The sequence below is a fragment of the Scatophagus argus genome, chromosome 4 (assembly GCF_020382885.2).
Source record: "Scatophagus argus isolate fScaArg1 chromosome 4, fScaArg1.pri, whole genome shotgun sequence".
Taxonomy (NCBI): Eukaryota; Metazoa; Chordata; class Actinopteri; family Scatophagidae; genus Scatophagus; species Scatophagus argus.
Window position 1 is genome coordinate 8,052,134 of NC_058496.1, and position 227,652 is coordinate 8,279,785.

Sequence of the window (227,652 nt, forward strand, 5' to 3'; positions counted from 1 at the left end):
CGATACACCCGGGCACCAAATGTTGCCTCAAACAACAAACACAACTGATTTGAGTTTTCCTTTTTTTAATTTTCAGCTGGGATGTTGCTGATTGTGCTAGTTTATCATGTCAATTAGCTGATAATCACGTCTCATGTTTATTGATCTGCACAGTGATTTATCATCTGCCCGGTGGCCATGCACCCACGGGAGCGATCAGTGATTCTCAATGAAACTTCCACACTCTGACATGTTTTTTAAAAAAAGACATCACTGCACTATGTTCTCCGTTTTCTGCACGGCGGTAATCATCTCCGGCTGATGAGAAACCTCACAATCTCTTTCTGGAATAGTCCTCATCGATTTTACACAGGAATAACGAGATCAATAAGTGTAGTTGCTGTGGACTCTGTTTGACCTTTAAACTGGTAAATACTTGCTCCCTACTCCGCAGGCAGCTTTTTGGCAGCAGTTGCAATTACATGAGCAAGTTTTACAGCTTTATGTTGTGACTTTTACTTAAATGTTGGTTTTTTCTTTGCCTGATGTTCATGGACATTTCTCCGTGTCCAGCGTGCTGAATTCCTCTAACGGCTCCCACACACATGCACAGTTCATTCACATAGCCTGATCAATTTGAAATCTTACTTTTTGTACTCAAACAAAATAAAGAAATAAATAAAACATAGGCTAGTTTATTTCTCTTCCACAACATTGTGAACATGTATGGTTGCAGTCATCAAGAAAATGATGTTCTGAGTCCCAAATTGTTTTCCTTATGACCTTGAAGTGACATTATCTTTGCAAATTATATCTCCTCGTCAGCAACATGAGTGATTAAAGAATGACACCGCTGCCTCTGCCTCTGCTTCTGCCTCTGCTGCAGTTGTCTGCTAATAGGAACAGTTTCATTATCAACTCCGGTTTGAGTCTTGTGAAGAGGCGGTTCAGTGGTTTCACACATCCTCTGACTTCCTGTCTCCATCATATAGCATACATCAAATCTGGCAGCAGCTGCAAGAAACTAAATGAAGTTTGAGTCAGTAAAACATGGCATGTTTTGAAGTGAGCCAATTTAATCATCTGCATCGTCATATCACAATCAGTGAATGTTTGTTGTGCCTTAAGGTCTGCTCTGTTTCTCATGATGACTGAGAGGAAGGAGCAGGTTTAGCAGAATTTACTGACGCAGAAGTTCTCGACTGAACCTGGTGATGAATGCTGGCATTAATAATTCAACAGTCTCTCCAAAAACTACCAAAAAAAATAGATCCTGCATTATTTAAAGGGCACACTGAATTAATTAGAAATATGAATTAATGATGAGATTATCCTGAGCATTCAGCTTAAATCCCTGGCAGAAGCACTCCAGCAATCAAAGGACGAATCCGTTTTTACTGTAGATTTTATAAAAAAAAAAATCTTCTTGGGAGACTGAGGCTGTGAAATCAGCCACACACTGTAATTGCTATTCAGGCGGTGTCTCAAAGTCGTCACTGCAGCCCGAGGTAATATAACCGGAGACCTACATCTTGCAGTCACCATAAAAAAATAATGACTCTTTCACTGAGTTTCATTTGATCCTTTTGACTCTGCTGCCTACCATATCTGGTTAGACACGTCTGACACAGTGGGGGATGTTTTGGTCAGTCGACTCATTTCCTTGGCTTTGCTATCAGTGTCTCACGCAGTGCTTCAGTTTCAACATAATTACACTCCGGGAAACAAGACATCCTTAAGCTGTGTTTCTGATCTTAGCTCTATTTTCTTTATTGCTTTGTAAGAAATGCGAAACTTCTTGCCTGTTGATGAGGATCTATAAGTTCGGATTTAGTTGTTTTAAGAAACGATTAATTTCACATTCCTATACAGCTGTACTCCCACCTCCTTCATCGTGTCTGCACTGACTCCTGTCTTGTGTTATTAATGACAGCAGCGTGAACGATGAGTGACAACAAAGACAAAGCAGCCTTTTAGAGAATGGTCTGTGCATTTGCAGCTCAAAGACAAATAGCAGGGATGATATTCTGTTCAGTTTATCTCTTTCAGAAATACTGCAACTAGAAAGCTGGAGGATCAGAGAAGGTTTTAAAAACAAACTGCGGCAAATATTTCTACAACTACTCAGTAAAAGAGCCGAACAGGTTTGGATCACCCTGCTTTTTATAAATTCATCTTAGACTGTTTGATTTTATTGGATAAAATCTAAAACTATTTAATAAAGTCTTAATTCAAATAAAGCACTGTGTGACTTTCCGTGCAAATGTGAGATTGATCTAAGAGGTTATTTGTCACATATCCTTCCAACACTATTACTGCAACATTATCCCTGTCTGAGAAAAATAATGAGGCTAGAAAATTCTAATTACTTCGTGTAAAAAGTAATTGCGATGAGGCTTCCCGATCCAAAACCAATTTATTGACTTTAACACGTTTGCTAATCCCTAACCTACAATTCATTAACCTACTTCACAGAGACTGATCCTCTTCCTGTTCGTTTGTTTGTTTTTCAGTGCTGCGTAACAAAAACTCATTCTGGTAATTGTGGTTTGTGTCTTTTTAGGAAATTGCAGGGTGTCAAAATGTTTGACCAGGCACAAAACAACAGTCCTTTTCTCATGATTATACATCACTCAAAATCCTTCACACACACACACACACAAGGCAATATACACACAGACAATGATCTGGTGTGCCTAATTACCAACCAATCACCTTAGTTTTGTTTAAAATTGCTTTACTGGCTGGTAAAAGTCAGCATTTTTGTTCTGAGCATCCACATCTGAGTATCAGTGGGTGTCAGTGGGTGGCTGTACGAAAAAAAAAAAAGATTTCAAGTCAGCTGTCAAATGGCAGCTCAGTTGTGTCACCATCATCCATTCTGAGCATGCCCAGGAGAGTTGACCCACTTCGTGGTGCAATTGATCTCAGTAACATCCTTCTCCACTTCTGACACTCTGCCACAGTCACCATAAATAAATTCAGTTGACCTCAAAAAGGTGTAACACAGAGGGCTGTCAATGTCAATTTGAATCAGTCAAAATGAGCATTCAGTTATCGAAATCATAATCAGAATGGGCGATTTTCGGTCTCTAACATCTAACTTTTTTTTTCTCTTCCTTAGTCTACTTGAGTCTGTTCAGCACGAAGAACAAAAACAATACTTGAGATGTGACACACATGCTGCAAAAAGCCACCAGGATTAGAAAGTGTAATCGTGGCAGGTTTCTCTAGCGTGAGGAAGCTCAAGCTGTTATAAAGTACCCCTCTTTTTTGTTTTGTTTGTTCCCAACTGACTGGTGAAATATTGTTTTCACATTTTAATTAAATTATTAATGACTGCATAGACTTAGTGTGGCACATTCTATAAATGTACCAGACAAACAAATGTTTTAATACTATTAAACTGATCTGTTGATCTTTATAAATCAAGTCTTAGTCTAATAAGTTTTGAAAAAAATCCTAAGTTGAAAAACTGAATCGATTTGTGACCTTGAAATTGAAAGCTGAATTAGATTTGGAGAATCGTAACATCCCTAACACATTAAAATCAATAAGGACGATGCTGCTGTTTATTTGACACAGTTAATGGGAAGCACTGACTTCACTGAAATCTCTACTTTACATTTTTTGGTTTCATGATGATGTTTCCTAACAGCATTGCATTAATTAGATGGAATTTTCTCCGTAGAAAGAACATTGCAAATTGTAAATACATTAAAAACACACAAACCTGTTCTTGCCACCTTGGGTTTCAATGCTAGTTAGTTTGCTGGAGAATGTGTTGTAAACATGTGACCACTGCTTATGTGCTTCCATGTGTGAAACCAAAATTAGCAGCCACTTCACCCGTAGACTGTAGTCTTTCCAGATAGAAGCACTGATGGTAAAGACAAAATCTTGACAAAAAAAGAAGTACTTGTACTGTACAAGTACAACTGGAGACCAATCCTTAGACCTTTACCGCTCTTACTTTTTATGTCATAATGATTATCCATCTGCATGAGGATAAGCAGTTGATTCCAGAAGTGGAGATTACTAGTAACAGATGACAGTCATGTTGACAGCGTGTGAAGGCAGACCAAACTAAGCATGGCTACTTGTATGTGATTAGATATCATTGCATATCACGAGTCAGGAGGATAATCTCTATTAAATCAAACAAGAGATAATCTCAGTTAAAGGAATAATACTGATAACCACTTAAACTAACCATAGTTGTAGAGCACAACATATTTAAAGTGCAGTGTCATTAAGTCAGAGATACAAATGATAAGTAAGGTATTCATTTGTTAGTGTGGTGGCTTGCATCTGAAGGAAAATAAACCTGAAAGAGATGAAAGAGACAAGAAAGATGTTGAAACTGCAAAGACGTTTAACAATACAAACAAGGGCCATATTTGGTCAAATTGTAGGGCAATGAAAACAGGAATGATTAAACTGCCATGGTGTTTTACAAAAAATCCATTTTGACGAAAGCAGGCTAGACAAACTGAAATTTCTGTGCAACTCATCACATTACACACATTACAGCATGGTGGAAGCAGTTACCGGTACTGCTGCAATCAAAGACAAAGAAAAATAAATGCTTTTAAAAAGATTCTCTTTATTGTGGTGAAAATAGGAGACATACAGTATCAAACCCTTTGGGAGATAAAAGACAGACTTTCCCTTTATGCATGCCTACACCTACAACATCTATTCCACAGGAAGTCCCTTTGAATGCAGCTGCTTTTTATGCCAATTTATGCTATCCTTGCACAAAGCAAGACTCCCTCACTGTACAGAATTCATTATTTGGAAAGCTATCAGTTCTGGCTTGCAGAGTTCAGGCAGGGATCTGCACAGACATCCACATGACTACAAATCTGGTCACATTCAGCCTCAAGCTCCGTCATGAGACTTTTAGAAGACACATTATATATTATATGTATAAATCCTTTACATTATCTAATGCACATAGCTTCAATTCACTGCAACCTTGTAGATCTACCAGTTTGCAGGTATAATGTGCTGACTTTTTAGACTCTCTTTCAGTATCTGAAAGGAAGTTAAATTTCCAGAAGAAAATGGACACTCCATAACAGCAATTCATTTTTTTGGAGAAAAGCCAACTAATGCCTTGAGCTGCGGCCTCATTACCAGCAGGAACCGAGCTCTATTTAGGAGCAGACTTGTAATGTATGCACATTTGAAACAGCCTAAATAAAGTTAAAAAAAAAAAAAAAGAAAGAAAGAAATTCTCATTAAACAAAGGCAACTGGTGAAACGGGGGATGGGGGGGTGAGGGGATACACTGTAGCATGCAAGCCTCAAAAGCTCTTATCTGCATATGAATAGTTGGCAAGATATACTAATTAGCATTTTAATGGGTTGAAATGGAAAACATAAATAAACAAATATGCTTATTCAGACATACTGGACAAATCCTGTATGCATAAATATAAAGACTGCCATGTTGAATCTTTGAATAGGCTGAAACTGAATTAAATCAAAGCCACTGCGATTCAAGCAGCCAGCACTTTACGTCCTTACTCTCTGCAGTGCAAATACAAACCTTTGAACCTTTGTCTTGCATGTTTTTACACTGATTGCACTGCCATCACACAGCTTGACCCCGAGACTGTGCAGCTAAATGCACATCAAATAAACCACAATAAAGAGCAAACCTATACAACACAGCGGAGACAAGCTGTGAAAGTGAAAACTTGCTTTATGCAAGTCAGCAGCAGCAAGGAAACTAAATGATAGCATCAGAGAAAGACTGAAGCAGATATCTGATCAAATATGTTGAAAAAACGACTGAGGATATGTGAAAAGATGAAAAAAATGTAATCTTGAAATTTTAATATTTTTATTGTTTGTTGAACATTCATTTAATTTATTGACCAAGCCCATACTGTGTTTATATCCCCCAAGTAAGACTGTTAGAGTGAGAAATGTAGTCAGCAAAAGACAGGACAGATATGCTGCAGCATGTGTATATAGATGTACATAATTACAGTACTGTATACTGGCATACTGTAAGTTCTCAGTGTGAGTATACATGGCATGTGTACTCACATATAGCACAGCAGCTCCTGTGGAGTCTTATCATCTTATCATTATGTATGTGGGTGGAGAGGTTAATGATGAGGTAAAACTCCACTCTTTGGAAGCGGTACATCATAATTCCCAGCACCATGCCCGTGACCAGTAGCACTAAGCAATCAACCTTGATCTTTGCATCCTTTGCTTTATCATCTTTGCACACACAATGACACGTGCACACTCACTCAAATTAAAACAGATGGCATCCTCTTCCCATCACGCCATACGCTGCAAATAAAACACAACAGAGTGCAGAAAAAGAGGAACAACAAGGAAGAGAGAGTAAAAGAAACCTTAAACTGTCACAAGGGAGCGGACCTTTTGCATAGGTGTTATACACACTTATGATACTATATGTGACGAGCAGTATGATAGGATACACCAGCGCAATTACATCAAGGGAGGTCAGACGAGATCTGAAACAGTTCCATCACGAGCTTTAACTCTCTGCCTGGCACATATGAGCACACTTCAAAACAGGAGTTAGACAGTGACCTATCTCCCTCTCCATCGCCCATTCAAGCCCACAAACACTTCCCCTCTGCCATGTATAACTACTAATTTACTGTCCCTTGGGCTGTACTGTCCATGGCCATTGATCATACAGAGCTCTCAGTGCTAATTTAGTGCCCAGGATACATTGTGTCCCGAGGGAAGCAGGAAGAGGGTATTGATTAACGTACAGTTGTGCTAAGGGCGCTGCCACAGCACTGCTTTATGACAAGGTTCTAATTAACTTTCAAACCTCTTAGAGCACTACATTCAGATTTGTCCTGGTACTGCTCTCTGCTCTCTTTCTGCAGCTTGGTGTGGTCAACACACTGAGCTGGTGCTGCTTCATCTAATCTGAAAATACACTGCAGGTACTTTAACTGAAAGCATTAACCTAGTTCCACACTGACATATGCACGTGCTTACTTCCATTGTAATGGCCGACACGGGCTATCTAAGGGGCAGGACCAAAAAAATTAAATTAAAAAGGGCACCAGTGATGCATTCATGGTGATGAGATAAAGAGCCTTTAACGCTTTAGGCTAAACAGACATATTTTTAGGACACCTGTAGTTTACTTTCATCAACTTATCTCTTCTGTCCTCAGTTTGTGTTAAAGACTTGACAGTGTGAATTTGAGGACAATAAAACTGATTTAAAATACTTAATTGATCTACATAAAAATGGTGTATAAGGGTTGCATTATGACATCATTATTTTGAAGAGACTTCATCTTACCTCACAAATCTGAATATGCCACAACACTTTTCCAAAATGAACTATGTGCCAATCAACATGGTTCCAATTAAAAATCGATTTATAATCAAAATAAAATAAATAACAGTCCCCAAATTCAACTAGTGGCCCCTATTGCAAATATATATATATACATATATATATATATTTTTTTTTATTATTATTTTTTTTTTTTTTTTAGTGAGCTTTCTTTATTTCTAACACGTTTAGAGGCCCCAATTTACTGTACAATCACTCTGAAAGGTTTGCTTTTAATGTATGTATTAAAATAAAACAAAATTTAAAAAACCTCCAATGTAAAAAAATATAAATAAAGCAATAGGGCAGCACTGGAAAGTGACTTCTAACTTTTCCCCTTTCTGAAATATTTTGTGACTGATCCAGTGAAATATCAGTTTTCATCTATATGTTACACAAGAAGAAAACACATTAAGTACTTCTGGCGTTGCTGAATGGAAAAATTGAAGCAGTTATGTTGTGCACAGATTTCACAAGACTCCTCTCCTGCATTTCTTGCTGCTATGCTGCCACCCAGTGACTGTCTGAGGAAGTATTCCAGATGACACAAATATAGTGACTCACTGACACCAGGGTGAAAATGAAAGCTTTTTATTTAAAATAATGTCAGACACCACAAATCACAACACAGCAGAAATATTATAAAAAAGCACTAGTAAGAAACATGCAGTTATTGATATGAAAAATCAACATTAAATTTGATAAAGATTTTAAAGATTTGTAGGATTTTGTGAAAGAAACATGAAAAAATGAAAAAACACAGTTCATGTCTTGACATTAAAAGCCACTGTTAACCTTACTAACGCACAGTTATGTTGTATAAAGTCTTGTAGCATGTTCACTGTTGATGTGTGTGAGCGTGCAGGTTCCACTGTGCTCACAGCATATTACGAAATAGCACTGAGCTTTAAAAAACTATATAACAGTGATGGAAGTGCTTTGCATGTTACGATAGAATATTTGACACGAGAGAGGAGCAGTCGTGTTTGACAAAGCAATGAAAGCCTTCAGGTTTTCACTCAGCGACAAACTGCAGCAGCTAACATCAATGATGAGTAAGACCTCAGACAAGGGAGCATCATCTGAAACCAAGCAGTAATCTGCAGGTGTGGTGTTAGACTGAGATGACCTTTACTGTGTCTCAGCCCTGATTTTGTACATTTCTAAAAGTGACAATCACTGAAGGGTTTTAAAAGCACAGTTATGTTAATATCCAATTACAATTCCTAAGTCCAAGTGCTAAAAAGTGTAAACAGCAATCTATTATGTTGTTAAAGTGCTTCTAAATCATCCTTGCATATATAAACAGCTGATACAATTCATAACAAAGCAAAAATAATGCAGTTTACAACAACACAGACAGAGTGCAAGATCTTAAATAAATGTTTTGGATATCTTGTTAAATACAGATTATCTAAAAATGTAAAAAAAAAAAACAACAAAAAAAATCATGAAAGGCACTTGAGGCAGGCAACATTGGATTCAATGATTCTCCTCTTGTGAAAAAAAAGACTTTTTAAACAGGGGATTAATGGATTCTTTTGCACAGATCAGTTTCTTCTACAAGTATGAAAACAATCATCTTTCAATAGTAATAAAGAATAAAGTGTAAAATGCATGTAACATAGTTGAGAAATATCTTAAATTGTTCCTTGCATTTTTAAATCCTATTCAAACGTCCTACACAGCATCTATCATTAGAGCAATCGTTTTATCTTTGGATAAAAAGGCACTCCTAAATGAGGGCTTGTAGTGCCCCGTAAGACAGCAAAAGGCCAATAAGGGTTTGCAGTTCACAACAACTGGAAAGTGTGGCTTCTTGATTTACACATATCTCACATGGTCATTTCTATTTGAGGCAGATCATCTACGTAATACACTAACCCAAAGCTTAAAAACATTACTCATCACTAGTGTACAATCTCACAGCCGTAGCTTGAGTTAAGATAAACAACATTTCCTCCTTGGTGTGCTTGTCTGTTACCGGGTCAGTAGAATGTGTAGCTCTGAATGGAGACCAGATTACCACGTAACTGTTGCTCTCACAAAGATTATCTGCCCTCATTAGCCCAATTCAGCTTTATACATGCAGATCAAAGGCACCATTTATAATCTGTAAAACTAAGAGTTGCCCACTCCAAATTAGTTAGGAATAATGCCAAATGCTTTACTGGTGAATAAAACAAACATAGTCCTCAAACTGGAGATCAGACAGAATCCAAGCACTCATTCACTCCCATTTGAACTCAGTGCATGTGGGTATAACATTAACCTCCTCTGATCACATTAATCAATAACCCACTATTGCATGGGAGATAAGTAAACACTAGTGATGGTCACAACTTTTTGAAGCTTCGCAGCAAAATCTGCAATGTTAACACAGTGCACTTCAGGAAAATCCACAAACTGAACAATAGCTATGTCTGTAATTTGAACAAAATGATATTTGTCTAGTTCTGCTTTTGTTTATACTGTTTTTAGTTGAACATCTCAACAACAGCTTATGTGTGTTCAAGGTTGTTTTTTGTTTTTTTTTCTTGAGTTTGTGATGTTCAGGCAGGTTATGGAAGGTTAAGGAAAATACATGCTAAAATGTCTCCTAACACTTAAATGTCTGCAGCTCTCTTCTACTCTACTTGTGTTCCACTTCGGAGGCCAGATCCTCTGAAGGCTCACGACTAACTTTACAGGTTCAGGGAACCTACTCCACCTACCAACATGAGACTGTCTGTCCTCTCTGAGATCTAAACTTCTCATGTATTAGGGCAATGTACTTCAAAAGGGTTATGGTTTACTTCTGCTTTTCTCTTATGTATTGGAATAACAATACACCAGGCTGCTATCATGAACAAGCAGCAGTTTTAGAGATTCTATCTAATCTTCTATATCTAACCGACATTTCTCAGCTTCACAAATAGATGGGGATCAATGCCACATGAAACAACAGAACAGCACAATGCATTATGGGTGAGGCCATAAAGAATACACTGGTTAAAACAAAGAAGGCTGCATTTGGAGGAGACTTTCAAATGGGACTGGTCTCTTTTAGCCCCTTCATGCATCAGATCAGAACTGTGGCCTTTCAAGGACTCAGTCCACAGAAGTATGAAGCTAAAAAGTTAATAAGATCCCAAGTGCCCCTGTCATAGATGAGTAATACACTCTTACATCACACCAACTCGCTGACATTTATTGCACATTGCAACAGAAAGTCACTGCATACACTAGGCTTTTTTTTTTACTGAGTAATCAACAAAAGGGAATAAATAATCATTTAACTCTCTGTCCTTGGGTGGTATGAGCATGTGCATAGTCCACAGGCCACATGAGGACTCATACCTAAAATTAATTAACCTTTAGTTGGTGGAAAAAATCTCAGATTTTGATTATATATTTTGTACATGATGAAGGGGTGTTTTTGAGTTTTAATGCTAATGAAGTCAACTGCCTAACTGTAAGTGGGTGAGTTTTGGTACCACAAGTGTAACATGGGCTTATGACACAGTAAAGAAGCCCTCCTTTGGTAGGACAAATTGGATATAATTAAAATTTTATGATAGGAGCTTAAATATTGCTAATAAAGGTCTACACAGCATCCTGCTTTAAACACCTTATCACAAGTTTTGGTACATACAGATGCACAGATATGGCTTGAGCTGTACTCCTGGTCATGCCACTGAAGTCAACCAGGTTTCAGACACTGGGTTGTCTTGGTTTTGTTTTTCCAGCTCCCAAACCTCAGCATCCAGGTCTATTGTGGGGGTCATAGCTTTGATAAGTCTCTGAGGGTTGGAGAAGAAGAAAACATTTTAGAAACACCTCAGGCACTTAGGAAAGTGGACTGATTAAAGTGGAGTTATAAGACAAAAAGTACAAAACAGATAAAAACCAGTATGAGCCATAGCCCTAACTCTGCTTGTAACAGTCTCCTATTAAAAGATTTGTAGCCAAGCTTGTGGCTTTGACTCTGGTCCAGGCTAAAATATCTCATCTATCGTATAACTAGTGCATGGATTGCTGTGAAATCCTGTGCAGATATTAATGTTCCCAAGGGGATAAATCCTTATGACTTTGATGATCCGCTGGCTTTTCGTCCTCATACTTTTGGTGATCCATGGGATTTTTTTTAGTGCCACCAGCAGGTCCAAGTTTTCACTTGTTCAGCAAAATGTCTCAACATCTATGCGATTGTTCAATGGATTGTCATGACATTTGGAACAATCATTCATGTCCTATTCAGGATGAATTGCAGTAACTTTTCCCTGAATCTTCTGATAAACCTGCACAACTATGACATTACCAGCCTCAACTATATATACTTTCATTAAGAAATGATGCATGCTAGCAACCAAAAGAAAGATGGTCAACTTTACACCTGCTAAACATCAGTATTTTAGGACTGTATTTGTGAGCATATTAGCACGCTGACATCTGTATTTTAGCAAAGCCTTGTCATGTGTATAAGTACAGCCTCAACTAGCAACCAGAGTGGATTCAAACTTTTAGTCCTGTTTACCTTAAAGTGGTAGAGAATCATCCATAGAATCATAAGCACGCTTATAAGAAGGTGAGGAAAATATACCAGCACATTTCTCAACACAGGGAAGCAGGACACAGTGCGGTAATAATCAAATCTTTTTCCCCCACTGCCTGAATGAGTCTTGTACTCACCTGAAGAAATGAGCCTTTGTTATTATAGATTTCTTGAATGGCTCCAATTGGGATCCACACTATGGAGACCAGTGAGATGCCCCAGCCCACCCATTCAGCCCACACAGGGTATGTGTACTTCCCATAGCGAGCAGGAGTGTACTGGGCAATGCTGGAGATCAGTATACACTATGTAGGGAAAATGAAGGTCTTAAAACAATATTAAATAACCATCATTATTAATATTATTGTTCTGATAATCCTGATTATGAAACTGTTGAGATTTTAAGGAAATACTTTAAATCTCACCAGCACCAACATAGGACAGAGCAGCAGCCAGCAGAGACGGAAGTAGATGTTTGGTTTTTTCCCTTGCATCCTCGTGATCATTGAAGAGATTCTTGAGACACCTGATGGAAAATGAAAAAGCTTAAAGGTCCCAAAGTTTTTCCCATGGAGGACAAAAACTAAGTCTTATGTTGGACCATGAATCAAAAGCAAGCACCTATTGTACTGTATTATTAAGATGCAAAAGTTCCCTTAATTGATTGACTTACTGCAATAGTGTCCGGCTGTTGTGCTCAGATTATGAAAAATAAATAATTAAGGATCCTGCATACTTAAATTATTTTACCTTACAAAAAACATCATATTTTGTTTTGGGTTTTTGTCCTCTGCTTTGGCCTGTCAGATCTTTCACTGGAAACATTGAGTAGGCCAAAGCAAAACTCTTTAGCCTGTGGGGCCAATTTTGGGCAGCCCTGGTCTAAAAAAAAGTATTTGCAATAACCAGGACATTGGGGTTTGAAGTTATGAACTTTATGTGGATCTTACCAAAGATCCAGCAGACAGCTATAACTTCAAAGAAAGCCAGGAACATGAGGGAAACAACGGCTGCATAGTGGTCCATCAGCTGAAACACATAGATACCTCCCTGCATAAGAGGAAGAAGAGAAAGACAGACAGGAAGAGGAAGACCAAAATTACTTAACAGCGGTCACTTGTGATACAACTATGACCACACAGGCTGCCAAATATCCTCACATGCTTCTCTGAGAAGTGAAAGGGTTTCGCTGTTACATACTGTACCTGGGTGATATGAGGAATCCCCAGGATAAAGCAGATGAGGCACACAATCAGGGTCAGCAGCTCTTGTCTCTTCAGGAAATGAAAAATTTCCGGGCCAAACTCATCTTTTATGAAGGTTATGGCGACCTCAACTGTGGCAAACTGTGGCACACAGAAAACATTTACTGTGTTGCGCCTTGATTTGTTATGACTGTCTTCTAGAAATCTGTACAAAAAGTACTCTGTATTAAAAGTACCAAACAAACCATTGATGGGTTGAAGAATAGATATATTATAAAGTTCAATATGTTAGAACAATATAAAAACTTGCTGTTTATTACCTTCCTACAGTCAAAGAAACCACAACTGATTGGCCTCGAACTCCTCATTCAGAGGCCCAGCCAGCAAGAAAACATCTAGATATTAGCAACAGTTAAATTTAACACTGTCATAAAGTTGAATGAGGCCCCATTTGTCCCAAGTTTATACTGGGGACAGAATGTCTTTGTGCTATACATATGCTAAAAAAATGTGACCATCATGTGATGTTTGGATCAACATAGTCTTCAGATAACAACTTTTTTTTGGTTGGGACAGACCCACAGGAATGTAGCTACAGAAATTCAGAAACATATTCAAATAATAAATCATATGAATGAATGAATGAATAAATGATCATCTTAATGCTTCACACTGGTTTACTTTTACACGACTCTGAGACATTTTTATTTGTCTTTGTTTGGGGTGCAATTAGCAGAGAAGTGGGTAACCATAACTACAGAGATGGGTGTCAAAATATATATATATTATATATATATGTCAGCAAATCGACAAATGGAAACAGTGTGTTTATGATATGAGCTGTTTTAAATATAAACATTTAGCATGTAGATGGACAGAAGACTGTGATAGTCATCAGCACAAAATTTTAACATGCTAAATAAACTAAGATAGTGAACAGGTAACATTTTACCTGCATGCCAGCATTGTGAACATGCTATGTTAGCATGTAACTTAAAGCACCACTATGCTAAGTGCTAACAGTGATGTTAGAATGTCTGTGAACAATGTTAGCACGGGGCAGAATGAATGAATGTATCAGTCACATAACCAGATAATAAAACAACTGACTTATACTTCGGCCTGAACATTTTTGAACAATCCATTATGGGAAGGTGTGGAAAAATCAGCTATTTGAGTATTTATTACCTCAGTCCTTGAAGTTTTGACATTAAAAGACTAGGATGTAAAATAGTAAAAATACAATAACAGTGCTTCATCTTCACAGTGTTCTCCTCCTCTATCACACACTGTGTTTAGAGGTGTGTTACATATGCTTACCTGGCTGTCCAGGCCCAGACACAGCAGCATAAAGAAAAACAGAGGGGCCCACAGCTGAAAGACGGGCATGGTGGAGAGGACTTCAGGGTACACAACAAACACCAAACCAGGACCTGAACCATGATGTAGTGAAAAGTAAAGTTATGTAAAGTTATGTAAGATGTAATGTACATGTGTTGGGTTTGGGTTTTTCCCCTGAATTCTTCCACCGTCTGTCTTTCTCTCTCTCTCTCTCTCTCTCCCTCCTCATGTGTTGTGGGTGTATGTGGGTGTGTCTTACCATCATTCAATCGGGAGTGGAGCTGGGCGTCTATCTCACTCACCTGCACACCTGATCATCATTGAATGTCAATCAACTCCACGTTGCTCTCCAGCTTTCTAAGGACCCCCTTAGTTCAGGTTCACCTGCTCTTGCCAGCCTGTTGTCCAGCTCTGCTCTGGTAAAACCATTCCTGTGTGTTTCCTGCTACTCACTTCCTCATTCAGTAATCCTTTGTTCTCCAAGACCACATGCACTCACCTGACGCCCCTCCTCATCTGCCTCCCTGAAGACTTAGCTCTAGTAGTTCATGTCGGTTAGTTCTTGGGCTCCATTTGTGTAATTCACTCTGATCTTGTCTTCAGTAAACTTTGTCTAAACTTTCATTCTTTACTTGAGTGTCTGCCTTTGGGGTTCTTTTTTGTAAACCATAACAAGTTCTAGACAGATTCAGCCGACAGCTGCAAAGAATGACACTTACAGTATTTACACACAATTATTATATCTCTTAAGTGCTGGATTTCCCCATGGTTAGTAGCTAAGCTACCTGTTCCAGTGTTTACAGCATTTGCAGTACAAATATGCATTCTTAAGCTGTCAAACTATTCCCTAGGACCCAACTGCGGCATCCAAATAAATTGTAGTTTACCCAGTTTAGCTTAGTCTGGAGGTCAACAAAGTCAATTTTTTTCTTCTTAAATTTCAGTTAGTTAGTGTGTCAGTGGATGTCGTTAAAGTGATGATATTGAATTTGCTGAGGGAAATGAGAAAACTAAACCTACAACATCAAATCACTATTAGACACTCCTTTTAATCACCTTAAAGCTGACATTTAACTGCTGATGCCAACGTTTATCATTTTAACTAAACCTTTTCATAATAGTTTGCTTTATGTAATTTGCTGGGTGTTACATGCGTGTTCAACTAAGGATGGCTTAAATGCAGAGGACAAGTTCAGTGTGTGTATGTAAAAATATATATACTGCCAATAAAGTGATTCTTAATTCTTAAAAGGGCACTCTAGCAATTTAGCATTGCTCTGAAATAGGCAAGAAAGGCAGCAACTTAATTTTATTCTCTTGTCTTTCACTGGACCTTCCCTGCCTCCTAAATGCCTTCTTCTTTCGAACCCTGCACATCCAGTTTGTACTTGTAACTTTTTCTTTAAAAAAAAAAAAGGAACAACACTGTGCTTTCAGAGCATCAGATTACGGCATTCCCCCACTAAGTAAACACTGGATGTAAAAAGATTACATTTGCAGCAAAATTTAGCAAACTGGATGTTTACGGTAAACTTTTAAAAAGCTTCTCCAGTGCCACAGAAGTCAACAGTTTACTCATCGCGGTGAGTAAAGTGAACTTCACGGGTAAAGTCACATGTTTTAAGAAATCGTACATTTCCATTATTTATCCTTGAGTGACCTCACACATCAAACTTTCAATACAGACGTGCACATCTCGAAGTCTGCGTCTTGTTTTTCCATGGAAAGACAAAAAAAAATGATCCCAAGAGAATGAAATGTCTCACAGCTGACAACAGGGTTTGAGATCTGTTTGTATGTCCATCTCTATATCTGAAAAACCCTGACATCATGTAATACATCACATCAAGGCAAACTTGCTGACATCTTGTTTAGAAATACAAGAAAGCCACAAGAGTGTGGTGCAATGCTCTTTCCAGGCTTGATGCTTACCATCTGTAGCTATGTTGTCCACTGGAAGGTTATGTATATGAGACATGTAGCCAATAGCTGAGAAGATCACAAAGCCAGCCAGGATACTCGTAAATGAGTTGGTAAATGATACAATGAAAGCATCCCTGGGAAATTAGAAGAATGAAATAAACAATTTTAGCGCAGTTCAAGAAATTCTGAGAAAACAATGACATACTAGATAACAAGGCAGACATTTGCTCATCAGTACTGGAAACAGAGGAAAAAAAATGTCTGGCAGATAAAGGTAAACGTAGGCCAGCTGGTGTTCACACTCTACATGCTCAGTGGGCTTCAAGTTTCAGCATCACTTGACAGGAAGGCCACTTGAAAACAGTCTTACCTCAGAACGTTGTTGTTGAACTTGTTGTAACTAGCCATCGATATCATGGAGCCGAATGCTATTCCAATGGAGTTAAACACCTGGGCAGCTGCATTAACCCAAACCTATGATGGAGACAAAGAAGAGCATGAAGATTAACTTGAGTGCAGTTTATTTTAATTTAGTTTTAGTGATGAGACAACAGACCTATTTCCTCAGAAAGCTTTTCACTCTTGATAACGGGGATCCTCCAAGTACCAAAAGACTTTTTGCCAAACTGTAAATGGGCTTGGTTCATTTACACAAGATATTTCTCTATTTGTGTCTTTTGTATGAGCTTGTCTCAAGGGTTTGAAGTGGACAAGACTTAGAAAAAAGGCGGAGAATGTTTGAATTGTTTTTCTTTAATTCTGATTGTTTCATTGCACATTTAGTAATGAATACTGAATCTTCTTTTTCAATGCACAGGTCACTGATGTTAACATTTACAGTACTAACCCTAAGTTTGGCTATTCTGGCTATGTTCTTGTGATATTAAGAGACCAAGAAAGACGGAAAGACCAGATAATTCTGGGGGATTTGAAGCCCTTGCTCTCCATTCTTTTTAACATTAGAGAAACAGTCAGTTTACCCTCCTCTTTTGAAATTTTATTCTGGCTGCTGTTCAGAAGAACTTCTAAGCCAAATTTTCACTTTCGTAGTTGCCACAATCAAACGTTTTTTCTGCTTGTAGCTGTACGTTTTGTTGTGTTTGAAATTTGAGTCAACATGCCGAATACAAATTAATACCATTTATCAATTTCTACTGTATGTAATAAGAATTGCTGACATGTAACCAAGGGCTTATTGGTTTGTTTATATTTTTATGTTATTTATTCATTAACAGGGTCTCACCTTCACTTCAAACAATTTGCTCCAGACAGGTGTCAAAAAGTAGAGGATACCATTCTTGGCCCCAGGAAGCTGCACATTATTAATGAGCAGGGCAAACAGGATGAAGTATGGAAATACAGCAGTGAAATACACAACCTGTGCGACAAACAGTGAAAAGCAGAAAGAGACCAACTAGTTTGTTTGTTGCATAGGTGAAGTTGTAGTAGAAGTACAGACAAGTAGACTTTAGGTTAAGGTTACACAGATTTGGATTACAAATTTATTATTTTTGACATTCCGGGAAATAAATACTTTGCACACTGACTGTAGACAATATTCGTGTAATCAGTACAACAATTATAAACCTCCTTGTCTTTATCCTTGACATTTCTGAATTAAAATCATTACCTGTGACAAAATGTCACTTGGCAGAAAGCTTTCAAACAGAGAACAATGGAATTAAAGAATGGGAGCAACATAGCATTAGGCATAATCACCACTATCCATAAACGAAAAAACAATTATTCTGACCTTGCCAGTAGATTTGACACCTTTAAATATGCATAAATACACGATGACCCAGGCAGCTAGGAGGCAGCCAAAGAGTTCCCAGCGAAGTCCACCGGCTTCTTCAATGCCATTGGTTTTCTCCAGAAGCCTGTAACTGAAAAATGGGTGGAGGAGAAGCATAAAAATACTAATAGCAAGTGATTCTATTTATGTTTCCTTAAAGCCTGTGAAAACAAAAGGTTACAATATCATAACTCCAGATCTATGAGCACAGACAGAGCCATCTACTGGACTGGGTAATGCTCTCCTCTATAATGGTCACATATTCACCAACTGAAATTTGTAAAAATGCAGCTGGCTAGTCATGAGCCTCCCAGCAGAGGGACACCAACTGTATATAAGGCTATCCTGCACCCTCTTTAGTATGCAGAGGCAAGGCCCATAGGTACCTACAGCTGTAGTTAGAATGTGGAGCCAGATCAATGACTGCTCAGACAGGACCAAACATTGACCTGTCACACCAGACATGACCAGCCACGGGTTGGCCAACACAACCCACCTACTTGATAATAATTCAACTCACTTCAGTGAAGAAATAGGGGGCCTGAGGCAACCCAGCCAAGAAGTAATAGCCCTAGGTAACCTTGGCCAAAGATACGCAGATGAAAAAGGGGTGTCTGTCACTGGAGTAAGCACGGACCCTGCAACACCACATGCAGAGTGTGCATGAACAACAGACGGCAGGTCAAGTCAAGAAGATGCCGATTGTGATAGGGGATAGTACTACCCATTGAGTCCAGTAGAGTATGTGCAATATAGAACTGAGTTTCAAATCTTAAGTATTTCTCTGTAACATTAAATATCCATACTCATACACTAACTTACTTACCATTACTTATCAAGAGTGTAGAATTATGTTAAGGTGCCTCATAACATTCTGAAATAATGTGCTCATATCAGACTCACTTGACAAAAAAGGTTTACAGCGCGATTAAGAAACAGATAGCTAGAGTAGTGCCATAAGCACTTTAAGAATATAGAAACAGTACATTTCTGCAGTTGAAATAGTTGAACTAATCTCACTCAAAGAATTGTTGGCTGGCGGACTGCAGTTTGGTGTTGTTTTTGCCGGTGAAACCACTGGAACAGTTTCCGACAGCATTCCAGGTGTTGTTGCAGGAAATCCAGGGGAGAGTTGCTCCGAATGAGTTGAACAAATAGTAAAGTGCCCAGCTCATGAGCACATTGTAGTACGTGGAGAACACAAAGGAGATAACGACTGTGGCCAAACCAACACCTGCGGAGTGACACGTATAGGGGAAGAAGATGGAAAGTCAGGGGCGACATCATAGGTATTATGCCATCTGTGGGGAAGAAGTTGTGCACTTTACAAAATTGATAAAAAGTCACTCTCATAGTCCTTATTTTGCAGGGCAGGATCAATTGTTTGGCCCAAGATTGTAGTTAATGAGTATAGCCTACATCTCACATAAAGATAGAGAAACAGAGAAAAGGAAGCTTGATCTAAACTCTGGCTAAGATGGACTGAAGCAAAACTTGGCCACAGATAAAAGGCATTCTTCGAGCAATGGATTAGAAATTCCAAAGTGCTATTTGGCCTGTGAATACAACAGGCTCTTGAGCAACTGAGCTGACATTAAAGTCTTCCCGTAGATATACATTATTCATTCCTTTCACACCTGTAGTTCTTAGCTGTGTTATCGTATGTCCGGTTGGGGTATGTCTTTCCAGTTTAGCACCTGTCTACTCCTGAGTTATGACTCAGCAAAAGAGCTTGGCCTCTACAGCAACTAGAGATTCATTATTTTGCTCAAGGACACCTCAGTGGACAGGGAGGATTAAAACTTAACGTATCAACAAGTATCCTCAATTACCTATTTTTCACCGTTTATTTCTTCTGTTTAACCTGCAAACTATCTGACAAAAACACCAATGGGAAATCCACTGACCTCGGTGTATGGTAAATATGTGGCTGAAGCTAGCAGACGGTTAACTTAACTGCAGAAAGACTGGACACAGCTGGATGTAACTAGCCTTGCTCTGTCCAAAGGTAACAAAATCCACCTACTAGAACATTAAAAACTCACTAATCAACATGTTGTAACTTGTTTGTTTAATCCATGGACCACAACAAACATCATAAAGACAACCCTGCATAACAACAGGGTTATGTGGAGGACTATTTTGATTCTGTTTGGAGAATAAATTCCAGAACGCTCAGGTTTTTGTTTCTGAAATTGGTCCGGGCTTTGAATTGATTGATTAGACCCAATTCACTAACCAACTAGCCAAGCTGTTAGCCATTCCCTCCAGTTTTTTTCTACTAAGCAATGCTAAATGTCTGCTAGCTCCAGCTACATATTTAGCTATTGCCATTTCTAATCTTACGTATTGTGTCATGGACTTAAAGGGATATAGCTCTCTGTTTTTCGGCAGTATATAAAAACTTTCCAGGAAACATTTTGTACTCCACTGGAATGCCATGCTCTGTTGGATCCAGTGTGAGTATCTGGTAAAATGGAAGCACAGGCAGCTGAAAAACAGGTCTGTGTCATCATAATGACAGAAGCAAAGGAAACCCTCCCTGAGCTCCAGGATCAGCTGGAACCGCTGTGTATGATCCACACTAAGCGCTCCTTCCATTGTGATGGTCCATTTGTCTCTCTCACTCCACAAATCTACCTTACATGGTTGACTTGCTCCACTGGTACATCGCATATACTCCAAGTGGAGATGTGATGCTGCATTTCAAACTACCAAAACATTACATTCTGCTGGACTCAAAACAAGGAAGAACAGAGATGGGAAGAATCCGTCCTCTACCTATCTCTTCTTTATTAGTTTATCAACCTGTCATACCTCACCTGTTGTCTCATTTGTCTCAATCAACAGTCCTGATTTTAATCAAATCAAATGATACAGTTCTAAGCTGCGATTCAGAATAATGCAGTAAATTAAACATAAGCAAATCTGTTCAGTTGTGAGAGACATTTGTGGGCATCTAAATTACGCATGGCAGGTACATCACAGCAAACTGCAGTGAGTTGCACAGGGAAATAATTCAAAGGAACATACAGAAAAAAAACTACCTGATTTCGGACCTTGTTTAGCACAGAGCATTAACCAGGAAGAAATGAGCGATAAATCAAGTGAAGGACCCATACGTTTTGACCGGGTAGATAATCTCTGTCTTTAAGGAGATAAGAAAACTATAGAGAAAAATCGTCAGTTAGAACATCACAGGCATATTCATTTCACACCCATAAGTACTGATTGTTGATGGCTGGGCTCTTGTTTGATTTGGGCAGTGATCGGTTCAATGAGCTGAGTGCGATTTTTTTTTCATTAGCAGCGTTGGATCTTGCCAACCGTTCATAGTTCTGATGAGAGTGCGAGAGCACATCTCCAAAATCAGTGATTTTCAGGTGACGGTTCAGTTGATTTCCTGATTGGAATCGCACGCTCTTAATGCTTCTTTAATTTCAGAGAATGTAAGATTAAAATTTAGAGACAAAGAAGTCAAAAAAGACGATTGATTGAAATGTTCACGTAACAAGTTCTCATCCATCAACATGTGAAAACAATCCGTTTATCAGACAGAAAAGGGCAGAGTTTATTTCAAACAGAAAGCACTCTCACATGCAGCAAAACATTTTATTATAGAAAATGTTAAAACTTTTAGTCAGATCTGCACCAAATGTACTGAAACAGACAAACACAGGATACGTGTTCTATGAAAAATTATTAAAATGTTTACGAATGCCCTGTTTTGGAATATTAAGACCCCAATGGCAGACAAAAAAAAAGACACAATCACCTACAGTTAACAAATGTGCACACATCACTGGTGCATTCAGGTGAGACACAAAGAAGAACCTTAAACCTGTGTGTCCACATCAGTGTCTGACCTCACTGTTGCTCTACTGCATGAAAGAGATATATATACATAAATCATGTATTTTGCTGGCGATGCTGTTCCTCATCCGATTCCGATTTCATGTTCACATTTTCTTTGAATGTGTGTGTTCGCCTATCAAATAACTTTCTTACAATATAATGTGATGACTTTCCTTCTCTTTTGTTCTGTAGTGTGAAAAAAAGATCTTCAAAGTTCATAATCTCACTAATGAGCCACCCAAGTGTAAATGCTTTTTGATTTATGGGGAAAATTGAAAAAAATGTTTCAACTGGTCTCCCTAAAGATACAATAAATTACTAATAATTTCTCAATAATTAGAGTAACCACTCTCATTCCCTGACATGTTTTCCATTCACTGCTCTTTCATGAAAGATGAGCTTATATAAGTAATAACAGAAAGGTCTAGTTTCTCCTCTTCTTAGCAAAACACTGATCATCTATGCCACATGCACATACAGCTCCTGGCCATGTGCACATTATAAAAACAAAAAGCAACAACAAAAAGAAGAAGAACAAGAAAAACATCTCTTTGCAAGGCTTGTCCCCCAAACTGTGACAATGAAGGAAAACTCATCATAGGTTTATTGTCAGCCGAGGACGCTATAGTCTGGAGAGTCACTCACCTTTTAACAAAGGACATATTTTGGTGAAAGCATGCACGGGCCCTAAACGAGTATACTGGCCAATGGCAAATTCCATGAAGAGCAGAGGAAAGCCACACAGCATAACCATGATGAGATAAGGGATCATGAAGGCACCTGAACCAGAAAAACAAAGAGGAACAGCACTGTTAGCACTTCCTTGAGTTTGACAAGTGTGTGCAACAGTGCTTCTGGAGACACACAGGATGTGATCACTGCTGTTTCATTGGTTAGATAAAGAATCAATTATTAATGTGTAAAGAAGGGGTTCTGAGCTCACGTGGTAAAAGTCTTACTGAGCCTGCCTTGTGTATAAATATGTATATTTATGTATAAATATATGTATGTATAAATGTGTGTGTTCTTCAGTGGGTCTCAAAAACTGCTTTTAGTTCCTGTTAGTTCATGTCTGTTCTCAGGAAGAAGACTTTGTTAATAGCGTCTGGACTGACAGTTTATTAGTGTGCACCCGCACATTAACGTAAACTATTAAGCTTACGTCTGTTCAGTGAAATTAAAAGCAATCCAGTGCTGAACAGCTACAAAGCTAGTTATTTTGGGATCTGAGCAGATAGTAGCAGTACAGTGTGCTGGATTTGCCATTCTTTGTTACCACAGAGATGATGTTATGATGTAGCTGATTTACATATATATAATAATAATAATTATTAATAAACATACAGCTGTTGCTACTTTTCGGATGCAAACTGCTGGTATAGAAAACTTATTTTAATATTTTGACTTTTTCAAACAAGGCATGACAATCTAACAAAAACATTTGCAGGCATTCACATCAGAAATGTCATTTTGTGAACTGTCTGCTGTTATTTTTAGCTGATGAGAGCACTGACAACACATGTTAGATCTATGACAGACTTGGTAACCTGAGCACGTGCACTTCGGCTCATCTTTCTACATTTTTGTGCTTTGTGTCGCCAAAAAAGGAGTGGTTAAATAACAACATCCATAATTTTTCAATATGAATGCGATTTGCAGTGGCATGGAGGTAAACATTTAATTGGCCCACGTGAGGCTATTTAATTTCCAAATAAAATGCTGATTAATGTTTCTTTGCAGTCCATGCAGCTTCTATTGTAAGGTTATGAGCGGAACTACAGTGCCGGGAAAAGGAATGTGTGTTAGCTCATATAGGCTATTGCCCTATGCAAGCTGCGTTTAGGGGCCATTATGTAAATTCTGGTGTTTATACAACAGCATCATCATCGAGTAGCCTTTGCAAAGTAGAAAGCCAAGTCAGTAGAACACATTTGTTTAAATTAAAAGTCACCGCGGAGACATTTCTCCCTACAGTTCAGCCCTGCTGCGAGTTATGTTGCAGTATTACAACAGTTCAGCCAACACTGTCGACCTCAGACCTTCTCACCTCCACCGCTGCTGTAGCACAGGTAGGGAAACCTCCAGACGTTGCCCAGCCCCACCGCGTAGCCCACCGTTGCAAGGATGAACTCCATGCGCCCGCTCCATGTGGGTCTCTGCGCCTCTGCGTCCTCGATCTTCTCGGAGACCACTTTGGGATCTAAAGGCTTCAGAGCATTATCTCTCTCATCAGATGGCATCTTTAAATTCTCGGCGCCGGGATCCATCGGAGTTTATTGGCGATGAGAGTAAAGTGACGATTTTTGCCAATCACAATCGGACGACACTGTATCACATCTAAAAGGTAACAAATCAGAGTAAAGAAAAATGGACTCGGTTCTAAAGAAGTCCGACGAGTGAATTTATCCTCAGATTTGAATCCTCACTGATGATATAATGAGACCAGCAGTAAGCCTCCTGAGCGTCCGTTACTTAACAGTGATTCGTGATTTTTTGACTAAAGCATGCAGCCTTCTGTGCGCCCATAACAGGACAGCCTACACCACAATGACCGGCAACATGCACATGCAAAGCACACCACGTCCGTTCATCCAGCTGCGTCTTGCTTAATGTGGCCTAACGCGGCAGACGACCTTTTCCACTCTCACAGCTCCGACTGCTGTCAAGCCAGCGACTTTCAGACAGGCCGTCGGCTCCTTACAAAATAAAGATCCACCCGGACTCGTTATTCGCTGAGAGAGACGAGGGAGGTGTGTCAACGTCCGCAACGTCCAGTGTTGGCGCTGAAAGAGTCAGATATGAGCTCATTTTCTCCATGACTTTGCACTTTGTCACAGCGTTGAGATAGTGAGCTCTGTCACGTGAATTTCCCCGCTGTGGGATCAGTAAAGTTCATCTTATTTTATTTTATCAGTCAAAGGAAAAAAAATGGTAAATTAAACACAGCCGCAGTGTGGATCTTATTAAGTTATGATTTACAGCACTGTTTTATCCGTGGTGGAAATGGCTAAGTAGCCGGTACTTAAGCAACATTTTGTGGAACTTGTAGGCTGCTTCACTAGAGTATTTTCACTTGCTGTTACTCTATAGGCTATTTACTCTACTTACTACGAATCAGAACCAAATAATTGTACTTTTTACTAGAGCCTTAGAGGTTGGAGAAGCGGTTTGTGATTGGAGGGTCGCCGGTTCGATTCCCCCACCGGGAGGGATTTGAAGTGATATATGATCAGCAGTTTGCACAGGGTGTTTTATTTTGAAAATTGACTGGATTCCTGTGTCTGGATTCCTGACTGGGTTAATCTTCTTTGTGCAGCTTGACATGGTGTCCCAAAAGTAGAACAGGCACGTATCTTCAGCATAGAGGAGCCCTTTTGGGATGCTTCTGAAATGTGCAGCAACTCACCTGCTGGAATTACAAGCCCTGTCGAAAATGAAAAGACAGTCACATGTGGTTTGATCAAACATTAACTCCCTTAAAGTGCAGAGGACTTGTACTTGAGATTGCAAGTGAGAATGGCATTTTGATTTTGATGAAAACTGGACCGAGCAAAAGATTATTTTCCCTAGAGGACTCAATTTACCCTGTCCCCACACTTATTGTGCTTCTGTGTAGCCGTGGCCGGAAGCATAGTATTTTCACGTTGTCTGTAACATTCCGGAGAACAAAATATCGCGGGAGTGTTGATGGGACATGAATTTCTTCAAATGTAGCACAGATATCCACCTGGACCCAAAGACAAGCTGATTAGATTTTGGTCAAAGGTCACAACACAAAACAGATTTGTGAAGTAGAACTTTGTTTGGTTTTTGTTTGTTTGTTTTTTGTTTTGGCCTTTCCTTTCCCAGTGATCATTTCATTAGCTGGTGACTCATCAGAAGGGCCCAAATCTCAGGCTGGCGAACTCTGGACTAAAACTACCCACCTGCATATAATAACACAGCATTGGGATGAGTAGAGATTGGTGACAAGAATAAAATACAGATTTTTTTTGCCATGCCACTTCTCTTAAAGCATTTAATAGTTCAGTAACCGTGACTGTGTGAATGTTGAAATAAAGTTCATCCGCTCGATACTTCAAATACAGTGGGGAATTCTGAAGCCATAAAGTAGGTCAGCATCCAACAAACGTTTCACTACATGGTGCAAATACACGATCCTCCATGGACTGGATGCAAAAGCTTTGAGCAACAGCTGGCTCAGTGGCAGTGAACGAGCTCCTTGGGCCCAGCCTAGATGGATGGGTGGATGGATGGATGGATGGATGGATGGATGGATGGATGGATGGATAGATAGATAGATAGATAGATAGATAGATAGATAGATAGATAGATAGATAGATAGATACTTTATTAATCCCGAGGGAAATTCAAGCATCCAGTAGCACATTACAGCAGTGTAGGTTAGTCAAAAGTAAGCAAACAAACTACCTAAACAAGGCCTAACTGTAAGTGTTAGTATAAACATATACTAAATAAAGTAACATATGCTACATAAAGTACCATAGAGTGCAGAGAAAGCAGGTCGATACAAATACAAGCACTGCTGATTATTATGACTGATAAGATAATAAATAAATAGGGAGTTTTTCTTTCTGCCAATGGTATACCGTACATCAACAATGATCACTCTGAGAGGTGCTGTTTGATTTTCATTTTAAGAGATCTGAGAAAGAAAAATGAGAGGAGCAGCAAAGCATGAAAGCCAAAAATATGACTGTGAATGTGTTTGGCAGGGTGACAATTAGTTTATTATTAAAAAGAGGTGCATTGTTAATGGTGTCAAAAGACCTCACAGCAAAACCTGCGGCGTGTGGATGGAGTATGTCAACAGCTTAAAATCCTTCAAATTAGAAACTAACCCATGCACTGAGACCACATGGGGCAGCTGACAGAGGTCTCAATAGAGGACACCGCAAGTAATAGAAAGAAGAAGTGCCTCGAAACATATCAGGTCGTGTTAGGAGCAGAGTCATAGAGATGTCCAATGTGACACCCTGACTGCACCTATCTCATTATATAAACTTTACCAGTAATATGGAATATTAATACTGCACTGTTCTTTGTCAAAGATAAGAGACCATCTGTGCTTTATTAGCCAGTTTTCTCACACACTCTTTCCACAAACAAGGAATGACAAGCTTATCAGGAATATCCTCCTCATTACAGTTTAACTTTAGACTCTGTTTTCTCTTCTCAGTTACAGTGTATTTCCATTACTTGACTGTATGGTCAGAAAGAACAGGCCCAGTTTTGTGTTACTGTTTGCAAAATAGCAAGTCACTCTTCTGCAAAACGAAATACTGATATTAAAAAATCCCTTCCTTTAGTTAAACAGTTAATCCAACCATAAATGAACACTCGTGCTTATTTAGTGTTAATTTAGTGGTATTGCATTTTTAATTGGGGCATTGCATTTGGTAAAATTCCATTTTGGTCCGTTTACTTCTCCATTTTTTATCTTTGATTTAAATCAGACCATGTAACACAACACTTCCTTGACAGGATTCCTTGAATATAAAAAAAAAGCCTCTGCGCTGATGTTATCACAACCAGTGATTAACAGGTAAAAGAAGGGTTATATCCACAATTTGTTTGCAACAAAAGTTTAGCATAATTTGTCTACCATGAAATTGAAATGTTGTCATTTCATGAACATTGTAGATTCATTTCTCTCTAAAAATTGCAGTATCCATGTACCGAACTGTCAACAGTAAAATAATCTGATCCACTGACAAATGTGAGAAGTTTACTTTCACAAATCTTCCTGCCAGAAACGATTGTGTGGTAGAAAGGCTTTGGGAGGTAAAGTGATGTATAGTATATACTATATATATATATATATATATATATATATATATATATATATATAGTATAAAAAGTGACAAAGTACCCAGGAGCAGGTTATGGTGGGTAAATAGGTCAAGTACCAGACTCTCACCAACAAGACCAGGGTTTGTGTCCCATGTGAAACTTGTTGCTTGTTGCATGTTACTGTTGCCTTATTATTATTATTATTATTATTATTATTATTATTATTATTATTATTATTATTATTATTATTATTATTATTATTATTTTATTTTATGTTACAGTTTGGTTAGGTTTAGGCAACAAAACTAATTTGTTATGTCTATGAAAAGATCATGGTTTGGGTTAAAATAGACACAAATATTTTAGGATAACTTCTCCTACATAGATTGCACTGTGAACTTTGGCTGCATTGTTCATGGAGGACTGTCTTGACACTGACACTGTCTGAAGACTGGTGTCAAGATTTAATTAGTTTTATAGTTTTTGAGAAATACAAATTAATGGAATTTATCATGGAAATCCTGTCAGCTCGAAGCATCTGAACATTCCTGCTCACTCAGGCCTAAAATTTGCTGGAAGCTGCATGGTGGTAGGCTCTACAACTGATTTGTTATGAACTATTGCACCAACACTACCACCATGACTATTTGCCAACAGTGCCAGTTGAGCAGGTTTGGCCTGGGACTGCACCTGTACACAAAGTTTGATTTATTTCCATGCATTGGAGGACAGATATCATCAGAGGAAGTAGTAGAAGAGGAAGACAAAGATTTGTAAATACAGCAGGGCCAGCAGCACAGCAGCCTAATAATTTCCCCACCAGAAATGTGTTCCTGGCAGTCTGTAGAAGGCTTGAAAAGCAGCATTTAGGGCTTGATGTTGGCTCTTTATGGCCCTACATACTGTAGTCCTGTTCATGGGGAAAACCTTGAATACACAGCAGTTTGAGTCATATATCTGAACATATCTGTGGATATTCTCCTTTATCCAGGTCATAGCCATCTCAAGGAGATTGAATTGAACACAGCTGGACTTGGTTGAGTGTCTTTGAAGACATTTAGCCTCTCATCCAGGAGGCTTCATCGGTTCATGCTCATCAAGACTAACCTAGGCCAGTCTGACCAACTGATGGTGAAACACAGGTATTTAGCCTCTGTGGAGTCGGTATCAGGGTCATTGATACTTTGGTTTGTTGGTGCTAGTTGTTAAATCTCCTGGGTATAGATGAAAGGACAGCATTGAAGATCTCCTCCTGGTCAGACTAGCCTATTCTAGTCTTGAGCATGAACTGATGAAGCCTCTTGGATGACATCATCAGAGATATATAACAAAGTCATGTTCAGTTCGGTCTCCTTGAGATATAGCTGAACATGTGAAAATCGAATTTTCAACAAAGAACATTCCCGCTCGTCCCCAGATTTCTTCCACCAGTGGTGTCGAACTAGGGGAAAAAAGGGGACCCCCAATTTGGAAAGGGGCCCAAAAAGAAAGCTTAAGCATGGGGTCCAGAATTTTGTAATGCATCCCTGTCTCCTGCACTAACATATTCCAAGGTGGACAACACATCTCCACTTCCTCCTGCTTTACAAAAGTGAAGCCAAAACAATCCCTTTTATTGCTCTGATAAGGTCATTTGGAGCCTGCAACTGCAAAGTAATGATTGGACGGTGGAGCTGCCCCAACAGACCCAACTGCAAACAACACTCAGCTGTCAATTAATGATGTTTTACCCCCTTTTATAACATCAAATAACTACCAAACTTCTCAGAAAAACGAACACGTAAACATACATCAGTGTGACAAGAAGTACCTAAAATGACAGAAATCATCTTTGGGAAAATCCATATGACATGTACTTTGAGTTTTTAGTTTGGCCAAGGTCCCCGCTGTTGACATAGGGAAGAAGGGGTTTATGAGCTATACTGAAGCCAACCACCAGGGGGCGATACAAATATTGGCTTTACTTATGGGAAGATCTCATGGCGTTCATCTTTATATACAGTCAATGGTGGATAATTTCTAAATCTTCTCATATATCAAATAGTCGACAGTCACTATGACATAGGCTACTACATACTCCAATACAATAGGTGGCGATATGCTTCTTACCACTAACGGTCGCAACTCGCTATGAAACCAAAAGGGAAGCAGAAGAAGAAAACGAACCAGAGTGTGCAGTGCGGTCGTTTTGGCGGTAGGTTGCGCTACTGTCCTTTCCTTTTCAGTTTGTTGGCGAATCTCGGTTCCCTCCTGCTTCCAGGTGCTGCAGTTGAGCCCTTCCGCTCTCCGTACAGGAATTTGTAGTCTGCATTACGTCAGTTATCCTGCCAGCGGCAAGGAAGCAGCTCCGTCCAGGAGGAGTTTGGTTGTTTTTTTCTGTGGAGCATTAAAGGGATTCGTGTGATTTTTTTTTTTACCCCATGTCGTATTCAGAGATTGGAGTCCTGGTCTGAAGACGGGGAGGGATGAATGTTTGAAGCGACGCATCACGACTCTTCTGCTTCAGTATGAAAAGTTTGTAAACGGGCTTGGATATCGACGACGCTCTCAGAAAGTAGATGGAGGAACCAGAAGGTGAGGAATCTTTCAGGTTGTAACTTTATGCTGAGATGTTGTCTCAGTTGGTTCGTGTGGTTTAACTCGCTGAGTTTATTCAGCATATCTTTTTCGCAGTTTCATTGCCTGAGCCACTTAGTCGGGACTCTAAGCCTGCAGTCTCATTTCTTGCAGGTACAAATGATTGTTACTGCGCGGGCTGTGGTGGAAAAATTCAAGACTCGTTTCACATGAAAGTCCTCCAGGACACCTGGCACAACGCCTGCTTTCAGTAAGTTTTCCAGTTTATCTTTTTAAACACGCCTATCATTCAAGTGCTCTCTGTACTGTAATGAACACAGTTTTGTGAGTCTTAGTCTGAGAAGTGAATTCTTTGGTTTCATAGAAAGAAGAGGAGAAATAGCTTGCATTGACATGGATACAATTGTTTTTTTTGTTTTGTTTTGTTTTTTCCTGTTGGTCAACATGCTGGCTGCTTTCTCTGTTGGGTTCACTCACAAATGGCTTTGTGAGTAATCCCAGAAGCTTCTGTCTTGTAGCCTAAACATGAGCTTAGACCTGTTTTTAACAATTCACCATTGTTCTGTGCCTCTGAGTACAAAATGCAGCATGTAGGATTCCTGCTGCTGTTACAGCTGACAGTCCTCTACATGGGGATGGTCCAGGTTTCTTGAACACAGTTGGTCAGTGTCCTGGAGGACTTTGCCCAGGTACCCCGCTGCTACACTGGGGCTTAATGATTAGTTTTCACAGGTCATTGCCTCGTCGTGAGAGAGAGTGAACCTGCGGCTGGATGACATACTGTACATGCCAAACATTATGTGACGTTCGCAGAGTTTTCCGCTCGGATAGCATTCACTTTTTTCCCATGGTTAGATAGCGTCAGACAGATTTCTTTCTTCTGTCATGTGAGGTTTGAATTGACAACAATACCACAGCTGCGTTTTTGTCAAAAAGAGCACATATTTAATTTGACAGTAACATAATTAAAACAGGTCATTAAAAACTGTGTGCCCGAATCTGTGAATGCCGCCGTTTTGGAGCACAACTTTTTCTTAGGAGCCACACACTGTATGAATATATCCAGAAATCCTTTGGTTTTATGACCAGAGTCTGGCTCTGGTGGACTGCTGGCAGGTCCAAAAAAGCCTTAAGAGTAGAATAAATGAAATGCTGACTGTGTTGTCTGTTTATGACAACCAAAATAGCTCTCTTGAAGTTTTGAGCCAGTATATAGCAACACACTGTCCTTACATAACCTGGGATTTCACTCTTCCCAAACACTGACTCTCCAGTAACACATGCTGCTACTTAAATCATCTCTGAGGCAAAGTTCCTGACACAGCTGAGTAATGAATGCCCCCCCCACCACCACCACCACATACTTTTTGGCGTGCTCTTTCCGTGTTTTTGAATCTTCAGTTTCACTCCTTTAAAAACTTCCAGATATTAGATATTTCTGCCTCTATGTAGGAGACCAGACTGCAGCATTTGTACTCCTCTGAATGTGCTGCAGTTTGTCCCTCAGCGGTTCAAAACTGAGATACATCCACCAGGGCTGGGCAACATAGCTGAAAAATCTATCATGATAAAAAGAAAAGCCAAGAAGAAAAATGGTTGAATTTAACTACTTTATTAATCAGTGCACACAGGCCATGTTTTAGAGATGAAAAACACTCAAATAAATAAGGATAAAGGAATGATCTCCTCACTCAAAAACCCTAATCACCACTCACATTTTTTGCAGTGCAATTACTTTTCACAAAGAGACAAATTTCTGAATTGCAAAAATAAAATGTCCTTGTTTATGTGATACCCCCCGTGGTGCTCCTATTGTCTATTGTCCACATGCTGCCAGTCTGCCCACCGCGTACCTCCACCTTGTGTAACATTCTTAAAAGCTGACGTCACTCTTGTTCCAGTAAACCTGGCAGTGTTGTTGAGGCCTATAGGTAACAGCACGTTTCTCTCTGCTGTGTTCTGCATTCCTAGACAGCGATTCAGAGACGTGAGTCCACTGTCTCAGACACTGGCTGCAGAATCCTTGGGTCCCCCCCCCCCAAAGAAAGCTGGATGTTTTCCATCTTGCACTTCCCTGGATGCATGTAGTGCTGCAGATGTTATCGTTATACTTGGTCACATAAAGAATATTGTGTTTCAGAATTGTTTAGAGTATGTGAATGGGTGATATTCTTCTTTGTTGTAATATTTTTCTTTTATTTCTTCCTTTATGCATCCTTGATTAACAAAACAGGATGATTGACAGAAATTTAATCTGCAGCTGTTCTTAAAGTCAACTGATCAGTCTAATTTGAAGGTAAAAACAGACCAAGCTTAAGCTTTTGAAGTGTGCAGATTTGGTACTTTTCTTTGTCACATTTGTTAGTAATCTGAATGTTGAGGGCTTTGAACTTTGGTTTGGCTAAAACAAGCTATTTCGTGATGCTGCTTGTTGGGCATTTGAAAGTCATTTTGATGTTTTTATAAACAAAAGATTAATAAAATAACGGGGAAAGTAATCTGCAGATGAATCAGTAATGAAAACACGTCGCAGCTGGTCATAGCTATAGTGCATCTGACAGAGATGTGATGACATGTAATACTGTGTAATCTAAGCCTAGTTACATAATATGATGGACTCCCCTTGAATGGAGAATGAATGGAGAAATAACTGTCTCTCCACTCCTTGAGAAGAGGTTGTTATGGAGAACATTTGGAACATAACAGTCACACACCCTTAGATAAGGCTCCTTTTTAAAGTGAAACACTCCCTCTTCAGGTCCTCAAGGCCATAAGGTCCCTCTTTTACTATCTCCATACTCCCAACAAAGGGATACACTCCAGCAGGAATGTGGATTTGAGGAAATGAGTAATGTTTATGTTGTAGTGTTTGTGCAGGCAGGACCTCTGCATTGTTCATTCAAGAGCCACCTGAGCGTACCCACCCGATTCACTGCTACACACTGAAGGAAGTCAGGTGTTTTTCTAGGCGCCCTTATGTCACTTTATCTTGATAGATGGTAGGGACATAATGAACAAAGACTGTTGTTTATCCGCTAGCTGTGTCTAGGAATTCTTTTTGTTTGGAACAAGGCAGGGGCAGGCAAGGTGGAGGTTTTTGTTTCACCTGCCACACCTGAGCACATACTAATGATATGCTCCAGTTTGCAGAAGTCTTTCTCTTTCTTTCCTCTTATCTGATTGCACTGGTATCACCGTGCAATATCAATACTCACCCTGCCAGTACTGTAACTTGACAATAACTGGATTTTTTTTAGGCAGAGGTTGAAGGCAATAGTACCAGAAACCAGATATGTCGGTCAAAATTTTTGAATGACATACAGGTCACTGTGATTAAGTAACACGTCTCTGGGTTTGAACATTGTTGTTGGTAACATTTAGAATGACGTAAGTACACAACATAGCAAAATATATTACGAAGATCATGTTGGTTTGTAGACATTTTAATGCTGAAATGCGATATGTTGTATCTTTAAATAGTTTAATAAACAAAAACTTGAATTTTTGGTAAATTTGCATCAGATAAATGAATCAGATCTGCGGTCTTTAGTGCAGCTGTGGTCACAGCAGCTCAGGCATCGACTGTTGCTTATCCCATCTTTATCTCAGCAACCTTTCAGGTCCCAACCTTCCCCTCATCATGTCGCAGTGTCTTGAAACCAACTGCCGTCATTATCACGCTGACCTCGTGTTCATTCTTGATATTTATTGCTTTCATCTCAGGATAACAGAGCAGTTTGTTTCCTCACATTCTTTATTATAAGGCCATTAACATGGATGCCACAGGATGTTGACGATTGAAACGCATCCACTGCATCACATCCAGTGCCTCCCCCTCTCTCCATTACAGACACAAACATGTGGTCATCCCACTTTAAGACGACTCCTTCTTAACTACTGCCAGAAAACGCTGAAATATGTGGAATCTTTGCCAGAGTCAATAAGCCTGGATCAACTATACCTGCAGTTCAGAGAGCAACGTGATGCATGAGAATCAGCAGGAAGCTACTGCCAGCAGTGCACCACAGGATTAAAAATGCATAAAAACCACATTCCCACTCGGAGTAATTTCGGGTTGTTGCATAAGACGACATGATCAATGTGATATTCTTAATATGATCATAGACGTGAGCATTCGGAGAGCATTTTCCAGAAGAAGAAGAGCATCTTCAGCAGAGCTCTCACAGTCATGTTGCTTAAGACCCCAGCTCTGCGTTAGAGACAGATCTCAATCAGGAAGTCAGTATGGTTTCTGTTGATGGTTTGTTATTGTAGTCATGAAAACAACCTTTGTGTTGCATCACACCTTCTGTGTCGCTTTTATTTTCAATTTGGAGTTCGAGAATAATGAGTCCTGTGAAGAGTTTTGCACATTCAGTTGCGAAGTGATGTTCAAAACAGTAGAGATGTTCTTCATTTGTTGTGATTGATTTGTCTGTACGGTTGCAGTGTTGCAGCACAAAAAAACAGGACTAGAGACATTTCAGTAACCGAATCTCTGACAGGACGGTTCATCCTTGATTGTATTTTGGCACTCGAACCTGCTGCCACCATTTTGCATAACCAGTGCAGCTCGTTCAGGAACGCTCATAGCCTGCAGGTGCTTTTTAGTCTGCTAGCAACTTTAGCATTCCTCACTCTGAACATTTTGTCCCAAAGTTGCAGCCAGGAGCGTCCCCTTAATCTCTTCTCCTGGATCAACAGTATTATTACTCAATAAAATGGAATTACATCTGACAAGTTCTTAATGTTTTCCTTTTTAAACAGTTTTTTTGGTACCATTTTATCCTAATTATACAGTTAACAGTAGATAATGACTGACAATATCGGGAGATAGTGAGAGACTATCACACAGTGTGATGCCTGACTGAAGCCAGGATGTTAGTTATGTGCTTTGCACTTTTGACCGCAAGGTTACCAGTGTGCCTTCTTATTATTACAATGATGTAGATAAGAAAATGCGCAATGAGAAGTTTAAGTAACTGCAAACACAAACTGCTTAATAAGCAACCAGATGATCTGAGTACTTTGCCTTATAGAGATTTTTTTTCTAGGTTATAGGTCGTTTTCAAAGTGGTCGTGCAGTTTCCCCTCAAACAACTGGATTCTATTAAGGTGCTGGAAATCAGCAATGTATTTGGCAGCCTTATTGGTAGTGTGCAGAGGCTAATAACTAAATGTTCCTCATGTCCGCCATCTACAAAGCCTTGGCGGATTCCCCTTTTTGAGTGGTGGATCAGCTCCTTGTGCTCCCTTTTTTCTTTTTTAACAGTCTAACACTGCACATTAAACAGCCAGCATGCAAGACCCGACACATCCCAGGGTGAGGTATTTACTGTGTTAAGACAAAAGTACATGTTGTCATTGCCGGGAACATGCCCTCAGCTACGGCTCCTGTCCTGTCCAGCATGGGAGCAGAAAGTTTGGTGTTCAGCAGTACGACTTATGGCTCCTTGACAGGCTCTTTTTTTTACCATTTAACACCATTCATTTTGAATGTAATGTATGTGAAATGAGGAATGGAAAGTATGGATAGGTTACCTAGTTTCCCAGATGGTTCAGATTTGTACCTCTCGCTAATTTATACATTTCTCTTTGTTTTCATCCCATAACTAATTCTGGCCTGTAGTGCTGAAACTATTAATTATGAATATACAAAATTTGACAGTTAGAAAATAAATAACTGATGTTCATTTTCAGTGGGAGGAAAAATCCAATGAAGTGCTTCACAAATGTGATGATTTTCTGCTTTTCTGAATTGATTAATAAGGATAAAGTAAGAAATTTGAAGGCATTGCTAAGCTCTGACAATGTGTTGAGTATAAGATAAGATAAGAACTTTACTGATCCCGCAGGAAATTGTTGTGCCAGGGTTGCGATACAAAGAAGCAAAGAAAAGTATCAAGTAATCACACAAAATATAAAATAACAGAGTAATATAAAAAATAGCTGAGTACTATAAAAAAAAGTAACAGAGTATATACATGATATAGACAATGGCGGATAAGGTGGAGAAAGGCAACGGATAAGGTGCGGATACAATCTTAAAGTTTTGATAGTAGTGCAGGATAAATTGTTATCGTCCTATGTGGGTAAAAGGGATGAGTTGAAGAGTTTAATTTCTAAAACATTTAGTTTTAATCACTAAAAGATTTAATTTTGAATTTGATTGATAAGGAAAATCTTTTGTTGCAGCATTGCTGTCTTGCTTTACGTACATTTTAATCTATAGAAGACAGAGATGTGACATTATCGGGTGGTCTTTGTAATAACACCCCAGGCTTTTGAGTTTCTGCCATATCACCTTCATTCTTCCCTCTGCTGTACTTTGTTCTGTGCAAACATGACCACGACTGTTTCTGCCCTCTCAGGTGTTCTGTGTGCTGTGACCACCTGACCAATTGGTACTATGAGAAGGATGGAAAGCTGTACTGTCGCAAACACTACTGGGAGAAGTTTGGAGAGCTCTGTCACGGCTGCTCTCTGCTCATGACTGGACCCGCCATGGTGAGTCTGTTGCACTCGTTAAACAGTTTTTTTACACTTTGTCAAGAGATTTATAGGCAGTTCCAGACCAAAGTGTTGAGCCATAGATTCGCATAAGATTTTTACAGAACTAATTTCAGCTGAACTGAAGCTTAATCAATTTTATAAGGTTGAAGGGGAACTCCATTGATTTTTTTTTTAACCACTCAGCCAGTGAAAACTACATTTATAGCAAAGTCTAAGTTACAGCCTTGGGGTTGGATATGTGGAAAACATGTTAGCAGTAGCGAGGATGTAACAAAAGGCACTATCAGGTCGCATTTTGGAAAGTGCGGGATTCAGATTTTTTTAACACAAGTCAGAATGTCATTGACTGTCTTCTATTACAACTCAATTGTTGAAGTACCGGTACACTTTTATTGCTTGCTTATGGCACACACTCTGGTATGACACTCAGGCCAAACTTTAAAGTAGTAGTAGTATTATTAAAAATCTAAAAATAGCAGAGCTGTCTGTGCAGTTTTCTTCTGTTTAATTTTTTTTTCCTGGTGTGTAATGAGCATTACAACCTACCAGACTGTTAACGCATTTACATTCTTTTCTTTTTTCTCTCTCTCTTTGCTGGTTTTTGATTGCGTGAGGCTTCTGTCTAATAAAACCCAACACTGGGTCAAGACTGTTAGATCGCTGTTACTGTGTGTGACTGCCAGACTTTCAAAGTCTGCTTTGCTCTGATCGTATAACAACAATTGCCAACAATTTCCTCCTCTGCTTGAATAATACCAGAATGCCCACAGAGCATGTCAGTGCTGTCTGTGTTCCAGTTTCTCCCTACTGCTTCAGATAATGCTAACATGCATTAAAAGGCAGGGGGGGTCATTTTTGTGGCTATTATTACATTTACAGATGAGTGATACTTTACTTGGCTCCTGCTGAACATAGCGGATTGGGCTCTAGACCTCACTTGTGAAATCCCCCCCCCTCCTTTGGGGCCCCATTATATTCCCTTTCTGTACAGAAGTTCTCCACAGTTCACTTCCCCCTACCCCAAGTCCACAGAGGATCTAGTGGGAACACGCTAGAACATGAGGTCCATCATGTTCAGTCCTCTGCGGTGAGGTTACCCACACAGTCTGTTGTTAAAGCAATACTTTATCACTTTTGAAATAAGAAATAACAGCGGCTCCCCTCTTCAGATTAAACGTTTGATTAATAAGCAATTAAAGGCAACCTCGCTCAGTTCGCTTCAGTCAGGGGTTTTGTTGCCGCAGCCTTACTTGGTCTGGCACTTCTACTTGAACACGGTGTTCTAGCATTCATCATTTTGCCATGTCCGTCACGTGTAGCTACAGTTTAGCAGAAGTTACGCAGTGTTGCTTTAAAGGAAATACCTGTTTCCTTCCTAATATTTGGCTAATTTCCATCATCTTACTTTTGACTTTCAAGTTCCAGTTTCAAAGTGTAATTTTATATACTTTGATGCAAATCCTACTACTAACATGTAGAGGAAAGTTAACCATACAGTTTACACCGATTGGCTATTGCTGTCAATCAGATTTCTGAAGTATCTAAACAAACTTGTTAGAAATGGGATTTAGTTCATTGTGGATGGCAGTACGCCTTCGAACCATATATTATTATGTAACAGTTTATGCACTGAGGCAAGGAAGACTTAAAATAATCAAGTAATAATAGTAAAGGTCACCTCCAGCACCAGAGAAACTGATGTATTATGAATTTAGTCCAACCTCCAGCCAGCTCTGATGTAATATCTATAAGTTGAAACATGAAATTCAGGTGGCAGCAGCTCTTGTTGGTCACAACCGGGGTCACTTGTCTAACATGAAGCCAGGCTGGAGTTTTTCTTTTTGCCACCAAGCAACACACACAATGGACTCTTCTATTTAGTATTGGCATCCTGCTTCATCAGCCAGCGAAGCCAAGTGTTTTTGGCAGTGCTGATTTGGCACGTCAACCTCTCGGTCAGAAAGAGAATCATTGTGGTCCATCAGCAGAGGAGGGTCATGCAGAGCTGCTGCTGCTAGCTTGTTAGGCATTCAAGTCCAGAGCACTATTGTTTTTTTTGTCCCTGTTTTAATGATTTGTTAGTTTATTGACTGATTAAAGATTATTGTTGTATTTTAAGGTTTGAGCATTGTGTACCTGCTGTCCAGTCTCTCCAAAATGAGACCCACTTAAATTCTCTCCGCTGCAGTCTTGTTTTGCCAAGTTTATTACAGGTCTGTCTCCCTGTCGAAGCTCGAGGCAGGTTGCGGCTGCGGTTAGTGTTGGTGGTTCTGTTCTTGGCTTGAAGGCAGGGAGTTACACACTCCTGAGATATCACAATGATTTGTCTGACATCACTCTAATCTCCCCGTTGAGGCAGGAAACCCTTTCCCAGCACTGACTCGCTGACTCAGATCTGTGTCAAACGTGGGAAGAAAACATACTGATTTTAACTTTCATTGTGCTCAGATTGCACATAGCTAAACAGTGACTCTAAAGCTGCGTCCCAGTCTGTGCTACATGAAATTCTAAGCAGGTTTTGATAACGTTGTGCATACATGCCAGAAAACTGAATTAAAAAAAGGTTGCGTAAAACGTAAATTAAAACAGAATCACTTGCAAACAAACTGTGTTCACCGACAGCAGTTTAACAATCTGTTGGAATATCCTTTATACAATCATGTGTTTGACAAAGTGGTGAACCTTCCCATCCCTCCTTGTGAAAGACCCAGGATGCCCCTTTATCCAGTCACGGGTCGATCACCTGTTACCAGCTAACCTGTGCTGTGTTGCTGGCATGAAATACAATAAGTAAGCACATATTTACAAAAAGCAATGAGGTTAAAAAGGAAACACATTGAATAGATGTGCAGTTTTTAATTTAGTATATGTCAAGAAGGATTAGCCAATTAACACGTTCTGCTTGATTTATGTTTTACACCATGTCCCAACCTTTATTGTATACTCATAGCAGCTAGTATGACATCTAAAACAGTTTCTAATGCGCTCTGTCGATGGGGATTATTCTCCCACGTCTCATTGCACAAAGGAATTTGAGGGGCTGCTCACAGCTGGAAACAGTTAAAACAAATTATGAATGGTGGTGAAACAGCTTCAGGAACATCGCAGAAAACAAAAATAACTTCTTTTGGGGAAAAAAAAACATTTTGCTTTCTTTTAAATTGGTTAAAGATGTTAATGTCTTGTCTGCAGTCAGTCAGACAAATACTGTCTCTGTTGAAGAAAACCTTCCTGTTATCATACAGTTTCTCCTGCCTTGTTTTATCTCCACGTCACTCAGGTGCAAAAATAAATTTTCTACTGAGCCACATGTCAGATGTATCCTGAACATTTCATAGTGGAACCTGAAACCAGCGTTTGTTTGTAGGTATGTGCACAGTGAGATTACCTGCTTGCTGAAGGGCAACAGTCAACACATTATCTCATCTGGGAGAGAGCGTGAGAGCAATAAAAACGCAGACGAAAGGAGAGGGTTGCATAGATATTGGAAAGGGAAATGCATGTGTTAGAGTTAATGAGAGCGAAAGCTCGTGACAGCGTGCGGGCTGGTTTCAGAGGGTTCAAAGAGGACAACGTCAGCCAGGCGAGTGGCTCAGACCTGCGGAGGGAGGTGACATCATAGCAGATTCCAGACGGTGTGAGAGTAAAGCAGGTGTTATGAATGTGTCACAGCGGGAGGAGGACACAAAGCAAACACGCAACACAACACACTCACAATCTCCGACAAGCAACGCACAGCAGATCCAGAGAGCAGCCTCGCCGACAGCGTACGACTTCCCCCCCCAGTTTCCATACGAGTGAGCGCTTCGAAGTTCGACCCGTTCTGTTTGTGCTTCCAGGTGGCCGGAGAACACAAGTATCACCCTGAGTGCTTTGTGTGTCTGAGCTGCAAGGTGGTGATTGAGGACAGGGACACCTACGCCTTAGTCGAGCGATCGAAACTCTACTGGTAAGAAATCTTTTTAACCTTTTTATCTTTTCTATTTTTGCTATGTTGATAGCGTTGGGAACACATGGCAGCCTCAATATAAGTCTCGGTATGTAGACTAATTACAACATGTGGAAGTAAAGGTTGTAAAGATGCTAACACACCAGTGACATAAAAGAAGTGATAGTGTTGCTGAAAGTTGTGCTTTTTACAGGTTACAGTAAGTCAAGACCACAACTTTCTACGTCAGGAAAAACAGCGCCCTAAAGTTAATGTTCAGTCAAAAGCATGCATTTTTAGTTAGTCATTATTCCATGACTTAACAATGAGCACATGTCCACACATGCGCTGATTCGCCCTCTTTTCTGTTGCGTGCAGTGGAAAGTGCTACAAGCAGGTGGTCCTCACACCCATGTTGGAAAAGCGTTCGCACGACTCTGTCCTGGACTCCCTGCCCCACACAGTGACCCTCATCTCGATGCCCTCTGCAGCCAACGGCAAGAGGGGCCTCTCCGTCTCTGTGCTGAGGGACGTCAACGGCTTGGCGAGTGTTCAAGTCAAAGAGTAAGTGGAACCTGACAGAGGCTGATCTCTGTACCCGTCCTGCCCCTCTGCAGGGAACAACATGAATAATGCTTTACGTAAGGATGATTATGGGTTTGCTAAAGAGCAGGGCACCGGTGTGTGCATGTAAGCGTGTCACTGCAAGGAAATGTAACTATCAGCGGTTTAGTAAGGTATTAAATAGTGACTCAGTGGACCTTTACCTGTCCTTACATCAGTGCTTTCCTTCTCTAGTGCTAATACTCACATAGAAGTGTTTGTACCGTGTTGTTCCAGAGTCAGAGGGATGCTTATTAGTCCAGAGGTGCGAAATGCCATCCATGCTGGGGACAGGATCCTCGAGATCAATGGCCTTCCTGTCGGGACTCTGATGGAGGAGGAGGTGAGTCTGTACCTCGCACACATCCCTGATGCTCGCTGAGCGATATGTGATCTGACACTCTTCAAAGTAAGCTAATTAGTGTCGCTATTCAGGGCCAGTCCATTCCTTAAGTGCAATTTGCAAAGCTGTGTTCTTATTGTACAATAATGGCACATGTGATTTTTGGCATTCCTCACATTCCTCCATCATTTATACATTCTTCAGCTGGGAGAGGACGGTATGTGAAAAGCTCATTCCCACAACCTCACCCCTGCACCACCCGCCCTTCCTACCGACTCCGTCATCATTCATCTGTCATCATTCTTCTCTGAATTATTTGTTTTTATTGTTTTGTTACCAAGTTCCAACCTACAGTACACTGTTTCCCACGTTTCCGTATTATGTCCCATCTCAAAGGTTACGTTACATTTGCTGTAATTCTTTTCTCATCGGGTCCGGCTAAGTAATCTAATTCTTCCACTTTCTGTCTATAACAGAAGTACAGTCAGTTGCCAGTTTATTAGGTACACTTAGCCAAAGCCCTGCAATAAATCCCTCCTCTGTATCATGCTCAGTATTTATTGAAATCCTCAATTCAAAGAAACCATGTTGAAACTCTTGTCGGTTTGTTTAGGTGGATGATCTTATTCACTGCACCAGTCACACCCTGCAGCTGCTTATAGAGTATGACCCAGTCAGGCAGCGTTTAGACCGACTCAGGCTGGGATCACCAAGAACCAGTCTGGGAGTCCCGGCCACCTCCCGCATGCGTCTGTCCTCTCCTTCTGATGCAGTCCTTGAGAGAACCGATGTGGTTGATGATGGCACACTGAAAAGAAGGTCTTTGAGGTAATTTGGAGCAGCAAGGACTCATACCACTTACATATTGTGACTCGGTAATGAACGAGACGTGAGTGGACATCAGTTGTGTGATTCTTAATTCACCACACTCCCTCTGTTCCAGGCGGAGTAACAGCATATGCAAATCGCCCGGGCCAAATTCTCCTAAAGAGACGCCTTTTATCACGCGAGACATTGGGCGCTCTGAATCACTGAGATCCCCCAGTAGCTGCTCTCATCGCATCTTTCGGCCGTGTGACCTCATCCATGGAGAGATCTTAGGAAAAGGCTTCTTCGGACAGGCGATCAAGGTCAGCCTCCGATTGCCATCAGTTCTTCACTTTATATTTTGCTTCTGCAGTTCAGGACCTTTTGGTTCATGTGTTGCTTTTATCCCACTAACAGGTGACTCATAAAGCCACGGGGGAGGTGATGGTGATGAAAGAGCTGATCCGATGTGATGAGGAGACCCAGAAAACTTTCCTGAAGGAGGTAATCTGCAGCAGGAGGCCTCTGCCTTCACATGAGTGTAAACAGATGAGAGATTATTAGTTTGCAATTATAATGACAGAATTGTTTATAACTTTAACTGTTTTTCTGCCAAATCATCAGGTCAAAGTCATGCGAAGCCTCGATCATCCCCATGTGTTGAGGTTCATCGGTGTGCTTTACAAGGACAAGAGGCTCAACTTGATTACTGAGTTTATCGAGGGAGGAACCTTGAAGGATTTCATCAGAGACACTGTGCGTTCCACTAGCTGATTCACTTAACCCTCTCCCCGTCCTCCTCCACAGCAGAGCACAACAAACAAAACCTTTCGGTGGTCACAGAAAGAGCTGCTTATAATGTGGGAGGAGGCTGACCTGAAGTAAACTCTGCACTGATAAGTGGGCTCTATAGTGGGCAGGCTGGCATGCCAGCTGAAATGAGAAAAGTTGTAGAAAGTGTTCCCAGGTGAAATTTAAAGAGCTGTGATCCCTTCCTCCCACAGCTGACTATTTTTGCAAAGCCACTCAGCTCAAGAAGGAGAAGGAGAATGTTTTTGTTTTTTTTCAGTCTCTAATTATGTTAAAAGTATGTCGGGGAGGGACGTTTCCTTTATTTGATTTATTAACATTTCATTTTGATTACTGTTTGTGTTAAAATTCTGTTTTTCTCGCTACCTTGGTGTAAAATCATTTTTGTATTTATCTTTTATTATGCATTCTGACCTCTGGAAGAACTTCTGTTGATTTTTCTCTTCTCTTTTGTTTTTCTGTTTCTTCACTCGGGACTACCAGGACCCGTTTCCATGGGAGCAAAGGGTGAGCTTTGCAAAGAGCATCGCTTCTGGCATGGTGAGTTGAGCTATTAGAGAAATCTTTGGTTGCTATTTTCAGCTGCCTTGTGGTCTCTGGGATCACCGCAAGGGGTCCTGAGATGAATCTAAGGAACAGCAGATAATAAGTGAGAGAGTAAATGATTCAGGAGAAAATATTTTCTCAGTTTTAGTTTTAAGTTTCACCTCTTCAGGCCATGAAAATGTCTCAAATGAAATTAAAATCATATGCAGCCTGTGGTGGGTGTCTATGAGTTGACAAGGGTTTGTATTAATGGGTCACAACCAGACCACCACCTAGTATTTAAAGGCAGAGTGCAACATTTTAGATTGCATAGTGAAGGTTTGATGAAATCTTAATTTAGCCACTGAATTGAGCTTATAGAATCTATAAGAAGCATAAAAGATGGCGTCAGATTTGTGTGTAGATTATGCTGAAAACTTTTGAAGTGGATTTTCTTACACATGTCTGAATTGTATCCCCCGTGACTTTCCTCCTTGTTTCAGGCCTATCTTCACTCAATGAGAATCATACACAGAGACCTCAATTCTCACAACTGCCTGGTTAAACTGGTAGGTGACATGGCATCTTTCCAGCCATTACACATCACAAAATTTGAACAATGAGGATGAGGCCTGGGAATGATTTGTAAGTTTCATGAACTGTATAAAACTTGGCATGCATAACGTTGTGACAAAAGTAGTTCCCAGCTCTGTGATTTGCCAAGACAGTAGTGTCAGTATAAACAGGCGTGTTCAAAACTTTTTTATAAAGCTTAATGAGAACACAAGACAACACTGTATTACTTAATCAGATTTTTGCAGAGCCTCTAAGAGCATTTACTATATTTATGATGCCTTGACATTATAGAGCATTTATTCCTCTTCTTCCATCAGTATGCTTATTATATAAAAACTATGCACTCTTTAGTAATGTGGCTCTTCAAAATGATCCGTCACCTTTCAACAGGACAACACTGTGGTCGTCGCAGACTTCGGACTGTCCCGACTCATAGTGGAGGACAAAGTCAAGCCTCCACCTGAAAAACCTTCCACTAAGAAGAGGCTGTTCAGACGTGTTGACCGAAAGAAGCGGTACACTGTTGTGGGAAATCCTTACTGGATGGCTCCAGAGATGCTAAATGGTGAGCCTGTAAACCAAACCAAAAATGTGAATTACCAACTCGATGTACAGAAACTAATTAATTCTTTTACTTGATCTTATTTCAGGTAAGCGCTATGATGAGAAGGTGGACATTTTCTCCTTTGGAATTGTACTTTGTGAGGTAAGAACATGCTGATTTTACCCCGATTGTCTGCTCTGATAAGACATGTGCTGTTTGCAATGCTAAAATCCTGCACGTTGAAACACAAATAATGGTTTTCAAAACGGCTTCTCCTCGTAGCAGCGTTATCAGATCATGACAACGCAGCCTTTACAAACTACTGCATCACCAAAGAAGTCTCAATCCCACACATCTAAAATGCAGTTGTATGCTTTAGTAAATGCTAGGATGCTGTGCAGCGTAGACGCTATTGTAGTTAATGGGCTAAAACACTTCTGTGGTCTGTGCTTAATGTCTGTGTTTCACCCTGATATTTCTGAAGTGTGTGTCTCTATCCACTAATGATTTGACTGGTATTCCCTCTTCTGTCTCATGACACAGATCATTGGAAAGGTCTACGCAGACCCTGAGTGCCTCCCCAGGACTCTGGACTTTGGTCTGAACATTGGAAAGTTTGTGGAGAAGTTCCTCCCTGAAGACTGTCCGCCAGCTTTCTTTCCACTGACTGTGGCCTGCTGTGACCTCACACCAGACAACCGGTGAGCACCTGCTGTTTTTAATGTATACATTTATTTATTGTGATACTGTGGCAAAAAAATGAAAACAAGGGGAATAATAGTGTTTTTCACCTTGAGAGACAAACAGTTATTTGATCTCAAAGGGTTGGTAGAAGCAGCAGACGGAAAAAACAAGTGCTCTCAGATGCCATGTTGACCTGCCTGCGCCGGGCCACGCCTCCGCCGCCAGATTGCTTCCTCATGTTTTCTCTCAGCCTTGTCAGTCTGGTTTTAACCCCAAACCCCTCTGTATGCCCTTCCCTCCTCTTTCCTCCTCCTCCTCAGTCCACCGTTCCAGAAGCTGGAGGACTGGTTTGAAGCTCTGTCCCTCAACCAGGAGCTGGGGATCCCCCTGCCAGCTGAACTGGATGAACTGCATCAGAGTCTGAGTCGACTCCACTGGCCTAAAGATGTCTCACCAGCTCAGAGTGCAGATCAGTCACCAACCCCAACAGCAGTTTCTCCAGACTCATCTGGTATGACAGACAGTAGCACCTAGGACCTGTACCTCCCCCTTTTTTTATTTTCTGACCACTCTGAACTGCTGCACTAATACTGTGGATGAGAAAAAGAGGAAAATTGCATTGAACCCGAGCCATATATGAACTGGATAACCTGAGGTAGCTGGACCAGTCTCCCTGTGTGGGGCCTAAACTCTTCAGAGGGCCCATGAACTGCATTGTGGGTGGAAAGACACATTTCAAAGAGACAAGTGTTAGTCACTAGATTTTTTTTTTTGCCCACAGAAAAATCAACACACAAAGGGTTGTAGTAATGTTTACTGCATATAAAGGAAATATGCAACTTTCCCCAACAGACAACAAACATCTTTTTAAGGTGGAAGGCTTCACGTGACAGTAGTTTTGTTTTTCTGGTTCTGAAGTTGTTGTTTGCTATGTGTGGAATGCACAGATCAGTCCTTGGCCAGAAGAGGGCTCATCTTAACTGTAGCAGCAAAGACGACAGCGATGCTTGACAGTCCAAGTAAACAGAGGGGCAGGGTTTGAAACACACAGGTGTGACTTAAGGCAGCAGTGAAAGCAAAACACTCGCTGACCCTGAATAGTTTCATCACTCTGAGATTTGACACGAGATGGCAAAAGAATGTTTAGATTTGTTTTTCCATCTCAGCACCCCCTGATCTCCTTTTTGACAAGATGGTTACAAGTATGAAACTGTACTTTGTAGTGTAATGATTGTAATTCAGTTCTTAGAATGACGAATAAACACTATTTAGATTTTTCAACACCTGATAACTATTTTAAAAACACTGAGCAGAGGCTCTTTATTAATAATTGTAAGACATCATCATCATCGTGCAAGAGTTGACCATGAAAAGTTGCTTTGTGCAGAAAACTGGATTTTTTTTTTCTTAAGAAATGTATATAAATGTGTACATAGTATGCCTCTAACTGGATGTCATTTTCTAATGGGAACTCTAGATTTGTAGATTTTTAGACATTTCGTCAACGATGGACGTTTTTGCCTTTTTGCTATCTTCATGCGAGGTACTGACGACCAGTTGTAACCACTATTATTTATATCATTGTAGTGTTTCATAAATAAACCCTCTGAAAGTTGGATTTTTTTTTTGTTGTTGTCATTCTTCTATTTTGAATGTCAGTAACACTGATTCAGGCTCTTCTGTTACAATTCAGGATCAAAGTTAATTTGTAGATCTGGTTTTCTTTTACTACAAGGAATTGGTTCGCAAGAAAAAAGTCATTAAATGGAAATGATCATATGTTATAACTTACCGGGGAATTCATTTATTTTGTCTGTTTCCTAACATACTGTACTGCACTTGTATTTTTGACTGTTGGTCCAGACAAAAGCAGATTTAAAGAGTCACTTTACCCCCAAATGAACAATACATATTCTTCCTCCTACCTGTAGGGCTTTCTCTCTCCATCCTGGAACAGAGCAGTGGCTCATCAAGTAACTAAGTTTGGTCTGCTTCAAGGTTAGTGTCTCATATCCAATTAGAACAAACCAATTCTATCACAATCAAAGTGTAGTGAGTGAGTAACAACCAGACGTCCAGAGTGTTTTTCTTCTTGATGCGTCTTGCGTTTTTAATTCCTTGGGTGACTTGAACTCAAGTGCTGTGTTTAAGAATTGCCACCAGAGGGAGCTGGTGCAAAAGGTTCCTGCTGTGAACAAACCTTGAACAAGACACTTCAAAAAACCCCAAACACTCCTGTTGTAATTTGTTGTTGTAGAGGTGGAAAAACCCCTCTGTATAATTTTATACACAGACGACATTACATCAGCCTGCCCGTGTTTTATGTTTTATTTTAGTCTCAGCAGTGACACTCTGCATTCATACAAATAAGTACTAAATTTCAATGAACAACAGCATTTTTAACATGTTGCTTAGAAGAAGTAAATCATAATGACAACCAGCATTTAAAACACTTAAAATAACAGAGCAGCAGTAAACCAAAGATTAACTGTGATGTAGATCCAACAATAATCACAAAACAAGATCATCTGGAATGAGAACAAACACACAGGCAAAACACTGCGAAGTAATGACACATTATCTGTAACAAACAAAATCTGTGTACAATGATTTTGAATTACAGGCAGGTATTTACTAAATGTCTTCTTAAACCAGTGGTGCTACTTTTTAAGATGCAAGGAAATGGCCCCTGAATACAAACATACTACAGCAGGTAACCATGGACATGCACTCATGTTTATGAATGTTGTTCTGAATGAATCCGAACTTTGGACTTTTTCTATTCTACTCCGTTCTTGTCTCTACACTGAAGCATCAAGTGCAAAACTCAAATGTCAGAATCTAACCAGGCGACAGCACTTGAACCATATTCACGGTCTCGCTCTGCACAGTCAGACTTTAGGCTATTTCTTTTTCTAATGCCATCTCTTCTGTGATGTGGCAGTGTTATTTTGTCCTGAGGACTAACTACAGTCTCTCGTGCTTCCTGAGAGCTCTCTGTATATTTCCTGTCACTCCTTAACCTGTGGTAGAAAAGGGCCAAGTCCTCTTTCGTGTCTCTCAGGGACCGCCAGCATGGTTTGTAACCGTGTTGGCCCTGTCAGTCGAGTACAAAGAGAAGGGAAAAAAATAATCTGGGAAAAGATAAACAAATACATTCGGATGTATCATGCTAAGGCAATTTCCCTTGTCTTTAGTGGACCTGTTTTATCTCATGTTCCCTCATCCCCTCTCAGAGGAGGATGACTATTTTTGGACACTCGTGTCTGTGTCACCAGTGTGTCTCCAAGACAAAGCAGTCCTTTACATATACACACACATTTCTTGTCCGCCTCTTCCTCGGCACAGCCAGCGGGTCAGTACAAAACCAAACAAAAAAAATCAGTCTCATCGTCATCATGTGACTAAACAGCTCCTGTGGAGAGCACCTTCTCCACATTAGAAACTAAATAACGAAAGGTTATAAACACCCCCTCACTCAAAACACCATCTCTTTATAATGAGCTGGTTTCATCACACACAATTATAAACACCAGTCAACGTCCACTTGACTAGAACTGTCACTCAAGTTGGCAGCCCATGACCTTACTTCCTTGGTTATCAAATAAAAATATAAAAGGCCTTACAAGATACCTTCATTATCAACAGATTCCTCTTAACGGTTTCTAGATGACATGACTGTCCATTGTGTTTCAGCTTATTTTGTTTGCACCTCAGATGTATGAAACAAAGGAAAAGGACACAGAATTCTGTTCAAGTCTTTGGAGCGTACAAAGCTCCCCTACTCCTTTTAAAACAGAGGTTACTCAGGGAGGCAGAGGGGAGGAAGGACGATGGGAGTGTTTTGGTCCATAAAAACGTCATCACAGTCCCGTCTGAGGACTACACATGCACTCATGCTCCCGGGGTACCCGCTTGCTTGCCCATGAGAGGGTCCCCGCCCTCCACGCTCTCCACGGGGGTCGTCTCGTGCTCCACCATGATATTGATGGTGTTCTCATCTACCAGCTCGCAGGTGGGGTTGGAGAAAGCCGAAAGGGGCAGGGTGATCCTCTGCATCTCGCGCTCATACACTCGCTGCTCGTGTTGCTTCTTTAAGTCTCGACCCCTAAACACAAACACACACAACAGAGATTCATTATGCTGCCTTCAAACTTGCAACAACAAGGATCATGCTAACCAATCTGTTAACCTATCTTTCAGTAATTTCCCAGCCTGGGATCAATAAAGTCTATCTATCCTTCCCTTTGTTCATCAGCTATTTGCTAACAGTGCCTGGGAGGTCACCCACAAAGGATTTCTCAGGGATTTTCAACCAAAAACCACCGCCTGCTGTAGCTGAAACTGAACCAAAACAGTTAAGCTGTGGATGAGGAAAAAAAGGAAGAAGAAAGAAGATAAAATGTTGGGTAAAGCTGATGGAAAAAGTAATCAGGTGATATTTCCCTGCCTCTTCATATACGAGCAAGTCCTTGTATACAAGCAGCTCTGTGATCCAGTGATTTCCCTCGGGATCAATAAAGTATCTATCTATCTATCTATCTAATAAAAATGTTAACTGTAGCTACTATAGTTCTTCCTCTTAGCTGAACATCAAAGCTATCATGCAAAGTAGTACGGTAATCAGTATCACGTTACTGTCATTATAATAGCTATTACTTGTAGCTGATATTACATCCATAACCATTTCTGAGGGCCACCCAGGCTAAATATTCATTAGAAGGTGCTTCAGATAACATACTGTATGCAGATAACAGGCTGGTTAGCAAGCAAGTGCCTGGTCTGCAGCAAATACAGGGGACAGATGGTGAGAGGGAACAGAGGACTGAAAAGCTTTTCTCTCCTCCAGGACAACACAGTGCTGGGGAGCAGCGTGAGGCTTCTTTCTACTGATCTGGAGCCAAAACCAGGCAATATGGCTTTGGACTCAAACCACGTCCCACCGGCCTGCTTCAGTGCAGCATATTGTACGACTCTGCTCTACTGTAAAAACACTGCATATCATTTGTTCTTTACATTAGGACATGGTTCGTTTTAGTTTCAAGCTTCAAGTGTCAAACTAAAATGCTGAATTGATACCACTGTCATGACTGTATAGTTGTAGCAAGAGCTAGAAACTAGTTAGCTTAGCTTGCCTAGTTCTGTCCAAATGTAATCAAATCTGTCAACCAGCACCTCTAAACTTACTAATTAGCATGATCTCATTTGTTTAATCTGTACAAAAAAATGTAAAACTTAATCAGTCACTGGTGTAACATGCCAGACTTTTTTCTTGGTGGGAAACTTCCTGGGTGAGCCCTTTCTCAGTGGGGGTACAGTATGAACCTTGGGTTACACACCCTCTGGCCTGGAGAACCCTCTAGTGGAAAGAGTTGATTTATACTGTAGGAGGCATGTGGCAGTTTGCAGTCACTCGTGGCCAGGAGGAGGTGATGTCACTGTAGGTAAACCCTCTGACATAATATGCTACTGCTTCTTATTAATAATCACCTCCTAAATATAGAAAACAAAGACAGAAGCACTGCTAATCAGCTCTGAGATCCAAGGACATTTTGTGCCATGCCAAAGGGAATCAGGGTCCCCTGATGGGGTTGTTATTTTGCATATTACATAACTGCAGCAACTGTGCAGGCTTGTCTATCCAAACCAACACCATCCCTACACACTCTGTTCTCTTTCAGTAATATAAAATAAGAATGCTTAAAATAGACCGCATATCATTTCCTGCCACGCTTCTTCACATGTTCTGTTGTGGTTGTCGTGATAAAAGCAATAAAACAGCTGCACTGCAAGTGGAACAACAGAGAGCATCGCTGGGGAAAGCAAACAACAGCTGATGCCCTAAACTCAAGAGACCACTAACATACATGCTATCTGCGCATCTTACAGCTACAAAACAACACAACGTGTGCCAGTGGAAACAGGAAAACACATGAAAGCCTTGGAGCACCACATTTTGGCTTCATGCCACAGTCATAGTCAATGCACACAACATAATGATGACATCCTGGAAAGAGATTAAATGCCTCTTCAAAGAGAGATAATAAATAAACAAAAGCTCTTCATTTGGGTCCTCTTTCATGAACTTAATAAATCTGTAATACTGAACCAGTTTAAAAATTAGAATGTAATTTAGATACTGACCGCTTGTAGAAGTAACCAAATGTTATGCCTACTCCAAGGATGATTATAATCGCCATCATTCCAATGCCGATGACATAGCCTGACAAACGAGAAGAGAAAATAAAAGATTAAACATTTAAAATACAAATGCATCACAAAGACATTTAGTTCATGTAGCAATCCATAATTTATAACTAAGTTTAAGTCAAACTACTGATGTTTACATGTAGCACAAACATCCTACAAGATTTCAGAGTAGTAACAACTACATACCGAGCATGCCAAGGTCCTTTTTCTTTTTGGGTCCTGTGCGCACTCGCTGGCTGATTCCCATCACTGGCTGCACAGCAGCAACTTCTCCCTGAGAAGGACCCGACTTGGCCGGCTGAAAGCTCTCTGAGGACGGAGTGGTTCCTGTGGGGTCGAGGGATTCGGCCTCTGCTGGCACAGCGGAGGCTTGTTCTAAAGACACAATTAAACAACGCCAGGAGTTAAACAACTGTGTTAAAGGACTTTTAATTGGAGATGATCTGCCGAGGGAAGTCAAATCATATAGTAAGTTGTGTGTGGGAAACATAGATGTTTTGTAATATCATTTATACCCTCGTTTGTATTAGACCAATGTAATTTATGTTCCTAATTAATGAGCAGAACTGCTTTATCTCTGATTTATTTTTGATTTTTTAAATGATGTTTGCATCAATCTGATGAAGTACCTTTACATGGTTTCCAGTTACTCTTGGTTCAATAACGTCAGCCCTGACACAACAGCCTCCTCTACGGCCCTGACACGGCTCTCATGAAACTTTAAGAACATAAATCTGTTAGCTGACTGACTAGCGTATGTTTTTATCTTCATATGTGGCAGACATAAACAGGTTCTGAATGCCTGAGTCTGTTTCAGGAGACATGAAGGTTCAAGCTGCCGATGTCAACATCTGCTCTTTAACTCTTTGTGTCTCCTCCACACAAGTTGTTGTTTATGAACTCTTTAGGGCAGGAAGTCATGAAATGAAGCAACCAATTAGACGCTGTCTCTAGGGTAGACTGTTCTTCGCTGCCAATGAAGTCAGGCCTGGGCGTGGCCAACGGTTTTCTGGCAACTAAACTTTCTGACATGTGACTGCAGGGTTTTGTTTTTCTGCACAGACAAGGAGGATACAAAGGGCAAAACACACAAGACTTCTCACAGTGGCTTAACCCTGACCATCTTACCTACTCCAGACTAATACTCCTTAATCAGTCTTTGGACAATGGTTTATTTGTTGTTAAAAATTAGACCGAGCAGAATCTTTTTAAAAACTTTTTTGCTGGCCAATCAAAGTTTTAAAACTTGGCTGCATCCTTACTCTTCAAGCTTCCCATCTTCTGTGTGCTGACTAATTGGAACATTTGCATAACCAACGAACATATCACCTCATTATTTTCCCAGAGCATGGCCCACTTTTTAAAATAATGAAAGCTTTACAAGAAAGAGAAAGTGAAATAGTCTTTCTCAAAATATCATCAAATATTTAACCATACGATGTGTGTACAGTGTTAACCTACCTTTGCATGTGTCGATTGCACAGAACTGTCTCTGGACTGTCCCATCTGGGCCAGCAATGTAGCACCAAGGCCTCTCAGAGGAGTCTGGGTTTCGGCAGTAATTGTGATCTCCAGCACCTATGGGAGGAACGATAAAAACAGCACGTCTATTACCAAAGCCTTGTGGAAATACAGGCCTGTCTCTGTGTTGTCTGTCTGGCTGTGCGGATAAACCACTGGATTCATTAATCATTAACACGACTTCATCACACTACAATGCACAGGCCACCATGAGCACAAAGAAAGGAAAGAGCAGCTAGTGCATAAAACCCTTTAACACCATAAAAAGATGAATCAGTGGCACGACAGCTGAAGATAAGTACAATTACTCAAAATCCTGAGGCAATATGCATTATTGTACTGTATCAACATCTCAACAAAGATGCTTGTGGTGTTTGTGATCCAGCACGAAACCTGTTGTATCTGCCCACATCAGCGACTGCTGTGAATCTTCTGCATGTCTCCAGCAGGCATCACAACATTATGCTTCATTTAAAGGGACGCTCACTCATCTCTGCATTAAAAGACACACAAATCTAACTTGTTTACCCGTCTGTGAATCTGGATGGATGTTAACGTCATAGTCCCTGGTGGTGTTGGTCCAGTTTAGACAGGTCAGACCTGAGGAAGAGCTTTGTTGTTCCCCTCTGTACTCCGCACCATCGGACCTCACGCAGTCTGGCAACATGAGAGCACGTTTAACCGATTGCGCAATCCAAAAGACATTTAAAAGAAAAAAATATAAATATTTATGCACGCAATCTGAAGTAAACCAGCCAACATTGTGCATATTTTTTAGCACCAAATGGCTAATTAATTTTTTTTTAAAAAAGTATCATGTTACCTTGTTGATTTCTGTTTGCTGCGCTGCACTCCACGATCGCCGCGCTGAGGAAAACAACGTGCAGAGAGAAAAACATTTTGTAGAGCTGACGGGCTGAATTCACCGACAACATTCTCAAAAAATATAAAGGAACATTAAAAAACATCTAGGGAAAAAAATGGGTGATGAGCCTGTGCTGAACGTGCGTCAGGCACACTGCTCTCACTGCTGGAGTCCCAGCCCTTGTTTTTGTCGGAGGAGCTCAGCTTTCTTCGTCAACAACAGCCTCCAGAGGGTGGGGGTGGGGGGGAGGAGGAGGAGGAGCTTCAGCAGACTCACACACTCACACACACACACACGCACACACAGCAAAGCAGCTGAAAAATAGTGTGGCAGCTATCGTAAAACGTCAGAAGATCATCGTCAAAACAGTCCGCATGGACAGTAAAAAGTAAAGGTTATTCACATTTTTGGTCAAGCTGCAATTGTTTATTTCTAATCCATCCTCAGAATTTCTACACCACACTATTTTCCATGCTTAGGCCAATTTTATTTCCCGTGACTTCCTATAAATAGCTGCCCTACTTTTCCTTTCAATTTTGCAGGGGAATCCAGCAAAATCCAGTCCAAATCCTGTCTCACTGCTTCCCAGGCTTCCTCTCCATCCCACGGGGCCTGTGTTTTTCCATGGAGCAGAAGAGGACTGCAGGCTGGTAAAGGACAGCTGCCAATAGTATTTACCTCTAAGTGTCAGTGAGCAGGGATACTGAAAAGCAGCGAGGTCCTGTGTCATTGCTGGCTGCCTGGTAAAGAGGGCAGCCAATGTCTGAGTCAGTGTTCACTAAGCCACTTCTCAAACAGATGCTCACCCAGTTTTCAGGCACTTGCTGGAGCAAACACACGGCATCTGTCCGGCTGTGTCCGTGACACGCTGCTCTCCCAGCAGGCACTGGGTGACACAAAGCCATTAGAAAGGTGGACACGATTGTGACCAACAACACGAGTGGAAGCTCATGGAAAGTCAGTGTTAAGCAATAGTGAGTTAAAGATTTTTTGACTAAGAAGTCAATGAGATAAAAAGTCAAAATTTTATTTTGTTTTGATTTTTTTCTTTTTGATCTCCATCACTGCCTAAACAGAGCTGATGTTGTGTTTTAGTGAATTTGTTAATTTATACAATCATTTATCATCAGAATTTTAATAAATTTGGTTTTATAAATCTGACTCTGCAAGTCAAGTTTTTCACTTTTGGCTTACTTACCACAAGTGAGTTTGTTTGAATCTCTTTAAATTTCATAAACTGACCTCCATAACTAAACTCAGCTGAAGTCGACTGATTCAGTGAAGTCCAGAGTTGGGCAATATTTCACCAGTCTTGAAACTTTATGTCAAGAGTTAAAGCTAATGCTAACATCTTTGACATAGTAGCCACTGATTGTAAATACTGAAGACCGTCATCACGCACCAAAAGAGCCATAACAGACCAGAAGCCAAAGCCTGTCACTACAGACTGATTACTGACTGGTGCAATGGCCCTTGTTTGCAATATGCTTTCTGGGGATTTCAAGCTTTGCAAATTGTTTGAAGAATGAAACTAAGCAACACTGACCTTAAGAAAAACAACACTGCTGCACAACCTCAGTAATTCACTTTAATATATTCAGCATGAACAGTTCTTTTCTTAAAAAAAAATTTAAAAAATCAAAAAACACAATGCTTTCTTTCCAAAAGCAATTTCATATTCATTTGATAATATTGTTACTGCAATTCCATTTGTAAGATAAAAAATATTTGCTTCCATTAACCTGAAGAGCTAACATCCATTGTCTGCTTCAGTGGAAAAACACTCCGCTCCAAACGGTCCACACATGTACACACACACACCTAATAATAGTGGTTGTACCTACTTGGCCTTGTTCCCTGTTGCCACAGTTAATCATTTCATTAGCAGGATGGAGGTTTACTAAGAGACTCTGCACTCATAGTAACAATAGCAAAGGCTTTCAGAAAGGCAGATGATCTTTTTCCAGTTTTACAAACTTTGCCTGTAGGAAAAATTTCAGCCTTGTTTTTAAACTCCCTTCTGAAACTTTGTTTTCAAGGTCGAGGCAGAAGGCAGAAGACACAACAGTGCGCTCATTGTTCAAGCAGTGTCTGGCAGAGGGAACAGAAAGCCACATTACTGTTTTTTCATTTAAATTAAGCCGTCGATTACAGCAATGATTAGTCAATTGACAACCCTACCACACGTAAAGTTCAGGCCCCCGTTTGTGCTTTAAAGGGTCTGTGCAGTGCTGTGCTTATGAATCTATGAAACTGAAGTACATTGTTTTGTTTTTGTCTGGCAACAGCCACACAGTCAATGGTGTGGCATAATTCAAATTTTGCAAGGATTCTTGATAAGATGCTTCAAGTCTTGAGAAAAAATGTTAATGTCACAGTTTTACCCCATAACTTTCATTATCCAGCATTATCTTGTTTTGAAACATCTGTAGCTTCCTGTAAGGCACGTGTTACTGTGCAGAGCTCTATGAGAGCTCTACGAGAACTCTGCATCAACAGGTGTTCATTTTGTAATGAGTTTCAAGGATTGCATTGCATAAGCTTTACGTATGAATCATTAATACAAGCTTGGTGTCACAGCTGTTGCATAAGCTCTCAAACAAAACGCTCCTGGCATACACAATGGAAACATTAACTGAAATGGATGTACTTTATGTACACATGCAGGTGAGTGAAACAGAAAAAACTAAAGTAAAAACCTGCAACTCTGCTGTTTTAAAGTTGGATTTTGATAAATTGCTTGGTCAGGCCCCGAAAATCTACTCAAGGAAATAAAAGTCATGCGGAAACAACAATAAAAATTTCCATGTACATTTAATTAAAAGCCCAACGTGGCCAACCATAGTCATGTATGTACAAACTCCTTCATGTCAGTGTATGTCCACTCCTGAGAGCCGCCCATCTCAAACAAAAGCAGTGGGCTATCGCATGATGTCAGACTGCTGTAGTGTGCGGTCCGTTGCGGAGCAACTGATGGCTCGTTATCAGATCCAGTCCATCACATTCAGCCCTTCATGCGGTTGGAAAACGAGCACTTATACAGGCAGAAGGCCTCTAACGGACCATTAAACCACACACGATATCCCCCCACTGGAACAAGCAGCCAACTGCTCCTGATGCTGCTGCATTACATCACTGCATCAGTCAAAGCCCTAATACTGTTACTGCTGAGACATGACAAACAAACTTCAGCACAGTGGGACACTCTGGGAAAAAAAAAGTGTATATCGTTTGGGAGGGGGCAGTGATCAATAAGACTGATCTGGGGCTTTGCAACTTGCCCTGCATGAAACAGCTATATTCTAAAAATGAATAAAGCTTCAGAAAATGTAATGTTATAAACTCTTATTCAAAAACGGTAACAAAAACAGATCTTATGAAGAGCAGCTGTTTTGTCACACTAATATCCAGCACGTTTTTTCTCTGTACAGGCAATATAATTACCCATTAAAATGGACCGAGCAACTGATTTACATAACTAAGTCAGCATGACTGTACTGCTAGTGTACTGCAGCATCAGCAGCTGCAACACTCATTCAAGACTAATGCTGCACATTCAGATGACATAGGCATCACTGACATATCCAGGTACTTTCATCCTGGGCCTCATCAGCCAAATGCTTTGCTCACTGATAGTCATAGGAAAACCACTCTGTTCTGTCATACTGGCAGTTCTGCAGCCACAGCGGCTGTTAGAGAAGAGGGAAAGTGAACGCCATTCTGACTGAGAAGGCTACAAACTTCCTGTAAACTCGTGTGCAAGGACGAAGGATCACAAAGGTGTCGTACATCATCAGATGTTTCCAACAGACGTAAGAGAAGGGCAGCCCTGGTGAACAGGCCACACAGGGTGCTGTGGAGACGCGGGTCCACGAGGAGAGCGAGCCAGGCTGGGGTCAATGTCTCACCTAGAGAGAAAAGAAATAATCACGCTGTAATACAGAGAATTTCATCATTGCATATAGATTTGTCAAACACATTCTCATATCCAGACTGATAATCTAATAAGGTACCTGGCTGGAGCTCTTTGCACACTGCAAGGTTCTCCAGCACCTGTGCAGCACTCTCCTCTGCCCATGCACTCAGGCTCTGTGCCAAAGCAGGGGATTCCAAGTATTTCTCAGCCATCTGTAGCAGATAAGGCAGAACATGCGCAGACATCACAGAAGGCTCTGCAAACACATTGGCTTCATCCTGCTCATACAAGGAGGAACACCTGTGAAAGAGAGCAATGAAAACAAGTGAGCAACACTAAAGGAAGATCTGTTAAGTGTATTGATTAAGAGAGGTAACATACCCCGTCTGCGAGGCCTCTCTCAGCACAGATCTGAGGTCAGGCTGAAGCTGGTTAGACAGCAGCACCTCCAGTGTGCCAGGAGTATCCCAGCATTCCTCCAGCAGCAGGTCCAACAGGAGCGGCAGAGCCTGGTTGACCTGCATGAAATAGACGCTCCTCTGGCTTTCTCTTCTTCTCGCATGGTGCAGCATGGAGGTAAAACAGGCCGCTTTCATCCTCACCTGCTGGCTTTGGTCCTGCAGCAAGTACAGGCCTGTGCTGATCAACCTAAATCACAAAGGTTCAACAGGTTTAATTTCTGCTCGTGTGTGTGTCATCTGATTGACAGCACGCTAACTGATTTCCTTCACACCTGCTCATGGTGGCAGCGCTGAGTTCTCTCAGGCTCATGAGTGGAACTCCTGCCACACACAGAGCTTCAGCACATGCCATCCTGAGCACTTCCGGGGCATCCGGGGACCGCTGGTGCTCCAGGATGCTACACCAGCGCTGGAACATGGATATCTTCAGACTGATTTGCACAGAGATAGGGAAAAAAAGGGTCAGAACTGCAAGTAGAAACATTTCATTATGTGACTCTATACTGGGAAAAAAAAGAATATAAAACAAGTCAAACCTGGAGTCTGGCCACTGGGAAAGCAGCAGACTAACAGCATATAGAGCCTGGGACAGAAACTCTGGGCCACCTCGCTGCTCCTCCAGGTCCCTCAGCAAGAGATTCAGGCACTCAGGTAGAACTGGTTCCTCCAGTGCAGCTGACTGAGGAAGATGCTGGGGTGCAGTAAAACCACCTCCAGCCATTGCGACTCCCAGGGCTGCGAGGTAGGCCCTGCGGTACTCCACGCTGCGGCTCAACAACGCCTCCCTCAGGTTTGACTGGAGATCAAGAGAATCACCACAGTCCTTAAAACTACTTCTGTCAAATGACGCCTTTCAAGGCCAAACTGGCATACCCTGACTGGCATTATATAGGAGATGCAGAATCAGAAATCAACATCACTGCATATTACGAAGAAAAAAAACGCCACTAATATAAAAAATGACATGTTTGCCAAATATAAACAACTATGTCAGAACAATAAAAAGCATGTTCAAACAGAATCTGCTTTCCTAGTTGAAATGATAATCCCATTCTCTTTCTCTTCTTGTTCATTACTTCCAAGCTATACAACAACAGGGTCCTCTAATCAAACTAAATGACAGAGTAAGTGCCAACAAACACTGTAAAATAAATAACTAGGCCACATGAACAGCAGTCCCTGCCTTTACCTGCTGTCTGTAGATACGCAGTGTAATATCTTATCAAACTTATTTAAAAGGGAGTCAATTAAACACTGAACAGGACACACATAAGAGGGCAGACTGGGTGGTCCAGATAATGCAACATGCTGGGGAGTTTATCTAAGTGACCTACATGACTAACAAATGAAAAAGGGACTGACATCCTCTGAACTGTACTTAAGTCGCCATGATTACAGAATATAATAGTTTACAGACACACCCTTTCTAATATCAGGGGTAGGGAGTGGGGGTCTCAAGCCAGATTTCAGCCTAACTTGGCATTATATTTAAGCCTATCGTTGCTTCCCACGTTTCCTCTCATTGTGTTCTAAGAAGGCTGTTACGCTCAAAGCTGTTCGACAGGTTTTTGGAAAGGTTCTTATGTTTGTGCTGAAGTCTGGAGAGCAGATCCTGTCTCACCTGCAACACCCTAAGGATCACCTCTCTCAAGCCGCTCTGTTGTGAACCCCGCCCGTCCGCTGCCCATGTGACCAACGAGAGCCTCACATCAGGGCTCAGTGCAGAGAAGCTGTCCCAGATTCGACATGCCAGTGTTAGATCTGCACACAGAAAGTGTACGGCTTGTTGGTGGAAGGATGACAACCCAATCTATAGTGATGAGAGAGATAAAACATTAGAAGAGATATCTGCCGGTGATGGGGTCCTGCAAGAAAAAAAAAATTCATTTAATGCTCTAAAAGCCTCAGAAACCTGCTTCATCAGGACTGTGTGGCTAGCTGGTGGTAATTTGATCATATTTGATTGACAACATAAAGTTAGAAAATACAAACTGTCTTCATATTTTGGTGTAACTGTTGCTACATTCTGCACAGATTTTTTTCAGACACTTAAAACCAGTGACAAGAGCATAGGCAAAGCGCACAGGAAGAAATATCTCATATGAAATAACCCAAACTCAGAAACTCAAAAAACCTCAGAACCTTTGCTGTTTTGTCTATTTGTGTATGTATGAATAAAAGGCTTAAAAGTCTCCAAGTCCCCCTACTTTTTTATACATGTGTGTCACATACCTGACGTTCCTCTTGAGATGTCTGAAGGTCGTGCATAAGTGTGTCACTGAGCTTTGACAAGTAGGTCTGGCAGCAGAATCTCCTCAGTGACTCCGCCACTCCGAGGTAGGCGGCTCTCACTAGGGGGCAGCGCTGAGCCACAGTCACCAGCCACAGCGAGTCATCCATCCTGCTCAGCACGTCACTCAGGTCAGCTGAAGGGGCACTGGGCAGAGAAACAGAGAGCGAATTCAAAGCCTGAAAGTGTCTGATGAAAGCATAAACAGCTCTTTTAAGTCTCACCTGTCCGTGCACAGAGCTCTCTCCAGAACAGCTTTGATCTGCAGCAGCTGCCCGTGGAGGCGGTTGTGACAGCAGCGCTCCTCTACACTGGGCAGTTGAGCCATGAGTTTGATAAGGATGTTCATGTACTCTGAAGGGGGAGTCATGGCAACCAAAGCCTTCGAGGCCATGACTCTCACACTGTAAATAGGGCTGGCAGATAGCTGGAGTAAAGGAGGCAGGAAGTCTGACAAAGTTCTGGTAAAGGAAACCCAATGAAGACAAGAAGTTAGTCACATAACTTTCCGTATAAAGACCGTATAAACTCAGTGTACACGTACAAAACTTAGTGCTTCATCACTGCTTTGTATAAAGTATAAAATGCTAAGCTATTAAAAGGAAAGTTAAACATGTTGCATTCTTGGCCTGAGTTGGATGAAGAAGCTTTCATCAGCAGCAGTTTAGCTAATCTTAAAATACTTCACATAAAAACAGCTAGCCTGGCTGGGCCCAAACAAAGTCCCCCGCCAGCAACTCCGGAGCTCAATACTGAACACGTCATATCTTGTTTGTTTGATTCATACAAAAAGAAATGTAAACATAACAATTCATGCTTTAATGGGGAGCATTTTTTAATGCAATTTTTCATTTTTATTAACAAACAAGATATAACGTGTTAATGTAACATGGTGGATTTTGTTTATTTTGGGCAAAGACAAACCGCTGTTTCCCCCACTTTGAATCTATACAAGCTAAGCTAAACTAAGCTAACCAGCACTGTGTAGTAATATGCAAAAAGTATTCACTCTGTTGAGTCTTGGACACCAGGCTGGAGCTGAGCTAGCAGAGTGAGGATGGGGTAGAGCGAGGGCTGGAGGTGTAGCTTGGCCTCATTAGATGGACCCTGAAGGTCTTGTGCTGCCCCTCTCAGCTCCCCAAGGAGGAAGGGTTGGAGCTCAGGGTAATGGAAGAAGAAGGCAAAGGGGGACATGCCATGCTGGGCGGGGCCATCCTCTTCACTGCTGGGCCGCTGGCCAAGCATTCGCGAACACAGAGAACCTGAAAACGCATTTTAATAACTATAGTATCAGATTAGAGCTGAAAAAAATAGTTGAGACAGAACGTCATGTTGCAGAGACTATTTTAACAATTGATTAATAGTTTCAATCAATTTTTAAACAACAATGCCAGTCATTCACTGGTTCCAGCACCTAAAATGTGAGTATTTCCGATATTTTTTGTCCTCTGTAATAGTAAACTGGTTACTTGAAACTGATTATGGCTTTGGCTATGGACTGGATTGCGGGTCAGACAAAAGGCTCCATTTGACTATGATAATGTGGCTTTTGTGAAATTGCAATGGGAATTTTTTTTTTATTACTTTCTGCCATTTTATAAACAAAACAATTTAGCAATTAACTGTATAAATAATGGATTCATTAGATTAATCGATAAGCTCGATTATTAACTTAATCCTCCATATGACCATTACAGACAAAATGCAAAGCTCTAGATGTGCTGGTGTCTTACTGTAAAGTTGCAGGGCAGCATTCCTCATGGCCCAGCAGGGAGAACTGAGCAGAGTGAGTGACAAGATGGCTACAGCAGGAGCAAACTGAAGAACAGCTACTCCCAGACCTGAACCACGCACCAGGGCCTGCAGAGTGTGGACCGCACACACCTACAAGTGAAAGGACAGTAACGTTTGCGCATCTGTGTTTGCGTAAGACCGATATCCTCCCTGTTGTTGCTGTGTCTACGCACCTGCGGCAGGTCCAGTGTTTGGTCCCAGTTCTCACGCAGAGGGGTCTTGGCTGTCTCCAGTAATGTTTGCATACTGTGTGATAACAGTGATCTTGCTTTATTGGCCTCCCCGGCTGACAGGACACACAGGATAAGCATAGGCAATCCTGCAGCCCGCCGGGTCACAGATGTGGAGCGAGGAGACTGCACTACCTGCAAGCCCTAGAAATAAATATAACAGTAAATATATCTATAAGCCAGCATTTCAGCATCTCCATTTATTAATGCAGAATACACAGAAACACAACCCACTTGTTTCAGCATGTGGGCCGGGATATCCTTTATCTCTGTATCACTGCTGCTTAACAAAGAGGCACAGAACTTGGTGAAGCCCACACAGCATCCCTCTACTGCCCCCTGGTGGACAGAAAAATGTTTTTGTTTTTCTCGAAATGAATTTGGTTCAGGCTTAATGCTTCTGCACAGATTTCTAAAACTTACCCAGTGACGGCATTTGAGAAGAATATTTTTGAATACTTTCGATGCTCTCATTAGATCCTCTTTCGTTAGAAGGCACTTGCTTGGTTTGGATTCAGAGAGAATTTTTTCCACCAGACAACCTAAAAAGATTCCGATTTCCTGGTAAGAAAACACAGAGCAAATAATATTGAGAAAAAATACACAAACACACAGCAAATATACTGAGTTGAAATGTCTTCCGCGATGTTGAGATATCCAATTATGAATCTCATTGGTGTATATGGTTCTGTTGTACCTTGAGGGAGACCCAGCAGCAGGTGAGAACGAGGCTGTGCTCTTCAGATAGCAGGATACACTCCTCTCCATCCCCTTGGCCCCCTCCAGAAGCCTGGGCTATAAGAGAACTGATGGCGTTTCCCATATCGCAAAAAGAAGGAGGGGCATCTGCAACAAAAGATGTGCAGTGTCATAAATAAATCTGAAATGTCGTCAAATTAATAACCTAAATCTGTATTGTTTCTGCATGTTGCTCTATCATTACCAATTTCAGCGGCGCAAGCGTCCAGGTCTCCGTACAAAACACCCAGCAGCAGCAGAGAGATATTCTCCAACAGGCTTAGCACCTCAGTGGTCAGACTGCGGTCGAGTACGTCAGAGACACTGTCAGGTGCCTCAAGCAAACACCTCTGAAGAGCACTCAGAACACCTGGAACATAAATCAATACAGGATTATGTAAAGCTAAACATCATCTGAGGGAGATGTGGGTGGTGTAGGTCTTAGGTCTCACCATGTATAGGCTTGGTTCTGGCAGCAAGCATCATGTCAGCCTTGGCTGTCAGATAGTGCTCCTCTAGCTCCTTCACCAGAAATCTGACCATGCAGGAGGCCTTGGAGTTACTTCCACTGCTGACAGTAATGTTCCTGTTCAGCCTGCAGTCCTCAGGCTGGTCTTGTGATCTACAGGTAGAACAACAGCTGAAAAATGCCTGTCTTTAGTATCTGTTATTCTGAAAGAGGGTATGTGGGAGGCGAGTCTCACTTCTGAAGGAGGACTTTCATCATCAGCGCTCCCATCTGAGCCTCCTGCACACGAGGACTGCAAAGGAGCTGCTTGGTTCGTGTGAGCAGCGCTGCAGCAACATCATCGGGAAAACTGGGTGGGAAAAACCTCAATAGTAACCCGGCTGAAAGTTCTCGAATCTGTAAAATAAAAGAAACACTTTGAACTATTCTAACCTCAACCTCAATCTGTAATTTGAGCCATATAAAACAAAGGTGACGCAAGTTAATGCAGCTCTACCTCATTTGTAGAATCTTCTAAACAGCTGATTAGGACCAGCTGCTTTGTCCTGCAGATGAAGTCCCAAAGTCCTCTTTGTTGGGCACACTTAATAAGAGACCCCATATTTGCTGCAAAAATTATTTCATGAAGTTCATTTAAATTCCAAATGTGGACAAAATGAGATTTAAAAATGACTAGTGCTATAGATTAGTGTGTAGATATTCTTTTTTAATTAGGTTGTTCTCCAAACTGACCTGGAGGTTGTCCCTTCTTTTTGTCTGGGCTCCAGGTGTCTGTGCAGGTCTCCAGCACCGCAGACAGCAACAGCAATGCAGTCTTCTTCCTCTGATAACTGTGTCCTGGTGCCAGGTAGCTGTATGGAAGCTGACCCAACCATTCCACAAACCCTACATTTTATACAAGAAAAGGTTTTGCCGAGCAGATAACACTTGATATATTAAATAAATCAGAACTTTAGAGCAATTTTTAGTGCATTTATCTCACCTATTCCCTGCTCCAGTATATCCTGTTCGCCCTCTGTGCACTCGGCATCTCCTTTCTTTTTTCCCTTCTTTCCTTTGAGATGCGCCAGGCAGCCGTCTCTGATACGAACCAGAAATCTCTTCACACCGGCCTGAAGGTGCTGTCGAAAAGGCGAAGACTCACAGTTAAAGTTCTGAGGAATAAACATCCTCATTATTGCCATCTCCTTGGTCGTTGGAGTGTCTTTGGTCTTTGGGCTGCAGCAGATGACGTTGAGAGCAGCGATACGGACTTTGTCATCTGCAGATCCTAGAGCTAGCTCAAGGGTTTCGAGAGCTGAGGTCCCCTGCAGAGCCCACAGAGAGGCTCCGGTGGTGGCTCGATACGAGCTCATGATGCAGGCCCAGGCGTGGAGGTGGCCGGGGACGAACGGATCCAGAGAGGCCAGCAGATGATCCACAGCTGAGGGGAAGACTTGAAAGGTGCAGGGTAATAAGTGTGTTGAACTGTTGTTCTGCAGAAGGGTCACATCAGATGTCAGCGCCTCATGGAGGGCAGGCCGCCAACGCCTCGCCCACTGACGGGCCAGATCCTGCTCAGTGTGCGGAGCAGACTTTTGCGAGCCGTCGCAGAGCTCTCGTCTCTGCTGCTGGATGAGACACTTGTAAAGCTCCGAAGCACACGGTGACAGGTGATTGGTCGACAAGCACTTCAGCAGGTGACTGGGCATTTCAGCATACTGATCCAGCACCTGATCGATTAAAGAAACATGCACCAAAGTCATCATGACCGCTTCAGACAATATTCTAACGGTATTCACCCTGTAATAACCCTTAGGCCTCACCATGTCAGTACCCAGATATGGCAGGAGGGCACAAAGGCGGTGATATTTGGCTTTGGCTTCCCAAGGTAGTTTGATTATTCGCTGAAGTAGAGTGAAATAAAGAGGCCTCTTTGTGTCACAAAACTGCTTGGAGTCCATGTCATAGAGTTCCAGCAACAGACTAAAGGCTCCACGCACAAACTCTGACACACCTTCCACCTGCCAAAGCGCAACAAGACAGACGGCAGTGAACAATTCCACAGCTCCAGCAATATGTCTTTAAATATGGAATATGGAATACACTTCTTAAAGATGAAACAAACTATACATCAAGCACAACTTCTTAGCATACAGTGCTCTATATCCTGTATCATTTGGCTTTAAAATGAAAAAGTCAAATAAATTCTTAAATTTTTTTGCCAGGCTTTGAACTGCAGTAATTGAACAATGATGATCTGACTCACTGGGCTTTCTGCATTGGACCACATAATGTGAATGAGCTCTTGCTGCAGGCTGCCGTCGTCAGGCAGGAGGCGAGCGCCTGTCGACTTCCAGATATCAGCCAGACATTCCTTCACTTTCTTCAGCCACAGCGTTAATGCTGCAACAGCGTTTCACATTTTAATAGGCGACATTACCATTTAAGGACATGAAGAAACAATGTGGACATTACTCACCTTCGAAGGCAAAGTAGAGGCAATCCAGCTTTTCCTCGCACAGACCACAGACCACAGGAAACAAACCTTTCAGCAGCACACACGTCTGGGAAGAAGGAAACGAAGGAATTGGTCAGTAAAAGCAAGTGCCAACAAAAGCAATAAGCATTTTGAACTTCAGCTAGATTTACGTCTGTGGCATCCATGTGTGAACTGAGCAAGATGTGAGGTCGACAGCAGGTCAGGAGGCCTCTGATCACAGCCAGCCTGTCCACTCCGTCCGTCTCTGCAGGGCTGCACTGTACCTGGAGGGCACCAACAGTCAGCAGCCAGGGCTCTGGGAAATAAACGGGAGTAACAGGTATTCTGTTGGGAATCTCCAGGCACCCACACCCGGGTGTAGAACTTGTAGTGTAAATAACATTCATGATTTTTGGGGTGCGCACAACAGAGAAAGAAAGAGGATTTAAAACAGACCAAATCTATTTACATTTTGCCCACGGGACCCCACATCAAGTCTTGCTGCTTGTCCACCAGTGCTCGCGGTTACTCACCTGAATGTGAGACTTGCAGCAGACTCCAGGCAGCAGCTCGTGCCGCTGCGCTCTCCGTTGCCGTGGTGATCAGCATGGCCACAGCGGTGCCTGCCAGAAAACGAGCGTCCCTGTTGCAGCACTGCAAGACAGGACACAGCGACTGACAAGAAGAAGAAAAGGTAACAACTTACCAGACCTCCAATTTTAGAGTGACTGACTCAGAACTATGAATTAATATCTAATTAGAAACCTGTCCAAGTATTATGTCCATAAGCGCCTGTAGGATCGTCTGCACCGCCGGGGCCCTGTGCTCCTTGACCCACACAAGAGGAGCCACTTCACTGGACAACAGCTGAAATATCTGCAAGCACACCTGCAGAGATCAGAGATCAGAGATCACAGTTCTCACGTCAGCCACAAAGATCTCACAACAAGTCTGTGATTAACAGAACAGTCCGATTCATCGCGCTCTCCGGGTACCTTGACAGCAATGTAACACAGCGGTCCATCTCTGAGGGATTCTTCTCGCAAGACAACAGGGAATAATTCGGACATTTTGTTCAGCAAGGACAGGTACGACTCTCGGCACACCTCACGACCAACAGCGCTGTCTTCCAGGAACATACAGGCTGAAAAAAGATGAAAGTAAATAAAATAAAAACTTGCATTTAGCGATATGCTGTAATGACACATCAGTTAGCCAGCACCAACCTCTCTGCAGATCCTCATAGGACAAGATCTGGAAAGAAGGAGTAAAACGGTAAAAGTTACCTACGGTGCAAATATATGTAAGATCTTGGTGAAGTGAGAGCTCTGTACCTGGTCAGTTTGGACTATGGAGTGCAAACAGTGATGGGTTTCTCTAAAAACCAACTGCTGGTCCACCTTGGCCAAGTGTTGCAACATCTGTCAAACAAATGTGAAGTTACAACGAGATTCCCTTTTGTTTTAAGGGTTGTGCAGCGAACAGAGATGTTGTAAAGCTGACCTGGTCCACTTTCCGACAGGCTGTGGAGATGCTGACCATCTGCAGCTGCATGGAGATGAGGAGCCGGACAAGAAGCAGGAGGTGGTTTTCCTCTAAAACATGAAGCTGCGCCTCTGGGATTCGTCTCAGCAGCTGGACAGCCTCGTCCAAGCAGCGCTCCTTGCATCTTTTAACGCTACTCCTGTTCATGAATCATGCAGGCGTAATTACTGACTTATTATCACGCTTCATTTAAAATGGGACCGACACATTGTTGTTCTCAAACATGCTGAGATTACAGATACCAACCTGGAGGATTCAGACAGTTTATCAGTGAAGACCCTGAGGGTTTGCCTGACATTTTCCGCTGCACGGTCCTCGGAGATCACACAGTCTTGAAGACTTGTCATGAGGTCTTCAAACGAAAACATCGTTATGTTAATCCCACTGTAGAGACTGTGATGTTGGCAGACACATTGGCAATGTGCTGATACTCTGGTCACGTGATATAACTTTAACTCTACTCTTCTCAAACCAGTATTAAAGCGGCATGCTGCCACCTAGAGGTCAGTTTTATTTATTTATTTATTTTTTCGAATTAAGACAGCTAGTCCAAAGTGCAAATATCAGTGAAGAAGAAAGTATGTTAATGAAGTATTTTTAAATAATTTTAATTTTGTTAATGATTTTTTTTTTTAATCAGTCACATCATTCAAACATATTATTATTAACTTCTATTTGGGGAATATTATTTAGCAGATATTGTTTAGCTTTTGCTTTATGGGCAGAGGGATTTGACTCCTGGAATAAAAGAGGAAGTGTGGGTATGCGTATGTTTATATATGTTATGTGAATCCATAAGTATCTCTAAGTGAGCCATACTGGTGCCATGAATATTGACTCTCCCATATTCTTAAAATAATTGCAACATGTGACATTATCATGACATGAGGATGACTCGCAACAGTGACCATTTTTTGTGTTACGTTCGTTTTTAAAGTTTTGTTCTTTTTGATTCTAACCAAAGTCATAAACAGTACATGTGTCTGCCACCCCAGACCAGATGGGGTCGCTGTTGTGCTTTGGAGTGGAGTTTTGTTTCTCCTGTTTCTCCAGAACAAGATTTTTTCTAGTCTGCGATTCGCTTAAAATCTGCGTTGCCAAGACATCACAGACAGTTTACAAATATGTCGACTTTATAGTTTGAAGTAAACCAAATGGCTAACGTAGCTGATATATTATTTTCCTCGTCGATTTCACGCCAGGTCACATGTGTTTTACTGATCATTTCCTTGGCTCACGCTCAAAATATTGTCGGTAAGACTATAATATGGCGTTCAATTTATGCACAATTCATCCATTTTCACAGTAGAAGAGCTAACGTTACGCTAGCTTACCTTACCAGCGTTAAGGCTAACGTCAAAGACTAAGTAAGAGCTAGATAGTCGTGCTAAGTAAAAGTTACGTCAGCACACATTAAGACATTATAACCTAATTTTATGAGGCTAGTGCGAAAAGCAGTTAACGGAAATATCAGCGTCTTGTTGAACAGATTTCCAGCCGTCATATCTGATCGCAACTGGACCAACGGTCGCTGCACTTCTGGTCGGAAACACATCGGACGTCTCTCTGAGTCTGAGGACAGTGTCTCCATCCAACACAACAGGTAAAAACGATAAACACCTTCTGATCCTTTACCTTTTGCACTGCCCTCCTGTTTGTATGAGACTATAAGATGAATTGTGTGATGTTTTTGAGTAAAATAAGTCGTGTTAGGAAATATTTTTTGTTGCAATAAGAGAGGAAAGGCAGCGATGAGTCTGTTTTGTGATTATGTAATCTGTCATTTGGGCAGATCTGGTGGTTGATGATGGTTTGTTTAATTTTCTAGGACGTATTGGTTCTCCATCGTGTGTAGCTGAGGAAACACAATGGGTTCTTACAAGGGAGCAGGTCGGAAAGGTAAAGAAACCCAGTGAACAGTTTTGTATTTTTAGTTGTATTTAGAGACAATGCTCAAGTAAGAGGAAGTTAGGCAGTTTTTAAAGTAATAAACCTTCTATTCTTGAGATCATAAAGTTGTTATTATAGTATTAACATCCATTTTACATTACATGTCTCGTTTGTATCATTTGGTGCCCCAGACTGCAATTCGAGTTCAGCTGAGACTGGATAAAAGTCTGCGTTTGTGTGCCGAGAATGAGACAGACACAGACTGCTGTCCAAACCCATTGTGTGTGTTGGAGACCCTTCAAGTGGCTGCATGTGTGGGCAGCACACCTCAGGCATCGCTGCTGATCCAGGCCAAGATACATGCCCTGTTGGTTCCTGCTAATGCTGGATCTGGTAACTCAAATGGAACTTGTACCTCATCGTAATGGGCTGTCATGACTCGTTTCTTGTAACTAGAAATCTCCTGTCAATTTCAGATAATAAAACAGCCATTCCAAACCAGGTGTACCAACCACTGGGCTCTTGTCCCTGTGACCTCACGTCTAGAGCATGTGATATACGCTGCTGCTGTGACAAGGTATTCACAACAGTGCAGTGCATTTTCGTCAAATGTTTTATGCATCAATCAACCTTGACTAATTTCTCACCCTTTCGCTCTTAACAGGACTGTTCCATGGAAGATTTGAAGCTGTTTGTGTCTCACTGTCTCCCAGGGCCCTTTGGTGGACAGGTGTCTCCTGCTCCAGACTATCAGTGCTCTGTGCAGTCTTCTGAAAACTCCCCAGATTGGTTTCCATTTTTATGTGTCAGTTCTCCTCCTGAGAACAACCCTTACCTTGGTCTCTTTTACCAAGGAGACACAATGTGAGAAATTATTGAATATTTATTGTTGGGGTTTTTTTTTTTTAGGTTGCCCAAACCTTATCTCTTGTCAGGTGGGAGTCTTGAGTTGATCCCACCTGACAAGAGATAAGGTTTTTTGAATGTCTAATTTGTTTCTTAATTTTTGTGTCATGTTTTCATCATTTATCTTTTCCCCTTTGACTTGTATAGTGCATATAAGCCTGGTCCATCCTTCCAAATGCCTGTTTTGTCAGCTCCAGAACCAGCTAATGATTATGTTCAAGGAAGTCCCATTTTCACATTGAATGACCAGTACTTCACTATTCCTCAGGTTAGTTTTGTGGGTGTGGTTTTTGTAAAACAGGTGTTTTGTGTATGATTTTGTGTTTATGTATATGTTGCCAAGGCTGTAACAGCTAATGCCTTATATATTTGTCTGTTTCACAGAAGGTGCTTGGACAATGTGTAAACAATGCTCCTGTAGCATTTCTGAAAAATTTCAAAGTCAAGTGTGTAACTCTGCTACACTCCTGTCCAACTGGATATCCCTTACAGACGCTACTAACAGATTTGAGAATTAAAGTGAAGAATGGGCAAGGGGGTATGTTTTACATGTTAGACACACTATAGCAATCTCTCAGTATGTCCTGGAGCTCTTTGAATCCATGTGTCTTTAATTTTTTTTTTTTTTATCTATTCCAGGTGATGCTATAGTGGATGTAACTGATGAAGTGGCTACTGACTTGAGTCAGTTTATTTCAAGACCAGGTTCTGTTGCCTCTTCAGGTATGGAGATTACAACATGTCATTATTAAAACAACCGACCCTGACAATTAGCATCAGTGCTGAAATACTGATTAATGCTTTTCTGAAGATGAGATGCTGGCGTGTGAGAATGTGACCTTAGCACTGGATTACAAGTTCTACTGGAGAGAAAATGGCATCACAAGCATCGTACTGACACGCACTGTGGGAACCATCACTTTAAATGATAGTGGTAAGTACCCATAAGGCTTAGCCATGATTAGGATCATCGCCAGTTGCAGCTGATGGATATGTTTGGTGCTATTTTGGCTTATTTGTGCTTTTCTGTCTCTTAACAGTGGTGTTAACCACAAGATATTCTGCTGTGTTTCTAAATGGAGAATTCATGGGTGAGCCAAAATCAGGAAACCCAGGTGAGAGCAAGATGAAATATTTTTTCCTGAGAATGGTTGTGGAAGGGAACTGTTTTGTAGAAAATAATTCACAGTACCTGTTACAGTGGTTAACACACAGGTGTTCTAAATGGCAGGTTATCAAGTTGGAAGACCTGTTATTGCTGGAATTGTGGACACTTTGGACAATTATACAGGCTCAATACAGAGGACATCCATCAATCTTTGGAAACCAGGTAAAACCTGTTAATTCATAATGTTGATTAATGGGTCACTAGTAGCATAATAGCAAATAACTTATATACTGTTAGCTGGCTAAAAGAAACTCTGATCTGGCAAACAGTGAGTGATGGGCTGTGTTCCGCTGCTGAGTTGAAACCAGTTGTGTTTGGGGAGAATTCAACATCAGGATGTCTGCTACCTGTCAGCCGACAGAATCTGACTCAGTGTGATCTCTTGAGGTCAGTGTCTCCGTATGGGTTCATGTCTGATGTTCTATACCTGTATATATTGGTGCTAAAATAAAATATTTTTTCTCCCTTAGAGAGACTGTTACTTCTCTCCAGGGAGCTTTGATTAAAGCCACATATGTGGCAAAGAGCGGAAATCCAGATCCTCTAACTATGACCGACTGGGTGAACATAAGCTGTGAGTAGATGGTGAAAAGAAACAATCTGTGCAGTCCTGCCTTTTGTTTGTCATGTATGTTTTGTAATGAGATTGTGTGTTTGTTTGTGATATTAACTTAACTTTTTGCTCTACTTTTATTTCAATTTGTAAGACAAATTCTACAACATTCTGCCAAATAATCCTTTTGTTATAACTAAATTTGACATTACAACATAAAATTTACAGCTGTGACACTGAACTCAAGCACACCTATGGAAGACACTGCAAGTTCATGCTATGGGGTTCCATCCCACCAGCATGTCTATGTTTGGAGTCTCGTCACTGGCTTTGTAGATGGCATACCTCAAAGAGATATCCATGCTGTCAAAGTTAGGTGTGTATCAGGTGTACACTCATTGCTTGCACAGTGTAAAATGTGTTTTCAATTGAGGAAGAGCATTAATCATATTACCATGTCTTCTAATTTCCATTCATATAATAAGCTGTTGTGAATCATTTTTAGCTACAGCCCGTCCCGCTGGGCACTGGATTGTGGAGGAGGTGATGTCTCTCCATGTGTGGACCCAATGGAGACTCAGTTGTTCCCCATCACTTCTTCGGTCACCTTTATCGACATTCCAGTCAACACAGGACCACCAAAAACCAGGTGCTTGCTCCAACAGCCCTGATAGAGGAAGTTGGAAACTTGAGCCAAATAAATTCCTTGTATGAGCTACCTGACTGATTCCAACTTAGACTGTGATGTTTTTGTTTGGTTTTTTTCTCCCCAGGTTTCAGATCAACTTCACAGAGTATGACTGTAACAGGAATGATGTATGTTGGCCTGAGCTCGCCTTTCCCATCACCAGATATTACACAGGTGGGAATTTATCTAGTCCCAATCATCCATCCATCCATTCATCCATCCATTTTCTATACCGCTTATCCATCAGGGCCGCAGGTAGTCCCAATCAGTGAATTGAAATTTTCATGCTAAGAAACATTTAATTATTGTGAAATTAATCATTTGACATTAACACTGTCATCACAGCTGATGACCTTACGAATTTGTTAAATAAGACCAATACAGTGTCATTGCTAAATTACATCAGTATTGATTGTGATCATTAGTGTATGTGCCACAGTGAACCTTTAATGCCACAGTGAGTGCAGTTGATCATTGGTGAGTAATTAACAAAAAAGTCGCTCCCATATCCCACAGCTGTGAAACACATCTGCGAAAAACACTGCTTTAAGTGTGACAATGGATACTGATAGGACCATTACTGACTTATTTTACATTTGTACTTCCCAGGTGAACCATATTCTCAATCACTGGCTAAGGGCCTCATCTTGGTTTTCTTCTTTATTGCTGCCTCAGTTCTTGGGACTCCATGGAGACAAATTCGACAGGCTTGGAATGGTGCTGCTCTCTGAATCCCGGAGGAAATGATGCGAACAATGTAGAGGCAGACACATATGTGGTGGTGGGGAGGGTATGTTTGTGAGAATGTAAATAGTTGTAATAAAGATATTTTTTCAAAGACTTTTTAGGCTCTATCCCATCACAGTGTTATTATTGATAGGCTTTTATTGATTATTGATTCTTTGATTCCTGTCCCATTGATCAGTTTGGTTCTCATGGACATGCTGCAGAGCTCAATTCTGGGTCACTGTTTGTTCAAGTTTTAGATGTTCCCACATGGGAGGTCATCATGCACAAGCACAGTAGTGTTTCACCATCAGGTAGACAACAAGTGTGACAAGGCTACTGCTCCTCGTGAATCTAGATCCTTTTACAGCCTCTGACCTCGCTGTCTTCTTTCTTAGCATCGCCTGGGGCTGTTTTGCCCTGGGCCCCTTGAACAGGTTGATCCAGTGATGATAGCACAAGGGGTAATTCTTCTAGAGAAATAATATTTACAGAATAACAGAATAAACACTGTGTTCACCCCAGAGAAAAAAAAGCACCACTTTTGAATGTTCCAGACACTTCTATTGTTTTACACCCTGTTTCTATTAGCATCACAAAAGGGACCATGATTTTTTTTTTTCAATACAGCCTGTAATAATAACCTGTACAGTCTGGCCTGTTCGACAATCTTTTTTTTTCTATCTGAGCAATCAAGGAAAATGTAAAGAGAGGATCATTGGTGTATTCATGCATGCGTGTACATTCACCTTCAGACAGTACTCGGGGCTTAAATGTCAGCATGTTTTCGAGTTGAGTGTAGTGCGCATACTCCAGGAGGCGGCGGTCATTGGTCAAAGGTACATTCACTGCCGTGGAAGTTGATCGTATTCAACAGTGTCCAGCGAAGTGACGTGTAGTACTATGGACACGGCAAACGGAGACTCGTTAAAACTTTAGAAACTATAAGAAGAGTTGCGACCACATCTTGGGATATGCTACGTCAGCGGCCTTGATACTGGCTGCCGCACCGTTTCTGGTCCAACTTTGCTGAAAGAAGTTTTTCATCCAATAATTAACAGCACGACGCTCACCGGTTAGCCCATTAGCTAAGGGGGACAACGTCTGCTGTAACGATAGCTATCTAAAGTGTTCGTTATGTAAGTACAACATCGTTTTCTCAGCAGCGGCAAATCATGCAAAGCGCTACGAAGGACTTAATTCAACGCCGTTGACGTGCTGTAGTTTACGGAAACCGCCATAGTTAGCTTGCTAATATTAGCACGTCTTATAATCAGGTAAATATCTAAGCGAACTGTCAAAATGAGCTCCCTACTCCGCGGTGAGGAGATGTGTCTGGCCCAACTATTTCTACAGTCTGGATCAGCATACGACTGCATCAATGAACTTGGAGAACTGGGGCTTGTGGAGTTCAGAGACGTAAGTCCCCAAAGAGATGGGTTTTTAATCTCTTAAAACATTAATGTTAATGCCTCAGTTTTAAAGTTGCTGCTGAGTTTGTTACCACCGAAATCGCTCAACAAAGAGCTGTTTGTTTATCGTACGCGAATACCACACCGCCCCTGCGGACTTCCTTTCACATTTGTCAGCGACTTTTACTGTATATTAAAGCAGGCGCGACATTTTTTCTTGATAGTCACACAAGGAAGTCATCGTTATCTCATAGATCACAGCTGTTGCTATAAAATGCTGAAATAAACTGGCCTGTGCTGGTACTTACTGTGGGATTTATGGTTGTGAAATGCTCCCTTCTGTCTCAGTGATGATATGTGAATGAGGACCGTACTGAATCATTTTATTCTTGACTGAATGTGTCTCTTGCACTCGTTTCAGCTCAATCCCAGTGTTAACGCATTCCAGCGAAAATATGTCAATGAGATCAAAAAATGTGAAGAGATGGAGAGGATCCTCGGTAAGCATATATTGCAGTCAAGTTTCCCTTTATGTTAATTGAGCTGTAGTCAAGTTTTGAAATTTTGGGTTAAGACAAAGCTGTGATGGCACTGTAGAACCAAAGCAGAGATGCATGAAGCCACAGAAGGCCTTCTGACAACTGACTTGAGACAGTCATGGGAAATGTCAGCTGGTTGTAGATTTAGTTGAATGAAATGCCATCCTTTGCTAACTAAACCCTTTATTATTAGATTAGGGGAAGAGCATAACACACTGTCGACTTCTAATCCGGTGCGATTAAGAGGCTACTCGTGGTATTTGGAGGCTTTGAAACATCTTTTAAACTTCTTTGTGTGTGTGTGTCTTAGAAACAATTGCTCTTTTATTTTTATCAGGGTACCTTCTACGGGAGGTCAAGAAAGCAGATATTCCTCTTCCAGAAGGCGATGTGAACCCGGTGGCTCCTTTACCCAAGCACGTTATGTCTATTATGGTTAGTTACTTGCTTAAGTATCATCATTTATGGTTTTTTTTTTTTTTTTAAATAAAGATGTTGATTGTAGGTGTCACAGCAACTAAATGAACGATGTGAAGTAATTTCTCTGTGCATAACGCTGAATGTTTGTTCCGCTCTAGTGTTGAAAATTGGTAGATTACAACCAAAATATTTAATTTTTCAAACCGTATAAATGAGTATTACATTGTATTAATGTGTCATGGGGTCTGTGTGTGTGCTCACAGGAGCAGCTCCAGAGGCTAGAAGTGGAGTTAGGTGAAGTCACCAGAAATAAAGAGAAGCTGCAGAGGAATCTACTGGAGCTGACAGAGTACACACACATGCTGCGCATCACCCGCAACTTTGTACAAAGAACTGCCGAGGTTAGCGTGGCATCCCTTAATGCGTTCTGTACACTCATAGTTACATGCTGTCGATACAAAGAACTATTCTTCACAATATGATAATTAGCATCTTGTCTTTATTTTTAGCGAGAGCTCCCACAAGCACATTATGAGGAGTTCCCCTTCCTAGAAAAAGACACACTGATGGACTACAGCAGCATGCAGAGACTTGGAGCCAAGCTGGGGTGAGCGATTAAATTGTGCTTGCAGTATCAGCGTTATGCTTATGATAATGTTTGAACGTGGAGTGTGATTTGTGTTTGAACGGACTGTAGTCTCTGACATGCACCAAGTTTGCAAGTACCGTGACATTTTATGGATTAAATATTAATGTGGTTTTAATCACAATAATATCACGAGGGCAAAGTAAATGCTGTTTGACACTTAAAGAAAGTTTAAGTTTTGTTTTCCTCATTTTCCTCATGTTTTCCTCGCTTTTCAGACACACTTTATACACAGCTCACACACAATCAAACAGGACATTCACAAGATGCAGTGTGTTGCTCATGCAAAGCATTATGCTTAGATTTTAATACCTTACTGTGCAAAAGTTTTAGACAGGTGTGAGAAATGCTTTAAACTAAGAATGCTTTCAAAAATGAAAGTATTAATAGTTTATTTTCATCAATTAACAAAATGCAGTGAATGAACAGAAGAGAAATCAAATATTTGGTGTGACCACCCTTTGCCTTCAAAACAGCATCAATTCTTCTAGGTACACTTGCACACAGTGTTTGAAGGAACTCGGCTGGTAGGTTGTTCCAGACATCTTGGAGAACTAACCACAGATTTTCTGTAGATGTAGACTTCCTCAAATCCTTCTGTCTCTTCATGTAATCCCAGGCAGACTCGATGATGTTGAGATCAGGGCTCTGTGGGGGCCATACCATCACTTCCAGGGCTTCTTGCTTGTTCTTCTTTACGCTGAAGATAGTTCTTGATAACAGTGGCTGTGTGTTTGGGGTTGTTGTCCTGCTGCAGAATAAATTTGGTGCTAGTCATACGCCTCCCTGATGGTACTACATGATGGATAAGGATCTGCCTGTATTTCTCAGCATTGAGGGCACCATTAATCCTGACCAAATCTCCAACTACATGTGAAGTTGATGATCATGAGAACCTGTTTGGTATAATTGCTTGATCATAGACCTGACTATAATCCTACAAAATCCCCGATGTTGTGCAAGTGTAACTATAAGAACTGACGCTGGTTTGAAAGCAAAAGATGGTAATACCAAATATTGATTTGATTTGGACTTTTCTTTTGTTTGCTCACTTTGCATTTTGTAGATTTTTGCATTATAATTTATATTTTTGACAGCATTCTTAGTTTACAGCATTTTTTTCACACCTGTCTAAAACTTTTGCACAGTACTGTATGTCTGACGTCATTATGCTGCTTCTCTACAACACAGAAAGATTTTGCCATGATATTGTCATGATGTTTTTTCATTTCATTTTTGTCATTATGAAGTTCAAAGTTTGTGTGACCTAGCAGGCACACATACTCAGTTGTGTGTGAATGTGCTCCTCATTCTCTTGCAGTTTCATTTCTGGCCTTATTCAGAGGGCGAAGATCGAGGCCTTTGAGCGAATGCTTTGGAGGGTTTGTAAAGGCTACACCATCCTCAGCTATGCAGAGGTTGAGGAGTATCTGGAAAATCCTGACACAGTAGGTTTCTCAAAGCTGACTTTGTCCAGGATTTGCTCTAAAATTAAATTACTTATATCATATAAATTATAGATCTATTGTGTATCTATCCTACATTGCAGTCTGTCATTAAAACCTCAACTGGGAAGGCAGAACAAACATTTGCATGAATTACATGACCTGACATATGGAATTAAGTATTGCTAAAAATATTGTCACTTCCTTTTTGTGTAGTGTTGCCACACTTTGTTAAGAGGAAAGAATACTGTAGAGCATTTCACATGACACAAAGGAAAGCAAAATCCTGAAAAACGAAAATGACACCGGTGAAGCTGTTGTGAAGTCTGTTCTAGTCCCTCTGGATTTTCTCTTGAGCAGTGAATCTTGTCTAGTGACAGGGCTAATCCACTTATCCATTTCCTCTGCTTGAGAAGAAGGCAGGCATGCAGGGCTGCGACTGATCAGTAAAGGAATGTCAGTGGCATACTTTCACTGATGGAAAATCAGAAAATTTACAAGCAATGTTAATGACAAAAATGACTTTTCATAAATTGGGTGGAGAAAGCTGTGCTTTTCAACTGCTGTTCCCATGTCAAGAATGAGCTTTCGATCTCAAATATTTTCAGGCTTGATTTTACAAATAAATAAAAAATACATTTTTTTGGTTTAAATTTTACGTGATGTTCAGTTTTTGAACAGAAAATGTAAACATCACTCCAAGATGCATTCTGGGCTGATAATTCTGTTTTTACCAAACTTCCTCTTATCTTCTATCTGCAGGGTGAGCCTACCAAAAGTGTGGTGTTCTTGATATCCTACTGGGGGGACCAAATCGGCCAGAAAGTGAAGAAGATCTGTGACTGGTAATTATTCCACAATGCACTATCCAGTGGTTGTTTTATTAATGGCATAAAAAAGGGAAGATTTTTTTTCTTGCCTTAGTAATAGTAGTCGCAGTAGTAATGTGTGCATAACTTATGTTTTCCCTCCATAGCTACCACTGTCACTTGTATCCCTATCCCAGTAACAACGAGGAGAGGAATGATGTTGTGGAAGGACTGAGAACTCGCATTCAGGACCTGCACACAGTATGTCTTATGTTTTTTTTAAGTATCTGATTACACAGATGAAGTTTACTTGCTGACAGAAAAAGCAGTTATTCTGTTTGTCATCCATTAAAGGCTTACTTATACGTGCTTTTGTCACCTCCCTGTTAAAATACAAGCTGAAAACTTTGAGCTCATCTTATGTTTTCTCCTCCTTCTTGTGGGTTTTAAGATTAAGAAATGCAACGCCTCTTCAAACAAACTTGGGAGTGTGATCTGTTTAGTGAATGACATTACATCTAGTGTGGATTTTTCTTTTACACCAGTCTTTTATTGTTAAAGAACAAAGAACTCAAGTTTCTGTCTGGGACATTTCACCGTGAATCATTTGGTAGCTTAAACCAACTGTTAATGAAAAACAGAGTTGCACTCAACCCCTGTAGCACATGATAGGCATGAGGCCTCAGCTGAAAACTGAACAGGTTTTTTTTCCTCTCTATTTCATGCGTCTTTTTTTTTATTCCCTCCTTCCTGACTATTTGTCTTGTATGCCTTGTCTCTCTCTCTTTCTCAACACACACACACAGACAGACACATGCCTCTTGTTTAAAATGTAAATGTTCATTTCGCTGTGTCAATGTTTGACACAAAGTCATGGAAATTAAAAAACAAAAAAGTCACATTTTGCAAACTTTTAAGACCTGAATATCTTTAAATATGAAGTACCACATTAAGAGTTTCTTTTATCTCTTCCTGGGTCCAGGTTCTTCACAGGACCGAGGACTACCTGAGGCAGGTCCTGATTAAGGCGTCAGAATCCGTCTACACCTGGGTCATCCAGGTCAAGAAGATGAAGGCCATCTACTACATTCTGAACCTGTGCAGTTTTGATGTTACTAACAAGTGCCTGATCGCGGAGGTTTGGTGTCCTGTCGATGACATTCCCACCCTGCGGAGAGCTCTGGAAGAGGGATCGGTGAGAAAACCCAGAGTTGCTGTATGTGACTCTGGCTACACTGCAAGCTCTCTGTTTATTTAACCCAGCAGTTGTTCCATGAACCGGAGTATTGTGTGAGGGATTGGTTTTATGTTTTCCTCTTTAGTTAAATTAAGCCATTTTATATGACTTGGTGAGGGTACTGAAAGGCCACTGTTCATTCAGCTTGCAGGCTGAGGAGGACAGAGCATACAAAAATGCACTCATTGTTCCTCTAGAGTTTTCCGTTCTCTCACAACTGGCTGGGACATTATAGCCACATCTTTTCTTTTTTTTTTTTGCTTAATTTTTTGTTTGTTTGTTTCTACTGTCTAATTTTGCAGTGCTGATCAAATGTCTCAAGACATTATGGTGAAATTAGTTTACGGCAATATGCTGACATTTTGATTTGACATTGATATTTCAGCGAAAAAGCGGAGCAACAGTTCCTTCCTTTGTCAATCGTATCCCCACCAGCGACACTCCCCCGACTCTGATAAGGACCAACAAATTTACCTCTGGCTTCCAGAATATTGTGGATGCCTATGGAGTGGGCAGTTATAGGGAGGTTAACCCAGGTGAGTGTGATGCTTTGTCTTTCTGTGGTTTTCTTTATGTGATAGATAAGGCCGCAAAAATAAACTAGAAATACCAAACTAGAATGCAAAGCTGGTGCTTTGTTTAACAGTTTTGGAGATATTTCAAGGTCTTGCACAACCACCTTAGAAGAAAAATTAAGATCCGTTTTACTGTGATTGTGTAATACTCGTTCATGTGATAACATGCACGATGCAAATAAAACTGAATCCACAACTAAGGTGATGGGAACATGCCAAAATTATAGGTGGTTAGACATGACCAGAGCTCTGCCGCAGCAAATTAGATTAGTTCAGATTGTTATTATATCTGTTCTGTTTCAACTTACAATTATTGTTTTTGTTTTGCATCTTGTACTGATTCCGTTTGTCTTTATATCTTTACTCTTTTATTTTAAAAAGTGCTGCATTAGTCTCAACAACAATTTTTTTTTCTTCCTCATTTTTAGCTCCTTTCACAATCATCACTTTTCCATTCCTGTTTGCTGTGATGTTTGGGGACCTGGGCCATGGAGTTATCATGGCTCTGTTCGCCTTCTGGATGGTGCTGTACGAGAACAACCGCAAACTTAAAAACACAAGGAATGAGGTGAGTGCATCCTCTAAAGCAGCTGTTTTACCTAATGCTCATTTGAAAGCTCACTTGAACTGAAACTTTGCTGATGTTCAACCAGGCTTGTGTCACTACGATGTGGATAGTCTATGCTAATGAACAGTGTCTAAGTGTGGTGTCTTCATCCAGAGTTCCCCGCTCATTTGCTGTCAGAAGCTGCATCATCTGGCAGATTTTTGATGGTTAAAGTTCCATTGTTTAAACTACAGATTGGACTTATGCATTTTTTTTGTGTGCTGTACATATCAACTCGCAGTGTGTGACCTACCAGCCAGAGCAGTTTTATTGGTCCGGTGTGGGCCTGCACGTTCTGGTTGTTATTGTTTTTATTATTTTATACAAAAAGGAAATACCTCAGTCCTTTATTTCTATTTATTTTTCTGGTCATGCAAACCAGTTTCAAAAGATATTTGCGTCTTTATTTGACATAGACAGCTCAGCTTCATGAAAAGACGTTGTTGTGTTGTCAGTGGTGAAATATTTTTTTAAAGTTCCCTCCCGTGTGTCATACAGTTTGTCTGGAGTATAAATGAGTGATTTGATGTGTGTGTGTGCAGATCTGGAACACATTCTTTGAGGGACGGTATATCATCCTGATGATGGGCCTGTTCTCCATCTACACTGGCCTGATATACAATGACTGTTTCTCAAAGTCCCTCAACATCTTTGGCTCTGGATGGAGTGTGAGTGGCATGTTCAATGCAAAAGTGTGGAAGTGAGTACTTCATGACATGGAGCATTTCGTTGTAACAGTAAAAACGGCTAAGCAGGCCTACAATGTGCAATCATGTTTACTCTTGAGAAATTTAATGAAAAACTATTGTATTGTGTGTATATATATATATATATATATATAGTATATATTGTTTGAAGACATGATGATGACATTTGTGCACTTGTTTCCTAATCACATACATTTCATTTCACAAGCACTGATGGTTTTATTTGTGCCCGACAGTCTCAGTGATGTTCGTAGGAACAGTCTTCTTACTCTGGATCCAAATGTTACAGGAGTCTTCAGAGGACCGTACCCTCTGGGAATTGACCCGGTGAGTAGAGAACACTGAGGTCATCATGAATGTCACGACTCATCATGGGATACCTGGCGTTCAGAGATTTTATCACTGCTTGTCATCATTGTGGAGATTTTTTATTTCCGTCATATTCCGTCACAATCACACTAAAGCACTTGAACTGCAAATGGAATTTGAACAAGTGCACTTCAGGTTACACATGCAAGCATGTTTTTGTGTGTATACATAATGGTCGAGCAATAAATAAACAAACTGCTATTTAGCTTCCTTGTTACCACCAGAGTTGGCCGTCAGCACAATGAGGTTAAGTAGCTGCTTCCCTCAATTATGGAACTGGTATCTCAACACTGTCTGGAATATACTGTATGTACCACAAAAAAGTATATTTAATTTAGTATCTATACAACAGCTACAGTAAATTGGATCAGTGCAGCACTATTAAAAACGGTATGTTACTTGCTTGACTAACAGGAATGTTACACATGGCTGCACATTGTGTGATATAAATGAATTAGGTTGAATTCTAGGAACTGAAGTTATTGAATCACCTTACGGGAACAGGAACACCACTAGGAAATGGCATGAGCGGTGGACAAAACACAGCTAACTACTCTTCAATGGGAGTCTAATCTTCTACCAATCAAAACTACCCATTTTAAAATACAGTATATGTCTTCTTTCCGTTCTGAAGATTTGGAACTTGGCAACCAACCGTCTTACATTTCTGAATTCGTATAAGATGAAGATGTCAGTGATATTGGGCATCATACACATGAGCTTTGGAGTGATCCTCAGCGCTTTCAATCACTTGTAAGTACCTTTTTTTTCTTTACATTTTGTTTCACCTTTTAAAGCCCTTAATGTTAGATGTCATACTGTTTCACACCCTGCCTTATTTTTGTCAACAAAAATCAGGCACTTTAGGAAGAAGCACAACCTGTACTTGGTATTTCTGCCTGAGCTCCTGTTCCTGCTGTGTCTCTTTGGCTACCTGGTGTTCATGATATTATACAAGTGGCTAGTCTTCTCTGCTAAGGACTCCAGACACGCCCCTAGCATCCTCATCCACTTCATAAACATGTTCCTCATGCAGGGTGATGCAGTGCAGCCCCTCTACCCAGGACAGGTGAGAAGCTGCTCCATCATTAAGTGTATTACAAAATGCTCTACAAATGTCCCTGAGACAGGTGATAACAGTCTAATGCAACATTGTCTTTTGTTCTTCCAGACTGGTCTGCAGGTGTTTCTGGTTGTCATTGCTGTTCTCTCAGTGCCTCTCTTACTCCTGGGGAAACCCGTTTACCTTTATTGGCGTCACAATGGAAGCCACCGCCTGGGAATGTATAGAGTGAGTGTTTGGATTGCATGTTTGTCAGTGAATGTGTGCATAGATGTGGAAAACGTCTCCAAATATTTGCTCTCTGAGTGTGATAATGTAAATGTGACGCTTTTCGATATTTTCTCAGGGATATGAGCGTGTGCGGCGTAACAGCGATGAGGAACTCTGCCTAATGAGGGCTCATGACATGGAGGAGGACAGCAGTCACAGTGATCTCTCCAGTAGCGGAGAGCGCCAGACGGAGGAGGTGAGTGCAGGCAAAAAGGATTGCTACCCATTCATTTTAAACTTCCTTATAATCAACCATTGTTGTTTTTTTCTCTTTCTGTCATTGATGCTGAGTTTTGTTTTATGGTTAGTTTGACTTTGCAGAAGAACTCCTGCATCAGGCCATCCACACTATAGAGTTTTGCCTTGGTTGCATCTCCAACACAGCCTCCTACCTAAGGCTCTGGGCTCTGAGCCTGGCACATGCCCGTGAGTATGATGTCTTGCATTAAAACATACAGATAGTTTGTCTCTGTTTGAAACCAGTATAAGCACACACTGGACGCAATGTGAGATTATAAAATTATAAATAAGACAGTTGCTTAATTATATGCCGGTTGTGTTCCAACTCAAAGATCCTCTTCATGTTCTGTTCCCTCTGTTTACTTTTGTTCTTGTGGATGTGTGCAAGATGTAAACCATGTTGATAATCAAAGATAAAAGCCACTGTGTGTTTGTCCCTTTGTTCACTTGTAGATATATATGTTATATATCATTTTATGTAATGCACAGTGGTAAGGAGCATTATAGCAGGAACAACCTTGCATCAATGTAATACAATGTGCCCTCAGTGGCCCTGCATTAGAGGTTGTTCGTGTGGATACAGTTCATGCTGCAGCCTACTCATTTTTCATATGTGAAGATATAGAGCTTAACCCTGTACGTCACCCAACATGTTTTCTGATAAATTTCATCACATACTAGATTTTTGCTATACAATCAACATCAGTTTAGCATAATTCAAAAGTAACATTATGTTGTGGCCCCTTTTTTTTAGGCACAGCATTTTCTTTATTGTGCAATCAGTAAAATAGTTCTCAGACTTTTAGAACTGCTGTCAAAAATTAAGTTGGACAGATTATTGTTCCCTTTTTTTTTACTTTTGCTATTTTGAAAGCACATTTTGGTGCAGTGTGAGAACATGCACAGAATTTCATGGTTCATTAAACTGTTTTTAATTCATTTAGCATAATTAATGATAATTAAATGGAAAACTGATTTCATATCTCTAACACATGTATCTGACATAGTGTATTTTATCCCTCCAGTTAATGTTACTGACAGAAGTGTAGCAGTAATCTTAATTGGCAGTATCCATCCATCCATTTTCTATACTGCTTATCTGTCAGGGTTGCGGGGGGCTGGAGCCTATCCCAGCCGACTACGGGCGAGAGACGGGGTTCACCCTGGACTGGTCGCCAGTCAATCGCAGGGCCGAGACACAAAGACAGACAACCACACACTCTTACATTCACACCTAGGGGCAATGTAGAGTAGCCAATTAAACTAATGTGCATGTTTTTGGGATAGTGTGAGGAAGCTGGAGAAAACCCACGCAAGCACAGGGAGAACATGCAAACTCCACATAGAAGGGCCCAGACCGGGATTCGAACATGGAACCCTCTTGCTATGAGGCAACAGTGCTAACCACTGCACCACTGTGCCGTATTGGCAGTATCTTATTCAGGAAAAAAAAAAAAACCACCCAGTGTCTTTCTCAAACACAGCTCAGACATGTAAAACTGACAACAAATTTCAGACTGAAGTCTCTCCAAACAAATTTAACCCTCTGATTGCTAAACAATGCTGCCAAATCCATTCAAGCCAAAATGACTTCGGCCCTAACTGGGAACATTAATAGGAGATCAAAGTCAACAAGTGTAGACCAATAACAGGCTTGAGGTCAGCCCGAGTATTAGTAACTAGTCTTTGTTTGTTGTCGTTCCCTAAATGAATGACGCATACGCTCCTTTCTTTGCTTTCAGAGTTATCAGAGGTGCTGTGGTCGATGGTGATGCGAGTAGGCCTGCGAATGGACACCAGGCTCGGGGTTTTATTTTTAGTGCCTGTGTTTGGCCTGTTTGCCGTTCTCACTGTGTCCATCCTCCTGATAATGGAGGGCCTATCTGCGTTCCTACATGCCCTCCGTCTACACTGGTAAGATAACAGCGAACACTGAAGTAGTTGTGGCAGCGATAGGCCCAGAGGATAACTATCTCAGTGTTTTGTTTTTTTTATTCATTGCTGCTATTTGTTTCTTCCTCAGGGTGGAGTTTCAGAATAAATTCTACAGTGGGAATGGAGTCAAGTTTTCTCCCTTTTCCTTTTCTCTACTGCCCTCCAAATTTGAACATGATGGTGTACTGTGAAGGGACTATCTGGTAATACTGTTAGGTGGAAAACACAGACGAAACAAGGCAGCAGGGTTCTGTGCTCATGAAGACATTTTCCAGAGATATCATGAGGTGATTTTTTTTTTTTTTTTGTCCCATCTTTTAACAATTTGTGTGACTCATGAAGGAATTGTACAGTGAACTTCACACACTTTGGACTGAGAGATGCCTTCTTCCCAGCAGTTTCAACAACCCAAACAGCTGAATACTGTTGAGAAGTATACATATGTATCAAAGGGTGTTTTGTACCAGGATCGTTATGCTACACTGTAGACCATTTTGTGGGCAATTCATTGGCAGTAGTTGTTGATGGAGAACCGTATCCACCAAAATCAGAGTGAATTAGAAGGCCTGTGGCAGAGTACATACCTCCGCCAAGTCCGATAGTCCACTCATATGTGATCTCATCTGGGGTAAATCTGCAAGCACAACCACTAGATGTTTGTTTGCATTTCCAAATTTCATGTCAGATTATGGTTGTGTGATGCTGAAGCATCAGCATCACCTCTCATCATCATTTATGACCAAGTACAAGTGTGTGGTCTCATCAACGGAGACCTTGCACGTGTCTATATTTTCTTATTATCATTTTGCTGTGTTGGGGACATTGCTGGGCACCAGCCTTTGGGTAATGGGCTTGTAGCCCCCAGTCAGTAACAGTGTGTATTGTCGCCACTTCTTGCAGAGGTGTATGGAGGTGTGTTAATTTATGCTTTAGAGCACAAAAAACATGAAACAATCAGAAAATAACTCCTTCATTTGCTGCTTTGTTCTCACTGACGCCACTCCCTCTCTTTCATTCACTGTCTGACTTGCTCAACCACCACCAGTCTCTCAAAGCTGGCAGCCAATTTGTAAACGAATTCTATACTCAGTCTGTGAAAGTGGAAAACATGTGTACCCGCCCCGTGGTTTGGATTCGCCTCAGGTTTTTCTTGGCCGATGCTACACCCTTCCACCTGCTGACGACTAATCAAGAAACCATACCGAAAACATGACCTCCTTGGTGGAGGTAATAAATAAAAAAGGTGTACGATTTTAGTATAAGAGCACACTGACAACGCTTACTAGGATAAACTTGCTGCTGATTTTTGTCTTCTCAAGCGATTTGGTGATTAAATAAGGTGAAAGATAAAACAACATCCATACGTTTTTCTTTTAAGAATAATATTTCAGAAAAAATATCCTTATTTATTCTTTTCTGTTTTCCTTAATTTCTTCTCTTCTTTATCTGGTTATTTTTGTCAGGAATTTTGGCCTAATTCTGTATATTCATGCAGTTGTTTTGACTTTTGTCTCCCTCTTTCAGTTTTGACAGATCTGGTTTGGTTGTGAGCCATCTTTGGCTACATAGTTCTTGCTCAAGTTTTTGTTGCACTGACTGCCTTAAAGAAGTACAACCAAACAACAGTATACTGTATGATTCCCAAGTTTCCTTTGTATAAACACTGCAAAGAATCTTTTTCAGTATTGAAAAGTGCTTTGGCAGGTGTGTGATGAGATGTATATACTTTTACAGATTTATTTTTTAATTTATTATATTTTAGAATGTTACATCGGAATTAAAAATGAATGTTAATGGGAAATGATTTTTCCTTTAATGGATTCACAGCGTTGCCTATGCGTTTGCCACTTTCTTACAATTTAACATTCCACAGATGGAAAATTTTAATCATTTATTTGTTAACTCGGCTTTTCTAGTTGAGAGCCCATTGCTTTGAAAGATTCTACACCCAAATTCGACAAAGTCGTTCAACTGTATTAAATATTGAAAGATTGAATTGAGTTATGTACCAGTATCAGACATTAGTAGTATTTGCTGAATTTGTTATTTTTTTTATAGAACTGGTATTTTTTCTAAGGGAAAGAGATGCTGTCATCGTCACATTATTGAGATGCTACCCTTTTCCACTGGCAACCACTCATTTTTGAGTCAGGTTTTAACAGTGGATCGATATGGAGTCCCATCTTGATGATACAAGTGAAAGCCATTGTTTTACTGGGTGAGTGTTGTTTGATTAGCAATTTGCCATTGGTTAATATTTTCTTGTTACATGAGTTGATTGAAGTGGTATTGTAATTTCTTCATTGCAGTTCTAATCTTACCATTAATTTTAATATTTGAGAATTGTATTTTTTCATTGACAAACACTCCGTGCTCTACTTTCTTTGAGAAAATCTCCCTCATGTTAATAATAAATTGTGCTTGAGGTTTTTTCCCCTCAATGCCCACAACCTCATTTCTTTTACTGTATTTGGGTGTATTTTATCAGTTACTAAAATAGCATCCCATTAATAGCAGTTTCTGTATTGACATAACGTAATACTAAGAATATTGAAAGAAATTAACAAACTAAATACTTATTTTAAAATGGTCAGCGTGGAGATAGTTTTGTCTTAACAGGTACAAAAAAAAACAAAACTAAAAGAGTTAAAAAGGAACCTAATGTGTTATTTAAAAAAAATGTACTAGATGCAATTGTTAAATTAAAAACGTAATCATTTACTTTGTAGTCTGTAACAAATTATGTTAATTAAGTATACCCTCTTTATCATGTAGCTTAAGCATTTTACTAGTATTTTGTGTTAAATCATTTTCTTCATCAAATTGTTGGTAATTCTTTTTCTCAAAATGTCCAGTTATTTGTTCATATTAATTAATTTTATTCAATACGATTGTCAGGTAATCTATGGGCGGTGTGATTGGCTTGGTAGACAGTAAGGTACAGCCAGCATACCTGTCAAAACACTTTTAGATTTATTCATATGCAAGCTAGTTCCCACACATTTCAAATCTACTTTTTAAAAAAGTATCAAGGTGTTGGGATCCTGTCTTCAATGTACACCAGTATAGGTAGCGGCCTTCCAGTCAATACTCCGGGACGCATTTCCCTCGCTATAGTAACAAGCCATGCGTGCGCGACGTTTCGTGGTTGTCATGGCAACGTCAAAACGATAACCTGCACTACCGCTTTGATAACACTAGTAGTACTTGCAACTGCAGGAATGTTCACCGGCAACCACCAGTTAAAGTTGACTTTTCACATGACGACGGAACTTATTTAGTGTTTTAGTTCTCCAAACGTCAGCTAATAGTGAGACAAATATGGTCCACGACGATTTGCGAGTGGAATGGATAAGGCAGCGCGTATGTGCCGGTTTCAGCCTACCGGACTGCAGCTGTTTCGACGAACTTCTCAGTCGCGAAGATGGAGAGGAGGAAATGAAAATTATCCGTTATTTGAACATTGTCTCAGAGGAAGACTCGCCATCATGTCTTTTGTTCTTCAAAACTATAAGAGAGGAAGAAATAGAAGTTAAAGGTCCAGTCGGTAAGTTGGCGGAAGTGTATACCCAATTCGTGCATCTCGTAATATACTTAGCTGTTAACAAGCTAACAGTAGACGTAAATAACTGCTAATTAACCTCAGATCCTTGATAGTACATTATATAAACTACAATCCCTCTGAACTCAGAAAGAAGGAAGGACAGAGACTCTCCAGATCGTGACAAGAAGTCCTGGACCCAAAGTGAAGCTGAGATATCCCCTGGTTCAGGTTCAGAGGAGACAAATGAGCAAAGTTCCAGCCATGTGAGATCAGCCCTCTTTTCCTAATTGCTTTAAAATTTTGAAACCCTTTAACTGTGTATTATTGGTGGAGATAATGTAGATTTATATATTGTGTTTGTATTTTTGTTTTTAGAGGATTGAGGTTCAAGTGGTCTATCTTGTAGAGCTTCATGCAGCAGTAAACCAATACCTTGAGAGATGTGTGAAATCGTGTGCTCTCTACTTTATCAGGAACACTAACGGTGAGATGACAGTTCAGTGTCATAGCAAAATAAAAATAAAAATGCATATTTTAAACCTCTGTTGCACATAAAATAATTAACCAAGAGATTATTAAATAGAGACCATTGTTGATCCACTGGACATGAATGAGGCCAGTGTTCTGATGCCCAGGCTATTTAACATTGGTCTGTATTATGGACACCCTCTTCTTGTGCAGCAGGACAGACTTGCCCATGTAAGTAAAATGCAAAAGTATTCACAAATGTCCAACAGCACCAGATTTTCTGAATAAATAATACAGGATAAATACTATCACTTTCTCTTTTGTCAGGTGGATGTGCTTTTGCTTGCTGTGCACCAAATGAAGATGACTGGTGCTGGTTATCAAATTGAGACAGGTTCTCCTCAGGTGAAGACCAGTGGAAAGGGTGGAGAGGAGAGTCCTGCGAAGTCAAGTGGACGATTCATGGTTCGTGATGACGTGCTCAACAGGATGTATAAGTTTTTGGGTGTGATCAACACAGCTTTCCAACACCTTCAGACACAAGGTTTGTTTTTGTGGCTCATTGGTTTAAATTTCAAGAATTTATCAGCATTTGACAATCAAAAAAGGGTAGAAATTATATTGAATGCTGCAGAATAGTAATAGAATAATTAGCAACTCCTCAGCAGTCTCAGCACTCCATTTCTACCCTTACTTTTTGAAGTTATATACGGTACAAGTGTGTTAAAACCCAGAGAAATCCATGATTTTGTTTTCAAGGTAATAAATTGTTTCACTTGGTTGCCTGTTGCTATGACATCTAGGAGAGGGTCAAAGAGTGAGGAAGGAAGTTGGTGAATGTAATTTCCTTGACTGTGGAGGGCGGGTTCTCCTCATGAAGAGTAATAAACAGTAAAATCAATATCTTTATTGCAGACGAGATTAGGCTGCACATCCCCGAGCTAGATCTGGAACCGGATTTGGATGTACTGCTTTCTAATCCAGAGACTGTTGAGAAGTTGGAGCAGTGTGTGATGAACTGGCAGGCTCAGATTACCATTGTTATTGAGGAGCAGCAAAGCAAAAAGCCACAGGTTTGTGACTATCCCTATATTTTGAATTTCAACCTGAGCAGGTTTCAGGGTGATCATAGTAGTTGCTCCTAAATTATCAAGAAATGAATTGCCTGTCAACTCAAAATGAAATTATTGGGCTGAAAAATGCATGAAACATACATGAATCATTTTCATGACTTCATTTTCCATTTTCCTCCAGGCACCTGGCCCTTTGGCCGAGATAGTTTTGTGGCAGGACCGTACATCCACTTTGAGTGCTCTGAGTGAGCAACTTAAACAGCCCGTGCTAAAGAAGATCTTGGAGGTGATGACCAGAGCAGACGCAGGGATTGTTCAGACCCTGGAAGGAACCGTTGCTGAACTTAACAAATATCATATGGAGTCAGATAATAATTTACGCTTCCTCAGCACATTGGAAAGATATTTAATGGTGAACTTTTTAGAAATGCGTTCTTAATGAATATTCTTGTCATTGTCGTAACTCATTCCCAAAAATATTTAATCAAAATATTGACTACATAATTGTTCTATGTTCGCTGAGCAAAATGCTAAGAAAATTGTGTGTTATAGAATCTGGCAACTGGAGCAAATTTTGGCGTGATCCTGGAGACCATTCCTCCTCTGATGGACAGCCTGCAAATTGTGTGGATGATATCTTACCACTATAACACCAATGAGCGTATGGTCCCTCTAATGGAGCGTATTGCCTGGCAGCTGTGTGAACGTGTGGATCAAGCAATTGATGTCCACACACTATTCAAGTATGTGTGGATAGATTAAAATTTCCCACTGAAGGTTCAGATTTTAGATAGAGATCAGCCAGAGTTCTTTATTCAAATAGGTTTTGTGGTTTCAGTACAACTCAGCAATGTGCTATGCTTTGGACAGAGACAAAAGAGAAGTGGCCAAATCCAAGCTGCATGATGCTAAGCAGGTTCTGGACCAGTGGAAGGCATCCTACTTTGAGATGCGTGCGGAAATTGAAGAATCAGGCAGAGAACCACGCTGGGAATTTGACCGTAAGAGACTTTTTGAGAGGAGTGATTACATGGCCTCTGTCTGCCAGGACCTGTATAATGTTTTGCAGGTCAGTGTACATGCTCTTCAATACTGACCACTCATTCACTAACATTATGCATGTCAGTGTGCAAAAAACAAGTCAGTTTTTTTAAAAAAGTTCACTTGGATTTGTGTTATGCAGATTTTGGATGAGTTCTGCAACATATTTGGTCCAGAGCTAAAAAGTGTGACTGGTGATCCAAAACGTGTTGATGAAGTGCTATGCAGAGTGGACAGTCTGGTTTTGCCTATTGAGGATGTCAGTTTTAATCCTTTCAACATCTGTAAGATGAGCAGCTGGAAAAAGATCATTAAAGACTTGAACACTGCAGTTCAGGTGAGTTAAGAATGTCTGAAAAGCAGAAAATGTGATTTTTCAATTTTTTTAATTTGCTTTTCCTCAATTTTGTACCTCACTCTGATTCACTTCTTAAATTTGTCTGCTCAGGTTATTGAGGAAGAGGCCATCGACTTCATTGATCAATCTTTTAAGACACTGCGGTCGTCTACTGCTGCCTTTGATATGCTCCTGAAATTCAAACACATCTGCTCCAGGGAGGTCATCAAAAACCACTTGATGAGGAGATTTGATGATGTTCTGACTCAGTATTGCAAAGAGGTACTATACTGTAAAATCCCAAAAAAAAAGTGTTGGTTGATATTTGACTTTTAAATTTGACAGTTAAATTTGAAGTACTATCAAATCATGTTAAAGTATCAGGTTAATACAAAACTTCAGTCGAAGAACAATGAGTCCATGCATGTGTTTTGCAGGGTGACCTACACTTTACTATGAGCAAGTGGATAAACCTAATTGTGATCAGTGATCAGATCTGGATTTTGTTGAGTGAACATGGTCTGCACAGGTTCTCTTGTAGAATGCCTTTTTATCCTTGTTTCAGGTGGACAGCATTAACGAACTCTTTGAGGCAAAGAAGGACAAACCACCGCTACATAAGAATGAGCCTCCTGTGGCAGGAGCCATCAGATGGGCCCAGTCTCTTTTCCGTCGCCTCAAACACACCATCCTTCCCTTCCTGAAAGTGCCTGAGATGCTGGAGAGTGAACAAAGCAAAGCAGTGAGTGATGTCATTCTCTTAAAAGCTGGATAACTGTTAAACTGAAAAAAAAAACTCAATAGATACATTTGTATCCCTGAAGATCAGACTCAGAACTACCCCAATAAATATCTAAGTATGAATCTGAATATAAAAATATAAAAAGTTATTTGGTGTTTCTGCGCAGGCCAAGGGCAAGTACACAGAAATAGCAGTGCAGATCAGGAACTATGAGCTGAAGAAGTATGACTGCTGGGTAGCTGAGACAGAACGCAACTTGCCATTGCTAATGAAAAAGCCTCTGTTGGTCATGATTGCCAGTGAAAGCCAAATCCAGACAGGACTGGTATGTATCTCTTGCTGTTTTTCCTTTTTTTTTTTTTTTTTTTACTTAAAATAGCTCCCCCGTATTATAGAAAACTTATATACAGAAACAATTCTTATCCTCTCAAATTCCTTGCATTTGTTTTGATTTTCCTCAATTTAAGGATGTCCCACCAACTGAGACCAGCCTACTGAGGGGTGTTCAATACATTGTAAACTTTGCTCCAGAGATCAAGGAAATAATTTCTGAGACAAGCAACCTTGTATCACTGGGCTATTCTGTGCCTTGTCTGGCTGAAAATGTTGCTTTACAGGAGCACAAATTCATCAGGTAATGCCGCTCACCAGTATCTGAATACAGATTTTATATCAAAACAGCTTATTGGAATAATCTATGGCCTGACCTGTTTCAATTTTTGGCTTATAGATATGTTGATGATCTGCACAACCTTGTCAACCGCTGCCACTCTGTAATGGACAGCCTGAGTGAGACAAAGTCCGCAATGCTGGTTCAGCAGATCAAAGAAGTCCAAAATGAGATGCATTTTGGATGCAAAAGACTCAACTGGAATTCTTTGGGTAGGTCCTTTCAGAGTCCAGTGTGTCTCTGTCAACTAATTTATGCATACTTGTGGTCAGTTCATATCAATATTGTTTGTAAATTGAATTCAGTTATCATATCAATATGTGTTTGGTTTTAGGTATCCCTGACTTCATCAGCCGAGGCATTCAGACTGTCTCTAAGTTTGAATCAGTTGTAAATCAGATCCAGAAGAAAGAGAAAGATATTGACTCCAAGTTGCAAAGCGTGGTGATGGCCAACTTACTGAAAATTCCAGTGCCAGATAACTCAAATGTTTTACCAGGTAGAACTAATAGAGGGATATTATTTATTGAATATAATAATTTTGTGAGAATTCTTATTTATTTTCATTGACTTGATTGCATGTGTTTTCAAGGTGTCAAAGAGTTCTGTAAACGTATTGAGCAAGAGCGAGCCAAGACTGTGAATTTGCTGAGTAAGAAGTATGCTGAGATTGGACCCCTCATCACTAAGACAGAGCATTTGATCATGAAAACCAGCAGTGGCAAAGCCGAATGCATGGCACATTATTACATGTACTGGGAACGCAGGGTTCTAGACTCCCTTATAAAGATGGTACTGAGGTAATTACATGATGTTAATGTCTTTGGAGTCACCTACACCTACATGCAGTATCAGTCAGTTCTGCTTTGAAATATAGAAACATTTGCAACATTTCACAAGCATTGTAACATCCCTCTTGTTCACTTGTTGCCTTTCAGAAACATTCAGGCCTTCAACACGGCACTGATGGGAAGCACTGCTCTTTTCCAAATAGATGCCACCCTGTCTGCCCCTAAAATTGTGTTGCAGCCCCAAAGCAATGAGATCTACTGGCTAATTATGCAGTGTGTCAGAGACTGCGTGGAGAGCACCAAGGTGGGATCTTAAGTGTCTTTAAATATGCATTATTTGTAATGAAATGTAGACAGTGTTACTTGATGGGGCCCATATTCTTGTGTTTCAGCAATTTGTACGTTGGATGCGTGGGACTTGCATTGAGTGCCCACCACAGCGGGTGGGTGGTGAAGAGGAGTTGATGACATTTACCTTCTGCAGTGACGTGTGGCAGCATCCTCAGATAAATGAGGCCGCCATGACAGTCTCCCAGAACATCCAGCGGCTGCTCCTCTCTGTGGATCGATACCTTAACCACTGGAAAGGCTATCGACTCCTCTGGGAAAAGAACAAAGCAATTGTCAATGAAAAGTTTGCTGCAAGAAAACCAACCTGTGTCATGTACGATGACAAGCTGCAGTTCCTTTCTCGTATAAATCAGGAGGTGATGCTGGAGCCTCTGTTTAAGAATGAGCACATCATCCATCTAAACCTGGAGCCTCTGGCACAAACAGTGCAGGCAAGAGCAGAGTCCTGGATCAGTTCACTGGGTAGCCTGCTCAACAAGGCTGCCAAAGAGGATCTCTTCAACTTGAGAGATGAACTCATGGTATTGATTCATGCTACACTGTTTTGTGTTTGTGTTGTTATAGTAAATATTCTTTGATTTTTGTGTATAATTTGTTCTTCGGCTATTTTATATATCAGCAACTTTCAGAGACGCTGAAAAGGAGCCCTGACACTTTTGAAGACTTAAAGTCTGTCCTTAGCACCATCTCAGACATCAGGGACATGTCTCTTGATGTGGAGATGCGATTCACTGATATCCAGGAAAGATACAGAATGTTGGCCATGTACAAAGTAGAGGTAATGTGTGTTAAGATTATTGTCCCTTGAAGACATAACTTTAGATTGTCTCCCCTTTTGAACTTTTTGTCCTCGGTTTTCTATGTGTAGGTTGGAGAGGATGAAGTGGATCTGGTGGCCAAGATTGGCAAAATGTGGAGCGACCTGTTTACAGAATCCAGACAAGTAGATCGAAGTCTGACAGAGGTCAAGAGGTCATTTACTGTGGTAAGATATCAAGACTGCACAGTTCAATCTGCTTAAACAGAAAATTAAGAGAAATCTCTATTTACATTGCTTTTTATGTACTTCCACCATTACACTCAAAGATTACAAACGAGAAGACTGAAGAGTTTAAGCAGGAGTTGTCTATCTTTGCTGAAAGCTTCAACATGCATGGTCCCGGAGCCATGGGTGATGATTTAGATAAAGGTACCTGTGCACCTGAACTCTGCCTTAGTTGTTATATGAAGACCAATAATAAATGGTGTTAACTCTTGAAATGCAGGTGATGGACTAGTCTCTCTCTTGTATTCTTTGCAGGGCTGACCATTATGGGAACATATGAAGCAGACCTTGCCAAGATAGTGGCAGGCCGTCAGGAGCTAGCAAATGCTGAGAAGCTGTTGGATCTACCAATCACTGTGTACTCAGAGGTTAACAACATTCAGAAGCAAATGAAGGGCTTGAGACAGATATACGATATCTATAAAGCGCAGAAGGTTGGATGTGTTGGCTATCAGTTAAAAATTTAAATTGCCTATTGAAACATGAAGCTTTATTCTGGACAAAATGTTTTTTCAAGTATTTCATATGTTTGTTTTTACATCTGTCAGGATGCAAAGTCAGAGTGGTCTAAGACTTTGTGGGTGGATTTAAACATCCATCTGCTACAGGAGGGTGTTGAGGGTTTCATCAAAAGCTTGAGGAAACTACCTAAAGATGTCAAGGCATTATCTGTGGCCTTCTTCCTTGAAGGACGCTTGAAGGAGTTTAGAGAGTCTCTGCCCCTTCTGCTAGACCTGAAGAATGAGGCCCTCAGAGACAGGTCAGTCTGCAGATTAACACCAGTCTAACAGGAATAAATCTCCAAATAAACCCATTGCCAAATGCCAATTAATAAGAACATGCAATCTTGAAAGTATACGCTGACCAGGATATGAATATGTTGATATGATCAGTATGTCAAGATCAAATGAAACACTCAGTGATGATGAACACAAAAATGATTATGTGTTTGTATTTTGGTCTTCAGACACTGGAGGGAACTGATGGAAAGGACTGGCACTAACTTTGAGATGAACCCTGAGAGCTTCACTCTGGAGAACATGTTTGCTATGGAGTTGCACAAATATGCAAATGTCATAGGTGACATTGTCTCCTCTGCTATGAAAGAGCTCAGTATTGAGAAGGCAAGCTTCCCTCTCTTAGTGAATTATGAGTTACAGATCAGTTGTTTCACTCTAACAGTGAGATCACAGATACTTATGAAACATATTATCTGTGTGTACATTTGTGTTTGCTACCAGGGAGTGAAGGAGGTGGTGGACACTTGGGAAAACATGAAGTTCAATGTCATTCCCTATTTTAAAGGCACCCAGCAACGTGGTTTTATTCTGGGTGCAGTGGACGAGATTCTGCTGAATGTGGATAACGATGCCATGAACTTACAGAGCATGGCAGGCAGCCGCTTTGTTGGGCCTTTTCTTAGTACCATACAACAATGGGAAAAAGACCTATCGCTTATCAATGAGACAATAGAGGTCAGTGTGAGTGGCCAAATCTCTGACCAGACATAAGCTGATCCATAAAATCTCTACTGAATAAAACACTTCTTACACAGGTGTGGTTGCTAGTACAACGAAAATGGATGTACCTGGAAAGCATATTCATTGGTGGAGACATTCGCTCACAGTTACCCAAGGAAGCCGAGAAATTTGATAAAATTGACAAAACGTTTAAAGAAGTGAGTATTGCCATGATATTCACCCAATGGAAGCAAAGTGCTCTGTTACTGATATTTTTAAATAATATTGTATTCTTAATTTTTTTATTGCAGGTAATTAGTGACACAACAAAGAATACAAACATAAAGCAGTGTTGCCTGCTTCCCAACCGGCTTACAGACCTGCAAGCCCTGAGCGATGGTCTAGAGAGTTGCCAGAAGAGTCTTAATGACTACTTGGACTCTAAGCGGAAGGCGTTTCCTCGCTTCTTCTTCATCTCTGATGATGAACTGCTCAGCATTCTGGGGAGTAGCGACCCTGCCTGCATTCAGGAGCACATGATCAAGGTATCAGGGACGAGGAGGATAACTGCTGGCCATATATATGAAACATTTTCCTAAATATTTTTCTTTGTTTTACAAGATGTATGACAACATAGCATCTCTGAGGTTCGATGTGGAAAGCAATGGGGAGTCAGTAGCTGGAGCCATGGTGTCTGCTGAGGGTGAGGTGATGGAGCTGAAGAAGCCCATTACAGTGGAGGGTAGGGTGGAGGTATGGATGACAAGCGTACTGCTGGAGATGAGAAGAACTAATAGACTCATCACCAAGGAAGCCATTTTCCGTTACTGTGAAGACAGGAGCAGGTGTGTGCGTGCGTAGATATTAGAGATATTCCTGTGTCTGTGTATAGATGAGTAAAAATAAATTTGTCAATCTCATGTCTCCCAGGGTGGATTGGATGTTGCTGTACCAGGGGATGGTGGTGCTGGCTGCAAATCAAGTGTGGTGGACCTGGGAAGTAGAGGACGTCTTTAGCAGTGTCAAGAAAGGAGAGAAACACGCACTGAGGAACTATGCTAAGAAAATGCACCAGCAAATTGATGAGCTGGTAACACGCATTACACAACCCTTGAAGAGAAATGACAGAAGAAAGTTAAACACTGCACTTATCATCGATGTTCACGCAAGAGACATTGTAGACAACTTAGTGTTAAACAGGTAACTTAGTGATAAACAAGTTAACTTTTTCCAGTGTTCACATTTTTCATCACACATGACAGGACAACTCGTGTGTTTAAAGGTTAACTACAATAAAATAAAATGGAATTCTCTTTCCAGTATATTGGATGCACGAGAGTTTGAGTGGGAAAGCCAACTAAGATTCTACTGGGTCCGGGAACATGACAACCTATTTGTGCGTCAGTGCAGTGCTTCCTTCTCTTATGGCTATGAATACATGGGGTTGAATGGTCGATTGGTTATCACCCCACTGACGGACCGCATCTACCTCACCATCACGCAGGTCTGAAAAATTGGATCAACCAAACAAATTAATAAAACACCCAAGCAGACACATGTAAATTCAGTTTGTTTTAACAACAACTTGCCTGTGTCTGGGGTGTGTATTTGTGATGCAGGCTCTCTCCATGTACCTGGGTGGAGCTCCTGCTGGGCCAGCTGGTACAGGAAAGACAGAGTCCACCAAAGATCTGGCCAAGGCTTTGGGCCTGCTTTGTGTGGTTACAAACTGTGGTGAGGGCATGGACTACATGGTAAGAATCAACAATTACTGTTAAAAAGCAGTGCTGTGACATTTTCCTGATAAAGGACATAAATTTGTTTACAGTATAATTCCCATTTAAGACATTATTTTGTGTTGTTTTGCGCAAAAGATAAATAAATATCTTAATTTATGAAGCCAGTATTTTTAAAAGCACATTTTTTGCAAATCTGATGTATGTATCACAACCATATACAACCACACCTTGAGAGAGGGTCTCTGTAATCATCAGCCAAACTTTACTCCATTACATGTATTTTATTTTATTATTTTTTTTTAATTGTTTTTTCTTTGTTTTCCTTTCCCCTTTGCATACAGGCTGTGGGGAAGATCTTCTCTGGCCTTGCCCAGTGTGGAGCGTGGGGCTGCTTTGATGAGTTCAATCGAATCGATGCCTCAGTGCTGTCAGTTATCTCATCCCAGATCCAGACTATCCGCAATGCTCTCATTCTGCACCTTAAAAGGTTTCATGTAAGTGGGTTGTAATTATACAGACCCAATAGTGAATGCATTGGAATAATCCCATTTTCATGTAAATTCAAGGATATATACAACATAATAATTATTAGTTAGTATTAGTTATTAACTTAGACAGGAGACTTGTGGATCTTTATTCCTCCTAAATCACCTGATTCTCACTATGCACATCAGTTTGAAGGGCAAGAGATCAGCCTGGATGACCGCATGGGCATTTTCATCACCATGAACCCGGGTTATGCAGGACGAACAGAGCTGCCAGAATCAGTCAAAGCCCTCTTCAGACCTGTGGTGGTCATTGTGCCTGACCTGCAGCAGATTTGTGAGATCATGCTCTTCTCTGAGGGCTTCCTAATGGCCAAGGTGACGAACGTGCACTGTAATTCTGCGCTACAAACAAAGTACAAGCTTTTTTCTTGAGAATTTTATTTATTTATTTCTTCATTTTCAATTCAGGTGCTGGCAAAAAAGATGACAGTACTGTATAAGCTGGCTCGTGAGCAGTTGTCCAAGCAGTCTCATTATGACTTTGGCCTGCGAGCTCTGAAGTCTGTCCTAGTGATGGCAGGAGAGCTGAAGAGAAGCTCACCAGACCTCAATGAGGTAGAGACCAGAGGACATTTCTCATATTTCATATAGTAAACTTCTTGGTCCAGTGAGTGGACCACATAGATAGAAAATTGTCATTGGGTTGGTTATATTCACTGAATGAGATCTTTATTTGTTATGGAAGATTTTTAATCAGGAAAATATTTTACACTTGAATCCTTGTGAAAGTGTTAATTTTTTAAATTATTGGTCTCTTATTCACTGTTTTCTGGGCTTTCCTCTCCACAGGATGTGGTATTGATGCGTGCTCTCAGGGATATGAACCTGCCAAAGTTTGTGTTTGAGGACGTACCTTTGTTCCTAGGGCTGATCTCAGACCTGTTCCCTGGGCTGGACTGCCCTCGTGTTCGCTATCCCAACTTCAATGATGCTGTGGAACAGATCCTCCAAGAGAAGAAATTTGTCATGCTCCCTGACCAGGTGTCTCACCTGGGTTTTTGGTTTCATCCTTTATGATACAGACTTTTCTGCACAACCTAAAGATTTTTGAGTTTCAGTGGCATTTATTTATTCATTTATTTGCACCATCTGGGTGTTTAGATGTTGATGCACCTTATTCTTTATGTTGTCTGTGGTTCCAGGTGGATAAAGTGGTGCAGATGTATGAGACGATGATGACCAGACACACTACTATGGTTGTGGGCCCAACAGGTGGAGGGAAATCAGTTGTGATCAGCACATTATGTCAAGCTCAGACCAAGTCAGTGTTACACCACCTGGGTCTACACCCCTTTTCTATGTTTGTGGACTCTAATAATCTTTTATTTTATCTCATTGTCAGATTGGGGTTGCAAACCAAAATATATCCCCTGAACCCTAAGGCTATGAGTGTCATTGAACTGTATGGTGTTCTGGACCCTGACACTCGAGACTGGACTGACGGGATCTTATCCAGCATCTTCCGTGACATCAACAAGCCGACTGACAAAAAAGAGCGGAGGTAAATGTATGCAAATATGCCAGTGATATCATTCATTTATTTATATGCTGAGAAGAAGAAAGACTTTCTATGGAATACTACATAAACTTGACATGAACTTTTTGATTACAGGTACATCCTGTTTGACGGGGATGTGGATGCTCTTTGGGTCGAGAATATGAACTCAGTGATGGATGACAACAGGCTTCTCACTCTAGCCAATGGAGAACGGATCCGTTTACAGAATCACTGTGCCCTGCTGTTTGAGGTTTGTTGGATTTTCAACACTGCTGTCTGCAGAATATCTTTGCCTACACTTTACTGCAAAGCTATTTCCAGATTGTAACATTATGAAACTTCACCATCACAGGTTGGAGACCTGCTGTATGCTTCTCCTGCTACTGTTTCCCGCTGTGGGATGGTTTTTGTCGACCCCAAAAACCTGCAGTACACCCCATACTGGCAGAGATGGGTGACCAATAGACCTGGCAAAGTATGAGGAAAAAATATTTACATTATGTAATAACTGTTTTTGCTTTGATAACATCGAAACGTTGTCTTTGTTATTTCCTAGGAACAAGAAGCACTCAACAAACTGTTTGAGAAATATGTGCACAGCTCTATTAACATGATTGTGGATGGCATTGTTGATGGTAAACAGGGCCAGAAACTGAAGACTATTGTCCCTCAGACGGATTTGAACATGGTAGTTTAATCTCTTCCATTTCAAATGTACTGCAGTGACATCATTTTTGCATTTATGAATGGAGAATTTAATGACAATAAGTATGGTCCCATATTTAGACTTCTTGGTTCAATTGTGCATGTGTTGTCTGTGTGTACAGGTGATTCAGCTGTGCATGACACTGGATGCGCTGCTTGAGAGTGAGAGCAGCAGTGCTGAAGTCTTGGAGTGTTACTTCCTGGAAGCTCTCTACTGCTCACTAGGGGCCACATTGCTGGAGAGTGGCAGGATCAAGTTTGATGAATTCATCAAAAAAGTTTCCTGCTTAACCACAGTGCATGATCAGAAAGCCCTGGCAGGACCTGGTGAGATCCCAGGTAAAAAAGCAAGAATTGCTGCTCAGATGATAATGACATTATTTATTATATATTAGCATACCTTGTCATTAACCCTTTCAGGTTCTGTTTGAGTGTGGTTATCATTTAATATTGCATACTATTGAACATGGTTGGGAGATATGATTATATATTGAAAATAGATTTTCATCCATAATTGCAAACAAAATCAGTAAACAGGACTACATTACTGTTTTAGGTTAAATTAATAAATATCATGATGAAAATCAAATCAGTTTTACTTTTTAACAGTGTTATTCTCCACATGGGTACACCCATGTATTATGTCACTCTTCTATCTTATGACTGATAACAAAATGTGTGCATCCGTACAGGCTACCTTCCGACTCTGTATGACTTCCATTTTGATGGAACACAGGAGAAGTGGGTTCCCTGGAGTTCTCTGGTCCCCAAATACATTCACAACCCTGAAATGAAGTTTGCTGATATTCTAGGTAAAGGTCATTTTTCTTGCACATGTACATATTGTTTTGGTTTTAAACTTTTTTGCCCTTCCAAGCTCTTTCTTCTTTGATTCCTTCATCCTCTATCTTTCTGTTAGTGCCAACTGTTGACACCACAAGAGCCAGCTGGATCCTGGAACAGATGGTGAAGATAAAAAGACCGGTGCTTCTGGTTGGAGAGTCTGGCACTTCCAAGACTGCTACCATTCATAACTTCCTGAAGAACCTCAATACAGATACAAGTGTGAGTTTACAATCTAACCATGCCTGCTCACATCAGTTACAGCACTTTGGCTTAAATTTCTTCCCTTTTGTTTCTAGATTACTCTGATCATCAACTTTTCATCCAGAACAACTTCAATGGATCTGCAGAGGAACCTGGAGGCAAATGTGGAGAAACGTACCAAAGACACCTATGGGCCTGCAATGGGGAAGAGACTGTTGGTCTTTATGGATGACATGAATATGCCAAAGGTACCTTCCACAAGCTCCCGACCAAATCCCTAACTCCTTGACTGTGGTAGGTGAAAGCATTTATGTTCGACTTTATTATGATATACTGTATGCTTGTCCAGGTGGATAATTATGGCACACAACAGCCTATCGCTCTTCTGAAGCTGTTATTGGACCGGGGAGGCATATATGACAGAGGGAAGGAGCTTAACTACAAATTCCTCAAGGACCTTGGCTTCATTGCTGCCATGGGAAAGGCAGGAGGTGGGAGGAACGAGGTGGATCCCCGATTTGTTTCACTCTTCAGTGTCTTCAGCATACCCTTCCCTGAAGTGGAGTCCCTCCACCTCATCTATGCTTCCATCATCAAAGGCCACACCAGAGTGAGTCTCTTGTCCCTACAGAAATCAATACATATCAGAATCTCAGTTATATTTCTCAGATTTATTAAACTTGATCAAATATTTTAGCCATTTGAGGACGCTATACAGAAGGTTTGTGATAAAGTCACCATTTGCACCTTGGAACTGTACAACAACATCATCAAAGATCTGCCACCCACTCCCTCCAAGTTCCACTACATCTTCAATCTAAGGGATCTCTCAAGAGTCTACAATGGACTGACGCTCACCAAACCCGACAGGTCTGATCAAGCACACTCACTTTATTGACAGATTAACAGAGATTTTGTAGGTATATGTTGCTTAATGTCTTTGCTGTACCTGATTTCTCTCTGACAGGTTTTTGACTGTAACTCAATTTGTGCGAGTCTGGAGAAATGAGTGCTTGAGAATCTTCCATGATCGGCTCATTGATAAATCTGACAAAGCTTTGGTAATAATTATTAATACTAGTATTAAATATTTACTGTAGATTCTCCTTTGCATTGGGGGGCTAAGTACAATATGTATTACTGTGTTTCCAACTTTGATTGCAAATGTATGGTCAAAGTATACATAAATAGTTTTGTAGTGTTGTATTTCAGTTTTCAATTGTACCCAATATGTTTTTACCACCAGGTTCAAGGCCACATAAAGAACTTGATTGAGGAGCATTTCAAATCAGACATGGATGCAGTCATGAGGGACCCAATTCTATTTGGAGACTACAGAGCAGCCCTCAGTGAGACTGAATCAAGGGTCTATGAGGACATACAGGACTACAGCGCTTCAAAAGCCCTGTTTCAGGTACTGTAAAGTTACTGTGTTACTTGCTGTAATAGGTAATCTCAGTCTAGCGTTCTTTTCAGAATGTAATGTGACATTTGCTACTATTATTTACTACTATATTTTGTCTTTAAATATAGAAATGATTGCTGTTTTTATTGTTTAGGGAATTCTAGAGGAATACAATGAGAACAAGTCACAGATGAACCTCGTACTGTTTGATGATGCTCTGGAACATCTGACCCGTGTGCACCGCATCATCCGCATTGATCGTGGCCATGCACTGCTTGTGGGAGTGGGGGGCTCTGGCAAGCAATCGCTCACGAAGCTTGCAGCCTTTTCTGCTGACTGTGAGGTTGTAAAATACAAGAACCATGACAAATATGGTGAAAACAAATGATTCTTGAATTTCAATTTTTCATTTCTCTGGACTTGCAGCTACTAGCCCCAAATGTGTCATACCAGACAATGGAGGAAATATATACACAAGATACAAGACATATAGAAATCTTCCATGTACTGCTATGGCATCTTAGTTTAGGATCCCTGACTCATCATTTTGAAATGTAGTTTTAAGTGCTAACTAATCAGCATTCAACTATGAAAAAGGATTTTTAACCCACATATCAAGAAAAATTTGCAAAGAAATGTTCTGCATCTAGTAATGGAATCTGTTTTTTCCAGGTGTTTGAGATAACACTAAGCAGAGGGTACAGCGAGTCAAACTTTCGTGAAGACCTGAAAACACTGTACTTGAAGCTTGGCATTGAAAATAAGAAGATGGTGTTCCTCTTTACTGATGCCCATGTTGCTGAGGAAGGCTTTTTGGAACTCATTAACAACATGCTCACTTCAGGTTGGTTGTGACTTCCTAGCTCACGCAACAATTATCTCTCTTAAAAGCTGCATCTCAGGTACACAATATAGTGATCATGCACTTCTTTATAGGCATTGTTCCTGCATTGTTCCCGGATGATGAGAGGGAGTCAGTTCTTAACCAGCTCCGCGATGAGGCTCTTAAGATGGGATCGGGTCCTTCTAAGGAGAGTGTGTGGCAGTACTTTGTTAACAAAAGTGCCAACAATCTACACATTGTTTTAAGCATGTCTCCTGTGGGTGACACCCTGAGGACACGCTGCAGGAATTTCCCAGGTGAGATACCAAGTCAGGCTTTACTTGATTCTAATATAATTCTTGATTTTATTTTGCTAACTGTGTGTACTTTTTTAAAAATACACCTCAGGACTAATGAACAACACCGTGATAGACTGGTTCTTACCATGGCCTCCACAGGCATTACTTGCAGTGGCTCAGTCTTTCCTTGGTGTGTATAAAACACATTTATAGCTTTCTTTTAATGAAATTGTTATGTATTCAGACAGAATTCACAGTTTTGATCTTATTTCAGGTAATAGTCCAATGATTCCTGAGGCACACTCTGCAGCAGTGATAGCTCATGTCTGTATGGTTCATAGCTCTGTGGGTGACTACAGCAAGCTATTCCTGCAGAAACTCAGGCGGTATAACTATGTTACTCCAAAAAACTACTTGGACTTCATTAACACCTATTCTAACCTCTTGGAGGAAAAAGATCAGCATATCCTTGGTGAGATTCCTTGAGATAGAATGAATTAACATGTTCGTGATGATTTGAGAGACTTCATTTGATAATGTGTTCTTGCCTGTTCCAGCTCAATGCAAGCATCTAGAGGGCGGATTAGATAAATTGAAGGAGGCCAGTAAGCAGCTGGCTGAGCTGAACATCAAGCTAGCAGAGCAGAAAGTGGTCCTCGCTGAAAAGTCCACAGCTTGTGAGGCCCTTTTAGATGATATCACAGCAAACACAACTGTAGGTCAGTGAGTATCTATATCTCTCAAGTTGTGGTTATACGTAATTACCACAGTGCGCTGTAGACTACTGAATCTTAACACAGCTGTAACAAATCACTTATCACTATCTTTTCCCTCTAGCTGAGGAGAAAAAGACCCTGGCAGAAGACAAAGCCAAAGAGATTGAAGAGCAGAACAAAGTGATAGCCATTGAGAAGAAAGAAGCTGAAAGTTCCCTTGCTGAAGCTCTGCCAGCGTTAGAAGCAGCACGCAACGCTCTGCAAGACCTGGAAAAATCTGATGTCACAGAGATCCGGTAAACTCTACTGCTTACACAGAGAGTCATTTTTATTCTGCTGTTGAAAAAGCTAGCAATGATAGCAAAATTAATCAATTCACCAGTGACTTCTGTAATGCAGACATCCATCTTTTCCTAACCTTTATGAAGAAAACAAACAATAACCTAAAACATATTCTATGCGGGGCTGATTAATCATCTGCAATGGACCAAGACCTACCTGACCAAAAAAAGCAAACTTCCACCATCTGTTACTCTATCCTCTTCCCTCTGTCTGCCTTTTCCTTTGGTCCTCTGTTCAGATCCTTTGCCAAGCCTCCCAAACAGGTGCAGGTGGTTTGTGAGTGCATCCTGGTGTTGCGTGGCTACAAGGAGATCAGTTGGCAGGCAGCCAAGGGGATGATGTCAGAGGCTAACTTCCTGCGGTCGCTGATGGAAATGGACTGTGATTCCATAAGTAACAGCCAGGTTAGGACTGTCAAAGGTAAGTTGGCATGAGATCAATGAAAATCTACCATTAAAAGTGCAAATAGTAATACCCATATACTGTACATAATAGTGGAATTTGGGTGTGAGTATGTCACCCATGTTGTTTTTTTTTCTGTAATTTCTCCTGGCAAGGCTTCCTAAAGAGCCTCCAGACAAGTTTTGAGGAGATGCAAGCCATCAGTAAGGCTGGTTCAGGAATGCTCAAGTTTGTCGAGGCTATCGTGGGTTACTGTGATGTTGCCCGAGAGATAAAACCCAAACGGGAGAAGGTAACATGATGTTTGTAATTGATTTTAGATTATGCTTTACAAGAAGGAACACAGATTGAACAGCCATTTTTCCAATATTTAGGTGGCACGCCTAGAGAAGAACTTCTTTCAGAGTAAGCGAGAACTGGAGAGCATTCAGAGTGAGCTTAACGATATCCAGAAAGAGTTGCAGGCTCTTGGGGAGAAGTACCAAGCTGCTATTGAGGAAAAACAGCTGCTACAAGAGGAGGCTGAGCTCATGGAGAGGAGGCTGATAGCTGCTGACAAGCTCATCTCTGGTCTGAGCTCTGAGAATGAACGGTGAGGCTGCAAAAGATGCAACACATACAACTATATATAACCAACCCTGCCAAGATTTATTTATTTGTTTCCTTTTAATTTCCTTTCCTCTTTCCTTTATGTCTCCACCTGATTCTCTTTACTGCCCCCCTCCTTTCAACTACCCTCACTCAGTTGGACCGAAGATTTTGAGGAGTTGAAAAAGCGGCGTGTGCGTCTCCTGGGTGACTGTCTGATCTCTGCTGCTTTCCTAAGCTATGAAGGGGCCTTCAGCTGGGACTTCAGGAATGAAATGGTATACCAAATATGGGTAAATGATGTGCAGGAGAGAGGGATCCCTTTGAGCCACCCTTTCAAACTGGAAAACCTTCTGACTGATGAAGTAGAAATCAGCAGGTGAGATGGCGTGTGTGCTCACAATAGATTTTGAAACCTGAAACATGAGAAAACAATGTAGAATATGAATTAGGTCCTATGTAGTAGAGCAGGTGCTTTTCACAAATATGTGAACTTGTCTTTTTGGCTGTAGGCAGCACTAACTAAGAGGGTAACTATGTGTCAAATAAATCCTTTGTGGCAGATGGGGCTCAGAAGGTTTGCCTCCAGATGAGCTGTCTGTGCAGAATGGAATACTTACAACCAGAGGAGGCCGATTTCCCATGTGTATTGATCCTCAACAGCAAGCCCTCAACTGGATCAAGAAGAAGGAAGAAAACAATCTCAAGGTAGAAAAATGTCATAAAAATCAATTGCTGTACAGGTTTTGTGTCATTACTGCTCACACATCACAGGATGACAGCAGTGCCGAAAGACCCAGATTCAGTACTTTGGAAAGAGTCTCAATGTGTGGTCCTGACAGTGTGGCCATGCTTGTTTTTCCCCCCAGATCTCATCTTTCAATGATCCTGACTTCCTGAGGCACCTAGAGATGGCTATTAAACACGGCTTCCCATTCCTTTTCCAAGATGTGGATGAGTACATTGACCCTGTGATTGACAATGTCCTGGAGAAGAATGTAAAAGGAGCAGCAGGCAGACAGGTCATCATGCTGGGTGACAAGGAGGTTGACTATGATCCTAACTTCAAACTGTACCTCAACACCAAACTGGCTAACCCCAAATATTCCCCATCGGTGTTTGGAAAAGCCATGGTCATAAACTACACTGGTAAGATAACTTGGCATGGTGATCATAGTTTTATCTATAACATTTGTGTAGCATGTACAAAATGCTTTGAATGTCTGTGTCTTTCCACTTACTGTATGTATGTGACATGTAGTGACTCTTAAGGGTCTGGAGGACCAGTTGCTGAGTGTTATCATGGCCTTTGAGAAGAAGGAGCTTGAGGAGCAGCGTGAGCGTTTAATCCAAGAGACGAGTGACAACAAGAAACTGCTGAAGAATCTCGGGGACTCCCTGCTCAAAGAGTTGGCTACATCTACAGGCAATATGTTGGATAACACAGAGCTGGTTCACACACTGGAGGAAACAAAGTCAAAGGCCAGTGAGGTCAGTTTGACTGCAGCAGGGATTGGCAAAGTACAAAAGAGTAGTAGTATAGAAATTTCACTGAAGTCAGTGATCCTAGTTTTTTTCATTGTTTGTTGTTGTCATCGTCATCAGGTGTTTGAGAAACTTAAGCTGGCTGAGAAGACGTCCATGGACATTGATAAACTCAGAGATGGCTACCGACCTGCTGCTAAGCGCGGTGCTATCCTGTTCTTCGTATTGACGGAAATGGCTTTGGTGAACAGCATGTACCAATACTCTCTAGCCTCCTACCTGGAAGTGTTTGACTTTTCACTGCGCAAGTCTCTGCCTGACTCTGTCCTGCGCCAAAGACTGAAGAACATCATGAATACGCTGACATACAGTGTTTATAATTATGGCTGTACAGGTAAAATAATAAAGACTTGATCAGATGGAAGGAAAAAGGTCAATTTCCTAAGATAAGGCACAGTGTTAATGATGACTTTGTAGATGTTATAACCTGAATTGACTGCATATCCGTAGGTCTGTTTGAGAGACACAAGCTCCTCTTTTCCTTTAACATGACCATCAAGATTGAGCAAGCAGAAGGAAGGGCACCTCAGGAGGAGTTAGAATTCTTTATCAAGGGTAAGATATTCAGAGAATTTGAACTCCTATAAAATTTTTAAGTGCGTTAGTGATCACAAACACATGTTCACACAATGCCAACTGTATTATTTTTCATTTAAATCTGTAAAGGTAATCTGTCCCTGGAAAAGAGCAAATGCAAAAAGCCTTGTGACTGGCTTCCAGACCAGGGCTGGGAGGACATAGTGAAACTAGCAGAGCTCTTTCCTGAGCAGTTTGGCTCTCTGCCTGATGACATGGAGAAAAATTCCCCTGATTGGAAATCTGTAAGTGCCAACAGCAACAGGAATCATCATAGGCATTTTACTTCATTGGTTGAGAGTTTGTCTTTCTCCATAGTGGTATGACTTGGATGGACCAGAGCAGGTTCCATTCCCCATGAAATATGAGGAGAGTCTATCAGCCTTTCAGAAGCTGCTCCTGCTGCGCTGCTTTCGTGTTGATAGAGTCTACAGGGCGGTGACCAACTACATCGCTGACACCATGGGCGAGAAGTAAGACTGTTTCTATTGAAATAATGCTGTTATAAACAATATAATATATGATATAATAACTTACAGCAGATATGATTATTTAAGAGAAAAATCAGGTCCTTCTTTTCTTGTATTTCTTCTCAGATATGTGCAGCCCCCTGTGATCAACTTTGATGCAATTTATGAGCAGAGCACACCTTTCTCCCCCATTGTCTTCCTCCTGAGCCCTGGCTCTGATCCAAGCAGTGACCTCATGAAACTAGCAGAGAGGTCAGGCTTTGGAGGCATCAAGTTCAAGTTCCTTGCTATGGGCCAAGGCCAAGAGAAGGTACTGTGTGATTTTTATCATGGTTATGAAGCTTTCAGTGTGCTTAAGTGAAATGAGTACAGGGATCACAAAGTAACAATGAAAAGCTGAGGGTTATTGTCTTCTGTTATGATAAAGGTGGCACTGCAGTTGCTGGAGAGGGCGGCATCCTGTGGTGAGTGGCTGATGCTACAGAACTGCCACCTGCTAGTAAAGTGGCTAAAGGAACTGGAGAAGTCCTTAGAGAGGATCACCAAGCCTAACCCCAACTTCCGCTTGTGGATCACCACCAACCCCATTGAGGATTTCCCTATTGGCATACTGCAAAAGTCTTTAAAGGTAAAGCACATTTTCTCTTTACCATTAGCAGTATTTTCTCTAATTTTTTTTTTGGAAAGATGAGGAGTGTTCAGTTGCTTGGTTGCTATCTGCAGCCACACCGCTGGATGTCACTAAGTCCTAAAATTTTCACTCCGCTTATGAGTACTTTAATATTATGTGCAGGTAGTGACGGAGCCTCCCAACGGTCTCAAGTTGAACATGAGAGCCACGTACTCTAAAATTTCCCGTGAGATCCTGACTGCATGCCCACACCCTGCCTTCTGCAGCCTGGTGTATGTGCTGGCTTTCTTCCATGCTGTGGTGCAAGAGAGACGCAAGTACGGCAAGATTGGCTGGAATGTCAGCTACGACTTCAGCGAGTCTGACTTCTTCGTAAGTGGCATGGGAGTCATTTACACTATGTTGGAAATAATTGATTTTGTTCAATTATTCAAGTGGTATAATATTAGTTATATTTAATTTTTTAGCAGTTTAAACTATGCAGCTGTGCTCCACAGGTGTGTATGGAGATACTGAACACTTATTTGACGAGAGCTCACAACCAAGGAGACAGCAGTATTCCCTGGGAAAGTCTTAAATACCTTATTGGAGAGGTTAGGCTAAATTTTTTGTCTTGTAATATACTGTGTATCTATTATATTGTTAGTTGATGCTGTAAGTTCAGTATGATGTTTTGCAGGTGATGTATGGTGGGCGGGCCATAGATAGCTTTGACCGCAGGACCCTGACTGTGTACATGGATGAGTATCTCGGCGATTTCCTCTTCTACACCTTTCGCCGTTTCCACTTCTTCATCAACAAAGATGTAGATTACAAGATCCCTCCAAATGGGCCCAAGGAAATATATATTGGTCAGTTGTTATTTTTTATTACTTTACATCTGCTGGAAAAATGTTTAATTTTCTGTCACCTCTCACAGTTTTAACCTGTTATCTCTAACAGATGAGATTGAGAGCTTGCCACTAGCAAACACACCAGAGGTACTCGGTCTTCATTCCAACGCAGAGATAGGATACTACACGCAGGCAGCTAAAGACATGTGGACTCACCTGATAGACCTCCAACCTCAGACAGGTATTAATTGGCATCTGTCATCTTTCTCTTGCCTCTTAATTTATTTCAAAAGAAAAAAAAATCAGCCTTGTTTGTCCATCCCCATATTGAACTCATCCCTGGAAGTAATACCTACTGTTTTATTTGCCACAATGTTCCCATGTGCTACCTCTCTCGTGCGTCAGATGAATCTGGTGGAAGCATCAGTAGGGATGAGTACATCAGCCAGGTGGCCCAGGACATTCAGAACAAGCTGCCCAAGTTATTTGACTTGGACGTGATCCGTAAAAAAATTGGCATGGAAATTTCCCCAACCTCAGTGGTGCTGCTTCAAGAACTAGAGCGCTTCAATAAACTAGTGGTTCGCATGAAGCACTCGCTGGCTGAGCTGCAGAGGGTAAGAAGGAGGGGCAGAGGATAACAAAACGAGAAAACAGACAAGTGTTGTGTTTGTATTGTGCTTCATACAAGTTTTAATTTGTTCTGATTCTCTTCCCCGTAGGCTTTGGCTGGTGAGGTGGGCATGAGCAGTGAGCTGGATGAGGTCGCTCGGGCCCTTTTTAATGGTCACATACCTGCCATTTGGAAGAAGTTGGCACCTGACACTCTTAAGTCCCTCGGCAACTGGATGGGCCACTTCAAGAGGCGTTATGAACAGTATAGTCTCTGGGTACACACATGCTCTATCACGGATAACCTCTTATGTGTCAGTTTCTGCATTTTCTGCAATGACAGAAGAGTTGAGAATATATTTTTGTGTAACTTGTGTCCATGAGGTGGATGAGGGTGAACCAAAGGTTATGTGGCTATCAGGACTCCATATTCCAGAGTCCTACCTGACTGCCTTGGTCCAAGCCGCATGCAGGAAAAATGGTTGGCCCCTGGATCTTTCTACACTGTACACAGAGGTGACCCAGTACCGCAGTGAGGATGAAGTCAGTGACAGACCTGGACAGGGTAATGACACTCACCGTTTGCAGCATAATCAGTGATGAGTATTAAAGACTGATAGTTTTTTTTTTTCCCCTGCAGGCTGTTTTGTGTCGGGCCTGTATCTGGAGGGAGCAGACTGGGACACAGAGAAGGGCTGCCTGGTGAGGAGTAAACCAAAAGTTCTGGTTGTTGAGCTTCCCATTCTCAGGGTCATCCCCATAGAGGCACGCCACCTCAGGTTACAGGTGTGGACAACAAGCCCTGCAGACCTCCATGAAACACTCCAGTTCGCTGTTTTGATGTTTCTTGTTAACTGTCATGTGTGTTTTTGTGTGTTTTATACTTCAGAATACACTGCGGACACCGGTGTACACCACATCCCTGCGGAGGAATGCAATGGGTGTGGGGTTGGTGTTTGAGGCAGACCTGTTCACTACCTTACATATCTCCCACTGGGTGCTCCAGGGGGTCTGTTTATGCCTCAACGCTGAATAAAGACAGTCCTCAGCCTCACTGAGCTGGTTAGCTTTCACACAGTCTTTTCTGACATGTTAACATGATATCTGAGGAAAAAAATACAAAACTTTGTTGTCCCCCTCAGACTGACAGGGAAACAAATAAGTTATGATTAATTGTTGGATTTTTTTTTTTTTTTTGGCATTCAAAATAAATTGATAGAAGTCAAATAAGAAAACTAGATGGCATTTTCGACTCATTATCTATTTCACAGCTTTCATTACTTTCTCACTAGATGGCAGCACACAACAGTACTGAGCTCTTTTCCATGCAGTAGCTCCAGGGATTTCTCTTAGGTGATAAAGTGCCAACAGGCTACAGTGGATCAGGATTTTTCAGACATAAAGACTATCACTGTTTATTCTTGAAGAAAGCAATCAGTTGTTTTCTGTCTTTAAACAAAGTATTTCAGAGTTCTGTTCATGAAAAGGCCAGTAGATACAGAACATTTCTGCTGAGTTTGTAATCAAAAGCTGCTGCATACAATGGAAAATGTACCACTGACCAAAGGCAGCTTAAGTTTTCCACTTTACCCGAGTAGCTTTTCAGCTATTTTCTGTGTTGTACGTAGCCTTGTTTGCTTTATTGTAACATTTAACGGACAGATCCAGTGCAGCACTGAGTAATAGAGGCTGCTGAGGTCAACATCCCAAAGCAGGTGAAGTTTACTCTAAAAATCATGTAACCCAGGAGGGTCTGGCAGGTGGTGTGGCAGTGATGTAACAGAAACACAGAAATTAAAACTGCAGCAGTTTTGTGCCAGAACATGTGTGTCATACATGATGTAGCCGGAGTTTTAAAAGGTCAGCGTTAATAAGGGATATGCTGGTTAGACTGAACTGTGACTAACTATAAATGGAAATCATCATGAGGTGAACAACCAGAAACGTGGCAATGTTAGATTTGATTAAAAGTCCATCACTGCCATGCTTCTCATTACTGTATTGTGTAGCATAAAATGATACAGGGTTAAAGGTCAGACAGGTCTTTTCTCACCTTTAACTGGTACGACCGTCATAAAGAGTGAGCATCAGGACACGTTTACGACCAAACACAGGAAGGGAGGGATTGTGTTTCCCTGTTGAAAAGGGGGAGAGAATAGTGTGTTGTTTAATGAACCTACGCTTCATATGAGTGAGCAAACAATAGGTAAGAGGCGGATCTTTCTCATTGCATAGTAAAGCAGAAGGAAATCACAGCAGCAGGAGAGTAACTGCTCAAGAAATAAGAAAAGAAATCCTCTCAGTGAAACCTACCTCATCACCCCCCCCCCTTCAGAGGTCAAAATTATTTTCAGCTGCTTGTGACTGGAGGGATTTACATTAACTCTAAACTGCTCCAGTTCCTGCTTGGCACCATCGCCTGCACCGACTGGCCTCATAAAATGCCAAGGGTGCCCCTGAAACAAAAAACTCTGACACATCAGTTTCAAACCCCAAATCCCAAGCCCGAACGGTTTCCGTTTGTCATGATTAAAAGCAGGTGTGCTTACTCAGTCCCATTCAAGTGCATGTATGTACTTGAGTGGGTACAATAGGTAGTATAGAGGGTGATTAGTGCCAATCTGAATGCCCTTTTTTCCTCAATGTTTTCACACCATCTCCCGTGAACTGAGAACCTCCCTGGCCAGTCACATTCAGTGCTCTTTGCAGCCTTCAGTATCTTTTGTTGAGGCTTGCAGCTCAGCCCATGGGGACCTGAGAGGTGTAGTCACCCCAACCACAGATATACATCTTGGGCTCCAGTTTTTGGTTGCAGAGCCAGGTGTTTAGTTTGGAGCAGGACCGCAGACCTGTGGTTTGCCGGCTGCTTGCACTGTAAACCTACATGCCCCACATGCACGGGCCAAGGGGTTACAGTAACCTCAACTATTCTCCTGCCACTGTGTGTCTGCTTGGGCACTGATGGCTTTGACAGAGAGGCTGCACATCACAGCCCCTTAAAGCAACATAGGACACAAACATCTTAAACAGATACTGTAAATACTGATGCATGACCCTGTGTGATTCAATCAGTGCAGCGATGAACCTTACTTAATAAATAAAACTTTTCAAATCTGATAGAGACGGGACTTAATCACACATTCAGTTGTGTTCACCAAAAAAAAAAGACAATTACTCATCACCGGCACAGCTCCAGTGATTTCAGAGGAGTCGCGGTGAAGCAGCGGCAGCCCATAATTCATTTAGTACAAAACAATGCGTAATGTGCCGCCGCCTTGAGCGCGCATTGTCCTCTATGAGAGGTTGAAACGGGGCAGGGTGGAAAAGACCCAGCAGGCTGTGCTTTTAAAAGACCCGAGGAGACTATAAAAGTGGTTTCATGCCCGCTGCAGTAAAGGCTCTGCTCGATTTGCGCACAGACAGAAGGAGGTAGGCAGAGCCGACAGAGGAAAGAGGACAACACACACTTCACAACACGCACACGCATTGCTCAGTTTGTTTTCAAATGTCGGCTCTCTGTCACAGGTAGAGACAGACGAGAAGCGGCATTTTTTATTAAGTTCACCCAGGGTTTTAAGACAGTATTTTTTTCAAATCAAAGAGTGTCAGACATCGTGTTTGTAGTCTACAGAAGTGCATGTTTGCTGCTTTAGTGATTAGGATGCGCGTCTTCTCAAGCCGACCCGGTGCTGTTTGACACTTTTCGCCCCCCCACCCCGAGCTGGATTCACTCACCGGTCTGTTTTCTAACCGGGGAAAGTTGGGCTCATTTAAACTTTTCTGGCCGTAGCTTTTCATGCCACGGAAATGGGACCGCGCCAACGGGAGAGCGTGTCTGCGCTTTGCAGGAAAAGTTTGCTTTGGGCTGTGCTGATACTCTGGCTGACCACGTTTGTTGACGGGACCTGGAAGACGGGACTTTACAAAACCTACTCAGCCGGGACGCAGCTGAGCAGAGACCAGACAACCGCCTCTCACGGCTCAATTTACCAGAAAAGGTAAGGAAAGCACCTACTTTATGCTATATTAAAACAAAATTTAGACATGCTATACTGCGTATTAATCCTTAATTATGTCCTGTTATATGCACATGATAACTTTTATAGCTTCTATAATCTTATTTTTAACCGTCCAGCTTCACTTATTTGTATCCTCTTGTCAGTGCATTCTCCGCAGAGCTACTCCCATCTCCATCCATCTACCAGGTCCTATTGTCTTCCTGACAGTTGATTTCCTTTTTCCTGTGCTGGCAGCACACATTGCTTTGCTGACATGCCCATCCTCATTGTTGTGGCAGCTCACCCGCCCTGTCTCTGTGTGGCTCCTAAGAGCACCTCCATGGCTCTGAGGTGTGTTGTGTGCCCCCTTTTATGCCTGCAGCAGCAGCAGCAACAACAACAGCAACATCTGCTGCTTCTCTGCTGTCAGGGTGCTCTTTAAAAGCATCACGTTTAGTCCTGAGATCTGTCCACATAAAGCCCGTTTCTGTGTGGGTCCCAGCATTGAGGACGGGGTGCATCTGGAATCAGTGTTAGACAGCGAGTGAAGGACAGTTCACCTTTATGTCTGTAATAAAGTGTACAAGATTGATAGCTTGAGAAAAGGTTACTGAATGAAAAGGGGGGTGAGATAGTGTCAGTGACTGAGTTGTTGACAAGGGAGTTTCTGATGGAGAGTCACTAGACTAAACATGCAGTCAAGGGTGCTAACCAGCTCTGCTTCCCTCCTGGACAGAGCAAATGTTTATCTCGGAGTGCTTGATGTTGAGAGGACATTTCCCATCTTACAAATATTTATGCTTTCAGGTCACGAGTGTGTGTGTGTGTGTGTGTGTGTATGTGTGCCAAACATGACCTGAGGCTGAAACCCCTTCTCTCTGATGAGGACCTTGCTTTTGGGTGTGTCCAGGTGGCTTTCAGCGCCCCCAGCCTCACTCCACTTGCTCACCTCTCTACTCAGCTCCTCCAAAATCAGAGTTTTGTGGACATGTTTACTAAACACAAGCAGCTGGGACTCGACCACATCTGGGCTTATTCTCGGAAGGGGGGGGTGTGAGTTTACAGTCTTCGTGCTGCTGTTTGCAAGTGGCAGCCGAGGAATGCCAGGATAGATGGGAGCTGCAGGCTGTTGGTGTGAGTCAGTCACCGGCTCGGAGGTCAGCGGGTTTGAGGTGACACCAGAGGAGCTGAAAGTTTTGGTCCACCTGCCGTCTGTCCTGATCTGTGAGAGCAGCAGTTTATGGTGCGTCAACAAAGCCAAAGAGGTGGCACTTAGACTTCAGAGGGCTCTCTCTGTCGCGTTAGCAACTTGACATTCAGTGACAGACAAACTTGTCATTGGGCTTCAGGAACTTAAACAGAAGTAAATATTAGGTTTAAACCGGGAAAGGGTGTCTGTCGCTGGAAAACCTCCACTAAGAATGTCTTCCGTACCAGCCCTGTCTTCACACAGTGATTACCCAAATCAAAGGGGATTATCAACACTTGAGTAATTTCTTGACTGGTGCGGTTGCTCTGTGGAGGAGCTGATAAAGTGTTCGCTCACCCTTGTCGTTCTTAACAACTATATGAGCTCAGTACACTGAGGGGTTACAGAGGTATCCGCTTCTCTATTTCTTGTCTCGCCCATTTCTTTATCCTCCCTCGGAGGACTTGTCATGGTCTGACAGGCAGTCTGGACCCTGTGGCCACCCTCATTCCTCACCCATCTTAACCATATCCAAGTGTTCTCTAAGCATGGGAATGAAGATGACAGAGATTCCAGCAGGCTGAGCCCCCCGTGGCTTCAAGCAGAAAGGCTTTAGATATGACTGTTCAAAGAACTTCAGATAATGTATGTGCTCAGGGAAAAGCCTGCACCATTAAAATTCACTGTTGGCTGATACATACATGATTAATTGTTTAGACTAGATAAAATAAGACATCTTAAGACAATCCCTTTGAGGTGGGCAGTGGCAATATGCCCCCCCTAATTTCTTCCTTTTTGTAGACTAAAACAAAAAAAGAAGAAATAATCAACACGTTATTCTTTTTAAGTAAATGTGAATATTTGCCTGTTTACGTAATCTTCTACGACCGCAAACTGAGTTTCTTCATGTTTTGAACTGTAGGCCAGACAGAACAAGACATTTGAAGGAATTACCTTGAGCTTTAGGGAGCATATTTTCTAAATGTTTCATCTGTTATTAAAAACAGATCAATTGATGATGAAACTAACAGACGTCCCTGTTAGATATTGTACCCTGCAGGTGACCAGCCCGTAAATGCAGTGCCAGCTCAGCTCAGTGTGATGGATCATTTCATCAGTCATCCAACATAGCTGTGTTGTAAGTCAATTCTTCGGTTGAGCAGAAGTCCCTTTTACTTCCATCCTCCAACACTTGAAGATGCATGCACCCGTTACACACAGAGACACACTCAAAGCTCACAGGTGTCCAGACCTGAAAGCTCAAAAGAGACAGAGACAAATGAGAGTTTTCCTTGTTCTTCCGAGACTGCTGTGAAGAGTCACTTAGCTCCGACCTTTGAGGCTTCCCTCTGGTGCTTTGATGATCTTCACTGCCCCCTGCACATGGAAAACATACGGCAGCTTTGGACCTGCGATACGGTGGCCCACCAGCCCTAATATGACAGTTCTTTAAATGTAAACTGAACGTAACTCTTGCCAATCATTTTTTTTTTAAATTTTGTGTTAGTTTGTTTTACACTTTCAGTTTTTCACACAAGCTGCACATTATGCCCCCCCCCCCATTAATTTCACTGTGAGTGGACTCTCTTATGTCTCTCTTTGTTATGTGTTGAAGCACCACATTTATCTTAGTCCTCTTCTGCATCCCACAGGACCAACAGTGCTTCATAACTGTCTTACTTCCACTTTCCCGTTCCCATCGGAAGCTCCCATGTGTGACCTTTATCATAAAATGACCTTTCTCTCTCCTCTGGCTGTTTGCCACATCTGTCTTTTGTCCTTTGTTCTCTCCAAGTATTTTTCCCACAGACAAAAATCTAAAGGAATTCTTTTAGATTTGTATCCATACTGCATTTCAAACATATCTTTGACTGTTTGGCCCTCCTCCTCCCACTGTATGTGAATGAATGGATGGGTGGTGAGGGAGTTGCTGAGATGCTTCTCGCCAGCGTTTTGCCCTCATCAACCCCCTTGTTAGTTCTCGTGTCTTAACTCCCAACTCCTTTCTCCCCACTGCAGAAGAAGCACTAACCCAGTAGTGTGATAATGAAGGATGAGGCAAAATGAAAGCACACACAGCAACTAGAATACAGCATGTAAGATGACAAGTTCATGAGCTCTCTGTTAGCATTTGCATTGGGACTGCAATCTTTTACTGTCTTGGCATCTGTGGTGTTGAGGAACAGATGGACCAAAGCTGTGATTCTTCTCTTCCTTGAAAATCGTGGGTTTCTCTCTCAACTATTGGCTGTGACTTGACTGTGAGAGATGGCTGATGATTTATTTAGCTTGGGCCCGGCATTCAGATGCCATGTGTGCTTGGAGACCCGATACTCACTGAGGGAACTGCTTGGTGCTTTTGCCAGTGAACAGCATGGTACTGGTGGGTTTCACACTTCATAGCACGAGGGAGCCTCCCGTAAGAGGAAGGTGTTGACTATGAAACATTTTAGAGTGAAAGACATAGCACCTGTGTCCCTTTTATGAACAAAGTGAGACAGAATTCAGTGGATCATTGTGTAGTAGTTCTTCAGCGATAAAAAGAAGTGAGGTTATCTGCTTCAAGGCTTGTTAGTAAGACAGATTTTTAAGCTGTAGTCTTTTCCATCCCAGAAGAGATAATGATGTTTCTTGTACACAGTTAATACAATTATCTTTGGACATCATTGCAGTATATCTTCATATCTCCATCCTCTCTTCAGTGGAGAAAGTATTATCGGTGCTGCCTTATACATATTATGTACTGGGTGGATTAGTTTTAGCAAGTTATAAAGATAATGCAGGTTTTGGTTTCAAGCCATTTGGAAAATTTTTAACTTTGTTGTGCCAACTGCCTTTGTTCTTTCATTCAGTGAAGCAGCAGTGGTTGGCATTTCCTCTTTGATAATTGCATAAGTGTAATGCAAAGAGAGCAGGGCAGACCATAAAACCCGCCCCCACTTCTTCCCTTGTACCCCCTGGTGACAATCTTAGCTGTTCCCAGGTGAAACCTCCTCTCAGCCTGGGAAACTCAGATGTTTATCTGTTGGGTCTGGAGGATAAGTGGTAGGGAGGAGTTAGGGTTAGCACCCCCGCTCCCCTCACACTTAACTCTACCTGACCACAGCTCCTTCAATGTCTGAAATTTTCCACCCATGATTAGACCAATTTTTCTGGACAAGGGAGAGCAATCATGGGGTAATCATATAGATCTGTGTTCATTTTTTGTAGCCTCACGCCCGATGGGTACAGTAAGTTACATGAAGCGCAGGCCTGTATTTAAATAACACGTGTGGCAGATGAATTTCCTACGCGTTTCACTCGAGAAGTTTAGGATTAATCCTGCGTCTTGCTTTCGCACGGCTCTTTATTCCTTTGAATAGTCTCTAAGCATATGATGTCTCAGACGCAAGCATTTTACATTTGTAACTTAATCTCGCAAAGGAACTTTTTTCAACACGCAGCAAAGACTACAACGCGTCACTATTCCACAGAGTGACTGATTATGACATGAGTGGGAAAAAAAGCAGCAGTTATCAGTACCAGTCATATGAAAAGGATATACACTACGTCTGGAGTGCTGCAAAAGTATACAGACATTCCTCCATGGTGCCCCTCCTGGCTGGCTCTGGACTGTGTGTGTGCGGCCACCACAACATGTGGGGATCGTTAATAGGAGCTCGTTCAGGGCTGCTTTGCATCCTCCGCCTTTGGCAGTTTCCTTTAGTGTAAACCATCTCTCACACACAAACATATGGTCTCACATATTGACAAACAGACTTTGGTGGGACCCACCCCCCAAATGTACACTCTTGCAAACACATTGGCAGCAGAACACACAACGTGTAGTTTTGTGCTCAGAGCCGCACCGTCTCCTTTGTGGCTCCTACACAGAGCTCCCTTTCTAGGCAACCGTTGATTGTGAAAACACAGGCTGCAGCCCTCCAACTGTGGCCATGTGAAGGTAATCAGGGTATTTGTACACTTCTTTGTTAATAAAATAATAGTAACATATGGTAGCTCAAACACCTTTGTGTGTTTCCATACATTAAAGCTGAGTAACCTCCAGTCAGTGTTTTCTCGATTTGGTAAGTATAGGGATGAGAGGAAACTTCTCTCATTACCCCTGTGCTGTCGGGAACAGATATCTGCTCCTGATCGAAAGGGTGACTGAGCTCTTGGTGAGGGATTATTCTGAACCAGTTAGCTCTCCACTCAGTCACTCTTTACGTATTTTGGTGCTTTTAGCCTGTTGGAGACATCGAGAGCTGAAACTGAACCCTCTTATGATGTAAAAATGTTTAATATTGCGTCCAGGGGCCTAAGAAATAACTTGTAGGTGATCATATCCTCACAAAGCAGGTCAGTTTCTTAATAGTCTCAGTGAACCCTGATATGAAGCTTTTCTGGAAAGGGATTGTGACCCAGCATTAGCCGGTGTTGAAACCTCTAATCTTCATATGGGACCTCGTCTTCTTCTTTATTCCCTCCTGAGGGACTTCACCTCTTCTGAGAGCCAAGTGCAGACGGATGTGTACTGATACAGGAGAGACCACATTGTAAATCCGGCCCACAATGCTCTCCTGCAAATCTTGTGGCTGATTAAAACCTGTGTAAACACCATAAAGAGGTTTCAAAACACAAGAGAGGGGGAAGGGAGGGAAGAATCTAAAACCTGCAGGAAGACAACAACGTACTGAATGTGACTGCATGGCTGCATTTCCCTTTTGTGAACACGCTATAGTGTGGGTGCATGCGTTTGAAGGTGTTTTGAAAATAAGCACTGTTCTTCCTTAAATTATTTATTCTGAAGCTTTGTTATTTTTTTTGTGTTGTATCTAAAAACAGCAACTTTCATATTCTGCGCCTTTCTGACTTTCACTCGCTCCGCTTCTCCCTTCAGGAACTGGTGTCCTCATACGGTCACTAAAACGGTGACCTGTCAGGTGCAGAATGGGACAATCCTGCAACGGGTCTACCAGACGTGCCACTGGCCGCAGGGATGCACGGGAGGCAGGTGAGAAGGGGAAGGGACGTAACAGCTACTGCTACTGCTGCACCGCTGAGATGTCAACACTCGCTATGTTCCTTTGAACATGATAGTAATCAGTGTTTCATTGTCTTTCTTCTTCTTTGACACGCACAGTTTTGTTTTGTTTTGTGTTTTTCTTCTACTATTTGTCATATATGCAAGACTTGTTGTTTAGACTGTGCTTAGAGGTGAGCGAGTCAGAAAAAAACATTCACTTCAGCCTGTGATTTGTAATTCTGAGTGGGAGATATCTGGAATTTCTGGCAGCTCCCATAACTGTCAGCAAAACATTGGCAAAATGGCTGCAGTTACATCTAAATGCAATCCAAAATTAACAGTGACACGGTCCAATCAGTTTATTTAATAGGAGCTTTACACTTTGTATCTGGTTTACTTGTTAATGAATCACTCCAAATGTGTAACAGGGGAAAAGTAGTTGATTGATGTATGTGAGTACAGCACCAGCAGTGGGGGTAACCATGCTTGAACACCCACTGTGTTGGAACAACGGCAGCTTTTCTCATTCTTCCCATTCTGCCGTCAGTGATTGAATGCAGCAGGAAATCCACTGTGAGATGTACCAATTTATCCACCTGAAATCATTTGCAGTGCATCAAAATGCAACGCAGCTGCACCACATGTTGGGTTCTGAGAGAGAGAAGCACCTGACAGTTTTCTTACAACAAGAGAAGAAGTGACTTAACCCAGTCACTGCACATGCACAGACAGACGGCTGTTGTTATTGTTGTTATGCGTGCACGTGCGTGATGGCTTCAGGGTTTGTGTGTGCGTTTTCCAGCTACAGGACCGTGGTCAGACCATCCTATAAAGTCGTGTACCGCACTGTGACCTCTCTGGAGTGGAAGTGCTGTCCAGGATTCAGCGGTCCTGCTTGTGAAGAAGGTGAGTCAAGACAGAAAGACACACACACACACACACACACAGTTGTACTGACGGGCCAACATCAAACTCTAGGACTGACTGCTTTACAAGTTGACAAGTTCGCCTTGTGTCAGTTTTCGCCCTCTTTGCGTCTTTCCTTTACCTGCCTCCACATTTAGTTCTTTCTCTCTTCAAGCTTACTCATTTGTCACCATGTGAGTCTCCCTGTTCTGATTCTGCCTTCCAATACACGTCTACGAATCGTACATTAAAACAGGAGTGATTTCCATTAGGCTTACATAAGGCTGCTTCTGTCTTCTAAATGAAGTTCAGAAATAAGATCCCTCAGCCTCCTCAGGGTGAGTCAGATACCTCCACACCATTAATCAGTTTTAATGTGCTCATTCTAAGAGTCGCTGTACTACATAAGGGTTGTTTCTTTTGTGTGGTTTTGAGTTTTATGATCCAGCTGGAACCAAGTCTTCATCCTCTTAAAGTGCCATGCTAACACTGCTGTTTTCATTTTTCAACTACAGTAGCTGCCCACCACACACACACTCTCTCTCACACACACACACACACACTCTCCCAGTGTATAATGACTTCCCCTGGCACTGGCCCCCGCCGTGTCTCTACAGTCTGGTGAGAAGGGTGGAGCGTCTGTTTATGCCGGGACTCAGGGCTTGACTGGGTGTAACATAAATCGTCAGACTTTGTGACACAAAGCACAATAAATGTTTACCGTGGTTAAAGCGGTCACTTTTTTGTGATGCTGAAAGCAGATGCTGTTTTTCCCTTTTATGCTTCCACTCCCAGGTGAACTAAGAGCAGCTCCCAGCCCTCCTAGCGGCCTGTAGTCTGCTGCAGTGTGCCTCCAACACTTTCTGCTCACTCGCTTCAATGTTGCGCCTGTTTGAGACCTTTCCCACTCTCAATATCAAAACAACACAGTCACATTTCGACAGCCCAGACTTTACTTAACAAAAGCAGAGGAACACACAGTCAAAACAGGGAGGAAATTATCCAATTAAGTTGTTGCTAGAGGAGATTCCCCTCCGGTTGTCATGGCAGTGGGGGGCTGTCGAGCCAGCAGGGATTCTGGGATTAGCCACTTATCTGAGCGTCGTTCCGGGTGGCTCAGATCACAGGCGGTGCTGAGTGGAAGTGACAGGTCCCATTCACGGGGCCTTTACTCTCCGGCACCATGGATGCTATCCAGGGCCACCGGCGCTTTGTTCTGCTCCTGCCGCGTGAGCAGAACCTCTTGCCAGTGCAGAACCTGATATCCCGCTGCTGTATGCCTCATTCACCGCTTTAAGGAGAAATTAAAGCTTGCCACACGGGCAAAAGCTGGAGGCCGGATTGTGCTTAAATCTGTTGCCATAGTGTTGCCAAGTGAAAGTTAAAGCTACTACCCGTAGTTTAGTGGGTGCAAGTTTCAAATCCAGGCTCTTAATACTTGTGTGTGTGACTCCGCCTGCAAATCTCCACATGTTTCTTTGTGGATTTCCAAATGGCTCTGGGCACTTGTTTGACCTTTAAGTTGGGCTCAAATAAACAAAGCACCTCTGTTATATAAAAGAACAAATAACTATAATCCTACTGCACTTTTCAAAATCTGCTGTCTAGGTCAGACATTAAAATCACATTGATTTCATAAATCTTATAAACAGCGAACATCAGATGCATGTATCTTTAAAGACCTCTTGCTTATATACATTTGCTCCCATCATCCCTTTTCCCCCGCTTGTCTGCTTTTCACAGACTGTGGAAAATGTGTATGATCCGTTCATTTACTCACGCCGCCCTGCTTTTAATTCCACCATCCTCTCACCACCAGGCCACCCCAAAGCCCCCGGCCACGTCTGACTCCCAAGGCCAGTCTGCATTACAACAGATCCTAACAATGTCCAGCATAGCAGTAGGGCTCTGGGGCTGCGGTTTCCTTAAGGTGCAAGAGAGGAAAGGGAAGTGAGTTATAAACTGAGAGCACGGTCATTGATACGGCTGTATTTCAAATGGAGATGAGAGAGTTGTTTTCTCTTGTGTCCCTCTGTTCTCACCCCTCTGTCTGCCAGCTGATTGGTCAACACACATAAATCATCAAGTACAGTCTGAAGTAATGATAACGTGTGTCTGTTTAAGTTTTGGACTGCGCGCTTCCAAAACCAAAGCAGCAGAGCACAGAGATAAATGAACTTTAAAGGAAGAGTTCACGCCAGGGCTGTCATCCAGTCGTACGCAGGCTTGTGAGCATATCACATTCAAACTGAGGGCTCCAGAAGTAAAACATTACATCACACTCAGGCTGATAAACAAACTCACTCCATCAGAGTCCAAGTGAAGTGAGATAACGCTGCATCAGACAGGCACCTTTCATACTCACTCTCTTTTTTAGATTCCCTCACCCCAACCTCAGGATTTGGCTGGAATTCCAGGCCAGTGGTGTAATTACTGGGTCCTAATTGTTTTCTATGAGGTTTGGGAGATATTGTCTTACTTTCTGGGCCTGGAACACAATGGCCTTTATCTGTGATTGAGCCTGAGAAAAAAAAGGTCTAAGTATTTGCAGATGGAGGCATTTTCATAGCCTGCCAGAAACAGGGATTTAATATATGCCTGGATGGATTTGGCATTCCAAGCACCTCAATGCTTGTTTTCAGTTGGGATATCCCAACTTATGCTACATCAAACAGAAATATCAAAATTACATCTCATTTAGAGGCAATTCTATGATACGAGAATATCAAATGTAACCCATAAACGCAGCATTATTTAATTTGAGTTGGCTCTCAAAGACTCTGTCCCAGGCAGGTCGCATCCGCGTCAGCTGCAGCAATGAAGGATGATTGCACACTCAGCAGATAAGGAATCATGTAAAGTTCAAAGGCATTTTGGAGTTTTGCCGTCTATATGCTAATTTTGATGGAGTCTTAAATGTGTGAATATGGCACTAAGAGACAGCAGATGATATCTTGAACCTGATTTCATTTATAGAGGATAACACTTTAAAAGAAATATGGGCACAGCTTTTCACAGGAGGGGGCCACCGTGCAGCTAAACATATGGGGGGGGGGGCGTAGTAGAGTTGAATTAGCACGGCTGTCAAAGCTCTGCTGCGAGGTCCCCATCAAGCAGTATCTCGCAGGCAAATGGAGGCTGCGGTTTTTGGTTTGCAATTACGATATTGCTGGAAGGCAGAGGCGCGCTGTCTGTAATAAGCCGCAGAAATGTAATCTGTGTTTTCACAGCTCAGCGCGGCTTATCACAGGCCTCCACACTAAACCCAGCGCTTTAAACATCAGTCGGCTGCAGCTTGCCATTAGCAAAGGAAGAGTGGGAGTGCGTGGACGCCACTATATGTGTCTGTCCAACTGCCAGAGCGAATGCGTGGGTGGGAGAGCGAGTGGTGTTGAGGATTTGTACAGTGAGGGATGCAGCTGTTCAGCGTGATTAGCTGCTTTTAATGGCAGCAGGCTTTAGAAGCCGTGAGTGGAGCGACCCCAGCCTGAGGTCAGAGAACAGGGAGCTGAACAAGAGCAGGTGACCTCCACTCCCACTCCTCTTAGACCACACAGAAGAGCAGCGCCGTCAACGTCTGACAAAACACGGAGTCACCTTTTCATTTCCTCTTCTCTTTCAGTCACATTCGTTGAGTCCACGCTGTTCGCATTAGCGGCTGTACAATATGTTCTTCTCACTTTCTCCATTTCATTCACAAAAAACACATTCGATATCAGCTGGATTCATACGCACCCCCACCCACACAGACACATAAGTCACATACATGCAGGGAGGCAGGCTGCAGCCAGCGAGCAGGAAGAGGCTACAGCAGCTGATATTCATAGTTATGTAAATGCACAGTGCAGCACAAGTGCAGAGCCCAAATTGGAAGCAGCTGAAGTGAAGGCGAATTGGGCTGAGGGCCCCAGATGGGATTAGACATGGGGGGGCGGGCGTCCAGCGCTTTTGGCCCACGCTGCTCCTCTCTGCTCAAGGGACTTATCATAATAGTCATTAATTAACAAACAACACAGATACTGACCAGCCAGCCTAAGCCAAACAGTGGAGGGAGGTTTTCTTCTCCTGCCTGCCTTCTAAAAGCATCTTCTTCCTATATAAGCATGCACTGGTATATGCACAGGTTTATGAAAAATCTCCAAATTATACCTCACGGAGCCGTTTGGTTATTTAAATAAGGATATATACCAATAATTATGATAGTAGTAATATTATGACATTATTTTTGAAATGTTTCATGCAAACCACATAGAGAGTACAAACTATACAGCACAAACCTCTGAGGCGGTGGAGTCGTGACACATTAATCAGTAACTTCCGATGCCTGTACGATTTAGGTTAAACCGGGATGTTAGAATATAATAAATAATGTAAGTACAGCAAGGTTTATTTAGACTTATAGGAGATGTGATTGTAAATTTTATTTATTTGATATCCTGTGTATGCATGAACAGCCACATTTGGTTTGGTTCACGCTCCATCTGTTTACCTTCATCATCTTGTGTCTAGTCTGTTCTTAAATTTTAAAAAAATGTCAGTGAAGAAATATGGATGCACAGTTCTTTTGCTGAATCTTTTTTAAAGATTCATACATACTTAGCCTTGATTCTGACTTAAGTTTTATGTATTTGGCTCCTGGACTGGAAATGCCTCTTCTGCTTACTGATTTATTTATTATTTCCCAAGACTGCATTGAAAACTGTTTTTCCTGCAGACCTAAAGAAATAAAGTGGGCCGAGTCAGCAGTGCAAAAGAAAACTTGTAGGGATGAAAATAGACACACACACACACACACACACACACGGGGCAGCTGGAGTATTCTTCTGTCCCCAATAAAGCAGAGGCATTTCTCCTCACCCAGTAGTTTAAATGGACTGTGCTGACTGAGTGACCCACAAACACATCACGCAATCAGGAGCAGAGAGAAGTAAGTCACTTTCTTCTTGGCCAAGATTAGGGAAGTGAACTGGTAACGGGGCCTTTATCATGTAGGAAGATAAAGAGAAGGAAAACTTTTAAAATCCTGCCAGTTTTTAAATCCTCCTCCTCACGGAGGTGTGAGCTCAACCTCCTCTCTCTCATCTGTGACGCACCTCGCGAAAGATGTCATTAAAGCTACATTAACCCTGTCTTCTCCCTGCCCTTCAACATATCGCCATCTCTCAGCTTGCAGGTATAGGATGGCGTGATGTAGGTACCGTATAACACAGCGCCACTGTCTTTAGGTGAGCTCCGAGAAGGTAATGAAGCATATTTGGCGTTTTGACGTCAGTGTGAGGACAATGGAAGCATTGATGGAGTGGGTACGCTCGGGGTCCTGTTCATTCCATACAGCTGTGATGAGTTCAGCGCACCCATTTGCTGCCTGCAGCCTACAGGGAGGCTGCTAATGTCTTTCACAAACATAGACTTATTGCAAATCACCATCTCTTGGCTAATTTGTCAGAATTTCAGCAGCTCTCCTCTGTTTTCCTTCTTAGTCTTCCTTCTCCCTTGGTATTTTGCTTAATAAAGCTTGCATCTGCAGATTATTTTTCATTAATTCAAACCCGATCACTATTTTCTTTATTAACCATTTCACTGAATTTATTTGATGAAAGACTTAATAACTCTGCACAGCATTTGTGACAGTCATTGAGGATGTAGATATTAATTTCCACTGTGGCGCTCCAACATACAACGAGAGAAAAACATCGTTTTAGGGCTGCTTTGAAAATGAACTCTTATGTGATCAGTTTAAGGCTTGAAGAAAAATTATCATGTTAATTGTAATGTTTCAGGTGACGTTTTTATATAGCCTGAATGTTCAGTTCAGTTTCATTTAAACTAAGAAAAACGGCAAATCTTCATATTTGAGACGTAAATCAATCATCAGTTGCTTCTGACTAATCATTTCAACTACTTTTTTTTTCAGTCACACGAATCTTAGTAAAACTCTTAGCGATGTATCTTTCTTACAGCTCCCACCCGACTCCTCACTTACATCCATACTTTAGACCGCAAAAACATAAAAATACAATGAAACAGTTGCTTTTAGATGAGATATTCTTCTCTTACACAACATCGAGCTGTGGTTTTTTATTCGCTCCCAGTAGTCCTGATGACCTAAAGCTGCTCATTTGTCACCCTTCACATGCGTTCGTAAACATATACAGAACCACATAAGAGAGGTTCAAGTGTTGTGGCTCAGTGGGTGGGGATTTATGAAGCCGACCTTGAAACCTCCTCCACTCCCATGTTTACTAAACCACAAACAGACCAGCAGAACATCACAGAGATCTTGCTGTGGCGTGTTGTGGTGACATCATTTATGGCCTCGCATATCACAGACCTCCCAAACAGCCCTCGCGATTCAATCTCAGTTTCCCAACCATGAAATTCTGCGCTCTTGGATAACGGCTAGAATTCAAAAGTCAGTGCCCCCGTTTGACTCTTGAGCTCTATTTTGAGCTGGTCTTTGCATATATTTCCATTTGCTCATGTAGTCGACCCGGCGCTCAGCGGGGTGAGGGGAGTGGTGCTGATGGTTGTGATTAGTTCTGGACTGAAGACGAGAGTGGAGAGGAGGCTTGGATGAACTGCACCAGCGGTTCAGCCTAATTAGAGACATTCCTGGTTGGCTTTCAGAGCTCAAACCTGACAGAGGAGCAGGCCTTCCCCTCGAGGAGCCAATCGTCTTGACCAAACAGAAATGACCTCACTTGATTGGCTGTAAGAGGAAAGAGTCAAGGGTAATAGAACTTGCCTCCAGAGATCAAATGTCTAATGTATGAAGCTGAAGCTATACACGCCTGGCGAAGTGGGACTTTACAGTAAGCTGCATTGGATTAAGGGCTGTGAGGAAACAAGGTACTACCACAGGAGTGTGTTCAGTTTGTTCTCAGTTGGGGTTTTAGGCAGGACGGTGTGGCAGAGTGCCAAAAACCAAATATACTACATCCGTTTGTTAATTTAAATGGAGTACAGTGGGTTCCAACTACAGCTAAGTGGTCAAATCAAAAGTTGGAATGTGAAATAATGAAAGAACCATTGATTGCACATCATGTAAAGGGCAAAATTACTGTAAAAATGGAATAATTATCATGCACCTGACAACCCTGAGCTACACTGACAACACCGTCTATAAATGTGACAAGTGGTTTCATGCCTCATGTCGTATTTAAGTAGTCAGTGTTTGTAAGTTTGTGTAAAGCAAAAACCAGGTCATCATCATTACTGATCATTTTCAAAGGCAAACTCCATGTAGAAAGATGGGAAACGCTGCCTGTGTAGACACACCAACACACGAGTCGCAGCAGTTCGGCGATGCAGTCGTCCCACCCTGCTCATGTAGCCTGTGCGTGCTGTTACAACCACCTTCAGCGCCACAGTGTTTCACTGAAAGAGAGAGAGTGTGTGAACTTTATGTGTGTCATGTTTTCAGACTGCTGGTTACCCTGCACTAACAGAGCATGTAAAACATGCATCATTTATTTAAAGTGCTCTGTTAGTGCAGGGTAACCAGCAGTCTGAAAACATGACACACATAAAGTTCACACACTCTCTCTCTTTCAGTGAAACACTGTGTGTCATGTTTTCAGACTGCTGGTTACCCTGCACTAACAGAGCATGTAAAACATGCATCATTTATTTAAAGTGCTCGTATCTCTTTGGTGTCCTGCATCGTCTGGGGTCAGGTCTCATGGGCTTCTCGCAATACCACACACATATGGGCCTGCACGCACAATCACGCATGTTCAGCCTACAGCGCATGGTGCTGTCTTTTACCATCCTCTTGTTCACTTGGAGACACACATCTTATTGAGATGGTCTCAGGGGCACAGAGTGAGGATGTGCAAATTGTTCAGGAAGTGTGGTATGCTTCAGTGGTCCAGGTCCAGTCTGTGTGGCTGGAGGAAGAGGTTGTGGCGGTCCTGGTTTGGCTGGTGGGGCAGCGTCAGGGGCTCAGAGCCAGAGAGGCCCAGTGGGGTGAGCTCATTAACAACAGGACGTACCCCTGAACCTCTAAACCCAGGCCTGCATTCTGTCCGCTCCACTGCCCTCTGGGACTCATCCAGAGGGGCTTTAACAGCCCTGGTGTTTTCGTTGGATCCTCGCCACGACCAGAGCCGAGCTGTACAGGATGACCCCCCCCCCCACACACACACACACAAACTCCCCCGCCTCAATCAGGACCATAAATATAGTCCAGAGAGGGTGTCTGTGTGTTCCTGCTTGCTCAGGTGTTTATGGCTCTCTCACTCATTCATGCTGAGCTCACAGCCAGGGCCGGGCAGCAAACAAACGCTCACGCTCGCACACATGTTTAAGACACCAGAAACACCTGCTCTCGCGAGCACGACGCATATATCAAGTTTGCATGAACAGACAGACTCGTGACTCAGACTAAAATTAAATGTAAAACTTTACACCACCCGTGACTCGAGGTCACACAAACAGGAAAAAAAAGCAATGAGCTGAACTCGTTGAGTTGCTTTAATCAATAAATCTTATACAGGACACGGACACACAACCTTTGTGTCTCTCTGTTTCTGTGCACATACACACTGTATATCAGTTGCATGTGTGCCTTACGACAGATAGACTGACAGGGCAGTAAATCACATATCGCTACTGTGCCAGAGTCAGAGCTCGGTCTGCTCTGTCTGCTGCGGTCATTGACTGTGGGTTGAGGGACTGAGAATGATGTCATGGCTTCTTTTATTTCTGTTGGCTGCCCTCCACGTTGTCTTCTTAAAAGGCTCCATCTCACCCGATGGGGACCGCATGTAGTCCCATGAGACCATGTCTGCTCAGCTTTATGGACACAAGAGGGCTGTCAGCCAGACAATCAGCAAACTCCTCAAAATCCCTAAATATACAGCTTTTAAAAGTTTGCCATTCTGTCTGTGTTAGTGTGGATCTGTGGATACTTGCATGCTGCTGTAGGTGTCTCTGATGATTCCGCATTGGTTTTCACTTGATTATAGCACAATGGAAACACTAGACAGACAGATTATCTGGTCACTTTATGTTTCCTGTTGTAATTGTGCCTGCATTCACTGTGATAGCGATGGATGATCATAGCAAGTGCGAGGTTCAAAGCAGAAATGGCTGTCTAAGCTTTTAATTGACTTGCTTCATTTTGTCTTCACTATCAGCAATCCTGATTAATCATTTATGTAATTTTCAAGTAAAAAATGTACGGATGCACGATATCTGCACCTCATGGGTATCGGCCCAAACAGGGCGGATGCCAAGCAGGTGGACATATCACAATGCTTAAATTATATGTATGAGATGCAAACTTCTAAATAAGAAATTTCGCCCAATGAATGTGTGTGTTTTCAAAACCATTTTGTATCTGCATTCACGATGAGGGAAGCTTTAAAAATATGTTAAGTCCACTACAGGAGAGACTATATGTTGTATCGGTATCGGCAACAAGATGGAAAATGTCTGCATCTTGGATATTTGCAAAAATCCAGTTTTGCCACACATACCATACCAAATATTCTCTGATTCCAGCTTCTAGACTGTTTTTCATTGTTTTATCACATAGTAAATCAGTCATTTTTGGCTTTTGGTTTGTTGATTGGACAAAACAAGCCATTTGGAGACTGATCAGCTTGAGTTTCAAGAAATTGTAAAAAGGCACGGTACCAAGAATTTTCACTATTATCTGACATTTTATCGGTCAAACAATCGATGGATCAAGAAGATAACTTGCAGATTTATCAGTGATGGAATGATGATATTGGTATGTGAGAAGCCACAGTTGTACGGTTCAGAGGATTTGGTACTGAGCCATTGCCTGCACACAAATTGGCTCCTCTGAGCCTTTTCAGAAATGGTTGCCCTCTTTGGACATCCCCCATCATTACATCCTATTTACAAAAGACCAAAAGGATTATTCTCAGTTAATGCGTTTTATATGAACCCTTCACTTTGCCTGTGTAAACCTAGCTACTCGAGTAAACAGAGCCCTATTGAAGCAGAGTTACTAAATCTGCGGCCAGATGGGTTCTTGACCCCGAGACAAAGTGGGGAATTACAGTTTGTCCTGGGAGTCCGAGCTCAGCTCTCGCCCCCTCTCTCCTCCCCCTAGCCTTGCTTAGAGGGGGAGATAATCTATTCCCTCCCTCCTAGATGGTGAAAGAGATGGGTATGTAAAACGAGAAAGGCTTTACTAGTGGAAGGGTGGCAAGGCTACAGCGGGACACGTTTCTCCAAGTGCTGCCAGGTAGAAAAAGCAACAAGAGACAGAACGGAAAAGACGATTTTTCCTCCACTCTTGTCGTCACAAGTTGACACTAAATCATGTACACATGAGAACCGCATCCACACAAAAAAATGAGATGGCATTGTTGTTCCAAGGCAGATGGAGGAAAAATATTAAAAGGGACATGGTGAGTGAGGGAAACTGAGGGGTTTTCTTAACTGAAAAGGCCTGTTCATGTTACTGTTAAAAGGACAAAGAACAGACTGTAGTAATAACCATGATGAGCATCATTCATGCTTTCTCTACAAGCCGTAACCACAGTGTTCCTTTGAGGTAATTCATCTTCTCATAATGTAGCAGAACTTTGGATGTAAAATTGGATTTGAGGCTCCCTTGTCTTTGTCTACTCTGTCTGACCCTCTCACAGTCCATGCATCGCTACCCCCTGGGTGTGAGTGGGTAGCCATAGGGACGCCAGGAGGGTGAAAGGGCAGAGAATTGAGGGGTGCAGAGTTTGTGCTTTCCTGCAGAATAATGGCAAGTATTGTTCCTTAAGTGGCAGTACTGTATCAAGACTATCGCGGGAAATTTCTCGACATGCTCATTCGGTGTTAGTCTTAAATTTCCGTGACACTTCAGAGCTGTATGTTGTTAGCCAATCATGCTAAAGGGAGTACAATGTGTCCCTTTTAGCGTCTGAGTATCAGCAAATCAAAAGAATGATTAAAGGCAAAGAGAGCGCCGAACAAGTGCCTCAACATTTAGGAAGATGATTGACTGTGAAAGCCAAAGAGAATTGAGTGCTCTTTGTATTACATTCCCTTTTCTTTTGTGTTGTGGTCTAACTGCCTTTTGTTCCCGTGTTTTCTCTCCATCTACGCTGTTAGACTGAAAACTGTAGCCAGCATGGATACCTGCCAGACATACAGAGACTCTAGAGGTCATAATGAGTGACAGTTAAGTCTCAGCTTCAGACTAATACTCTCACTGTGGATGTCTAATTGTGATGGAGGCCTCACACACTCCCTGATCCGCACTGGGACAGGAGAGGGCACACTGGGAGATGAATTACAAACTCTGCTCAGGATCATTCATCCATCAGAGCAGCTCTTTTCGCCAAGCTGGAATTCCTTTCCCCTGGCTGCACCTGACAGTGCAGAAACCTTAGCCCGAGCTGCCGCCAGTTCACTTTTTGTTCCAAAAGTGCAGCTGAGTTTGCATGAGCTTTTCAGGAGGTTCTCTGTCAAGACCGAGGCTGGCTCTGTCAGCAACAATGAGCAGCCACCCTCCTCTCTGGAAGTGCCTGAAGGATCAATCTGAGAGGCTGTGCAGCGGGCGGGTGGAGCGTGGACGGCTTTTATCAGCAGTTTGACTCCACTCGCTTCTTTTGCTAATGTTGTTTGAATGAAAGTTGGGGTGGAATTGATGAAAAGTAGCAGATGTTGAAAGGGAAAGGCATAATGTGGTACAGTTGACTGCACAGGGTATGCTTTTTGGCCAAGAGGATCAGGTTCGTGCCGTATTCCAAGATGAACGAACGTCTCCAGAGATGTTGCTTAATCATATGTTTTGATGAACACAAAATCTAAACATCCCGGCACCTGTTTGGAAAGTTATGGAGCACAAAGTTTATATTTGTCTGCGTCATCTCTTTTACAGAACTTTTAAGTTACTGTTTAGAGTTTGTATGAGAGGAAGGGAAATGACTGCTTCAGCGATGTGTCTGCGGCTGTGAGTCACACAGCGGACATTTCCAACTGTGATTTTTCAAGACTACGTCAATAAAGGCTAACTACTCTTTGCACTCTGCACCTTAAATTTTGTCAGATCATTGATTCCTCCCTGAAGAATCTAAGTGCAGAGGCAACTAGATCTAAGAAATCAATAGGTTTAAGAAACATAGGTTCATATCTTAATACATATGTTTAATCACACTTTGCATGCTTAATAAACTAAGACTCTGTCCTAGGTGGGTCACTAGTTCATCATTTTGGCTGATGTTGTGGACGTGAATGGAATTTAATTTGTTGTGTTCATTGTATTACACATCACAACTCACAGGGTCAGAGTGCATGGATGGGGCATCAGAGCATATGACTTTAACACGGTACACTTTGGTGCACATCCTGTTTCACACTTCAGTCAGTAGTGTTTACACCCAATATCAGCTGAAGCGTTGGTAGATCAGAAAGTTGTCCATCCGTCTGGGACAAGGTCACAAAATGCTCAAACTGGTTGTGTTGGAAGGCAGTGACAAACACGTTTTATAAATTAGTTTAGAGACCTTTTGGACCTTTAAAAGGCCTACATGAATACAATTTACATGTATCACCTTTTCTTCAAACTGTGCAAAATGGCCACTGCATGAATAAGGTCCCAAAACTCAAGGATTCACAGAAGTGAAGTTGGCGTGACTTATACAAAGGTTACCGCTGAGCAGTGTCACTTTGAGAGCTCTCGATTATGATAACTCTCTCTGCACTGTTTGATTTTTACCCTCGTAACTGCACAGAAAGAGGGAGGAGGACTTAAGTGCTAAAACACTATAAATTACTTTAATTTTCCACTTGTGCCGAGTCTTCTCATCTCACCTCCAGTGATGTCATGTGTAATTCTGAAGCTTTCATAAAGCTTTAAATTGAAATGCTTTTTTATATATGGAGAAAGAGGTCTGGTGTGTAGTTTTAGTGTAAATTGGTGTAACAAGTTTTATAAGTTGGTTTGCCCTAATTTTCACTTGTGATATTTACAGCTTTCATAAGTAGTTTAATGTTCAGATAAACCAAAAGCAGCTCGTAGAGTCGGCACAATTAGCCTTCATGTTTCGTGTGCGCGCAATGAAACTTAATCTCTCAACTGTGACTTTTATGAATCAATTAAAAGTAATAAATAGCAGAGAATAGAGGGTGAGTAAGAGGATTAAAAGCTCATGCAAGGTGCCGTTGATGGTTTTTGGAGCCACTATGTACTTTAACCCGTTGGTGTTCGACTACTGTGAGAGGAGAGATGAGGATGGAACCCGTGTACTCCTCAGAAACACCCCCTCCTTATCAGTTTGATATATGTCAGACATTTTTTGGGCTTGGAGTCAGACAGTGGGACACATCCATCCATTTTAACTGCAGCACCAAAATGTCTGGAGAAATCAGGTCCTTCTCGGGCCAAGACCTCCAGGAGTGCTCCAGAGCACAACTCACACTGCCAGATATCGGTGATGAAGAGGGGAAGACGGAGGGGGATACACACATCATGTTTGGGCTACACATACACACACATGCATGTACACTCCAGACAGACAACAAGACAGACACTGCAAACACATACACACAGGAGACATATTTAGTTGAGACAGGCCAGATGTTTTATCTCAGTATGCATGTGTCAGTAGTGCTCCGCTCCCTCTGAGGAAGGAGTGTTAATCTCTGGAGCTGGAAGCTCACCGCCACCACTGCTGCGACTGGGACTGCTCTGATAAATCACACCATGATGACGACGGGTGGAGGGGTGTGGGTGCGGTTCTCATGTGTATATGATTTAGACCTGAAAAGCCACAAAAGGCCCTGCACACCGTAAGTCCCTGACAGACCTAATGTGACTTGACCCTCCTTCTGAAATTCAGTAATGAAATGTTATCTTTGCCTCGCTGTCCGTCTAAATATGACCGCTCATCATCATCAGCATATAAATCAAAAATAATGTCCATGTTTATTAGTAGTGCTGTTACTGTTACTATTGTGCGTCCTTTTCGCCCACATTTTTTCTTACGCTGGTAATTAAAGACCTTTAGTAGCATCAGTCGTTGCTTCGTTGCGTCGTGTGCTTTTCTTTTCTTGTTATGCTGAGCTGGTTCATTGATCAGTTGCTTAAATATTCTAAAAAATTCTCTGGCTACAGCTTCTCACACATGAAGATTTACTGCCTTTCTTTTCTAACCTTTGAGATTTGTGCTTTTGGGTTGGACAAAACAACCATTTGAAAAATTGTGATTAACCTGTTTCACCGATTCTGGCATGACATAGACACAAGTTACAAATAGTTATTTATGTATGACTAAACCTAAACCTTTAGTTGATCAGTTGAGCTGATCAAGATGAACAATTTTGATCATAGCTTAGTCATAATTTGTAAGCAGTAAACTTTGAGCTTTGAACTGTTGATCAGACAAAACAAGCAGATGTGCAAATGTCACCTCAGGCTCAGGAAAATTCTGCTGAATGTTTTTTTCACTGTTTCCAGATTAAAGACCAGACAATGAAATCTAATTGCTATTTGCAGCCCAGAGGTACTGTGATGTACAGCGCCCATCGATGTTATCAAAGTGTCTACTGTGGAGTTTGTCTTGAAGTTTTTTCTTTTCCTTGATCAGCACTTTCTCGCAGTGTGGGAGTGCAGGGACGGCTGTTGTTGAAAAACTTTGTGAACGCCAGCAGGGAGGAGTTTGACGCGGAGCTCGTGTTGCTTTGTAATGCGGTGCTCAGATAAGGGCAGCATCCACCAGGTCAGCCCCTGCCGGAGCCCTGCAGGATCAGAGGTCCCTTGCTGACCTGAAACTGTGATCACACAGGCTGTTTATTAGCTGACAGGAGCAATGTTGATTGATGGCTCGGCATTGTTCGCTGCTCGTTTGGCCGGTTGTTTCTCTCTGCTGTAAAGGTGGTGCTGGTTTTTGCGAGGTTTTGATCTGAGTTTCCTCGCTCCTCTGATCCTGTAATCTGCTTCCACTCCTCTGCATGTGTGCGCTTTCATCCCTGTGTGCATGTCTTCACACAGTGAGCTCTGTCTGTGGGCATGTTGTGTTAAAGTGCTTTTCAGAGATAAGACCCTCATTTGGTGCCACAGCAGAAGGGTGGAAGATGAAGGGAGTGAGAATAAAGCATCCCGTTTTCCTCCCTCTGTCTCTTTTTTTCTTCTACTCTCTTATCTTTACTCGTCTTTCATTTGTACCCCAGCAGTTTTCTCATTTTTCTCTCCGATTGATCTGTAGCAGAGAGAGTAAACTGCAGTGCACTTGCGAACTGTGGGAGAGTTTTGGTGTCAGTCTTCAGGTCGACAGCGATGGAGTATGGATGTCACATTGATGCTGGAGCACTCCATCACCCAGCAGCACCTCAGCCTTGGCAACTGGAGACAGAGGGAGAAAGTTGGATGTGACCTGAAGGAAGAATAGTGCATCGCTTTCCTAGAATGAATCACCCCTCCCCCCCCTCGCTGGTGTGTCTGAGCCAAAAATGAGAAAATCCCTCATTTTACTGTTAAATAAATATGTCTTTGAGTCATAAAATACTCTAAAGTAAAACTGTTGATTTTAATGTTCAGGCTCATTTCTTTCCACCAAACTAATTTTTTACTTTATCCATAGAAAATTTTTTGATTATGGCTGGTATGAAAGCGGTTCAAAAAATAAAGTCAGTAAAAACAGACTTTATACACTGTTTATACACTGCGCATGACAGTTCGAACTATTTTGTTCATTTTGAGCTTTAAACCAATGAAATAGCAGCAGTTCTTGTTTTTTCAGTTAAAAAATGGTTGAATGTCATTTCAATTTTTCATCCATATAAAGTTTTTTCTTACATGCAGTATATAACTTTCATAGTATGCCATACAGAAGAGAAACTTTCTGAGAAAAGACCTCCTCTATACCAGCTTGTACACCTCGGCATAGATGCTCAACAAAGGATGGTGTCACCCGAATCCATCACCCGGCACCCCTCTTACCTCTCTCTAAAAGTTTAGAAATATGACTGGCCTCAAACCACATGAGCCTATCATTCATCTCATTTAAATGTTCTCTGCAGTGTGTTGACTGATGGCCCTGATGGCGACCACAAGCTGAAATGTGCTGGGCTGACAATAAAGTTGTTATTTATGTTAGAGTTTTGAGCTCTTCAGACTATTTCCCCTCTGAATCCGCTGTGGCAGTAGGTGAAGTCGTGCCAGGAATTCCCACATAATTCACACACACACACACACAGGTGTGACAACAGACGGCCCTCTCGTTCTTACTTTTCCTCCTTTTCTTTTCTTTTGCTCTCTTGCCCAAACACTCCAGGGCTGTGATCTGCAGGAAAACACCCACTGTCCCCTTTGTCTGTGGTTTTGTCCTCTGCACTGCTCATCTCTGAATGCCTCCTCTTTAGCTTATCATCCCTTTGTAGAACACACAGAGCACGCATACTTATCTCCAATGGTGCAAAACACAAACAAACCGTCGCCCCGACGTGCTTGACGACCCACTTTATTTCCCTCAGTCAGAGGAGGCAGACATGAGACAGGACCACAAGTCTGATGCTGCCCAGAACTGAGGTGTCATCGCTGGGTTGGTGTTGTTGCAAACGGAGCAGAGATAAAACATAAAGATGCGAAAAGATACCTCTGCAGAGGGAACATGAGTAACAATCTTCCCCCTATGCGTGCACACACAGTCAATCATTTTTTTGTTTTGTAGACAATGTTGGTCATGATTATGCTTATCTACAGGGTGCTGAAATCCTCTGAAGACCATTTTTGTTTATTTCCTTGGGAGTTTCCAAAACATGCTGTGAGTGTTTGTCACCAGGATTGAGATGCTGCAGATAGCTCGGGCTGTACACGGATTAATCTTTGAAATTCCTACATCCAGTAATTAGCGTCATCCACTGCATGCACTCTGTGTCTGCTCCTGCTGTGGGTTTCCTCCCTGACTGCTGCACAAGAACTCTAATTTCCCATTAATATTATAATATATTTGAGGATATACTGAGTTTGTTTTGAATGTACCCAGAGGGTCTTGGCAAGTTAGCCTTAGTAATCCCACTGTTGTATCTCTGACACAAGACCAGAGCTCAGAGCTCTTTGTCATGTCTGTGTATTTGTCTTGCTCTGGGCTGTTCTGGTGATCCAAATTCTTTACACATCGTAGTGTCATGATAAAGACTTCCTCAACTTGTATTTGTGTTGCCTTACGTGGATTAAATGAAGCCTCCTGTTCTTTCTGCCAGGGTAAAGGTCAGATGCTGTATGGATCTGTGCTGAGGTCACCGCAGATCAGTCGTCATGTTTGTTTTGTCTCTCTTCTGTTTTTCTGGATGTAAGTTTAGCCAGCTTAAAGCCTGCGGTGTGGCGCAAGCGATCAGTAGAATGAGGTCCAGATTGCTGCATAGTCCATCGCATGCATGTTCATTTATGTCCTCATCGTAAAAGGCCCCTTATTCTGTCTAAACTGTAGGCATGACAGAAGAAACCCATGATTAAAATCTCCCACGTTTGTGATTTGTGTTTGTCTAACCTCAGTGAGCTGAGGTCCGGCATACCTGCATTATTGCTCGCCTTAAAGCCTTCACCTCCTGCAGGCCCACCATCAATCAGCACAGTGCCGGTTAGCGCTGTGCTGGATTAGTGCAGGTTTGACCCCCACCAGGTGTGTGCGACCTGTGTCGCTGTCTCACGTCTCAGGCCGCGGTGTCTTGTTCTCTGGTGCCTCCCTGCGAGTCCACCTGAGTAGAGGCTCAGTGTTCCACACACACTGAAAAAACCCAATCAGCTTTGATCCCACCCTGCGGCCTTTGGAAGTAAGTGGGGTCTAATCCCTAAAAAGCCTTAGAAAGACACAGAGGAATGCCTGGCGCACAGCTCACCATTCACCCAGGGATTAAAGTGAGAGGAGCTCAGCTTCACACAGTCATTTACTCCACCCACTTTATGTCAGTATATACGTGTGGGTTTGTGGTTTGTATGTGTGCAAATGTACATGTATGCAAGTTCTGTGTGCGTGCATGCATACACGCATACAGGGGTAAGATCCATTTAAAAACCTCAAGAAGGCTTTGGTAGCACTGCCAGAAAGCCAGTTTAATATTAGGCTGAATGTTAATTAGCAGCATTTGTTGCTAATAAAAGAGTTTTCAAAGCAGCAGGGGCTCCAAAGTGGCCAAATGATCCAAACAAATAAAAAAATCTGTCAAGAGAAATCCGCATGTTGATAAGATTATCCACAGTCCCAACACTTTAAGGCACTTTTTCTTCATGCATTTTATTTATCCCTTATTTTTTGAACCGTCTGACGTTATTGAAAATGTATGCAAAATAAAATCACCAAATTGTCTTTCTCTGCTTGTTAAACAATTACTCTTGTGTTAGGTTATTAAACAGAATCATTAATGTGGACAGCATAATTTTGTAAAATGATCCCTCGTGATATGATCCCACGGAAAAACCAATAAATTATAATCTTACTGAATTATATCCCAGCCCTGCTGCAAACCCTGCTGACAGTTTAAGCCAAGTACCTCTAATGAGGAACAAGAACATTACTTATTTTTGTGGTTAATTCCTTTTTCATTTGTAATGAAACAACCTTCTGTTCATTCGTCAGTCTGGAACCCGATGCAGTTTGCTAAACTTCTGTAGCTTAGAAATCAACAGCAGCTGATCACCGTCCCCTTTGATCACACCAACACTCCCCTGAACAGATTTTTTTGATACTCTATTGATCCTCGAAGGAGAAAGCTGAGAGCTGGAAACGCGAACCTGCTGCCTTTCATTATAATCTCATTTCCCGCAGCAGCAGGATTTTGTATGTCTACAAGAAATACTGAGTGTGGAGGCCCCGTCTGTCAGCACGCCGAGAGGAGGGATGCGGTAGTATCAGGTGGATGACGTGTGTTATTTAAACGCCTGTCGCAGATGATGGCAGTATCATGGTCAGTCTCAGTCTTTTTTTTCTTGTGTGTGTGCGTGTGTTTTGACAGGTGCACGGTTGCACAGAAATGATGTAAAGAGTGACGCTCAGGAGGCACGAAGTTGATGGCGAATACAGTGAGACAGCAGCTTGCAGCAGACTCATCAATCTCGCACTGAACCTGGAGTGTGGAGGGAGTGATGTTGATCCTGGCACTCTGCCACAGCTCTGAGAGCTCGCACATACGTACAACTGTTTGTATGTAATGGAGCGAAGGAGCATCAGTAGGTGGACCTCATATGAATTAATGGAAGAGATGTCAGTTTAGTTTAGCTTTTTTTTTCTTTACTCTTAGCTTGGATTATTTTTGGTATCCACTCCTCTTGGTTTTCTGAAATTTTAATGTCCTTCAACAAGCTCAGAAGCGTCTAAATGAGGAGTTTTGAGACTCTGCTGTTGAGTCAGGCCTACGCCTACATGAATAGACCGTATGTGACTCAGCCAGGTTCAGGACTTCTTCAAACACTCAGCATGTCAGACATTCAGACACGGGAGGCTGTGCTTTTATCAGCCAGACCTCCACGTCTGCTTTTCATTCATGCGTGAACGTTTTTGCTGTAAAGAAACCTAAAACGGCAGCAAATACTCAAAGAGATGGAACAGTGTCTCTGTAGTGATGCATCGCAAGAACCTGTGAACCGGAAAGGGTTCAGTATGCCGGAACAACTCGTTGTTAAAACGCATCATGCGGTCACATCTGAAGGGTAAATGTGCGGCTGACCAAGAGTTTGGTCTAGACCTGCTCTAATTGGAAAGTGTCATGAGATAACTTTTGTTGTGAATTGGCGCTATATAAATAAACTGAATTGAATTGAATTGTTGTGAATGGCCGTCGGAGGGCGTTGAATAATCGTTCCTAAGGTTGTGAACGTGCTTTCGGAAAGACTTGAAAGGTGTTCATGGATTGTGCACACGAAAACTAATGTGAAGGGTTGTGAGAAGAATGAAAAGGAAGAGGTTCAAATCCTGCTTATTTTTTTTCACCAGCGCACACCTTGTCAGATGCTGCGTTAAAGGTTATAGCTGACGTTATATTTCATTATCACCAAAATATACTGAATGTATCCTTATGGACTAACAAACATATTACATTTACTGCATATTCATCCTCATAAAACATTTGCAAGGAATATTTTGCAAATATTTTGTCCTGGCTAGAATTCCTCTTCTTCTTTCCTGCCTTTTGCTGAAGCGTTTCTTGATGTATTACCACCAACAGCTGTCAGCTCGTGGTATAGTGAGAAAACGGATTGTGTGAGACGTGCATGTACGCGTGTCCTCGTTTGTGTGCATGAGATTGAAACAAAACAGGAACTTGCTCTTATAAACATCGCTCCTTAGTGCCGCCGGTGGCAAACAAACTCCACAGGTTTTCTTTACATGGCAGCAAAGTGACGTGACCCCTTAAATTGTGACGGCACAAAGCTGTGGCGATGGGACGGCGTTCAGTAATCCGACGAGCACCTTGTTTGAAGCATAATGAAGCCTTAAATTTTGGTTGGTTTCATGGTTTAACTGGTATTAAATGCTTATATGGTCCGCACTGGACTGAGAGATTTTTATTACCCCACTGAGTTTCTGAAACCATTTCAAAATCCTATCATAGGGAACATCATTTCACACAATTCTTTTATTTTAACAACTGTTAAAATGAAAATAAACGGGCCTTTCTTGAAACTGCAAGACACAGATAGAGGGGGTTATTACTCAACAGTTTATGTTTCTACAGACTGTTTATATTGGCAGTCAAGCATATTACAATAACGAGGAAAATATCTGATGAGAAGATGTTGCAAATAAAAAATTCTTCTCACCGACTCCTCTGCGTCTGTCCCATTTCAGAGAATGTGGTGAAACAGTGGTCTATTCCAGTATGTTACATCCAACATTTTTCATCCCGACAAACCTCTGAGTAGGGCCGAATGCCTCCACAATGAAGTGGTCCAAACTTATGAAGGCAAAATGGAGATTAGGGTGTTATACGAGATGTCCCAAAGGAAAGTGCGAAATTAAATGATTTGTTACGGTGGATGAAATGGACAATGCTCTGCGAGAGAAGCTGAATCATGAGGAAAAGTGAAACAACAGTGAAGAAAGATTTGGCCTACTTCTTACCACACATGTCTGCTGCTCTCAGTTCGTTTATAGCCCTGCAGAGTGAGGCAGGTTTATGGTTTGCTATTGAAGCAGAATATTGTCCTGAGGGGAGATTGAATGGCTACAGTCTGGCAATCCGTCCTGGCTCTGGATGAACGGGTGCAGTCACTATCATGCAGTCATTGTGTTCGACTGGAGCTTTTGTGTTTGGTTGTCATGGATCCTGCTGTGGGTTGTCAGCAGGGACTTGATTGTTTTTAATGTTTACATGGGTGGTTAAGGAAAAGTGCAGATTATTGAAACTTTTTCTTAACAAGGCTCGCTCTCATGTGTGCTCACACACAAGTCACACAGCAGGAGGGAAATTACATTTGGCCTGATGTGGAAACAGACCTCTAAGCTGTAATAAGTGAGCGTCCAGCCTTAAAGTAAACCCACATAAACTGTGTGTTGGACTGGACGTGTCCTTCAAACACTCAGGGCAAAGGATTTACTCACGCAGCACAGAGTGTGTGTAGCAGAGGACAAGGGGCAGGATGTTTAGCTGAAGGTTTGTGGATTGGCCTGCACTCTGCTTGGCTGCAGCTGTGGGCAGAGTGCTGGAGCGCTTGTCATCCTCTGTATGTTAATGAACAGGGTCAGAGTCAACGGGATGCTGGCCAGGAATTCAGCTGCATGTTTTTGCAGAGAGCAGCAGTGTGTAAACTCCACTTCTCCACTGCCATTCCTGTTTCAGTTGGTCAGCTCGGCATCTTTTTATTGATTAGTCTTCACGACTCATTGTTTAGATAGTTTTCATCTTCTGAAACATTTTTACTGTGTCTCATCTTTCATTTTATTACAACTTGGGTCTTACTCAGTGTTGAGCAATAGTGCAGTTCTTAGAAACAATTTTCAGTGACTTTTATGAGTAATGATTAAGGGGTTGCAAATTTAAATTCAACGATTACATTACAGTTACCAATCCCAGTAATTCTGCATTACTTATAGACATTTTTGAGGTTGACTTGTTTGCTGTCTTTAACAGGAGTTGGACAGAGGGATGCGCTCGGTGGACATGTCAGTTGGTGCTCAAAGTTGGGGGAGGCAGCCTCATATTAAGATAGAAGCCTTTACTTAGGTGTCAGCCAGTTTTGGTCAAAGCTGGAGGATGTTCGAGGCCCGCAGGATTTGACCATCTTTCCTGTTGTTAGTAAGATTGTACTGCATTGTTAAAAGACAGTTTGAGATAAGTTGTTATTGTCTTAGTGCTTCTTGAGCCCTTCAGACTTTGTTATAGCAATGTTGTTGTGTTCTCAGCAACTACTTTGGCAAGTGCTTTTATGTCATAACCAACAGAAATGATGGCCAAATACTGTCAAACTCAAGTTTTAATTTATAGAAGAATTATCCTTTAAAGAAAAAGCAGCCTCACGCAACATTGATAGGGTTGTCTGACTTTAGTCACAAATGCTTACAAAATGTTCAGCATCTTCGTGCAGCACGCATGATATTCAAACAGCAGTAAATTAACGTGTTATAGAACATGTGTGTGTGTGGTGGAGTAATTCTGGCGTGTGGCTTAATTAATGCGGTGTGTAGAGAGTGTTTTTTTATGGAAGGGTCACAGACGAGACGGACCCCTCCCTGCCACACTAAAGCTGCAGCAGAGCAGAGTGTGTCGTTTCATCTCGTCACGTCCTCGTGTGCAGCTGTGGAGTCCTGTTTTCCCTGGTTTCTCTTGCGACCACACGTGAAGACGGTGATGGAGAGGGTTGCACACCACTGGATAAGATGCCAATCGAGGTCACACGACGAGAGAGCGACGCCAAGGAAGAGTTTACAAAGCAGCTTTTATTTGGGTCAGCCGGGGTCATGAGGGAGGAGCCGGTTTCATCAGGCTTCTGTGTTATTGTGTCCCTCTTAATAAAAGTGAAGGGTGTTAGCCCCATCGTCAGCCTCGGCCACAGGCTTTTATTAGACATCTGCTGCTTTCAAGTGGAGGAAATGTTTAAAGACTGGCGGGTGGATTTGCAACCTCTCCCAACCACATACTATCTCAGATCAGCACACTGCAATCCGACAGATGTAACCAGCACTAATTTTAGTCACTTTACACAGACCACAACATTTTTTTGTTTCATGGCACAGAGAAAATTGTTTCCATTTTGCCATATGCTTTTGATTTTTGTTTTTGGATTCTACTGGGACAAAAGAGTTATTCCATTTTTAAATTCACTTAGAATTCTTGGGTTTTTATTCTCTCAAATTTGTGTAAACACCAGATGTTCTTTCTGTATTGTGGCGCCTTCTTTGAATGCAGACTGCCTCATGAGCTGGTTTGTGGTCGCTCGGTCAACGTGTGGCCCATTGATGACTAATAGCCACCTGGGCTTGTGATAAAAGGAGTGACCATCACCACACTGATACACCCCAAAACAAGCGGTAAAAACAAGCAGGGGAGGCAGGTGCTCTTCTCAGTCATTAGAGCTGACGGTGGTGAGTGATTATGAAACAAAACTCAATTTCCCTGTAATTAGTAACTACAAGTGCCTTGAAGGGATTCTCCACAGTCTGGACCAGACCTCTGTGGGGTAGACAGTTGTGGGTCTCTCTTGATGAAACCTTCTGGAAAATTCAATAAGCAGGAAGCGTGACAGGAGGGAGGAAGGGAGGGGAGGTTATGGGTGTGGATTGCTGTATCCTGTGCAGTGTCCTGAGACGTCTAACCCACACCTGTCTGTGCCCAGCGAGGCCAGTTTTTTGCCCCAAAATGCCAATGGGAGCATATGTCTTTAGGCCACACAAACTTCTCTGTCAGCAGACTGCAGTCACCCCACTAGTCAGGCCATTCAGCCCGGCGCTGCTCTGTAATTACACACCACCGCCTACTGTGGAGGGAGCGGGAGGGGGCAGCCAGACTGAGATGCAGACCCCATCACTGCCATCAGCATCACTGCAGGCATGTGCTGGAAAAACAGAGAGAGTGAGAGAGAGGGACGATGAGGTAAAGACAGCCCTGTCTGGGACAGAGAGGCGGGGGGAGAGGCGGGAGACCCTCCTCCTTCCTGTGAAAGATTAGAGGCTGTGTGTGCGAGCACATCTGGATGGCCTGGACGAGCTGAAAGGACTGATGTGAGAATCTGCCGAGCCAGAAGTGGAGAAAATTTGTGAAACGACGCTGCTGGTTGCACTGAACTGTCTTCTGCAGAGCTTATCTTTTTTTGTGTTCATGTGTTTGTGCAACATGCCGGAAAATATCTATAATATCTGTACACATTATGCTTTTTAAAAAACCTCTAGTCAACAGCTGTAGTAGGTTTAGCAAGATTTAGCACTTGTCTCACGTGTCTCAAGGAGATCAAATCGGACGCAACTGGACTTGGTTGTATGTCTTTGAAGACATCCTCTCATCCAAGAGGCTTCATCAGTTCATGTTTATCAAGATTAGACTAGGCCAGTCAGTTTTCTGATTTTCATACTATTTTAAATTTTGTAAATATTGTCTTTGAATTTTGAATTATATTATTAAAGTACACTACTAAAGTAAAATTATTGACTATGAAACTACTCTAAAACGTACAAGTACATAAATCGTCACCCTTTGTGGGGGCTGATGGAGGTCTAGCCCTGTGGAGGGTGTAGTTATGGTTGTGTGGCCAGTGTGTGCTGCCCTACGCTGCCTTGGCATAAGTGTCTGTGCTGATTGATGAAGTGAGAGGTGTGTGTATGAGGTGACAGCCTCTCTGACCCCGCACACTCTCACCTCGGGGTCCTGCAGGCTGTAGAATAGTTTCGTTTGCAGCCGGTCTTTGCAACACCTCAGCTACACTTGTAAAACAGAGCAGATGTAGACCGGCTGCCTTAATGCACTTGTTTTCATCTTAAACGCAGTGTGGCGGATTCGGTTTCACTCTGTTTACATTTTCCTCTGGGATCAATTATCTGACCAATTGCTGCAGCAAGGCCACACGTCCCTCTCACCTGTAATTGCAGCTGAACCTGTCCGGTGTGTGGGCTGCTCCGCGAGAGGTGGGGAGGGGGGCAGAATAGCAATTCCAACGGAAGGAAATGATGAAGTGAGTCCCACCCTTTAAGGCAGTCACCTAATAAAAGAGACCTGTGACCCTGGGAAAATTCAATAAACACTGGGGTTCAGGTGCAGGTTTTGCTCTGGGCAGAGCACCAAGCCTTGATGACGAGAGCAGTCAGCCGTATGGGAGGTGGAAGCTGCTAATTAGTCTGCTTTAACACTAATAGAGGCTGAGTTTGATTTGAGATGACCATCAATGAAAAAGCTAGTTCAGCAAGCTGTTTAGAAGAGAGTGATGCACCCATCCATCTTTTTCTCTAGCTGCTGATTACACTGATTTGAAACCAGGGTTTCAAACCAACCAAGTTTCCCAGAGTCCAAACTGATGTCTTCACAGCGCTTCATTTGTCCAACCAGCGGTCCAAAAGACAAAGACTCTTCATTATCTATCATAAATGACAAAGGCAATGGCAAATCCTTACAGAACTGGGAACTGGAAGGAGCTTGAAAAATGACTGAAACAATCGACTAAGTGATTAATCGACTAATCATTTGCACCTCTGATCTGCATGCCCACATAGCGCTGACTGACTCGGATGAAGACTCAGGATTCGAGTCAGAGATGCACTGTGTGTTACACACTTTGCTCTGTGAAAAAATAGTGGACTCAGTTTGAACATGAACAGGATGATATTCGACACATGCTGTGCTCCACCTGATCAGACAGCATGATGTTAAAGTAACTGATTCTTGTTTAGGTTCTAGTGGCTGGCACATATTAACTACACTGAAGGCTGGAGATCAAAACGCAACAGAACGTCCTGCACTAAGCTGCTCAGATATTCCCACAGTGTTAAATTCTTTTGCTTGTGGTATTTTGTTTTCAAACTGATTTGTTTGGAACTGAATTTCTTACAGTTGTTTTTTTGGAAAAGGAGTATTGGACAGGGACAGAGAGAAAGAGAGGAGAAGGTGGAAGCAGGAGAGAAGCACAACATAAAACAAAACCGGGCCTGGATCACCTCAGTTTTTCTCTTTATGACTCAAAAATAGACAGAGAAACTGCCCACTCAGCAACACTCTAAGCCACCTTGTTCAGGTTGGCTTACAGTGTTGAGTGTGTGGGTGTGTGTTTATGCCATAGGCAACTCTGGGGACATATTGTCCAACTGAGCACCAAAGCCATGTTTCCGATATGGGAGAAAGCTGATTTTTGGGTCAGTGGGTAAGGGTTAGGGTTAGGCAAAGTCGTGCTTATTCATTGTGTGTGTGTGTGTGTGTGTGTGTGTGTGTCTAAAGGCAGCAGCAGCAGCAGCAGTTCAGTCCCAGGTGGTGCAGAGACAGAGACAAACGCCTCCCCTGGCTGGTTGTCAGCACCTGGTCACTAATGATGCTGCAGCGCTGAGCTCAGCTAATTGACCAGACAGAGATGGATCAGGACCTTGCGCTCTACTGTGTCCGCTCGGTTCGCTGCACTGTGTGTGCGCGTATGTGTGTGTGTTTTGATGTTTGTGTTCACATCTACTGCCAGGCCCTGTGATGCATCAGCTCACAGGAAGCGCAGACTTTGAGATAACACAGTTAGACTCAAGGAAACAGCGCAGACGAGCCTTTATAGGTTGTGCAACACAGTATCTGCTTCAGCCTTATCTTCGTATATTCACTCACCATCTGCTGCAGACGACATGAGCGGACAACGAGAGTCTCACTCGTACATTCATAAAACTCCTTAAGACCTGTCTGTCTGCAAACTGCTGAATCTCTTTCTGCAGAAGCACAGAGCAAATAAACCTCAGTAGGTGATGAGCATGGAGGATCACGCAGTCAGTGCAGCTGAGTGTGAGATGTGTGTTTAAGGACTCTGGTTGGCAGCGCTAACTGGGCTCTTAGCATGAGGGCTCTGGTTTATTTTCACTGGGAGAGTATCACTGAAAGAATGACCTTGGCCCATTAATAATACAGCCAGTGTGTGTGCATGTGTGTGTTTGTCACATGCACATTTTCTCTCTCTCTCTCGCACACACACACACAGATAAAACACTACACGAGAGCGCACACACACCTTAGTTTGTAGAGCGAGACGTGCAGCTGCAGTCCTGTTTGTTGTACCCTTGGCTCTCACTCTGGTGGTACCAGTAGAGCTCCAAGTGGGTGTTCAAGGGCCAATAATAATAGCTTTGGAATAAACCTGCCACAATAACATTCTAATTATATAATACTGACAGATTGTTCATGCTTTTGTGGAATCCAAATTAAAAATGTCGTGTTCTCTTTGAGTGCAGTCAGTTCGGACTGAGGGCTTCTCCCTTCACACTTGGCATGGATGTGTCTGCTGTTGGCTCACAAACACGGTCTGTTACCAGGGCAGGCTACCATTCACACTCCTTCTGTCCATGTTGTTGTGTCTCACAACTTTTTGAAAAGTTTTTTTTTTTTTTTTTTATTTGAAGTTGCATCCAGTTCGCAAACAGTCGTTTCAGTCTTCACATATGTATTCTCCATCTATCAGCAAGTGCAGTTTTCCCATAAATGATCCAGTGTGAGTAAGGAAGTGAAATAGAGTTATAACTTTCAGCACCTCATGTGAACTGCAGCTTGTCTCAGCTGTATCTGGACAATGTTTGGATACAAGATACAGTCAGCATAGTATCGATGAGTTGCACAATGAATATTTAACTTAAGCAAACTTATATCCATTATATTATAGCTAAACTACACTGACATGTCAGTATTTTCTTTTAATTTGAGAGGCTAGTGCTCAGTTTACTCACCTTCAGTGTTTTTCATTTATTCAACCCGCGAGTTACGTGCAGCGGAAGAAACACAGGAGAGGAACAGGCCCTGTCAGGGTTTCATCTGAGGCCCGCAGGTCTACATGTGTGACTTGGCAGACCTCTTGCTCAGATTTGTGCAAACGATTTTGTTGGTCTGTCTAACCTTAGCCCCTGGCTGCAGGCTCTGTACATCTGTATGCTGTAAGACCTTCTCTCTTTTGGCTACCTGCAGAGCTCCATAATAAACTTAATTTAGAAAAATGATGTCTGAAATAGGTTTTCTGCAAAAACTGATTTTCTTTTAAGAAGACACCCAGTGAGCTGCAGCTACAAAATACACTTCTACACCACATTCGGTGTGTATCACAATTTGCTTGAGCACAAACGATCCCTTACGCAAACTCATTTTGAAATAGAAAGAGATAATCTTCTCACTGTGACCTACGCTCATATCTTCCTCCTTCTTCTGTGAGATTATTGCGCCAGCAGGGTGTTTGTAAACAAATTCCTGAACTCTGTGTGTGTGTGTGCGTGTGTGTGAAAGAGAAAGAGAGAGAGAAAAGTAGAGCGAGAGAAAGGGCTGATGTCAGGACGGCCTCTGGTCTGCTGAACTCTCTGCGGGGGTATCCCTCTAATGAAGAGCTCTGACTCAGTCACTGATTGTGGCCCAGTGCAACATGGGGTCAAAGGGTCAAATACATTCACACATTTCTTTGACACCCCTCCACCCTCCTCACCCCCCCACTGGGGCAATTAGCCCACTGAGAACAAAGTGTAGATACAATGAGCCATGTCCATCAGGGGGGCATTCATTTACTGTGATAATGTTATTGTTGGCCAAGAGAGCGATGGATCACACTCGAGGCATTTAAGTCACCGAGGCCTGCACACACACACAGTGCAGACCTCGTAGGTAACAGACACCGTCACAGGAGATGCAGAAGAAAAGAGGGTTCTCGCAGGGTTCTTTTTATTTTATTTTTTGTCTTTCGAAACCGAGAGAGCGAAAATGTGTGGAAGGTGTGTGTGGGGGAGACAGTTGTCCATGTGCCAAAGCTGGCTTAATGCTTCATACAATAACTGGAGTGCGGGTGAGGGGATCTTGGCGCTTGAACGTTCTTTAGTCTAGAGGGAGAAGAGGTGCCGTTAGGGGTGAGAGCTAGATTTCCTGTCCAGAGTCCCCCTTTGTAATTGAATGCAGCCATCTACATGAGCCAGACTCCAGAGAAAACGTCCCCGGCATGTGCGTGTACACACTCACACGCACGCACACACACGCACACACACACACACACACACCCCTCTTTGTCTTCTGCAGCCTTATGGACTGAAGCACAGTACAGACAAGTGAGGAGCAGATCAAAGCGTGTGTTCTCATCATTTGTGTGAAGTTTAGATAGTTATGGAAATGTGGAAGAGTTTTCTGCACTCTAGAGCGCTTGCCATAATATTTCAGTCTCAGGTCTTGCATGGTTTAAATCCATCTACACTTGTAATCCTCTGAGAACCCAAAACAGTGAAATCATGAGCACAAAGGTTGAGGAGGGGGAATTATTGGAGCAGTCTCAGTTTCCCCTAAACCATGTGTTCTGTATACTTTTCATACTCTTCCTTTGCCCTCTCCCCCTCTTTGGATAATCACTAAACCCGTTATGCTTTCCTGTCTTAAGTTCCCAAACGTTTATTTTTCCTCGTGACAATAAGCCCTCCATTTTCCTTTTCTGGGTCTGTGGTGGATAGAGACGGATCATGACATGTGATGTTACAATAAGTGGGGCTGTTTAAGAAGAATACCACTCTCCTGCTCCGGCGTGGTGCTGCAGGTGCTATTTCATGGCTTCTTTTTAGTATAGCTCTTGGCTGCGGCTGCTGGCCACTGACCGGCAAAGCCGTGCTTCCTGGTGGCTAATGAGGTGCTGAACCCAGCCTCTTGTTTGCATCAGGAGCACCTGGGCTGACCAGAGCCAGACCAGGCCAGACAAAGGAGTCAGTCTAGCATTTCCACAAGGGTCTGCCCATTCAAAACATCCAGAACCCAGGGACCCAAACTCCCACACTTCATAAAATGAAGGCAAGACAGAATGCAAGCCGAGACTACCCATTCTCTCCACACAAGGAAACTATTGTGTCTTTACACGCCCTCTCTCAGACTTTGCGATTTTATACTTCATGAATTAACAAGGCAAAAGGAAAGCAACTTGGCAAAAACGCAGTATGCGCACTGTTTGTATCTTGGAAATGTAACCGAGACAAAAGCTGCAACTGTTTCTGAAGATTTTCATATCGTCTTCTCTACAACCGGTCAGCCTTTTGTCAGCTCTTTCAGGCTGATAGTAAGAAGTTCAGCTGCAGGATAGCAACCCACTGCACAGTCTGTCGGACTTCCATATCTTTTGGGCTGATGACATGACATTAAACACACGATGACTTCTTGACTCCTGCTGTGTATTAATGAGTATTTGCAAGTTGGATCAGTTGAGACTTGGAAACATTTTACTTGCTTCTTTTTCTTCAGTCTATTCCATTTTTTTCCTGTTGTCTGTCCAGACCTCTGACTGCCCTCCACAGTCATTGCTCAATTGCCACTGGGACCTGTGGGCCCCAAAAACATCATAACAATATAACACGAGTATGTAAACAGTTGATTCAACTCACCACAACTACCAGCCAGAACAGTAATATTCAACAATTTCTCAAAGTTCTAGAGAAAGGTTGTGGTCATGGCAAACAAACTATGGTTAAGGTTGGGCAAGTAAAACAATCAGTTAAGGATGAGGGAGAGAATGATTGTGGTCTCAGGCTTTGTAAAGGCCAGATATCCATCCATAAAATGTCATAAAATTGTGAAAAATGCCCATTATAATTTCCCAGAACTCAAATGTCAGTTCAGAATGCTTTTTTACATGTAAGAACAAGAAGCAGAAAGTCTTCTGAGTAGCTGAAACCAGAGAATCGTTGATGTTTTAGCTTAAAAACTTAAAATTTAACTGACTAATCCTCAGCTCTAATGTCATCAGCATATTGCATTTAATGTTTGACTTAATTCTCATTAACTTTGATTGACAGCTAGATACTGGAGAAAATTTGGGACGGTGAAGCCCACCATTTCATCCCCAAGTTGCGTGCGAATGGAAATAGAAACTTTCATAGCAAACGATGGTTTTCAAAATCAAGAAATCACTAAAACTTTTGTGTGTGTGTCTTGATCTTCCATTACAGATGCAGGGAACCAGCTTGTAGCTCAAGAGGCAGTGAGGAAACCATCCACGCTACGCCGCCCGCCTGCTCGCACTGGAGAGCCCGTCTCCAGTAAGAACACATGCCCACTTACAACGCAGTGACATTTGGTTTACACAAACATGTTTAAATATATTATTTCTCTTTTTTTATTAGATTGTCTCAACTGCAGTCGAATCACAGCTTTTAGCGACAGGCTGAGCTCACTGGAGGCGAAGGTACTGACTGTATTCATTCGGCCGCAGTATCCGAATCGCTGAGAAATATGATATTGTTCGTAATTGCTCACACTTGTTTCCTGCGCCAGGTCCAGTTACTCACTGCTCCGGCCACCGTTTCACATCGCCACCTTCAGGGTAAAGGAGGAAGTGCACCAGAGGCCACATTACTGATGGGGGCTGTGCCCGCTCAGGGAGCTCCTGGTGAGCAGGGACCTGCAGGTATATCATTCTGTCATGCATGAATAAGTTTTAAGTTAAAAAATACTGCATGTTTCCGTTCAGTGGAGTCCAGGGTTTTGTGTTTTGATAATTGAGTCAGAAATCACTCCTTGCGACTTTTTTCTCTGCAAGCTACTACTCTTTCTGTGCCTTCTACCTGCTCACCTCTGCTCATATTTCCTCCACTGCACACACACACACACACATTCATTTCCTTTTAGCAAAAGTAAGAGCCCAGTTGTCTGTGCTGCTCACTTACAGCGCTCTGTACGGAAAGCGAACACTTGGAGTATGAAAGTCCTCTTCTTTCCTGGAGTCGAGCCCAGCGCTGACTGCAGCTAAAAGTTCACTAACTCTGCTGCACTGTCAGAAGATGTTTATAAAGTATATTGGCTAAATTGAAATGATGACCCCAGTGAGAATGGGTACTGTCTACAGTATGGCTGTGTCCGAAATCACTTATGCGGCAGTGCAGAACAAGAATTTGACGTGTATAGTCAGTGGAGACTCCTTTAATAAAGAGAGCCTTCATAGCATCATTATAGCCAGAGCTCTGCACTCAACCAGAACTAATTTTAAGAAATCAATTGTCTTGGTCAAAATCAGTGAATCGCTCATTTAAAAAATAAGAAAACTCTGGAAATATCTCATATTTTGGAAGAGAAATTTACATCAGCCCTAGCAATGACATAAACATGGTCATGTTTCATTACTTAGATGGAGTTTAGAGAGTTTCCAGGTAGTTGGTGCACAGATATTTCCACAGATCTACACATCTCAACCTCCTCTCTGATTTCATTACAGGTCCTCAGGGTGAAAAGGGAAGAGATGGGCTTCCGGGCAGAGACGGTAAAGTGTGACCATAGTTGCCTTTTGGTTTGTGTAAAACCTTTTAAGAAGTAAACCAGTTGAGGCTTTGCGATTACTCATGACTATTTCCTCCTCTTAGGGAAGCCAGGGTCTCGAGGGCCACCAGGTCCCGCCGGGCCTCGGGGGGATGCCGGGTCAAGGGGGCCATCTGGATCCCCAGGGTTGAAGGGATCCTCAGGACCTGCAGGTAAGAAAAGACTGAAGGTAGAAATACGCACAGCTCACCCGTAGCGGACAATTGTGAGGCGAGAGAAACAAATGAACCTTGTCTTACGAGATGTTGACACAGTTTGTCAATAAGCATGTTGTAAAGGGGGTGTCACTGAGAAAAACGCTGCATGCTTGCTGGTCCACTTAACCTATTGTCTGTTGAACAAGACATTTGAAAGGCTCACTATTGACAGAAGAAGTGTAAAGACAACAGTGGAAAAATCAGAGAGCTCTCCAACAAAAGCCTTTTCCCGTGATGTCCTACTCCAGAGTGTTTGTCTTTCTCTTAAACCACTCGGTCAACCCACAGAGCAGTGGTGAATATCAACACGTTGCTGTCGCCCCTGAGGCCTGCTGGTAACTTGCTGGAATTTGCGCATTTTGTTGGTCGGCTTTTAAAATCATATTTTTCTAAAAGTGCTGCGTTCGATGGCCGTTTGTTTTCAGATTACGTATAACATAAGCTGGTGCACATGGTCGCCGAACCAGAACAAACTCTGAGTCATAAATCTATTCTGTGCGTTCAGAGCTCACTGGTTATGTACAAATAATAAATAACCTGTTGGGAGAAAAAAAATATGAATAAACAGGCAGCTGTGAGTAAGCAAATGGTGGTGTGAGTGTGCCACAACATCTGCTCTCGCTATAGGCTGTTATTCCTCTGCTCTGGATCATGAAGGGAGTGCCTCTGCTTTCAGGCTAACATATGACCCCCGCTCTGTGCCTGCTGCTAGGTAAAGATGAGATTTAGAGCAAAAGTTAAACTACAACCCCACTTTCTGAGAAGCGCCATGTGACTTCAATCTGAAATGAACATGAGCTATATATACACAAATCCCAGGTCCTTATGATTTCCATATGCTTGTGGTGTTATTGTTTTTTCAATCTCCATTACTTCATAAGTGCCCAAAACCAGCGCTGCGTCTTGCATCCAAAGTTATGTTTTCCTTGTTGTGCTGATATTTTATTTTTTCATTTTAAAAAGGAAAATAAACACAGGACTGGAATGCGTTTCGGTGTCAAGGAAAATGCAGACAAATGTGCTCTTGAGCCGAGGTTATGGGAAAGATGGGATAGAAGCGCACTGTTGGGAAAAGTGATATTGTACAATTTGAAGAGTCCTGAGACGTTACAGGACAGTTGTATAGCAAACTTTGACTCATATTTTGACACACTGTCCCCCCGGCTGCTCTAAGGGACCATTATTCTGCAGGGGAAAAAAGAAAATATTTTTCCCACTGTGTCACATTTGAGCGTAATGGACCGCTCTGTTTGACTATTTGGAACCACTGTGCCGCAGATTGAAGCTTACAGTCTCCCCGATGCAGCCAAAATACGGCCGGTTTATGCTGCAGTGTTTACCAAGGCCCACAGAGTATCAAATCAGAGCTGTAATAACATCACTTTGCAAAGCAGTAATTAGTGGACTGTCATTATCAGTTGCATCGGTATATAAACAGAGAGGTGTTGAGTTTGGGTCTGTCCTGTTGGCAAGAAGTGGTGTTTAGGGGGCAGCATTACCTCAGGAGAGACCAAACAGTGAGGTCAGATTCAGTTGTGGCGGTGCTTTTTTTTCCACCTTCATAAAATCTGACTTGGGGAGGTGGTGGAGGAGGAGGGATGCTTTCACTTACCGGCCCATATGGAGCAGCTACAGGCTGTTACCGACACACATGTACAAAAGTTAGCGGTGAGTCTGCAAGGAACATTTAATTTGCTATGAACCAGTGCCAGTAACACTTTGCAGAGTTTAATGGTGTTTATTTGAGCTTTCCCATGCCCCTGAGTATGGTTCCCAGCACCGGACCATTAAACACCCTCCCCCTGTTAATCACATAGAAACAAAGTCACAGTCAGAGTCATACACTTCTCCTCCGCTGTCCAGCTGCTGATTTTACTCCACATGTGCGCACACACACACACACACACACACACTCCTGCTAGACTGTGTTAGGTTGTGTCATTCAGCCCTTTATCTGATCTATGTCCTGTCTGGTCTCTGTCATAGTTTAACCTTTTTTCATCACATCACCCACAGTCATTTATCATTATCTTTAAAGATCATATTTTGCTATGGCATACCTCATGTCTCTCACCGCCGTGATGTTTCTTTCCTCCCTCCTCTCAGGCCCCCGTGGTCCACCAGGACTCCCAGGAGAGAGAGGTCTACCAGGCCCGCCTGGCCCTCCAGGTCCTCCAGGGCCAGCCAGTGCCTACATCCCAGAGCCAGACCACAGTAAGACCTTGGACAACTAGGAGACTTCCTACAGTCACTCTGACACAAAGTCCACACTACATAGTTAAAAGTGCTAAAGAAAATAACTGAACAAGGAAGTAGAGGCAGGCGTATAATCTTTTCTTATTCCACAAATTCTTCTTCCTTGTCAAAAGGAAGAGCTCAGTACATTATGCTCGCTGTGGCTCATGCAGCCTTGCCCCATTAGCTTCAAGTAGAGATGAAGTGTGACCTTCACAGGTCTTTTACACTCACTTCTCCGTGATTCCACAGTCTCAATATTTTTCATTTTCAAACTCATCGTCTTCAGCAAGCACTGACTCGCTTGAGGCAAGTCATCAGGCTTCATGCAGCTCCATCTGGAGTCTCAGAAGGCTTTATAAACTTTTTAATGTATACAAAAGTGCTCCTCGAGACCCGTGGACACACATAGAAATCTGCACACTTTTCCTTGTAATGTGTCATCTTGCTGTAACAAAGTCGGTTTGCTATGGACCCAGCACGAGTGTACTTACTCTAATTCAGTGAAAACCCTTGTTCTCATGCAGGGTCATTTAGGTTTTACAGACTTCTAGCTTGACTCTTGAAACTGCTGATATCCACATGTATTCAGCAGCCTCACAGACATGTTCTCTCCTGCTGTGTGAGAGCTCTCACAGGTTTTAGGACTAATGATAAACAAAGGAAACAAAGAGAATGAGAAACAGACAGGATGGTTGTAATCCTTTAACTGCTACTTGCTCCTTAATGTCTATCGGCCAAGTAGAACAGGATCAAAGAGTATTAAATGGAGGCAGAGACAATCAGAAGTTGACACAGACTTCACATGCTGGGATGAGAACCTGTCCATCACTGATGTCACCCAACAACTTCCAGATGTAGGCCACCAGTCAGACAGCTGAATGGGAATGCGAGAGACAGATGGGAGGCCTGCAACAGCTCATTCAAGGTCAACACATCAGTGGGTTTTATGTGTGGATATGGTGGTGAAACAAAGTATGCAGCACACAGATTTGTAAGCTCTGGGTTCCTGTGTGGAGAAAGCTGTGGGTACGTTAAGGTTGGCATGATGATCTCTGAGACTGTGAGCCATTTCTTTCACATCAAAGTAACAGTCGGGGACATGAGGTGGGGGTTCTGTGCTGAGCTTCCTTTGGAAAACACTGGCTTATTTGGCTTTTACGTCTGCATCAGGAGGTTGGAATTCCCTTCTGCAGAACAGGAGGACTGTTAGTACACGTTTAGCCACAGATCCCAGAGCGTAGGAAATGAAGAGAGCATGAAGGAATAGACAGAGAGAGAGAGAGAGAGAGAGAGAGAGAGGCCCCGTTTTTGGATGTCACCTCTGTAAGCAGTGTGCAGTGCACTGACAGCTGGAGGATGTTTCTGGCTGTCAGCCTTCCTCCTGCTCCTCCTCCTCCTCTCTGTATCTCCTTAAGTCTCATGCTGTGATTGGATCTGTGTTTCCTGTCAGTATGAAATGACCCAATGACCACACACTTCCTGCATCGCTCACACGTTCACCACCCTCTTCCTCTCGTCCTTCCTCTTTGGACTCATTTAGTTGTAGAGGTTTAGTCAGTGGATATGCAGAGTTTTCTGCACACTATTACGTAACTTTTCTCTGATGGACACTGATCTACTGCTCATGTTGCCTTTGAATACATTTTAGTGTATTTTTACTCCCCTGTTGAAGTCATCAGGTGAAGTTTGAATACTGGTTGGAGAACACTGCCCTCTGGAGGTTACTCTAACATGGGCTTTCATTTCTCTCAATGGGCTTGTGAGGCAGGATTAACAAAAACCAAAGTAAGACATTAAAGATTAGATCAGTATTCTTAAAATTCATATTTAGTTCATAAGTGCCCTTAGGTTCACTTCTCAGGGAGCTCCTCCTCTCAGGCTGCATACAAATCATTCCTCATTAACTAAATTTGGCCTACCCCAGTGGCAACTTTAAACCCAACCCTAAAACATCACCATCTATAAATGTAACCAGAATAGAACCATTTAATGTGTGGTGACTGTGGAGGGTACTGCCTTGCATGAATCACTGCATGGCCACAATACAAACCTTAATTTACAAAGAGAAAAACACCACATTTTCAGTTCACTTTTGAATTGTTAAGAAGAAAATTGTTTTAAAAAACAAATAAACAATAAAGCCATAACAAAAAACAGTAATACAAATTGTTTGCATAGTGAGGTTACAAAATCAGATTTTCAGTCACTGTCTATGAAGCATCATTATGCAATGAAAAGGTATAACTGATTAATGTTGCAGCTACTTTCATCAGCTTTGTTCCTGTTTGCAAATACTGTCCTTAGCTGGCAAAGTAGCTCTCGTTAAGGACAAACACATTTTGTTTCAACTGCAGATCGTGGAAAAGACCCTTTCTTCACCAACACTTTCCACGACTCACGAGGGTTGCCTGTTCCAGGACCTCAGGGTCCCCCCGGGCCTGTCGGTGAGTGTTTGTCACGAGCCGTATTGTGTTCATCTCTGTGTTGTGATTGTGAATCTGTGTCCCTACACTAAGTGATTCAGTTCATTCAAATGCTTTTGCATATAAAAATACACCAGATGCACAGTGCAGTTTGCCTTATAATGTATTGTGTTTCAAAGCAATTTCATTCAACTTTCTCAATCAGACATTATTAGGTAGTGGTCAAACTGAAAAAGATGTTTCAGTTTCTGTGACTCAGAGTTCACACACCGAAGCAACCCTGAACCTATTTAATATATAAACACCTACAGATGCTGTATGTATGTCAGGGTGAGGTCACAATTACAAACCAGCACCACCCCCTCACATAGGTCCATGGTGCTAATATAAATCTTTCTATCTATAATGCAGGTCCTCCAGGTCCCAAAGGCCCAGCAGGACCTCCTGGCCCATCGGGACAGAACGTAAGCTGGCTCATAGCATAGTGCTACACCATGTTCACTTACTGAGTTTAGCGCTGCCAGATTTGTTGCAGTACAATTGTATCATTGTCATTTTGAATTTCCTTTCTGACTCAACTCAGGGTAAACCTGGAGCCCCTGGAATGCAGGGCCCAGTGGGGCCAAAGGGAGAACGCGGGGAGAGAGTAAGTCCACTCAGAGCTTGTTAACATTTTCTTCATTTACTCTACATCTGCTTCCTAAAACAAAACTCTCCATGACATGCCTTTGGTTTTTCAGGGTCCTTTAGGTTACCCAGGAGAGAGGGGCTTCAGAGGCGAGCCGGTAAGCCACCTCCCTCCACCCCGCTGCCTTGAGGGTTATGGAGTAAACACGCACATGGGGGAAAACATCAACACATGTCATAGCTAGTTACATTACTGTAAGCTACACTAACCAGCAGCGCTACAATCCACACTGACCAGTGACAACACAATGTTGTAGAGAATGAGCTCCTTCTGTGGAGGTAGTGTGCAACACTTTCATTAATCTTTTGAAGTCAAGCCTTTTTTTAATCTGTTGTTAATATTCATTTGCAGGGAGTGCCGGGTCCCAAGGGAGAGCCTGGAGAGAAGGGCTTGCCGGTAAGAAAGTAGTAGGTGGTAGTTCACACAGTTCACGTGGTGACGCAGGGCCTGCGCAGGAGGGTTTTGCATTTATTTTAAAGACTAAAAAAGAAAGTTTAAGTTTTTAGATTCCTTTGTTGAGCATTAAATATTTTCTCTGCGTCTGTCTAACCCTTATTTTTCTTTCACCTTTTCCTCATTTTACAAGAGCAATCTAAATGTAAGATATTTTTATTTTTGTCATCACATGTTCATTTTGCAATGCAATGGGTCTATCCAGTAACCCAAATTAAGTCTAACCATGACCCACTTCTCAGGTTATGGTTATGATCTTTTTACAATCACTATGTTTATGACTGTGATTGGCCACAAAGTAGCGTTCAGCTGCATCTCTTTTTCTCTTAAATCCATACTTTCCTTCTTGTTGGTTGTCATGAAGTATCTGTTTTACAGTGTTGATTTTGTTTGAGTATATATATATATAATATATATATATATATATATACTGTATATATATATACATATTTTAGCTGTTGATTTGTCAGATTTTTTTGTGTGAAACCTTTTGGTGTTAATGTGTTTTTGTTTTTGTTAGTCCTTGGGGTGTGCTCAGGACTGCTGTCCCCTGTCACGACACTCTCCTCTTGACCCCAAAGCTGTCTGACTCCCTCTGCAAGCTACTGTCCCCATGGCTACCTTTCACAGTCACCTTTTCAGCATCTGACTTTGGCATATACATATAAAGATACAGAATCCAATATAAAACACCATGCGCCAGCTAATTGGGTGAAAGGTCTGAGATTGTAGTAAAATTCTTTTGGAATCAAGTCATCATCTTTATTTGAATTCAGCCACATTGTCTTACATCTGATCAATTTGTTTGACTAAATGTTCTAATGAACCACAAAGACAAAGTTTGAAATGTATATGCCAAATCACTTCATATGTGTCAGTGGTGGGTCCTGTTGGGTTAGAGGTGTGGTACTCTGATGTGAGTGGAGTGGATACAGCTTATCCTCTTTTATCCCACAATGTAATCTTGCATGATTTCATCTTCAAGTAATGAAACTCATAAACTTTCTTTTCTGGGTGTGAAAATCAACTACAAAATGTGTCTAATGAGCACAGTAACCATTCAAAAAGAAAAAAAGCAAAGTATTATTTAATTCCCCAAAGTCCTCAATGTTTTATTTGTTATTGATTGCATTAATTCTTTGTTAACAAGACTAAGGGTGTACAGCCATGCTGGAGGCTGTGAGGCTGCACTGTAAAGTCAGCATGCTAGCACAGAGTTAATTTGCTGACGTTTAGCAGATATGTTCATGGTTCATGGATTGTCTTTAGTTTTGCACATATTTAGTCAGAATGAATACATGGATGACTGGGGTTACAGTGCCACATGAAGTGCTGAATACTCAGTGCAAACTTGCATTTACAAAAAGAATAGCATTCAGTTTTCATGTTAGGGCAGTGCACATTGGATTTCTTGGCAATAATTGAAAATAATTGTTGAAACTTATAACTAGAGCCACATCTGAGTCCTTATTTTTTTGCGGGTATTTGACCAATAGTTGTTGAGATACTTCAGTCTGAACCAAAGAGGTGGAGCGACCAACAAACTCTATCTACATAAAATGTAGTCAATAATTGTTTGACCCAGTGAAACTTTGCCTTTTTTCTTCAAAGTCCTTGGTTTGTCTTACTAATCACAGTGAAAAAAATCCTTCACCTGCACACCAAAGCCTTCAGCTATTCTCTGCATGCCTTCTTTGGTGATTGTCTCTGTCTGCTTTCTCTTCTTCAACTACTTCTGTTGTTATTGTGAAGGTATGACTCATGAAGCAGTTAACAAAAGACAAAATAAATTAGATTTCAGCGTAAATGTGTACTGTCTTCGTCCTCTCAGGTAAAGTGGGTGACGTTTGTGACCACAGTGCTGAGAATGAAAGCTGTGGTGCTGAAAATACTCGCCTGGCTTAACTGCTGCAACCCAGTGTAATGAATGTGTTATGTGGATGTGTAATCCAGCTATGTTATGTCAGCAACATGAGGCTGGTCTGTAATGTGCATGCTGATGTTACCCAGCCCAGCATGGCAGAGACTGACTTCATATAGCAGCATGGCCCGAGAATAAGGGACATACTGAGAAATCCAGGGAGCAGATATGTCTGAAAGTGCTGGGCAAATATGTGGACTGTTTTAACCTTCTAACTGCTGGACTGTATTGAGAGAGAGAAAAAAAAAAATGACTTGCACCTTGGCGAGCAGTTCTTTGGCTTGTGCTCCTTACCTTGACGGCTGTATCTATCTTCACAGGGTGACGGAATACATCAGATCAGAGAGGCGCTGAAGATCTTAGCCGAGAGGGTTTTAATCCTTGAGACTATGATCGGTATTCATGGTGAGTAGGAGGCCTGAGGCAGGGTCAGCTTTAGGGAGGGGGTCAAAGGTGGGATGGGGGGGGGGGCTCAAACTCCTACCGTACCTCACTGCTGGGACAGGGAGTGGGAACAGTCACGAGCAGCCCCAGGACTCAGGCTGGTGTTTCCACCCCCTCACGCAGTCCCCCTGTCACTGCTCTCTGATAGGACATTAGTTTGCAGATGTTCTACGACTTGCAGGCAGACCTTGAGCTTCTGGCTCGCAGGGTGACGCTGCTGGAGGCTATCATCTGGCCAGGTAACGCTGAGACACCCTCTCCCACAGCTCTGCCAGCTCTCACTGACCCATCTAGAAAGTCTTGATTGAGTATTAGATTTCCATTACTGAACTACTGAACAGTCACTGAAAAGTAGATGTCTTTTAGAAATGCTTTCTTATGTCTGAATTGTGTTGGCTGTGATGATCCTATCATGGCAGTGTGATATTATGTTAAAGGCCCTGAAAACGTGTGTGCTCAATCGGCTTCTTAATCTCAAAGATGTGCTCCCTAGATCCTATGAGAACAGTAACGTTTGTGGTCATTTCACAGGAGATATTTCTGTATTTGTGCATCTGTTGGTGCTGTTGTCACCTGTGTAAAAGGATGATGTCACATACCCAGGATTTAGCAACATCTGAATCAAAATCTCATGAGGGTTCACTTTGGTTTTTGATGTCACCATAAATGTCAATCAAATTAGGTTAAATCCCACATTCCCACAGTCCTGCAGGGACAGAAAAGAGTTTTGAGGGTTTAACTCAACTCATTAACAGCTTTTTGTTTGTTCACTTGGTTCTTTTTTTCCTTTTTAATTTTTTTTATTATTATTATTCTGTGATTGGTGTTATTGAGTCAAAAACTAGGACACTGACACTGAAACGTTTTCAGGGGCTTTAATTTTTTGTATAATAATCTTGCTTTTGGGTGAATGTGTACCAATGCATGTAAATAATTTAAGTCTAGTTAGTAGAGCTGCAGTGTTTAGACAGTGAGATGATTAGACAAATGACAGAAAATAAATCAACTACAATTTTGATAATGGATGTTCAAGTCATTTATGAAGTAAAAATACCATACAATTGCTGGTTTTGGCTTCTCAAAGGTGAGGAAATATTTGGGTTTTGAACTGTTGACTGAAATCAGCCAATTTTCTAACAATTTGTGCTAAGAATAAAACCAAAAACTATTAATAATGATAGTTGCAGCCCTGATAGCCACATGTACCTCCTTTACAGCAGAATCAAGCTAAGTATTTGTTAGATCCTATGAACATTCTGACTACTTAGTAAATTCATGATTTTATTATAAAAGCTGGGCCACTAGTGTCAGATTACACCTCCATGTTAACAGCTACATCACAGTAGGCTTTGATTAGGACCGCAGAGTGCACATGTCCACACACACTGATGGACAGGGAGGCCCAGTTCCAACTGCTCTCTTTCTTCAACAGAGCCTGATCTAGGGTCTGGGGATGGACCGTTTGGCACAGCCTCCCCTAGTTTCTACAGAGATAAGCGAGCAGGTGCGCTTCCATATCGACTTGCTTCTCCTTTGTCCTCCAACACCAAGGTTCGAGGGAAGTAGTGCCCCCCCCTCACCCCCTGCTCACCCTGAGGATCACAGGCTGGGTTGACTCCCCCTCCTTTAGGTCTCATCGGCACTCAACAGATTTAGACCTTATCTGATACCCTCTCTGGGCTTTACTGTCAGATTTAGGATGGGAGACACCTCAGGGAAACTCCACTGATACTCCACAATGCCCTCCTACATCGGGAACCTGAGAACTAGTTTGACTCCCCCCCACCTCCATAACTAAACACTTTTCTTTCCATAAGATACCCAACAGCTTCTTTTGAGTCTCATTTCTTTGGTTACAGAAGCCTCAGAATAATCAATCTGAATCTTCTGTGGTGCTCTTTGAGCTACCAACACTCCTGGATAATAAGGGTCATTTAGAGTAATCAGTTAAAGGAGGAATCAGATGTGAGGAAATAGACTGGATTTGAGTTTGTATTGCTTTCACAATTTAACTGCTATCTGAAGAGATTCCACTATTTAAGTATATTTCGCATGTAAAACTTGCAGGACACAAGTATACAAACAATCCTCTTCTTCTAGTATTACTTTTGTTACACTTCTATCATAATGTTTAATCCCATTTTATGTAGTGCACTAAAAAGATGAAGTCATCTCCACGCTAACTGAGATATGTGTTGCTAACAGTGATTTGTAGTTTTCTGATGTGACTGTTTTCCCCCCTTCAAGTACAGACTGTTAAAGTTATTTAATACACAGTAGTATATTTACATGTCACATGTGCAAAGAAAGCACAAATGTGTGCATCTGGGTGTATTTGGTTCAAAAACTGTCATAAATTAAACAAAACATATACAAAATACACACAGGGGAAACAGCAAAACTGTTAATGGAACTTGAACATATTTTTACCACTGTTGTGTAAACTGCATAAATTGTCCTGATGAAAAGACTTGATAGTTGTTTTTTCATCTTACATCAAACTTACTGTTAAACTATTTAAAATGATCAATTGTAGTTTATTTTGTATGATGTTGTGTAACCATTTCATACTTCAAACTTTTTTTCTTGCAAAATGTGTCACGTGTTATTAAGATAATCCTGTCCAAATGATTGGTGTAATAAAATGATGTTCATTGTTTTGTTTTTTTTAAACAAGTCACCAAGTCACTTCATTTGTGTCGGTGTTCATTAAACACAGTTGCAGTGTGAATAAATGACGCCCACTCTCTCCAGTGTACCTTTTATGATACAGAAACCATCTTCAAATCGGTCAAGTTTGCATCTACACTCAATTAGACTCACAGCTGAGGAAAAAGAGGAACTGTACTCCCGCTTTCACACAGGAATTTTGTTCATGAAATAGGTCTACAAGTAGCCCACAGGGAAAATCTAATACTGAAGCTCAGCAAAACCCAAGCATAATGAACGTCCAGTGTACTGCATAAGAGCAAGTACTGTTCCAGGCCAGGAGAGTGAGGGTGTCTAGGTGCTCTGTGGTGGCAGAGGGCTCTTCCCTTTAGACACCACCACAGCCTGTTCTCCAATGCTGTCATCAATAAGCAGAGAAATGGCGCCATCTAGCTGTTTTGAGGCTGCTAGTGCCACCACTGCTTTCTCTGTGGGGAAGCCCATCTTCTCCAACTGCTGGAGTCTGAGAGGAAACATTGGTCTTTAAGTTAATTATATATAAATTAAACCTGATATGCATGGTGATATTAAATTATTACGAACCGAAGAGATGAAACCGATGATTTGTGCACCTCCACTTTAGCATCACGGCTGTCAGGAGCATCCTGTAATGAGGCCAGTATCCCTGCCCTTAGCATCTGTTCATCCAGCACCTCAGTTTCAGACTGAGCAGCAGACTCCTTTATTATCCAGGCATGCGATGGGTCCACCCAGAGATGGTGATTCAGAACAGAGGGATCCCTCATGGGGGCAGCAGCTGCCTGATCCATGGGCATCCTCTGAGGATGAGGATGCCCGTGAGGAGGAAGTGATCTAGACCTGTGACAACAGATGAAGTTAAAAATGATCAAATCTGCTGCGGTCATGCATGCAGGTGGTGAGTGTGCATATTCAGTCAGACTCTGGATGCAAACGAGATGAATCACACCTCTGTGAGGTCGTGTAGGTGGGCAATCTGAACCGGGCTGAAGTGGGAACATATACCCAATCAGGAATGAAATCCAAAACCCTGACCTCCTCCAGCTCCTGTAACATCCCAATGAAGGACTGATGATCTGTGAGGTACAGTATACTAAGGATAATAAAAAGAGGTGAATATAGAATAAGAAGAAGGAAGAGGGAACCACTGTGTTCTCTCAGCAACAAACAGTAAGCCTACATGAATGGTCATCTAGACAATTGCATTTTAAAAGCCATTAATTTTTCTGTAACTTAATCAGGACTGAAACAGAAAATACACAAAAAAGAGTCTGCGAATAAAAGATAATTTAAAAAGTTGTTAGTCATAGTAAAAAAAAGGGGGGGGTCAACATTGGGTAAAAGTTAATTGTGCCTGTAAAAAGTGAATTGAAAAGTGGAAGGAGAGTGAATTTTTTACATGCATCAAATAAGTGAACAAACAGGAAAGGATACAGTTGTGTCCGATGCATATTGCGCAGAAGTGAATCAGTGCGGGTGTCCCGGGCAGCAGCAGCAGACCAATCAGCAGAAGAAGCCAGGGGAGAAACCAGACTGGCAAACACCTCAACAGCCTCCTCTGTGTCACCTGACGGCACTGCGCTGTAAACAGAGCCAGCTGGATGGCAGAGTAACCACTGATCCGACTTGCCTCACCCCCACCAACAAAGAGGACCAGTGTGTAAAGAGGAGGTAATATGGTCATTGTTAGGATAGAAAGGGCGAGGAAGGCGACTGTCCCCCAGCGATGTTCCTGGCATCTTCCAGTTGTCAGCAGGAGTGCAACACTAACCAGCAAAGAGGACAACTCATCATGACTGAAAGCATACAGGAACACATCTAACGTGGAGAAAAGAAGAGAAAATTGCGTTGAATGCTATGATTTCAACAGCTCTGAAATATCAAATTTGCATGTAGGCCAATAAAACTGGTCATTATATTACCTCTGAGCCTTGGGAAGTCTCCATTTGGACCCAAGCTGAGACTTGCCTGAAGGCCTCCAGTATATAACAGCAGCATAAGTGTTATGCATAAACATGTTCCCAGACAGAAGCCAGGGCGACCCGATCGAAACCAAAACCATACTGACGACACACGACCAAGCATTATTTGGGATTAGCTGCGGTTTCTCCACTCACTTGTCCTTTTGTCGCATAATTCTGGTACACAAGCGTCCGTGTGTATTCAACACCTTTCAAGAATCAGATAACCTTACAAATATAACTCTGTTTATTTTTCACTATTTTGAGAGTGGGGACTGAGCAAACCCACATCTTTGGCTGCAAAATCCTCTCGGCTACCGACAAGGAGCTTGTTGTGCTTGTACGACAAGACTACGAGTTTAACGTCTATTCTATTCTATTCTATGCTAATGCTTTTAAATAAGAAAGAAACCCCAGTCGTGGAAATGTTTAGATGGTTTGTGAATCGCCACTTCCGCTTGCGTCACTTTGTCTTCTTCTGTAGTTTCCGTGACAGTAGGCACAGGGAGTAAAGAAGCATTATCGCCCCCTATTGGACACACTGAATTAAAAACAACCAACACGCTGATAGTGACACATTGTTTAGGTCTTCTAAGATATTCTCTGGATCTATTTTCTCTCAAATATGGTGGTGTGCTGGTGCTCTCTCTCTTTTATGCAATACTAAATGTAATATTTTTGGATTCAGGGCTGCTTATCAGACAAAACAAACATTTTTTGGTTGAAATGTGTGTTTTTACGCCAATGATTTCCATTAGATAATATATTTGAAAATACAGTTAAAGTTAAAGAATAAAATACATAGGACAGACAAGCATCCAAAGTTACACACGAAAATTACATAACAAAAGGAACACAAGATAAGGAAAAAGAAAAGATTTTTAACTAACACGTTTGACGCTAGCGGGGGACAAATATCTATGTAAAAAGTCATAACACAGAACAAGCTGTTACACTTTTAATGTTTTCTTGGTTTGAATTGAATGAATGTAGTGTTTGAAGTCACTGCTAAAGACGAGCGTGTTATTTTACATTTAAGCAAAACATTCGTCCATACCATATCATCAGCCAGTTGACTGTAACATGAAATCACATACAGTAATATCTCTTTGGAACATAGCACTTAAATTCTTACTCTCATTAGAAAAGAGAGGAACATCCCTACAAAGTAACTGATCTACCAACACTGTAAAGAAGCATGGCACAGTCTTTCTGTTAGAAATTCTTTGAGCATGTTCAACGTGTTGGCTGCGGGTGGGGCGCGTACATCTCGCGAGATTTTGTTGTTACTCCGACAGCAGGATAAATACACTTTTGCTACAACAGCCACCGTCCAGTCGTCTTGCACTGACTTTCTAAAATGGCGTCGGCTCCGGGTCAGTAGTCAATTTTGATCTTTTATGCCGCTTTAGAAGAAAGTGTGTTGTTTAATTGAAACAAGGCAGTTGTTGGATTTATTTTAAAACAGAGTTCATCGGTTCAATCCGTCGTTTTTTAGTCATATGGTATCGCATGTGGTTTAGCGTTAGCTACCGCTAGGCAAAAGGCCTAGTCATGGTTGGTTGTATTTTCTGCAGGATGATTTTTTTTCTTTTTGTGTAGCGAGGTTGATGATGGACGCCAGATTACACATTTGACCAAATTGTTTTGAAGTAGATGTGCCGATAATTCCGACGTGTTATAGTTAATTTTGAAGCATCGTCTTGTTTAATGAATGTCTTAGGCTGATGAATGGCGACCTAACGACGGGTTTGTTTAACGTGCTGCTAGCATTAGCAGCGAGGCTCGCGCGCAAAACGTTTTGTTCGAATGCACAATCGGTCTAACAAACTCTCGACTTTTGTTCAGCAGATTACAGCTCCTACAATCAGACCAGCGCTCAGCAAGGGTAAGAGTCTTCACCTAGTTTGAGTGGTTGTTATATCTTTTTTAAAAAAAATCAAATAATGTTACCGAATGGGGTTATAGCATCGTTTTACTGTTGGCCTTACCGCTGAGAAGATGGAATCTAGCTGTTTTCTTAGTGGTTGCTGAAAAGGGCCTCATCCAACTGTTCATTTAGGAAATGTGCTTAAATCAAATTCTTTAATATGAGGCACATGCAGTTGGACTTTGGAGCTTAGTAATTTTCTTTGTGAGTTATTGTTTAATTTTCGTTAACACAATCATGCATTTAGTTGACCAATAGTGCGCAATATGTTAAAATGTGACCACACGTCTTCTGATTCCCAAACTGTTTGTTTTTACAGGTATGCCTCTTATGCTGCCCAGCCCTCACAAAGTTATGGACAGTCTGCACAGGTGAGACTTGGTTGGTTGACTGTTGGTTGCTTTACAGAATCAAATTATAGTAAACTGAGAGCGAGGAGCAATTGAAAGTGTGATTCAAATGGTGGAATTTTCAGTATTTATGTTTAATGTCTTTAAAGCATAAAATAAACTATTTAAGACTTAGTCTTTTGATGCGCCAGTTGATATTTGTTGTACCAACCATGTCTTTTTTTTTTTTTCCTTTCAGCAGAGCTATGGTCAACAGAGTTATGGATCATATGCCCAACCTGCTGCTGCTGACAGCAGTTACAGCCAGACAACTCCTGCTGCTGGAGGCTACCCCCAGCAGCAACAGCAGTATGGGTCCTCCTATGGCCAGCCAGCATCTGGTCAGTTATTAAGATTCAGCCATTTGACTAATTTTGATGTGGTTCTCTTTGAAACTCCCTGCAATGTCTTTGTTTTGATGGAGTGAAATTGAGCCACAAGTAAGTCAGGGATAAAGTGTGAGGGGATATTAACAAAAATGCTTAATTTCTGTTCCTAATTTGTTGATGTCAAGTTTGGACGGCAAAATCATTGAACGTAGTTAGATGTTGATCAGATAAAAATCACAGTAATAGCCCTTTTTTTAAATCTGGCAGATTATTTCTGTGTGGCTGCCCAGACCAGATATCAAACAGTTGTGTACTTTTAACATGTCACTTCACTGTACAGCATAGGTGAGTAGTAATGCAAATCTGGTCTTTTCAACAATATTTTTTGTTTTCTACAGCTGGATATCCTGCTGCCCAGTCTACCACTCATAACTACTCCCAGTCAGCCCAGGGTTATGGAGCCAGTAGTTATGACAGCACTCCTGCTGCTGCTGCTCCAGCTGCGTCCCAGTCATACGGCTCTCAGCCAGGATATACTGCCCAGTCTGCCTACCCTGGATATGGCCAGCAGGCTGCTCCCACTGCACCACAGAGGTGTGTACCTCTTGGGTAGGATTCAAGTAAATGAATTACACAAGAACATTTGTCTTTTTACTGAATGCTTTATCTTACTTTGTCCTTTAACAGTTACAATGCTAACAGCCAGCCAGCAAGTTACAACCAAAATAGCTACTCCCAGCCAGCAGCATATGGCCAACAACAGCCTGGCTACCAGGCCCAGCAGGCAAGCTATGGTCAGCAGCAAGGGTATCAACAGCAGAGCCAGCAGCAGCAACAAGCTCCTCCTTCTTACCCTCCTCAAGCCGGTGGTTCGTATGGGCAGCCTCCAGCCAGCCAATATAGCCAGCAAGGTGGACCGCCCAGTTACAGCCAGTCCAACCACTACAGTAAGCTTGACTGGGCCTCATTGCTTTGCTTTATAATTTTCATGGATATAGTTCAATTAAATAACATTGTAAATATACTTTAATGACTTCATGTTTTGATGAATTTGTGCTCCTCTTGTAGATAATTACAGGCAGGATGGCCAGGGTGGAGGTTCTGGTTACTCTGGTGCTGATTCTTCAAGATACCCAGGGGCAGGGGACAGCAGGGGCCCTGGCAGGGATGGCTTTGATCGAGGTGGAATGATGCATCGTGGGCGAGGAGGCATGGGCCGTGGCATGGGGTAAGTGTCTTTCCTTAGCATTTAATCTCTGTATTTTGACTCTACAGGTGCTGTGGCCATTTGGGGCAGGGCTGGGATGATTCATCATCAGAAACAATTGGAATAATCAAAGTAATCAGCAATTTAAGTAACATTATTCTCAAAATGTTGGCAGATCATGAATTATCAGCTTAATGATGATAATGATGAATGGGCTTCTATGATAGCGCTCCAGGCCCATGGTGGAAGGTGTATTACATGCTAACACCAGTGGCAGTAGTAGCTATTTCCACCCCTTTTATCTCAGCTCTGCCTCTCATTTGGCCAAAGGTAAGAAAAACATTTGTCCTTTTGAAAGTTGATTTTAATCAGTGACCTGTGCATAAACATTTAGGCTGGACAGCATATATCCTAGAGCATCATTTGATTATGAGCGAATATCAAAAAGTTAAAAGGAAAGGTTGCATATATCAGGACTGGTCAGGGAATGCGATAGAAGCACATTGCAAGAACATCATATCTACCAATTATTAAAACTGTAATGGGCATCTTTGAGGAAGGTTCACACACTGTCTGACTACCCCAGCAACACCCTTCTAGTTCGGTGTCTCATTGTGATGCATCATTTGCTATAAGGTGACACAGTTGCTTTAAGCAGAATACTGTTGGAAGTGTAAATCCTGCAATTTTTTTCCCCGATTGTTATACTATATTTCTTAACTAAAATTTAGTGTGTCCTGCAAGAAACTGAACATAATGTTGATATTTTAAGGAATTTAGACACTGGTCTTGCGCAGTATGTTTTGTTGAATTTCAAATGCCCAAACATATGCATAAATAATTGCTCAAGTATAATATTTAGATCAATATATTTCCTCTTGATAAAGTTTTTTCCTTTTTTTTTTTTTTTTTTTTTAAGCATACAAGTATATCCACTTTTTTCATTTTGTGGGTTATTTTTAAGTATTTATCATCATTTGATAGGCCTGAAGAAGTAATACCAACAAAAGCACATTAGATCTAGTCAAACATGCTAATGGTACTGCAAGACCTTACTAATACATTGCATCAATTAAAGAGAAACAAAGAAAATGAGAAACTGTTTCTCGGTCAATTTACTTTTTATAGCGCCAACACTAAAATTTGTTGAACCTCGTAAATGGGTTATTGTGGTCAATATTTACTATCACCCAAACTGAAATTCATCAGCGAGAACTGTAAACTTGCATTGAAGTCAAAACACGTTAAGAGCAAATTTGATATAAGTCACTTTTTATTTCTGAACACTGACTATTTTTATTTGCCTGCCATATACTGGCAGTTTTCTGGTGTCGCACTTGTTGACAGAGTTGAGAGGCAAAAATGGATGTAGTGATGATACAAGATTTGGGGGAAACGCAGGGCCTTTCTGTTTTGGACTATAGGCATTGACTTGACGAAGATACATTAATACAATACAGAAGATGGTATCCATAGATTTTGGTGTAGTGTGATCCAGTCTAATCTTGGCTTGGCAAAAACTGGTGTTCAGGTGTATCACTTTTGGTATTCTACACTCCTGATTCCCAAAAGGGTGGGCTGCTATGTAAAACAGAAATAAAACAGAATGTGATAATTTGCTGATCTTTTTTACAACTCCATTTATTTTTTTATTTTTTTTTGTAAACATGCCTCTTCTGGATTTGATGCAACACATTTCAGACAAGTTCAAGTTTCGACAGGGACACAAAAGACTGGGAACGTTGTGAAATGTTCAAAATGCATCTGTTTGGAACATTGCACAGATAAACTGGTTCGTTGGTAACAGGTGATAGCATGATGATTGGGTATTTAAAAGGACATCCTCAAAATCTCAGTCATTCTTGAGCAAGGATGGTATGTGGTTAACCACTCTGATTGTAAAGAGGTCATTAATACATGGGTTCAGGAATACTTTGCGCAAACATTGTTTGTATCCAGTTTGCAAATAATTGTATTCTGTCTTTATTTACATTTCACACAGTGTCCCAACTTTTTTTGGAATCGGGGCTGTATATTTCATGCAGATGTTGTATCCCTCCTAATAGTGAAAATAGAACTCAATTGAACCGGCCCATGACATATTTACTCTGGTACTCGCATTGAAATGCCGTCAGATTTGCTCTTGATGCAGATTGGGCTTGTGGACAGTTTACTCTCTGGTACTGCACATTGTTTTCTATTCTTTGTAGCTGGAAGTGGTTTGGCCCAACCCCAAATTAGATTAACTGACATTCAACTCCCCTGTAAAGGAATTGAAAAAGTTGCAAAGAGGTCAGGGGTATTGAGGTGAACTGAGGTTGTATTCAAAATGTCTTTGGGTTTAGACTGGTTATCACTGGTGTAAAACTAAAAGCTGAAACTTTTTTTTTGACTCGGCATATTTCTCAAATGGTTTCTCAAATGCATCACAGACACTCCTAAATATAAATCTTGATGACTGAATTGAATTGGTTGAATTCCATTTTTAGGATTTGTTTTTGGGAAAGTTTTTTTTTTTCTTTTCCAAATCTTAAATGATCAGTTTTGGGTCAGAAATTACATAAACCATAAGCTGAAAGTTCCTATTTTTTGTAAAGATGTATAGTTTTTTAGATGGTCTCATGTCCTCTGGTTCACAAGTGTAACTCTTTCTAAAGAACTGACTTCTGCATGACTATTTTGGTGCTGCAAGGACAGACACAAAAAACACAGTTTTATACAATACATGAATAAAATTGAGCAATTCTACAGTCTTGCCAAAGTAGTGGTAATCAAGCGTGCACAAACATATAAATAGGTAAATAACCCTCAATCCATTTATAAACTCAGATATAGGATAGATGTTTCTAGTTAAATTTTTATTTTAGGGTAGATTTAGCTTTGCACAGGTATATTTGTCTGTTACGGGGGGCGGGGTTGCACATTTTATCGTTTTGAAATGTTTTAAATTGCTTTTGTGGTTTGGATTACAAATGTCTGATCATATTCTTTTGACCACTCTTTTAACATGCTTTGTCACATTTATACCGTGCAGGTAACAGTGAGAGCCATTTAAAACCATCTTTTCTCTAAAAAGTATCTGTACTCAGTACAGAGCCGCCAGCTTAAGCAACAGGAGGGAGCTTAAACAAAGATTCGGGGTCTGCCATTTTTCAAGAACTGAGGATGGTGTTGTTTTGTTTTGTTCTCTTTTTTTAAAGCATGATGGGTATATTAATTGACAAACCATTTGTTTTAAGTTAACATTTTTGGTGTTGATTTGTCTTGATCAATGTACAATTGTGTGTGTGCATATATATGTGTATATATATATATATATTTTTAAATGTTTTTACCTGGTGAATCACCCGGTCATCCTGTGAAATTTCAGATGCATTGTCTGTTTTTATAGTTGTACACATATAATTTCAGCTGTTACTGTTAGAACTACTGTTATTGGGGTATGAGCTTATTTCTGGGTAAAACTATGTATGTTAATCAATGCATCTGAAATCTGTGTACAAATGTTTGGGTTTTGTCCCATTTTCAAGGGCAGTGAAAACATGTTAGTCATACATATATATTTATTTATTTATTTTTTGCACAAATGTATCCACTACTGCAAACTGTCACTGAAGTTGTACTCCGCTAGCTAAGGAATGGGACATAGCTAATACTCTTATCGCCTCGATTAGATTCTGTATTTATAATTTTGGGGAGTTTTAGTTGCTGTGCGGCTAGTTGAAATGTCTTGATTACTCCCTCAATCAAGCCACTTTGCTCGAGCCATGGAAGTGGCTGTTAAAGGGAAATCGCCTTCATATCTCCATTTATTCCCCCTAGCAGCGCTGGAGACAGAGGTGGCTTCAGTAAGCCTGGTGGTAAGTTAACGAGTATTACACTGGTTAGTCCTTTGAAAAACTTAAACTTTTTGAGCAAATATGCTTCGAGTATTGATGTGTTATGAAAAAATACATTGTGGTATGAAAAAAAAAATACTTGAACACATCTGAAAATATTGAGGACTTTTTTTTTCAATGCCTGAGACCATTTTCTCTGGGGTACTTGGTATATAACTCAGTTTCTGCTTATGGTTCGACAAAACATTTTTGACAGGTTAATGGCAAATTTTCACACAACTGTCTGTTACTGCTTTAACAAATCTCATGAGCTGAATTGCTGGGTATTTTGAGGATTTACAACTGGTCTTAGAGGCTTTTACACTCTTATTTGCCACAGTCTGAGGTGTTCAGTTTTCAATTCAATATATCACTTGTGGGAATTGTTGTGTACCATAAGGTGCCATTTTCAACTTCCCAATATGACTGACAGCGTTTATAAGGGAGTGTCTGGATTGTCTTTGTAGTACTCCTCAGGTGTTGTACACTGAACATTAGTCACACAAACTGACTTCTCATTTTGTTTTCCTCCCCTTCGACTAATGGACGACAGGACCTATGGGTGGTGACGAGCGTGATATGGGTAAGTAGTTGCTTTATCGCTCAACATTAGGGGTTCATGAATGCAGTGTTAATTAAAAAATGGGTTTTTACTGGATATTAACTGTTTTTATGCATTTGTAGGACGCCCTGAAGAACAGGATGACTCTGAGAACAGCACAATCTACATCACAGGGTTGACAGAGAAGGCTAACCTGGAGGAGATGGCTGAATTTTTTAAACACGTTGGCCCCATCAGGGTAAGGATAGCTTTTCACCGCAAATGTTGATGCAAGCTAACTAATGTGCAAACTAAACAAAATAAATTCTTTTGTGTCTAGATTAACCGCAGACTTGGCCAGCCTGCTATCAACATATACACAGACAAGGACACAGGAAAGCCCAAGGGAGATGCCACCCTGTCCTACGAAGAGCCAATCTGTGCCAAAACAGCGGTGGAGCATTTTGACGGTTAGACCTGAAGAAATACTTAGATTTAATGCGTTAATCTGAAACCATCTGTCAAAACAAATAATATAACTTGTAAGTACTTAATATTTTTATGTTTACATTTTTAATTTTAGGGAAGGAGTTCCAGGGCCGAAGGCTTAAGGTGTCCATGGCACGCCGTAAGCCCATGATGGGTGGAATGCGAGGTGGTATGCCCATGCGAGATGGCATGATGGGTCGTGGAGGTAAGTGTCAGCAATAAACCCCTTGTCTAAGAGGTTGTATTGTCTGCTCAGTCCTTTGCTTCATACGGCAAACTTGCATATATACCCTGCACCAGTGCCATATAGAAACCGTCCTGTAGCAGAAGATTGGCAGTGAACTGCGTCCTAGTTGCTGGAAACAGCTGAAAAATAAAACGCCAGGAATATGGTCATGTGATTAAAATTTGCTGTAATTTCCTTGTCTCATCAGGTATGATGGGTCGTGGTGGAGACCGTGGTGGGTTTGGCCCACGAGGTGGTCCACGTGGTATGGGCAGAGGTGGACCCACAGGAGGCAACATGCAGCAGAGAGCTGGGGACTGGGAGTGCCCTAACCCGTATGTATTAACTCGTTGTGCAGTATCATCTTGGGTGCATTTTTGTAATAAATGTTAATCTTAATCTAATGATTTATTGTCCCAGGGGTTGTGGAAATCAGAACTTTGCCTGGAGGATGGAGTGCAACCAGTGCAAAGCCCCCAAACCAGAAGGGTTAGGTGGCGGCCCCCCATTTCCCCCTGGCGGTGACCGAGGCAGAGGTGGAATGGGAATGCGTGGAGGCAGAGGTATGGACCGCGGTGGGCCGGCAGGAGCTGGAGGCCCAGGTGGCCCTGGAGGTTTCCGTGGAGGATGGGGAGGTGACCGTGGGGGATTCAGAGGACGTGGTGGAATGGACAGGGGCGGTTTCCGTGGGGCTGGACGTGGAGGACCACCCATGGACCGAATGGGTGGCAGAGGCGGACGAGGAATGGGCCCGCCAGGTGGCAAAATGGACATGAGGTGGGGTTAAAATATATCTTCCTTAAGTAATTCCTTTTCCTTTTAAATATAACTGTACATTTCTCTAACTTTTTAAAAAACACAAATGTATGAAACCCTGTGAATACAGAGTTTTGAGCCTGACTTCTGTGTATTCTCTGGCCCTTCTTTTAGGGACCATCGCCAGGAGCGCAGGGACCGGCCCTACTGAAGAACTTTCTGACCGTTCCATGTGGAATTTCATTTTAAGACGAGAATTTTTAATTTATGATTCCATATTTTGATGGTTATAGAACTGCTTTCAAACATCTTGTGCGGTTTCATTCTACTTGTTTCTATTCTTTTTTTTTTTTTCTTTTTTTTTTTTTAATTAGTTGACCCATGTTTATGCTACATCTTGTATTGTGCACATTTTTTTGTTGTTGCTTTTTTTTTTAATGCATATTAGATTTGATGTATTGTAAAACATTTTTCATTAGTTAACATAACTGCTTCCCCTTTCCCATAATTGACAATTGTATGGTGACAAATTTGGGAAATAAAATTTTACTGATTTGATGTTTTTGAGTTTTGGTCTTAACTTAAAAGTATAAAGTCACACAGGAAAAGCTTTAACAGATTCAGTATATTATTGTAATCCTGCTGAAAGTAGTCTTAACCCTAAAAATGAGTTCAGTTAATGATTTCTAATGATTCTAATGAGTTTTAGCAGCAACATTTTTAAAAAATGCAGTTCTTGTTGCTGGTACAAGAGAGATTGGTTGTATAGTAATGAGCAAAGTAGTGAGAAGCTCCTGTTCACATATAAAATCATTCAGTGTTTCATGCAGTGAAAATGTCATGTATGTCAGTATGTATCAGCAGACTTACTGAAAGCGGCCCCCTTCCTTTCACACAACCTGTTCTGCTTGGCGCTTATTCCGCCATGGATGGTTTTGCTCTGCTCAAATGCTCCTCCCCGATGATTGTCAGACGTATCGAGCATCATCGCTCCACCTTCAAGGTGTAGGACAAACTGCAGTGACTAAATAAGACTTGAACACAACATGATGAACTTGATCTGGTTGGGTAATCTATGACATTATTTCTGTTGTTACCATATGCTGAAGGGCTCTTCAGAGTATTGCTGCTTTTTTCAGTGCGTTGACTGTCGGTTTTAGAACCCAAACTTTGTTGTTTCCATTTTTGTTCTGTAGTTGAAGCACATCTGCTTGAGTGGCTGCTGCTGTCACTGTTTCTTTCTTTTTACCAATAGGTGGCGCAGGTTGGGCTGAAACTTCTGTTGCTGCAGTCCTGACTCAGAAGGTGCTGGCAGGGCTTCGATTTTGGTACTTTGCATCAATGACACTGTCTCTTCATGTTCACACTAAAGACTACTGAAGATATGAATGATTTAATTTTACCCTTCAGTTTTAAGTTAGTGTTAACAAATACGGCGGTAACTAACTTTCTACTGCCCGTGACTTGCTGTTGCCACACATAGCTATAAAATTATCACCTGTCAGAACAGAAAACGCAATGAGCTGCTCTGTCTCTTGTTCAGACATCACATACCTTGGATTTTTTTCTCTCATAGTTTCCAATTTTAACCGCATTCACTGTACACGATTCCCATAAGGCAGTCGAGTTGAATTGCTTGATGTTATTGTTCACAGATGTCAATCCTTGGCATTTTATTTTTCAACATCTGGGAAACATATGGCTATTAGGACCATCTTACTGCTCTTTTTAATGTTTCCTTTTCATGCACATATTGTGTTAACCCTGGATGGATCCTCCTGTAGGATTCTGTCATACTCATGTGGCGGGACCGGATTTTTTACATGCTTTGTCGTATTTTCGATGTAGTGGTTACTGTTTTTCTGCAAATTGCTCCAGTCGAATACTTCAGCTTCCACTCTCCTGTGGAAGCAGAACACACATCTGTACATTTCTCTACATGTCTGAAAACACATGGAAGCAGCAGCTTCCAAACAAGTTTAAGACTCCTGAAAATGTTTTAGAACCAGACTAAAGAAATCTTTTACAACTCCAGGGCTGCCCGGCCAATTTTTATCTTTACTCAAAGAGCACACAGCTTTGTGCGTTAAAAATGCTCCGACCTCACAGTCTTGTTACTCTTTGTTAAAGAGATGACACAAGGACTTATTGACTGTATGTGTTAAACCAAATGAAAAGTCTTAAAAATAGGGTCAGGGGGCAGTATCTTAATACCTGTGCAGCACCTTAGAGTGGAATCAGTACCCCAGTATTGTTACATTAATCAGGGTGTGTTTTTTAACCTTGAGGAAGCTCTGTCACAGATGACATCTTCAAGTGCTTCTCATCTGCTGTGGTCTGTTGTTAGCGTGGATTAAAAGAGTACTGAATATACTCTCTCTCTCTCTCTCTCTCTCTCTCTCTCTCTCTCTCTCTCTCTCTCTCTCTCTCCTTCCTTCACCCTCTTTACTCACAGAAAAGCTGATTCATCCAGGCCCAGAAAATGATCTCATCAACCCCCACCATCTCCTCTCTCTTTTCCTCTATCTCTCTTCCGCCCCCTCCCTTCCTTTCTTTCTCTCTCTCTCTCTCTCTCTCTCTCTCTCTTTCTTAAACGGACACATCCCTCTTTTTAAATGAAAACAAGACCCCCTTCTTGGCACTGGGCTTTGCTTAAATTCAAACAGTCACACATTAGGAGAGTAGGCTGCTTGAGTTGCTCCAACAGAGGAGGGCCCATGATTTTTAAAGGCCCAGTCAGAAGTTTTTGAACATATAAATAAGAGATTCTTGTTACATACAATTGAAGAGTAGAACTTCAAGATGAAAAATAAAGATTTTTCCAAACACCTTTCAGAGTGAGAGCCCTTATACCATGAATAGATTTGGCATTAGAAATACCTTCATGAAAACATTACAAAGGCTGTATAAAGAGACAGCTCTGGGCTCATAGCAGTTTCTGGATGTGTTTCAGATTTCGGTAATGAGAACAGAGTTGTGTTTACAGTTTTGTCAGGCGTGTATCTCGAGGCAAGTTTCCCTGCTGTTTACAAAATTTTTGAACCAGCATTCATACCTGAAAATCAGGTCTCGTGCAGCAAACCTTGACCCAAGCTTCAAAGCTTTCCTGAGCTAAAGTGGACTTAAGTTACTGTCTAAGGCCTCCACCCCCCCAAAAAAAGCCATCTTCTGTCCTTCCCCACACTGACAGCAGCCCTGTTATCTACAGCATTTTGTGACTTCTGCACATTTTCTGTCAGGCACACTGTACATCATGTGCTGTTAAAGTGGCTACTTTGTCTTCTGTTTACTGCCTGCCTGACTAGAGTGGATAACACTGTCCATCTACTGTATGGCTCTCACTATCTGCCTTTAAAATTTCCAATCGCCTGCTGTTTCCAGACTTAGGGGCTCTGTCATCTCAGGTGTGACTTCTTTGATTTGTGCAAAGAAGTCACATGTTCATTGCAAAAGCTTCAGAGCTTTAGACAAGTCTGTTAAAGCTTAACTAACACAGCAAAGGTTCTTCTTCGTCACATCCTTTAATCATTGACAAGATTGTACAGATAGAAGGGAATTTCTTGCGCTAAGCAGAGTTACTGTCTCGTGATGCTGAGATTCAGGCTTTATTGGCCTTTTCCACTCGAGGCTCTTTGGTAAAGAGACCACACAAAGACTTCATTATGGACAGACTGTGGAGCCGGCTGACTGTATGTGTTAAGCGAAATAAAATAAAAAATCTCAAAAATGAACAATACCGTCCTAATATTTGATTCCAGCCACACAGCACCGTGGAGTTTTTCCCCCCAATACTCCAGACAGTTTCCAGAGAAACATAACAAAATAAGCTTTGCAGTTATATGTCTTGCATTTACAGCATCTAAATACAAAAACCTCTTTGAAGTATTTGTACAAAGTGAAATATTCTACTTTTCACTCTGCTGCTTGTATTTGACAACTGCAATTAATAGTTACTTTGCAGATTCAAATATTGAATGTTTTTATTTAATCTGGGATTCATTTGTGTGCGTTTAAAAACAGCAGCATCCTCTAAGCTAACAAAAGGTTATTTCTCTTTTGGAAAAGGAGTCTGCTGAGTTGGTGAACATGGGGTTAAGTTTTCCTCCTCTGCCGGGCGTTGATCCTTCATAATGGGATGTGCCACCGAGTCGCTCTGCTGGTCTAAGCTCCAGCAGGTCAACATATTCAGCTCGAGAGGCGGGCCTATCTGCGGGGAGGATGAGCTGCGGACTCGCTGCTGCTCAGCGGTCGTGATTTCACCGATGCGGAGCTGAGCGGACGCACAGATATGGTTACACGTGGATTTTTGCGGGTGTGAGGAGCCACCGGGTGGATTAACTAACTACACGTCGCATGGGTGTGTGTCGGCGTCCCGGACTGCTCCGCTCTCGTTCTCAATCCAAGACCCAGCGATGCGCTCTTTGAAGGAAACGGGTTTCGCAGAGACATCCGGAAAACGCATCCATGCGCCACGGCCGCTCCGCATCCCGATATGCCTCTGACAACACAAAGCCTGGTTTCAAGGAGCCCCGTTGGGAAACCGCACAGGCAGCTCGATATGGGTGCGTCAACGCGGTTATTTCGCTATACTAGCGGGTGAGGCTTTGGGGCGCAGTTGTGCAATGAGACAGTCAGGAATTATCAAGTAGACTTTATTGATAGGCTACAGTATCCGACAATATGGCTGATCAGAGCAACATCCAGTCCGCCGCCTCCAAGAGTATCCGGCCTTTTAAATCCAGCGAAGAATACCTGTATGCCATGAAAGAGGACCTGGCTGAATGGCTGAACACCCTCTACGATTTAGATATCACTGCGGACACCTTTATGGACGGGCTGGAGACGGGCTGTGCCCTCTGTAGGCACGCCAACAACGTGAACCGCGCCGCGCAGGAGTTCCAGCTGGAATACCCGGAGGCTGCGCAGTCCATGAAGGTGCCATCTAAAGATGTTGTCTTTCAGTCACGCAATGTTGTTTCTGGCTCGTTCGTGGCGCGGGATAATGTGTCCAATTTCATCAGCTGGTGCAGGCAGGAGCTTTGGATCAAGGACGTCCTCATGTTTGAGACCAACGACTTGGTGGAGAGATGCAACGAGAAGAATTTTGTCCTGTGCCTCCTTGAGGTGGCTCGACGAGGGTCCAAGTTTGGGATGCTGGCCCCCATGTTGATCCAGCTGGAGGAGGAGATCGAAGAGGAGATCCGGGACCAGGAGAGCTTGCGGATCGATTCGGGGGAGCCAGCTGAGCAGAGCCCCCCCAGCAGGTGTTTCAGTCGGAAGGAGAGCAGCAAGAGTGTGGAGGATGAGGATGAGGCTGATCCAGAGCCGTTCATCTGGCAACAGAAGAGAGTTTTATGTGACATGCGAAATTTGGATGAGCTGGTGAGTTGAAAAGATAAAAACGCAAACCAATGTATGTAAACATTCAAAGTAAACTGCTGCTTGACTCCACAGAAACCCCATATGTGTCATAGTTGTATTATGATTCATGCAACATGCTGGTGTAATGATATCACAGCTCAATTTCTACCCACTTAAATCATCAGTAACACCAATGTGATATGCACTTTACACCACAGGCTTCTCATCCACCAACCTCGGTTAGGAGTAAATATCGTCCTGTGTGTTTTGTCTGGTCCCAAAGCAGCCAATGGAGGACCAGTTTCTCCCACAGTAAAACAGAAATGTGTCAAAAGTGAAACACTCCTTCTGAAAATACCATAGCAGTGTTATGAAGAAGGCCGGCGCCTTATAGATTCCCTCTGGGGTGTGTGTGTGCATAGCTGTGCTGCTAAATTCCCTCTCACCTGTGTGCGGTCAGTGTGTGTTTCTGTGTGCTATTAGCTCTGAACGGTCACAGGTCAGCTGAGTGACATTTCTCCTGCATTCTTGCAGAAATGCTGGGCCTCTACAAGAGATGACCAGAGGCTAAAATATTATTTGGTCATCTTTTTTTTTGTTTTTTAAGTTTCAATACAAACCTGTAATAATTCTGCAGTTCCTTTACCAACAACATTAAAATTTGCTCTTTTGGCAGTTCGACTCTAATACGTTTCCAATCCTATGGGATTCAACCCATCAACTCTTGTCATTTGTCCTGTTGAACTGGCTGACCTTTGCCACCGCCTGCTGCACATGAGAGACAAAGATCCCGTCAGGGCAAAGCTAATGAGCGGACAGGCCGACCAGTGGAACATGTGCTCTGGTCGTGAGTGGGGGAGCAGCCAGTGTTTTCACGCTAACGAGGAGAACAGCGTCCGGCTTTGGCACCGGAGACGTGAGGCACAGCATAGAGAGGGGGGGAGGAGGAAGGTAGACGGTGGACAGTCACACTCATGCCAGTCAGGCAGCAGAGCGGTCCGACTGTGACCTCCACAGATAGAAATAGGAGAGCATGTGGAGGAGGATGTGCGCTGTTCCCATCCAGACTGTCTGAGTCCGCACACTCTCGCTCATATGACTGAGGGTAGTGAGGATTACACAAACGGGCTACATTTTGGGACTAAAAGATCACAGGAAAGCTACAGAGCGCATGTCTGTCTTTTCCCTTCCTGTCATCCACCCTGACAAATCCCTCATCGGGCAGTGACCGACAGACACATTTGACTCTCTTTGACTGATTTGAGAATTCCCAGTCAGCTCTTCCAAACTCCCTGTCAACATTTGAAAATTGCTTGCATGTAAGCTGCGCAGAACAGCCCAAATCAGCAACATGAGGCTCTTCAAACGAGAAACCGCTGTGTTATTAAGATGAGAGACTGGAATCACAGGCTATAGTATTATCTAGGCTGCTTTACAGTGTTTCCTAAGTTGTACTAACACATCCTGTCTAATGCCTTCAGTTACTTCTGGTCAGTTTCTCATTTTGAAATCCAGACTTTGTGTGAGACATATTTCCACTAATTAACTTCTTCCTTTCCTGGACTGTAAGTGTATATTTACCAGGAAGCAATCAAGATGAAACCATGTTTTTTTTCTTTACGTAGTTTGATCAGTATCTTCTCAATCACACACACTCGGTTCTTGCTGCAAGGCATCAGGCTTCTCTGTCCTCCTTCAGTCACAAGTTTATCCTGCAGAATCTCAGTGTGCAAATCAATTTTGTTTTACTGATTCTTGCTCCTACTGAGCTGCTATTCATGATAACTTCATCGTGAAACTGTTTTTTTTTTTAAAGAAATGCATAATTTATCGACCTAGTCATGCAATGCATCCCTATTCAGAAACAGTAACATTATTGATGAAATGTCATCAGTTAATTACCAGGCCATTAACTCTGACAGACATGTCCACAGCAGCCTCAGATGCTTTCAGATGTTTATCCTTCTATATGTTGTGTGGTAGTTGGCTGACCAAACTAATCTCTTTGTCGACCTCAACAAAGCAATGCAAGTGTAGTACTAAAAGGATTACAGGTCATCATTCTAATGAGTGTAGTCGTATGCATACAAACAGTAGGATCAGTTTAATTATAAGTCCCTTTAGGGACATCTGTCTCTTGTAGCACCAAATATCCTAAGTTATCATTTGCTTATAGGTTAAGGTAAAGTGACTCACTAAACTCCTGACTCAATGCTAACAGTTGATGTGTCACATCAGCAACACAATAGATATTTAATCTTCAGAAAGGTGTTGTTCTTTCATGGTTACAGCGCAGCGTCATGTACACTCATCACCGCTGTGTCTCCCGCTGGTCTGTCCGTACGCATGTTATTACTCATCCCACTGTGAGGCAGCTTTCCACTTTAAGGCTGAGGAAGTGACCGCCGTCTCATTTCCTTCATCATCGTTTGAGTCAATAATATGTTCCTTTTTTCCCATTTTTCTCACGGGTGGTACAGAAAGCCTTTGCTTTACATTGCGATATGTCAACATAAAGTTTATCCTGTGCATTAGAGGATTTTTTTCCACATCATCCATAACATAGGGATTATGACAGCGACTTCGATTGAATCTGTATTTTCCTATAAGCTGCAAACAGCCTAAGGTCATCTACCTTCAAAAATGACCCTTTTTGTATATTTTCTAGGTCTTGCGATTAGGCCCTAGGCTTTATTGTGAAAAGCCATACAGAGCTGTACAAACTCACAAACATGTAATAATTTAAATGGCACCTACTGACCCCTTAATGCACACTCTAACTGTTCCCATGTTTAGTGCATGCATTGGCATCTCTGCAGCGCAATATAATCACAGTCTTTGTCACCTTCTTTTATTGGCATCTTGCCTTCTTCTTGCTCAGTCATAGAAACTGGTTCATGTATTTTCTCACCCCGGGCTTCAACATTCAGCCCTTGTTTAGTTCATACATGTGCGAGCCTTCCCATCCCCCACCCCGTTCTCTGCTAGACATGATAAAGCCAAGGGCATAACAGTATGTCTTGTTGGATGACATTGAAGAGGAAGATGTGAATAGTCTGTGAGGTAATCAGATGCTGTCGTCTCAATCACAGACTTTGGATGGAGACACCAGTAGAGCGGAGGGGAAGGGAAATAAAGAGAGAAAATGTATGCATTATGCCTGTATGGACGGTTTGCTCCATTAACCTTATGGTCCAATTTGTACATACAGAGAATAAAAAAGGAGGGGGGCGTAGACAACAAATGCTGTGCCTAGAGTGACTTTACTGTACACTCTGTTGAACTTAACGGGAATGGATGTTAGTCTGGAAGGCAGAGCTACAGTAGAGAGAGAGAGCTGGAGTGTAAGAGAAAAGTAGGTCATCATGCTTTGCGTTGGGTCACACTCGTACGCTTTGCTGAGAGAGCGTGGCATCCTTCAGTGCTTCTGCCTCCTGTGTCACACGCACTTGTCTTTTTAGAGGTTTAATGTTTTAACTTTTTGGGGTTTTTTTGGTGGTGTTGAGTCTCTAGACTTTGCACAGAACAGACCAGATCTCACTCATCCTCCTCACTGTTTTCCATGCAGCAGGGTGCATGTGGAAACGGCTGTCTCCACGCTTTGCATGTCGCCCCTTTTATGTATTTAACACAGCGTTTGATGTTATCAGCCGATCGTTTGCATGAATTTCATTTAATTGGGCGTTTATCTGCGCAGGCATCTGTCTGTGTGAGTAGCATGGCTGTTTTCCACACCTGCAGGCAGCCTCGTCACGCTAGTTTCTGGTGAAGACATCAGTTTTTCTAACCTCTGTTGCCACAAGCAAATTATTGAATGTTCTTGAGCCTCATCAAACCAAACTGGCAAGCGGTCTGATATTTAACTTCCTGCACTGGGTGATTACACTGCTGTTTGACTGAGGCAGATGAATAATAGAGTAATTCACATTCCAGCGTTTGATGTCCATTAGATTCCTATCTCCTCCCAGCCCCCCGATGGACAGGTTGTCATGTGGCAGAAGATAGGCATCGATTTTCAGAGAATGGTTTTATTGAAGTGGTGGATGAGGCTTGCCCAGGAGCAAGTATGATTTCCTGTTTTTTTGTTGTTTGTTTTTTTTTATTGTTTTTTACCATGATCAAAGCACACAACAGAGGTTATGAAATACATAAAGTTGTGTTGATGTTATTATTATAGCATTTAAAAGAATAGTTTTTACATTTTTTGAAAAGGCACTTGTTTGCTTTCTTGGGAATGAAGATACCAAATCACATCTGTATGGTAGACACAAAGCATTAAGACTGGAAATGTCTAGTTAGATTTTCTTATTATCCAGAAAATAAACATTTCTCAACATCCTAAGGTATTTTTTTAACACATTCTTTGTTTGAGTGGACTAACCTGCCTAGAGTCTGAAACTAGTGATTCACTGTTAGATCTGATGGGTCAAAAGGTGATTGAAGGGGTTAGAAAAGAAAAACTAAACACATTTTCAACCTCACATTAAGTGACAGAGCTGACCCTGAGGTGTTTATCTAGCGCTGTTTTTCCGTCTCATCTCTGCTGGTCTGACCTGTTGGACCAGCATGCTAACAGTCTCTAAATACATATATTTCCATCATCTCTCCAGTTTGCACCCTCAGGCTGCAGCTCCAGAATGATCAACATTCATTCAGTCATTTGTCACTTCCCTGCAGCCCCCAGGCTGTTTTAAAGAGATAATTTGTGCAAAGGAGGCTGTTCTGTATTTATGAGATATTGCATGGTTGTCCACAGAGGAGTAGTTTACACAGACTGTCAGGCCAGTGGTTTAATAAGAGGATAGACTCTGATATGTAGCTGTTTTCAGCGTGCTTTCACAGGCTTTAGGAATGCTTACTGTGGGTGGTGGAGCAATAACCCCTCAAGTTTCAAAAAACCCTTCCTCCTGCCAAGCAGGCGCCCCCAGTGGCATAGTTTTCTTGTCTCTGTGCTTATCTGATGGTGAGGCTCTGTTATCTTGGGAAGTTTCCAGTCTTGACAGGAGATACTTGGGGCACAATGCTAAGCTAAGAGAAGAGTTTTGTTGTCTTTTTTGAAATTCACCTACCTATTTTCTTTACTTTTTGAAAGTACAGTGTATTCTCTTGTAAACCCTCCAATCTAAGTCAAATCCTGGAAACACCCTCATGTAAATTCCTGTAGAGTGACTAGTTGTAATGTTCAGTTTTAGCTGTTGGAGTTTGGCAGTAATTATCCTTCACATAGCAATCATAAAAGGAGATATTCAGAGCACACCTGTGTTTGATGACTGCTGGAGAGCAGACTGTGTGGTCGTATGTTGTTTGTTGACTCATGAGGAAAACTGACAAATGCTCAAACACGTGCGTGGTTTCTTTAAGCACATCTATGAAATTTGGATCTCAGTATGGAAACCTGAGCCACGATACCCAAAACTATATTTTTGTCTATTCACATAATAACAACCGATGAGTTTAAATCATGCAGCAGCAAATATTCCTATTAGAGTAGAACAACACAGGCAACCTTGTCCATTCCTTTGTTCAGATACTGTTATGTTAAGCTACTGTATGCAGTCTTAGTGTAGCATGTTGGTCCGCATTTAAAGAAAACAGGGAATAAAATCTTTATCTCTCCTCGCCCGTTTCCTCTCTTCGTCCCCGGGGTTTGCTCAGCTCTCAGTCCCTGCCTATCTCTTCCTTGAGTGGCCCTTCAGATGTTTGCAGGTCAGGAAGGAAAGGCACAGAGACGTTGTTAACTCACACCGAGCAGATACAACATAATCTGAGCCGTGGGATCATCAGAGCAGTATGTGCTGTAAATATTCGTGTACGTTAAACTCGCCCCGGAAACAAATTCAGCTGCTCAGTTCACAGGGAATGTCACAGTATGTTCATTTTAATAATGAAAGTGTTTCTCTCTCCTTTCAAGCAAAAACATCTCTGCATTCCTATCTTAAGATACATTCAGCAGATTCCCTGTATAGGGGCGTGCTGTGGATTGTTCAGTTGCTTCAGTTTTTTTTTCTCTCTTTTCCTTCTCAAACATCTGCAGCTCTTGCTGAAAGCGTCTCTCATTTGACCAGCATGCATCCATAATTCATCCCTCAGTTTTTCGTAGTGTTCCAGCTCTACTTCCGCGTGTTTCCTGCGTGACCTTGTCGCTCTCTCTCTCTCTCTCTCTCTCTCCTCCCCTCCTATCTCATTCTGGTGTGTGAAAGCGTGTGTTTTGGTTTCAGTAGTCTGAGTGCACCCATTGTTGACACAGCAAAGACATGGGAAGTGCACACATTTCATAACGAAGGTTCCACAGAGTAAATATTTCAAATGTCAGGCCTGCTATTGATTAGGTTACTATTAAAACACTTGGTGCTTATTGTTTCCTATGAGACAAAGTGTCCTTCACCTTCCCTCTGGAGGGAAACGTATGACCTCAGCTGAACAGATCCGGGGGAGGTTTTGAGAAAGGCTTTGCTCTAGTGAGAATGAAGAAAAGAAGGCACACTGTACAGTTAAAACTGGAAGGGAAAGGCTATGTGTGCGTCTGTTGCCCTAGCAATCTTTCCATTAACTCACCAGCTGGGGTTTTTCCAAGCCGGACTCGTTCACTTGCTGACAGAATGAAAGACGAAGTGTCAGAGCAGAGAGAAAGAGAGGGAGTGAGCAGATGTAGAAATGCAAGCAAAACAAAGAAAGCAGAGACAGATATAGGTCCGGTCAGCTAGTGCGCGACTAAAAATAAAGGATGGTAGACAACAAAGCAGACGAGAGAGAAGAGAAGGTCGGATAGAAGCAGGTGGGAGCGAGAACAGAGAGGCAGGTAGGATGCCGAGGCTTAGCGCTGGTTCAACCCTCTTTAATCAGCATCGGAAAAAGAAAGAAGGGTGCTGTTTCAAGAAAATAACAAGGTGCCTCCCTAATCTTCTAAATACACCATAATGTAGGTGTTATAGGCCATCCTGCTCTCACACACACAAACACACACACCACATCCCATCAGCCCTGTGTACAGCATAAAAGCTACTGTGAACAGTCAATGGGTGGGAGCTCACAACCTGAAATTTTCCTCTAGCATGCCATTTGACACTCAAATATCGATAAAACACACTCCTCCCTTTTATGATGGCCGCCCCTGAACGCACATTTGTAGAGCAGTTATTCTCTTTCTCCTCTCCTGTGCCGCTTTACTTTCTCTCCCTTGTGGTCTATAAGGGCGCATACGCCTTTTGTCTGAGAGAGACGCCAAGAAAAACAACAAAGTTGTCTAATCCTGCCAGAGCACAGGCCAATGCAACGAAGGCGGATCTCGCTCCACCCTGCAGTTGTGTCTGACTCCACTTGCCTAATAAGCACCCCCGACCACAGCAAGGGGAACCGGCTCTGACTCTCCCGATTCAAAACCCAGCTGGCAACACAGGCCTGCTGACGTCATTGCCATCACCAGTCTGGTTCCTGGGCTTTTTTTTCTTTTTTCAGTTTATGATGTCACAGGCAGAAACATTGTCGTGTAACAGCCCAGAGAGGGAGAGTATTCATTAGCATGTCCACATATGTATTTTTGTGCTTTTGTGACACTTTGTGGCAGACTAAATGCCCAAAATGTTCTGTAGAGAAGAGATGAGGCAGGGCTTTTAATGTGGTAAGAGAGCCGGGCGGGGCACTCTCTCACCCAGTAGGTGCTTGGAGAGAAAAGTTGGCAGGAAGATGACGCACACACACACACACACACACGCTGAACACACTCATGCATTCACGCAGCCAAGACTGCTCATTCTTCACACCATAAAAGAGTATCTTTGTGTTCTTGACACATAGCACTCAGGACCAGCGGGGTTACAGATATGTGACTAAGCATGATCTCATGCAGGGCTAATGACCTGATGAACAGGAAGAGATTCCTGTTGGATTCCTACTCGGATGCGTGTGTGTGTCATGTTTTATTGTTGTGGATGTTAACCTGCTCTGTTTTTTTTTTTCTCCTCAGGTGCGTGAGATTCTGGGTCGATGTTCCTGTCCAGCTCAGTTTCCCATGATCAAAGTGTCAGAGGGGAAGTACAAAGTGGGAGACTCCAGTGCATTGATCTTCATAAGGGTAGGCCACCACGAACAGAATTGTCTCTCACTGTGGACTGTGAGACATGTCTTTGTTTCTAGGTTTTATTTTTATACAACAACATACAGTTCAGTCAACTGGCATGAAATATGTTGTGCTTTGTTCCTGGTATAGAAACATGCCAAATGAAAGAAGCTCATTGTCAGGTCACTTGCACTCTAGTTTATTACAATTTGGGTGTTGTTTTAGTAATTTCATCATTATATCAGTAATTATAGCGTTGTTCTCCATGTGTGGATTGCTGAGATCTGGGAACAAGACAACATCACTATAAAGAGATTCAGATGGAGTGAGAAAGACTGCTGCCTCACTAAACAGGCAGAGTTGGGCAAAATTATTTCAAAGAAAAAAGAAAGTGAAAACACTTTTGAAGGCAAACATCCATAACTTGCATGAAAAAAATACTCACCCACTGCTATCTTTTTGTTATTGTAATTTCCTTTAATTCTACAGGGAGACCTTGGGAAGATCATTTGTGGCGGACTTCTCGTCATGTTCATGTCGAATAAAAGAACAAGTGGGAGTGAGATGGCAGTGTGCGGGTACTTATTCTGCATTTTGTTGTTACCCTGCACCTGCCAAAAATTTTAGATTTTAATAATAGGTGTCTCCCTCCTGATGATTGCCTGTTTCAGCTTTTACCCACTTATTTTCTGTAATTGTGAATAACTGATTATTATTATCAACATTTCAGGTGTTTTAACTTGCTACCCTTCAGATAAAGAGGTTTATGTGACCGTCTGATTTATCTGAACGCTTGTGTTTCTTTCTCCCTCAGACTTCTTGTAGTCATGTTGCCAGATCTCTGATAGAATATACAGCCAAAACTGCAAAAAAAGCTGACCTAAGTTGTACTAAACCTGAACTGTCCTTTAATTTAGCTTTACACTACATGTTCATTTGAATATACTGTATATAAACTGCTTTGGCACAGAAAACGTGAGGCCTGCAGTAATTGCATGGAACCGTACAGTGTTGGCATATGGTGTCATATGTTGTTTCAAGGAGAACAAGCTTATATCACAACAGATAAACCACTCAGCTGCTTGCCTGTCTCAACCTGCAGTGAACTGTACAGTGCATGTAACAGTGTTGTGATTTCTCTCTCACATATGACTGTTTACAAGTCGTCTTTATCTGGCCCACTGCCAGGACTGTACTTTTTCCCACTGAGACACAATTAGAGCTTTAGGTCATTTCCTGGGTTGGTCCTTATCTTGGCTGTAAGCCGTTTCTGCTCGACTGTTTGTCTCAGTTTCAGTTTTGGAGCTGCCACTGTACCCACATCAGGTCTCACAGGACTAGAAAGGAAGGCGGGTGGGATCGATTTGGTCTCACTTACCTAAAATGCATCCCGGACAGATTAATGGACTCTTTGGATGGTATTCCAAATTGTCTACATTTACATTATAGGTCTGCCTGACTGGCAGTAATGTCAATATTTCTTAAATTTTAGCAACACCACTCAGTCCATAGAGAGTCATATGACAACATGTTTGGAATACACTTCTCTGCTAGGAAATACTTTCTTCTAGCTTCATAGTGAGCTGTACATTTACTCAAGAAATCTTCAAAGGTGTTACATGTACTGAGTTTATTTGAAGTCTAACTTATACAGTAGGCCAATTTTACATGACACTGACAGTTCACACTCTGATTTTACGCTCTGTAATGACACATAATAAAGTGTTGCCTGTGAAAACTAAAATGAAACAGAGGCGGGATTGTTCTTTCCATGTGCGTCATAAACACACAGTTATGACACATTATGCACAATAAAGCCAACAGAGGCAGGTTTTAAAAGAAATCCTTCAGGGGAAGGCTGAAGTATAAATTTCTGGGTGAGGAAAAGATTACCCCCCCTCCCCCTAGATAAAATGAAAAAGACCCCTTTCTGATCTCTCCTCCCTCATTAATAATTTTCCTACAGGCCCAAAGATGTAGTGTGAAGTGTTTGATCTGAGGAAGCTTATGTTAGCCTGCTGGAACGTCCATTTTAATGTTAGAGACATTTAAAAGTGCCTGTTTGTGCGTATCTGTTTGAGACTTTGACATGTCAGATTAGCCCTCTTCACACTGTCTCTGCCCTCTGCTAATTCCTCGCCGGGGATGACAGCGATTATGCATATGCCCCAGCAGCTACAAGTGCGGCCAACACACTTCCCTTATTCTTCCGAGGGGAGGAATCACGCAGCCATTTGAAAGCCAACAAGCCCCTATTCAGCTGCCAAAGCTCTGACAATGATCTTGGGCTGAACGAGGGGATGAAGTGGAGAAAGCAACAAGCCACATAAACAGAGAGGGGAGTTAATAAGGCTCTTTGTCCCTGAGGAGGTCGCTTCCTAGAGGGAGGAGATGCCTTCAGTCATGGGGCACAACAGCTGAAATGGACCATGGGCTTAATTTTTGGGAACTCACCAGCAAGATCTGAGCAGAAATTGGTTCGGCACACCCCCGCAATGATGACAAGAAGACTCTCTGTTCACTGTTGCCATAGAAACAGGGATTGGGTCTCTCGCTGCGCTGGTAAAGACTGTGATACCCCTTCAGTGGTTGGGAAATAAGGCAGCTAAGCAACACATCTAAAGTGGAACACGGTCCCAAAACATCAATTTTTGCTCAACACACTCCTCAGTAGTGCCACAGCCTTATGTATAAAATATGAAAAGCATGATGTTGCAGGTGATATAGCTTTTTTACTGTAATTTTGATCATTACATCTCTGATTGTTCTGTGAGTTTAGACCCAAAGATAAATTAGCTGTGATGCATACCGTAATACATATCTGCTTTAGTTTTTGGTGTTAGGTGACTATAAGCCCATAGAGAAAGTTCATTAATGAGCTAACAGTCTGGAAATTCGTTCTGTGCAATTAGTATTTTAAGATCCCATGATAATTCTTTTCATATTAGTGCAATTATCTTACTCCAGTGACAAAAGATGACAAATTTGTTTATTTATTATTTATTTCCTAATAGCTGTTACCATCACTACAGCTACTCCTCCTCACAGTTTTAAAATACTAACAAATTCATTGCACAGAGTTTTATGTCACATCGACACCTCTATTATAATATGCTGTGTACAATGCAAAAACTAAAGCAAGTGCTCACAGAGTCAGATGTGACACAAGATCTGTTATGTAAGCTGCTTAGTCAAAACAAAAGATTGTCTGCCTTTTTGAAAATGCAGTATGTGAATGTCTGTTAGAGGTCCTTTTACGTTGTTGGTGTGGAAATTTTTTAACAGCAGTGATCAAAATATGATATGAAACTGCTTTTCTCTGCTGGCACGTGATGGTCACCCAGCATCATACAAACAGTAAACCTGTTACTGACATGAGGCCAGAGCAGTGGAGAGTAAGCAGTTTATAGCCTACTCTCAGGTCTGATAGAGATAAGCAGATCAGCTGTTTTGACGGATTTGATGTAGTAGAGGAGCAAGGCCGATGAAAAGACTTGTAAGGGATTGGCGGGGATTGTGCTGGAGAGAAGGTGGGGTCAGACTTTAGTGCAAATGCCAAGTCTGTGGCCACGATCAGGGACCCGGAGATGAGACGCCGTGCCACGTGTGATTTGGTGGAAATAAACTTTGTGCCAGCCCACACAGATGTACCATTATGGCTTTGCCTCGCCTGCCCTCTGAGACAGGGGTACAACCTTTAAAACATGTGGCGGGCAGACCCCGTTACACAACCCAGGGCGGAGGGAGGCGGGTTGGTGCATCCAGGGGGCTCTCTCATCAGTCACATTGTGCTGCTTCACTTAAGGCAGCTTCTGCCTGGAGGGAGTGAGGCTCTCTGGTCTGATCCTGTGGAGGTGTCTGCTTCAAAAAAAACAGAGAGCAGAAAGTGACATATCCGCTAACCCCCCTCTGTTATGACGATACAGGCCCCTCTCCTCTCAGCTGAGGTTTCAGTTATCGGGGGAGAGGAGCAGAGAGGACAGCAGGGGTGGGTTGTTACCATGCTAATTCACCCTGCTACCCTCTGAAAACATTGGGAAGCCAGCTGAGAGGCATGAGAGAGAGAGAGATGCCAAAAAAAAGAGTGTCTTTCACAGTACTTTGGCTCTTTATTATGCTGCAATACTCTGTTTAATTGTGAGTTGGCATGGCAATGAACAGCCCTCATAATGGCAGCAGCTGGGGGTGATGTGGGAGAAAGAGGAGGTATGGGGGAGGGAGAGGCAGGGGCACAGGCAGGGGTGCATCGAGACATTACGTAACACTCAAGGCTGGCCAGCCTTTAGCAAGCTGTTCCACTTGTAGAATTTGCATATGTATTGACTTGTTTAGGTGGGGACGCGGTGGAGCTGTATATCCGCAGTTATATTTTTGCATGAATGTGTATGTTACTTTTTGTTTATCTGTTGAGACCTTATTTTCCATTTTTCTCCCCCAGGTCCTTCGTACTCATGTGATGGTGCGTGTTGGAGGGGGCTGGGACACATTAGAGCACTATTTGGACAAGCATGACCCATGTCGCTGTGCTGCTTTCGGTGAGGTCACTTCCCATTCCCTGTCAGCCCCTTACAAAACAACTTCATTATTGTCTCTTGTCTCTTACTACGTTTGGGATCATAAACAAATCATTCCCATCTGATGTACTATAATTTAACTATAATTTAGCAACAGTCTCGCATGTTCTGATTTCTGCTGTTGACAGATTTGGTTTTGTTGTGTCACCCACAACAATTAGTCTCTTTTATACTAAAACCAGTCCAAAATTACTTCCAGCCAAGAAAGTGTCAGTCTGCAAGGGTCTAATGGAAAATGTACAGCCAATCTGACTGTAATTCCTCCACCACTACCTGATCCCACAACACATTAGTGGAGTATTGCAACTCATCTCAAAGTAAAGACCTTTTCTTTCTTATAAACTGGACATCTCGGTTCAGTGTTTACACTGACTCTGAGCGCAGACCACAGAGATAGATGTTTATACCTATGCTGGGTGCGACCATCTCTCTGTATCCATGGGCTCAAACTGCTGCTGAAGCAGTGATGTCAGGGGCTGAGCATCTGGCCTGGACAGCTGACATTAGCTGAAATCATAATTGGTGTTACATTTCTAACCACAAGAGGCCGTGTTGAATATCACTGAGTATTAAGTGGTTAGAGAAGAAGGCCTTTTGTGTTCTATAAATATTCTTCCCAAATGGTGGGATCATCAGCATTTCTCTCATAGGGTCCATCTTTCTGTCTCAGGGAAACATACAATATGTTATCTATTGCTGCAGCAGTTAGCTATGATATATTTCAAGACCACTACATGACTTTTATACCTGGTGATTTTATAGGCTGTCTGACAATGCTGGTTAGAGGTCTATCTTGATCCCTCTTTAATAATCTGTCTACCCAGCCCACCGCTACCACCAGGCTAAAGCAAGTGGCCAAGGTCAGGGAGGCCAGAGCAAGTCCTCGAGTGCCCACTCCTCCCGCTCCACCAGCCCAGGTCCACACTGGCGAAATGACGGCATTGCACCATACAAACCACCTGATAGGCGCTCCTTGGAGCCTTCCTCTGCTCCGTGTGCGTCCTCGTCCTCCACGCGACCTGGCCGCTCTCGGAATCCTTCCGGCACCTCTGAGCTTGACTCCGGTGGAGCGCGTACTCTACTCCCACGGCCGCCACGAGACCGCTCAGAGCCCCGCCACTTTAATCCTCTCAGGTGAGTGTGTGTGTCTGCGCAAGTGTGTGGATAAGTGTTGGGATAAGTGTGTTACCATGATAAGAAATTAATCTCTCAAGTATCCTGGCAGGCCAGGCTCTTGTTTTGCTGCTTGTTCTTGTTTGCCCAGAGACAAGCAGGGGGACCAAAAAGCAGACACACACACACACACGTACAGAACTGGGAATACAGACAACAAACACACATGCCAGGAAGCCACAGATTAGACCAGAGCAGATTTATCTAATCTCAGGTGACATTGCCCAGATAAATCCGTCTCACACAGCCACCCTACAGCACGTCCTAGTGGTTACTAGTAGACAACAAACATGTTTGTTCAGCTCTCCTTTCTCACCACTCTTCTTTCTTATACCTTCATTCAGTTAATTAGACCACCGACTATCTGAAGATGGCTGTGAATCTGTGCAAACTGTTGCTCAAGTCTTTTGTCTTTTGCCATAGCAAGCAGATGGTCCAAATTACTATGAAGCCAGTGACAAATGAAAACACACATCAGTTTGATATGCTTATGAAGTGACTTATCAGTGAGTAGTGGCAGGAGTAGTGACATTATAGGTGGCTACTTCAGCATTAAATGAAGACAGTAAGATCTGATTATGCTCTTCATGAAGCTGGTAAAAGGTTTAGCTGGTCACATACCTTCCCCATATGTCAGAGTGAGGAGGCGACTTTGTTTAACTCAATTTGCAGCTGAATGCTGGTTTACTTTGGCTTCTAGCCAAAGTGTGGATCATATCTGTGCTGAACAATGGCTCAGACCAGACGTCAAGGCAACAGATCATTCGAATTAACCCTATGTGTTGTGTCATCCCCTTTCAAGTGCGCCAGATCAGATAAAGACTAATCTGACAACTATCCCTAGACAACTGTTCACAGCTAACTGGGGAAGTAGGTCAACAGGTGTGTTCTTTGCAGGCCAATTACCATGTCGGAATACACACAAAACTAATTTGTGAGGATAACTTTAGAAGCACAGTGTAATAAAACTAATTAAACACACAACCTGTGCTCTAAATGAAAATAAAACTAACAAAACAAAACTCGGACCAAAACAGCATACAGCTGCAGCATCCTGTCATTCCTGAACTGACATGAATGCATGAACTCAGCAAACACTGTTTTCTCAGGCATTTAAAGTTTTAGTTGTACAGAAGTAGTGATAAACTTTGGAGGAAACACAGGACAATGGGCTCTATCGTGATAAGATGAGAAACAGAACAAATGCTATTTTCTTTCCCACATATAAAATTCAATATTTGAATACTAATACATATACATATATATACATATATATATATATATATATATATATATATATATATATATATATGGGAACAAGACAAGAGCCACAATATATATATATATATATATAATAATAGTATACTCATGAAATCTTCAGAGTCAAAAAAATAACAGAGAGAGAGAGGTGTTGTGTTGAGAAAAGGCTTACTGAGATATTTGTTCGATTAGTAGTGGTAGTTTAGTTTATTGTTATTGTTCTAATTATAAATTACCTTTTGTCTCTGTCTTATATGATAGGAATAAGGATACAATGTTACCACTGACAAGACGTTTGTCTGGAGACAGTGACTCCTCTACAACGTCCTCAAAGGGAGGAGGAGGGGGGCGGTACTCTCTTGGTGGCGGTTCACGGTGTTCTGGTGAAGAGGTAGTCCTGCTTGTCAATCGCAAGGAGGGGAAGCATATTATTCAAAGGCCTGCAGTTGGAAATCAGACACCAACCTTGCGCCCCTCACTACCCCGTGCACGCAGCCAGTCTCGGGAACGTCCTGCACTCAATCCAGTACTCAAACCCAACCCACCACAAGGATCAACTGAAGGATCACGGACATCTCGCACAGAGAGGGGCCGTTCTCTTGGAAACGAGGGCCCGAGGAGGCTTCATGCTCCACGTTCCCACAGCCAGAGTAAGTTATCTAGTCGTACACGGTCAAGTGATGCCAGCCCGGGACCTGCTTCACGCTACAGAGAGCCTCAGCCCCCACCCTCAGACAGACGAGAGGACCTTCGAGTCAAACAAGCGACCCCATCCTCTCCCAGATTGGGTGGTGGGTTCAGCAAGAGGCAGTCATCCTCATGCTCTAACTCACCTATTAAAGGGGTTCAGAACAACAGCAGCAGCCCCAGCAAGAAGACTATAACTACTCCCAGACCTCCTGCCCCTCGCTCACCTTCCATAGGAAAAGGCAGACTACTCCCACCAGTCACCACAGGAGGTCGACGTTCACCACACTCATCTCCCCGTAACTCACACCATCATGCTGCCCGTTCCCCTAGGGTCTTACAGGGCCCTCGCTCTACTGGGCAAGGCAACCACAGGAACTGGTCTGGCCTTGGGCGACAAGAGCCTGAGGAGGAAGAACTGGGCCTTGGCTTCCAGATGCTGCCAACACTAGACCCACAGAGGGAGCAGGACCTGTATCGCAGCTTTGAGGCTGAATTTCTGGCCAACACACAGCAGGCTAGAGATGTGTCTTGCAGAGCAGCAGGAGGAGGGACGTCCCTGCAGGGATCTGGGACACATTCTGTGGCAGCACCCATTGATCCTAATGTCACTGACTCTGCTTATTCCTCTTCTAACTCCTCCACGTCCTCCCTGAATGTGGGGGCAAAAATAGGAACTCTGCCTGACCTCAGGGAATCCAAGAGAACTAATCCCCGTCACTTTGCACTGGAGGACCCCTTAAATTTACTTTATGGACACAGTTTTGGAGGACCACAAAACGTTGGTCAAGGAGAGCCTGAGCGCTGGGGAGAGCGTGGAGGTCTCAAAAAACTCCCAGCCATCTCCAGCTCCATAGAGGAGAGGGAACTTCCATCTTCCCTGTCTGGTCTTAGAGACACAGAGTCCAACAGACTAATGAATCAGGTCCCCACACAACCTGCTTTCCACTGTAGGAATATGAACGGAGACCATGCAGGTTTTCCTCCTGCAAGAGGGTTGACAATTCAGCAGGGTCAGGTTGGATGGGGCATGGGACCTGAAGGAGATGTTCCTCTGGAGAATCACCAGCCAAACTTACCTTATGACGTGGAAAATGGTGACAGCAGTGACGACCTTCCACCTCCAGAGGTTTGTCCGTCACCTGTGCCCCTTCCCCCCTCTGAGGATTGCTCCTTCCAGGATTCCTCCAGTGAAAACTCTTCCATGTGCTTGAGCCTGAGTGAATCCCGCTCTGATTCTCCGCCACCATCTTCACCCCTGGCCAATGGGGACACTAATGGAGAGGTGCTGCAGACTAAGAAAGGCCAAAAGATGGGAGACAGGGTGGGCCCTATCTCAAAGCATAAAATGAGAGCCAGGATCAGGCCTCGCATTGACAACAGGCCAGAAAAAAGCCCCTCACGTATCCCCACCCCAGTCAGCTACAGAGATTTACAGGCTCATGACACGCTTTCCCCTTGCCACACCCCACCACTGTCCCCTCAGAGCTCACGCTCTTCTGGTCATCCAGCCACATGCAAGAGCCTGCACCATGCCTTTGCAGATATGATCCATCCTCAACCATGTTCTCCAGCCATGGGCAACAAAGATTGCTCATACCCTGGACAGTCAGGGAGCCTGGACACTGAAGCTTGGATGTAGCACAAATGATACCGGGGCTTGCTGTCATGAACTTTGACTACTAAAAAAAAGACTTAAGACTGGGCTATAGACTGTTTTCATTGCATGTCTAATACTTCTTCTTTTTCACTTAATTTCCCTCCTGAATAATTGCAGGGGGTCCATGTTGCTTTTAATTTGCACTCAAGCCAAATTATTTATTACCAAAGGAATGGTCTTTAATATTACATTTACTGTAATTTTAGTGTGTGCATGGGGATGCTTATGCCAATTATGTGGGGGCTTTTTTGGTTTATTTTTTGTTTTTTGTTTTTTTGCAGGACACTTGTGAAATTCCCATGCTTGATACAGAGGAATAGAGAGAGAACATATGTGCTGCCATGTGCCCCATTGAGGGGCATGGTGAAGTGCCAGGGATTTAAAGCTGCAACTCTGTAAACATTGTAAACACTAAACCTTCAGCCACATGGATTGGCTCCCTCTTGTGGTTTGCCGAAGCATCTCTGCCTGCCTTGATAGTCAAAATACTGGTATATCAGTGATATTTTCAGCTTCTCCATATCAGTGATCTTCACATATGACTCATTATACTCATATTTACAATATACTAATAGGAAACATAGACAACGGTGCCCTCATCATCCCTCTGACTTTCTGAACATTACAACCCTGAATCCAAAAATTTGGATGCTACAAAAAATGTAAATAAAAACAGAACGCAGTCATTTGCAAACAAACTGTGTTTACCAACAATGGATTAACAAAGTGTTCAAGAGTAGTAATATACTTGAATGTGAAGCTTGCGCCATCCTTGCTTTTGAATGACTATGCTCAGATGCACCTTTCATACATGGTCATGAAATTTTCACCTGTTTATCTCTGACCCTGTTTACCTGTGGGATGTTCCAAACAGGTGTTTTTTGATCATTCTGCAACTTTCTCAGTCCATTGTTGATTCTGTACCAACTTGTTAGAAACTTGTTGATGGCATCAAATTCTGAATGATAATATATTTTAAAATAATAATAACAAAGTTGATGATGTAAAACGTTAAATAGATTGTCTTTGTACTGTTTTCAGTTAACTATATATCAAAAAGGATCAGCAAATGATAACATTTTGTTTATTTAGGCTTTACACGGCATCCCAGCTGTTTTGGAATCAGGGTTGTACATGCACCACCCATCTCTGTACAGTCTGATGACACCTTTTCACAACACCAATGTAATCAAGATAGATAATATTTGTTTTTAAATGCTTAATGTGTTGGAGGTTCTCAACATTATGTTTAATGCAGTAACACATTTTACTTATATTTCTACTTTTAAGTAGATTAAGTGTAAAAATATGAGGAGCAGTGAAGGTTGTATTACTTTGTGTCATTGTCACTGAAACAGAAATATTGACAGCTCTTCCTCTGACCAAACTGTACTCTGGAAAACAATATTTCACACATGCGTGTGCAAAAGTCAGATGCTTAGGAGAATGAATGTGTAAATACTGGTATTTTGTACATAAAATCACGTTGAATATACAGTTTAATGTACATATTCAATGTAATCTGTTCTGTGCTGCCTTAGCTATGCAATATTGGTGTTGAAAATGCCTTGACAATTCCCTTTGCCTTAAAATTTAGTTTGGTTTTTGAATGTTTTTGCGCAGCATCACTCAGATCAATCAGCAACGCTACATTGCCATCATTAACGTTTTATGAAAGCAAGTTGGAGAATTTTACACACAAAAATTTAACACTGCCAATTTTAGTTAGAAATTAAAATACTTGATGTAGGTGTACAATTCATTATCAACATATATAATTTATTGCCTCTGAGTCCTATTAGTTGTTTTGGAACACAAAATGTCAGATAACCTCATGAGGACATGGATTTCAAAGACATGGCACAATCTATGGTGACATCTAGTGGCTAAAGAAAGAGATGTTTTATTCACAGTAAAAAGAGGTACTCTTTTCCTGACATTATGACCTTTCTTCCATACTTCAGTGACATGTTCTGGTGCTGATTAAAGCCAATAACGACATATTATAACGTGGAGTTTTGCCGATGACGAAAGATTCTGACTTGAGAGTCCACATGTGTGCAACAGTGCATGAATAATAGATTCTGTAACTGGATATGTTCTCTTGAGAAGCTCTTGCACGGTTGACAGGAGTGTGAAAGGAAAGACTCCAGCTACTTGTGTTTTTGGTATTTGACTGGTGTGGACTTTGTAAAATATATTTGAAAGTGGAAATGTGGGAATCAAAGTGTTAGTGCCCTGCAGCAGCCTCTTAACCTCCAAACCATTTTGTTGTCAGTTCATAGAAGTTGCTCTTTTTGATGTGTTTACAGCAGGTTTGATAAATGTTTCCCAGAGAGATTGTGTGGACAATATTAGTAAAGTTCAGGGCACTGACACAGTGAATAGGATAGAAAAAAAGAATGTGCATATATTGTGTACATACTTAATGAGAATATGTATAGTGTTGGAGTGTAGAGGGATGAGTGATAGCGGTCTAATTTATTTATTTATGGAATTAATCATGATTAGGCTCGAGTTACATCTGTTTCCCAAGTCCTGTTCAGTGAGCTGTAAGTGTTTATTGAAATCCAAATGAAGTGGGGCCCAATATGTAGAAACGATTAAGATTTTAAAGTTAAAGTTTTAAAGTTTTCTCAACAGTAAACTGTTAAGATACGTAATAATGAGTTAGAAATGCTGCGGATTTAAAAACTGGTATGATCCTATGGACAAACTAAACACATTTGGGCTGTTTTGCAATATTCAAAGATACACTAACTTGATTTAATGCTGACTCCTCATTGCTACAGATAATTTATGATGTATCAGTATTGTTTTCACCTGTATAAACTGATTTTACACGTATGGTCATTGTTCTGAATTTCAATTTGTTTTAGTTTATTTGAATACATTGGCATGCTGATCAACAGGTGTTTACCAATCTACCAATTTTGTGAACTGTGACTTCATATAAGCATACCATCACATTCGGTTATCCACCACAAAAATAGTGATTGTTCGCACGTCATACAAAATTCATGAAACTCTGTCCTTCTCTCGATCCAAAATCAGCAAATTCTGAATGTTCATGATTGACAATTTCTTGTTTGCTAATGTTACTTTCACTAAAACTTCAGTTAAATGTACAGATTGCTTGACATTGTGGAATTTGTATGTATAAAATAGCAATACTGCAACATTTCACTGTTTTTTTTTGAAGTTGAAAATGCTGTCAGGTTGTTCTTGTAATAAATATTTTCCTCTGAAGTTTCTGAATTATTTGGCTGGTCAAATGTTCATATAGAGCTTTGGTCAAGTTTAAAATGAAACTAGCTAAAATTGATGTAGCCTGATTCAACAGTAAGTCCTACCTTTGTCAAGGTTGTAGTATTCAATTTTTGTTTACACTGGTCAGAGAGGAGTTAGTTCGACTTCATGGTTATATACTGAGGTGTTGGTAATATTTAGTCCATAAGAAGAAATGCCTGTAACTGTGTGTGTAATTATCAGTGTAAATTAAAAAATAAAAAATAAAAAATAAGTCATAAAATGTTAGAAACATACAAGGGTAGGAACAGTTCTCAGTATACCTTAAATAATTTCTGGAGTTTGGCTAACGGAACCTGATTACTTTTTTCTTTCAGTAACTGCACTGGATAACTTTAATAATTTTGTGTTAAAGGTATTTTCTGAGTTAGCCTACAACTGATACGATATGTGAGGCAGTCTACGACATCCCGTAGACTGAAAGCTGACGTTGAAGTCTGTTTGCTTTTGTGGAAAGACGGAAGTAAATCAAGTGGGAGGGGACGAAGGCCATCACAGCCCCTAGTACGCCTGTCACGGTAAGATGTTTGTAGAGATTTTCCTCTTCAATTCATTGTGTGGCGAGTCTAATTTTAACTTCAGAAGGTACGCTAATTCGTTGGGTAAGGTTTGAACCAGGCCGATAGATTAAGAGCTTATCTATCCCGGCAAAGGCTTCCTTAATCCCGTACTTAGAAGGTCATGTCTCAGCTGTGCAAGCTAGAAAAGTGGCCAGGCGCTAGCTGACACTGACAGGCACACTACACCCAACAGCTAGCTTTTAGCACCAATTTCATTCAGTTAGCTGTAACTATTGCAAATATGCAGGAATGGGCGAATCAGTTATGCGTGAGTAATTTGTTGCAAAATTACAATTCCGTTATTTGGACTAATTTGACAGTCTTGAATTCACTTAACGTTACCGTTGCATATTTTAGCTTTCTTCCAGCGGAATTTTACATCTGCTGTGCTAACGTTAACGTCACGGTAGCCTGATGCTAGCCATGTAGCGAACCTCTACTTTTTTGGTTAAGTTAGCATCTTAAGTCGAGGACAGCTGTGTGAAGTACTCGTATCGTTGTTCTGGAAATTATCTAAGAATACAGCAGTAGTTCGATGTCAGTGTCTCGTGTTATCATTGTGAATTATCGTACAAACGTGCCGTAATTAAGCTTATCGTCTCGCTAGCTAACGCTTCGTCGTCAGTTGTGCTAACGTATCGTATTCAGTTAACTTGTGGCCGTCTGGTGCTGACAGTTGCCCGAAGCTCTGTCGATAGTGAAACTGCTTAGTTTAATGAAACGCTGTAATTTGTCGACGCAGTTTATTGTTACTAATAGCAAGTTAACGTTGAAAGCTGATAGGCCTTTGCCATTGATTTAGACGTAGTAGCAAGTAACTGTGAACATCAGACTTTGCTAGCATAATTGTGGTGTTTCCTTCAATGAAACGTTATTTTAAGTAGAGTTAATAGTTGTTTTATGGTACTATCCAGATTGTAAATGTAAATATTTGTTGTGGTAATGAAGTATCTTTATCCTTATATTTCTAACTTTACATGCTGACCCCTAGTAAAAAGCATTACAATTTTCAGCAACATCAATGTTTTGTCATTATTAGTAAAAATGTATACTGTATATTCTGGGTAATGCTGACTGAAAGAATCCAAAAAATAATAATGATAAATAATATAGTAATAATGAAGTCCATAAGACCCTACCCCTTTAACCTGGAAATTATTGCTCAAATTTTATAGGAGGAAATTACTGTTGTGTAAATGTGAGAAGATCTTTTGCAGACAGGTGCTGAGTCAAGACTGAAAATCGACAGCAGGAAATACATGGAGTTACATTTTGCAGAAAACATTTTAAGTTGTCTCAGGAAGAGAGATGTTGTTGGCCACGTACATGCTGACCAAGAAAATTCATGTATAAAGAAGAGGTGATATTAGTGACTGTTTTCTTAACTAAATCCATTGTTTTCTTTTCTGATGGGTCACAGCCATTTGTCCATGAGAAGACAGGAATTCCTTTTATTTCCCTGTGCTTGCACTTCTAGTCTTTCCTGTTGCTGGTACTCCCAAGTTTCCACTCAGGAAAGATTTCACAATAATCCTTCTCATCCTCTCAATCTTTTGCAGGAGAATCGACAATTTGGATCCAAGATGACGGACTCCAAGTACTTCACCACTACCAAGAAAGGTATAATTGCTCACTTTTTTAATGCATGAGACAATAAGCTAAAATGATGTAACATTTAAACTACCTGAGTGGCAAGTTACACTTTCTCTCATTATATTCGTTGTCCAAAAATGTTTTCAAGGTATCACCCTGCTTTGTGTTGGTGTTGTTACCAAGAACTGAAGAGCTCTGGTTGTTGTAAATCAGATTAGACATATTCAGCTTCAGCTGTCAGAGATTTAACTGTCCTGCTGTGCCTCCTATTGTGTTGATGTGGCTCTTCTCACACAGCTCGCAACTGTTCTCACACACAGGGCTTAGGAAATGCAAACAGATGCATATTAGTGGTAGTGTATGTTTGTGCGTGAGACAAAAGACAGTGCTTCTTTCAGTATCTGTGATTTCCTAGCTTTGCTGTGGAACTTTCTTGTGTTGCTGTTTGTAGTCTGTTGTTAACATCTTGGAGGACATTGGCGGTTTACAATGCCTGGGAAACTCAATAAGTTGGTAGACTCAACTTTAAACCCAAAATTGACAGTGTAGCGACACTGTGTCTGTTTATAGTCTAATTCATGCCAGTAAGTACATCAGGGACACTGCACTGAAATGTAAACTAAAGTTGAATCTCTCAGTTTTGTAAAAAGCAACAACAGACTTGACAAAAAATGTTTCACTCGATAACCACACAACAAAAATGCAGTTTGTTAATTGTCAATAGTAATTTTTTGGTGATAATTCATTCTGTGGTAGTTAAAGCTGTGTACACATCATTGTGCGTCACATAGTCACAGTTCTGGGAAAATGATCAATATCTTTGCTACCACAGAGAGCAGCAGATGATGCACTCACTAATCTTTACTACCTGACCAACAATGCAGACAAGTGTGGCTCAGTGTTGTGGTTAAAATCTGTTCATTATGTTAGTAAGAATATTCTTCCGTTATTGTATACCTGCTGTATATCATAACACAAACATATGCAAATTTTCATGGAACCAAATTGATATTCAGTGCATCAACGGTTGTCAGTGGCAAATCCTTGACAAGCAATCCAAACCGGTATCAGAAAATGCTGTGGATACAGAATCTGATTTTGTACTTAAGACAGTTTGTGGAAAAGGGAACAGTCATTCCAGCTGCACATTGACACTTTCCTCCCCCTACTTTACAAATGTATTACACAATGTGCAATTTCCTTTTTTCTCATGTGTACAGGGGAGATCTTCGAGCTCAAGGCAGAGCTAAACAGTGATAAGAAAGAGAAGAAGAAGGAGGCTGTGAAGAAAGTGATTGCATCTATGACAGTTGGCAAGGATGTCAGGTGAGCCAGGGAAAATTAATGTCAGAAGCACCTGTACTGTGATAATGCACCATAACAAATCACCTTCCATATGCAGTCAGTAGTCAGATAACACCTTGTCCTCCTTTCAGCGCTCTGTTCCCAGATGTTGTGAACTGCATGCAGACAGACAACTTGGAACTGAAAAAGCTGGTCTACCTCTACCTGATGAACTATGCTAAGAGTCAGCCAGACATGGCTATCATGGCTGTTAACACCTTTGTAAAGGTAAAGCTCTGTCATAAATATGTAAAAATATATTTGGTATTCATATTTTATTCGTATTATTTCATACTTCATATTCATGAAGTGCCATTATTTATCTGCTTTGACTTTAATGAGTTAAGTACACACCCTCAAGGTGTGAGTTTAGGTTAAATACACACCCATCAGTATTGTCTGATTGATTGTTTTCTTCTTCCTACTGCAATAGCAGGGACAACCCAAATATTAAGTAATGCTTTACAGATAATGAAAGCAAACGTTACTGAAATTTGGAATCTGTTTCAAATAATGTACAAAAACCTCTCTGAACCACTTACACACTTAGGACTGTGAAGACCCCAACCCTCTAATCCGGGCCCTTGCTGTTCGTACAATGGGCTGCATCCGTGTGGACAAGATCACGGAGTACCTCTGTGAGCCTCTGAGGAAATGTCTGAAGGACGAAGACCCATATGTCAGAAAGACAGCTGCTGTGTGTGTAGCAAAGCTCCATGATATCAACGCCCAGTTGGTGGAGGACCAAGGGTTCCTGGACACTCTTAAAGACCTCATCTCTGACTCCAACCCCATGGTACAACTCTTTTAGGCAGTCTATTACCTCGCTATCGAGCTAGATGTTTTACTCATCATGTTGTCAGAATTTTGTTGTTTGTTCGATGACCTCTTTATTACAGCTGGCTGCTATTTTTCTGTCAAAATTGATCTGTACTCTTGGCTTTATCCTTAGGTTGTAGCAAATGCAGTGGCTGCACTGTCTGAGATAGCAGAGTCTCACCCCAACAGTAATCTGCTGGACCTGAACCCTCAGACCATCAACAAGTTACTGACAGCTTTAAATGAGTGTACGGAGTGGGGACAGATATTCATTCTCGACTGCCTGGCCAATTACACACCTCGCGATGACCGCGAGTCCCAAAGGTAGGAAAAGGCCCTTCATTAACATTTCATGCCGTTTAGCAAATATTCCCCCATAAACCCTGTGTAATTTTCTGTGCCCTCTTTTCCAATATCATCAACATCTGCTAGCATCTGTGAGCGTGTGACCCCACGACTTTCACATGCCAACTCTGCAGTGGTGTTGTCAGCAGTTAAAGTTTTAATGAAGTTCATGGAGATGCTGCCCAAAGACTTGGACTACTATGGCACTCTGCTGAAAAAGCTCGCCCCTCCACTGGTTACCCTCCTCTCTGCTGAGCCCGAATTGCAATATGTAGCCCTCAGAAACATCAACCTCATCGTACAGAGACGGTAAATGTGGGGAGGTGACCTGGGGAGGTCTCTTTTAGTATTTATAGTTTGGAGAAAGGAGGTCCTAATAATAAAAGTTGTGTTTTGTGTGATACAGTACATTTTACTCTGTTGATTGTTGTGTTACAGTCAGTGTCGATTCCCACAAATGACAAGAAATGTCCCTTTTTAGCCCAGAGATCCTGAAACACGAGATGAAGGTTTTCTTTGTTAAGTACAATGACCCAATCTATGTCAAACTGGAGAAGCTGGACATCATGATACGCCTAGCATCTCAAGCTAACATCGCCCAGGTAACACACCCACAGCTGTCATGCATTATTGTGTTGGAAAAATTGGAAAACCTTTATGTTATATATAGTCTGTATATACTGCACTTCTGTCTTGCTGTAGGTCCTGGCTGAGCTGAAGGAGTACGCCACTGAGGTGGATGTGGACTTTGTTCGTAAAGCGGTCAGAGCCATTGGCCGCTGTGCCATCAAAGTAGAGGTGGGTGGAGATGATGTCATACTTTCACCAAATGCTTTATTGATCAAATATTTGAGCCATCTATGTACTTCAGCAATGCAGTGTATGTAATTGTTTGTATTTACTGATACTTAAGCTCAAACCAGATCAGAATAGTGTAACTGCTGAATTATGTGTGTTTTAAAACAAACTATGTGGCTATTGATTACATTTACGTTTTGGACACCCATAGCATACAGTGCATCACAGGGTTTCCCATACATTGATTTATTTGTAGTGGCCCACCACAAAATCAGCATTGCCCACCACATATCCATTTTCCGTTTTTGGAGCTGTGTGATCCCCTCTCTCTCTCACTCTTTCTCTCTCTCTCTCTCTCTCTCTCTCTCTCTCTCTCACTCTCTTTCTCTCTCACTCTCTTTCTCTCTCTCTTTCTCTCTCTCTCTCTCTCTCTCTCTCTCAACATATCATGTTTTTCCCACACACAGACTTAACTTGGCAGCTCTAGTATAGTAACACCCACTGAAGTACATTTTACCGATTTGAGCAGTTTTTGTGATAATTTTGTCAATTAATTGTTTCAGGTTTTCATTACAAAGTGAAAAGCCATCATGAACAAAATTCCATGATTTTGTTTGTTGATTTGTCACATGCATGGTTGTACAGAGTCCAGCATCAGTGAAGTGTAATTCACATATTATATGCACATGTTTTATATGCATTTGTCTAAACTGTTTTGAATCTACAGGCTTATAATATTTTTCTTCTTCTGTCCATTCATTAGCAATCAGCAGAGCGCTGTGTCAGCACACTGCTAGACCTCATCCAAACCAAGGTCAACTATGTGGTGCAGGAGGCCATTGTGGTCATCAAGGACATCTTCCGCAAGTACCCCAACAAGTAGGTACTCGGTTGGACATCAGTGTTGCCATTTGTGCTTTCATTGTTAGCACTGGCCATTTTAATTGTGACATTTTTTAATGTAGTTTTAGTTTGATTTATTACATACTCACCTAAACTGTTACACATAATTATACATAATCAGGTATCCTGACTATTTCACTGACCCTCAGATTATTTTCTCCTTGTCTTTAAATGGGTAGATTTAAAGATCATTACACAGACAAAAAACGTTTCCAGGTCTGCGTTTATATCAGAAGGTATGCAAAATAGCTTTTAGACAAGAAAATTGTGTTTGGTAAGGCAGACAGTGTTTGTAGTGTACAGCACCTAACACCCTGCCTGGTCTGCACCTGGTCAAAGGTCAGGTAGATTTGGCCAGAGCGTGACTTCTGCTGTGGATCCAACAGAGTGGATTCATGTGCCAGACAGAAATCTCTCCCACACACCACAGTGGAGTCGTGAGTCTAGAAGGGAGTAGCTTTGCAAAGCTTCTAGCTCTGCATGGCTCAAGCCTTTGGCTGTATGAGTCACTACGAACTCAGACTTCTGCCTTTTTAAATTAGACATCAACTGAATATTTCTGAGTTGGCACATCTTGTGATAAAACCATTATGTAAATCGAATTGATTGTCATCAGATGTTTCATGCCGATCATAAATGCCTTAACTACACGAATTCATCCACCACTGCCGAAAACATTGGCTAATTGTGTATCTAGCAAGTGAAAGAGCCAAAGACGTACTCGGAGCTAAAAGGATAGTGAATATTGGATTTACATTTGTCAGGCTGCCATAAAATGCATCTCCAAAGTAATGCTAATGTTTCTCTGTGTCTCCTGGGTGTTAAAGTAGGCAGTTATTTGCCACCATGTTTTACAAGCCTGCGACATGTGGTTATATCTCTGTTTGTTTTGCTGTTTGTTTGTTTTTTCTGTCTCTGGTGGTCGCTCTGGAGTTTATGTGATTGTTTACCTTATTTGTGCCTCCTAATTTATTTGCCCACATTTAATGTTGTGTTGTGTGACTGTGTCCAGGTATGAGAGTGTGATCGCCACTCTGTGTGAAAATCTGGACTCCCTAGATGAGCCAGAGGCACGCGCTGCCATGATCTGGATTGTGGGAGAGTATGCTGAGCGCATCGATAATGCTGATGAGCTGCTGGAAAGCTTTTTGGAGGGTTTCCACGATGAAAGCACTCAGGTGTGTTTAGTAGAGTGCACGGAGGTTGTTCTTCTGTTTTTTTTTTGTTTCTGTTAGAACTAATTAACACCTCTAGCTGCTACGAAGCACTGTTAATGGAGGTGCCATGCCATTCACTAAGTACCACAGAGAACTGGTCTTACTGAACTGACAAACTCTGTGGTTGCCATGAGAGTAATGAAATTAAAACTCCCTGTATAAATAAAAGTTAAAAAATAATAAAGTGATTTTCTGGACACAAGGTCCTTGTTTATAGATCATTAAAATGCATCTTGCCACTGTACAGTTTTAGACAAAATTCTACTTAAACTATATCTGCATTACATGCTAAAAGTCGTATGTGAGCAATTCTGATGTGTACCACGTGTGCTCACTGTGTCCCGTAGGTGCAACTGCAGCTACTGACAGCAATTGTCAAGCTGTTCCTGAAAAAGCCGACAGAAACCCAGGAGCTAGTGCAGCAGGTGCTCAGCCTAGCCACACAGGTGAGAAACAAACACACACACACACACAGTGTTTAATGCATATATTTCATATTCCTGCCAGTATCTCTGTCTCCAGGTATTTGTCAGTCCTCACTGTGCTGCCTACTACTCTGAATGCTACCTATGTCTTCCTCTTCTTCTTTGTGTAATTTGTTTTTGCAGCTTTTGGTTTTTATTTTTTCTAATAGTTCTGTATTACTTATTCATAGGAGGACACTGGGGTATTGTAATGGCTATATGAGTCTGAGCCTTCTCTCAGTAATGACTGCAGAGGTTTGAGCTTATTCTGCTGTTAGACTAATTGTGTTGTAATGGTTTTACATAGTGAGTGAATTTTTAAAAAATTCTCTGAAACATTCTCTGCAGTATTATCTTAACCAAAATTATATCAGCATCTATCACAATGTCATAATTGACCTCAATTATGATCCCTGTACCTGAAGTATTTTGCTTGTGCAGATACCAAAACTAGCCACAGCATCTTTGCACTTTGCATGTGTGCTCATGTTTGTCTTTCCTTTTTTCCTTTTGGCTGTGGTGTAATTCCTGCCCTGCTTATGTACATGAGTGTGACAGAATACAAGGAACGCCACATTGTGATTCAGTCTGATACACCACCATCAGCTATAATTTAACACAATGTCAACAGAAACTGCGTGTTGTAAGCTTCATTTATAGACAGCAATAAACTGCTAACAGTGTGTGTAGCCACATTGGACATGTCAGATGTACAAACATTTTATTATTGCTCATTGCAGGCAGAAGCAGGAATGGGAAGAAAATGTTCTTCAGAAGTTAAAAGAACCTTCATAACAAAACATTTTTCTTACTGCATACATAAATGTAGTTTTTTAAAGTTTTAAACTTTCTTCTGTATCCACAAAAATATACAGTGTCAGCTTGCCTCGTGCATTTACCAAATCCCAGCACTAAAGCTGACTCAGTTTTTAATGACTTTGAATCAATCAATGCTCCGTCTTTTATGTTGGAGCCAAGACAGAAAAGAGTCTAACTTTAAGTATTTATTAGACAAAGTCCATGAATAATAATCCTTCCTCCTCTTGCCTCTGTCTCTTTCTGCAGGACTCAGATAACCCAGACCTCAGGGACCGCGGTTACATCTACTGGCGTCTGCTCTCTACAGACCCTGTGGCTGCTAAGGAGGTGGTTCTGGCTGAGAAGCCCTTGATCTCTGAGGAGACTGATCTGATTGAGCCCACATTGCTGGAGGAGCTCATCTGTCATATTGGCACTCTGGCCTCTGTCTACCACAAGCCTCCCAGTGCCTTCGTTGAGGGCAGCCGTGGTGTTCAGCACAAGAGACTCCCTGGCAGCAGTGGATCGTAAGTCATGTCCTTTTTTTCTTTGTCCTTTTTCTTTTTTCTAACACTGCAGTGTAAGGATTTTGTTTAAGTAAATGCAGCTTCTTTCTTGTTTTCCTTCACACTGGCACACTTTCCAGCCGGGTGGAGCTGCACAGGTGCCTTTGGACCTTCCTGTCTTTTAAATACAATCATCAAGATTCAAGAGTCTTTGTTGTCATTATGCGAGCATAACGAAATTTTGTAAAGATTGCCGGCTTAAAGGCACACGTATAGATAGCATCAGATCTACTTGCTGTTTTTCTCAGTAGACTAGATAGAGTTATACCAGCAATTTAATGACAAGTTAGGGTTGCAGTGTAGCCAAAAATCATCAGAAATATCTGCACAATAATAAGACATTTGTCATAAAATGCAAGTTAATTTATTCTTTTTTCTTCTTTGATTTCTACTAGTGGGGAGAGTGTTGACAGCCCAGAAACAGGTTCTGCTGCTGGAGTGTCAGAGGCTCCCCCTGCTGTCATCCCATCTCAGGGAGACCTCTTGGGAGATTTGCTTAATCTGGACCTGACACCGCCTACTGCCACCGCACCAGCCCCCTCATCTGGGATGCAGATGGGTGCAATGGACCTTCTTGGAGGAGGACTTGACAGCCTGGTAAGTCTTCTACACACCCTTTAAGTAAATCTATCTTAGCTGATTTTAGCAATGCTCTAGTCTCAACATGAGTGGGACCTAGGGAAGGTAATGTATTATTAGATTTTTTTTTTAATTTTTTTTTTTTTTACCTTTGGGTGCTTTTTCTTTTTTTCTTTTGACCCCTGTGTGTTTTCCTTTCTTTGTTCAATGCTGCACCTGCAGATGGGAGATGAGTCTGAACCGGTAACTACACAGAGGGAGAGGGCACAACGTTTATGTAAACCATGTCAGACCATGTTAAAGGATTAATTCAATCAGTGTTGTTTTGCTGTCAGTCTCACATTTTCACTCATCATTTGTCATCTTTAATTAGCATTATATTCACAGTAAGCGTGCTGTTAAATCCTTGAGTCCATCTCTTGTCTTACCTCTGGGCTCTGCGATGTGTTTCATGTTTCAATCAGCCGCCCATTCCCCTGCGGACGGACACTCCTCAGTCACCTCAGCTCTCTCATCAGTCCCCTTCGCCCCCTGATTACAGCCCCACTGAGGTTGGTCCAGGGGACCATGCTGGACCAGTAAAGGCCAGCACCAGTTTAGAACACCCCCCCCCCCCCTTGTCCCCTGTTGTACCACTGTGTCCTCTGAATAGTCCTCCCCAGCAGTCAACTCTGCCTGTTTGCACTTGGTATTATATTGTTTATGTTTCCCATTCCATTCAGGTGAGATTTTAGTAAATCTCTCCTATGTTTTAGGAAAAGTTGTGTCTTTCTTAGCTTTCTTAGTCTCTCTCTATGTGAATCATATTTTTTGCGCTACCAGTTTTCTTCACTGTACCGCCAACCTTTTCATCATCACAGTACACACATTTAGTGAGTAGCATTTGAACAAAGCCTATCATATTTCAATAGCTACTCAGTCCAATTTGTGTGGATAGTAAAAGGTCAGTTCCCTAAGAGGAGAAATTCTCTGTATTGATGTCTCTTTCTTTTTGTTTTTTTTTTCTTGTTAATAATGTAAAACCAATATTTTCATTAATCACGGAAAGGCATTTCATAGACCCTAACACCCCTCCGTCCATCCTTTTCAAACTCTTCATCATATGATTTAATATTGCACAAACGGCTAACCAGAATTTTCTGTGCATCTCTCACCCTTTTCCAGCTTGGTGGAGACCTTGGTGGAGCAAGCCCTGCTGTGAGTAATTTTGTCTGAGCTCCTGTTAGACTTTGATTGCTCAATACAATGTGACAATGAATGTGTTAAGGTGACACGTTGCTTTGTGACCCACAGATGGGGGCTGGTTTTGGTGCACCGCCAGCTGCTATGCCGGCGTCTTTCAATGCCCCTGTGAGTGGCGGTCTGGATGACCTGTTTGATCTTGGAGGTGGAGTTGGTATGCCCATGGGAGCTTACAGCCCTCCTAAAACAGTGAGTCTGGAAAATCTGGGATGAGACATGCCATAGAATGATGTAACAGCAATGGTGGGATCCCTGATTAAAGAGCTGATCTCATCTCTGTTCAGGTTTGGCTTCCAGCCATGAAGGCAAAGGGTTTGGAGATATCTGGGACGTTTGCTCGCCGTGCTGGAGTCATCCAAATGGAGATGACCCTCACTAATAAAGCTATGAGTGTCATGACTGATTTTGCCATCCAGTTCAACAGAAACAGGTAATATCACCTCTTAAGCCATGTGCTTAGCTTATTTTCTGTACATTTTCATGTTTTTTGACACTTTTTTAACTGCCCTGTGGCCCTCTGTAGCTTTGGTCTCGCTCCGGCTGGTCCACTCCAGGTTCTTACTCCTCTTAGCCCAAATCAGAGTGTTGAAGTGACCCTTCCCCTCAGTACTGTGGGACCTGTCATGAAGATGGAACCTCTCACTAACCTGCAGGTAATCTGACAATATTCATTTTCCCTGAAAGCTTTCTTTTTGTTTTTTTGTTTTTTTTGGTTGAGAAGAAGGAATCATTTTCATTTTCCTGTTTCTACTTTCATTTTCCATGAATCCTGATTCTGGACAGAAAGTTTTAGCATTACACTGGTGACAGTGATGGGACTTGCCAACATGATGATTTTCAGATGTCATGTAAAGACTAGAAGCACAGTGTTAATTAGTTTTTTTTTTCTAAGCCACTGGACTTATAAGAACATTAATGCCTCAAGGTTAGTCACCAAACATGGCTACCTTGTTGGCCAATGTCCTTGGCCATTGTGACAGCACTCTGTCACAGGTGTGTTGTAATGTAAAGAGAGTTTGGCAGACGTGGCTGCTTGTTTTGTTTATTAGATCAAAAACTATGACCCTGTTCAATCTGTCAAACTGCAGTCTAAAGTTGGCAGTGTTTCAACTTCTTAGTCATTTATCTTTATATATCCCAAGTTTACAGAACTAAAACACTTCATGATTGAAATATTCATGGACATGTCTGTATCTCTTGGGACATTAAGTTTTGTCCTGCAAACATGTCATAAGAGATTAGTAACGCACCCTCACCGTTACACAGCTATACTGTTGAATTCCTGTGTTGTGAGAAAAACAGAATTAAAACATGAAACAGCCTTCAGAACAGTTGTGACAGGTTGTGAATGAAAAGAGCGGCAGAGGCTGGCTTGTTTTTGATCATGGTGGCTCTTTTAACTGGGCAGAATGGCGGATGGGTGCTGTGTGCAGCTGGAGAGAGAAGATAAGAGTGTTGAGGGGGATGATAGCAGTTGGGGCGTCATTAGTGGTCACACCACACATGGCTCCTTTGTTTCCCCTGGCCTCAGTAGCCCTGCTAACCTTTCTGCTCTGCTGCCTCAAGGCCCTGCTTTGATACGTACTGTTGTCTCTTCTGACATTTTCTCAGATACTCTGAGGGGTTCTTCGTGTTTTTTGTCTTAAACTGCAGCAGTTTTTTGACACTGGGATAAGGCCTCATTCAATAAAACCCTTTCATCACCAACCAGCACACTGTAGGGAAATGCTTTAGTAACTTTGGGTGTAAGTTTTGTCTATTTTTCCTTAAATAATGACCCAATTGTTGCAAATTAATTTTCTGTCAGTCAGGTGATTCATTAATTAAGTGGTTCTGCCTTCCGTGCCATATTGAGGAGCGCAGAAAGTCTGAACCATTGGTCTTGTAGATTAATTCAGTAAAATGTAAAAATAAATGGCATAATTTAGTAGCCTTTATACTTGGATTTGGTGTCTGACCTCCTGTTATATTGTATAATAGAGTTTTTTTGTTTGCAAACATACAAAATGAAGCTTGATATTAAAGATTAAAAAAGATTAAAGTGACATATTTTGTCATTGGAGGGAACTCACTCCAACGAAATTTGTTCTCTGCATTTAACCCACCCAAGTGACGTGCACACACACACAGCAAACCCGGGGCAGTGGGCGACCGCGTGCAGCGCCCGGGGAGCAGTGGGGGTTAGGTACCTTGCTCAAGGGTACCTCAGCCATGGACACCGGGACGGGGAATCGAACCAGCGATCCACCGGTTACGGGTCCGACACCCTAACCGCTGATCCACGACTGCCCCATGATATAGTTTGTGTATAAGTTTCCTTGTTCCTGGCAGTCCTGCATTGCACCGAAGAGTAGGACACCCTAATGAATTATTCACGAGTTCTCCTCCTCTGGCCAAACTCACTGTCCTTCTCTGATCACTTTGCTGGTGAGGAGCCTGGTCAATATCACTGCTGCTGCCTGTTACTTCATTATACCACAGTTGTTCTTGTTTTACAGTGTGTTGTTCTTTTGGGCTCACAGAGTGTAAAAGGTGCTGCCTGAGGAGGTTAGGATAAAAAAATGTATTCCTTTTTTAACCACAGACCTGCTTTTAGGTCTTGTCAGTCTGGTTTGTGTCTTATCTTTTATTTTTGGTATTTTATTTTTAACCAGTCTGCCTTCTTATCTCCTTATATTTTTCATCTTTATTTATAATCTCCTGTAAAGTGCTTTCTTAAGTGCTTTGTGGAAATCATTATTTATATATTTAATAATTACGTTTGCTGATATTCTTTTGCAAATAGAAGCCTTAAGCTTACTGCTTACTATGATGAGAGGCCTGTGTAGAACATGGACATTATCATAGGTTATGGTACTGCCTGTGACTGTGTGTGTGTTTTAGTGGTGTTTTTTAGAGAGTGTGTTTGGAAAGAACTGCAGCCCTCCTGTTCTGTAAACAACACACATAAACATGCAATGCACATCCTTGAAGGGCACTTGAAAACTAATTATCCATATATGACTCCTCATTTTTCCACCTGTCGTCCTCCTCTGCCTCCTTCCCTGGATGCACTCTCTCGCAGGTGGCTGTCAAGAACAACATTGACGTATTCTACTTCAGCTGCCAGTACCCCATCAGCATGCTGTTCGTTGAGGATGGGAAGATGGGTGAGTGTCTCTTGGCTAAGTCTGCCCACTTAAAAACCTGAAAACCTTGCTGACGTTAGTGACATACACAGACGTCAGTCTTTCAGGGAGGACATGATGAGTGTGTGAACGCTGTCTATTGGCATGTTCTCATTCACCTCTTGGGGCTGCGCTCTTGCTTTTAGATTGTACATGAGTGGCATTTTGAGGAGTTTTTTTCCTTTTCCTTTTGCTTGTTGCTGTTTATTTATTTTGTGAAAACATGCTGGCATTCTCCCTGTGGAGCCTCCTCATGGGTTTAGCAGCAGGATCGCTGCCAGCCGCTGCGAGCCAATGCTCCGCAGCCACAGCAGGACACCTCATGTCAAGTGTGGGATCAAATTACTCACGCATGACTTTGACATTTTGTGTGTACATTAACTTTCATCACAAATCGTATTGTTATTTTCGTACTGTGTAGATTAAATTGCGTGCTCTCTTTTTGGACTCATCCAGTTATTGTGTCTCCTCGTCCACAGAGCGACAAGTGTTCCTGGCCACATGGAAAGACATTCCTAATGACAACGAGTCCCAGTTTCAGATCAAAGACTGCCATCTCAGCTCAGGTAATGGGGAATGAAAAGAGAATACCTGAAGAGCTCTATGCTGTGCAGCCTTTTCCTCCAGTCCGTCATATGTGAATAGGCCCGACAGAGCAGAGGCGATTTCAAATTCAAATACTTGCTAATGAAGCAAATCGCATTTGATGAGAACTCATCAGCTACAGTCCCTATTTACGTGTGATAATTTAGTTTCACACAAGTTTGAGAGCAGCTGAACTGGAGAAGAATTCCTAATGACAGTTTAATGGAGATTTCCCTCAACAGATTACATTTTTTCCTCATGAACAGAGAGAGGATTTCACATCCTACTGGGGCGCAGCAGCAAGACAGAGGATGAGGAGAAAAGATTATTTCCAATTAATGACTGCATTTTTCCTGCGAAGCCAGTCTGGAGTGAAATTTTTTGGGTTGATAAGGGGGGGAAAAAAAAGAAATTCTTTATGCTCTGGTACTTTACATGACTATTTAATGGCTGAATACCAAAATGATGTTGGATGTTGTAGTTTGTTAAAAGTTCCAGCAGATAAACTGTATTGTGACTGTATTGTGTAAGTGTTTGATTATGTTCCTCCAACAGATGCCGCCTCCAATAAACTGCAGGGTAGCAATGTTTTCACCATAGCCAAGCGTACAGTGGAGGGTCAGGACATGCTCTATCAGTCGATGAAACTCACTAATGGCATCTGGGTGCTTGCTGAGCTGAGGGTACAGACAGGAAGCCCAAACTACACGGTGAGTAGTCTTTTAGTTGCATTATCTTGAATCATATAACTGTTTTCTACTGAAAGACTTTTAGTATTTTGTTACGGAACCTGGTTTAAAGAGAAACTTTTAGTAATAAATATCTGGCTTTTGGAGAATTAAGTTTGCCCGCCAATAAGGAGATATTTTCACATGCCGACATATGTTGTAGGTGCATATATGTATAAGTCATTGTTGACAACATAATCATACCCTCCATGTATTCAGGAAAAAGATTTCCTGTTGAACATGTGGAACTTGATTTTTTTTTTTTACCTGCCAGTCTTGCCTGTAAACTGGTTAAACTGAGTGCTTATTTTATTACATTTCATTTTTTGTATTGGTGCAGATTTCAATTCATTGTTTATTTTCCTTACCGAACCAAAGAAGCGGACACATAGACACAGGCTGTAGCCGAGAAAGAAGCCCCTCCCCCCTGAGTAACACACAAGGAAATGGACCTTTTAATTTCATTATTTTAATTATTGTTTATGCTTTTAATGTGACTGGCCATTTGACCTGTGGCAGTGTTTCCACCTAATGTGTGTCCCCAGCGTGACTTGTTGCATTAAGTCACTGCGATGGCATCAACAGTACGGTCATCATAGCACATTTGACATGACGTAGCAGAGGCATGACGGAGATTGATGCGCAGTAATGAGTAGTGAGCATGCTGAAGCTGGAAGGGTGGTTGATTGTCCAGTGATTGGAGTGTGGCACTAGTATTGGTGACTCATCTGTGTATGTGTGTGTGTTGTCCACTGCTTTGTTGCATGTCTCTGCTTTGTCAGCGCGCCACGGTCTCTGAATTTGATGGATTGTGTTTGGCTTTAGAAATTCTGCATGACGAGTACAGAACGACCTTGGTGTGACTGTCCTTCCTGCTCATCACTCAGTCTGCTTTCAGATCATGTTTTTATTTATAAGGTGGCATTAACTATCTTTTTGTTTTCACACATCTAGATTAGTCAGTCTCTCAGTCAGCGTTTTTAAATGCTCAGTCAGAATTTTAAGTTGGTTTGCATCTGTCTCAGTTGAGTACATTAGCATGCAGCCTAACCTGATGTTTGAGATTCTGAAAAACACAGCTTAAAACATATTTCCTTAAATTAACTGACTGAAGTTGTTTTTGTTTTGTTTTGTTTTTTGGAACCTTGTGGCTTTTTTCTGCTGGAGGCAGGCACGTTTTTCATTTTCTCACTCATGATTTGTTGCATTTTTATTTCCCCTGTGTGTCTATTTGTGGTGTAACCTCATTAAATCAGGAGGAGTTTCTTCACTGTCATTTTAAGTTAAAATCTTTCCTCGGTGGGGCTTGAACAGCTCCCCCTCTTTTCGCAGATGGATCATGAATTGTTCAGTGCAGAGACAGCTAGCCTTCCAAGCTGACTGCTGCATGTACAGTGTGATGCTTGTCTGTCTGAGCTGCTGGCTGCTGCATGGTCCCTGCACTCTCTTGGCACGCCACATTAAAGCCAGGCTGCTAAAGGCTTTTGTCAGCTGCTATTTTTAGCCCAGAAGTGCAGCCCTGCAACCGTTTATTTTCTGGATTTTGTTGTGCTTCTGAAGATATTAAAACAATTATAATTCATTGCCATGATTGATGGTGTACGGTGGCTCTTTGGCTGCTTAAAGCTTTACCTTTCACATTGTCACTTTGTTTTCACATTGTCATTTGATATCTTGTTTTTATAACTAATATAGATTGTAGCTGCTTTAAGTTTCCAGTTTTGGAACTGTCAGTAGCTCTCAGATTTCATTTGACTGACTTCCACTGGAGCTCATGTATTCTTAATACTTTTTATAGTAGAAAATTGGGACACTACTTTCTTTGACATGAAGCAGGGTGTTCTCATCTGTCAACTGCTGTCCCCATGGCAACTATGCAACCAGTGATGTTGGCTGATTTTCTCTCTGCAGCTCTTGAGCTGGTAATTCGTAGGGTTTTGGTAAAAGAGAATCTCAACACAGAAATGCACACCAAAGAGCTTCCCTTCACACAGATGTATCTGCTGCTCCGCTACGCAAGCCTCAGAGTTACTGTTTCCTCACAAGTCTCACCCTATGTACCTAATATCGTTATACCATGGTATCCGATCCTTTAGTGTGTCAAAGTTAAACCTTTGTGGGTAATGTTACAAACAGTACGAGGGACTGCTGTGTGCGATTACTGCGTTTGTGTAAGAGTTTGGCAACACTATAACGAAGCGCAGACATGCCTCTCCATATTTTTTATCCGTAAAACGAAATTGATTCTCTTTGTCAGAAATAAAAATGAGATGACCTGTATCATGGTAGAGGATTTTATACGCCACCCCTAGTTAACTCATACAGTTGTGTTGATTTCGAAACCTCTAGACTCAATTCTGACTTGATAAACAACTTTTGCCCAATGAATAAGTTCATGTTTAGGTATGTTAAGTGTTTGGATTAAGATACTGTAATTAGGCAGTATGCAGTCATCTTTTCTTTGCCCTGTTGCACCTGTGCACTGCTGCATCAGAGGACTGCAGTGGCTCCAGGTTCCCAGGTTTTTCAAAAGTTCCTGCAGTGTTTTGCAGTGATTGGAATTCACATTTCTGTTTCTCATTGGAGAAGTATGGTTGAACACAAAATTCCTCCCATCAGATATGATACTTGAAGTTCTTTGCCTTGGGATGATGAAATAAGCTGGCTGAGAGTAAGATCTCTGTCTCTCCAGCCTTACCATGCACACTTTTTTCAAGTGGTTACAGCCTCCATCATTACTGTAGCTCTCTGATCCTCTTCTGTCTTATATTTCTTTGACTCTGTACTGCTAAAATAATACTAATGTTCTAGCAGCAAACCTTAAACTGAACACATGAATGCCACAGTGTCTAGCTCTCTCTAGCAGGTTTTGTACAGTGTCTAGATCATGCGCATTTGCTCACATCTCACCCCATGCTGACAGGAGAGCAGCTCCCTAAATCTTGCCAGCAGCAGCATGCATTAGTAAAGAGTGCTGAGTGCACTGAGGCAACACTTCAAGAGCTGTACAGTGCTGTTGCTTTGCTCCACTGCAGCTCTGTGGCATCCACCACAACACACTCCATCACTTTGGTTGATCTTAATACCCCTTAGTTATAATAGTGTTTGCTTTGCATTAGCTTTAAAGTTGGAGTCTGTATGTAGAAAAATACTGATCCCATTTTCAGAACTGCAAGGAAAAAAAAGACACATCAGGGTTTAAAATCAAACGTGACTGAAAGCAGAACTTGGGCATGGTATTCTTGGATGTAGTTTCTGCTCTTTCTGTGTTGTTTGTATTTGTTACTCAAAACTAGTCGCAGAGGGTTTTTTTTTATTTGCCAGTAGAACAAATGCGATTCTAGGAAATGACAGTGAAAGCTGGAAGAACAGCACTGTGAGTGCTCCATGTGGACACACATGACTCCTCACATATCTGTTTGAGTTTTTTAGCAGAACATGTACATTCTGTGTGTGTGTGTGTGTGTGTGTGTGTATGTTGTCTGTCAGGGCAAGAGAAATGCTTGTTTTCTAGACTTTTTACATTCATCATAGCAAAGAAAGCACAGCTGTTTATTGTTATGCAGCAATTCATTAATTAATCATTTTTAAATATTCAGAATGACTGTGGTGTGTATTAATCAGCGTACAGTGCAAAGTCATGACAGTATCTGTCCTGGTTATTATTCCAAATTTCCAGCTGCCATGTGTTTTCTGGATCTGAGGAAATAAATAACATCTGCAGTGTGATTGTTGATTTGGGGGGGGGGGGGGGGCAAACCCACTTTGTGAAGCTGTATCAAATCCTAAACCAACTGAGAATAACATCAAAGAGTGGAGGCGCTTCCTCTCTTTTCTCTAATGTGTTTATGTATCTGTATTTCTGTCTGTCGGCCTGTCTGTCTGTCTGTCTGTCTCTTTCTGATAATGCTGAATTAAGCTTCTTTTTTTGTGTGTCCACACCTCAAAAATGATGAATTTTGTCTTTTGGGAAAAAAAAAATTCAGGAGATTTCAGCTTCTTAATTGTGGTCTCACTTATACTCATAAGCTCATGAAATTGAAGAAATATAAACATGCTCTTATCTGAAATGTGGCTGCTGAAGGTCTTGTGGGGCGAAACGTTCCTTTATTAAATATTAGGTAGCTGATATGACATAAAACAACTGATAACGTATAATAATAATATATAATAACATATTTGGTGTATCAGAAGGTTTGTGTCATTTATTGCTTATCTGTGACACTGCATGCATGACATCTGTTCTGTGTTGATGCTTCTGTTAAAGCCTTGCATTTTAACAGATAAGTCAAATCATATTCAGCCCCGCTCGACTTTCCTCTCCCTCAGGTCTCTCTGAAGTGCAGAGCTCCAGAGGTTTCCCAGTGTGTGTTCCAGAGCTACGAGGTGATGCTGAAGAACTGAGAGACGCCCCTGTGACGACCAAGCTGCTGCCCTCACAGACTCTCCCTCACCTGACCCTTGAAACCGTATCACAACTTCACGCGGTGCAGGAGTCATTTCCTGCTGTGCCGGGCCTGGAGTCTGCACTCTGTATGTCATTCAGATGTTTAATTAGGAAGGTTAATGATGATTTCTGTCCTTTTTTTTTTTTTTTTACCCCCATCACTGTTTTTTCCCCCCTAAAACGGCAGGCATTTCTGGTTCACTGTCTCTCACTGTCCTGTCCTCTTTTTGTTCACACACAACTTGCAGCTTCAGGACATTATCTCTTGAACGCTGTCACCCTGAACTGGCCTCTCCTCCCTGTGAGGGCCATCCTGTGATGACCTTTATTCTTTTGGAGACAGACGGCTGTATGACTGGTATTCCCTTGACTGTTTCCTCTGCATGAGCCTCTTTAATCATTATCTAACCCCAATTCTCTGCAAATTGGAGTCTATTTTCAGTGCTGCAGCCAGCAGGTGCATCATCACCGTCGGCGTATTTATTTAGGGTACATTCAATTAAAACGCGGCAGAAAAAGGCTTTAACTCTCCCTCCGCCTGTGTGAAGTGGAAGGTGGTTGTTTGGGCCTCAAATGAGACACATAAATACTTACAAACTACATTATTGTTGTCTTTTGTCTTTTTGTAGTTTTCTTTAGTGTCTGTGGTCAGCAATGGGATCACAACCTCTGCTGTCCCTGAAAATCTGAATGTCTGAAGTGTGTGCCTGTTGGTGTGTCTTTCTTATAATTTGTATATTTTATAGACTAGCAGCAGTTTTAAACTGCTTGCTCTCTTACTTAGTCATTCCATAGTTTAATTTGTGTTTGTAGTCTTGTTGGCGCACATGTGGCAAACTGCGAGAGAGCCTCAGGCGTTAGCGACAGCCACTTGGACCGTCTCTGTCCCTTTGCCCCATGTGTGTCCTCATAGCAGCTTTAGCAGTAACATGGCTACCTGAGATGAAGGCTCAGGTGAGATAGCTCTAAACGTAGGATGTTATGGTTTGTAAGACTTCTGAGTAATAAGTGTACGTGCAGGTAGCAGCACACTGTCTTTGCTGAAAGGAGGCTAGTTCAACATCCAGTATCCCTGTTTTACCTGCAGACTCTGGATTAATTGGATTCTTTTTTTCCCCGAGTCATTACGCTGAAGCCCTCTTTATCGGCTCTACGGGATGTTTGCTAAGGCCTAAAGATTACAACGGAGGAGGCTGTATATTCTGAGTGTGTCTTTGTGTGTGGTGACAGCTGATTCATATGCAATGCTGTAAGAAAAAAAGAAAAAAAAAGAAAAGAAATCAAGTGTTTAATCAGATGCTTTTGATTGACATGATTTTGTTCATTGTGTGTACATCATTTGAAACAGAACTATTAAAATCTTGATAAATTCACATGTTCAGTCTTTTCCTCAGCATTTAGACATTATGACAGAACCAAAGTTACAAATGCAGTGCAACAGCCATTTCTTTTTGTGGCACAGTCTGCCAGTGTCAGAGTCCCAGCATCACGGGAAGCAAAACATTATCTCACTTTTATTTGCTTGGCAAAGTTCTCATTCTCAAAGTCCTTGGAAGCCAGCGTGCAGTGTTTTCACACATCATGCTTTATAATAATTCGTGACCTTTGAGGCGTTGGCGTCCCTTCTCATGGGCTGCTCAGCTCTGCTCCAGCGTTCCAGACCAGGCAGTCTGCTCAGCTTTGCAAGCAGAGTCTGTCTGTGTTGTTTAGCCTTGAGCTTGACTGAAGTCTGAGGTTTATCCACAGCCGGGTGCATCTTTGAGGTGGAGCAGCTCCTCTGAAGCACTCGCAGGGTCTTTAAAGTCCGAGCTGCTTGGGAAAGCTTAACCGGGATTTCAGCTGCATCGCCTACTTGGGAAGACAAAACTCTTCTCATCTCAGATCTGGTCCTCTGAATCATGAAGGGCAGCTGCAGACTCAGTAACCAGAAAGGAGTCAGTATTCCAGGGCTGTGCCCAGCGTCAGACTCTCTTCTATTGATGAACGATCTACAATATTGATCCTATGTGACAAATGCGTTCCTATAGGGGGCGCCACTTCATTGCATTTTGGTCTTTGTTCTGTATTAAGGAATCATTATTGACTTCCAGACCTCTAATAAAGTTAATACTAAGTAAGTTACCATATTTTTGTAGATTTAAAATCTAGTGACCAGTAAGGCCCTAAAATTACGCATTTACTCATTTTAGTTCATTTATTATATGTGCAGTTTATTTTCCAGTTTAAAAGGTTATATTTTTAGTTTTATTTATTTAGTTTTTGCATGAGGCCATCTAGCAACATCTAAATATTTAACAATGTGTTTATAATGTTGTGGAGGAAGTTTCTCCATCAAGAAAATGGCAGTATTTCAGAGTAAAATTGCTCCATTACAGGAAAAGGTCTGAGTGTAACACAGAACACAATTCATTTCAGATGCATTGTTGACTTCTTAAGGTTCATATTAAGCACTACG

The 227,652-nt window shown here is 41.8% G+C and overlaps 12 protein-coding genes across 23 annotated transcripts; 8 read left to right on the plus strand and 4 right to left on the minus strand.

Annotated features, from left to right (window-relative positions):
- Window positions 1-7,910: 7,910 nt before the first annotated feature.
- Window positions 7,911-24,727, minus strand: si:ch211-225b11.1 (uncharacterized protein LOC561694 homolog). The gene is made up of 13 exons (XM_046387398.1): window positions 24,036-24,727; window positions 22,634-22,768; window positions 19,154-19,367; window positions 18,092-18,224; window positions 17,582-17,716; window positions 16,709-16,812; window positions 16,348-16,472; window positions 14,395-14,507; window positions 13,075-13,215; window positions 12,820-12,919; window positions 12,295-12,395; window positions 12,007-12,174; window positions 7,911-11,117 (listed from the first exon to the last, which is right to left on the minus strand). The coding sequence occupies exons 1-13, from the start codon at window positions 24,253-24,255 to the stop codon at window positions 11,004-11,006; spliced, it is 1,803 nt and encodes a 600-aa protein (XP_046243354.1). The 5' UTR covers window positions 24,256-24,727; the 3' UTR covers window positions 7,911-11,003.
- A 5,341-nt stretch (window positions 24,728-30,068) lies between these two features.
- Window positions 30,069-47,330, plus strand: limk2 (LIM domain kinase 2). Its single transcript, XM_046387399.1, has 16 exons — window positions 30,069-30,376; window positions 30,533-30,629; window positions 36,751-36,886; window positions 40,732-40,841; window positions 41,199-41,384; window positions 41,661-41,766; window positions 42,380-42,594; window positions 42,710-42,896; window positions 42,991-43,077; window positions 43,198-43,329; window positions 43,867-43,923; window positions 44,412-44,477; window positions 44,875-45,049; window positions 45,135-45,190; window positions 45,572-45,729; window positions 46,033-47,330. Exons 1-16 carry the CDS (start codon window positions 30,361-30,363, stop codon window positions 46,244-46,246), a joined length of 1,998 nt encoding a protein of 665 aa, XP_046243355.1. The 5' UTR covers window positions 30,069-30,360; the 3' UTR covers window positions 46,247-47,330.
- Window positions 47,331-48,022: 692 nt separating this feature from the next.
- On the minus strand, window positions 48,023-54,537 carry pik3ip1 (phosphoinositide-3-kinase interacting protein 1). The gene is made up of 6 exons (XM_046387400.1): window positions 54,267-54,537; window positions 53,972-54,100; window positions 53,384-53,500; window positions 52,109-52,297; window positions 51,857-51,935; window positions 48,023-49,820 (listed from the first exon to the last, which is right to left on the minus strand). Exons 1-6 carry the CDS (start codon window positions 54,409-54,411, stop codon window positions 49,607-49,609), a joined length of 873 nt encoding a protein of 290 aa, XP_046243356.1. The 5' UTR covers window positions 54,412-54,537; the 3' UTR covers window positions 48,023-49,606.
- A 1,349-nt stretch (window positions 54,538-55,886) lies between these two features.
- Window positions 55,887-68,668, minus strand: si:ch211-225b11.4 (thyroid adenoma-associated protein homolog). 2 transcript variants are annotated; one of them, XM_046387402.1, is made up of 31 exons: window positions 68,459-68,668; window positions 68,171-68,351; window positions 68,002-68,088; window positions 67,894-67,921; window positions 67,663-67,811; window positions 67,433-67,555; window positions 67,201-67,321; window positions 66,838-66,983; window positions 66,668-66,752; window positions 66,455-66,591; window positions 66,012-66,209; window positions 65,189-65,918; window positions 64,939-65,091; window positions 64,703-64,812; window positions 64,442-64,602; window positions 64,190-64,359; window positions 63,943-64,107; window positions 63,697-63,845; window positions 63,423-63,560; window positions 63,234-63,338; window positions 62,943-63,143; window positions 62,709-62,859; window positions 61,985-62,237; window positions 61,200-61,436; window positions 60,918-61,122; window positions 60,307-60,495; window positions 59,222-59,481; window positions 58,958-59,116; window positions 58,606-58,872; window positions 58,322-58,524; window positions 55,887-58,216 (listed from the first exon to the last, which is right to left on the minus strand). In XM_046387402.1, exons 1-31 carry the CDS (start codon window positions 68,578-68,580, stop codon window positions 57,969-57,971), a joined length of 5,631 nt encoding a protein of 1,876 aa, XP_046243358.1. In that variant the 5' UTR covers window positions 68,581-68,668; the 3' UTR covers window positions 55,887-57,968. The 2 variants fall into 2 exon arrangements, 1 of the variants encoding a protein (XP_046243358.1); XR_006843236.1 differs by having other exon boundaries at window positions 58,075-58,216; window positions 58,322-58,436.
- Window positions 68,669-69,279: 611 nt separating this feature from the next.
- tctn2 (tectonic family member 2) lies at window positions 69,280-74,258 on the plus strand. Its single transcript, XM_046387403.1, has 18 exons — window positions 69,280-69,466; window positions 69,702-69,815; window positions 70,041-70,111; window positions 70,294-70,495; window positions 70,579-70,679; window positions 70,767-70,966; window positions 71,156-71,276; window positions 71,393-71,546; window positions 71,648-71,731; window positions 71,820-71,942; window positions 72,049-72,123; window positions 72,240-72,338; window positions 72,446-72,563; window positions 72,647-72,750; window positions 72,958-73,105; window positions 73,235-73,378; window positions 73,503-73,591; window positions 74,027-74,258. The coding sequence occupies exons 1-18, from the start codon at window positions 69,367-69,369 to the stop codon at window positions 74,146-74,148; spliced, it is 2,169 nt and encodes a 722-aa protein (XP_046243359.1). The 5' UTR covers window positions 69,280-69,366; the 3' UTR covers window positions 74,149-74,258.
- A 714-nt stretch (window positions 74,259-74,972) lies between these two features.
- atp6v0a2b (ATPase H+ transporting V0 subunit a2b) lies at window positions 74,973-88,231 on the plus strand. The gene is made up of 20 exons (XM_046387404.1): window positions 74,973-75,562; window positions 75,977-76,055; window positions 76,432-76,529; window positions 76,778-76,915; window positions 77,024-77,121; window positions 78,482-78,608; window positions 79,368-79,450; window positions 79,582-79,675; window positions 80,397-80,609; window positions 81,037-81,187; window positions 81,655-81,794; window positions 82,376-82,533; window positions 82,777-82,867; window positions 83,544-83,662; window positions 83,768-83,978; window positions 84,081-84,200; window positions 84,319-84,438; window positions 84,551-84,668; window positions 86,225-86,396; window positions 86,506-88,231. Exons 1-20 carry the CDS (start codon window positions 75,446-75,448, stop codon window positions 86,606-86,608), a joined length of 2,550 nt encoding a protein of 849 aa, XP_046243360.1. The 5' UTR covers window positions 74,973-75,445; the 3' UTR covers window positions 86,609-88,231.
- Window positions 88,232-89,390: 1,159 nt separating this feature from the next.
- Window positions 89,391-113,788, plus strand: dnah10 (dynein axonemal heavy chain 10). The gene is made up of 78 exons (XM_046387405.1): window positions 89,391-89,964; window positions 90,109-90,224; window positions 90,337-90,445; window positions 90,545-90,660; window positions 90,757-90,973; window positions 91,345-91,502; window positions 91,684-91,914; window positions 92,055-92,245; window positions 92,373-92,571; window positions 92,686-92,880; window positions 92,992-93,162; window positions 93,446-93,622; window positions 93,789-93,947; window positions 94,090-94,256; window positions 94,353-94,504; window positions 94,627-94,791; window positions 94,885-95,092; window positions 95,231-95,387; window positions 95,476-95,955; window positions 96,054-96,212; window positions 96,303-96,419; window positions 96,521-96,623; window positions 96,735-96,913; window positions 97,028-97,239; window positions 97,447-97,603; window positions 97,721-97,954; window positions 98,035-98,157; window positions 98,251-98,484; window positions 98,561-98,784; window positions 98,870-99,139; window positions 99,260-99,443; window positions 99,559-99,693; window positions 100,020-100,172; window positions 100,353-100,541; window positions 100,635-100,781; window positions 101,016-101,207; window positions 101,369-101,487; window positions 101,569-101,727; window positions 101,839-101,974; window positions 102,077-102,199; window positions 102,281-102,412; window positions 102,552-102,768; window positions 103,122-103,241; window positions 103,349-103,494; window positions 103,572-103,724; window positions 103,826-104,086; window positions 104,174-104,346; window positions 104,444-104,537; window positions 104,723-104,890; window positions 105,036-105,224; window positions 105,554-105,725; window positions 105,818-106,021; window positions 106,113-106,193; window positions 106,278-106,475; window positions 106,561-106,722; window positions 106,841-107,015; window positions 107,300-107,481; window positions 107,619-107,755; window positions 107,838-108,055; window positions 108,209-108,430; window positions 108,615-108,759; window positions 108,921-109,200; window positions 109,313-109,542; window positions 109,657-109,930; window positions 110,047-110,151; window positions 110,263-110,417; window positions 110,491-110,645; window positions 110,769-110,952; window positions 111,070-111,270; window positions 111,436-111,645; window positions 111,771-111,866; window positions 111,953-112,124; window positions 112,216-112,347; window positions 112,512-112,723; window positions 112,829-112,996; window positions 113,103-113,283; window positions 113,359-113,504; window positions 113,608-113,788. Exons 1-78 carry the CDS (start codon window positions 89,739-89,741, stop codon window positions 113,752-113,754), a joined length of 13,740 nt encoding a protein of 4,579 aa, XP_046243361.1. The 5' UTR covers window positions 89,391-89,738; the 3' UTR covers window positions 113,755-113,788.
- Window positions 113,789-115,795: 2,007 nt separating this feature from the next.
- Window positions 115,796-167,312, plus strand: emid1 (EMI domain containing 1). Of its 2 annotated transcripts, XM_046387406.1 has the most exons (17): window positions 115,796-116,147; window positions 116,509-116,716; window positions 122,788-122,901; window positions 123,716-123,819; window positions 154,842-154,931; window positions 155,016-155,077; window positions 155,167-155,299; window positions 156,104-156,148; window positions 156,249-156,356; window positions 158,508-158,615; window positions 160,994-161,083; window positions 161,474-161,526; window positions 161,646-161,708; window positions 161,803-161,847; window positions 162,102-162,146; window positions 164,717-164,807; window positions 166,001-167,312. In XM_046387406.1, the coding sequence occupies exons 2-17, from the start codon at window positions 116,526-116,528 to the stop codon at window positions 166,132-166,134; spliced, it is 1,476 nt and encodes a 491-aa protein (XP_046243362.1). In that variant the 5' UTR covers window positions 115,796-116,147; window positions 116,509-116,525; the 3' UTR covers window positions 166,135-167,312. The 2 variants fall into 2 exon arrangements, with proteins under 2 accessions (XP_046243362.1, XP_046243363.1); XM_046387407.1 differs by lacking the exon at window positions 164,717-164,807 and adding an exon at window positions 164,445-164,529 and having other exon boundaries at window positions 115,820-116,716.
- Window positions 167,313-167,315: 3 nt separating this feature from the next.
- On the minus strand, window positions 167,316-169,658 carry rhbdd3 (rhomboid domain containing 3). Its single transcript, XM_046387409.1, has 5 exons — window positions 169,179-169,658; window positions 168,691-169,074; window positions 168,206-168,332; window positions 167,821-168,096; window positions 167,316-167,740 (listed from the first exon to the last, which is right to left on the minus strand). The coding sequence occupies exons 1-5, from the start codon at window positions 169,339-169,341 to the stop codon at window positions 167,572-167,574; spliced, it is 1,119 nt and encodes a 372-aa protein (XP_046243365.1). The 5' UTR covers window positions 169,342-169,658; the 3' UTR covers window positions 167,316-167,571.
- Window positions 169,659-170,483: 825 nt separating this feature from the next.
- ewsr1b (EWS RNA-binding protein 1b) lies at window positions 170,484-179,520 on the plus strand. 6 transcript variants are annotated; one of them, XM_046387411.1, is made up of 15 exons: window positions 170,484-170,593; window positions 171,069-171,105; window positions 171,467-171,518; window positions 171,736-171,877; window positions 172,264-172,459; window positions 172,553-172,812; window positions 172,934-173,093; window positions 176,895-176,932; window positions 177,504-177,533; window positions 177,635-177,750; window positions 177,832-177,961; window positions 178,075-178,185; window positions 178,415-178,541; window positions 178,627-178,983; window positions 179,137-179,520. In XM_046387411.1, exons 1-15 carry the CDS (start codon window positions 170,578-170,580, stop codon window positions 179,171-179,173), a joined length of 1,809 nt encoding a protein of 602 aa, XP_046243367.1. In that variant the 5' UTR covers window positions 170,484-170,577; the 3' UTR covers window positions 179,174-179,520. The 6 variants fall into 6 exon arrangements, with proteins under 6 accessions (XP_046243367.1, XP_046243370.1, XP_046243366.1 ...); XM_046387414.1 differs by having other exon boundaries at window positions 171,739-171,877; XM_046387410.1 differs by having other exon boundaries at window positions 170,532-170,593; window positions 171,066-171,105.
- Window positions 179,521-183,082: 3,562 nt separating this feature from the next.
- On the plus strand, window positions 183,083-204,982 carry gas2l1 (growth arrest-specific 2 like 1). The gene is made up of 5 exons (XM_046387416.1): window positions 183,083-184,344; window positions 192,287-192,394; window positions 196,818-196,914; window positions 197,778-198,087; window positions 199,648-204,982. Exons 1-5 carry the CDS (start codon window positions 183,643-183,645, stop codon window positions 201,713-201,715), a joined length of 3,285 nt encoding a protein of 1,094 aa, XP_046243372.1. The 5' UTR covers window positions 183,083-183,642; the 3' UTR covers window positions 201,716-204,982.
- Window positions 204,983-205,444: 462 nt separating this feature from the next.
- ap1b1 (adaptor related protein complex 1 subunit beta 1) lies at window positions 205,445-226,570 on the plus strand. 5 transcript variants are annotated; one of them, XM_046387419.1, is made up of 22 exons: window positions 205,445-205,560; window positions 207,162-207,222; window positions 208,416-208,521; window positions 208,632-208,767; window positions 209,090-209,335; window positions 209,492-209,682; window positions 209,791-210,012; window positions 210,185-210,305; window positions 210,406-210,501; window positions 211,265-211,380; window positions 212,417-212,582; window positions 212,969-213,067; window positions 214,151-214,410; window positions 214,845-215,046; window positions 216,193-216,225; window positions 216,322-216,459; window positions 216,555-216,700; window positions 216,794-216,923; window positions 219,335-219,419; window positions 219,917-220,003; window positions 220,578-220,732; window positions 225,080-226,570. In XM_046387419.1, the coding sequence occupies exons 2-22, from the start codon at window positions 207,186-207,188 to the stop codon at window positions 225,152-225,154; spliced, it is 2,847 nt and encodes a 948-aa protein (XP_046243375.1). In that variant the 5' UTR covers window positions 205,445-205,560; window positions 207,162-207,185; the 3' UTR covers window positions 225,155-226,570. The 5 variants fall into 5 exon arrangements, with proteins under 5 accessions (XP_046243375.1, XP_046243376.1, XP_046243377.1 ...); XM_046387420.1 differs by having other exon boundaries at window positions 205,548-205,627; XM_046387421.1 differs by lacking the exon at window positions 205,445-205,560 and adding an exon at window positions 205,592-205,644.
- Window positions 226,571-227,652: the final 1,082 nt, after the last annotated feature.

Bases quoted from the DNA above. Each gene is read 5' to 3' on its own strand.
- dnah10 (XM_046387405.1), top strand. From the start codon at position 89,739: ATGGTCCACGACGATTTGCGAGTGGAATGGATAAGGCAGCGCGTATGT. The intron at 96,420-96,520 runs GTAAGATATCAA...TTACACTCAAAG, and splicing joins TCAAGAGGTCATTTACTGTG to ATTACAAACGAGAAGACTGA. The intron at 98,485-98,560 runs GTATCAGGGACG...TTGTTTTACAAG, and splicing joins TTCAGGAGCACATGATCAAG to ATGTATGACAACATAGCATC.
- ap1b1 (XM_046387417.1), top strand. From the start codon at position 205,844: ATGCAGGAATGGGCGAATCAGTTATGC. The intron at 208,768-209,089 runs GTAAAGCTCTGT...TTACACACTTAG, and splicing joins CTGTTAACACCTTTGTAAAG to GACTGTGAAGACCCCAACCC. The intron at 220,733-225,079 runs GTGAGTAGTCTT...CCTCTCCCTCAG, and splicing joins CAGGAAGCCCAAACTACACG to GTCTCTCTGAAGTGCAGAGC.
- si:ch211-225b11.1 (XM_046387398.1), bottom strand. From the start codon at position 24,255: ATGGATCCCGGCGCCGAGAATTTAAAGATGCCATCTGATGAGAGAGAT. The intron at 17,717-18,091 runs GTCAGAATAATT...TTTGTCGCACAG, and splicing joins GTGTCAAATCTACTGGCAAG to GTTGTGTATTTCACTGCTGT. The intron at 12,175-12,294 runs GTGAGATTTAAA...TTCCCTACATAG, and splicing joins TCTGTCCTATGTTGGTGCTG to TGTATACTGATCTCCAGCAT.
- rhbdd3 (XM_046387409.1), bottom strand. From the start codon at position 169,341: ATGCTTGGTCGTGTGTCGTCAGTATGGTTTTGGTTTCGATCGGGTCGC. The intron at 168,333-168,690 runs GTATCCTTTCCT...TGTACCTCACAG, and splicing joins AATATGCATCGGACACAACT to ATCATCAGTCCTTCATTGGG. The intron at 168,097-168,205 runs GTGTGATTCATC...CTGTTGTCACAG, and splicing joins ACCTACACGACCTCACAGAG to GTCTAGATCACTTCCTCCTC.
- ewsr1b (XM_046387410.1), top strand. The intron at 177,962-178,074 runs GTTAGACCTGAA...TTTTAATTTTAG, and splicing joins AGCGGTGGAGCATTTTGACG to GGAAGGAGTTCCAGGGCCGA. The intron at 178,542-178,626 runs GTATGTATTAAC...TTATTGTCCCAG, and splicing joins GACTGGGAGTGCCCTAACCC to GGGTTGTGGAAATCAGAACT.
- pik3ip1 (XM_046387400.1), bottom strand. From the start codon at position 54,411: ATGTTTTTTAATGTTCCTTTATATTTTTTGAGAATGTTGTCGGTGAAT. The intron at 51,936-52,108 runs GTATGTAGTTGT...CTCGTTTGTCAG, and splicing joins AAAGGACCTTGGCATGCTCG to GCTATGTCATCGGCATTGGA. The intron at 49,821-51,856 runs GTCAGTATCTAA...GTTTGTGTTTAG, and splicing joins TTTGGTTACTTCTACAAGCG to GGGTCGAGACTTAAAGAAGC.
- emid1 (XM_046387406.1), top strand. From the start codon at position 116,526: ATGGGACCGCGCCAACGGGAGAGCGTGTCTGCGCTTTGCAGGAAAAGT. The intron at 116,717-122,787 runs GTAAGGAAAGCA...TTCTCCCTTCAG, and splicing joins GGCTCAATTTACCAGAAAAG to GAACTGGTGTCCTCATACGG. The intron at 158,616-160,993 runs GTAAGACCTTGG...TTTCAACTGCAG, and splicing joins CATCCCAGAGCCAGACCACA to ATCGTGGAAAAGACCCTTTC.
- si:ch211-225b11.4 (XM_046387402.1), bottom strand. From the start codon at position 68,580: ATGTTTTCGTTTGAAGACCTCATGACAAGTCTTCAAGACTGTGTGATC. The intron at 64,813-64,938 runs GTCAGTTTGGAG...TAATTTTTGCAG, and splicing joins AAAGAAGGGACAACCTCCAG to CAAATATGGGGTCTCTTATT. The intron at 62,860-62,942 runs GTGCGTAGACAC...TTTCACTTGTAG, and splicing joins AAACACTGGACCTGCCGCAG to GTGTGTGCGGTCCACACTCT.
- tctn2 (XM_046387403.1), top strand. From the start codon at position 69,367: ATGGCTAACGTAGCTGATATATTATTTTCCTCGTCGATTTCACGCCAG. The intron at 69,467-69,701 runs GTAAGACTATAA...CTTGTTGAACAG, and splicing joins TCACGCTCAAAATATTGTCG to ATTTCCAGCCGTCATATCTG. The intron at 73,379-73,502 runs GTGCTTGCTCCA...TTTTCTCCCCAG, and splicing joins ACAGGACCACCAAAAACCAG to GTTTCAGATCAACTTCACAG.
- gas2l1 (XM_046387416.1), top strand. From the start codon at position 183,643: ATGGCTGATCAGAGCAACATCCAGTCCGCCGCCTCCAAGAGTATCCGG. The intron at 196,915-197,777 runs GTGAGGTCACTT...CTGTCTACCCAG, and splicing joins ATGTCGCTGTGCTGCTTTCG to CCCACCGCTACCACCAGGCT. The intron at 198,088-199,647 runs GTGAGTGTGTGT...CTTATATGATAG, and splicing joins CGCCACTTTAATCCTCTCAG to GAATAAGGATACAATGTTAC.
- limk2 (XM_046387399.1), top strand. The intron at 41,767-42,379 runs GTGAGTCTGTAC...CGGTTTGTTTAG, and splicing joins GGACTCTGATGGAGGAGGAG to GTGGATGATCTTATTCACTG. The intron at 42,595-42,709 runs GTAATTTGGAGC...CCTCTGTTCCAG, and splicing joins CTGAAAAGAAGGTCTTTGAG to GCGGAGTAACAGCATATGCA.
- atp6v0a2b (XM_046387404.1), top strand. From the start codon at position 75,446: ATGAGCTCCCTACTCCGCGGTGAGGAGATGTGTCTGGCCCAACTATTT. The intron at 76,056-76,431 runs GTAAGCATATAT...TATTTTTATCAG, and splicing joins AGAGATGGAGAGGATCCTCG to GGTACCTTCTACGGGAGGTC. The intron at 86,397-86,505 runs GTAAGATAACAG...TTTCTTCCTCAG, and splicing joins CATGCCCTCCGTCTACACTG to GGTGGAGTTTCAGAATAAAT.